A 288,358-nucleotide genomic window follows, 5' to 3' on the forward strand; every position below is an offset into this window, starting at 1 on the left:
TTTCCTTCCTTTTCTTTTCTTTTTCTTCCTTCCTTCCTTCCTTTCTTTTTTCTTTCTTTCTTTCTTCTTTCTTTTTCAGACAGGGTTTCTCTGTGTAGCCCTGGCTGTTCTAGAACTCACTTTATAGATCATGCTGTCCTGGAACTCACAAACATCCACCTGCCTCTGCTTCTTCTCGAGTGCTGAAATTAAAGATGAGTGCCACCACACCTGGCCCTGTGTCCTTATTTCTTGTGACCATTCTGTTCAGAAATAAAACAACCACATTGAACATTTACCTTCGTTTTGGGGTGGAGCGTGGTGGTTCTGTGCATGGCTTGCTTTGGCACCATGAAGTCTGCATGGGTGACACTGTCTCTGTGTCACAGGTAAGAAGGATGAAGGATGCTGGCCTTGGAACTCTTTGGAAGTAAGAGAGGAGCTCAAAATGACAAAGTTAGTAGGTCACTGAACCCCAGTACAGTGAAGTTTCATCAGAAGAACTTCCTGCTCCTCTTCCAGGAAATGGTGGTTCATCTGCTCTGGACCTCACCAACAGCCTTTCTCAGGATCCATGTCTGCACTGTTTTCCTACACAGGGAAGTACTTGACTTTCAGATGGCCTCATGAACGTTTTATAATAAAACAGAACATACACAGAAGTAGAAAGAAATTTTCACCGTTGCCTCCCTCCCTGGGTATTATAAGCCCAGCATACATCAACATATGGCCTCTCTTGTCTGAGCTCCACTGTTCCTTCTTCACATTGGTCTGTGTTAAGGTAAATCCCAGAGATCGCATCAGTTCGGCTGTAAGCACAGTCGTGTGGCATGGCCTGGTCTTCTAAGATCAGAATGGAGCTGAGAGAACCCTGATACCTGGCCACGCTAAAAGTCATAGCGCATCATATCACTTGTGTATTTGTGGTGATGCTGATGTAAATATACCTACTGTGCTGGCAATCAAGTGCAGGAAGATCGGGTCTGTAGCACAGCAGCAGAGCCCTTCCTTAGCCTGTGCAAAGCCTGGGGTTTAGTCACCTGGCACCGGAGGGAGAAATGGAGGAAGGGAGGTGGGCAGTCAGGGAGGGAGGGAGACAGGGAGGGAGGGATAGATAGATACTATCTTGGAGAGACAAGATGATAAAGGGAGATCTTAAGTTCACAACCTGTCTGGGCTTCTTTGAAAATAATGCCTAAAAAAAAAGAGCCAGGTGTGGTGACACGCGCCTTTAATCCCAGTACTCGGGAGGCAGAGGCAGGTGGATCTCTGTATGTTCAAGGCCTGGTCTACAAAGTGAGTCCAGGACACCCAGGGCACTGTTACACAGAGGAGAACTGTCTCAAAACAAAACAAAACAATCAAACAAACAAAATGTGCAACACATACAGTTGTGCACAGGACGTACTTGATTATGGTAATAAACCATTGTGTTAATGGCCTGTGTGCTTTTTGTATCACTTTATGTGTAATCTTTACAGAGGAATGCTTCTGTAAGCAGCACATAAGGAGGGGCCAATAGCAGCCTCCTGTCGTGTTGTTTATGCCTGTTAGTTGCATCAACAGGCTGTGTTGAAGGACAGACCTAGACCTTCTAGGTCAGCATATCTACCAGCTGTGAGGTTCGCCCAATGACAGATTGTGTAAGGATGTGCTTCTCAGGATATCTTGGTGCCTAAGCAACAAATGATTGTATGTCACTGTATGTATAGGACTCAGGGTTCATCACTAGGAAGACTGTCTCCTGTGGTTCTTCATCCAGGGGTGGGGCCGTGTGTCATTCCTTCCATCCACACTGGCATGTCAACTGGTGTTGTCCCTGTTCAAGACTTGCTTAGGCCACCATATTGTTGAGATCGTATATAGAAGACACAATCTTGAAATGGGATGTCCTGGTCTTCTGAATCCTATAATCTTTCCATGTTCTTTGAGCATTACCTGTAGGGTTATGCAGTAGATACATCACCTGCGGCTGGTCATTTCATGATCAGTCATTCTCTGAAGTTTGGCCAGTGTGGCCTACTGTAGTGACCTCCAACTACTCAAAAAAGGTTCTTTGGTGAGACTTGAGAGCTACATTTATCTATTATCCTGTGGTATGAAATAAGTATTTAATAAGCAGTTAGAAATTATGTTGACTTAGGAAAGTGACAGTAGAAACCCTGTATTGAAAAACAAACAAACAAATAACAACAACAACAGTAATAATAATGTAGAGAGAAAGAAAAATAGAGCTAATGAATTAAATTAGAAGGAGAGCTTAGAGGAAGAAGATCACAGTGAAAGGGGGAACAGGTAATAAGGGATTGATGATGATCAAAGTAAATCATATATATATGTATATCAAAGTAAATCATATATGTATGTATATATATATATATATATATATATATATATATGATGTCATAAAAAGGGCTGGAGAGGTGGCTCAGTAGTTAAGAGCACTGACTACTCTTCCAAAGGTCCTGAGTTCAATTCCCAGCAACCATACAGTGGTTCACAACCATCTTTAAAGGAATCTGACACCCTCTTCTGGTGTGTCTGAAGAGAGCGACAGTGTACTTACATAGAGCAAATAAATCTTAAAAAAATAAAGATGTCATAAACCCATTGGCTTGTACAAATAACCAATGCTGAAAGTTAAAACAAACAATAGGACTCAACCTGGACAGTTTAGCTGTTAAAGATGCATTCTTTAGGTGCCTTCTAAAGAATGGATTTGAATCCCAACACTTACAGTGTTAAAACCTGTCTCTCTAGTTTCCCTTTAAAGTTGCTGATGTTAGTAGGCTAGTCTGAATAAATGGAGGCAAGAGGATTACAAGTTCAAGACCAGCCTGGTACATATTGAGTTCCAGGCCTATATGTGAGACCCTGTCTCACCAAAAAAAAAAAAAAAAAAAAAAAAGCCCAGCAGTGGTGACCCATGCCTTAAATCCCAGCACTAGGGAGGCAGAGGCAGGCAGATCTCTGAGTTCGAGACCAACCAGGTCTACAGGGTGAGTTTCAGGACAGCCAGGACTACACAGAGAAACCCTGTCTTGAAAAGCAACTAGTCAACCAATCAATCAAACAAAAACTCATATAAAATTTTTAACCATAAAATCATTAATATGCCTAAGAATTAAACTATATTTTTCATTATAAAATATCCCATGAGGTCAAATTCCTTCAATTGTCTCATGATTCAAAAATGTTCTTGCTGGGCAGGTGGTGGTGGCACACGCCTGTAATCCCAGCACTCTGGAAGGCAGAGGCAGGCAGATTTCTGAGTTCGAGGCCAGCCTGGTCTACAGAGTGAATTCCAGGACATCCAGGGCTACACAGAGAAACCCTGTCTTGAAAAAAACCAAATCCAAAAAACAAACAAACAAACAAAGAACAAAAAAAAGGTTCTTGCTCATTTAATTATGTTACATGTATGTTTGTGTCTGTAGGTGTCTGCTCCTGTGGAGAGATCAGAAGAGAACTTGTAGGGGCAAGCTCACTCCTATCATATGGGTCTGACAGAACTCGGGTCCGCAGGCTTTGCAGCAAATGTCTTTCCCCATTGAGCTATCTTACTGGCTTTTCTTTTTCTTATCTGTCTTCTTCATGTTTGGGCGCAAATAAAATCCATTAATTACAGTTAGGTTAAAGAGGATCTCTATATTCTCTGCCCCTTGCTATCAATTTATTAAGAATAACAGACCCCAAGTGGGAAGGCAGAGGCGGGTAGATCTCTGAGTTCGAGGTCAGAATGGTCTACAAAGCAAGTCCAGGATAGCCAGGAGGACTACATGGAGTAATCCCGTCTTGAGAAACACAAAAACACTACAAAACAAAGCAAAAGATCCTGTTTCCTGTGGAATGGCTCACGCTCTAGCTTCTTTGGACACCACCCTGGCCATCTTATTCAGTATGTTCATGTCCCTCCTCACCCACGGAAGCAAACTCGGGGTGACATCTAAGGTATAGATCTGATTCATGTTTGGCCCTTGGCCAGAGAATTAATAAGCTATTTCGATCACTCCCCAGAGCTGAGGCCCAACTTGAACCTCTTGTTCATGGCTGGCTGCCTTCTGGACTATTTCAGTTAGACACCCAGCTCTCAGCTCCAAGTCAGCTGTGTAAAACTAGGCCAGTGATCATTTCTTTGGCCAAGTGATCCACTTGCCTCAGCCTTTCAGGTAGCTGACTCCAGGGGTGTGACACTATGCGGGCTACGCCAGCTGAAAACCTCCCAGACTCTTGTGTTGATTCTCACATCCACTGCCCCAGTCCAAGCTCTAAGAGCATTACACTAGTGTCCCACTACCCCACTTGCACCCCACAAACTGCTTCTTGGGGAACCACCCTGGCCATCCCATGCATCTTTGATGGTTTTCCTTACTCACCAACCATCGATGGCTCCTATTGTCTTGGAAAACATATGAACTATGAAAATTAAATCAACACCACCTGTGTCTCCACAGGTCCTATTATTATTCACCATTAGGTGGTCTTTCCCATACCTATGGGAATCAACTGATGTGACTGTGTTTAAGCTATAATCATATCTGAAACCCTGTGGTGGTGTTTGGTGCTGGCAATCAAATGAGCACCAACACTCAATTACTAGAATAAGGCTGACACTTTTTTTTGTAAAAAGATCTATTTATTTTGTTTCATGTGAATGAGTGTTTTTTTTCTACCTGTATTATGTGCACCAGGGAGGTCAGAAGAGGATGCCAGACACCCTGGAACTAGGGCTAGGGATGGTGGCAAGCCATCATATGGTTTCCGGGATTCAAACCCTGGTCCTCTGAAAGAATAACAAGTGTTCTTTTTGTTTATTTATTATTTGTGTGTGTGTGTGTCTGTCTGTCTGTCTTTGTATGTGTGTGTGTCTGTTTGTCTGTCTGTCTTTGTATGTGTGTGTGTCTGTCTGTCTTTGTATGTGTGTGTGTCTGTTTGTCTGTCTGTCTTTGTGCATGTGTGTCTGTATCTGTGTGTCTGTGTGTGTGTGTTTGGACATAGTTTCTCTGTGTAGCCATGTCTAGAACTCATTCTGTAGACCACACCGGCCTTGAACTCAGAGATCCACCCACCTCTGCCAACAGAGTGCTGGGATTAAGCATGTAAGCCTGGCTTCAACAACTGGTTTTAACTGCTGAACTATCTCTCCAGGCCTAGCCTAAAATTTCTTGTTGAAAACAATGCTAGATTTATTTCAAGGGACACTAGGGAACACTGAAGTTGTCACTTGGGTACAACACTGGTTACTAGCTTTTTTGGCTTTCATAATAGGATGAGCACACACGTACCTGTTTGTCTGGTTTGTAAGATGTGGCCTGCCCCACACCAGCATTGTGGAATCCTGGCCACCCAGGCTCTGTTCTCATAACACCTGCTCTCAGGTTGTCATTATTAAACCACACATAAACACCCAACAACAGGAAGAGCTGCGAGCTGAGAAAGCAAGTTGGAGAAACTGCTCTGGGAGACAGGATGCTTATTGGCTCTTCTGTGGCTACTGCATCCTACAGGAGCTTCAGGCTCTAGGGAGGCAGAGATGGGGGACCCTGCATCCAGCAAGCTGGGTTACTGATCGTCCACGCCACCCACCCATCCTTTTTATGTGGATGTTGGCAGTCAGAACTTCTTGCACAGTAAGTGGCTTATTCACGCAGCCACCGCCCATTCACACCTTCTGTTTCTATTGTAAACAGCTTAATATTGCTATACTTCTTACAAACTCTTTAGCATTCATTTGGAGATGAGCTGACCAGGACAGAGAAGTGGGAGGGGGTTGATTGGGGAACAGGCAGAGGGAAGAGGGCTTATGGGACTTATGGGGAGGGGGGACCGGGAAAGGGAAAAATCATATGGAATGTAAACAAAGAATATAGAAAAATAAATAAATAATAAAATAAAATACCACCACATTCCCTCCAGGCGAAGACACTCAGTTACCTCAATTTGCAGACTGTCTGCTTATAGTTGACCTTCCCTCCTCTCTGGCCATCTTCCTCTATCCTCAAATTCTGCCCACTCTGTACAGCTCATGTGAAGAAGTTTGCCCATCTTCTATGATCCACCAAGCTACGGTTGTGAGGTTTGCTTAGAAATTTTATATTTTGATGTAGGTCCTGATTCACCTCTCCCTTTCTTCCTCGCATGCCGCTTTGTAGAAAAGGCTGGTCTTAAATGTTTGATTCTCCTGCCTCTACATTCTGAGTGCTGGGGCTATGCAAGTGTGCCCTCATGCCTGTTTCCTAGGGATCAAACCCAGGGTTTGTGCATGCTCCCCAAGCACGCCACCAGCTAGGTTACATACTCAGCTCTGGCAGAATTCCTCTAAAATTTGAAAGTAGTGTGTGGACACAGAAAATGTTTTAAATGAATTTAGGGCTTTATTTTGCTTTTTATTGTTTAAGAATTTCGTGCGTGCTTATGATGTATTTTCATTAAATTCACCTCCCACTCTCACACAGAAAATTTAAGCTGTACACAAAAGACATTCTGGAAAACTCTCAACTATGATCCTTCAACCTAAAGGCAATCAATAGTGTAAACATAAAATTGTACACATAACCTATGCATTCCCAGATTCACACATAAATACATGTGTATACACATAAAGCATACAGAGTGAGTGTGCATGAGTGTGAACCTTTCTTTTCTTCTACAATGAAGAACATATAAGGAAAACTGGGCATGGTGGTGCATGCCTTTAATTTCAGACCTTAGGAGGCAGAGGAAAAGAAATCTCTGAGTTCAAGGCCAGTCTGGTCTACAGTTAGTTCCAGGACAGCCAGGGCTACAGGAGAAACCCTTTCCCAACAAGCAAACAAACAAGAACATGCCATGCATATCCGTGTGCATCTAGATTTTTCCCATATAATAAGTTTTGTAGATCAACTTGTGAGTTTTTCTTTTTTCATACTTCCCCCACACCCCTTTCTCTCTCTGAGACAAGGTCTTTCTATGTGGTCCTAGATAGCCTAGAATTCCCTATATAGACCAGGCTGGCCTTGAACTCACCAAGATCTTCCTGCCAGGGCCTCCTTGAATGCTGGGATTAAACGCATGCAGCACCACACCTGACTTTCTTTTTCTGTCAAATGTTTATCTACATTTACTCAATGTGAGAGACCACGAGTGTGGTCCAGAAGGCATGTGGAAGTGAGAAGACAGCTGTGAGAGTCTACTCCTTACTTCTGCTACTTGCATTCTAGGAGCTAAACTTAAGTTGTGTGGCAAGTGCCTTTACCTTCTGTGTCATCTCCCCAGCCTCTCTTCCTTCTTCTTCCATCCGTCTATACTCAGGGTTGATCCCAGGGCGTCGCCCATGCCAGGCAAGCTGTCCATCACTGAGTCACACCCTCAGCTGCTTTTTATTTTGCCCTGAGATTAGGTCTCACTCACTTGTGCTGCTGGTCCTGTGATCCTGTGATTCTGTTTTTCAGCTTCCCATGTGGCTGGTGTTACAGGCCCAGGCCACCATGCCTAGCTCCCATTCTTTCCAATACCAGTGCAATTTCTGTAATAAATATAAGCCATAATTTATTTGGTTAGTTGCATTGGTCTTTGTCTTTTTGATTACATGTTGTCTTTCTGAGGGAAATGGCAAGAATATGTCTACATTTAGTGTAGTGACCATAAACTTAGTATAGTGTCTTCTGTATAGAAGCATCTCAATAAATAACATATTGTAGAATTTTATCAGCAAATAGCCAGAAGTAAGTGATTCTACTTCATAGTGTTCAGAAATAACTCAAGAAAGTCTTAGAGTATTCTTCAGTCAACAGTTAATATCTTTTCATCATAATAACTCATGTTATTATGTACCATTATTGCTATCTATAGAATATTCTAGAAGCTTTATCTTGAGGTGTTCAAAGTTTATTGTTGTTTTATTTTTCTTGTTATTATTGTATTGTGTTGTTGTTGTTGAGATACAATTTCTCTGCGTAGCCCCAGCTGTCTTTGAACTTGCTCTGTAGACCAGGATGGCCTAAACTCACAGAGATCTTCCTGTCTGCCTCTGCCTCCTGAGTGCTGGGATTAAAGGCTTTTACCACTTGCTCCTCCCAGCTTGAGGTATTCGGAGTTTTAATGTCTCTGGTTGTAAACAACAAGCACCAGGATGACAGACCTGGAGGCTCTCAGAGGAAGCAGGAGTCAAGCTACTGTGCCAGGTTCAATCCTAAGCAAAATGTGAACTGAAATAGACTAAGGAAAGCCGGGCAGTGGTGGCACACACCTTTAATCCCTGCACTTGGGAGGCAGAGGCAGACAGATTTCTGAGTTTGAGGCCAGCTTGGTCTACAGAGTGAGTTCCAGGATAGCCAGGGCTACACAGAGAAACCCTGTCTCAAAAAAAAAAAAAAAAAAAAAAAAAAAAAAAAAAAAAAAAAACCACACCAAAAAAAAAAAAAAAGAAAAGAAAAGAAAGAAACCACAGAAGATCACATACTGGCTGAATCTATTTTCATGAGGTCCCTACAAACATCACATTCATAGAGACTCAAAGGTTGCCGGGGCTGGGAAGAGAAAAAATGGAGAGCTGGAGTATAGAATTTCTTCTTCCTAGGATGATGGAAGATTCTGGAGATGGATAATATTTGCATAAAATAATATTTACATCTCCATGCAAATTCTGTGATTTTTGAGCACAGACCCATCAATATGAGCTTATATATTGATGAATGTGATTAATACCATCAACTTGGAGAGTTAAAAATTGTTGAATGGTATGTGTGTAATATATATGTTCACATATATTATGATAATAACAAAGGCTCAAGTTAAGTTGGACATTGTGGCAGACAGCCAAAATTCCCACTCTTTTTTTTTTAAAGACTCAAAATGTTTTGTTTTGATTTGTTTTGTTTTTGTTTTTTGTATTTTTGGTTTTTTGAGACAGTGTTTCTCTGTATAGTCCTGGCTGTCCTGGAACTCACTCTGTAGACCAGGCTGGCATCAAACTCAGAAATCTGCCTGTCTCTGCTTCCCAGAGTGCTGGGATTACAGGTGTGCGCCACCACCGCCCAGCTTCAATATGTTTTTTAAAGATTTATTTATTATTATATGTAAGTACACTGTAACTGTCTTCAGACACTCCAGAAGAGGGCGACAGAGCTTGTTACGGATGGTTGTGAGCCACCATGCAGCTGCTGGGATTTGAACTCAGGACCTTTGGAAGAGCAGTCGGTGCTCTTAACTGATAGAGGTTTAATAGTTCAAGACCAGCCTGGACTATATCATGAGACTTTGTCTCAAACAAATGGAAAGAAACGGGCAGGAGCGAACACTTGTTTTTCTTGCAGCAGGCCTAGCTTTAGTTCCCAGCATGGAACCACCAAAAAATGAAAAGGAAAAAAAGAATAGTGAGCTAGATAGAAAAAGAAGTAGGAATGAGTTAAGAGCTCAGTGCTGGCTGGGCGGTGGTGGCACACGCCTGTAATCCCAGCACTTTGGAGGTAGAGGCAGGCGGATTTCTGAGCTCGAGGCCAGCCTGGTCTACAGAGTGAGTTCCAGGACAGCCAGGGCTACACAGAGAAACCCTGTCTCGAAAAACAAAAAACAAAAAACAAACAAAAAAAAAAGCTCCACGCTGTTTGTCTCCGCCCTTCCTGATCCCCTACCTGGATGGTCACAGTGTCTGAATCTGTGACTCATCCCTGGAAATATTACATTTTCTTCTCCTGAGAGAGGTAATAAACAAATAGGCTGTCGGTGAGACACGTAGAACGATATTTAATCTACTTTAGACTCAAGTGACATCAGAGTGACCTAAGGGCAGTGGCTTGGGAGGGCCCCCCAAATTGAAGATGTGTCGATGGGTAAGGTCTGGATGGAAGGTGTGTCTCAGCTTGGCTTCAGCCATTGTTTGCGTTTTTGACACCATGAAACTAATCCAGTGAGCTAAGCTTCAAAGCAGCCCTGCACACCCAGAGAAACTCCACAGAGGAGCTTAGAAAATGGTCTAGTGCGATGTCTTGCTAGCTTTCTAAATGAAAAACCCCAGTCTAGCAGCTCAATCATATTATAAACACATTATAAACATATTAAAAAGTAATTACTTTGGAAGAAGTTAACTATGTCAAAATACAAATTAAGATAAAATTAGGAATGTTCCTGCTTCCAGATTCCAGTTCGTGGAATGTGCTTTTGATTTTGGTCCTTGCCTTTTTGTTTCCAGTTACCCTGGCACCCTTGGATGCCACATACACTCTGTGAACATTTGTAATGCCTCCTGTATGCCAGGTGCTGGCATTGACCAACCTCTGGCAAATGCGTGTGGGTGCACATATCTGCCATATTTCAACACGGATCAGGGAGGTTTCTACCAAGAGATGGATTATTCATGGATTGCATAATTCTTCAGTCAGATTTAGGCAGAGTTGCAGCCTACCGCAGACTCCTGTGAAAATTATGGTGTAGTTCACCACACGGAACATCTTTTCCTTAGAGTAGAGGGAAGCTGGGCATGGTGGCGTGTGCCTGTGATCTCAACTTTTAAGTTGTGGCAGCAGGAGCATCAGGGATTCTAGTTGGAGGTGAACCTCAGCTGCGTAGTGAAGTACCGTCTCAAAAAACAAACCACCACCACCCAAACAAACAAACAAACAACAACAATAACAAAACCAAGGCCTGAGAATATAGCTTAGTGACAGAAAAGTGGCCTCCCGTGAAGAAAGCCTTGAATGATGCTTACTTAGCACTAGAAAAAAAATGCAGAGGAAGCATGAATGCATGCAAAGGAATTCAAATTGACAATGGATTAAGAAAGGTGTGTTTGAGTTGGACGTTGGTGGCTTGATTCTGTAACCCCAGCACTTGGAAGGCTGATGTAGTGGGATTGCTACAAGTTCCAGGCAAACCTGAGCTATGTAGAGAGACTCTGTCTCAAGCAAGCAAACAAATGAACAAACAAACAAACAAACAAACAAAAACTGGGGAGATGGCTCAAAGAGTAAAGCATGAATCTGAGAGATTCCCAGCACCCATATAAAAAGCCAGGCATGGAGGCACATGTTGGCCCTCCCACCACCGAGGAGGCAGAGACCAGCACAGAAACCACTGGCCAGACAGTTTTGCCAAATCCTTGAGCTCCAACATCAGTAAGAGACCCTGTCTCAGCAAACAAGATGGAGAGCAAGTGAAGATGACAACAACCCGGAGGGTTGGGGCCCTTGGAGTTAGTATAGAACTCACACCAAGCTCTCAGCACAAAGGGATTTCTTACTCAGGAGGGGCAAGCAATGGGGAGCAGCCTCTGGATCTGACAAAGATGAACAGCAGGTAGCCAGTGCTTTTGTTTTTTTGTTTGTTTGTTTGTTTTTGTTTTTGTTTTGTTTTGTCTTTTTAGGAATGGGATTTTTAGCTGGGTGGCGGTGGCACACACTAATACCAGCACTTGGGAGGAAGAGGCAGGTGGATTTCTGAGTTCGAGGCTAGCCTGGTCTACAGAGTGAGTTCCAGGACAGCCAGGGCTACACAGAGAAACCCTGTCTCGAAAGAAAAAAAAAAAAAAAGAATGGGATTTTTAAGGAGAAAAGGGTGGCCAAGTAATGAATTGATTCTTGTACCTTGGTGTTTAGTTTCTGGAAGGAGTCAGTGGTCAAATAAAGGAATGGACTTTTATATACGGGGGTGGGGGACCTAGCTTTAGGAATGTAATCTAATGGTTTAGCTAAAGAAGAGGGAAGGGTAAAGGGCAAAAGCTGTCTGCGCCATGTTTGCCATGTTCTGGCCTGTGTTTGCCATGCTCGGGGCTGCTAGAGTTCTTCAACCAGACATTGATGTCTCCTTTCTACACATCACACACACATGCCCACATACTCTCCCTCACATGAGCACACACAACACACATGCACACACAGACTCTCATTTTGATTGCGACTTAGTCATACACATTTCTTCTCCCTGCAAAACCCACATCCAATATTCTGCTTCCTCTGGATACTTGAATCAGGAAGAGAGGACTCTAGTATCTAGTGCTGATGGAAGTTACTGGCAAATACCTAAATGTGTGTGTGTGGGGGGGGCGAATCTTGAAGTCTGATAACTGTCGCAAAGTGGCTTTAAATTGTGACCCATCCTTTTTGTAAAGATTTATTTATTTTATTTATGTGAGTACACTGTATGTATCTTCAGACACATCAGAAGAGGGCATTGGATCCCATTGCAGAACCACCATGTGGTTGCTGGGAATTGAACTCAGGACCTCTGTAAGAGCAGCCAGTGCTCTTAACCTCTGAGCCATTTCTGCAGCCCATGACCCAGTCTGGTTTTACAGACCAAAGACCAGCATAGTTTGTCCCAGCACTATCCAAGAGCTTGCAGTAACAACATATGGTCTCCATTCTATGACACTGGACACTATTGGCATTATATCCAGCAAAAAAGCACTGACTTCACCAGGCAGTGGTGGCACACGCCTTTAATCCCAGAATTTGGGAGGCAGAGGTAGAAGTAGGCAGATCTCTGGGTCTGAGACCAGCCTGGTCTAGAGAGTGAGTTCCAGAACAGTCAAGGCTACACATAATTTACGCTCTCTACATAACCAAGAGACCAATGTCTCTTGGCTCCTAGGGTTTTCTTTGGTACTGAGTATGTAGCCAGCAATGTCACAGGGTTCCAGAAGATGGTGATAGCTCTCTTGAGTGAGGCTATATGTGTCTTCTTAGGATCGAACCTCACGTAAGAAAGTTGCATATTTGGGGCTGGAGAGATGGCTCAGCGGTTAAGAGCACTGACTACTCTGCCAGAGGTCCTGAGTTCAAATCCCAGCAACCACATGGTGGCTCACAACCATCTGTAATGAGATCTGATGCCCTCTTCTGGACTGTCTGAAGACAGCTACAGTGTACTTACATATAATAAATAAAGAAAACTTAAAAAAGAAAAAGAAAGTTGCATATTGACTAAGCACCACTACACTACCAAAGAAGTTCCTTTGTCCCAAACTTGAGCACATTCTTCCTGTGTCTTGAAGGTCCATGAATCCGTGGTCTCTGTAGCTGGTCAGCACTGAGTGGCTGGGGATTGCAGGAGCATCCTGGATAACTTTACCTAAAGCTCTGCCACCTTCTTCAAGAACTTTACTGCTTTCCACCTTACTGTCCCTGAGCCTGATTCCACAAACCCCCAAACCTTAAGTCTCCTGCCCTTTCCCTTCTAGCTCCCTCTTTCTTGAAAAGAGTGCTTACCACAGCAGCCCTGGATGAGAAAACAGAAACTTTTCAGAAAACAGAAAATGTTGAAGCTTCCATCTACATTCTTTTAAAAATTGTTTTACTTTATTATGTGTGTGAGGTTTTTTGCCCACACGTTTGCTTGTGTTCCACATGTGTGCCCGGTATGCACACAGGTCAGAAGAGAGCTTTGAATCCTTAGGAACTGGAGTTTCTGCCTGCTGTGAGCCTGTGCCCGGGTCCTGGGAGCAGAGCACAGCACTCTTAGGCACTGAGTCATTTTTCCAGCCTTAAATTCTTTCATAGAGATTAGGTTTGTTTGTTTGTTTGTTTGTTTGTTTGTTTTAGACAGAGTTTTTTGAGACAGGGTTTTTCTGTGTAGTTCTGACTGCCCTGGAACTCACTCTATAGACCAGGCTGGCTTCGAACTCAGAAATCTGCCTGCCTCTGCCTCCCAAGTGCTGGAATTAAAGGCGTGCACCACCATTACCCGGCTTTAGACAGGGTCTTATGTAATTCTGGCTGGTCTCAAACTCCCTGCATAGGGAAAGATGACCTTGAACTATGGATCCTCCTGTCTCTACTTTCCAAGTACCAGGAGGACAGACCTGGTTTCCACTCCTGGCTTGTGAGCTCTCACCTGGCTTGTGAGTTCTTCTTTGTAACCTCCCTACCACTCTCTGCTTCCTGAACTGTCTTTTTGTAAGATGGCAGCGTCTGGACTGTTTGCCCCATCTGAAGCTCCCAGCCGTTTCCCACCCTCTGGGGTCTGCCCTCCACCCTAGTGAGCAAATCCAGCAAAGATTGTCAACCTTCCTCCCTTGGCCTGCGCCTGGGCGTGCTGCTGTCCCTTCTGTCCCGCAGACCCCTCTGTCTTGACTCTGGTTGACCCTTTTGGATGGATGATGGCTGTGCCTTTTCTTCCATTGCTTCTCTCTTACCATGTGTCCCTTTGTTATCTCTGTGTGTCCTTACAGCATTTCTCCCAACTGTCTCCCATGCCTCTTTCTATGCTGCTTCCTGCCACAGTGACTGTACCATGCATGCATCATGCTGTATCATGCACGACATTCCATTTAGCCATGGATCTGCCCACCTGAAGCAAGCAGAGGCCCGACATGTAGCCCTCATTAGGAATTGCCTTCTTGGACGACATCATCCAGAGACAGACACATCATAGAGGTGGCAAAGATGGAGACCCCCCATCGTTTCTAAACACATTCCATCCCCACCCAGCCAACTAGATGAGTTATAATTTCTAAGCCACTACATTCATAGGTAACTGGGCAAAGGTCTTCTCATCTGTCGAAGTTGGTCATACCTGCAGTTCTGGACTCCCACTAAGCAGGTGTGCCCGCTGGAGAGTCCCCCACAGGACTGGCACAAAGCCTCGTGTTCCTTTGCAAACTCTTTGCAATTGCTGTTCTTTATCTCGCCCTTCGTGATGTAAGCAGATACCCAATCACTCAACGTAAAAACCCAAAACAGGAGTTGTTTGTTTGTTTGTTTGAGACAGGGTCTGAAGTAGCCCAGGCTGGCCCTAAACTCATTATGTAGTTAACAATGGCAGAACCCCTGAGTCGCCTGCTCCCATCTCCTGAGTGCTAGGACTACAGGCATGAGTCACAGTACACACAGTTCAGGCGGTGTGAGGCACTGAACCCAGGGTTCCTGTAGGCTGGGAAAGCACTCCGCCAAATGTACCGCACACGCCCAGGCGGCAGTTTTCGTGCTCGTTGCTTCTGTTTCTTTATTTCGTAGCACTGAAGATTGAGCTGTGCGGTCTTCTGCATGCTGGGCAAACATTTGACTACTAAACCACACCCATAGCCATAGCCTCTTGGTTTTTTGAAAGAGGGCCCTGTTATGTAGCCCAGGTTAGTTTTGAACTTACAATGCTCTTGTTTCTGTGCCCTACAGGGTTGTGCCATTACACATTACACTCAACTTAAAGAAAAAAAAAACACCTCCATGTGCTATAAACCCTTTCTGATCTGGCCTACATTTTATTTCCATCTTCACTTCCCTCCCTGTGTGTGCTATGCTCTAACTGAGCCAAATTACTTGCGGTCCTGACACAGGCCATCTGCCTCAGGCATTATCAGCCCGGGCTTTTTTTTTTTTTTTTTTTCCCTGCCTGGTGGGTTCTCCATCCCTTGCCATCTGCAGCGTCCGGCAAGTCTTGGTTTAAATGTCACATCTTCTGTGCTGTCTCTTCTGCCTATCTGGGCAGAAGAAGAGCGAGTCTCTTTTGAGTCATCAGTGGTCCAAATTATACCCCTATTGCATACTTTTTGATTGCCACAATATGCTTAGATGCCCGTCCCACTTCTCCATAGAGTTAGGGAGCCCACCCCTAATCGGGTTTTTTTTTTTTTTTCTGTTTTGTTTTGTACCCAACACAGTGTGTGGCTTTCAGCAAGTGTCTAGTAACTGTTTGGAAATAATGTTCAGTACTTTTCTCATTTAAAGGTTTTGTAAAAGTATCTTAATACTAAGTTAGCACTATGAATTTCCATGTGTTAGGCTAGAGGTGGAAACAATGATATGTTCTGGGTGGGTGGGGGGCTGCTCAATATTGGTCAGGATTAGTACACTGGAGTACTGGAGCTGGGAATTGGGGTGAGAGTCCTTCTAGCTTCTGCCCAAGGTCTTCTGCCTCTCTTCCTCAGTAGTTCACTATCCACATTACAAACATTAACTATGGCTAGGCTGAGCCAGGTTAAAGACATTTGCTTTTATATCATCCCTGTTTCCGGTCCTAAGCGTCCCTTTATACCTTTCTGCCCTGGTTTTGTACTCTTTCTGTTTAAATTTTATTTATCATTAGAGTGTGTGTGTGTGTGTGTGTGTGTGTGTGTGTGTGTGTGTGTGTGAGCATGAGCATGTGTAACTCAGGCGACAACTTTGTGACGTCATTCCTCTCCTTTCCCCGTTAGGTAGGTTTCAGGACTTGAACTCAGGGCATAGGGCTTACAAAGCAAGCACCTTTATCTCCTCAGCCACCTTGCTGCTTGCCTTTCTTGCTGCAAGCAGCTCAGAGACAGACCATAACCTTAAGATGGTTTAAGACCTGTAGTTGGCCGGGCGGTGGTGGCGCACGCCTTTAGTTCCAGCACTTGGGAGGCAGAGGCAGAGGCAGGCGAATTTCCGAGTTCAAGGCTGGAGAGATGGCTCAGAGGTTTAGAGCACTGACTGCTCTTCCAAAGGTCCTGAGCTCAATTCCCAGCAACCACATGGTGGCTCACAACCATCTGTAACGGGGTCTGATGTCCTCTTCTGGAGTGTCTGAAGACAGTGATAGTGTACTCACATAAAATAAATTTTTTTTTAAAAAGTCCTAAACTTAAGATATGAGGATGGTAAAGATCATAACTTTAAGGAGCTCTCTCTTAGCTCTTTCTACTTTAGTTCAGTTTCCTTCTGTATTCTCACCACTTCGGGGAAGCCCATGATAACTGGGGTGCCAATAAAAGGGATAGCCAGTGCTCACAACCTAATGAGGATACAGGGCAAGAATGAGTTATAAGTCAGTCTGTGTATACATTGCATATAATTTAGAATATATATACAATATATATATTATGTATATATATGCATTGATAGTCAAAGGAAGGACAGATAACTCAACTTGGAGTTGGGGTAGAATTTCATAGAACACCAAAAAAAGGTGGCTCCTTCTCAGAAGCCTGGACTCATGAGGCTTGTGGGGAAGGGTGTCATGGAATTGACCCTCCCTGTCCTCACAAGTTCCCGGAACTACCCAAAACACAGTTTAAGGTCTTGTATCCTAAGAAACTTACTGTCCTGTCTTAGGCAGCAGGAGCCACACCTTTATTTTGTTTTATTTTATTTTTCTCTCCAGCGGTGCCAAGGATCCGGCCTAGGCTTTCCTTCTGCAGGCCGCAGGCTGCTGCTCTGCCTTTAGCAACAGCCCTGACCCGAGGCAGCTCTTTCTTAGGCTGCCATACACCATGTGCTCCTTTAGAAAAGGGACCTTACCATACCCTCAAGACTAAGAGAGGGCATGGTGCTGTAAACACTCAGCAAATGTTGTCTGAAAGAACGGCTCACGGGGAACTAAATTTACTATCTGTGAGAGAGTCTCATCCTGGATGTCCACTCCCCCTCCACTCCCCCCCCCCCCCAGCACAGAGAGCCTCCACCTTATCACTTCTGACAGGCGCCAGCGGGGGCTCTTACAGTATTTGGGCTAATGGAGATGGGATGGGAATTTTATCTAATGATTTAAAAACCAACATCCTATCTGCTTACTTAAAAGATACTGTGGGCTTATTGCTAAACATTTTGCACCACATGCTCTTAGGTAAATTAGAAAGCACTGGAAGGGTATGCCACAAATAACAATAATTTGCAGAAAAATAATTGAACCAATTCTTATTTGTGTATGAGCTATGTTAAAAAAAAAAACACAGGAGAACTTACTTAACAAAGAAATAAGTCTTTAGACAGAGGAACCAAAGCCAAACTCACTTTAATAGGCATATTACAGACTGCCACTAACTGCAAAGCAGTATAACTAAGACAGAAAAAGTGAGTATCCAGTGAGAACCTGCAATTTTAGATTACATATGATGCTAACTTTTTTTTTTTTTTCAAGACAGGCTTTCTCTGTGTAGCTCTGGCTATACTGGAACTCACTCTGTAGACCAGGCTGGCCTCAAACTCAGAAATCTGCCTGCCTCTGCCTCCCAAGTGCTGGGACTAAAGGCGTGTGCCAACACTGCCAAACTGATGCTATTTTTTAATGTAAAAGGATGGACTGAGTTCTTGGCTTTTCTTTTGAGTTATTCCATGGGAAAAAAATTACAGGAAAAATATGTTTTTACATGAGGCAGAAAAAGTATTTTTTGGGGGGGGGAAGGTGGGGGGGGCTGGAGAGATGACTCAGTAGTTAAGAGCACTGGTTGCTCTTCCAGATGACTCAGGTTCAATTCCCAGCACCCACATGGCTGGAGTCCCAGGGAATCTGACACCCTCACACAGACATACATGCAAGCAAAACACCAATGCTCATGAAAACAAATAAATCTGAAAAAAAGAAAGAAAACTTTTGGCTTTGGTTTTTGTGTTTTTGTCAGTACACAATATTCTTACATATGTCTCCATTTTTGTATATATTTTCAATGGGAGTACGGCATCATAATTTAACGCAAATGACTTGATTGAAGAGAGGAACACAAATTTGGTAAATATGGGTGTAGAACAATTCTCAACTGGAAGGAGTGTGCTTTATAAAATATTTTAGATTTGAAAATATTTGAGAAGCTGGGTGGTGGTGGTGGCGGGTGGTGGCGGCACACGCCTTTAGTCCCAGCAAGAGGCAGGTGGATTTCTGAGTTTGAGGCCAGCCTGGTCTACAGAGTGAGTTCCATGACAGCCAGGGCTACACAGAGAAATCCTGGAGAGAGAGAGAGAGAGAGAGAGAGAGAGAGAGACACACACACACACACACACACACACAGAGAGAGAGAGAGAGAGAGAGAGAGAGAGAGAGAGAGAGAGGGTTTAAATTTTAGTAGATGTTCTAGAAGTTTGGTTGCTTTTCAGTTATTTTGTTTATGCAAATGACTCTCTGTTCCCAAGTATTGTAGTTCACTAGAGCCCTTTACCCCCAGTACAGTCAAACTGTTGTCTAAGCAGCAGTTCAGCGTAACTGTGGGTGACTTCTTTCCCGCTGAGTTCTTGGAAGTGGCTTTCCCTTTTTCCCTTTGCCACAGGTCAGGTTGTGTTTGTTTTTTTCTAACTGCTATCTCTGGGTTCCCACTCCGTCGGTTAGAGCCCCACCTCCTAGGTCGCTAACACCTTTCTGCTGCCCTCGGGGCAGGAGCAGCTTGGACAAGCAAGCCCTAATTCCTCGAAGCTGTAGCCTTCTCATGGTTCTTTCTGTCAACTGAATCTCAACTACCAATCAACTAGGCGGCAAAGGAAGGGTCCCTGTTAGATTTACCCCAGGCGCCTAGAACCAAGCCTGGAACCTCTTTACACTCCAAAGTGAAAAGAATGTAAAAATCTCCCCATGGGTTAGTTTCAGCTGGGTGCTGGGGAAGAAAAGCAACCCTTAGCAGGAGTTTACATTTGGCTGTGAGTGACCCTTATCTGGCCCTAAGGTATTTGCATACTTAAAGCTAAAGCTTGTGAATTCAAATGATTCTCTTTGGGAAAACTACAAGAAAGAAGCAAACGGAGAGAAAGGTTCCAGGCTGAGGGTAGGGGGAGTGGGGGTGGGGTGGTGAGCTGAGGCTCAGCAAGTCCCAAGCTGCCTGGGTCTGCGCCTGAGGGTCTTTGGTTTTTCAAGGCCCTTAGAGTTCTGCACCAGGAGAACCTCTGAAAGCCTGGACTTCTCACCCGGACTCCCGGGATAACGAGGAGATTAAGTCAGAGAGGGAATATGTGGCTGACTTGTCCCACACTGGCTGTGTTTATCTTTGGCATATATTACAAAAGGAAGTGTCCCAACGTTCTAGTGAAATACACAAGGACACAACAGGGGACCACCACATAGTCACTTGGGGCTATTGATCACACAGCTGAAACGTTATACTTTGATTAAATGTAGAGGTCATATTATTTAGCTTGTAAGTTGTCTTGAAATAGATGCATATCTAATAAGTGAGATTCTCGCCCCCCCCCCAAAGTATCTATGATAGTTTTTCTTTGAGGGATATAAACTTATTCTAAAAGAAGGCTTACTTTAGAACTGTGATTTTTGGTTTATGATACTGGAGCTATAAAAAAAGTAGATTTTATAAGGTTCAGTTTTCAATGTCACAGTTTTTTCACTGTGGTGTTAATATGTTTCTTCTTATTATCTGTAAACTATTTGATGCCTATGTTTTGTTTTTTTTAAATCCAATTTGTGGTGGAAAAGAGCCAGAAGCAATGCACTTAAATAAGCAACAATTGTAAAATATTAAAAAAAAAAAGAGTAAAACTATTGCTATTAGGAGATAAATGTCTAATTGATTAAGTTTCATTATAAGTTTTGGCAAATCATTTGTCCATATGAAACAGGCTCAGTACAGCCATTAGTGGGTGAGATTAGTAAGCTTTGTATTTTCTTTACGATTTTTTGAGTTCAATAGCACTTACAACAGCTGTCATAGCTGGCTGTATAACCTCCTTCCTTCTTTGTGAGTGCAGTCTTTAACCTAATAAAACCATGCTAGAGTTTACAATTGTTGACCGTTTATAAATGATGTTTGCTCCGTATTTTGCACACAAAAGGTGCTTAGTAAATGTTTAAATATCTATTACACAAGAAGGAAATTAATTAAAAAAATGTCTTCAAGGTTAATATTCATCTCCTACCGGAAAGAGAAATGGGTAAGAGGTCGGCTATTCAAAGCTGGGAAGATATTTAGTGCCACATTTGCGAAGGAATGATGAAAACACTCCAGTTCTGACACGTTTAAAATTGGGCATACTTCCTATTTCTTTGTTTCATAACCACTGCGCTATCCCTTCGTTTTTGGCATGCTAACAAATTCAACTAAAATCAATGCCATCTAGTTAAACTTTTTGATTTAGTGGCAGATCTCCGCTGTCCTATCACCGAGGATGTCGTCCAAAGCAAAGTGGTGAGGCAGGAATGGATCTATTTGAAAGGAAAGGCGTCCGTCCTAGGTATTTCGTGTGGGAAAATCATCTCAAGTTGAAGGATAATTAGAGAGGAGACACCCAAACACCCCCAGCCTCCACGGTCCGCAGGGCGCTGGACACCCCTCGCGGTGGCCAGGGGTCACTACGGGCTCCGGGCCTCGGCTTCCTGCCCCAGGGCGGCGCACCGCGGCTCCGGGAAGGTGCTGCGCGGAAACGTGGCACCCTCTGCACCCGCGCGGGAGCGCTTGCAGCAGGCGGCCCGAGAGGCTGCGGCGGCCGCGCACCGGGGACCGACACCCGCCCGCTGCGCCGGCGCCCGGCAGGACGGGAAGGGGCGGCCGCCCGCGCCGCACCGCCCCCTTCTCTCGGCCTCTCCGCGGCCTCCGCCACCCCGGCCGAATTCTTGCATAAATTATGCCAGGCGCGCCTGACGTCAGGTGGCGGCGCGCGGGCGCGGGCGCGCCGCGGAGGGAGCGGGCCGCGGGTGCGCGCGGCCCCGGAGGCTCGTGCGCGCGGCGTGCAGGGCGCGCGCAGGCTCTGGCGTGCTGGGGCCGCGGCGGCGGCGGCGGCGGCGGCGGCAGTGGCGGCGGCGGCGGCGGCGGCGGCGCGGGGGTTGAGCCGTGGTGGTGCGGACGCGCTCGTGCTCGGGAACTATCGGATTAAACTTGAATCGAGTGGAATTACACAAAGGAGCGCCGCGGAGGAGGCGGCCCGGGGACCCGGAGACCCCGCAACTCGCCAGAGCCCTGTCCGCGCGCGGCCAACTCCGCGTTCGTGGATCAGCCCCCGGCCGCGGCCGCCGAGTCAACTCCGGAGCCGCTCTGCGTTTTGTTCCCCACGGCGCGCGGCGGAGGACTAGCCCGAGCGAACGAGCGAGCCGGTGAGCGCAGACTTCCCCGGCGCCCCCGGGAGGGGCGGCGGCAGGAAACCGTGCCGGGCCGCGGCCGCGCGGAGTTGCGAGCGGGGAGTTGGGCGTGTGCGGGGCGCGGGGAGAGGTGCGCGGGGGCCGCGGTCTGCAGAGCGTAGCGCCGCCCGCCTGGTCGTCCGCGTAGCTGCCGGCGGGGCCCGAACCCGCAGCCCGAGCGCCGCCCGGCGCCCCAACTTTTGCCTGCGTCCGCGGGACCGGCGGCGGCGGGGGCGCGCGGGGCGGCCGAGGGTCACTTCCTCGCATGTAAATGGCTTTTTGTTGTGCTGCCGGCGTCGGGGGGGACGGGGACAGGAGGGAGCGTGTCTGCGCGCTGGGGAGCGCGAGCGCGTTTCCTCCCGCCGGCACCGAGCACGAGTTGCCGGCTGCGTTCGAGAGAAAAGGGAAGGAGGAAAAAGTTGGGCTCCAACTCCGGCGCGAGCGGCGGCGGGCGCGCGGGCGCGGGGCGCTGAGCGCGGGGCTCGGGGACGGCGGCGCCCCCCGCCTCGCCCCCGCCCCCCGCTCCGGCCCGACCACGCCGCGCTCGCCGGGAGCGGCGGCCGCACCGGCGCGAACAAAGTGCGTCCCTGCGGGCGCGGCGGCGCCAGCCCGCGCGGGGACGGCCACGGGCGAGGTGGGTCCGGGGCAGGGAAAGTGCGCTGGGCGCCGCGTGGGGCGGGGGCGGGGGCGGGGGTGGCGCGAACACGCGGAGCGGGGGGGCGTCCCGAGCCCAGCCGGTGGCGGCGGCGGCCGCAGAGTTCCGAGCCCGCAGCTAGGGGTTCCTGGGGCTCCCCGGCAGCTCCCAAGTGCGCGAGGACGAGAAGAAAGGGAGCCGGGCCGGGGCGAGCGCGGGCTGGCGACCGGGGGACCCCACCTTGCCGAGCTGGCCGGGCCGCCGGCGGCGGCATAATAGCGACTTTAATCCGCGATCCCAACTCGCGTCCCCGCTCCCCTCCCCCCAGCCTGTCGGGGGGTCCGGGCGGGGGCGGGGGTCGCCAGGTGGCCCCGGAGCAGCGGGGTTACACGGTGCCCCCGCGGAGAGCCGGCTCCGGGCGCGAGCGGCCGAGGTGGCTGGAGGCCGAGCGGTCAGCGGGAGAGGAAGGAGGGTGGCGGGGAACGCGTTGTTTGTTTGCTTCGCACCGGGGACAGGGCTCGCTGGGGGCGCGGGGCGCGGGCGGGGCGCGGCGGGGCGCGGTGCGGGGTGGGCGAGGCGGCGCGGGTTGAGCGGCATGGGGAGGGGGCGGCCGGTTGGCGGGGGACTGGTCAGGAGGCTCCGGGGAAGGAGCCGCTGGCCCCGAGCAGCCATCATTCCCGAGCCGCCTTTCTCCGGATGGCTCTGCCTCGAGGAGCCCTGCGCCGTGGGAGCGCACCCCAAACTCTGGCCCGGCAGCCCGCTTTGTGAGCGCCCCCGTTGAGCGGGCGGCCCGGGGAGAGCTCTGGCCGGGCAGCACGGTTCTCCCTGGAGGTCACTTTTAGAGACTGTTCACGCCTGGGTTTTAAACTAGTTTTTTTTTTTTTTTCTTCTTCTTCTTCCCTCTTCTGAACAGACAATGGACAAAAGAAAAGTAGCAACCCACATGGAGAGTTTCCTTTGAATTGCTAGAATTAGATACACTATCCAGTTTTCCACTTGCTAAGTATACTTTTTAGTTTCCCCTTGTATATTATCTAGCAATCGATTTAAATAACTTACTTAAACTGTGTCTATCCTCTGAGCTGAATCTCTGAATATATTAAATATTTTTAAATAATTTTGTGAGAGCTCTGGTTTTATTTTTTTTTAATTTTAAATTGAAGCTGTCTTTGCAGGGGGTGACACCTTCCTAAGGGGCTCACAGTTACTTTTCCTCAATTCTCTTTCTGTAAGAGGGGGAATACTCATCATACGAGTGATAATCAGTAGGAGAAAAAAATACATCTCTTTATTTCCTCGCAGATCTGTTCTAACCATGACAAAAAAATCTTAGTGGTGATGACCCAGAAGCTCCGTACCTGATTTATTCCGGTTATAATTACGTTTCGATTACAGTAATGTCCGAGAAATAACTTGAGCAGTGGTTTTATGAAGTTGCATCCTCCCCAGCCCCCCAGAGTACATCTGTCGCACAGTGTTTTTGTCTCGCTGTTGCACAACAGAAAGCCCTCCAGTCTTTCCCCTAAAATGGCAGCTTTCATTTGACTGGGGCCCATTCATTGACAACGATAATAAAGAGGCTGAAAGCTAGATGCTTGGGGCACGGAGGACTCGGATTGCCTTTCTAGGTGATAAGTAGGAGACATTTTAAGTCTTCCAGTTTCCTTATGAAAAGTTTATTTTCCCTGAAAAACTGCAAGAAAACAAAAAAACAGTAAAAGTAAAAATTTGAAATGGAAAAGGGCTTGGGCAGCAAATTTAAGGAGCTATTTAAAATGAAAAAAGATTTTTTTTTCTTTTTGTCCACTGGGTGACTATAGCATCTCCCTTCCCTGTTTCTGGTAATCTGCTGGTTAAGGTATATAATGGATTATTGACAGGCTTGTAACAGGTGAATTTCCTCAATATGACATTCCAGATTTGAGGTTGTTTCCTGGGAGTGTGTGTTTTGATTATATATTTTTGGGGTATCTTGCCCCCCACCCCAGCCCCTCAAAAAATCTGGGCAGGTTGGTTGGTAAATGTGAAATTTATGAATTTTTATCGTATGTTTATGCTTTCAAAATTCAAGAGTTTCTAGATGAAAAAAAAGTTAGCTAGTAACTTACATGAATTCTATGCTCTAGTTTATACTGGCTTAGTCAGTGGTATTATTTTAAAACTGATTCCCTTTTCTGTGTCTTTAGCACAGGAGACAGAATGTGAAATAGTAGAGTGGTATGCTAGTTTAATATAGATAGTTAAATCTCAACTTTTTTCTTTCAAGGGGAAAAGTAAACTAGTTACACGCCCCCCCCCCCCCAGTTGAAAGTATAGATGCCATTATTAATTCAGTCGGGAACCTGGTGTTAAAACAACACTTTTGTGGATTCATCTAGGCTTAGTCTAGTTTTTAATCAGTTTGACTTATGGAATATTGCCAATACTTTTTCCATAAGGAGTGTTCTCTGTTAGCCTTGCTTTTACTGGGAGGTTAGAACCATAGTAAGTTCCTTTATGATTTTAAACATCAAGGAAACATTGTAGCCTTTCCTGTACACCGATGCAAAGTCAGGGGCTACGTAAATACTTAGTTTTCCATCAGGGAACAGGGGTATACTTGTCTGTGCTTCTGCTCTGGGGCCCTAGTGTAACGTGGGAGCCAGGTTTGGGACAGTTCTTCCAAACCGGGAATTAAAGTATTATTTGCTGTGTGTGATCAAGTTGGCTTGCCGTTCGGTTAGCTTTCATTTCGTTCCCTTTCTTTTTGTCTCTGCAAACCTTCCTCTGTGGAACTCTGTGTAAGAGACAGGGTCTTTCCTCTGGGAGTTTATTCCTCTAGCAGCAAGGAAACTGCTTTCTGCTTGTCTTGATCCAGGGTGAATCACTGAGGTAGTAGTTCTTTTTCCTTATCTGCTTGGTTTTCATGGCAGACACCCTGGCCATCTTGTAAACAACTCCTATAAATAAGGTATCACAAGAGTGAAAAGGTTGGCTCAGTCAGGGCTGGGTAAAGTAGCTAGAGGGAGTGGATCTTAGGTGTCCTTCTTCAGAAAGTGATTAATCCTAGAATTCGGGTGGTTTCTGCATGAAAGACATGCAGACGCACAGCGTGGGCTGAACACACGTGACAGCATCTTGAGGAGCATTTGAGAGGCGCTGCCGTGACGGAGGGACTTGCTGGTCCTCAGGCTCTGGGCTATCTTAGACGTTGGTGTCGTTGAGAGGACGTACTCTTTTATGCCTTTTAGAAAGTAGAACTTTCGTAGTGTGTTTCTTCACTGGTTTCTAAAGCTGTTAGAATCGTGAAATTGGAAGATAAGATATAGTTCTCTTTCTTGAGAAAACTGTTCTGTCTTCTAAAAATCTTTGACAACCAAAGACAACTGGTGGTGTTTAAAATTCAAAAAAAAAAAAATGGGATCACATTTTTCTTTCTTTTCTACAAACTGCAAAGATGTAACAGCTTCCTTCAGTCTGGGCATTACTTAGGTTACAGTTATGGCTCAGGTTCAGAATGGATTATTGGTGGGAGTCGAGCAGACGTGGTAATTAAAACCCACTGATTGTCTGGGTCTTTTATCAATATATTAAAAAATGTAAGTGAAGTCAGCTGTGTTGTAATAGGAAGCGGGAATCACAGAGATACTGTCGTGTAGGATTTAATTTTATAGTCACGAGCCTTCAGATATTTAGAGTGTGAGAGCCTTAGAGAGCGTGCTGAACTTTCTTGAGTCACAGATTGAAAAATGTAGCGCCAAGAGATGAATTATATGAGCTGCCTCCAGCTGGCTGCCCAGTTCCTGCAGTATTCTCCCCAGGCCCTCCTGTCTGTCTGGTGCCTAGGGTGGTGTGGGAGAGATGTGGGCTCATCTGCTGGATGACCCAGTTAGTGCCAGGTAAGCTGGCCTCTTGTTCATGGAGTGACTTCAGAGTACCTTCTATCCTTAGGTTCTGAAGTGTATGAGTTAGGGCTCCTAGGGGCTCTCTTAAATCAGTGATAGCTTCCTCTACCCTGTTAGAATCCCCCTCCCCCATGATTATCTATTTTGAGAAAAGCAGGGATAATTATTCCAACATCTGATTACTGTTTTCAGTGTAGAATCATGAGTTCCTCACCCCGACTCGATGCTGTACGCATTGACAGGCCATCACCAACAACACAAATGCTCTCTCAGAAATAGTCATTTATTATTTTGGTGGAGGTGCCTGTTTTGTTTTTACTTTGAAATGAAAAGCATCCATTTAAACATTATGCAGGTTTAATGGAGTATGTTTATACTTCTGTGGGTAAAGTTCAATTGGTTGTCAGGTGTGTTGGTGGCTGTTAATGTGGAATTGGGTAGATACCTACATAGTGGCCATTTGGGCCTCTTGCTTCCTGTGTAAGCAACAGGCGTGGCTTTCCTAGCAAGTGCATGTGGACTCTGGTTAGTTTTCCTGTTCTGTGTGTTTTTGATTTAGCTGTTCTAAGGTAGCTACTACCCGAAAGGTGCAGTAGTACAGTCTAGGGACACGGTGGAGACTTGAGACAATTTGGTAGACATTCAGAAGACAGCATGGAACCCTGGGAAGACAGAGGTTTATCACTCAGATTCCACTGTTGTGTGGGCTTCGCCATTGAGAAGTGGCTTTAGCATTGCCATCCATATCTTGGTACAGAGGAAAACGAGAGGAAGCAGAAGGCAAGAGTGACCCCTGACCTGGAGAAGGTTGCATTTGTAGGTCAGCATGGAGCTTCGAGGTGAGACCTTCGCAGCAGGCAAGCAGCTCAAGCAGCATTGGCATGATGCGGGACTGGGGGGATTTGAAGGAAGCGGCAGCACCGAGCATTGATTGTAGAGCATTCTCGGCGCTGGATGGAACGAGTGGGTGGGTAGGCGGAAGAAGAGAAGGATGTGTGCAGTATCTTGTCTGCTTTCGTTGCTTGTGGACTAGCTTGGGGATGGTGAGCAATGGGGAGATGTGACAAACACGGAGGGTTTCAGTCAATCAGACCTGAAGGTAGATGGGCATGTCCTGGAAGGGAGGTCTCTGGGGATGCGGGTTTCCAGCACATTGCCTGCTCGGCTGGCTGGTGAGACTGTTCATGGAGGCAGCAGGCACCTGACAAAGATGGCATGTGAGGAAGAAGTCCATGGGTTCTTCGAGCGTGTGACTAGGCTCACTGACCTGACTGGGTTGGGTCACTGTTGTTGAGGCCTTCTTTCCATTGTCAGTGGTATTCCAGACTTCTCAAGCATAATCTACTACTCACCCTCAGTCCCACTGGGGATTGATTGCTCAGGGTAATGGGACTGTTACAGCTGGCCCAGTGTGTAGCATTTTTCTGTTTCTAGTCTAACCTGTAGCACTGTAGGAGTTTGCTCATCAGAGGCTAAGCACGAACCCTGCAGTAGCCAGACTTGGCCACGTTTGCCCTTCTGTGTCTTCTCTCCTGGAAGCTCTCTCTAGTTGCTTGTTACGTATTCGAGCGAGGTCCTTGGGCTTCCAGGAGATGGCTGGTGGGTGCCGTGCACTTTTAGGCCTGTGCGTCTCACTTGGAGGGAGTTAATTGTGTTGAGACAGTTGCTTCCTACGTGGGTGTTGTAGAAATGAATATATTATTCAAGTAACTGGGGAAAAAAATAACAGCCTTGGCCTGATACTTACCTGGTGTTTAGTAGAGTATGTACAAACCAGTTTAATATGCAAATTATCTTCAAAGATACTTTGTTTCCTTGTAGAAAGTAGATTATATACTGTGGTTGCTGGTAGCAGAGGTGTTGATGGACATACCTAGAAAAGCTTTTGAATAGTGGATTTTAAAAATATATGAGCTAACAAATTATGAAAAGCCTGTGTATTAAGACAAACTTTGTGTTGCTACTTATTTTTGGTTGGATGGCTATATATATATATATATATATATATATATATATATATATATTTATCTGCAGATGTCTTCCCTTGCAGTTATTCTTTTTGAAGGTCTTGTGTAAAATATGACACCTCCGTGCTCTGACCAACATTTCAGATGACCCTTGCCAGATCTTTGATGGGAGTGTTTTTCTGGTACTATTTCTTTAACCTCTTAGTTTCCAGTTTTTTATTCTTTTTAAAATTTGTATTTATATTTTATATGCCTTGATGTTTTACCTGCATGTGTGTCTGTGTGAGGGTGTTGGGTTCTGGAGTTACAGACAATTGCGAGCTGCCAGCTGTGGGCTGGGAATTGAACCCAGGCCCTCTGGAAGAGTAGTCAGTGCTCCTAACCTCTGAGCCATCTCCCCAGACCTCCTACTTACAACCTTTTGAGAATTCCTTTAAGATGCTTCCCTTTGTTTGGTTTGTCAGTGGCGTGTTTCTGAGGTTGGAGAGGTCGTTTCCACAGGAGGTCCCGGGTGATGGAAAGGTGCTTGCAGGCTCCTGCAGTCTGGGCTTTCGTGGGCTTGTGAAGCGACTGTCCTGGGAGCTGCCTCTTCTCTTGGCTTCAGCAGTGACTAAGGAGGCAGCAGAGGTCATATGGTGGGTGTGAATTTTACACCATGCATTTATTTTATCCATACAGGGTCAGGCACAGAACTCTTGCTACTGAGGACTGTAGATGGCGTGTGCTTCCGCCCAGCCTTTGTGAGGGGAACAGCGAGGAGTCAGACCTGTGTAAGCACTGGTGTGCAGCCTCTTCTTGGGAATGTCATCTTAGAACAGACCAGCAGTGGATCTGGGCTGTCGATACCTTGCTAACTGATCCCCCGCCCCCCAGGTCTGCAGCAGATTTGGGGACTACTGTCACCTTTTAAGGAGTGTACAATGTCTCCTGTTCATTTTTCTGAGAGACTGGGGCATGGTAGAAATCTGTTTTGTTGATATTTAAGACAATTATAGGTGGACATACCATTTAAACACCTAAAAAGCATTAAGTGTGTTTAACATGAGCAGGTAAACAGTGAGATGTCTCTTCCGGAATAATAAGCATGCATTTAGCTTACAACTCAGTGCTTGCTAGTGTTCTCTAGGTGAGTAATAGTTTTAGCACAGCTCTACAACAACACTATGCCTCAATATCAGGTGCATTTTATAGTGTGTGGGCCTGGCAGTTCCTTTATGTATGGGTGGGGCTTTGGGCACTGTTAACCATTGATTTTTAGAGAGAACTTAAAAGCCTCCATTGTGGTAGTTTATATATTCTATGTACTTGACCTTGTTTGTGTTTGAACATGTTAGGAAAATCATGCCAGCCCTCTGAAAGTTTCAAAGTCTTGCTTAAATTGTGGGTTGCATTGAAGAAAAGCAAAGAACAAGATATCTTTTTTGTTTGTTTGTTTTTTTGGTTTTTTGGATTTGTTTGTTTTTTTTTTTTCTCAAGACAGGGTTTCTCTGTGTAGCCCTGGCTGTCCTGGAACTCACTCTGTAGACCAGGCTGGCCTCAAACTCAGAAATCTGCCTGCCGCTATGCTGCCCAGAGTGCTGGGATTACAGGCATGCGCCACCACGGCCCAGCTAGAACAAGATATCTTAAAAGATAACAATAATCATAATAACAATTGTGTGTGTACACACATATTTGTGCTACAGCATGTGTGCGTGTTTGTAGATGTCAGAGAACAACCTGTGGGAGTCAGGCATTGAGCCCAGGACTTTACATAGTAGACATAGACTGTACCACTGAGTTACAGCATAGCCTGTACTGAGTGCTTTAATGGGTCTTTTAATTACACATCAAGAACAACTTCAGGTAGAATCACCCCCATCTTGCAGCTGAGGAGACTGAGGCTTAAGGGTTTAAGGTCCCTAAAGCCATCATCCCATTTCAGTCCTTGGTGGAGGAGCTTGAATCCTGATTGGCTAGATTCTAGAAGCTGCTTGCATAGCCTTTTAGCTAATGTGTGAGGCTCAGAGCAGCTTCACTTGTGGGAAATAAGAAAAGGTGCTTTAGGGGCTGGAAAGATGGCTCAGTGGTTAAGAGCACCGACTGCTCTTCCGAAGGTCCAGAGTTCAAATCCCAGCAACCACATGGTGACTCAACCACCTGTAGTGAGATTCTGGTGTGTCTGAAGATGGCTACAGTGTACTTAGATATAGTAATAAATAAATCTTCAGGCTGAAGTGAGCAGGGCCCGAGTGAGCAGGGTTGACTGGAGCAAGCAGAGGCCCTGAATTCAAATACCCAGCAACCACATGATGGCTCGTAACCATCAGTACAGCTACAGTATACTCATATACATAAAATAAATAAAGAAATCTTTAAAAAAAAAGTACAAGTGACACGCTATAACCACATAACATCTTCTTTTGCTGAATCCTGCCAGCCTGCGTTGTCTCTGTCCATACTGCTTATTTGCACTCGACATTCACAGCCTGCCTTTCACCCTCAAGACTTTCTCTCCAGCGGAGATGAAAGTACTTGTGGAGGTCACACATACTTACTCTGTGGTGGCTGGAAACTTGAATTCTTATGCCAGAAAGACCAGGTATGAATCAGATTGGTGGAGATTCTGATACACCCACCCATCCACGATGAGAGAAGCGGACACTCACTCTAGCAGAAGCATGTGATAAGGCGATATGGCCTATTGGGTGAGCTGTTGTTATTTTTATCTGACCTTTAGTTGTTGAACCCATCAAGCCGTGTGTCTTACATTTTTTTTTTTAAAAAAAACATGTTACATTTATTTCTTTTGCACGTGTATGCGTGTGGCACATGCCACAGTGTGCCCGAGGAGCTCCGAGGACAACCTGTTCACACTGGTTCTCTGTTTCCACCATGTGAGTCCTGGGGACTGAAACAGGTCATCAAGTCTGGCAGCTAGTGCCAGTAGTTTCCGAGCAATCGTGCCAGTCTTTGATTTTGTTTTTAATTATAAAGGTTCCCCAGACTATCATCTTAAATGTCGGGCAGACAAGAATGAGTGGCCTGCAGTGGCCATGGCATCCGTAGTTTTCACTTTCCCTCGGACTAGACATTTAAAGTTCATACTTGCTTGCATGCACTTCCTCCAGAACGGCCAGACATCGGTTACCCGATCCTGCTGCTGCTGTTGGTTCCTGCAGCAGTGACTCCAAAGTCTCTGCTTCTCAAAATGACAGTGTCAGGGAGTCCTCCGTCCCCCCGACCCCCAGTGTCATACCTATGCTCACTGCCTTGAGTTACAGATGTCTTTCTAGACAACTATTTCTTCTTTCTCCTGAACCTGCTGTTCACACAGTGGATGACATTACCCTTTATGGTCAGTGGCGTGGACAGGGTCAGTCAGTTCGAAGTGTAAAATGTCTGATGCTGTTAGAGACCCAAGTCCATAGGAACTACAGGTCCTCTAGTCTCAGAACACATGGCTTCTTCATTTCCAGACCTCTGATTGTCGGGTAAGGAGGGGATTAAACATAGAGTGATCTTGTGGCTGGAGTTTGGGATGTGAACGGTGGCTAGGACGTGTGGGTGCTTCAGTTTCAGAAAGGGAAGACCCGGTGAAGCTCCCACAGAATCTCTCAGGCTGGGACCGGAAAGTGAAAGTTCTGAGAAGACTCCTAGTGAGCCAGATAGCCAGCATTTACAGAGCACGGACTTTGAGCTTTAGCATTTTACAAGGCTGTCTACACAAACAGTTCTCATGGGATCCTGAAGTGGGATCAGGGAGAATGCTGAGGTAGGAATAGTAATGTCATTTTATAGGGGCAGGAAATGTAGCTTTAGAGATTGTTGAATATAGTTTTCCAAGTTCATAGTACTTAATGGGTATAGTTGACTGGAGCCAGGACAGGTACACTTGCCAGCCTGTGCCACTATTGTCTGTAGAAGGAGCTTTGGATTCTCCTATAGGAACCACCCAGATCTTAGAAGGATGTGAGGGACAGACAGATCTTGTACACTTGTGCTTTTTTAGAATAGTTCCTGGAGAGAGTCAGAAACTGCAATTTGCCTATTAATGGACTATATAGTCTGTGAAACCCCCTCTCCTCAGATGTCATATCTTATCAGTTGTAGACACGTCAACCTGCAATACACAGGCTCATCACAAAACTCCCTGTGTGCCAGTCCTGTTCTCACTGCTCAGTCCAGGACACAGTCAGCATTCAATTATTTAGCTTATGGCAGAACTGATTTTCTTGACAGAACTTCTCCCCAGTGTTTATCCAAGGTACAGTTTGCTGGGCATCTTTTTCTCACTGCCCAGGGCAGCGCCGACTCGGAAGCTACATGGCTGGCAGTCACAGCACGCCATCATTCTGGTCCCTTGTATGAACATCGGCTTGTGTGAGCATGGAGTGTCTGAAATGCTTGCAGACTGCTTCTGTTAGCACCCAAGACAACGGACCACCTCCACAACCTTACACACAGTCAAAGGCAGGCACTCACCACATGATAACAATCAGTCGGCTTACAAGGATGGCAGAGAGTGGTCCCATAGCATCAGATCACCCAGTGATGTCAGTCATTTTTGTGTAAGTACACCTTAGGCTGTGCACAAAGTGCCATCAGCTAAAGAAGCAGCTCTCCAAATTTATCCCGATATTAAGTGACATCTAGCCCTTGCATAGATGCATACAGAGTGGAGATGTGTCAATCTGTAGCCCCGTATGTCTTGGTGTGTTTTTCCTTGCCAGCATACTTTTAAAGGGAACGATAAAATCTTAAGTGGCGACATTACTTTCCTAAAGGGAAATCATGTATGACAGACAGGGCTGGTGAGATGAGAAAGTCAAGCCACTTGCTGCCCAACCTGATGACCACAGTTCCGTTCCCGAGAGCCACATGGCGGGAAGAGAAAGTAACCTCTAGGAGGTGTCCTCTGATCCCAAGGTGTCCTCTGATCCCCACAGGATGCTGTGGCATCCAAGCAAGAGGTGTAAATCAAAAGCAAAACCTTTCACGATATATTTCTGGCTATTTTACATTTATAGTACTGCCCTCTGCCCTTCAGGATTGAGTAAACTGGCATAATCTTGAATACATTTGTAACCTGTAAAAGTTTAGTCTTGGCCTAGAGAAAGGGTTAAGAGCAACGACTGCTGTTCTAGAGGATCTAGGTTCAATTTCCAGCCAGCTTACAATTGTCAGGGGCCAACACTCTCAGACGTATATGCAGGGTAAAACACCATTGTGTATTAAATAAAAATAAATAATTTATTACAAAAACAATCTTTGCAAAGAGTCGATTTTCAGAATTCTGTTTATCCAAATTATTATTTGTCCTCATTTTAAAAAATTAATGTGTTTTAGGTATGTGAGTGCTTTATCTGCATATACACCTGCATGCCAGAAGAGGGCATCAGATTCCATTACAGATGGTTGTGAGCCACCATGTGGTTGCTGGGAATCGAACTCAGGACCTCTGGAAAAGCAGCCAGTGCTCTTAGGCCTTAACTGCTGAGCCATCTCTCCAACTCCACTTTTCTACTTAATAAAAAACAAACAAAACAGCAACTCCCCCAAATGTAAACAGGGGCTGGAGAACAGGGAATTATGGTGTTCCCAGCAGTAAATATCACTAACTGCTGAGGACCAATGTCAATCTGTAGCACCTGGGGCCCACGGCTGTCCCTTAATTCCATTTCCAAGGGACCCAGTGCCATCTTCTGGCTTATGGGTACCAAACATGCAGGTTGTATACATACATGCAGGGAAACATGCATATACAGACAGTGAAAATAAATCTCTAAGAAATAAAAATAAGGTTTTGAGGATAGACAGGGATGTTAAGATTCATTGTTAGCTGTGAGCATGTGACAGAAAAAAGGAGCGTGTACTGTCAAATGCAGCAAAAAGGACAGAACCGGATGCAACTGATCATTTCTTGACTTCTGAGCATACTGAGGGGCTTAGCTGTAGTTGAGTTCTGGTGATAGTCTGCGCCCTGTTTCCTTCATCTGGGAAGTCTATACCTTAGCTTTTTGGTGACCATGGTCTTTGATGGTGAAGGAGGGATGGCTAGTCTGTGGGGTCATCGTTGGGGTCAGCCTTTCTGGATCACAACATAGTACTTAGACCAGTCATTCCTTTACCGGGCAGACCTGTAGAGTGAGTCTCTACCTGGCCCACTGTTGAATCTGGACTTGGGTTTGACTTGTTTCAAGAGGGGAGGAGGTCCTGAGAACACACTTCAAGGCATTTACAGCAAGAGTTGATATTCTTGTAAAAATTGCCTGCGTATTTCTTGCAGAAAATGCAGACTCTTCATCTGCAAGTCATCTCTATTGAATTAAAATTTCCATGAGTTTTCTAGAGTCCGAATGTTTATTGGGTTGTTTCTGATGTGCTCCTGACTGCTGTCAGCCAGGGTTTTGCTGAGGACCCTGATGACCAGGAGTCCTGCATCTTCCCCCATGCTGCCTCGTTCTCATTTCTTTCTTCCCTGTTCCTTCCTGTGTCCTGGGGTTTGCCCCGGGCCTTTCCTTGGGCTGGTTCAGGTTCATAGTGTTGGCCCTTATTGCCATCTGTAACCCCTAAAGCACGGTTAGAGTCTCATTTGTTTTTTCCACTGAGTATACTGTGGAAACCAAAAAAGGATTCAGAAACTACAACATATAAATTGTTACAATGTATTTGGAATGTTGCGAATGAGGGAACGTTACTTTCTTACATCTGTGTGGATAATTTGTAGCCATTCTTTGGCAAACCAGTTAACAAACAAGGGGAAAGTGAGCCCCAGGGTAAAGACCCATTAAAACAATGGCCCTGCAGGATAAGTAACTGTTACTTATTGATAAGTTTTAACACCCCCCCCCCAACCTAATTAAGAGCTTGTTTCAGGAGAAATTTTGCTATGTATGGAAGGTGTATGCAAAGAGAAATTGATAAGGGGCATCATCTGTTGGGAGCAGTGCATTCAATATAAGCCAGTATGATTTCCAAAGGCATACAACGTGTTTAAAACAAGAGTGTGTTCACAGTAGTCAAGTGAGGGAGGGGGTTAGTGCAGGGCTTCTTAGTGTAGTGCTGGGAGGGCAAATGCCAGTGTTCAATAGCTTTCCTTCCAGTCTTAGGTTTACTGACCCATTTTTTTTTCCTTTTGTTTTTTTTCAAGACAGGGTTTCTCTGTATAGTCCTGGCTATCCTGGAACTCACTCTGTAGACCAGGCTGGCCTCGAACTCAGAAATCCTCCTGCCTTTGCCTCCCAGAGTGCTGGGACTAAAGGTGTGCTCCACCACACCCAGCAACTGACCCATCTGTGACATTTGTTCTGGAGCTTGGGGAGCAGGCTGATGGGGTCCCGAGCCTTCCCTCGCGCAGCCTCTGTTGCCCTTCCTTTTCTTCCTATACTAGGTGTTTGCCATTGGCCCTCTGTTGGTCTGCCTCAGGGTCACAGCTTCAGCTCTTGCTTCCCACATGTGACTCCCCAAACTGTTATTTCCAGCACCAAGGTCAGATTCCATCTTTTGTGTTACAGAGCATCATGACCACTTCTTCCTTCTTGCAGAACTGTAAGAAAAGTTCACTCTTGGCTATTCTGGATCTTGGGTCCGGCACACACCCTGGTTGCCAAGCACAGGCAGCTGCTTAGCTGGGATGTACCAGGTCTTCAGCACTCCCCGTTTTGCGTGTTGGTGTCTTTGTGCCCCTCCCCCACTACGTGCTTTTGAGAGCGTAGTTGCCTATCACTATTCTTTGCCCAGGAAGATGGCCTCTTTGGAGGAACCTCTCTTGCTTCCTGCCTGCTCCTGTGGAGGGTATCTCCCTGACTTACACCTGTGTCCTTGAGACCTTGTTGTCTTGGCCGAGGTGTTTTGGAGACGGGCTCTCTCTGTTTCTGCAACCACAGTGAGTGGGCTGGCTTCAGCTCTATGCCTCCAGGAAAGGCTTATTGAGGGAGACATCTTCCACGGCTGAGGCTCCCAGTGCTGCTGGGCCAGGGAGTTTCATGCAGAGGTTCCTTATCGTAGGGATTGGGCGGTGGCCCATGTGTGGCCCTCTCCCAGCTGGTTTAGAATGTAGGTAGGGACGAAGAGATAAGTTATTGTGGCCCCATTACCACATTCCTGGCAACTGTGTAGAGCATTGCTAACATTTGCTTTTTCTGGGACACCGTGGGTTAATCTAGTGATCCGTGGGTCATCGGTTCCCACACTGTCATATTTTAACATGGCATTAATGGAACAACCTAAAAGCACTCATGGAAGACCCTGGGAGGAGCCAGTTGCTGAAGTTAGCTGATTCTAGGAACTGTGCTGTGTAGGGAGATGCTAGGGCTCCGGTCTCTTAACTAGTGCCCATGGTGAGGAAGGGAACCTGCCTTGTCAGTGGGATTTTAGGAGTGGGCTTCAGAAATCCAGGCCAGTCCAAGTTTGCCCAAGTGTGAATTTCTGCATAGATTAGGTTCATGACCCTGACAGTTTTAAGAAGGATATGATGACTCTAGAGACTGGCCGTTAAAACCAGGAGAGAACACTCATGTTTTCAGATTTACATCTTTGAAGAGCCGCTGATGGTCTCTGTTTGGAGTTCCGGCATCTAGAGGCACGTCTGTGCTTGGTAGAAACTGATTTCATGAGCTTCCAGAGTTACGTGTGGAGTTGGAGGCTGTCCTTGCTGACCTTTTGGTCTGACATTACTGTTGTTGCAGGCATGCCGGTGTAAAATTATGACTGTGCTAATTTTTAGGAGATACTGAAAATGTTTTCCCTTGCTTGGAAGTACAGGTTAATGTGACCATGTGGGTGATGGGGGTACTGTGTGAGAAAGTGCTAGGACAGGCATGCTGTCGAGGTGTGGTCAGCGTGCTATCAGTGAAGTAAAATGAACAGAGTGGGCTGCCATCAGCCAAAGGCCCTGGTAGGAACCCAGTTGCCCACCCAGAACAGCCTGCAGGGGCCAGTGTCCTGGCACCGTCCTATCAGGGTGGCTTTCCTGGAGCCGAGGCCCTTTGGAGAGAGACACAGCCCTGGTCCACACTTCTGCCCACTTCTCTTAGTCTTCAGTCTGGAAGCCTGCCCTGGGAGGCAGGGAGCACTGGCCGGGAGAAGGGCAGCAGGTTGGCGAGGTAGGGAGAGGGTTGGGTTGTGGTGCAATTGGAAGTTCAGCCTGGGTGAGAGCCTCACTGAGGTTACTGGATGGAAATGGAGAGGAAAGGTTAGTTTGGCAGCGTGTGATGGATTGCATTTAAAGAGAGACTAGAGGCAAAAAGTCAGAGGCTGTTGAAATAGCTCAGCCAGGAGGTGGTGGGGCTTCAGTAAGGGCAGGGAAAATAACGTGAGGGATGAAGATAGTCTGTGGTGAGTGTTCGAGGGTAATCTATGACTCTCAGGGACCTGGGGCGGGGCGGGGGATGGTACCAGAGTGTACTCTGAGGGGTCAGCCCCCACCTCAAACAGAAAGGAAACAAAGCCCCCCCCCCCAAATAAACAGGAAGGGAGCAAGGGGAGGGGTAGAAGGGGAGAACTTAATCCATCACTAGGTTACAAAAACTTGCAAACTGTGGAAGTAATTTATGCTAGGGTCCTTGGAACACATCTTTAAGTATAGCACTAGAAGGCTGGCAGGGCCCTGCCGGGGCACAGTTGAGTTAGAGCAAGACCTATTCATTCTCAAAACATAACCCCACCCCCAGGTTACTGAAAATAACCCGTCTCTCACCAAATCGTGAACATTTAAATTATTATTATTTTTTTCCAGAGTGTAGTGAGACCTTATTACCTTGCTACTGCCAGAAGCTTAAAACATACAAACCTTTGGAAAGGCTGTGTGTATCCAGGATGTTTATATGTGGTCACAGCAGTGTGTTAGCCATTGGTTTGGAGAAGTAGTGTGGCGGCCTCCTCAGCCCTTACTCGAGAGCAGCCACACTGGGGATGGGTTAATTTGTGCTGTATTGTGTTAGAATATCATGTAAACAATGCAGATCACTCTTGGGGACAACAGAAGGCCTTCAAAGAGTAGAGCACGAAACAGTATGTTAACTGTGTGGTTAAATCATAGTCATAGGAAAAACTGAAGAAATTTAAAAGATAGTTTTTAAAAAATGGAGAGTTATAAAGACTTAGTTAAAAGCTGTGATGCTGGCATTGACCTGCTCTGGATTGAATCATACTGAGCTGTGTACGAGCTGTGACTTTGGACAAATGACGCTAGTTCTGCTTATCAGGGGCAAGTTGCATAATTTCCTTAGGACTCAGTTTCTTCACCTGCACCTGTCGGTGGTGTCAGTACTTCAGCCAAATGGGGATTAATACAGTAGTGCCTCTGAATTCCCTCCTCTGCTCTTTGTGCTGTTAGCACTTAATAAATTAATTGAATTGCAATAGTTTTTATTTCACTATTTTTTCTTACCTTTTGTATTCATGACGTTATGCATTTGTATTCATGACTGTAAAATCAGAAGCCAAATGACACCCTATATTGCAAGTTTTTCATCACCTTTGTGGTATATACAGGGAATCTTTTGTATTTTAAGAATAAAATTGACTAATTATAGCCCCAGAAAAGAATCCAACTTTGCCTTAAGGTTTTTTTTGTTTGCTTGTTTGTTTTTTGTTTTTTTTTCTTCATCCCTTAGATTTTTGGCAGTATTTGAAGTATTTCCCATACCCAAATAAATTTCCTTGTGTTGCCAGCTGAATTTAAAAGATATTACTCCCTTGTCTTCAAAAAAAAAAAAAAAAAAAAAAAAAAGCAACCATATCTTTCAACGTTTCTGTAGATGAGATCTGAATTGTATTATTAACTGTGTTTAGCTCAGGTTTCTGACCCATTTAGTGCTCGCTCCTGGGTATTTGCCTAACTTTAACATATCATAAATACAAAACCCCGTCTAAGTTTGGTTTTGATACGTGGGAAGTGGAGAAATCTCTAGAGACTGAAGTATGTTTGATTGAAAGGGTCGCTGAGTCCTGGTGAGAGTTCCTTGTAAAATGGGAGTGGAGGATTCTGGCTTTTGGAACTCTTTTACCTGGGATTGAGTCTTCTGCACTGGAGCAAAGTACAGCTCTCAAGTAAAGTCTGGAGATGCTTTTAGGGCAGTGCGCGTGTGCATGCATACACACACATACACACACAAAGACGCACGCACGCTCAGATATAAATGCATGCACGTGTGCGCGCACATGCACCTGCACGGACACGCACATGATTGTACATATGTACGTGTGCACGTGCCTCACATTACGCAGGCACTAGGCATGCACGGAAGCCTTTTTCCTGCTGGAGGGCTACAGATTTTCAATTAAACGTAGCTTCAGAGATTCTGTCCCCCTTACTTCACTCTTTTTGGTCTCTGTTATCTTCTGAGGCCCACAGGAGTGTGAGAAGAGACAAGCAGAGACAAGGTTGATGTTTACCCTGAGTTAATCACCGGTAAGGGGCCAGTGGTTACACAAAGCTCAAGCCACAGAATCCGGACATAAACAGTTGTTTCGTTCCTATTTTTCACTAAATTTAAGACGGTGTCTGCTATCTTAAAATATTAAAAAAAAAAAACTTTAAAAAACGACGTCTTAGTTTGCAATCACATTATTTTACATTTTTTTCACAGAATAAAAGGAAGCATACCTGAATGTATCTGAATCTGAAACTAAAGCCAAAAGATCTGTTGCTTTAATCACACCTGCTATGGCTTCTTGCTGTACAGCCCCATAAGACACAGCACACAACCAGGAGCAGCGTAGATAGATGGTCTTGCTCCTGCACGATTCTGCTTGGCTACTAGATCCAACTCAGGCAGATAGTGATCAGATCTTTATAGTGTGTCACTCTGCCAGATGCTGTCAATACATCCAGTCCCATAAAACAGTATCACCAAGATTGTTTGGCAAGAGGGATGCCAAATTCTATTAAAACTAACACAATAAAGCAAGAAATGCACTGCTAGCCACTGAGAATGAGGTATCTGAGTATAGATGTGTGCTTCAGCCTCAGACAGTACCTGTACTGTACATGAGGTAGGGAGACAGCTCCTGTCTCATGTTAAGATCAGTTACTAAGGAATACAAGGCAAGAAGGGACCCCTGAGCTTTCGCATCTTGGATAATCTGAGAGGACCGCACAGTAGCTGATGGATTAAGAGTGTAGGGTCAAGAGATGGCGGCATGAAGACCTGGGCTTGACTCCTGGGCACCCATGTGCAAAGCCAAGCAGGACTTTCATGCCTGTACCGTGGCTTTGCAAGGCGGGAGAAATGGGTAGCAGCCTAGCAGGCTTCTGATTAGAGACCCCGTGAAAAGCAAGAAAGGAGAGAGAAACAGGAAGACACTATCTTATGGCTTGTGAGTGTGTGCACATGGGCATGTGCACCGGCATGCTGACATACATGAACATGCTTCCTCCACAAGAGTGAAAAAGAGTCCAGGCTAGATCGTTTCCTTCAGACGTGGATGTGCTAGGTATTCTTAGACATTCTTCCTCTGCCAGCCATAGCGAATGAGTTCATGAAAAATGATAGTCATTTCAAGATTTTTAAAATGTCTAATTAGAGGTTGTAGGAGGAAGCGGGGCCTAAGTGCTGGAGCTGAAGGCTGACTAGGCTCCTGGCATGGGGGTCGGTTTCTTTCTGCCCGGGGAATTGGGCCAGTGAGTTTTGGAGATTCACTTTGCTTGCGTATAAACAGGGTAGTGACTGGGGCCTTCCGCTCGTCCGGCATATCCTAAGTGTTCTTTGAGTTGAGCTAGGACCAGTGCTTGGTTGTCAGTGAGCAACGTCTGCTCAGTGGAGCAGAGTGCTGGGCCTCAGTTGTCCTTCGGAAGCCTGGAGCTCGTGGTCAAGATGGCGGTCCTACTTTTCAGGCATTACGATGAGCAGTGCACACGGGGGCAACTGTCAGTGTTCTTGAAGAGAACTGTGAGACCAAGGTCATGCTAACCACCCGCAGGACGCCCTACTGCTTACAGCTCTGTCAGAGTCTTTCATTTCCCCTTTTGCCTGGTGAAATGTGGAATGTGCTCAGCTAACCAGAAATGCGAATGTCAGGTAAGAGAGCCTCTGCTCTGGCTCATTCACAGCTAGCTCTAGAACCACATGCTTCATGCCGCCCAAAAGTACGTGACCACTCAGAGGAACTCAGAATTTTGAAGTAACTTCCAGATTGTACACACTGATACCTTTTGTTGGGGGCTGGGAGGCAGAGTCTCACTGTGTAGCTCTTGCTGGCCGAGAACTCACCATGTGAATCAGGCTGGTCTTAAACTCACAGAGGTCCCCTGCCTCTGCCTCAGGTGGTGGTGACAGAGAAGTGTCAGAGCCGGAGTGTTTGGATTAAAGGTGTGTGGTAAAACACCTGGCCTTACACCATGATATCTTTTTGTTTTTTGTTTTTTGTATTTTTGTTTTTTGAGATAGGGTTTCTCTGTGTAGCCCTGTCCTGGAACTCACTCTGTAGACCAGGCTGACCTAGAACTCAGAAATCCGCCTGCCTCTGCCTCCCAAGTGCTGGGATTAAAGGCGTGCGCCACCACCGCCCAGCTCACACCCCAATATTTTAACCATTGTTTCTGGTTCTGGAGAGCTTGGCCTGTTCTATGGCATTCTTTCCATTTTTGTATTTGTTTGTTTGTTTTGTTGTTGTTATAGTTTTGAGACAGGGTTTCTCTGTGAAATTCTGCCTTTTCTGGGACTTACTCTCTAGACCAAGCTAGATTCAAACTCTGAGATCTCCTGGCTCTGCCTCTGTGATGCTGGGATTAAAGGTGTGTACCACCACCCTGGTGACTCTCATTCCTTTTGCCTGGGATTGACCTCAGATGTAACCAGCCCTGTGTCTCCTTGCTGAGGGATATGTGCTTCTCCTTTTTCCTGGGGCCTCTCTACTGCTGTGTGGGGGAGGGGATGACAGGAAATTCGAGTAAGAAACAAGGCAGAAACCTTAAGGACCTAGCTCATCACCTGTCCCAAGCTCCGGTCATTTTTCTTGAGGTACTCTTTTAGTATGAAATGGGATAGTGAGATGGGCTTATAAAAATCTGATGGTGTGCCCAGGGCTCAGTAGACCCTTAGGGCAGCTTTGGGTCTGCTGGGCTCTGCACCGGTCATTTTCCTGTGCCGGTCATTTTCCTGTGCCACGGTTGTGGTTGCCTGGCTGACATGTATTACCCATCAGGCCTTGGAGTTCAGTGGTGGATGCTTTCTGAGGCAGTACACTGCACGTTCACGTGTTCTGCGTGAGGACCTGGTTCTTAGCATCCTTACCGGGTGACCTTGGGAAAGCTACTTCATCTCTGAAGGGGGCAGTGGTGCCTGTGCATGTATTCTAAAGGAGCAGGCCAGGGTAGGGGTGCTGCTGCGCTGGCCTCTTGTCATTGTCTGGTAGCACAGGACTGCTCAGAGAGGTGGCTGGCCTCACAGATGGACACAGTCTGTCTGAATTGCGTCTTGGTGCTTGATGAGAGTAACTTTTGTGCATACTGTGTTTAGGCCAAAAATATTGTAATGGAAGGTGAACACAATGTATTATTTTCCACCATGAAATTGGGGTAATTCAGACTGTCATCTATAGTAGCAACAATTCAAATAAATCAGCAGACTGCAGGTAAAATGAGGCTGGGGTGAGGGGAATGGGGATGAATGAATATGAATATATGAATGAATGAATATATGAATGAATGAATATATGAATGAGGGAATATAAATGTGAATGAATGAGAATGGGCATGTCTTTATAGGTCACAGCCCTGGGCTACTCACTAGCTGTGAGAACGTGTGTGAAATGCCCGTGGGCCAGTTTGTTAGGGAAGCAGGAAGTGGGGACTTTGTTGGAATAGAGTTTTGACTCTGACTGAGCCCCAGACTTTTGCAGCGGTGGTTCTATGCACCTGTACAAAGTCCTACAGTTTTTGTGTCTTTCATTTTATTTCCCAGTGTAAGCGTTACTGTTAAGTGCATCACCGATAAGTGGATTGTTTTTTTTTTCCCCGTGGCTGTACTTGGAGGTCTTAGTTGAGAAGGAGTTTCCTAGTGATTGTAGTTGTATACTTTCAACCTCTCCACCTGGCTTTAGCACTAATATTTTTCATACTGTGGGCTCAAAAGTAGGACCACACAGAAGTTTAAAAAAAACCCTCCTGTTTCACTTTTCTATTTAGTTCAAGCATCCTTTATAACTTTGACGTAAGTGGGTACAACAACTGAATTCAGGTTGTTTATGTATCCTTCATCCATTTCAACTTCTGAGAAGACTGGACTCCGTTGAACCCCTTGAGCCGAGACCATCTAGCTTGAGTTCTGGGAAGCTAGAGACTGGTTTTGGTTGTACACTAAAAGCCCACAGTTTTAGACAGTCTCTCCCTGCCAGAGCTTCTCAGTAGCTGGGGAATGGGGCACCGAAGTGACAGAGGACTGACTTCTGTTGGAGGAACCTCAGTCCTGCTGAGTTTTGCCAGTTATCTGGTGCTGTGTTACCAACGGGCCTTAAGCCCAGTCATCCAGTTCGCCCGCAGTTCTGTGAGTTGTCAGTCTGGACTGATCTCAGCTGGACTCCACCTACATCTGTAGTCAGCTGGCAGCAGATGACCTCACTAAGTTGGTTAGCTGTGTGTGTGTGTGTGTGTGTGTATGTGTATGTGCACTTTGTGTGACTTGGGGCAGGGCAGTCTCTATGTTTGCACTTGTGGTTGGAGCAAAGCTCATGGACAAGTGGCATAGGAGGGAGGAATCTGGGAGGTTGTGGATGTGCTAGACGACCCTGACCCTGGCACCGTCTTTGACTGTGTGTGGCCCTTTCTTGCTCTCAGTTCTCATGGTGGTAACACACACAGAGTTTACCATCCTAACCGCCTTTCAGTCCTCAGCTCTGGACTGACGCTTCTCTGTCACTACCACCTGTTTCCATCTTTTTGGCCTTATAAAACTGATAATCACTACACAATCATGCCTGCTTCCCCATGTCCACACCTAAAGTGCCTTTGGCCAGAGACGGGGCATAGCATCAAGAAGAATGCCCGGGGAGAATGTGGTGAAGATGGGGAGAATGTGGTGAAGATCGCTGGGTTCTCTTCCTCTCGCGGGTTTAGGGAGGGTTACAGGTAGGAAACAAAAGAGAAAACCAAGGAAAGGAAGCTATTTGGGCTTTCTCTGGTCTTCCTCATTGTGGATTTAGATTTTGGAAATCCTTTCAGTGTACGTTCTTTTTTTTTTTTTTTTTTTTTTTTTTTTGATTTGGTTCTTTTCAGACAGGGTTTCTCTGTGTAGCCCTGGTTGTCCTGGAACTCACTCTTTAGACCAGGCTGGCCTCGAACTCAGAAATCCGCCTGCCTCTGCCTCCCAGAATGCTAGGATTACAGGCGTGCGCCACCACCGCCCGCCTCAGTGTACATTCTTGAAGTCCTATGGCTACAATTCCGTCGGTGCATAATCATCGGCCGCTGCTCCCCTCTAAGGTGAGTGGATAGTGTTTCAGTTGGCCAGACCACTCTTTTCCTTTAGACCCTGCCTGAGAGTAACAGACAGGATTGCTCCAAGCTCCTGGAAGGACTATCCCAGCTGCCTCAGATCCCGTCCTGGACTGTCAGGCCTGGACTATTCTCCGCTAATCTGGGCAGCAGCTCATGACCCCCCCCCCCCCACACCCCCAGCCCTCTGCTGTCTGTATCACCCTGTCACATCCCTGTTCCCTTCAGTGCGGCCGCTCCAGAGCGCCAGCTCCCGTGCTGTCACTGGGGCAGTGGTGCAGGACTTTCTCCGGACCCTCTTGTCCTTGTTGCGGAAGACATTTTCCTCCTTAAACCCATGCATGGAAAATTCTCCTCAGCACTGCTCTGCTTGATCCTGTGTTGTCTTGTGCCAACCTTTCCTAAAGGCAGTGCTGTTTCGTGTTAATTAATGGACCTGAAGATTGCTTATCCTAAGGATAGTCCTAGTATCTCCGGGCTTGGCGCCATTCTGAGTGTTGGGGGTACAGAGATGAGTAAGACAGTACCGGGGGCTCAAAGCGTATGGGCCAAAGAGTAAAACTAGAGCCCAGTGATTGGTTTTTTTTAAGGTTTATTTTTACTTATGGGTATGCATCATGTCTCGCTGTGTGTGTGCGTGGTGTGTGTACGTAAGCCATGGAGGTCTGCAGGGGCCAGTGGACTCCCCCTGGACCTGGAGTTAGAGATGGTTGTGAGCCGTCCAACGTGAGTGCTGGGACTGAACTCAGGTCTGACGGAAGGGCAGTGCTCTGTGACCACTGAGCCATCTCTTTAGCCCCAGATGTTCTTTAAAAACATTTGATTTTTATAGTTATTGTGATAAGTGTGTGTGTGTGTGTGTGTGTGTGTGTGTGTGTGAGAGAGAGAGAGAGAGAGAGAGAGAGAGAGAGAGAGAGAGAGAGCGTGAAGGTCAGAGTGTAACCCATGGGAATCTGAGCTCTCCTTCCGTCAAGCTCAGGCAGTCAGTCAGTTGCCTTTACCCACTGAGCCACCTCACCAGCCCTCTGGTAACTGCTTTTTTGTAAAGCAAAGGGAGCAGCAGGTGGTGACCTGGGTAGTGGAGGCCTCAGATTTGATTGGGACTTGCCGAAGGGCCACCCAGAGGACCACTGGGACCTGGTGCTGAGGCTCCCGACCATGGCTGCTGTTGCTGCACTGGGGCCCTTTTTTCTGAACCCCGAGAATCGCGGGGAGCAGATATTTTGGTTGAACCACGTGCATAGGCTGTAGGTCTGGAGAAGGTAGGTAGTTCCTGAGATGGCTGCCGGTTTAGAGCAGCGGCGGCTCTTACAGGGAGAGGGCCTGCATTTGATTCTCAGCCCCCACATGGTAGCAAACAACCGTCTGTAACTCTTAGTTCCTGGGAGTCTGACACCATCTTCTGGCCTCCACAGACTGAGGAGAGAGTGTGGCTGCCATGCAGTCGGTCATAGGAGGCAGCAGATGACTGGTCCACAGGTTAGTGGGCCTGGGAATTGGCTAGCAGGAATTCGCCTGCTTAGCCACTGAAGAAGCTCAGTTCTCCCTGGATAGGGAAAAGGAACTGATTGAACAGGATACCTTGCCTCTGCCATCAGGGTATCAGGTAATTGGGAACGAAGAGGCATGCCTGTAGAAGTATGCACGCTTGCTAGTGATAGCTGAGAGTTATGTGGTCTAATTTAAAAATTGGACCTGTTGAAAAATTAGACTTACTAATTGAGACTGAGTGTGATATCCAGTTGGTGTTGAACCCGGACCTGTTCATGTTGGGCAAGTGATCAAAGATTCCCAGTCCCGGAAGTATGAATTGCATCTAAAAGATATCTCTCACTGATTCTGTCGTGTTTGAAAATAATAATAAATACATTAAATGTATGTGTGTGTGTGTGTGTGTGTGTGTGTGTGTATCTTATAAAATTATTCCTAACTGCCTTTCGAATGTTACTGATTTTATTTATAATAAAAATTACTAAATTAATCTCAGAGTAATAATGGCGAGAAGTCTGTGTTAAGGTTTCTGGACTTCAGAGAGTTGTATACCACCCACCTTAATGAGATTTGAAATCAAGTGGAAAGATCCTGTGACCCCTGTGGCAGAAGAAGCGGGGAGCTGAGCTGCATGGAGAAGGAACAGCTCCTCACGCCTGTGCGACATCCTACAGTAAACAGAACCACATTTGTACTGGTGTGGTTCTTGCCACATACATCTGCTGCACTGCAGACTGTATGGGGAAGGAAAGGGATAGAAGCCCCAAGGCTGTGTGTGCTGGGAGCCGGTGTGGAGGTGGATTGAGTGTAAGCCTTGTTGCGCCCTTCAGAGTGGGCCCTTGCTGTGCAGCTGTGGTAGCTAGGAGAGTCCAATGAGCCCTGCTCCTCCCTGCCCCGCCCCACCCCTCCCTGCCTCGCCCTGCTCCGCCCTGCCCCGCCCTTATACTGTGTTGATTTTGCTTATTTGACCTGGGAGGTGATACAATAAGTTTTCTGCTTGTTTTTTATTATGCCCATGCAAAATATTTTTTTAAAATGGCTGAAGTTTGCATTTGGGGTGAATAGATTGAACTATGACTGGTTGTTTACATTGGCAACGTTCAGGAAGTAGGAATAATTTGTATGGCACATTTTAATGATATTTAATATTTTTACATATGTAGTTTATTATTCCTGGGAATATTTTTGTACTTGACCAGAATTTTGCATATGGCCAATAAAAATTATTTTGTACGGTTTAAAATTATTTTTGGTTCCACAGGCAGGTGTAGTCACAGTGGGTTTGTAGTGAGGGCGTGGTGGCATATGATTGCCTGAAGCCCCCTGGGGTAGGAGGTGGGAGGCTCTCAGGTAGGGCGTGAGCTGCAGAGTGAAGCCGTATCCAAATCAGAGACAGAAAAGAAAGCACCAGTTGCTGCCAAATCTATCCCTGTCCCCTTCCCTGTTTCCTCTGCCCTCCCCTCCCTCCCCCTTCCTTCTCCCTTCCCCTCTCTTCTCCCATCCCATCTCTTTCTCTTAATTTCTTAATTTTTTTTTTTAAGAAAATAGACACATGAATAGGCTAATTATACAATGAAACATGCCAGGAACCCTGTTAACTGGCACTTTCAGTATCTGTTTGACATAAAAAGAAATGGCTTCTTAATACTCCAGTATCATGACCTGCTATAGTTTACTGTTTGCGTTCATAATTTATTTCATTTTGTGAGTTTCACATATATATGTATATATATATATATGTGTATATATATATGCACACACATACACATATCTCGAAACAAAACATATATAATGTGTTTTGGCCAAGTCCTCCCTCATTTCCATATATGCCCATGAAACTCTTCCCCCTTCATTTTGTTTTTAAACCCATTGAATTCACTTAGTGCCACCAGGACATGCCAGGGTGTGCCAGGGCGTGTCAGGGTGTAGAACCTTCTCTCCATAGAGCTTGGCAGCCGCCGTTGACTGTTGACTGTTCCTCAGCTGGGGCTAGGGCCTCAGGGTCTCCCTGCTTCCTGCCATGCTGTGATTTTGTCTGACCTGATGTTGTACATGGCCGTAACTGGAGTGAGTTAGCGTCATCTGCCCTGGCGGGTCTTGAGAACAGCTCTGTCGTGGCGTCCATCACTTCTGGCTCTTACAGTCTTCCCGTGCCCTGTTCTGTTATGGTTCCTGAGCTTTGGGAGAAGGGAGCATGAGGCACACATCTCATTGTGGCTGGACCCTGTGCTGTCTCTTCCTCTCTGCATGTTGACCAGTGGTGTGCCATCTCACACCACGGTTAATACTCAGCTACTGCAAAAAAGGGACACTTCTCCGATAAATACCAAGACATGCATTAATCTGTGAGTACCAGGATAAATCTGGAGCAGTCAGCTTTTTTTTTCTTTTTCTTTTGTTTTGTTTTTTGTTTTTTGTTTTTTGTTTTTTTTGGATTTGGTTTTTTCGAGACAGGTTTTTTTTTTTCTCTGTATAGCCCTGGCTGTCCTGGAACTCACTTTGTAGACCAGGCTGGCCTTGAACTCAGAAATCCGCCTGCTTCTGCCTCCCAGAGTGCTGGGATTACAGGCGTGCGCCACCTCCGCCCGGCTGAGTCAGCTTAATATTAAATTCAGTTACCACAGTGATTTTCAACCTTCTTAAGGCGGCAACCCCTTAATACAGTTCCTTATGTTGTGGTGACCCCAACCATAAAACTGTTTCTTTTTTCTGACTTCATAACTGAAAATTTGCTAGTGTTATGAATCATAATGTAGATATCTGATTTGCAGATGGTCTTAGGTGACCCCAAAATGGGTTACAGCCCAGAAGTTGAGAATTGCTGGTTTAGCAGAATAACAATTTAGTTCCCTGGGCTTGTTTAGCCCCGATAATGGTGGCAGGCGCGGCTGTCGCCTTGTGGAGCAGGCTTTAAATATAAGCAGAAAGTGGGTGGTTACTCCGATCACATTTGCGCCTCCATTGTACCAGTGTCCAGTGGTTGTGACAACTGCGCAGAGTTGACAGCCGAGACTGATGACGACTTCACCTCCCATCCCCCTCCCCTGAGCACACACAACACCTGCGGCACTAGGAAGTCTATCCAGTAGGGATGAATCCTCCAGGTCAGTGCCAGCTTCATTTCTCCATGGTCTCTGACTGAAGTTTGTGTGTGTGTGTGTGTGTGTGTGTGTGTGTACATATATGTTTCACATATACAAGCGTACGTACATTACTAATTTACAGAACTCTTTAACATACTGATATTAAGATTCCCACCTGAGTTGAATTTGTGATATATGTTTGATAAATATTAATAGGAAGACCTTCTTGTGCTGTCTGTTGTGGCCTTGGATACTTACAGATATTGCAAGTACTGATAAATGTAGATTGGAAAGTACTTGGTAAAACAATAGATCTGTATGCATGTATGTGGGGTTGTACGTGTGAATGCAGGCACCCTAAATGCAGGTGCTCATGAGGACAAGTTTCCTTCAAGACCAGAGGCGTCAGGTCTCCTGGAGTTGGAGTTAGTTGCCCAGTCCACGTGCTGGGAACCGAATTCTGGTCCTTTGCAAGAGAAGCTCTCTCTTAGCTGTAACCTGTCTTTCCAGTCCTAGTGTAACTAGCCAGATGGTTGGTGGAGGTCCAGTTAGATGCTCTGAGCTGGGATGCCCTCTCTTGGCCAGCAGCTCTTCTTGTCCTCGCGTGCAGTTCATGTTCCTGCTAGGTTTGAAGTTCACCACTTACTGTTTCCCTCGCGTTATTCTGAAAAACTTAGTCAGGTCGCCCACCCCCCATGTGTATGTGGGCGCGTGCACGTGCCTTTGTGGAGGCCAGGGGACGGCCTTGGGTGTTATTCCCAGGGCATCATACACTGGTGTGTTTCATTTTGAGGCATGGATTTTCACGGGCCTGGAATTCCCCAAGTAGGCATCACTGGCTGGCCACTGAGCCCCGCATTTCTGTCTGGCTTGGAGATTGCAAGCATGCATCACTATACTGGTCACCCTGGGTTCGAGGAATTGAACTCCGGTCAAGTTCGTAACGAATGTGCTTTGCTGCCTGACATATTCGCTCAGTCCCAACTTACTTACTGTCTCTTACTGTGTCCGACATCTCACTAACTGATTGACAGGCTGGGGTAATGAAGATAGTTCATATGTTGCCTTTCTGTAAGAGCCTTCTTTGAAGGATTTTAATCACAATTACGAAGGATTACTAGAATAGGATGACTATTAATAGATAACCCACTCGACATTTGTTCCAGGTGTGTACAGATTTGAACCACATGTGTGTCTGGCCCGCCAAAGCACTCTGTTGGCCAGTGTTCATGTGTAGCAGTGATCCTGCAGCGATCATTGTGCGTGAGATTAAAGCAGGCATGCTGGACAGAGTGTGTTTTTATATTAAGAAAAGGGAAGAGGTTAGCTGTGTATGGACTGTGTTTTGGAGCTGGGGTCCACACCTGGCTGTCCCTGCAGCCATGCCCCCAGCCATGCAGGGATGCAATGCTCATCCTGGTTCAGACTTCTCTATTGCAACCCTCCATCTGAGGAATATTGGTGAAGTGGGCAAATTTTATCCCTCTGGCCACCCAGCATCAGTGGCTACTGGTTTCTGCTAGGCCATGAAAAGATGAAAAAGTGCTCCAGTTTCTTGTATCTGTCCATCTGTGGCCCATAGTGCATCTCTTCCCACTTCTATGCAGCAGTGTGTGTTTCCCCCTAGAAAACCCGAGTTGTCTGTCTATACCTACTATGATGGTTTGTATGTGCTTGGCCTAAGGAGTGGCACTTGGAGGTTTGGCCCTGTAGAAGTAGGTGTGTCGCTGTGAGCACACACCTTAAGACTCTCGCTCTAGCTGCCTGGAAGCCAGTCTTCCACTAGCAGCCTTCAGATGCAGATGTAGAACTCTTAGCTCCAACTGCACCATGCTTGACTGGATGCTGCCATGCTCCCACCTTGGTGATAACGGACTGAACCTCTGAACCTGTAAGCCAGCCCCAATTAAATGTAGTCCTTTATAAGACTTGCCTTGGTCATGGTGTCTGTTCACAGCAGTAAAACCTTAACTAAGACAGAAGTTGGTACCAGGGACTGGGGGATTGCTGTGATAGGCCTGACCATGCTTTTGTGTGGGAGCGTATAGATTTGGGGACTTTGGGTTTGGAAAGCCGTGGAATGCTTTCAATGGATTCAATAGGCTATCCTAGTAGGAATATGGAAGACTTTGCTGCTGAGAGTGATTTGAATTGTGCGGACCTGGCTTAAGAGGTTTCAGTGGAGAATTTCAATATGTGGCATAGAGACTGTTTTTCTGGTATTTTGGTGAATAATGTGGCTACTTTTTGCCCTTGTCTGAAAAGTCTGCCTGAGGCTAAGGTGAAGAGACTCAGTTTAATTGCATTGACAAAGGAAGTCTCAAAAAAGCCCAGCAGAGACTTTGTTCTCTGGTTAAGTCTTATGAGGAGCATTTTGAACAAGCTTAGCAAGCTTAGAAAGGAAAAATATAAAGTATATGGTTCAAGCCCGGTGGTGGTGGTGCACGCCTGTAATCCCAGCACTCTGGGAGGCAGAGGCAGGCGAATTTCTGAGTTCAAGGCCAGCCTGGTCTACAGAGTGAGTTCCAGGACAGCCAGGGCTATGCAGAGAAACCCTGGGAAAAAACCCAATCCAAAAAACTAAAAAAAGAAAAAAAAAAGTATGGTTCAAAAGAGTGCCTGGAAGTGAAATGGAGCTGAATCCTGTGTTCTAGGAGATAACAGATTAAAGGAGTGGGACTTTGGGGCAAGACCTTACCCAGCTAAGGTTAGATCCAGGCATGGTGGTACACACCTTTAATCTGAGGAGACAGGTATTCAGATCTCTGAGTTCAAGGTCAATCGACAGAGCAAGATCCAGGACAGCCAAGCTTAGGCAGTGAAGGAGTTGGAAAACAGAAAGCCAGTGATAATGCATTAGTACAAAGGGGCCATGTTCCAGCTCCTGCAAGGAGCAGAACTCAGCCATGTCGGCCTTGTGCCTCTGGCTTTAGAGTGAAAAACAGAAGGAACTACGAGGACAATTGATGTTGGTTAGCTGGAGCTAAGAAATTAGTGCTGATTAAGAAGAGAACAGCATCACTGAGATGAAATCTTCTGGGAAATGTTTTCTGAGAGCACAAAGGAAGCTGTGTTCCAGAGATAGCCAAGGTTGTACCTAATGCTGCAGCTGTACTTGGTAACATTTAAGAACCATCCAGGTGGTACTGGTTTTGAAGGCACGAAGGGGTCATGAAGAGCAGCTGAGGCTTGGCCCTGTGAGAGGACATGGAAGGCCATTGGAGAAGGTGCAGCCTCAGTTGCAGTTGATGGCCCAGGACTGAAGGCATCATGCAAAGGAGTTGAGGTTTGGCATCATGAAGAGAGCCTATGAGAGGCTATCAGTGAAGTCTAGTTGCAGTGGAAGACCACAATCTATTGGAGATGCCAGTACCATGGGATGATCATCAAGAGCAGCACCATCAGTGGAGTGGATCGGCGTGAGCTCAGAGTGCTACTGAGGGCAGAGCAGGAGAAGTGACGCCAGCCCTCGGGAGGAGCACAAAAGATCCAGAATCCAAGACTCTGAAACAGGAAGCTGTAACATTGAAATGGCCTTGGAGATCCCAAGATGTTAAAGATGCCAGAGCTGTGGGCTTTCTGCTGAGGAAAGCTGCTAACAGGGAGTGGAACCAGCCCAGGAGAAAGAAGTTTGTGGCAGTCAACAAAGATGAAAAAGAAGTGGAGAAACCCTGTCTCAAAAAAACAAAAGAAAAAAAAAAAAAAAACAAGTAGAACAGGCTCTTCTTGAACTCAGAGATCCACCTGCCTCTGGCTCCCAAGTGCAGAGACTAAAGGTGGGCACTACCTTGCTTCCATGTTTAATTACTTATGTTTTTGTTTAAGTCACAAGCTCATTGAAGGTAGCCTAGTGTAATTTAGGATCATCTTATTAAGGGCTAGGGTCTGGTTGCTGCAATATTTGTATCCTAGTAAGTAGCCAGGATGTTCTGGAGAATTTGTTGATAAACCAGTGGATTGATTGTCTTGAAGGAGGAGGATCCTAAGTGTGTGACTAGAACTCAGCTTAGAGGACAGTGGGGGAAGGCAAAATGACTGTAGAAATGGCCAGCGCTTATTTCTTTTATCTTTATATCACCATAGCAGAAAGCAACACAGGGTTCGGTGTAATGGAAAATAAACTAAAAAGTGTAGCTGAGAGTTAGTGAGCACCAAATTACTGCAGTGCTACATTGTATCACGATTACTTTGTGTTCTGCTTTCTTGAGTAGTTTAGTTTATCAAGACTCTTTGTTGACTCTACCCACAGCACCTAGCCACTGTCTGATACATCCTGTGTGCATTCTAGTCTTTAAATAGAAATTGAAACTGTATTTACTGGTGAAAGGAAACCTTAGTTGTACTAAAAGAAAATATGCACCTTTTGCCTTAGGAAGATGTATATTTGCTTGCATTAACTTTGTTGAAGTTGATAAATCACTGTTCTGACATACAAATAATTTTTGTCACAGGTAAGATCTAAGATGATAGCTGTGTAATTTTCTTGAGCATAGTAATCATTTAACCAGTAACCGTGTTTATCATGACATCATGTTGAATACCTTAAATATATACAATATAAACTTCAATTTTTTGTTATCTGTAATAGCAACGATAATAACAAATGATCTTCCTACCTTAGCCTTCTCAGTAGCAGTTCTGGAGGGGTGGTGCACCGCCATGCTGACTATAAAAACAATAGTTACCAGAACAATTTTACAGTAGGGGTTAATGTGACATACAGCTGTGGCTTGTATGAGTTCACGAGTTTATGCTTTGTTAGTGGGGCTAGGGTAGTTGAGACAGTTGCAAATATGGATTACTGAGGATCTTGCAGCCTTTCTGATTTTCTTAACTCTAATAGTCACTGAGATAGCAGTTCTTAGTGATTGCAGACATTGATTATTTGGGAGAAATGTTTTTCCAGTACAATTTTATCATTATATTATTTTTTAAAAAAATTGTTAGGTTAGTATATAGCAATGGGTTTCATAGAGCTTTTCATACATCATCACACTTTGTTCCCAACCGCTCCTCTCCCTTACTTCCGGTCTGCCTGCCTCCTTCCAACTGATTCCCTTCCTTCCCCCAGATAATCTCTCCTCTTCTGCTCTCTTATGTATATATTAGTCCATTCCCTTAAAAGGTCTTCCTTTCCTCTCGTGATCTGCTTTCTAGCTTCATGACTTAAATGTACACACATAAATAAATGCTATATATATGTATATATGCATATAATTTCAAATCTAGACTCTGCATTTAAGAGAAAAACATACTGTATTGTCTCTGTGTAGCTTATTTTATTTAACATCGTGGTTTGTTTGTTTGTGACAGGGATTCTCTGTGACCAGGCTGGCCTAAAACTCACAGAGATCCACCTGCCTCTGTCTCCTAGTGCTGAGATTAAAGTTATGCAACAATACCTGGCCTCAACATAGTGATTTTTATCTGCAGTGTTGGTTGTGATGGTCCTTGGAATGATTAAAAAAATGGACTGCATTCTTGAAGAAATTATTTTTTTCAGTACCAGTCATCTTTATATCTTCTATTCATAAATAGGGAAGGTTCCCTGAAAGAAATTTTAGATGTCAAAATGCATGTTCTTAATTGATTGTAATTTTCCTGTAGATTTCATCAATTACATGCCCTACCCCCACAATTCCTTTCTTTGCTGATGAGGTTTGTCCCAGCAGCAGCCTTCTCATCGGCTCCAGACAGCATTCATCTGGAAACCACGGTGTACCATAGCTGCTGTGTACTGTTAAGGGAGAGGCACCTTTGGAAGCAGCAGAGAAGACAGGCAAATGGGTTCTGTGTGCAGCTCATAAGGAGGCTCGGGGAAGATGTGCCCTCAGTTCTGTTGCCTTGCCTTAAGAAAGTGAGCATATGCTTATACTAACTTTGCTGGAGTTGTTGAATTGTAAATTACCATTCTGACATACAGATAAATTTTGCCACATTAAAAATGAAGTTCTAGCTATAGTTGAGACCTTCAGTGTCTTTTGAGAACATAGATCCATTTTTACTTGCATTCTAATGTCTCAACTTTTTTTTTTGAAATCATGTAATGAATGCTACACTTGAGTCCTTCATCCTGTATAGTATTTTAAATCTTTGCATCATGAAGGGCAACCTGAAGCCTTGGGCTGAAAGCTGTGAATGTGGAAGTGGGACTCAGTATGTACTGCAGACAGTGGTGCCAGCTGAGGTGTGGATGGCACAGGTGTCCGTCCTGTGGATTCCTCCCTGAAGTACCTGACGTACCCACATGCACACGCACGCATGCACGCACACACGCACGCATGCATGGTCACATCTGCACGAGCTGCATAGGCGGGACGGGAGGCCCAGAGACCGCTGAGGTGCTTGTCTTTGGACAGGGACAAGGGTGGCAGCAGAAGAGGGTAAAGAAACAGCTTTCTAATTGTAGTTTCTTCTGGTAGATCTGTTTCCATGTCACATCAGCAACTGCTTTTTCCTAGTTATCCCATGACCTTGACCAGGTGACGTGTGGTGGCCGTGTCAGTGTGTTCGTTCAGGACTCTCCTGCAGTTCTGTCTGTTTACCAGCCAGTGTCTCGCGGCTGACTTCACGGTGGGCATTAGACTCTCTAGCTTTATACTACGATAGAGTGTAAACCGAATAACAGCTCGGTATTTGAGTGCTTTTCCAAACAAGAAATCTGTCCGGTCATCCAGCTTTAAAGGAAGGGCAAGGAGTAACCCAGGGAAAGAATCCTGAGGCCGACTGAGTCTTCCTCACAGGTAGGGGAGAGGAGAACCAGCCCAGGGAAAGATGGCAACCTCATCAGATACTCCTGGCAGCCTAGCGACTTATAACAAGGGTGGCATGTAATTAGAAATTGTCCCTGTCTTTTCTGAGTACTGATGAAAACCATGGCTCAGAGGTTAATTCAAATAGTAATTAATATGGGTCTCTGTCAGTACGGGGTGGTAATGAAATCTTTCCTTATTTGATGACTTGGGCTTAAATGTTGAGCAGCGAATGGAAATGCGGTTCGTTGCTCCTCATCCTGCTAATTGCGGGGAAGGCTCCAGCGGCTGGGTGTGGAATGCTAAGCACGGGGCTTGGGAGATCCTGCGGTTGCCGTCGATAGAAGCTATAGCATGCCATAGAAACAGTACTGCTTCCAAAAGTGAGAATCACTTAGGGGTAGGACATTAAGGGGGACTGGTAGCTGAGGGATTCTACTGAGCAGACGGAGGGCACTTTCTTCCTTCAGATTTCCTCTGTGTTTTCTGTCATATAGAGCACACGTCACTAAGTGCTCCTGTACTTACCTAAGAACAAAATACCAGCTGCCCCGCGACCAGATCTTTGAATGTTCTTACTACCCCTTACTGGTACAGCATATTTAATGAACAGTTTCCTAGATAGAATTGAGGATCACAAATAATATAAATATACAGTCAGTGTGAGAGGGGCACTGGGAGGCGCCTAAATGACTCTGAACACAGATCCCCAGAATCTTTAGATCCCCGGAATCTTTAGATCCCTTCCAATACCGTGCAGGGTTGTTTAACTAAAAGGATTTTGGTTGGTGTTCAGGCAGGACATTCTAAGAAGTAATTTCAAAAGCTTCACTGAGTGAATTGCTTAAGGTGACCATTTAGTTTTGAATTGTTTGTCGGCCCAGTGACATTGTTGGTGTGATGTTTGCTTTTTTGTTCAGAGCAGCATCCATTCAGAGGAAACAGCCACAGAGAGCAGAAGTGCAGTGTTTGGGGACTCAGGTGTGGCAGACACAAGGAGAGAGAGACACCTTGCCTGGTGAGCTTTGAGGGGAGCCTCCTTACTCTTGGCTTTCCTCCCGCTGTGGTCCACTTTGTTTGGGCCCCTTAGAAGTCCGTCCCAGATAGGCACTTTATCTTAAAACCCTTCAACATATATTCCTAAGAAAAGAGAGCATTACTATTCAAATTAAGCTCTTTTGGGTGCCTGGGTGGACGGAGCTCCCCCCTCCCCCACGGGTGGAGAAGGGCATGTGTTAGAGGGGAGGGGTCTGCACACTGGGGTTCTTAGCTGGGTTGGTGTGGGCGGAAAGCTGCTACGGGACAGTCAGGGACAGTCCGGTTCAGGGCGTTTAATTTGTTTTTGGAGCAATCACAGGATTCTGAACTGAGAATGGCAGGGTCAGACCTTTCTTTATTTATAGCAGCTGCATTATCTTTGAGGTGCTGGTGTCTAGCTCCTGGGAGGCGAGGGGCTTTGGGGAAGCCGACCAGAGCTGTTGGAGGAGCTTGATCCTGCTGCTGGCCTGTGCGTACACCAACAAGCTTCTAGAAGAACTCGGGAAGCACATTGTTCTGTCATCGAAGTATCCTTCCCTCCCTCCACACCAATTCCTGCCACTTTTCTGTGAGCATTGGCTTCCCTGTGGAGTTTCGCATAGGCCGGGAGTTTCAGTATGCCTTCCTGCTGCCACAGAACCAGCTATGACAGAGTCCTGACTTCATCTCAGACAGCTTACTTTGGCTCTTACTGATGTCCCTGGGTGAAACTTGGCAGATCACTACAGTCCAAGGTGGTATCCGTCCAGGGAAGCCCCATAGGATGGGCATAGTGTGGCCCTGAGGTTTGCAGAGTAAAGTCAGCGCTGGGCTTGAGTGGGTGGGGACTGAAGACTGGAGAGAACTTATCAGGAGGGCCCCAGATGTGAATCACAGTGGACTGTGCCCACTGGCTGCATCTCAGGCCCTGTACACTAGGTAGCCCATTACTATCAGTGCCAGGACCTCCTTGTACCAGAGTGACATGGCATTACTCTGTGCCCAACCTTGTCAACTCAGAATTCCCTGAAAGGAAGGCCACTGTGTAACGTGATCAGGTGGGCAGGAAGGTGGTGGTATTGGGGACAGTAAACCTTTGCATTGCCCCACCTTAGGACTCCCAGGAAAGTGTAGAATGGTCAGAGCCATCCAGGCCCACACCCTAGCATCCCTAAGGAGGCCTGAGCAGTTATTTCCGCGCTCTTTCTCCTCTTTGTCTCAGGTGCACTGCCAGCCTGGTCTGCGCCTGGAGTCCCGCCCATCCTCCTCTCCTCCCTGGCTGTCTCCTCTTATCACTTTCCCAGGCCCAAAGCCCTGGTTAGGCTCACAGGCCACTCAGACTCTGTGGGGCGTCAGTTGTCATAGCCCTCGGGGCACTTGTTACCACGTGCTGTTATGCCTGCTTGTGGGGGAGGGGTCAGTAAAGATGGAGATGGAGGCTGGGGCTGTGGCAGGATCTATGCTCAGCTGCTCCATAGAGAGCAGGGGTGTTGGGGGCGATTGAAGGCCTGTGACAGAGCAGAGAGGGCCCTCGGGTGCCTTTCTTCTGGCCACCAGTGAAGACAGGGATTCCGAAGTGTTGATTTCTCAAGTTGGGAGGGCAGCTAGAACACGGTTCCTGATCAGCAGGAGGTGGAACAGGCAGCACCGGCTCTTCACACAGGTCCAGTTAAAACCACCAGCAGCAGTGGTGGCAGGGTTTGCTTGCCAAGAGAGATCAGTGTGTAGCTATCTGTTTGGAGTGCACTTCTGACTGACAGGGATGGCTGAGCCATTACTGTCCTTCCAGATGTACGCATGCACGGAACCAGACGCCAGCTCCGTCAGTGAAGGTTCCAGTACGCAGAGGTCCCTGGGAGGTCTGGCTTCCTCTTTGTCTTAGCTTCTCTGGCTGGGCAGTAGCCCAGTCCAGATTAGGAAGCCTGGTGGCACAAACAAGCCTTTCTGAAGTCCCCGTAGTTTCTCTTTCTGTGCATGGAAACACTGTGCTTTAAAATATAAGCAAAACAGAGCAGCCGGAGATGTAAGGGAAAAACACTCCCTTGACTTTGGAAATCTGGGCTTTTACTCTCATGCACTTGGTATTAGAGACAGAATCCAAAACGTGGTGCGTAGGCAGCAAGCATGCACTACCACCACCTCCGCCCCTCCCCCCTTAGACTCTCGCTTTGCCCCAACACCGAATAGATCCAGTAGACCTGCTGGCTTTCATCCTCCTGCCGTCCCTACGGCCCTCTTTCTTGCTCCTGCACTGGCCTCTGCTTCCCATCTCTTTGCAGCCTAGCAGTCATCTGTGAAAACGAGGCAGAACTGGTCCTTCTGCTGAAACTGTCTCAGACCTGGTCTCCCTCATGTAAGACCTCTTGGTATCATGGAGGTGCCTTATGCCCCGCCTCCCCTCCTGACTTCCCTCAAGATGGGCTCTTAGTCTTAACTGTCCTATAGAGCTTCCTGCCCTTTCTCTGTCCTCTACAACATGGACTTCTTCCGGACATCTCATCCTCACACCCTTCTACACCATACCTCAGTGTATCTTCCCAGACAGGGGCCTCACCAACACCCAGTTTAAGACCAGAGCCCCTGCGTTAAAGCCCCCGTCCACCTGTGACTTCTGTAAACTTGTTTTCTTTTTGCTAGGGTGCAATCCAGTACATAAAGAGGGGTGTGCCTGCAGTGTTTACTGATGGGCGCCCTCCCGGCTCTCCAGCAGTGTGTTAGCTTGGTCAGCCGATCCTTAGTACATAACTTTACCCAGAGGGAAATGCCTTTGGAGCTCTCCCTTTGGGTCTTCCCTTTGTGATGTTTTGCTCATGAAACTTGTGAGTGAGACAGAAACTGCTGCTGTGCTACACAGAATGCAAGGCTGGCTTGACACTTGCTCTTTAGTTTGGTTCTAATGGTCAAATCAGGGATCTCCCTGCCTCCAAATATGTTTAACTTTAGCTTGAGCCTTTCTATGGCTAAGTAATGCAGAACAAGGCTAGGTTCTTCCAAAGTACATAGCCCCAGATGGTGTAATGCACTTCCTCCTGTTTCCCAGGGTGAAGTGGGATGGCTTGGGGGAAGGTGAGTCATTTGGGGGAAAATATATACATAACCGTAGTTCGTCGTCAAGCTAGGATTATGGCGGTGGGTACAGAAGCGTAGTGTGAAGCTCTGGCACGCCATGTACTTACTTGAGTATAATGTACATACTCTCCTTCGTTATTAGACTCGGCAAGACCTTCGTGTTGAACTTTTCTGAGAACCCAGTTATTATTTCAAAGTATTTCCAGCGCTGTGCACTCTGCCCATATAAAGACAGATCTAACTAGTACAGACTTGATACAGAGGTGGCCTTGGCAGTGCCACTGTGTGAACCCCATCTTCTCCACTGCTTTCCACTTAGTCTTAAAGTGTCAGGGTTTGGGGGGAGGGTAGGATGCATTGAGAAGTGTGAAAGTAGGAGCCCTGGAGGCTGATGGAGTTAAGCTGTTCTGAGGACTAGATAGCATACTACAGTTTGGTTCGTGTTAATGCTGATTGCTGTTAACATGTCTCCTTGGGTAGGGAACTCTGGCAGTGACAGGTTTGCTTTTTCGATTGGAACAAGTCAATCATTTCAGATGACCCAGTTGAAAATACTTTTTGATCTTCTAAAGCATGAATGTGGGACATTTGGAAACTTAACCAGCTGTGGAGAAAGTTAGGTAGATGGTCCGGTCTTGTCTTTATTTAGAGTGTCTTTGCAGATTCAGAGATGTTTGCTTTTCTCTCTCTCCCTTCAACTTCTCTTGGAAGTCAAGTACATGTCAGCCTTGAACTGACACATCTTCCTGTTATTAGTATTGATTAACCAAGCTAGGGGTTAGTTTGTCTGGCAATTAATGGAACAGCTGTTAGCCACCACTGTGGAGGACCTTGGCTATAAGGCTGCAGGAAGCTGTGGTTTCTGCTTAGGACCTGCTCATCTCTTAGGCCCCTTCTTATAACATGCATAGGATAGGTGCATGTGGCGCATGGAGGGTCATGGGAAGAGGTAGTAGCCAAGCGCCCATACATCCCCTCACCCTGCGGTGTTCACCTACTGGGAACCAAGGCTCAGCCTGGGCAGGGTTGCCAACCAGCAGAACTTGGATCGAAGCCACATCTGTTTGAAATGAAAAAAAAATGTCATCCATTATTTCTGTGACATCTGGATGATTGTAAATAAGCTTATTCCCAAATGTTCCCAACAGTAAAACATGTCTGAAGTAGGCAGAGGGAACGCCACTCCTGTCAGCTTGGGCACCCACTCTTATTTATATCTGACTGACTTGTCCCACTAGAATCCCCTGTCTGATCTTTTCGTATTGATGCAGACAGCTCCAGTTTTTCTTTGCAGTGGCCAAGCTGCCCCCTGCTCCGTGTGACTTCACTTACCTGTCCATGTCAGTGGTCATTTAAATCAACTCAGTGTTAGCTCTTGAAAGTGCTGCTGTTATCCGGTGGTGTGCCTCTGTTCGTCCTCTGAGCATGCTCTGAGAATGCATTGGCCCTAGAAAAGGGCTCAGAAGCTCAAACTCATGCAAATGGTGTAGGACCTGTCCCGTTTTCTGCACCCGCCAACTCTGAACACTAGCGCTCTTTGCCAGTTCGTTGGGGAAAATCGTTCCAAGCGGTCCTGGCCTCTCCTGCTTCCTTAGACCCACGTTCTCCCTCATACCAGCCAGCTTCTGTGACCACTGTCTGATGTAAGGGTACACATTCCTGCTGGGAAGAGTGGTTTAAGGCCCCGCCTCTGAAAGCAGTCTTGGAGGGGGCGGGGTTATCACTCATGCTCCTATACTTTCGGGTACTCAAGAGTTCTCAGTCTCAGCTGGACAGTGGTGGCGCACGCCTTTAATCCCAGCACCTGGGAGGCAGAGGCGGGGGGATTTCTGAGTTTGAGGCCAGCCAGGTCTCGAAAAACCTGGAAAAAACAAAAACAAAAAACAAAACCGAGTTCTTAGTCTCCACCCCTGTAATGGAGGTGGGTGATGAGGATTAAAGGGACTTGTGCTTTGTCCTAGGCCTCCGCACGTTACCTGCCTGTAGTTACCAAGTGGCACTCACACCCTGAGTTGTTCTCCCATTATGCCTGTGGGTAGCTGCTCTGGATTCCCCTCAGCTCTGGAATTCCCTTGGCAGTTGCTCCTCTGCCATTGTGTGTCCCCGCCTCTGCAGGTGAGGTCTGGACCAGCAGCATCCGCCATGGCAGATGCCTGAGTGTCAATGCCTGTTTAGCATCACACCCTCAATCGTACATCCCTCCCAATTCATACACTACCACTTGTCTTAGCCCCCCACCCCCACCCCAGTGTGCAGACAGGCTCTTAGGGAAGCGCTAACAGTAAAATGTGGACAGGAGTCGGGTCCTGGTCCAGGAGGAGGGCATGGTGTCCTTTAAGATAAGAAAAACAGTTTTCTTCTTTCTCCTGGCTTAGAAGAGGCCACGTGAGCACTCAGTGATATGGCGGCCTCAGGATGAAACTGACCCCCTCCGCACCTTGACCTTAGCCAGCCTGCCTCCGAGAACCTGAGAGGCAGTTTCTGTTCAGTGGCTGTGTTGAGTGCGGAGCTTTGGCACAGATTCATCGGAGACACTACCAGGGCAGATGGGTGCCTGCCGCAGGCGTCCTTGTTTCTAGGCCAGTGGTTCAAGCATCAGACTGCGTCGGCAAACATGGATTTAGGCAGCATGGGTGGGCGTGTGGAGTCACGACTCTTTAACAGTTCCCACTGGTGCTGATGCTGCAGGTGCCACAGGACGCGAGGAAGGGCGACTTGTCGGGTGGTATGTTGAGGTTCAGGCCTCAGAAAACAGGTGGGGGTGTTTTACCACCCAGCTGCAGAAGTGGTTTATATATACTCCAGGAGCCACTGTCTGAGGCAGGGATAATATTTATTCAGTTTATCGCTTAGGATTGTTAAAAGTGGATGCATGGAGAGATCCTTTTGAACCTCCTTTCCTTTTCATGCAAAGTAGCCTGGTGGAGCAGGGAGTGTGCATCCTTCTCCTCCAGAAAGAAAAACATGTGAGGATACTGTGTATTCTAGTGTAAACCACAAGCCAAAAGGGGTCTCCTTCCTTCCGTGAGTTCTTCACGGGGTACCACTCTACAGGCCGCGGGAACTGCCTGCTCTCTCTCTCTCTCTCTCTCTCTCTCTCTCTCTCTCTCTCTTCACACTCAGGACCCCCTGCTTCTCTCTCCCTATACCTCACTCCACCTTCCTTTGACAGTCTGCCTGCTGGCCTGGCCACCTAGATCCCAGCCTGCAGCTCCATATTTGGATCCTTCTCTGTCAGGAGTGTCTCCATGTCTTTGGGACTGTGGGTGGAAGCTAACGAGCCTGTAATACGTCTTCCCAAGCGTGGTCCTGCTTATATGCAGCTGTTTTATTTTGTCACACCTAAAGTGTGTCCTAGTGTACATATATCTGCGTCTGGATGTATACACTCAAGACAAGTAGGGTTTGAGGAATACTGTGTTTCCAGTGATGGGTTCAGTCAGTAATGATTCTGGTCAGTAAGCACCTTTGTCTTCAGTGAGTGTCTCAAGCCCACATTATACTCTTAAAATCCCGCAGAGTTTCTGTGACTCTTACCTATTGATATTCATTATTCCAGACATTAAGCCTTGCAGTTTTGCAGACTACCGAATTAATTTTAAAACATTTAATTCCACTCAATGTTAATTTAAATAACTTACAAGAAGTTATTTTCTAAATTGCATCAATCACTGTAAATTTCCGAAATAAATGCATTTTGTGAAAAATAATTGTTGTCTTCTAAAACAAATGTCGAACAGGAAGACAAACGAGATTGCTGCGTCATGTTCTTGGCTCAGAGAACAGATCTTAGAGACACCTCTGCCTTTGGAATGTTGTGATTTGTTTTTGTTTTTGTTTTTGGTTGAGGAACATGAACCAAATATGGCTTTATAAAGAAAAGACTTTTAAGATTTAAAACTAACTCTCTCTCTCTCTCTCTCTCTCTCTCTCTCTCTCTCTCTCTCTCTGATCTCACTGTCTTGTCCAGGCTGGTCTTGAAGTCCTGGGCTCAAATTATGCACCTGGCTCAGCCATTCATTCCAAGCCCAGTGGAATGGAGTAGCGTGGGCATTATGGATAATTTACTGTTATGCCAAAACTAACAGAAGACAGAAGCCCGTATGAGGGGCAGTTTCTTAAAGGCTTGTGATATGAACATCAAATTTGGTCAGTGTTATTTCTGCGTTTGGGGTCACTGGCCCTGCTGACTCATGCATTTTGAATGTGTCTTAGATTTTTTACATGTATGAGTGTTTTGCCTCACTTACATGTATGTGTGTGTATGTATGTATGTATGTATGTATATATGTGTACCATGTGCATGCCTGTGCTGGTGAAGGCCAGAGGAAGGACTGGGATCCTTTTGAACAAGATTTATAGACAGTTGTAAATGTCAATCCAGTGCTTAGAAGCAAACCTGGGTCCTCTGGAAGAGCGTCAATTACTCTTAACGACTGATCTATTTCTTCAGCTCCTTCAAAGTGTGTGTGTGTGTGTGTGTGTGTGTGTGTGTGTTTAAATCCATCCCGGTTTGTAAAATCATTTATTGCTTGTTTGGAAAATACTAGTTCAGTGAGTTGTACAAACCATCCAAACCCAGGCATTTCATTATGCTGTATTTTAAAAATCAGAAAAGTCTTTAAAAAGCTATTGGAAAACTGTCAGGTTCATGGCAGTAGATGCCAGTTTTCCAGAATTTTGATTTTTGCTTGAATGCTCAAATTTTATCATTGGCAAACAGAGCTGTCAATTGTTTTCCTTGAAGTGACAGATTATTTCGTTCATTTCTGTAACGCCTGCCAAATACTTAAGCCTGCAGACCCATAGTTTGTCAGTCACTTTCCTTCTAGTGACAGTGGTGTTCTTAGAGAGGTTGTCCTCAGTCACGCGGTCTACCTCTCAGTCTGGCTTTGAACCAATAGTTTCTGACAGCCACTAGAAGGTTGCAAGTCTAGAGGAGGGCAGGTGGGGAGAGCCCCTGGGTTACTCAAGGATGTGAGTGCACTGCAGGTTAGAGGGACCTAACTCAACTCTCCAGACTCAACTCTCCAGAAATTATTAGAATGGATGCTACTTCTTGGAACCAGTGAGGTGATGCTGGAGAAGTGGCACTGTGTCCCGTCGCTGCCAGTGGGTGGAAGGTTGTCGGAACGTCCCCTTTTCTGGCAGCTTGCTGCAGAGGGCACCTTCCCATGCACTCCTTTAAGATCGGATGGCCTCAAAATGTCAGCCTTTTTGCAGTTGTGTGCAAATACGCTTGTTTAGTCTGAGAAGCTCTGAGTGTCAAACTGTGCAAAGTGTGGATCTGCGCTTTAGCAGTTCTGGGAGATTACTGCAGTGTGTCCATCCTGTGTGGAGCGAGCTCTGGTCCCTGGGTCAGGACGGGGCTTTCTTTTCCTGTGCTTTTCCTGACGGACGGATGGCCTCGCACATAGCACTTGCCCACTGTTTCTTGGTAAGGTCATGGGTTGAGTTCTTCATCTTTCATGTTCTGTGTTTACAGGTTTGAGAGGTATTGGATCCTCTTCACAAGGGTGGTAGTGGTTCTCTGTGTGGGGAGGGTGCCTCTCCCTACAGCTTCTTGTCCCTTGTGAGTAACCCGGGCTCTGGCATTGCAGGGTGTGATGTTTGTGGGGTTCTCTCTTTCCCCACCTACTTCTCCAGGGAGCGTATCAACAGCCATGTCTGTCCGCCTGCTCCCTCCCTCCCTCCCTCCCTCCCTCCCTCCCTCCCTCCCTCCCTCCTTCTCTCCCTCCTTTTTTTCAAGTGTGGGTACTGGGGATTGAATTCAGGTCCTCATCCTTGTGAGAGAAACACTTGTGGACTGAGCTGTAATGCACCATGAGAGTTGTAAGCATGGCTTAAGATCCTTGCATCCCCTAAGCCATCCGATCCTGTACAGATACCTTGCATGTTTATGGGACTAACCCGGGAGCGAACATTGTCAAACAAGTGGGGTAAGGCTGGTCCAGGGCAGGGGAGAGAGCAGCTAATATTTGCAGACTGCCAGCTGTGTGCAAGCTGTTCTGTTAGTGGCACTGTGACATTGCATGAAGTCACTTCCAAGCAGCCTTTCTGGTCGAGGCCACAGAACGCTGCCTGGGAGGCAGGCAGCTGCAGATTGCTGTGGGCCAGAGCCTTGCAGCATGGCCTCCCCCGGGGTCCTGGGTGCTGCCCTTCTCCCAGCCCCACCAGCTGTGATAAGCTCTGTTTTCACGTCTCTGGATGACTATTTTAAGCTCCTCTGAAGTGTCGAAGAGATGTCACAATTGGACAACATTAATCTTCGAGAGGCAATGATTTCATAAATGAACTTTAACATTTGTAAACTTAACTTTTGGCAACAGTCAGTAAAAAACAAAGATGAGAAAATGCTGGTGTTAAAATTGTGGACCCGTGCTGGAAGGGCCCTCCCCTCTGCCCGGCTGTCGGCTCTGTCAGACGGTGGCAGCCGCATCAGCCTCTGCCTGGGGATGGATTCGGAAACAGAGGGTATGGTGCGCTGCTGTGCTGATCTGGAGCTGAAAGACTCCTCATCTGCCTTTCTGTCTCATGCTAGAAGCTCAAGTTTTGGCTAATTGTTTATTGAAAAGGACTGTTTTGTCTTTTAAACCTGTGTGTGTGTTGTGTGTGCGGTGTACGTGTGTGTGTGTGTGTGTGTGTGTGTGTGTGTGTGTGAGAGAGAGAGAGAGAGAGAGAGAGAGAGAGAGAGAGAGAGAGAGAGAAAATGAGTGTTTTGCCTGCATGTATGTGTTTACACCACACACACATGCCCAGCACCCATATACATCATTACAGGGCATCAGAGTTGTGAGCCACCGTGTGGGTGCTGGGAACTGAATCCTGGTCCTCTGTGAGGGCAGCAGCTTCTGAGTCATGCCCCCTGCACCCTCAACAGGATGGTCACCTACCCCTGCCAGTAAGTGCCAGTAAGTGCAGAGGATAAAAACTGGCAGGGGCCACCCTACAGGGGGTGCTTCCCAGAACTGCTGCTCTTCCCCTCCAGGGAGGGAACTGTGGGCTCCTGTACCCACACCCGAAATGTGACTTCAGAAGCAGGCTCTAGACTCCAGATGTGAGGAGCCGTGGAGATGGGCATGTTAAGAAACCAGTTCGAATCTCCTGTGACCGTAAGGTGTAGCTGGTGATGTTAAGGGTGGCTTAGGGCTGGAATTCCCTGTTTTCTTGCTGGAGCTGTGTCTAACAGCTGCACAGTCAGGGGTTCTGAGAAACAGAGTGCCCTAAGGAAGACCACATAGAAATTTAGTTCTGTTTTATTGTTCTGAGTATTCTTATGGGCAGGTGTCTCCAGGGCTTCCTTGGTGACATTTACCCTCTTTGTTTATTCAAGAAGGAAATCGTGGAGTTCACATGTCAGTAAGGTTATTTTTAGCCAGTTAATGGGAAGTGGGTCAAATGCGTTTAGGATGTGGCTCTTGTTGGAACATTGCAAGGTATGGAGTAGGTGTGTTCTGGTCCGGACCCAGTGACAGCAACTTGTGTTTCTGGTGACTGTGGAAAGGGAGGGCCATGGCAGGGAGCCCACGTGCATTCATTCACTCTGGTCAGATTGCTTCACCACGCTGCCTGCCCCGCCCCCTCACGCTGTCTCCGTGCCCCCCACACAAAGGAGGTTTGCAAAAGCCTCTGCTCACAGGTGTCGGTGGCCATTCCCCCCCTCCTTTCTGTAGGTGCCTGGGGGGCACAGTGTCCCTCAGGTGCCTCATCATGGGGTCCTAAGGAAGTGCATCTGAGAAGTGAGTCTATTTGACCCCAGCAGTTCATAGTATGTCTAGTAGAGTAGGTGCTGAAGCCCTTCTAGGCAGGAAGGACTAGTAGCATTAGAATCACTACTAGTAGTTTAGTGATTTTATCCTACTGAAGCTTCAGGGATGGAGAAGGAGGCTCAGCAGATAAAAAAGAGTGCTTATTACTGCTTTTGCAGGGGAACTAAGCCCACATGGGCTGACACGTTCCAAGGGCTTCAGTACTCTCTTCTGACTGCCATAGCATCCCCCCCCCAACACACACAATGTTTCTAAATGTACATACTTTCTCATACATACACCCTCATACACAACACATCACATTCACATACATACCACATATACACCATACACACAGATCACACATCACACACACACCATACACACACCACATACCACACACATACACCATACATATATACATGCACGTCATATGCATATACACATCATACACATACTATACATATACATTACACACATACATCAACATCATACACACACATATCATATACACACAGTGTACACACATTACACATACCACACATACACATCATACATACATACACACATGCATATAATACATATATCACACACACCATACATATATATTATACATACATATACACCATACATACATACATGCACACATACATACATCACATACATTCACATACATATCATATACACATCATATATATACACACATCATACATGCATACATGTCATATACACACATATACACCCACATGCCATACACACATAGATACACATCCTATACACACATACCGTGCACATCATACACACACATCATATATGTCATACACACATCACATATACCATACACACATATACAATAGCAAAACAACCAAAAAACCAAAACCCCACTGACTGAAGCTTCTTTGAAATGATGCAATATGCATTTGATCTGACTATATAGTCACTTTTTATCAGTTTATCTTTGTTTCTTAAAGTTGTTATTTCTGGAAAAATTATTTAACAGTGTGAATTTTAGAAATTCACACTGTTAAATATCTCATTGCTGTTACAGAGTATTTTCATCACAAATCCATGCAGGCTAGTTGGGCATGGTGGCATTCACCTGTAATCCTAAGGCAGAGGCAGGTGGATCTCTGTATGAGGCCAGTCTGGCCTGCATAACAAGTTCTAGGACAGCCAGGGCTACAGAGTGAGGCCCTGCTTCAAAACAAAACAAGTCCATTAGCATCTCAGAGTGGCACTTTCTCTACCTTCTGCAGGGAGGACACTAAGACCTGGAGCCTGAGAGGCCAGAATAATGGATCAAGGACAGACTGACACATTTTACATGTTTACAATTTTCAGGTTAGGGATTGTTTTAGGGTTTTACTGCTGTGAACAGACACCAGGACCAAGGCACTTCTCAAAAGATCATTTAATAGAGGCTGGCTTACAGGTTCAGAGGTTCAGTCCATTATCATCAAGGTGGGAGCATGGTGGTGGCCAGGCAGGCCTGGTGCAGGAGGAGCTGAGAGTTCTACATCTTTTTTTTTTTTTCCTGAGACAGGGTTTCTGTGTATAGCCCTGGCAGTCCTGGAACTCACAAATCCACCTGCCTCCTCCTCCCAAGTGCTTAAGGCGTGCGCCACCACAAGAGTTCTACATCTTCATCAGAAGTTCCCTAGGAGAAGACTGGCTGCCAGGTGATTAGGAGGAGAGGGTCTCTTTGCCACCCCCACAGTGACACACTTCCTCCAGCAAGGCCACACCTCTAATAGTGCCACCCCCTGGCACTAACCACCAACCACCACAGGGGTGAAGAGGTCAAGCACTGGCTGCAGTTGCAGAGGGGTCCTGGTTTGGTTACCAGCACCTACTGACAACTCCCAAGCATTTGTAATTCCAGTTGAGGGGAGCAGTCGCCACACACAGGTGTGCACACATAGGCGCGTGCGCGCGCGCACGCACACACACACACACACACACACACAGGGAAAACACCCATATACATAAAATAAAAAAACGTTTAAACAAAACAATTTAGATTTTTCAGGTGAAGGGGCAGGAATGCTTGTTCATATGGACTGCTATTATGGGATGGATCCTGTGTAAGTGCGCTTCAGTCTGATTTCTTCCTCAGGACTTAGAGGCAGGCTGTGGTGCTAGCACTTTGCAAAAGGAAGGTGCTGAAGAGCGTGGAACATGCCTTCTGTGTGGCTCACAGGCCTTGTCCCCCCCCTTCCCTCTCTTTTGCCCTCCCCTCCACCTGCTCCTTCAAGACAAAATCTCCCAGCACAAATGGGTATCAAATTCACTTATATAGTCGAAGCTGGTCTTGAACCCAGATCCTCATGCCTGTCTTGAGTGCTGGAACTATAGACGGTGCCACCATGCCTGGTCTGCAGTCTCTTTAAACAGAGCACATGCGTTTCTTTGTGAGCTCGCCAGGCCAGCCTTGTGTACCAGCCTTCTGGCTGGTTTTCTGCCCTGGACCCTCCCTTCCTGTCCTTCCTCTTCAGTGGCTCCTACCTTCTCTCCTTTTGTGTCTGTGCTGGCATGTGTTTGTGTTACCAAACAATGCTTTTAATACCTAGCAAAAGCTTGGCATTGTTGCGTTTGCAAATACTCATGCATCTGGGTCTTCTAATTCTTCTGAAGTAATACTGTTATACTGAGGCCCACGAGGGCAAAGAAACATCCCAGGGTCATAGCTGCCTTTTGAGTAGACAAATACTAGTTTTTGATGAGCCTTCTCTTCCCCTTTGCTGTTAGGAACAATCTCCATTCTTCACCGGAGCCCACGTTACTCTGCCTTCAGGAGAACCTGATGAACTTCCCTTACACCTCCCTTCCTTCCCACGCAAATCCTGCCTTTTCGGTGTGTTCCACTGTTTAGTGAGTGATGCTAACCATTCACTCACCCAGGCCAGGATCCCAGTTGTCATTCTAGGCCCTGCATTGTCTAGAGGCCAGGGTCAGCTAGTGGTCGGCGACTGCCCCCTCTCCTCTTTAAGGGATGGTTTTCTAAGCGTCAAGATGACCTTCCTGGTTCTTGTCTTATACTAAGTCCTACTCTCCCTAACCTGTGCTCCACATTTTAGTACCATGATCCCTTCTGAAGTCCTGTCTACAAGTGTACTCCAGGCCTTGGTAATGGCTTCTTGAAGTAAGGTAGGATTGGAGGGTCCTCCTGCACTGGAACCCCCGAAGCCTTCCTGACGTCTGTTTGGACATCTGCGTGTGCTCTGTTGCCTTCTGACACTGGGCAGAGTGTTAGTCTGGTGGCTTATTCAGCTACCTGCCTTGGTCACCATCCTGCAAGCTCTTTGGGCCTAACTCAAGTGGGCTTCTAAACTGACATTGCCGATACCATTTCTTTTGTTATCCGTTGGTGTTGAACACCAAACCATGAACTTTGCACACTGTGAACACATGCCCTGACCCCCCTCAGCTCTTGTTTGTGAATTTTACACCGTGGCGATAAAGCTCTGTATTTTCTCCACTTAGTTCCTTAGCAGCAACCACATGACCGCTACGCTCTGGATGGAGCCAGTGGGGCAGAAGAGCTTGAGTTTTTAAGTTCCTTTAATGGCGTAGATGTGGCTCAGTTGGAAGGGTACTTGCCTAGCCCTTGTGCTCCCCCCACCCCCTTTGCATGTCTCAGCACTGGGTAGAAGGTTGCTGGTTGGTGGGAGACACCACAGCTATCCTCTCCTCCTCCCTAGAGTTGGGAAGGCTAGAGTAGGTCATTACACAAGCACACATCAGAAAGGTGGTGGAGTGTGCTGTTCTTCTGAATGGCCTGGGATTAGCACAAACGTCGATGTTGTAATGCCCTCTTCAGCTTGTGCCTCTGTGAGGAAAGCCTTCCGAGGTCAGCACAGCATAGGCCTCTTCTGCGCTCTCTTGGGTTGCAAAACAAGGTGCTAGTAATATGCAGAGATGTGATGGTGGCTGATTCCGCAGTCTCTGAGTCAGGCATGGAGACACAGCATGTCCAACCCCTCCACAGTGTGCCCACCTATGGGGGACATTGGCCATATTTAGAGACACAGCAGGGAATATCGAAATAGTTTGCAGTGAAATAAATATCAAAGTATAGCCCCTAGTCATGGTTTAATCTTAAAAGGGTCATTTATTGGAAGAACAGTGGGAAGGGTGGAGAAGATTCTATTATAGTTAAAGGAACAGAAAACTTGCAGTCATTCTGCAAAGACGGCGCGTGATTCTGCTCGGTCACACGATTCTGCTCCGTCACACTGCGGTAATTACTGAGTTTGCATGCACTGAGTACAAGTTATCTGGGTACTGGTGGTCCCGACAATTCCAAAAACAAAGTGGTATTTTACAGATTTTTAGCAGAAGGTTTTTCCTAGCCAGGTTTTAGGAATTCCAGGACAACCTGGACTACACACTTGAAACACTGTTTTAAAACCAAACCAAACCAACCAAACAAACAAACAGAAGAAAATTTGAGATATGTTTGCTATTGCCACTGGTTTTGACTGGCATGACACCAAGTAAATAGTGAGAAATCCTTAAATGTATTCCTTTTTTTTTTTCCCTCTTCATCTGCCTGTCTGAGTCAAGTCTCACTACATAGCCCTGTCTGTTTTGGAACTTGCTACATAGACCGGACTGGTCTCGAACTCACAGACATCTTCTTTCCTCTGCCTTCTAAGTGAGGTTTAAAGGCATATGTCACCATATCCAGCTCAGTTGAACTTTAAAAAAAAAATGATTTATTTATTTACTTACTTATTTTATGTACACTGGTGTTTTGTCTGCATATTTGTCTGTGTGAGGGTCTCAGACCCTTTGGAAGTGGAATTACAGACAGTTGTGAACTGTCATAGGTGCTGGGATTTGAACCTGGGTCCTCTAGAAGGATGTTTTATAAAATTAATTCATCCAGTGCTCTTAACCACTGAGCCATCTCTCCAGCTCCCCAGCTGAACTGGGGATTTGTTTGATAGTAAAGCCTTTAAAAATTGCCTCTGAGAAATGGACATGAGGTGGAGAATTTTCTAGGTTCATAGATTTCCTAGACATTGGGATGGGAACTTGAAACGTGGGTTAAGTGGGTGGAATATGTTATAAATGTGATTACTGAGGGTAATAACTTAGAATTTTAATAGAAGTCATTATTTAGTGTTGATGTATATAGTTAAGTTTGATAAAATCTTAGAAATGGGTGTGCATCTGTCTGAGGCCTTAGTAAAGTCTGTATTTTAAAGTCAAGTAGGTGTCCGGTTCTTCATGTAAAATTTTGATTAAACCAAGTACGCGGCCTTACGTCACTGCAGCCAGTCTCGGGGCTGATAGCAGCTTGTCACACTGCAGGAAACTTTTTTATAGCTAGCTGTGTCTGTGTCTTACTTTCCAACTTAAGATGTACTTAAAAAAATAAAATAGGATCAAAATGGACACACTGTAGACATTTGAGAGGAAGAGTTCTTTTCAAACTGAAATACAAAGTTTTACCTACAAGTTACAAAAGCACCTTAGTTTTAGTAATAGGACAAAGCACAGAGATGGAGGTGGCTTGCTAGGTGATTTTTCAGGGGACTTAAGATGAAGCAGAATCACGCCATTACAGTCAGATTTCAAAATAGCATGTCAATGTAGAAGAACAATAAGAGAGTTTGTTACAAAATGCAGCACAATAAAAAGAAGCGAATTTAGCTTATGAGCACATTTGCCTATGTATTAAAAATGTTGTATGAAATGAATTTTTCTGCAAAGGAAACCTACAAGATTGAACCTTGTTGGCTGTAGCCACTGGAAAATATATACAGTTAAAAATGTGTAACAGAGCCCTGGCTGTCCTGGGTTTGTTTTGTAGACCAGGCTGACCTCAAACTCACAGAGATCCGCTGGCCTGCTGGGACCAAAGGCTTGTGCCACCATGCCCTGGGAAGGAAAGCTTTTCTTAATCCCATGCTAATGTGAGCAAGGCCTTTGATTGGCCTGAAGACACATCAAGTGGGTCGACACTGGCGGTTTTGATTATTCTAGAACATACTTGTATAGAGTAGGAGTAGGTGTTAAGCGGTAGCTATATTACATTTTGAAGTGATACATTTTGAAATAGTGGGCGTGGAACTATTTGCTATCCATTGCGACCATACTTCCCCTCGCTTGTCCACACAACTTGCTCGGAGTAAGAATTGAGCACTTCCCTTACTGAATTTGTAGCTGTGCAGGCCGCCCTTCTTGCTGTGGGATGGAGCCTTCCGAGCTCACCTGCAGTTTTCCAATGCTCTGCACCTCGGATATTCTTCAACCATCCCAACTCCCCTTTACAGTTCAGCCTGTCGCTCTCCCGCTTGCTTCTCTGGGAAGCCGATCTTAAATGATTCCCACGTAGTTCTCTTTTGCATTAATCCGGTGCCCAAGGCAGCAGTCAGTCCTGGAAAGCCGTCCAGCTCGAGGAGGAACCTCTGCCTTTAGCCCCTGGCTCTTGTTTGCCATTGTGCTCAAGGCTGCTCCTGATGGACAAGGCTGCCCTCGATGTATGCATGCTGCTCTAGCAAAGACGACAAATTATTTTCATCTGTAGTGTTGCCTAAAGGTTTGCTCCTCCCCCCTCCCCCACCCCGCTTTTAAACGGAGTAAAGGATGTCGCTGGCTAGTTATGCTGGGTAGATTTATTTCAACTTGACACAAACTGTAGTCATCTGAGAGGAGGAAACCTTGATTGAGAATGCCTCCCTAAGACTGGCCTGTATGCAAGCCAGTGTGCATTTTCTTAGAGGGAAGGCCCAACCCATTGTGGGTGGTGCTGTTCTTGGGCTGGTGGTCTTGTAAGAAAGATGAGCAAGCCATGGGGAGAAGCCATCGAGGAGCAGCCCTTCAGGCCTCTGCTTCAGTTCCTGCCTCCAGGTTTCTGCCATGTGTGACTTCCTGTCTTAGCTTCCTACAGTCCTGGCTATGGAAGTGGAAGACAAATAAACCCTTTCCTCCCCAACTTGCTTTTTGGTCCTGGTGCCTCTTCACAGTGCTTGGATGAACATTGACTCAGAAATTGCCTTTAATGATCCCTCGATGCTGCCTTTTGAACAAGGTAGTATTGAGTACATTTTTAAAACTCGTTTTATGTGTATGGGTGTTTTGCTTGCATGTATTTCTGTCTACCATATGTGTGCCCTGGGGGCCACATGGGGGCCAGAAGAAGGTGTCAGATCTCTTGGAACTGGAATTACAGGTCATTCTGAGGCACTATGTGGGTACTATATGGAAGCCAGGTCCTCTGGGGGTTGGGGGGGGGGACCCAAACCAACAAAACAAATAAACAACCAATCAACCAACCAACAAAATCCACACTGACCAATCTCTCCAGCTCAATTGAACACACATTAAAACTCCCTCTGGAATTAAAAAAAGGGGTGCTTTTCAACTTTTCAGAACCCCTCTTTTAGTGTAAAAGAATATAAGAAATGTCTACTGTAAGTGGCTGGGTCAGCTGTACAAAGTAAGCTATTTTCCACAGCAGCGCCTGGCCTCTGGTGCCAGCCATTAAGACATACGTCCAGGATGCCTGGGTCCCTGGACGAAGGGTGGCCCAGGGTACCTGATCCCTGGTTCTTGGGTTTTATACCCATTTGTTACCTGGCTTAGCACTCAGGTGGGTAGGTAGCTCATAGTTCATTGAAGTCATTAGCTCAAAATATATTAAAAAAAAGGAGTTGAAAAATATTTTCTAATGTCATTTTCATTAGGCCAACAAATGTGGTGTCATTAGCCCCTTTGTTATGATATCCCAGGATATTTTATAACATTAAGTAAGATTAGCAATCAGGAAGTTTTAGAAAATTCATTCATGTTAGTCTTTCTTCAGTCTTTGTCAGGATGGTTGAGTCAAAAATTTTTCTTCAACTTAAATATGTTAATTAAAAAGCATGTGTTTCTGGATCTGCCTCTTAGCTCTTCTATCTTCTGTATTGGAGTTACAATCTAAAGTTAAAGTTATTCAGGATAATGTTAAAAAGCTATGAGATTGAATACACCAGTCCCAGATACATTTTATTAGTGCACAAGGATACCATACAATAGTGTATATAGATGTGTTTCCTCATTTCCCTTGTGCTGCTCAATGTTGTGAGCTGTGGTGCATTAGACTGCGTGACAGTCTTCTGTGGGGCCGTGTGAAGTTGCATGCATCACGACCATGCCGAATTTGTTTCATTAGTGTGGTAGGGGGTGCCAGGCCTCTAGACAAGGCCAGCTCATGGTCTGGCTTCAGGGAGAGGCAGTTAAGGCTGAGCTGCAGAGTGTGAAGGTCTTTCTCCAGAGGTTGTAATTTCTGATTGTGTACCAGAGTGTCACAGCTTGGAGATGCGGCAAGTGTGATCGCTATGATCATTTAGAAAAAAATGCCCGGGGACCCTCAGCATCTTAAGTTGTTAGCTCAGTGCTATTTGATTGTTACCTTTAAAGCAATTACTAGTTCTCAGCTAACAGGGGTTGGGAGATTTTCGTCTGAAAGGCAGTTTAGGATATCCAGCCATCTCAAGGTTATGTAGAAATAACTGAAAGGTTTCTGCAAGAAACCTGTGAAACAGCATATTATGTAACATGGCACCAGACTATTGTTAACTGAATTTTTTTTTGTCTTAACAAAATGATCAGTAAGCAGATGGACATATTGTAACTCACCCTTAGATGTCCACTGTTATAACCTATTAAATATTCAGATCTGCCACTAAGAACTGGTGAAACATTTTTGGATGAAGTCATCGTTGTTGGTCAGTTGCAGATACCAGAACCTTCTTTTCCTTTAAAAGCTTTATCATTGTATTGCGTGCTTGGTTTCCTGGACCGAGTGTCACTTGTCATTGTTTGTTCTCACTTGGAGTGGTCCTCCATCCTGCCATGGAGGAAAAACTCCTAGACTGAGAGCCCAGTGTCCCAACATTCATATGCAGATTACACGTGCAGGGTTGAAGGTGGGGGTGGGGAGTGGGGGATGCTCTGAGACTGTATTTTGCAAAGGCGCCCGAGGTCCAGCGGTCCTGTCCCCAGACCCCAATTTAAAGGGCGAATCTTTAATCTCCAGGAAGAGTCAAGGGAACAGGAAAGTACAGCAAATTGCACGGTGCTCCGTGACCCTTGGCCATACCAGGGAGGGAGGGGGTCGCAGACAGGTGCTAACAAGAACAAGAATCATAGATGGAAAAGAAGCCAGGCCACACAGGGACGGGGACAAGGGGGCAGGAGAACAGGTGGCAGGTGAGGGAGCAGAGGGGTGTTTGTTAATCTTCTAGAGTGTGGCTTACCTCGAAGAGGGAAAGGGTTTGGGGGGAGTTCATAGTGGGGGAGATTCTTGGGTATCTGTTGGCAGCATGCATTCAGCCACACTCAAAGGATTTCGCAAGAAGCAAGAAATGAGTCACTGAGTCAGTAGCCCACAGAGGATGGATTGGCCATTCTCCGGACTTCAGAGAACCAGGCCACCTTCCGACTTTATTTCCGTCAGTGATGGACACGCAAAGGCCTGACCCTGTCCATGTGATGACACACACAGTCCGTCTGAGGGAGACGGAGCAGGAGGCTGAGGAGGTGCTCGTGCAGGAAGAGGAGGTGGAGACTGAGGCTGAGGCTGAGGCTGAGGAGGTGGTCTTGGTCCAGATCTGAGATGGGCACATTGAGCAAATTGAGAATCCTCGAGGGGATTTGCTAGAGCAGACAGCTGCCTAGGGGTGGGGCCACATCTGTCTGGCTTAGTATTATATATGCAGGGTATTGACTATCTTACATCATCAAGATTGCTTATTTTTTGGTGGGAAAAAAATGAACGTCGTCCCTGTGATCTTTGGTAAGGTTTAAAATTCACTTTATGGTTCTGGGGATCAAATCCAAAGTCATATATTTACAAAGCATGCCCTCTATGCTAAGTTGCATAACCAGCCCCTTGTTTTCTACCTCATTCATTCATTCCTTATTTATTTATTTATTTATTTATTTATTTATTCATTCATTCCTTTATTTCTTTGTTGTTTTTAAGACAGGTTCTCAACTCAGTAACACTGGCTTGGTATTGGATAAGTAGACAAGGCTGCCTTTGAACTCACAGTGATCCACCTGCCTCTATCTCCTGAATGCTGTGATTAAAGATGTGAGCCACACCACATCTAGCTCCCGGGTTTATTTTTAATACATTATTTGGACTAATGCAGGCCATCAGAAGGAGCGCCCACAACTCTAACTAATTTTCTGTACAGTTCAGAATTATTCCTATCACAGCTAAAATGATGAAAATGGAAATCTGTGTTAGGGAATAGAGAAAGGAGAGATGTTATAGGTTGAAAGCATAGTTAAAATGAACATAGAGAAAACTGCCACATAGTATAGCACAGGTGATGGGATTGGCCTTCACAACAATACAAACTTTCATGACCAAGATAGTCCCTATTCAAAATGGCCATCCTCCGAATGGGACCTCTGGAAGCAGTGTGCAGAGATTTTTTGTCGGCGGGCTTTCTGCAGTGACATAGGTATTTCGTCTTTGCCCCGTCTGATGAATAGCTCTTGAGCACTTGAATTCATGTATGTTTTAAGAGTTTTAAGAACTGCATCTTAAAGTTTATTTTTAAGAGTAAGAACTGCATTTTAAAATTTATTTAATTTTAATGATTTTAAAAGGCAATGAATGCGTGCTCGTATCGGCTGGCTTAGGCAGCACAATTGTAACATCCCACAGTGCCCAGGGAAATTAATGGGGAAGAAAATGCGGTCTTGGCCAGAGAGTTCCGGAAGGGCTCCTCTTGGTCCAGGAGCTGCCTGGTGATGAACTGATGTTCTGATGTTGTGATTTGGAGGCACTTCCTGATTCCTTTATCTGGATGTTTGTCATCTGGAGAGATGCCTTTCCCAGAGGCAAGCCTTGGCCACCCTGGACATCTCTTTCCATGTTGGCTGTTGGAGGCTGTGCTGCCCGTGGGGCGGGGCTGCCCACGGCTCTGTTTAGGACCTTCCGTTTGAATTCGAGCTCAGCAGCAAACTCTTTAGCTTCCGTGTGTTCACTTATCACCATGCGGATTTCATTCTTCTCAGGATAGTGCTGTCTCCTTGGTGACAGAGTGGCCTCTTTCTGCATTGTGGTGAGGGTAGTGATACACTGTGTCCCAGCTGCAGGGCAAGCCTTGGGACAAGGATGGGTACTTCCCTCCTCACAGAGTCTCCACCAGGACCTTTGGAGGTAAAAGAGAGCCGCCCACAGTGGAGCTAGCAGGAGCCAAGAAATCCCCAGTATCTCACAGGCAAACACCCCACCCTACAGCTTCATACTTGCCAAAGTGTGCTAGACTTACATTCATGGAAGAGTTCTGCTGTCCATGTGGTTGAACTAGAGGAAATATTTGCATCTGAAAGGTGTTTTAAATTCACCCCTTAGGTTTCTGATCTGTGCCTGTGATAAAACATCTGCACCGTGGTACTGCCTTAAAACTCAGGGGCACAGAAGCCATTGTGTTTCCAGAACCGTGGGGCAATTAGGAACTGGTTATGTTTTGTGAGGTCGGAAAGATACTGCATTAAATAGAAAATCAATATGACACTATCTAATAAAAACTAACTTATAATGACGGCATTTACATCTCGAATATTTATAACTCGTCATTGACTTCTTGTGGATTTGATGCTCTTACTACCAATTTTTATTTCTTTAACTTAAAAAAGATTTAGAAATCTTGTGGCCCCTGGGATGGATGGAGCCCAGGGTTTTGTCCGCACCAGGCCTGTGCTCAGAGCTATGTTCTCAGCTCGCTGCCGGTTCTTCCTGTTGTTGACTTGTTTAGATCTGCCTGTGGATTCCCAGGGAAATTACCAGCAGTCCCCACTTGGTCCTCTTACCTGCTTGTTCCTAAACTGATGGAACGTTCCTCTGTTTGGCGAAGAAGCCCTGCTTCACGGCTCGCCTTCGACTATGGTGGCGCTGATGTGAGCCTTAGCCTCTGCTCCCCCCTTCATCCCTTTCCATTCCGGGAACTGTTTGCCATTCAGACTTTAACTCAAGACTCTGAGTCTCATTAACCTATATAGGGGTCCCCCGCCCCCCAACTGTGAAGAGGGGGAGGGGCAGAGCCCAGAGCTGCTTCCAACTGGCATTGAGCTTCTTCCCAGGCTGTGGCAGTCTTGTGCCCACTTCTCACCTTGGCACGAGTGCATCTTGTGAACTCTCCTTGAGTTACACTCCGGTTATTAAAATTCGTTTCTCTCTCTTGAGAGTGTTTTTTTAATGCATAGCTACTAGAATGTGAACCATATTTTTCTGATGGTCACTCTCAGGTGTGGCCCGCTCGACAGTGATATATAGGCGCAGGTAATGTAGACATTCAGTGTAGAGAAGGGTGAAGCCTTCAAAATGGAGTTCTGTTTTAAACATGTTGCTAGACACTGAGAATCGTGTTTACAGCTGCGATTTGGGAAAGTGGTCATTCAGATGGTCTTAATAATAATAATAATAATAATTAAAAAATGACCAAAATCAATTAATTAGGTTAGCTCAGATCGGAAGTATGGATCATGGTTGCCAGATGGATTCCTGGCACAGTTGCCAGTTGGTCCGAGGTGTCAGAAAAGACTCGAGGTGGCCTTGGTGGCCTGAGAGCTAGCAGTCACTGGGGGAAGGCTTCGGAGCCGTGGGTTTTTGACTCCTGCCTGGGGCACACCTGAGCATGGTCACAGCTGCAGTGGGTCACATGCTTACTTGATGCCACATAATGCTGGCGGTTTTTTTTTTTTTCCGTGCCTCTGGGGGTGGATTCTTAATGGGAATGAGTAGGGGGACCGGAAGCAGGGGAACAAAGCCAAGTGTCTGGTATAATTACTCTCAGTGAGTCTGTTTCGTCTTTCCAACTCTCCTCGTGCCTGTACAACTTCTGCTTCCCTTCTGCTGGGTCCTTAGCAGATAAAAAGCAAGTGTGTCAACTCCCCTGCTGCAGCTTCAAGCAGGCTCTGCAGTGCCCCGGGCTCTGTGGTCCTACAGGAAAGGGTACCAGGGCCCTCTGCTCTCTTTACCCCAGGGCAGAGGCAGGCAGGGTCTGCCCAGGCAGTGGCATTCTTGCCCCCTATCCACACACTCTTGGTGTGCCCCAGTAGATGAAGCTGTTGGGATATGCTATGTTGGGATATCTTCCAGAACATATAAGTGTTCTGACCTTCCTTAAGCTGTCGTGGTAAGTGGGCTGCACGGCTGGCTTAAGCCATTACAATTACACTGCAACATTTATTTCCTTGAAAGTTAAGAGTGAACCTTGAGCAAATGAAGACTGATTTTTTAAGCTTTTTAGGTTAGGCACAAATTCAATTTATCAATATTTGTTGCACTTGGCACTGGAGATTTCTACTCCTCACTCTGGACTTTTAGTTCTGCAAAAAAAAAAAGAAAAAAAAGCCGCATATTTTCAGAGAAACGGCTTTCCTGTGTACTTGATTCTCTCCTGTCTGACCTCTGTATTTGGCGAAGGTAGATCAGAAAATATATGGCAGGTAGTGGCAGAGTGAGGAGACCTTTGGCGTTGGCTGACAGCTGTCACCTGGCAGCTACAGACCCTCTCAGGTGTCATGTCTGTACTGCTGACAGTGAGCAGGAATGTTGTTTACATTTCCATAAACAGAGTTTCCTCCGTGTTACGAATGCCTTAGGATGGGGCAGGCGGAAGAGGGGGGTTATCTGTCTCGGAGGTGACTCCTCACAGAGTTGGTTATTTGCATATTCTTGTAGAAATCTGCAGTAGAGTTCATGGCCGAGTCTGTCTAGAGCTTTGCTTTCGCTGGACACTCTCCCTCATGTGTTCCTGTGCCCCATCTGGGTCGGTGTCACCCAGTGCTTAATGATCTTAGGAGAGGAAATCAATGAGTTAAATTCCAAAGATGTCTAAGATTTTAGGCATTTTTTCATATGTGAATTCATTCTTAATTAGGTTGTTGATTCAGTAAGCAGTGAACAAAACCACTTTTCTGTGGTGGTTGTTAAAGCATTCTTCAAATCAAACTGCCTATTTTAATCTGACCCCAGGTCTATCAGAGTTTAACGCTAAGGCAGAAAGCTGGGATGCTAGTCGGTTAGCATGGGAGGTGAAGGGGTGTGCTAGCTAGCCCCACGCCCTCCTGCTGTGTCCCGCTTTGTCCTGTAAGGTTTTTAAAAGGTCTGGTGGATATTTTTAACTTTTTTTTCTGTTAAAGTACCATCCAGTTTTGGCTCGTTTCTGAAGAGGTCTCTGTCTCTACCTCGGGAATAGTCATCTACAGCTAGTTGCAGCCAGTGGCGGGGTAAAATGGAGCCGGCGGCCTCTCAAGCCTGCTACCATCCGCCCCACAGTTCTGGAACGCGATGGGCCCAGAGCCATGAGTGAAATTGGTCCTCGTGGAGAATGAAAGCTTCACTTGTAGTTTCTTTCTGAATCTTGTCTATTCCTGCTATTAAGCATAATGAAATTATGAATTTATTGTGCTGTTCTCAGACTTGCTTTTCAACCGCATTACGGGGCGCTTTCTTGTTAGATGCTTCTGTTGCCGTTACCGAGTTGTATGTGGGCTGTAAATATCTAATTTGTACAAAATGACTGATTTTGGTATTTGTATAATCCTCCAGTCAATTTAACTAAGTTGGGCTTTTCCCAGTCCTCGGTGCCTCGCTCACCGCTCATCTCATCTGATTACCGCTCAGGGGAGTGAGGTTAAGGAGGGCTGTTGGGAAGCAGAGCCTTTCCAGGGCTTTAGCCCAGCAGATGGGCTGCTGGCTATATTCATACATCTGCTTGCCTGCTGTGGCAGCTGCTGCTGCTTCACGTTGTGTCCTTTTGTTCTGTTCCATCCAAGAACGGAATGTGGGGAAGTGTAGTGAATGGATTAATTTAAGGTTAAGGTTAGTGTTTTGCTGCCTTTCCACGTAACCGGTCATAATGCTTCTGGTAGAAGCTAATGAGCTTCCCTTAAAGTGAACTAGATTTGTAAAATACAGCTCAGCAAGGGGCCTGGGTTGGTATTGTTGACGGGAACTAAATTCAAATGTGTAAAACACCGGCGGCTTTTATCATTTGTTCCTAATTCTTTGTTTTCTTTTTTTTTCCTTTCTTCCCACCTCCCACTCCCTTCCAGGACCTATATCCAGACTTCGCCCCACACTGCAGGGTCCAAGAGAATTAAGGAAATCTAGAATGACATGAAGAAGATTAGTTAAGGATTATAGGTTTTGAGGAGAAGCACCCCAGCGAAGTGAAGCACAGACAGGCTCCCAAGCTGTGTTCCGACGAGCCGTGTGTCAGAAGATGGCGGATCCAGGAATGATGAGTCTTTTTGGAGAGGATGGGAATCTATTCAGCGAAGGCCTCGAAGGCCTCGGGGAATGTGGCTACCCTGAAAACCCAGTGAACCCCATGGGTCAACAGATGCCCATAGACCAAGGCTTTCCCCCCTTACAGCCGTCCCTCCATCATCCTTCCCCTAATCAGAATCAAACCAAGTTGACCCATTTCGATCACTATAATCAGTATGAACAAAAGATGCATCTCATGGATCAGCCTAACCGATTGATGGGCAGTGCCCCCGGGAACGGATTGGCGTCTCCGCACTCGCAGTATCACACACCCCCAGTCCCCCAGGTGCCACACGGAGGCAGTGGTGGCGCTCAGATGGGAGTCTATCCCGGCATGCAGAACGAAAGGCACGGGCAATCTTTTGTGGATGGCGGCTCCATGTGGGGCCCGCGGGCCGTTCAGGTACCTGACCAGATCCGAGCACCCTACCAGCAACAGCAGCCACCGCCACCGCCGGCTCCATCGGGGCCGCCGGCGCAGGGCCACGCCCAGCACATGCAGCAGATGGGCAGCTATATGGCACGCGGGGATTTCTCCATGCCGCAGCATGGCCAGCCGCAGCAGAGGATGAGCCAGTTTTCCCAAGGCCAGGAGGGCCTCAGTCAGGGCCCTTTCATCGCCACCTCAGGACCCGGCCACCTGTCGCACTTGCCCCAGCAGAGCCCCAGCATGGCCCCTTCCCTGCGCCACCCAGTGCAGCAGCAGTTCCACCATCACCCCGCTGCTCTCCACGGAGAATCCGTTGCCCACAGTCCCAGATTCTCCCCCAATCCTCCTCAACAAGGGGCTGTCAGGCCACAAACCCTTAACTTTAGTTCTCGGAACCAGACAGTCCCCTCCCCTACTGTAAACAACTCAGGGCAGTATTCTCGATATCCTTACAGTAACCTAAATCAGGGATTAGTTAACAGTACAGGGATGAATCAAAATTTAGGCCTTACAAACAGTACTCCAATGAATCAGTCCGTACCAAGATACCCCAACGCCGTAGGATTCCCGTCAAACAGTGGTCAGGGACTAATGCACCAGCAGCCCATCCACTCCAGTGGCACACTTAACCAAATGAACACACAAACTATGCACCCTTCACAGCCTCAGGGAACTTACGCCTCTCCGCCTCCCATGTCACCCATGAAAGCAATGAGTAACCCAGCAGGCACGCCTCCTCCGCAGGTCAGGCCCGGAAGTGCCGGGATACCGATGGACGTCGGCAGTTATCCAAATATGCCCCACCCTCAGCCATCTCACCAGCCCCCTGGTGCCATGGGAATCGGACAGAGGAATATGGGCCCCAGAAACATGCAGCAGCAGCCCCGTTCGTTCATGGGCATGGCCTCGGCACCCAGGGAGCTCACCGGACACATGAGACCAAATGGCTGCCCCGGTGTTGGCCTTGCGGATCCGCAAGCAATCCCGGAACGACTGATGCCTGGCCAGCAGCACCCCGGTCAGCAGCCATCTTTCCAGCAGTTACCAACCTGCCCTTCACTACAGCCCCACCCAGGCCTGCACCAGTCTTCACCTCCACACCCCCATCACCAGCCTTGGGCACAACTCCACCCGTCACCCCAGAATACCCCGCAGAAAGTGCCTGTGCATCAGGTAAGGGGACGCAGACCGCCTGCCCTGCGGTGTGAGACGCAACACTGTTCACTTGTCTAACAGAATTGTCCTTTGTAGGTTGCCGCAGAGTCACCTCTAAACCCCCTGTACTCACTCACTGGTTCATTCATTCAAGAGTTCTTTAATCACTGTCCTGGGAATTGTGCTAGGTCTAAAGCCATTGCTGCTTAGTAGTAGTTGACTGAAACTAGGTCCACTGGTTAGAAAAAGATTCTTTGTCACACCCCCCCCCACCCCATTCTTCTCTGTTTGAAGAATGCACTATAACTTGGTTTCCAGCAATTGCTTGTACATCAGCATCCCTTCTCTCTCCTTTTGTTTACCTTCTGTGGGAAGCTGTGAAATATGTGTTTCTATAGTACTTAATTGACCGACTGTTGAGAGTGTGAATTTAAGTCGAGAGTTGTAGGAAATGACAGGGAATGGTAATTTATAGGAGTTGGTTTCAGATTTGTGTGCCAGCATGGAAGGATCGCTGGGTTTTATAAGTTAAGATTTTTGTAGCTTTGCCAATTTATATATACAGAGTCACCCCCCCCCACACACACACACCTTTGTGTATTTTGGTTTCCATGGCCTCAAGTTGTGAAGAGCAGCGTGTGTGTGTGTGTGTGTGTGTGTGTGTGTGTGTATGTGTGTGTGTGTGAATAGGTTTTTCTGAATGCATATTCATCCTCCAGACCTGCAAGTCTGGGGGGAGGGCGGGGCACAGTGGGTGATTTCAGAATTATAGGGCACACTGGTTCTTCCTGATGGACTTGATCAATTTTGGAAACCATGACCTGTGTGTGAATGCAGAACAGAGTGCAGAAAGAGTGCTTATGTGACAGATGTCCCGAAAGAGGAAGTACCTGTGAAGGAAGAGTGCTTGAAATTCCAGTAAAACCTTCCTCAGGGAAGCGATCCCTGCAGATACCTCCTGTGCTTGAAGCTGATTTCCCCAAACATGTGTGTGCACCTGGAGTCGAGCCCTCTGCAGGGAGAAGCAGCTCTGAGAGGAAGGGCTCAGGCCAGGGAGAGGGTGCTGGGATCCTGGATCCTGTTTTACGAAATTGGACTTAAATGAGGAGCTACTCCTGGTGGTCAAGTCATTGTTGGAAAGATGGGTGGGCCACAGGAAGTGGGAACTAGCTGTCCAGGCTTGCAGAGACAGTTTAGATTAGGGATCTGGTGGTGGGAGCAGAGAAGGTTGACTCTGGGTGAAGGAAATGGCCACCCTCACGGCGAGGTGAGCACACAGTCAGTGCATGGTGCTGGCCGAGCAAAGGTACAGTTGCTTCAGGGTGGTGCACCCAGTGTCTCAGGAGCACTGCAGGGGTGGTTAGTTCATCATGTCCACCCAGTGCATGTGGACAGAGCAGACTTCCCATGAGACAGAATGGTCCGCCTTCTGCAAAGGGATCCAGGAAACCTCTTCACTCTTTCCTCCAGCATGCCCAGAGGCTGATAGGAAGTGGGAAGACAGCTGCCACCAGAGCTGCAGGTCCTGAGGAGAGCCCGCTTCAGAGCCAGCTCTGAGGGGTTCCTTCCTGTTGACTCAGGGACAGACGCCTGATGGATCTGTCCTAAGGTGGGCTGGCCTCTGTAGCTCCCAGGCAGAGATGAATGTGGCCTAGTTTTGGGAAAGTATTGCGTTAGTAAAGAAGGGCAGAAGAGGTGCTGAGGAGTGATTGGTTGTAAGCACCTTTAATCCCAGGCAGAGGCGAGTGGGTCTCTGAGAGATGGAGGCCAGCCTGGGCTACGCAGAAAACCTTGTCTTGAAATACAAAATAAAGGGGGCGGGGAGAAGTAGAGGGGTCTTTACAAGGCTTCTTTCTGATTTTCATCCCAGCAGTGGGAAGGCTAGTGTGTTGGGGTTCCCTGAGGACATTGTGGTGGCCCCCAGAAGGGCTCTCTTATTGCTGCTTCCTGTTTTCAGAGGACAGTAGCAGCCCTGGCTTCTGAGCCCCACGGGGGCCAGTGTTGTGTGCTATAGGCTGGGAGACCCCAAGGGTACTGCTCTCTAAGTAGGCATCTCAGAAGACAAACTCAGAACTTGTACGAGGTCGCAGGTCCAGACATTTGAACTGGTGTTTCTTCACAGGTTCAGTTCTGTTTGTATTTTTCTTGGCATTTACTTCCCTATTTGTGTTTAACTTGGTAACCTCTTCAGTTTTTGAGGCAATCAGTTGTTTTGAAAAATAAAGTCAGAAGGCTGTTTCAGTCCTTGTGTGTCCCTAAGCAGGTTGGTGATAAGTGATTTAACCTCCCTGAACCTCCTTCTGGAGAGACCAGAATGAAGGCGACCCCAGAGGCTCACGTGGGGGTAATGTGTCTCAGCAAGGCCCTTCCATCTCGAGGATGTAGTTTATGACCTCCTGACCGCCAGGCTTCTAATACTTGTTATTGCATGTGTAGATAATGTAAGCTTAATTTTATTTTAAGGAAACAGGTCGCATATTCTCAAGTTTAACTTAAGACGAAATAGTAAATCTGATTTGTGCTGATAGGTGTTCCCCCCCCCCCCCCGACACTCCCCTCCTCCCAGATGTTGCCAGATGTGAAGAGGTTGGTTGTGGATAATTCAGAATGCTCTCATGTGATCTAGTCTCTCTTTCTGAATGACTCAGCCTGGGCAACTACATCATTCTAATTATGCTTTGCTTTAGAACTACCAAGTCCATACTGAATTTCAGATAAGGTACAGTGGGAGTCCATTAGTTTGAAATATGCGTATGATTTGCCCACTGAATTCCCACAGTCATACCCACTTGTTGACTCTTCTTAAGTTTTTCACCCGTCCCACCCAGCCCTGAGCCCTGGCAGTCCTAGAACTCACTCTGTAGATCAGGCTGACCTTGTAGACCAGGCTGGCTTTGAACTCACAGAGATCTGCCTTCCTCTGCCTCCTGAGTGCTGGGATTAAAGGTGTACACCACCACTGTCCAGCAAGTTTTTACACTTTTAGAAAAACAAGTTGTATTCCTTAAATATTTCACGGAGAGAAAGCGGAAACTCAGCGTCATCTGAGAGCAGCTCTGATATCACAGGCCCCAGCCATAGTATTTAGAAAGCATGTCATGAAGGACGGTCCAGGCTTGGGGTCCGAGCTTTGGTAACAGAGCCACACATTCTTATCCCTTTACCTTGAGCAGAGTCCTTAGCCCCAGGGCCTTCATTTCATTATCTAAAGAAGGGGTTTCTCTGCCTACTGTGTGGAAGTGAGATTAGCCAGGTGGGAACCCCAGAACAAACCACTGTCGCACAAGTGTTCAGAGTTACCCAGTGTCAGACATCGTTACCGTGGTTTGACTTTATTTCCTTGATTTCAGGGAACATTTCTCAAACAATGGAGATACTCACTGTGCTTCTGGTTGAAGGATAGGAAACAGCCCTGCTTTTAGGGAAGGGGAGCCCAATGGGGGAAGCAGCTGTCCTTGTGGAGGTGAGGGAGGGTCAATAGAGGGTGAGACCATCAGCTAAGGCTTAGCAAGCTGTGATACAAGTTGAAAGAATGGCCCAGGCCTCACATATCTCATGACCTGAAACGTGGCTTCGGTCAGACACAGGGCACTTCCTCTGTTCTGTATTCCTGTAGCACTAAGGGAGAGAAGGAGGGTTAGTCCGGGGATGGGCATCTATCCATGCACTCGCTGTGCAGGGCTTGTTCATTTGAAGGGCTTCTCTACGCGCTGTCCCTCAGGTTGTAGCTAAGTCCCTCGTTGCTGAGTGACTTGTGTGCCGAGTCCCATCTTTCCCAGTTCCCGGGTTATTCACTCAGACAGAAAGTTCTGGTGGAGTTTTTAGGATGTGAGACACTGTGTTCTTAGAATGGATGTAATTTGGATGCATTTGTGTTCCATTCCTTAGTTTGGCCCTTAAATACTGACCATGAAGTAGAGCAGACCTTAAGGTCTAGACAATGGGCAATAATGCTCCGTGCATCCCCGCCTCACCCTGAGGTTTCTAGAAATAAATAAAAGATTTAGAAGAATCGGAGGTTGTAGTAGTTGTTATCTTTCTGCGCCATCTTGTGAAAGGTTTAAAAGCCTTCTGGAAAGCCTTTTCTAGAGACCTGATTTAGTTCTTGCCTGACACTCTCTGAATTTACCCAGTATTGTAGAACCACTAGCCACCCTTGTAAATATGTGGGGAAATTTGACCATATATCTCAAGCCACCTGAATGGAAATTGCAATTAGAAAATGCAAAACGCTGGTTTTTTAGTGACAAGAACATGCATCCCCTGTGACTACTACATGTGATGTTTTCCCGTGCCTTTACACCTTTAAACTTGTCTGAGCAAGATGGAAAATAAAAGTCCCTGTAAAGAGATCCAGCTCCTGACATGCATGGCGTTCGAGGACGTTTCGGTGTGTGTGCACACACCTGCAGAGCGTGGGCCTCTGCTATGTCCTTGGAGCAGCTGGGCCTTTGTAGGCAGCCCTGCCTGCCCCGCCCCGCCTGCTGGGGTGTGCCTGCTTCTTCAGGAACCCTTGCTGAAGCCTTTTCCTCCATTTCCTTGTAGCAGCCTTGTGCCTCTCAGGAAGCCTCTCTTCTGACTGAATTTGCATACGCTGAGCGATCTCCTGACACCTTCTCCTCCACTGACATTTCCTCCTCCCCAGAGCTGATTTACCTCAGAGGTCAGGATTTTAGTGAGTTTAAAATAGAAAGTGCCAAGTGTAGAGGAGGTAAAGTCCCACTGAAAACACGGGTGGACGGATGGATGCCTCAGAGAGAGCTGTGGCTCTCAGATCGCTTCTGCTTTGTAAAAAGGGACAATTTTCTATGGCAATCAAATTGGACATAAAAAAGAGTTCAGTTTTTCAGTTATCTGTAAAGTTGGTTATTAGGCCACTATTTTAAATGTCACAAGGAGCTAAGCGACATTGTTAACTGTGTGTGGTTGTTGGAGTTTATGTGCACCACATGCATGCAGAAGCCCGTAGTGGCCAAAAGAGGGCATCAGATCTCTAACTGGGGTTATCGGGGGTTGTGAGTCCCCGTGTGGTTGCTGTGAACCAAACTTGGGTCCTCCTCAAGGTCAGTGAATGGTCTAAACACTGGGTTGTATCTCCAGCCCCTAGTATCCAACTTTAGACTGTTTTCAGACTCACCGTATAACCCACACTAGCACATGATCCTCTGTCTTCTGCCCCCAAGTGTTGATATAGGCTGGAGCCTCATGCATGGCTAAGAATCCATTGTCATTCAGGGACTGACAGTGTTCAGTGGAGGGGAGGCAAAGACTTACACTTAGGTAAGCCTGGGATTTTGTTATTTCAGTTTAACACCCTGTCCAACATTTCTCAAGTATTTATTTTGTTCTATATAAGACACACACACATACACACACACACACACACACACACACTTTATATAGAGGATATATATCAGAAATTGCCCAGTGTGATTATGGCATAAGTTCTCCAAGACAGAGGTTCCCATCCTTTCTAAGGATGGACAAGTATTCACGTAGCTAAGTAGCATCAGTAGATGAAATTGAAAGGCTTGAATGCTTGGGAGTTCTTAGCACCTTTCTTGAGGCAGAGGTCACTGAGAGTTCATTTGTTTGAACCTGTAAGAAACACTAGTGTGTTTCTTTGGAAGGTAGCTTCCAGCCATTTTCAAGGTTTTTAGCTTCAAATGGTGTATGGATACTGTGAGCTGTTAAATTTCTGTGTCAGTCCAGGGCTGTTCTCTGTAACACTGTTGCCTGTAAGGAAAAAGCCTTCCTTTGACCAGAAATCCTCGGCAACCTCCACCCCTCTCTGTCTTTCACCCTCTGCTTGTTTATTCTTTATCGTAGCCACCATGCAGAAGGGGAGACTCTGGTACTGTGGAACATAGTTGGTTGGGGAATAATTAATAAGTAGGCTGAGAGAAAATGAGGGAATAGACATTGGTGAAAGTAACCTGGAGAAGACCTTACGTCTTGACATCCTAACGTCACTCCATGGACTCCCGAGTTGGAATTGTAAATCTGTAGATGGGCTTTAGTTACATGAGAGAGACGGCCTGTGTCTGCCCTTGCTGCAGTGTTTGCCTCCAGCCCTGTGGTTCTGTCAGAGCAGAAGTCAGTATCAAAGGTGGAAGGAAGTAGCTTGGGCTTTGGGCTTTTGTCTGACAGGCAAAAACCGCACTTAGTGCTTGAGTGTCATTACCAGTGGCGTTCTGAGAGTGAGGTCTCAGTTTAGGTTTTTTGTTTGTTTGTCTTTTGTTTTTCGAGACAGGGTTTCTTTGTGTAGCCCTGGCTGTCCTGGAACTCACTCTGTAGACCAGGCTGGCCTCGAACTCAGAAATCCACCTGCCTCTGCCTCCCAAGTGCTGGGATTAAATGCATGCACCACCAATGTCCGGCTTGTTTTGCTTTTGTTTTTAACCTTAGTCCTTAGAATGTTTTCCTTTTTTTTTTTTTTTTTTTTTTTAAACACTTAAAAACAGAAGAAATTAAGAGAACCTGGGAAAGTGCCAAGACACAGATACAATCTTACAGAGCTGACACAGCAGGAGAGGTCACTATTCTTGCTTGTTGGGAGGCCATTTCAAATAAAAAACACACAAGTTGATAGGCAGGCAAGTTCTCCAGTTTTCCTTGCCTCTTGGTTTAATGTTTGACTGAAAGTTGTGACTTAGGCAGTTTTAACTAAACACTTAATGAAGAGCATGCACTTTCTGAGCTACTGTACCTGACTTAACCAATTCTGGATCTCTCTCTCTCTCTCTCTCTCTCTCTCTCTCTCTCTCTCTCTCTCTCTCTCTCTCTCTCTCTCTCTCTCTCTTATTGCAAGTAATTTGGCATCATAGGTTTCAGGAGATCCTTTGTGAGGTTTGTGTAAGTAGAAGTTGGTATTTTAGGGCATGAGTAAGTGTCAATCCCAGTAGGTTTTCTGTTTTGCCTGTCTGTGATGAGGTGCTAGGGCAAGGAGGCATGTTGGGAAAGCTATGAGGGTTTCAGAAGGACACCTATCCAGAGGCACTTTCCAAGTGGGGAGCAGAACTCATGATCTGCCTGTCTCCTGATGGGCTAGCCTACCAGTTTGCATTGGAACACAGGAATCCTGCCCTCACTGGCTGGCTTTGCTGGGCTCCTAGCTGCCTTACTGAGTGGTAGGAGACTCCAGAATGTGTTTCCCTGCTCCTGCTGAGGCAAGAAACTTTAGGTTACCAGATTACTTATCATGAAGGAGAGAACAGATAGACTTAAAATTCTTACCAATAATGAGGATATTTGAATTAAAGTTAATTTTTAGAGTGTATTTCTGGATGGATTTTTACAGCCTGAATATTCTTTTTAACCGAAGAAAACAAAACTAAATTGTGAGATTATTTCATAGCTATAATGTGTTTATTTTCATCTTCAACTTAATTTAACTTAAAAATAGTTTATTTTTATTGAAAGTATGAGTCTTTTGTTGTTGTTTATGTATGTATGTATGTATGTGTGTGTGTGTGTGTGTGTGTGTGTGTGTGTGTATGTATGTATGTACACCATATGTGTGCCTTGTGCCTGCAGAGGTCAGAAGAGGGCATCATATTCCCTGGAACTGGAATTACAGATGACTTGTGAGCTACCAGGTGGGTGCTAGGAACTGAACCTGGGTGCTTTTAACCCCCGAGCAACCTCTCAGCCCTTCATTGGTGGACGTCAGCCTGTGTGAAAAGACACTTTACTGTCCCTTGGGCAGCCCCAGACGTGGGCAGTGGAAAACTGACTGGAGCATTATCTTGTCACCATCCTGTGTAGTTGAGCATTAGCCCTGCGGGCCCTCTGTAAGGAAGCACAGGAGACACAGACTAGGCCACAAATGGGAAGTGACAGCTACTGTGCTTTAAACTGTCCGTTCCTAAGCTGGCTGCATTTCTGGCTGCACGCATGCTATAGAGACAGTCTCATGAAGGAACACTTCCCGGGGCTGTGGAGGTTTTCCCTGAGCAACGGAGGCAAGTCAGACTTCTTCAGGGAGCGTTTGATGGTTTAGTAAGGCGCCATTCCCATCAGCTGTCACTCTCTCCTTCCCTTTTGAACACGTGTTGTCGTGGGGACAGGGGGTCTTGTTAAAGGAACACCGCCCTCTTCACACTGGGGCAAGGTGCTGCAGCACTTCCTGTGTCTGGTGTCTTTCGTGTTTTGACATCTGATTCAGTAGGTTAACCCTCTCTTTGGAAACAACGGTTGAAGACTTAGGAAATATTTTGGAATTCTAAGTTTGGAAAGATCCGTGCTTAGAACTAAGCTCCGAGTTACAGCTTTAGTTTTCACAGGAGAGTTAAAAGTCAAGGTTCACAAAGACATAAAGTCCATCCTCTGGGAATGATCGTTGATAAAAACAAAAACAAGTCCAAAACCAGTTAAGAGACTATTCATAAAATAAATAAAAGCCATCCAGACTCTTGGATTGGTTTCCATCAGCTTTCTCCATGAAGGCTTGTGCAGATCTTTCCTTAAATGTGAGTTCAACTCTAAGAAGGAAAGTGGGAGAGACGCCCGCGTGCCTCTTCTCCCCTGTCACCTGATGCCTGCGAATTGATGTAATGCCACGCCCTGTGCCACTGCCAGGCCTCTCAACCCTGGCAGAGGTTGCTGGTGGGGCAACTCGGCGGGCAGGGGCTTCGAGGCCACCAAGAGCTCCGTTTCCCTGGCTCTCCAGCCTTCTGTTAAGTCAGTGTACTTAGTACACTAAACGCTGGTTTCCTGAGGATAATAAATGTACCAGTTTCACAGGATTATTATGGGAATTAAATGAGATGATGGTGTGCAGTATTCAGCACAGCGTGCGACATATGATAAGCACTCAGTAAGCGTTAAATACCTTTATCATCTCTGTTGCCGCCGACGTGGCCGTGGAAGAGGGCTCTTGGAAGTCTTTCTTGTTTCATTCTCTACCCTTTCACCCTAGCTTATGAATGCTTTATTTTCAAAACTAAGACATTACTAATGCCTTAAGACTCCTCAGATTTTTTTCTATAGGCCAAATGGAAATTCATGATTTTAGGGGGGTATATGGAAATTATCGTGTATTTTCATCTATTTTTCCCTTACTGAATTTGAAGAAACAAGGCATATAACATACCACTTGCCATCTGGAGTTTTCCTGATTTCACCCCTCTTGAGTTTAGAGCCCCACGTGGCAGGCTAAATCGTCATCCTGTTTCCTATGGCCAGGGAGCCTTCCTGCTATCCCCGCATCTCGCAGGCTAACCCACTGAGCCGGATGTGGGTCAGCGCACCACTGCACAGAGCTGGGTAGTACAGAGCCTTCACTGTCATCTCCCATGATGCACTTGAGGCGTCTGTTGTTCCCAGGGTCTTCTGTGTGCAGTGAATGGGTCTCTTTCTAAGCACACGGAAGGGCTAGCTGTGAGCTCAGTGTAAGCCTGATGACTGTGGATCTTGTTCACGTTACTTTAGCCTGAGATTTTTCTTTCCCTTAGAAAGTAACTTCACGTGCTTTGAAACAAGAGACGTGTGAAAACTTCCGCAGCGTAATGGCTAAGTTAACAGCCTCTGTGAAAGCAGCTCCCATTTTCTAAAAGTGAGATGACCTTTTTGGACACAGCCTTTGCACAGCCTGTAAACGCCATCGCCACACACGATGGACTTTAGAATTGGGCCTGGAATCTAGTGTTGTGTTTGTCAGGAAACAATACAGTTACATTGAAGATTATGAGGATATACAGGGGAAAAGCCTTTTCTTTGTCATATTCAAACTTTACATGCTATAGTTTAAATATTACTTAATATATTTTCTTACTGTCTTTATACATTCTAAATTTTTTAAATTGTTTTTTGTTTTTGTCTTTTTTGAAACAAGGTCTCTATATAGCCCTGGCTGTCCTAGAACTCCCTCTGTAGACCAGGCTAGCCTTGAACTTAGCGATTCACCTGCCTCTGCCTCCTGAGTGCTGGGGTATGCATATGCCGCCACTGCCTGGCCATTGTATTATTTTTTAATAAAAATGAGATAAATGTGAACTAGAAATTCTGTTCCCTATCAATTGGAGATGTTTCTAAAAATTTTGTTCATTTGCATATGTTGCTTTATTGAAATGTAGTATTTATATAATCAGTGTATAAAATGCTGTATTCCCTACGTTTATAAAAATGCTATAGAATGATTTCATTCTACGCCGTTACACAGTTTTACTGAATTTGAAGTTTAAGAAAAGGAAAAATTTTAAAGTAATATTGTGAACTGAAGTTTGTCCAGAAGTACCTCATGTTTTCTAGTTGTTTTGACAGGAGCATCCCCTGTCCTTTGATATCAAACTAGTAATGAATTTTTGTAGAATTCCTGTGGCCTAGTCCTCTGTGGGGACTTCATGATCAAACGGTATTTATGTACTCTCCCGAATTTGGTGGTTGCTGCCACACGTGGTACTGCGTTGTGGAAGCTGAACGGGACCTAGGACCTGGTTTAGCTGTTACTGTAAATGATTCCTTCCTTTTTAAGGGCCAGTCAAGTATAACAAAACAACTTTTTATTTTTAATTGCCAGAAAGTAAGATATGGGTCACAGTTAATATTAGGACTTTAAAAAATTAATTGTATGGATAGCTAGTGTAAGTTTTATGTTCCTAGTTTCATTTATTTGTTTTTTGAACACGGTTAGAACTTCCTGCCTCTAATCCCCGGGGATAGTGATAGGCTGTGGTCAGCAACACACTGTAGTGCTAACTCAACTCATTTAGCTACAGTCTGGTAACCAGGTTAATCCTGCTGGCTCCTGTTTAACGCGGAATGTGTTGTTGTTGTTGTTATTATTATCATTAAGTTTGAACAGGTGCGGGTGTTACTCTGGAAGGTTATTAAAGTGTTTATTCATGTGTAATATGAAGCATTTAAAATGAAGGCAGGTACAGGGGCATCACTATTCTGGATTGTTGGTCTTCTGATGTCAGTCAGGAGAAAATCATTTGACAGGTCAGCAGAAAAGACTATCAGTTTCTGTGAGCGTGTTGTGTGCGATCAGGTTGTCATTGAATGCAAAATGCCTGGTTTTTTTTATGTTGTGTGAATCTCAGTTTTTAGAAAGTCAAAAATACTGGTTTGTATCTCATTGCTGGAGAGGAGAGCCCTTTGGAGAGCAGAGAAGGCTGTTATGGAGGCTGGGTTCCTAACCCCTGTTCCCACCTGGATGACCCGCCCCCACCCCCAAGCTTCCGGCCAGCCTCCTTTGTGGAAGAGTGTGTGGGCTCGTCCTGGCTCTGGAGCGGCTCTCTCAGAGCTGTCCAGGATGGCAACCTGCTGCTGCCTGTTCTTCAGAGGCTCTTGGGACATACAGGAATGGTTTAAGGGGTGCACTTTAAAGTCTGCTTGCGGAACAGTTCAAACCATAGTAAGCTCACGTGTGTGGTAACAGCTGTAACTTGTGTCGCCATGGGGTCCAAACCCATAATCAATAGAACAAAAGTCTTCAAACTCTATTATCTGCCAAAAGAATTTTTAAAGTTTTAAAATCTCTGACTTTATTTTTATGTTTGCGTTAATATGTTAAGATATTCATCTGCAAGTCAACCGGAATCCCACTTAAACAGCCTCTGTTGACTGGATGGAGTGAGGTCCAGTTGGATATTTTTTAACTCTAATTCTGCTTGGCTGGGTGAAATAGGGTTCTTATACTTTGGGACCATGAACTGTAGACTGGGGACACAAGAAAGGGCATTGTGGTGAAGAAAAGGATTGTGGGGAGAAAGGGGTGGCATACAGGAACAGAGCCACGTCTCCTGGGTGCTGTCCAGGCTTCTCCAGGTTTAGAAGGGGCGCTGGTGGCGTCTCTAACGAAAAGTACCCAGCTGCTGGTGTGGCCCCTGACCCGTGTTCAAAGCATTTGGCCAGGAAACCTCAGTGTACCACGGCCAGCTGGAGGAGGTCAGAGCAGGTTTTAGGTGGAGAACTTGAGTCTTTCTATGAAGTGGGGTTGCTACCCTAGTGCATTTCAGTGAAGTGAGTTGATAGAAACCAGACCAAAGAAATGGGTTGACTTTGACGGGGGTGTGTCAGCACTGAGTCTCTCTCCGTTTTAAGAGGTTATTAGACACCAGCAGTCCTGTTGGTGCTGGAAGGACTGTGCTTGGACATGGGTGGATTCTGCCCCTTCTATGATGATAAAGAACAGCACGGGGGTGTAAGCAACAACACACATCTCCCCAGTTCTCAGACCATCCCATTCTCAAGACAAATGTCTGAACTGTTCATCCATTCACACATGAGTTTTGTTTAGACCAGCAGGTCTCAGAGACCTGTTTTAGTTACAGAACCCTTATGTTCCGTAGATACTGATGGATCTTAAAGTCTCTGTATTTTTGATCCTTATATCTGTTATTTGCTACACCAGAGATTAGAACTGGGAAAATTGAGAAAAGAATTAATTTACTTAAACCATTACATTATCTCAGGTAACATCTGAAAACAAAACCAACTATTTTTAACAAAAGAACTGAATAGGAGAGGATCTTTGTTTAATACTTTTGCTAATGATTAATGCCCTGTTTTCTAGGAGGCAGCTGGGTCCAGGGTCTGCTGCTTGAGGCTGTTGTTTTGGTTGAGATATGTGAAAGTTATCAGCCCTCACACACATGTAATTATGAGAGGGAGGAGATAATTATAGATATTCCAAAACTCTACAAGTGCTTGACTCACCTGGACTCTTACGTGTCAGTGGGAATGTGGGGGATAATGCCATGCCAATTAAAGATTTATAGACTGTTAATTAGAATGTGTGTGTCTCTACCCACTTCTGAGTGCCTTCATACCCACCCCTGATGCTGTAACATACGTTATTTTGAAAACATTTCATTGGATTATGTTTGTCTTCTGAATTTGGTGTATGTTTTAAAAAGGCATCTCAGTTTATCAGAAGCACTTAAAGCTTGGAAATGTGTCTGAGCACTTAGACTGAAACAGGACAAGCCCAGCTCTAGGACAATAAAGAAGGGCTTTGTAGAGAGAGACCGGGATTTACAATCAGAAACGAAGAATGGGAATCTGTAAAGCCCATGGGTGTTTGCAAAAATCTGATTTTTGCTTAAAAGTTTCTTTTCTTTTTATTTTTCTTTTCTTTTCTTTTCTTTTCTTTTCTTTCTTTTTTTTTTTTTTCAAGCCAGGGTTTTTCTGTGTAGCTCTGGCTGTCCTGGAACTCACTCTGTAGACCCAGCTGGCCTCGAACTCAGAAATCCACCTACCTCTGCCTCCCAAGTGCTGGGATTAAAGGCGTGTGCCACCACTGCCCAGCGCATGGTTTCTCTATAACACACAAGGACATGGCCTGCCTGTGCATGTGCACAGGCACTGACACAATGACACCTATGCCACCGCCCCCACTAGGACAGCAAACTGTACAGGCCGTCACCATCATTCCTATGGTTACAAACCTGTACTCTGGGAAACTGACTTAAGAATGCCCTTGACAACACAGGAAAAACTGATTTTTTTTTTATTACTCATAATGACCTTTGATCACAGAGAATATGAAAGTCCTCATGGAACAAAACAGCTACAGACAGGAGTGGGAGGAGGGCTGCCTCCACAACACACCCTCCAAGCTCGGCTGGAGCTGAAGAGGCCGCCATCTTTATGGAACATTATTTTAATTTGAAAGGATGAAAGACAAGCTGAAGAGATTCACACTCAGGAATTTGCCAGGCATTGTCTTGAAGTAAAGTGAACGTCTTGCTTCAAAGAATGATGAATGATGTGTACTTACAGTACGTAAATACAAACTTTTGCGGGGCAGTGGTGGCACACGCCTTTAATCCCAGCACTTGGGAGGCAGAGGCAGGTGTATTTCTGAGTTCGAGGCCAGCCTAGTCTACAAAGTGAGTTCCAGGACAGCCAGGGCTACACAGAGAAACCCTGTCTCAAAAAATACCAAAAAAAAAAAAAAAAGAAAGAAAGAAAGAAAGAAAGAAAGAAAGAAAGAAAGAAAAGAAAAGAAAAGAAAAGAAAAGAAAAGAAAAGAAAAGAAAAGAAAAGAAAAGAAAAGAAAAGAAAAGAAAAGAAAAGAGAAACCGTGCTTGTTACAGATGTCCTGAAAGATTGTTGGGGATTCCTAAGCATTGACCAAGTATATATTCTACTGACAGTTGAAAGAAAATTCCTAGTACCAAACAGCTTTCCTTACACAACAGAAAATATATTTTTACTTGGAAAGTGGGCAGGTAAATCAGAATGGCGATGTTCACGGTCAGGAAGCGAAGGGGACGGAGAGTTGGCTGCTGGCGCTCAGCTCCTGTTCTTAGGCTGTTTAGCCAGGAACTTGAACCCACAGGATGCTGCCCTCCATATGCACAGTGGGTCTTCCTTCTTTAGTTAAGCCTTTCTGGAGCGAACCTGTAAAAACTGGCCTTGTATTTCTGTGGTACTTCTAGATTCCATCAAGTAAACAATCAGAATTAGTAAGTCCATCCTTTATCAACCTGACAGGGCTTCTCTGTGTGGCCCTGGCTAGCCTAGAACTTGCTCTGTAGACCACCTTGGCCCCGAACTCAACAGAGATCTGCCTGCCTCCGCCACTGAGGACTGGGATTAACGGCGTGTGCCACCGTGCCGGCTTAGACATACTGTTTTTTAAATCATAGCCTGTGGCTCTCAGAAGCTCATGGCAATCTCATAATACAAAATGTACTCATTCTGATTTCAAAATTCTCTATAGTCTTAGCCCTTCCACTATTCAAAGGTCCAAAATCCCAGGGGCCAACGATGCCTCCCTCAATAAAGTGCCTGCCATGCATCTGTGAGGACCTAAGTCTGACTCCCAAAACCTATAGTGACACCAGCTGCCCTGCAGTGTGTCTATAACCCCAGCATGGGGGCGGGAGGGAGGGCAATATGTAAAGGCAGGAGGATCTCTGAGCTTACTGTCGAGCCAGGCTGGCCAGAGATATTCAGTGAATTCAGGGTTTAATGAGTGACCCTGTCTCTGATAAACAGAGAGGCCAGGGAAGACACCCATCACTACTCCATGGTCTCCAACAACATATGTGTACCCAAAGGCATTTGCGCACTCACACGAGTAAGTCCATCATTATACACATTGGAAGTTTCTTCTGAGACTCAAGGCAGTCTTAACTGCGAGCCTATAAGCTAAAAGACTAAGTTGTATTCTTCTAGTAAACAAGTCTCTGTAGTAGGGAGGAGAGGGAAGGTAGCTAGAGAGACTGAACAGAAGCAAGACTGCAATCAATGCAGACAACAAACCCTGCAGCCATAGTTCTAGCATCTGGAGTTAGTGACAGAATCAGCAGGGAGTCAGCAGCCTTTAGAAGCCCTGCTCTCTCAGCTCCACCACCGCCACTGCCACCGCTGCAGCAGCAAATGCGGATGGTCTCGCGGGCTAGTTCCACTTCATGCCTGCAGCCTTCCTTGGTGGGTATGCTACGGCCCTGGCATATCCATACGCTGGAGTCTGCACTACAGTGCAGGTTTCATCTTCCCAGTGTTATGCAGCTGGGGCTGTGCCCTGTCTCCTATTGCGCGAGCAATCTCACCGGCCTCCTGGACTATTGTCTCAGGTCCCCATGTTTTCACGTCTATGCCTGCCAAACGAGCACACAGCCCTCACTGCTCAGTTCTACCACCTCAAGATGTTGCTGGCCTCCCGCGGGTGACAGCTACAGGCCTCTGAGTGCCATCGAAGCTGACCCTGCAGAATGCTTCTGAACCCCTTCAGTGGCATTCCCATTTTCGTGGTCCCAAGCTGGAGCCTTCAGTGTGGGATGCTACCCTCAAGGTTTCTTCCCCACTGTCCGTCCCAAATGCAGAGCTTGAGAATTGTCTTGAGGTAGTAGCTTCTGTACAGTGAGCCTTCTCTGAGGCGGAACGAAGGCAGCCTGTGTCTAGCGACAAGGTGCTGAATGGTTCACTGGATTGTCAGGTGTCTCTGCCGTTAGGGTGAAGACCGCTTCTTAGCAAGGCTAGTTTTACAGGCCAGCCCCTTCCATGGTCTCCCATGCATCCATATTTCTTGTTGCTGTTGAATTATAACAGAATTCTTAGTCTGAGCTGGTCAGTTCACCAGTGTAATCTCAGTATTTATGAGGCAGAAGGTTGTAAATTCACAGCTAATCTGGCCTACGTGGTACGAACCCTGTCTTAACAAAACAGAGAGACAAAAGCAGTAGTGATGCCTGATGTTTGCCAAGACACAGGCTGCCATTAGTTCCTGAAATACAAACATGGATGCAAGTCCCCCTGTAAACTGCCAATTGCTTCTGGTCTTGCAAGAGAACGGGCATGCGATTTGTACTGCCCTGCTAACGATGAATTCTGTCCAGAAGCTCATGGTATAGCAAAGCCAGCTAATTGTCGTTATGACTAATATCACAACCAAGACGTAGGGTCAGTAATAGCACCTGCTGTGTAAGCATAAGGATCCGAGTTTAAATCCATGTAAAGATGTATAACTGCATGTGCCCTGGCATTGCAGCACAGGTCACCACCGGTCATGGGAACTCAGTGGCTTACCCACCTAGCCAAGAGGAGAGAGTGTGGCTTCAAGGCTGTAAGACACACTAGAGGAAGGCCCCAATGCCTCTCTGCCTGTATGCCCATCTGCACATGTGTATAGGTCCCAGACATAAAGACCGTCAGCTTTCAGTCCCTGCTTCCCCCTTGAATGGTTTCAGTCTTTACACCTACAAAGCAACCAGTTCCCAGCTCCCCAGCCCCCACTTTTGTGAGCCAGGGTCTCACCGTCTAGTCCAGGCTGGCCTCAGACATAAGAGTCTTGTGTTTAATCCTCTTGAGTTCCACCAGACCCAACATAAAGTATGCGAAAGTATTTATGAGAGGTTGTTCATTTGACAAGCAAGCAAACAGACTTCTTTACAGAGCACAATAGGAGAAATCCTACAGTCAGGATGAAAAGCCAGATGGTTCTCAGGGACCTCGGGGGTCAGGCCAGTGTGCTTTGTGTGCCCCCACTTTCCTGCTGTGTAATAACGGGAAGAAGAAACTGAGGTGCTTTGGGGCAGATAGGGAAATGGGGAAGCTATGGTGGCACACGATTGGTAACATAGGAATTTCTTTTAAATCTCAGATTTTATCTTTATGATAAAGGCATTTTGCAGTCCACTGGTGTTATGTTTGCTTAGCCTGTCCCTTCCCTAAATCCTGATATAAAAGTTCTACTACTTTAGACCCTATGACCACACCCCACACCACTAGTTGCTAGAGTTATATGTCATGTTTTCTGCATTGCTGTTTCTTGTGCTGTGATCAAATAACTGACGAAAGCAGTTTAAGAGAGGGAAGGTTTATTTCAGCTCAGGGTTGGGGGGAGGTGGAGTGTGTCATGGCAGGGAAGGGGAGGCTTGCCAGGGGATACAAGAGTTGGCCGATTTTTTATATATATATATATATATATATATATATATATATATATATATATATATATATATACACATACACACATATATATACATATACACACATATATATACATATATGTATATATACATACACACACACATATATATATATACATATATGTATATATATAATCGCCACAGTCAGAAGTGGAGTGATGCTGATGCTGATAATCAGGGGACTCTCCCCTTGCCCCTTTTCATTCACTCCCAGTCGGTGCCGCCCACATTCAGGGTGTGTCGTCCCTTCTTACAAATGTGCCCAGAGGTGTGTGTCTCTGAGGTGATTCCAAATCCTGCCAAGGTGACAGTGAAGACCAACACTGCACATCATCTTATGGTTTTCCTAAAATTCAGATGTTTGCATGTGTTAGGTGAGTAGGCAGGATCTCATGAAGCCTCTAGCCTGGGGCTGGCCGGGCTGTTCTGCCTGAAGGTACCTGTCAGAGGCACCAGGGCACCGATGTCCCTTCACACAAAGATGCCAGGGTTAGTTAAGGGCTGGCAGAGACAAGCCACGCCCTGCCCTGCTGGCGCTAGCTCTCTCCATGTCTCCTTGGCCTGGTGAACCAGTTGTTGTTTTTAGAATGTTTCCCCCCCAGAGCCCTCAGTCCAGAGCATGCACCCGTAATTAGAAATCTCTCCCTCTGCAAGGCTGTGCCTGCCTCCCAGTGAATGCAGATCTAGGCTTGTTCCCTGCCTGAGTCAGTCGACACTACCTGGGTAGTGACTACTGTTTGCTGTTTACTAGGCGGGGCAGCATCACATGGGGGCGAAGAACATGGCGGTGGAGCCTGAACTGTCACTTAGTAAGATGTAGTAGAATTAAATGTAGTTTTTCTGGGTCTCAGTTTCTCCCCCCTAAAGTGAGAGTTGTACACCGACCTGTCTAAATGCGCTGCTAGAGGACTCAGGTGATGCTGGGGTCTGCCAAGCCTGGCTCACAGCCGTTGTCCCTAAGTTACCTAAGTTGCGTTAGTGCTATATTGTTGCAGCAGTTCTTGCTATTGTACTATATTTCTGCTAGGATCCTTGCTCTGATCCTGGCCGTTGTATTCTAAGTGAAGTGAGGTCAGGGCTTGTGCTCATTGTCTGTCTGTGCCATCACATTCCCAGGGCACGGCACTAGGACTCTGTCTGAAGTCAGACATAGAGTGTGCTTATTAGCAAGGTGTTTGGGGAGTGGTGTCAGGGACTTCCTACTACAGGAAGGGTCCTTGCTGATCCTCCAAATGGCCGGAATGAACCCAGAGCCAAGACGACGTGGTAGCAGCCCGGAAGAAGACTCTGGAGGGAGGCTGGGAGGTTGGAGGAAAAGATGAGCACTATGAGTGAGGTTAGCACAGAACCTGGGAGTGGTCTTTGGCGGTGCCATGCTGTGCGGACAGGATGTGAAACAATCAATTGTCCAGTCATGTTAAAAGCACGACGTCAAACAGGCAAATTTTTGTATATTTTGTGTGTGTGTGTGTGTGTGTGTGTATTGTAGTTTATCTTTATGTATGGTATATTTTATTTAGTTTATTTAATTATAGTATATAATTATGTAGTTCCAAATATACACAAAATATTTTTAACATGTGGTATTTGGCTATCATTCCAACAAATAACATTTAATATAAAAATGGTGTTTCTTTTGTTTGTTTGTTTGTTTGTTTGTTTGCCCTAAGTCTTTGATATGTGTTGTGATTTTTATGCTTGTGGCACATCTATCGAACTCTGGGCTGGGCTGTTTCAAGAACCCATGTAGCTGATGGCTACTCTGTTGAATGGCCCATTTGGGCCTTGACAAAAAAGACATGACTATAAGGGTGGGGAGGACTTGAGCGATGGCTGGACAGGACAGGACAGGGAGACTGGTGTGCTTTTGTGCATTAAGGAGGCAAGTGGTTATCAGTTTAGGCGATTTAGGAATTTAGGCGAAAAGCCCACGGTTTTATCTCTGCTTCCAGGAAACAAGGGGAGGGGTGAACTGGGGAGCCGCACTGTGCTGAAGGTTTGCTGCAATGGCGGACTTCTGGATGGCGGGCGACCCTCCTGGCGCCCTGTGGGCTTCAGTCCTGGGAAAGGAGCTGATGTGCTTTGAACCCTCTGGGATTGTCCCTCCCAGTCAGTCCTGTTCTGCTCCTGCCCCTGCTCTGCCTAAGCTACTGATGAGCTCCAGGAAATAGTTACCCAGCTCCAGCCAGGGAGGGCCGAGGCCAGAGATGGGAGCTCGTGTGGTCATTCCCACACGCCTTACCCTTTAGCGGAAGGATCAGGGAGATCCTTTACAGGGCCAAGGAGGACAGGAGCAGGAACGGGAGAGGGAGGGGTGCGCACATGCGCTCTGCAGAGGACGCAACCCGGGGACTTAGCCGACAACTGCAGTATCACTGAACTGTGCCCTCTCAGCCCTCTTTCATTTTAATGTCATGAACAATAAAGTCAGTCACAAGCCATTTTTGGTATTAGTAAAAGTATGCTTATTGTAGTTCAGCTATGGTAGGAAAAGGTCTGTACCTTGTTTTGGGGGATGAATTCTGAGGCGGCTTCTGGATCTCTGTTGAGGCGGGGTGCTCCTGTACAGCAGCCCGAGTCTTCAGGAGTGACGGCCCCGTGGTTACTGTAGGGAGTTATCTGTCAAGTGTTTCACGCAGGGAGCTCATCTGTTCCGTTTCTCTCCACCCATTCATTCTCCAGTCGTCACATTGTTCATTTACAATGTGCCAGTCTCTTTACAAGAACCAGAAATAAGGGCCCAGAAATTGGCTTTTTATCCTTTTAAGAAAAATCCGTTATCACTTAGTGGTTGGTCTGCATGACAAAAAAATAAGTGCAGCCGTACGTATGAGGGGCTCCGTTGGTTATTTGTGGGGCTGGGGAGACAGGTGACTCTTGAGGCAGGTGGGAGGGGCTAGGTAGCAACTTATCAGTGCACAGCTGGGTGCTCTCAGACTAGAGCAGATGTTGAGGCCAGGCCTGTCCCCAAAGGCTAAAGCGTGCCTTCATTTACATATCAAGAATCTATTTGCTCAACTAAAGGTTTACTGCCCTGTGCTGGGAACCAGAGGCACAGAGAGCATGTGAGAAGACACTGCTGGACCCAGGAGGGCTAAGACAGGACATCTGTGCTCACATCCAAGGGTGTGGCGAGACTTGATACTCTCCACAGCACTGAGCCTAAGAGTGCATCTGAGTTCCATGCTCCCACCCTTCAGGGAGCAGAGAACCAGATGTCAGTAGTCAGGCGGTATGGTGTGGCAAGTGGTCCTTGACTGCGAGGAGTCAGGGAAGGCCCCGTGAAGAGAGGGTAGCGGGACAGAGTGCTGCAGACCAAGTGTGGATTCACGGAGAGGATTCTGACACTGCTTCCGGCTGTCCGATTTCTAGACTGGCAAAGGGCAAAGTGCCTTGGTGTGGCTGCCGTTGCCAGGCATGGCAGAGCACAGTGAGGGTGGAGAGGCAGGTGACCAGCTGTGAAGGTGGCACAGGCCAGGCCCTGACCCTTGGTGATGGGGGATTCTGACTTCAGTGTAGCTGGCGGACAGCCCTAGGTGGGCTGTGAGGAAGCGTAGTCCACTTACACTGACAGTGGTCATTCGGAAAGGCCCACCCAGCTTCCGAACCACGAGATGAGAGGTAGCTCTGTGCAGGCGGGACTGCAGACACATGGAAGAGACATATTACCCAGAGGACTTGGGGGAGGCAAGGGTTAACTGGTAATGGATGGAGCCAGGTAGAGGGGTGGAGGCAGATTTCTGTCTGGGTCAGGCAACCCAGGTGTGGAAGTCAGCTTAGCTGAGGGAGGCTACTTCAGTGTGCTGATCCTGAGATGTCACCAGGAAGTCTGCAGTCATCTTCCTGGAAGTGAGCACCTGGCTCTGCCCTGTGGTGAATGAACTCACCCGAGTGCTGTTGAAACCTAAGAGGGTAAAGAGACAAATTCAAGACAGCACGGGGGGGGGGGGGGGGGGGGAGAGGGGCGTTTGGGTGAGAGGGTGCAGCTGAAGAAAATGGAGCAGTGCAGTCCCCCACGGGGGCGCGGGGGAGGGGAGGCTTTAAAAATTCCAAATCTATAGAACTGTTGGGAAAATATTACAGTAAGAGCCAGATAACAACTTGAGGTCCTGGGATGGGTAGAGAATCAGGACGTTTCCCCTCCTGTCTCTCCAATGACTGTGGCCATGTCAAAGTGGATATTGGACCAGACCGTTGGAAAGAGAGGCCCACACACAGCTCAGGGTGAGAGGTCGGAGCTGGAGGAAGGACTTTGTGAAGCATCAGGCTAGGGGTAGAGACATGGGTAGAGATGAGCCTTGACGCCTGGAGCACCGCAGAAATGACAGGTGGGGAAGACAAGCCAGGCAGAAAGTGCAAGGAAGGAGGGGAAAGGGCCATCCTGGCCGGCTTCTGAAGAGGCAGCCCGGAGTGAGCAGCTGTGTGGGCTGCTGCGGTCGGTCGGTCAGGTGCGCTGAGGAGCCAGCCGGTGGGGTGGGGTCACCTTGGAGAGAGCAGCGCTGTGGAATATTAATGTGGTTAGGGCAGACTGAAGAGCTCTGGAGGAGAGGAAGTGAAGACGCGAATGTCGTTGCTCTTTCAAGGACTCTTCTCTACAGGGGAAGAGAGAAGCGGGGTGAGGGTGAGAGTGGGAGGAGGATGTGTCAGGCTCAGTAAACACCTGAAATAGTGCGCCGGGAGGACTGGCCGTGCAGGAGGAGCACTAAGAAGGAGGCTGGCGGGTCAGTTTGGAGGAGATAGCTATCTAAACTACTCCCCAAGGCAGACTTCTAAGCCACTAGGTTATAGAGTTGCTGCGAGGGTCCTCTGAAGCAGCCAGGATAGGGATAGCCTCGACTGTGCTTAAGGCTTCCAAGGCTGGGCACCTGCCAGTGCTTATCAGTGCTGCTGTGCCCTGGCCCCTGACTCCTGGTTCTGCTGCATGCCCCTGGCTCTTCCCTGTGTGCTGGGAAGAATCTGGGTGCCTGGAGGCTTCCCGGTCAAGGTGTCCCAAGGCCAGTGTCCAGCCTCCAAGGTCTCACTAGAGCTTTTCCCAGGGAGCCTTCCCCACTTACAGGCTCGAGACCGCATCTGGTTTCTTAGGCAGGGCTTGAGGCTGCGCAGCCTTCTGGGCCTTCTGTTTCTCCTTCTCTTTCTGAGGATTATTCGTCAGGGATGTAGGACTTCTCAGTTCGCAACCTGTATGAATTTTGTCAACCTGAGCCTTATTATTCTGGGCCTAATGGGCACCGTTTTGTACACGTTGTATTGAACTAAGACTTAACCCTGTGGGAGGAATAGAGGGCCGGTGGGCGCCTCTCCGGGTTTTCCTTCTGCACCTTTGAATTCGTCATTGTCCATGGCCCAGTGTTACATGGACTTTTCATATTCGTATACACTGTATATAGAATATATATACTACAGTATATATATTCGTATACACTGTAGATCGGACATCTCTTCCCTCACCCCTTCTCACCAAAGTTTTACTTTTGTAATGAAAAAAAAAAAACATTACTGGAAGGTTTCATTTAGATTTCCAATTCTGTATATCTTAATCCAGTCTTCATAGATCTTCAGATTAATTTTGCTTTTGTTTGTTTGAGAAACTTCACTAATACTTCCTCTGAAGTTATCTTTGCTCCTCACAGCCCATCTTAAAAGTGCTTATTTTAACATCTCTAGCCTGACAATGCCAAACGACCTTGAGAAGATTGTGTAATAATATTGATACATAAATATTGCTTTAAAACCCCTCTTAATGTGAATATCATTCTTCTTTCCCTTTTTTTCTTAAATTTGTATTTTAAATAAGAACACATTAGAACACAGGTGTTGGTATTTTAGGCAAAGTGAAAATATCTTATCAGAAGTCACCTGAAGTATTATATTTTAGATATAGTAGTGAAGGTAGCATAGAAATAGATTACTCAGTGTTGAGTGTTTTCAGATGGACACAGTATCTAAGTGATGCCAAGGGCATTGTGAGTGGATGCTGGTCCTAAGGCCAGGCTGACGTACCCAGCTGTTTAAGCCCCAGCAGTCTGGCTTAAAGGGGGCTGCTGTGTTATAACCGTATTTAAAAATCTGTTCCTCTTTTACTCCCTCAAACTGAGCTCAGAGATATAATGGGACCCATTATAGGTAAAAGGTCTGTGACTCAGCCATCGAGCTACTCAAACTCTGGGCTGTTTTAATTGCCACCATTAAAGCTTTAGTACTTTTATCTCATAAAAATAGATATCATTGATGTAAAATGTGTGCCTGTTGAAGATACATGTGCACCTCTGCCCTCATAGTTAGCTAATCAGCCATTTGAGTTCCAAGTTAGTTGGGTTTTATGCAAATGGGAACATGACATAGATCACAAATTTTGTTCTGAGTTAGTCCTTTAATTAAGAAGACATTCCAGTGGTACTCAGGGCTGAGTCTCACTAGAATCTCTCTCTCTTTCTCTCTCTCTTTCTCTCTCTCTCTCTCTCTCTCTCTCTCTCTCTCTCTCTCTCTGTCTCTGTCTCTCTCACTGAACCTTACCTTTGCTTTGCTTTGATAAAAGCTGTATTTAGTTGATAGAACAGTGGTGGGTCCCTCAGTTCCTAGATCCAAAGAAATTACAGTGCTTCTATTCAAACACTGGATTTCAAGAACTCAGTGGACATACCCAGATTACTCTTCTGTCCCTAGCTGAAACATCAGCTTGAATGTAAATGTGGCAGTCGGAGGTATTTTTCTCTGCTTGTCTGCTGGTGGGTTCTTGTTGCCAAAAATTTAAATTCTATAATAAGGAAATTTCAAAGTGTGATGGAAGCTCCAGTTATTTCATTGTAGCCAGATATTGAAACGTGGATAGCCAGTTTGTTCTGAGCAGTTTTTCCAGTGTGCTAGCACGCTGCCTCGGTCATTACTCAACATTGCTGTGCCCAGAGAAGACACCTCTCTAGATCTGCAACGAGTGCATCTCAGCGAAGTTTAGCTCCCTGCCCATCACACGCACATTTATTCCCCTGTTATGGAAATAGCCACTAAAGAGTGGGGGCATCTCCATAGGCAAGCCTCTCCTGCTCGCTCTCGCAGTGATAGGATAGCCCTCAGATAAGAGAACAGAGTCTTGACTCTAAGGAGGACTCCAATCCAAACAATTCTAAAACACAAACCCACCCACGCAAAACATTTGTGAGCTCCACAGCCGGCCTCTCTCCTTGCCCAGCTGTGTAGATTCAATTATAATAATTTTCTCAGTTGCATAACATTGCCATTTGTTTATTACTGCGTTATTAGTCAGTGAATGAACCTCCCTCTTTTTGACCCCTCAGCAGTGTTTATAAAATACTTAATTGCTTTGGTATCTTCTGTTTTGTGTGTAATTCCAGCTGGAACGGGGCATGGGGAAAGTTCTCTGTAAGTGAGTAGCAGACTGTTCTAATGTGCAGTAAACTTTCTTTAGAAAGGTGTATATATGTGTGTGTGTGTGTGTGTGTGTGTGTGAGAGAGAGAGAGAGAGAGAGAGAGAGAGAGAGAGAGAGAGAGAGAGACACTTGGGATAGTTTTTTGTCCCCTTTGATGTATTACATTTCTCCTTTTGTAAGTCAGAGAATGAATGACTCTGACTCTTATTGACCCCATCAGCATAGCAGCTTTACAAAGACACAGGGAAGCCCTGTTGTCAGGGTGTGAGCTATCTCATGGGGAAGAAGGATACTAGGGGAAAGAAACCAAAAAGAAAAAAGTTCAGATTAGAAATTGCTGTGTGGCATGTTACCACAGACTTCATGGCTTATAGCCATATCCTGTTCCTCCTCGACCTTTTCTTAGGTGGGGGTCTGGGCACGGTTCACCTGAGGCCATGCAGGGCTCTCCAGGACGTAGAGCTTAGGTTGAATTTTTTGCTGGACCGTTGACTGCTAGCTCTGTTCAGGTTGGGCAGAGGTCCTTGTGGGCTCCCCGGAACAGCCAGCATTGCTGGGTGTGTTCCAATGCTACCCTTAGCTCTAAGAGGCTACCTGCAAGTTAGGCCTAAGGGTCGTCCCCCCCCCCCCCCTTCCCTCTTCTTTAAAAGGCCCTCTGATTTAAGTCCGACTTGCCTAGGATAATTGCCCCTTTGAGGTAACCCCAAACCAGTGATTTCTCACCTTGATTAGACCTGTGACATCCTTTTCACCTTTAGCTAGAAGTCAAAGGTCCTGCCACACTCAGAGATAATGGGGCAGCCTTAGAGTTCTGCCTCCCACAACATGCGGATGAGTTTTTATAGACCACAGTAGTCTATCATTAAGCATTTATTGTGAGCTAAATATGCTAGATTCCCAGTCTCAGAAGCGTGGAGAACTTGTCTAGAGTGTATAAATTAACTTTATCACTAAATTCCTTTAATTCCCACCCCCCCTTCAAAGACTCCCAGTTCTGCAAAAGCTTTGTCAGTGTTACTGAGAGATCTGTTGTCATTCTTTGAAGTTTGAGTTTTTAAAGCCATAGGAATAGCAGAAGTAGGTTGCTTTTTAATATTATACTTTTTAAATAGCACACGTAAGCAGCATAAATTGCTTTTTTAGGGCCAGACTCTATCCTGTTCCTTTTTAAAGAGCAGACTTGCCGTTGAGTGTTCCAGTGGCGGCAAAGCCTGCCATCAAGTGTGCACCAGTAGCTTGCTGAGCTGAATTATTAATTTTTTTTAAAGTATGTAAGTTTGACCTTCGTCTTCATTGTCTGTGAATAGAATTCCCCGGTGTGTGTCTGTGCGTGAAATATTTTGACCAACCCGGAGGCTTTGTTGAAGACACATACAAGAGTCTTTCACTGCATCTGGTCACTGGCAGCCAGGGTAGTGTGGGCAGTGCTTGGCCCTGGCTAGTCTCAGTTTCTCCACACAGGTCCAGGAAATGGGGAGAGTCTCAGTGCTGAAGAAGTGAGAAGGTGTAGATTCTCATTCCTGAATGCTACAGGAAGTGGGGGGTAAGGGGAGGCAGAGGGGCAGGCCCCGTGGGGTTAGTCTAGGGCGCTGCTGCTGCTGCTGCTGCTGCTGGCTTTGCCTCTGGAAGGCTGCGCTCACAAGCACAGCACCTGAAGCCTGCTCTCAGCACTCCAGAGATTGAGAATAAGGAGCAGAAAGCTAAGCCCTGGCAGACTTCTCTAGTGAGTTCTTCCTTCTGCTCTCCTCATGAGCAGCCAGGGCGGAGGACCCCACTTTCTCCTAAGATGCCCCTCCTGCAGAACAGTGTGCATGCCTGCTCTTCTGGTCCAGGCATCACAAGAAATTAGTTGCTCTTACTGGCACAGGCCCTTTAAAATTATTATTATTATTATTTATTATTATTATTATTTATTATTATTATTTTCATTAGGATGCAGACTACGAGGCTTGCCTGTAGATCTTTCATTGTGGTGCGCTTGTGTTGTGTTGTGTCTTCCCTGTGACAAAAGGGCAGTTCTGTCACCCCTGTACCCTCTTACCGAAACAGCTTTTCGGGAAGGAGATGGTCAGGCTTGGGAACAGTCTGGTTACCTGCACACTAGTTTTGCACGGGCCATCACGTGGGAGAACGTCACACAGACTTCACATGAACAACTAAGCTAATTTTTCCAAACATTTATGAAGCCATGGAAACACATCAAAACATGTTCATTTTAACATCAGTTTACTTTGTACCCTAGGGCGACGTGTGTGGATGAGCAGGCTGTTTCAACTCTGTGGGCCCTAAATGTAAACCTGTGATTTTTTTTTTTTTAATCTAGTGTTTTTCCTAAGAAATAGCAATTGGCTTACAAGGCAGAGGAAAGGATAGGTTTGGAGTCCTTCCCGAGCAATAGACTACAGTAGATGACTAAAACGCATGTAGGTCCATTCTTTTTAAGATTTGGGGAGAGTTTTCAAGGCAGGGCAAGGAGCTAACTTGCCTTTTCCTGGTCCCTGCAGAATTGAAATGGCCCTTGGTGGGGGGCGGGGAGGTCATGCCCATTGCATGGTACTCCTCTCAGACAGGTAGATCTGAGAGCTATGCTGGAAGAATGGTCACTGCAGCGAGCCGTAGAAACAGCAGCGAGCCGTAGAAACAGCAGCGCTCGCCTCCTGTTCTGCAGTGGGGTGAGAAGCTAGTGACATTCAACCATACTCTAAAGCTTTGGTTCAGAAACAAACTAGAATCCTCCCCTGACCATTTGAAGCAAAAACAATTCAACTTTGTATTAAATTAAGAGCCCCCCACCCCCATCCTGTAGTCCAGGGCTAGGGGTTTAGAGCCATGGTGGCCATAGCAGACCTGGGCTGTACGACCACGCTTCCAGCCAAGGGGCACCATCTTGGCCGTGACTGACATGTTTCAGTGCCGCTAGGGGACAGTGCAAAGCACAGTTGTTCACTGATGTTAAAATTAAAGCCTTGTCCCTTAGCATTTTCCAGCCCCATGGCTTTGGTGAGTTAATTCTAAAGCTTTGGCCCCACCACACACATACGCACAAAGCAGCAGTAACAACATCCTCTTCTCCAGCCTCAGAGGGCTGTTCCAAGGCTGAAGATAGGAGACATGTAAATGACTTAGTAGAGCCCAGAGCATGCGGAAAGAGAAACTTGACTCAGTGCCCTGGGACTGCTTACCCCAACCCCCAGTGCTTGGATGTGTCTGTAATGCCCTCTTTCCAGCACCCCGGGAGTGCTCTCTGGACATGGGACTAGAACACGGGCCTGCGCCTGACTCTCAGGAGCGGGAGCACTCTTGTGCTCCCAAAGCTGCTGGGGAGCACGATACCCAGCCTGGGTCAGGGGTCAGAGAAGAAAGCCAAAGGTGGCGGTGGGTGGTGGGCATGAGCATCAGAAAGCAGGGGACACAGCTCGGCTGTGGCCTTCGCACATAGTGTGGAGAGACCGCACCCTACAGCCCGGCACGCCTGACTCCACTCCACACTCAAGCTCAAGACTGTGCATCCGATTTGAAACTTCTCCAGCATGGCTGGCAGCACAGGCTTCATCTGCTCTTAAGCGTTTGTTTGTATGGTGAATCTGTTCGCGTTTAGATCACAGGTGTAGGAGCGCTTACCTGTAATCCCAGTACCCTTAAGGCTGAGGCAGGAGGATCACAAGTTCAAGGGTAGCCTGGGCAATTTGTAAGACCCACCCCACGAGGGGGAGAGGTGTGTGAGATGGAGATAGACAGAGATAAACATGTGTCTCAGTTTGAGTTCCACGGTCTTTGTTCTCCCACTCCAAAGTCCCAGCGGTTGGATTATTTGCTCAGATATGCGTCGAATGAATAAATTAGGCTCCTGATAACAAGTGTAGCTGCCGCAACAGCAGCTGTTTTAAAAATGAACTTTCATCCTAAAAGTCTCAGTAGCACTTACTGAACCTTTCCTAAGTGCTCTGAATCTTTATATACTGTTTGGCCCAAAGGAAGAACTTCAGATTTGACACCAGGCTTACTTTCTTAAGGGGTGTGGAGGATCTAAGGCCCAGGGATGACTGGGGCGGGGGTGGGAGTGGGAGTGGGAGTGGGAGACAAAAACAAAACTTCAAAAATGTCAGTAATAGGAACGTGTGTCCAAAGTCATTTCAAAAAAGGATCATAAAGTGCATTTCTACCTTATGTGACTAATTACAATTTGTAATTTGTAAGCGGTCTGAATCATAGCTGGCTGTGTTGCCCATGTTTCTTGCTGCCTGTTCCCATTGGTGGGCTGTTTCCTAAGCAGATGTCTGTCTCTGAGGGCTCCTGTGGCTCTTTATACCTCTGCATAGCTAGTTTGCTGGGGTACAAGCTGGCAGAACTGGTATATACCCTGGCCCAGCCAGTACAGTCTCTTCTTTTGTCGAGCCTTACTCGGAATCTGCACTTGTTTGCATATGTGTAAATTCAGATATGTAAATGTATACTTGTTTGCACATAATTCATCCACGGGCGTATTTGAAATACTGCGAGCTTTAGAAATTGTATGTGTTGTATGCTGGTGCTATGACTGTATTGCTTACAGGTTCACTCTCAGGAGTACAATTAAGGCAAAATATGAAAAGAAAATAGCTTTTCTTTTTTTCTCCCCCACCCCCATCCCCACCCCCCAGACAGAGTTTCTCTGTGTAGCCTTGGCTGTCCTGGAACTTACTCTGGTAAACCATGCTGGCCTCAACCTCAAACTCAGAAATCTGCCTGCCTCTGCCTCCGCCTCCCAAGTGCTGGGATTAAAGGCGTGCGCCACCACTGCCTGGCAGAGAATAGCTTTTTTAAGTCCCCCCCCCCAAAAAAAAATCTTAGAAGGAAAGCACGCTTTAAAACAGTCAAGCAATCTCTCCTCGACACTCTTCTGTCCTATCTTTGAGGCTACATAGGTTTGCCTAGACAAGGCAGAGGAACTCGCCCTTGCTTCCCCTTTGGCTGGGCCTTTGATCGCGTGCATCTGACCCTCTGCAGCTCTGGCCAGAGCTTACTTTCTAATTGATAAACTGCCAGCAGAAGAGTTAAGGATAAAAACCAATACAACTGAATTCTTTCTTTATACAAAACATACACCTTGGACCATTTTTACTTATCATTTAAATATCAGTCAGCTGTTTTAAGACCCAAGAGGCCACAACATACTTCTTACAGACACCACGGTACATCAAAAGGAATTTCACGAACGGTGTCATGGAGAACATCCTACAGGGGGTATGTGAAGTCTGTGCTGTATCTAAAATCCCTCACGCTTTAATAAATGAGAGGTTTTAGGAAGGGCCTATATGGTAATATCAGATGTTAATGGCATTGATTACCTGTCAGGCAGTGGGGATTGATGGGAAAATGTCCGCTGTAAAATTAAATAGCATTAGAGAAGACTGTACCAAGCATGTGGCAGGGGTAAGCCCAGGACGCAGGGCCTGGGAGACTGTGTCAGGGTTTTACTGGGAGTTCCAGGTTTGTTTTTTTTCCCTACCCCACATGATTAAGGCAGACCATCTGTTCTTTGTTAAATGTTTACAAAAACAGCTTCACTCTAAAAGATTCAAGGAGAAGTAGGTCTGGTAAACACTCATATCCCCGAGCACCTTTCGGCCCTCCTTCAGATAGTACAAAAACAATTCTGCTGCATATCAAACAAGATTAATATGTTCCCGTGTTCCATCTTCACTTTTCCACTCCTTGTGGGAGATTAAATTTTTTACAGAGTCCCTAATTTATGGCCTCATTTATTTCTAAAAGAAGCATCTAAAGTGATTTGTATGCTAACATGTAGAGATGAATTTTCAGCTTTTTTTGTGTGTGTTTTTCTTTTTAGTGTGTATGTGTGCGCGCGCACGTGCATGCGTGTGTGTGTGTGTGTGTGTGTGTGTGTGTGTATGTGTGTGATGCTCTTTTTAATTCATAAATGTGCGCTAGGAAAGCTCTTGGGGACACTGGTATTCTGTAACCGGAGTGTGTACCACGCTGGTTGAAGATGGGCACTATGTCCCCCATAGTAAAGTACGTTACTGCGCCACACTGGAGACCTCCTTCCACTTTCCCTGCCTTTCAGGGAATAACTTTTCTTCTATTTCTTGAATACTAGATTCCCCCAAAAATGTTTCATTTCTATCCTCCATGCAGAAAAGCTGTATCTTCCTCCTAGTTAGTTACGTTAGGAAATGTAATTAAACTGAACTTGAGCTGTTTGCATGTCGAAAAGTTGAAATCAAATCAGCTAACTCAGCTAGTGGCTGGACTCTTCAGGGTTTGGTCAGTTCAGTGCATCTTTCTAGAAAGAAAGCTTCAGGAGGAGAGGGGTGGCATCAGAGACGTGCTAGGTTTAGGAGACCTAGGTTCACACTTCCCTTTTTTTCCCTTATGTGGATTCTGATAGCCGCATCACCTCCTAGAACTCACTTCCTGTCTGGAAGATGGGGTAGATATAACTACACGTGCTGTCCGTGTGGGAGCCGCGTGCACGTGTGTATTGGCGGGCTCCTCCTCCCACGGCGTGCTCCCCTCTCACTTCTGACATTGCCTCTTTGAATTCATCTCCTCTTTGCTGTGACCAAAAAGGGACAGCATGTATTTTAAGATTGGTCTTGTGCCAGTTTGCTGCTGCTGCTGTTGTTTTTGGAGCGATGGGGGTCAGAACCTGCACTTGTGCCTATTAGACAGGCACCCCAGCGCTAAGCTATATGCCTAGCTCACCCCATACCGGAAAGAAACTTAGCAGGTGAAGAAGCTGAACTCTGCTTCCCCAGAAAGCCACTGGTGTGGGGCCTGGACTAGAATCTTAACATTTCAGGTTGGGGTTCTGGGGTATTTCTTCCCTGTTGGTGTGACTGAAGAGTCAAGTGTAATTGTGGGCAGGGCAGGCTTTGGGAATGGTGAGCTACCTTCCTGAGCTTGTTTTAGTTTGTAATGTTGTTTTGGAGTCGATCATGGCGCCCCCTCTGAGATAGGATGAAACTTGAGGTGTCTCTCTAGAAATACTCCTGTGTGTAAGGTTTTAGGAGGTGGCTGGAGTTTTAAGACATTGGATGAAGGGAAGCTACATTCAGGTGTCACCTCCAGTCCTTGTGTGGCCTTGGGGGGGCCACATTACCTTCTGGAATTTCTCTCTGAAAGACAGAGATAAGTTAGAACACTTCCTTGTAGATTCAGGTAAATGCACATGTAAACTCACTATAAGGCATGAGATATCCTGCATAAATATTATGTTGGGGTATGATTTCCGTTACCTGGACTAAACATGAGTTTCTAACTTTCCTTAGTGTTGAGTCTGTGTGGGATAAGCCTGGGCCCTACACTGCTCTGTTTCTGCGGGGTATAAGCTGCGTCACCCTTGATACTGGTTCCATTGTGATCTTTATTTCCTCAGACAGGTTACTTCATGTTAGTGTGTCATTGTCCTCAACTGTGAAACTGGAAGCTTCCTTATCTTAGTCCAGAGGTCTGGTGTGGGGATATCGTGATGTTAAGGTCACAAAACTTACGCTGGGCATGTTGGGAGATCACTCAGCTCACAGGAATATAGGGAACAGCCGATGACTGAAGCTTGCAGATGGGGTGTTTTCAGGCATTCTCTTGAAATGTGGAGGTTCCTCAGGTGCTGTAGTTTGCCGGATGCCTGCACCTGCACTGTCACTGCCCTGTCTTGGGTCCTGGCCTGTGAGGTCGCTCTGTGCGGGAGTTATTTACTCTGATCTCACCTGACTTCTCAGCATCTCATCTTATTTGTCAGTATTTTCTAATGTGCAACCCCCTAATTAATGTCAGCACTGATTTCATCTACCTATCACCTACCTACCTACCTACCTACCTATCCATCCATCCATCCATCCATCTACCCACACACCCATCCACACACCCACCCACCCACCCACCCACCTGGCTTCAAGAAGTTAGGGAAAAGATTGTCCACATTTCACATTACTTCAAGAAACTTAGCTAATGCAAAATTATTCTTTCGCATGACATTTTAATCTAGACAGCTTAATGTCATTTAATTCAGATATGGCCTGTGTACTCTGTAAAGGTTATGTTGTACTTAGGTCTATCTTTTTAGTACTAGAATTTTTCAGTGTTGGATATGCTTGTTGTTTGTACTGTGTAAGAGTCCCCCCCACCCCCCTCATGCCGGGAGAGGCCTCTGCAGGCTGAGCCTGTGTTTCGCTTCTCAGCCCTGTGTTCTTGCAGTTGAAAAGGTGCAGAATGTCTAGCTCTGTAGCAGTGTTCCCTTGCTGCACTAATGTTTTTCTGTAGTAATAAACTAGTATTTAAAGCATTCCTCTTAAAGAAACACATGTCTCTAGACTGAGAGAAAATGGCAAATCCCGTTACCCTTAGTTTGTAGACGTCTGCTTCCTTGAGTTTAGCATAGGACCATCAGCCGTTGACTCTCAGTTCCTTTCTTCACAGTGAAGGATGAGAGACTAATTCAATCCCATTTGTGTCTCTTAGCATTCTCCATCGGAGCCCTTTCTAGAGAAGCCAGTGCCGGATATGACTCAGGTCAGCGGACAGAACGCCCAGCTCGTGAAGAGTGACGATTACCTGCCGTCGCTAGAGCAGCAGCCACAGCAGAAAAAGAAGAAAAAGAAAAACAACCACATTGCTGCAGGGGATCCCAGTAAAGGTTTTGGTAAAGATGACTTCCCTGGTGGGGTTGATAACCAAGAACTGAGTAGGAACTCACTGGATGCGTCCCAGGAAGAAAAAAAGAAAAAGAAAAGGCCGAAGGTCAAAAAAGATCCGAAGGTATTGAAGGAGCCGAAGGAGAAGAAGGAGCCCAAGACCCCAAAAGCCCCGAAGATCCCCAAAGAGCCAAAGGAAAAGAAAGCAAAAACTGTCACGCCAAAACCCAAATCCAGCAAAAAGTCAAGGTAGGCTGTGGGCGGAGCCAAAGGCCTCGTGGCAGATTGGTGCTGGGTGCCAGGGTGCTTAGAGCATTTGTGAGCATCTTTGACTCATCCAGTGCAAAGCTAAGGTGTTTGTGTTTTCCAGACTTTAGGACTCTACTATTATGAACTGTTGATTTATTCAGAGTTTTGCTAGATTAAAAAAATGTTCTTTAGCAATCGGCTTCTTTTTTTTAAAAAACCACAACTTTACTTGGCTCTCTATGTAACTCATAGGTAGGATTTCTGACGAAAGCAAGGCCACTGAATGGCTCTAAACATTTTACTGCCATCTGCAGAATTTGAAAGAGAGTTGATTGTGTCTGCTTAGCAGGGTAAGTCTTTCACGGCAGGTCGAAGTCCTTGTGGACAGTGTGGGGAAAACTCAGGGGCACTCATCATTAGATGTGGCTTCAAGAGCAAACATTGTGGACTCTGGGTATAGGAAAGAACCTTTCTTGCTCTGTATACCCTACCAACTCTCTGCCCCCCTAGAAGGCATATTTATTCAGTAAGAAAATCCGAGAGAAGACATTGAGGACTAATTTTTTTCATTTGTCCTGAACATTTCCAACAACTGTTCTGAACCAGTTCCAAACATCTGAATCTGTTTTTCAGAATATGGCTCATGTTAGAAAATATAGTTTCCAGATGGAAGTATAGCCAGACTTGGTTAATCTGAGCCTGTTTGCACACTCTGATAGAAAACACACTCCACCCTGTCTCCCACGTGCACATGTAAACATTTCTGTGCACACACACTCAATTGTGCCCTGCACTTTCTGTGATGACTGCCGTAGCCCTTTTGCCGGTGGCCTGCACTGTGTGTTCCATGACAGAGGAGGTCATCAGTGTGCCCGAGAGTGAAGGGGCCGCGTCCCCAGAGTCCTGCTAGCACCTCAATCCATGGTTAGTCTGTGTGTTGCTGCCGTGAGTCTTGGTGTTCACTCAAACTGACGTTGTATTTACAGTCAAGGTTTGATTCTGCAATATCTAGTCTCTTCATTGAAAATATTTTTTCCCCTATGAATATTTTTCTAAGCCCAGAACTCATTACAAAACCTTTGCATTTATTAAAGAGGCATTTTATTAAATGCTTATTTTTAGGTAAGTGTCTGGGACTATAATGATGAGTAAAATGCAACTAAAGATTTTTAGTCTGGCAGTATGCGTGCATTTTTAAAAAGCTGCTGCCTGCATGTAAACATTGGGGTTTGGTATGAGGAAGTACATACTTATATCTCCCAGGGAGAGAAGGCAAATCCTAATCCGAAACAGAAGGTATCCTTTTTTTCTAAAGTGTAGGTACAGTTTTCTAAACTGTACTAAAGAGGCATTCTGGATATTATCACCAACACATTTAGTACTAAGATAATTTCAGTTCAATTTTCATTGTTGTTGTTGTTGTTGTTGTTGTTGTTGTTACTATTATTGTACTTAATGGTAAAAGTGGATAGAATCACTCTGGGATTCTGATGTAAATTTTCAGCCATCTTCTTCCGCCCATGTCTGTTCAGACAGGCCCTGTGTTCCCAGCCTACTTGGGCACATCCTTACCTGCCACGGAGTAGTTTGGACACAGATTCTAACCTTTGTATCTTCCCTGACACGTGTGGGAGTCCAGCCTGGTGAGCCAGCACTGGGTGTGCAACATTTCTGTGATGCAGCTAGAGATCCTGTGTTCACGCAGCAAGAGAGCTGTTGGGACTGACTCCAGGGTAGGCTGGCGCTGTCTCCTGAGAGGGAGGTCTCTGCTGCCTGTTTACCACAGCTTATTGAGTAGGGCCTGCACCTACTTGTTTTGTAGGAACAGGAGGGAATTTTCACTCAAGAAGAAAATACGCTTTCTTCCTCCTCACAGTCGGCACTCACAAGTTGTCTCCCTGTGAGCTATAAGCAAACATCGTTTTTTAGCTTTAATGGTTTGGGAACCTTTGACAGGAACAGGGTGATTTATGTGGAGATGGACAAGTGACAGGAAGCTGGATCACGTATGTGCCAGAGACCTCACAGGCCACGTGTAGGGGAGGTGTTGGGAGGTGGAGTTCGACAAGAGAGTTGGTAGCACCTCTGTTTGCTTGGGTAACCTCACCGTGCATGTGACCACTAGCTGATTTACAATGGAGTGTGGTAAGGACTGTCCCCAGAAGCTTTCCTGGTGATGGTCTTTCAGGATTGGCTGTCCAAACATAGGATAATTGCATTGAAATGTTAAATAAATTAACAAACCAAACCATTATTTTGTCAAAGCACGTTGTTGCTATTGGTCAGATGAATTGAGGATGTCAATTGTGGTTCCCCTCGTTCACTTACATCCACAAGGAAATAGCATCCTTGAATCAAGGATAACGAGAATGCATACAACTACATGTAAATTTTGAACAGCATAGCAGAATAATTATGTAAATTGAATATGCAGTGATGAAGGTAATAGGGGGTTTGGGCCGTGGTAGTGCTGGGGCTGAATTGCCGGAGCAGTTTGCATCTATGCCGCGAAACACAACAGTGGCAATTTTGTTTTGCAAAATGCTATGTGATACCGGTTATTTCCATCCTTGAATAAGTTAACTTGATGAATTTGTTTATACAGAAAATAATTTTCCTACAGGGGGCTGAAACAGAGGAAATGAGCAAGTGAAATGAAGAATTTAGCCTAGTGACTCCTCACTTCTTCCCTGTGAGCTGTGTCTTTGCTGCTGTGCTGACAGTGGATGCGTTGTCCTTTGCATGTGTGACAGGAAGTGCCCTGCTGGTGGTCCGCCTCCCTCTCACATCCTTGGTGATGAGGGATGCACAGACAGGGATGGCAGGTGTGCAGAGCAGGTCCTCTGGTGCCTGACACAGCCTTCTTGACCTCTGGAGCCCACTTGGTTCTGCTCAAAGTCAGATGGCTACATTTGTAGACATCCTCCACCTCAACAACCAAAATACAGTCACACGTGTCTTTGCTGTGCTGGAGAAGCTACAGTAGTCTGCCTAGAAGCAGTTATGTGGAATGGTGGAGAAACAGGAGAAACAATTTTCCAGCATATTAGGATAAAGACACTTTGCACCCTAACAACAGAGTGGGGGGGTGGGGGGATGGGCTAGTTCTGGGCCCCACTCCTCTGACAGAGCTGTCTCCTCCTCCTCCTCCTCCTCCTCCTCCTCCTCCTCCTCCTCCTCCTCCTCCTCCTCCTCCTTCTTCTTCTTCTTTTTCTTACTTGTAATATATTTTTCCTATACCTGTTTTTATTGCTGTCCCGGGTGTCCTTATAGCTTTCAAATATTGTCTGTTATATTGAAAATAAAGCCAGGCCCTCTGCGGCTGGAGAGGTTGCGTTTTGCATGTGCATGGATTCCCGGAGGATTTGCATTTCCCTTTCAGTGTTTTCTGTTGTGTGTGCATGGGCTCTGTGAAGTGAGAGAGAGTTTGGAGGAAGTGCTTCCTTTGAGTGACTCTTGAAGGATTTAGTGGTCCGTTTAGCTACATAAAGATTCTTTGAATGTACAGAAAGAGGGGAACTTGGCCAGAGCTTGTGACTTGACTACTGAAGCCTGAGGAAAACGGAGCAGTGTGACTGCCGCTAATAGAGTTTCTCGGAACATAGGAACACGCTTGGTCCCTTGCTCCGTTCCCCACCCCCGCTGTTAAACTTAGCAGAAATGACAGTGCTATTTTTCAATTGAGTGAAGATAGCATTTTATATTAAACCGGAAAATAAACATAACCACTCTAGTTTTTTAGAACTACGCAAAGCACTAAGAACACGTGACATGCACGTTTTACTAGCTCCTGTAATTAGCATTAATGGTAGTAGTTAATATGTATTTAGCACCTTCCTTCTGACGAACGCATTTTCTCAATTACAGTCTTACAGAGTTAGGGCGTTTTCACCCAAGAAACATTCAGTCAGCAAACCCAGGTCAACTAAAACATATTTGCATTGTGCTATTTATAAAGCTTCTTGATAGGGGTCATAAGTAACAGCAACTCTTTAAGCCAGCCTAAAATAGGGACACACACACACACACACACACACACACACACACGTTCAGGTGTCTTCACAGCGGGCGTGTGATGAGTTAAGTTCCTGGCTTCTTTTCTTTTCTTCTTGTTCCTTCTTTCCCTTTAGAACACTTAAGTGCTGTGCTATGATTTAGTTTGATTGAAACCACTGGAAAATGAGACATTGTTTTGGCTCATGCCTGCCAAAGAGGCTACACACACACACACACACACACACATACACACACACACACACACAAGGTGCATTTCAAGCGTGTAGATCTAAAAAGGAAGCTTTGAACCCCTTTAGTGTTTGAGATGAAGAAGAGGTGCCCAGGCCATCGGTGCTGGCTCCGCCTCCAACCCTGTCTTGCTAAATGTAGATGAACTGCGCAACCCTGCTGTCCCAAAGCTTGCCTTCTCTTCTCAGAGCCATTAACAACGATCCAGATCCCCAGACTTTCCTCCCTTTGTGGTGGCCACCTCGGGGCCTCCACTGCGTGCCTCCCTCTCGAGTTCTAAGTAGGAGAATCAGCTTGGAAAGCAAGTCCTGCCCCATTGTACTGTACGCTAAGTCGCAGGATAGCCCTATGCGGGGACATCTGCCTCCACAGTGAGCATCAGTGGGCTGCAAAGCAGTGACCTGCTACTTGTTTGGTTTCTGCAGGAAAGGAGGGTCCCCCCCCCCAACACCTGCCACCTCTCAGTGTGCCACCAAATAGCAGCAGACGGTGAGGAGGCCATGTGCAGAAGTGGGGAGCAGAGGGAGACTTCTCTAGAGGCTTTTTTTTTTTTTGAGGTCTTTCTTAAGAGTATTACAGAGGAGTATATTTTGTTATGGTAGACTTGGCTTTGATATCATCCCTGGGAAGAAGGGGCAAAAAGGATCACAGGTTGTTGTTGTTGTTGTTGTTGTTAAATGGCCTTATTATGTTGGAGTGCTTTGGAAAAATATGAAAATGGATACAGTGCAGTGTTCGTTTCCTGTTCTGTAGTGATGTTTGGCAGGTCAGCCTGGGCCTAGCCAGAGTGCTCCGGGCATCACTGCATGTCGAAGAGAACCGGGCAGCTTCCCTGCTGGCTGCTTCTCAGCTGTGTGGCCTTAGCCTTGAAATGTTAGGTTAGGAAAGGCTATGAATTACGGAGAGTTAGAATCACAGCACCCTTAAATATTCACTCGGTACAATTTTATTTTATTTTTATTTTTGGTCCTGAATTATAGAGGAGCAGTGTAGTTCACTTGACAGTGGTCTGCCTTCCCTGTTGAGGTAGACGGTGGCAGTTTTCTCCTTTGTGCCCGTACTGTTGGTCTGTCTAACTCTCGTCCTGCTGACTCCACCTGATTGAACTATGGGTTGGTAACATGCCTCTCTGGTGTCAGCCACCCTGGCAGGTCAGAGAGGACAATTGTGAGCCCAGAGAGCGGGATTCTGAGTACCAGGGTGACCCTCTGTGGAGTGCAGCCATAAATAAACATGGCACCTCAGACCATGGCACAGGTATTTGAGTGTGCGTCTAGCAGCTTGGCACTAACATATCCCCCGTAGGGCTTTGGTTTGCATCAGCACCGTGATGGGCTCATCCTTTATGCTGTGCTGCAGGGCCCAGCAGGGCCAGGTGTGTAGCTTCGGCGGCTCACAGCCATGTTGGGCTTCCGTGAAAGGACACCAGCTTAGCTGACTGCACTGCTTTGCCAGGCTGCAAATCTTAACTGAGTCCACAGAACAATGTGTGGATTTCCAGTCTTAATTCTTGACCACATGACAAATATCTTTGCTTTCGAACATATTATTGTTAAAGATTTAGTTCTTTCAGGAAAGTTTTCTGTCGTTTTCCCATATAAATGAATGAATGAATGAATGAATGAATGAATGAGTGACGTCCTTGAGAAAATGACCAACAACACTATAGGAACTCTAAAGACAAGGTCCTGATGTTACTGGCTTCAAATGACCCAGGGACGACACCAACCAGAGAAGATGTTTACAGGGGTGTTTGTTAAGATCTGACAGGTGCTCCCCACCATGTAATAAGGATACATGTTCTACTATGTTCATAGCAGCCCTATTTGTAATTGCCAGATGCTGGAAAGAACCCAGGTATCCCTCAACAGAAGAGTGGATGCAAAAAATGTGGTATATCTACACAATGGAGTACTATTCAGCCATTAGAAACAATGAATTCATGAAATTCTTAGGCAAATGGATGGAGCTAGAGAATATCATACTAAGTGAGGTAACCCAGACTCAAAAGGTGAATCATGGTATGCACTCACTAATAAGTGGATATTAACCTAGAAAACTGGAATACCCAAAACATAATCCACACATCAAATGAGGTACAAGAAGAAAGGAGGAGTGGCCCCTGGTTCTGGAAAGACTCAGTGAAACAGTATTCAGCAAAACCAGAACGGGGAAGTGGGAAGGGGTGGGTGGGAGGACAGGGGAAGAGAAGGGGGCTTGCGGGACTTTCGGGGAGTGGGGGGGCTAGAAGAGGGGAAATCATTTGAAATGTAAATAAATTATATCGAATAATAAAAAAATAAATAAAAAAAAAAAAAAAAAAGATCTGACAGGTGCCATGGGAAGCCCAGCAGTTCTGGGCCCAACACTCCAACCCCCACATGTGGGCTCTCAGGCAAGACACCTGATCCTAGACTCCAGGGCCTGGGAGAGTGCAAAGATGACCTATGGATTCAAAACATGGAATCAAATTAGGCCTTGAAATCTTCTCTGATTTTCTTTGCTATTCCTTTATTTCAAATGTAGTACTTGGGGATGAAGAAATGGCCTTTGCAGTTAAGAGCACTGGCTGCTCTTCCAGCAGACAGGGGTTCAATTTCCAGCCCCTGCATGGTGGCTCACAACCATCTATAATTCAGTATCTGACACCTTAACACAGTCAGGCCAAATACCAATGCACATTAAATAGATAAGTAGGTAGGTTGGTAGGTAGGTAGGTACATACATACATACACACACACACACACATACATATTTTTTAAAATCTAGTACTTACCATATCAAAGAAGAAACTTTTCTATAATACTACACTTTTAAAGGCAAACAACATACAGGGCTGTTTTCTGGGTGTTTTGTTTTGGTTTTGGTTTTTGCTTTTATTTCAAGACAGGGTTTCTCTGTGTAGCCCTGGCTGTCCTGGAGCTCACTCTGTAGACCAGGCTGGCCTCGAACTCAGAAATCCACTTGCCTCTGCCTCCCAAGTGCTGGGATTAAAGGCATGTGCCACCACTGCCCAGCCTGTGTGTTTTATATAATGACTTTTGTAGAACTCAATGCTAGCAATTCTTATTTACATCCTGTGTCTTACTTCTAGTAAACCCAAGTTTTTAGGTCACCTCCATCCATGGGTGACCAGGTCGCCTGGTCCCAGAGCAGGTGTCAGGGCTTGCATTAGAGGAGAGTGTTGGTGTGCTGGTGTGTTACCTGCCACTCAGTGTGTTCCGTCCCTTCTCACGAGTTTATTCTGCTGTCTGCAGTTTAGTATATTACTAGTTATGCTGTTAGGTACATTTTGGCAGTAGGACTTAAAAATATTTTTTAATCTTATTTCGTAGGGCTGTTTTTACTTTCTGATTCACTATATTTTATGCTGGTTGAATTAATCTTTTACATGTTTTGTTTTGTTTTGTTTTGTTTTGTTTTGTTGTGTCGTGTCCCTCCCTCTCCCCTTAAGACAAGGTTTCTCTGTATAGCCCTGGCTGGCCTGGAACTAACTTTGTAAATGAGGCTAGCCTTGAACTTGCAGAGATCTTCCTGCCTCTGCCTCCAGAATGCTGGTAGGAAAGCTGTGTGCTACTGCACCTGGCTTACTTGCACTTTTTAAATTTAATTTTCATGTGGCTTACAAAATGGGTTTCATTATGTGATTTTCACAGATATGCATTATTGTATTTGGCTCCTATCTGCCTCGATTCCTCTTATATCCACTCTTTCTCTCAAACAGTACTTCTCCTGATTTCTCATGTGCAGAGCGTGTGTGTGTGTGTGTGTGTGCTTTTATATGCGCGCAGGTCAGCAGTACATGGATCCAGGTTGCGTGTAGGAGAGAAAACGTGAGGCACTTGCCTGTATGCCTGTAGTTTATTTTGTTTAACATGGTTTATTTAGTTCCATTAATTTTTTTCTGAAAATGGCATAATTTCATCCTTATGGCCAGATACCATTTCATTGTGTGTATGATATATATCATATATATTAAATAGATAGATACACACACACACACACACACACACACACACACACATATACACACATACACACACACACTTGAGAGCCTCTGCGATGGGTTCCATGTCTTGACTGTTACAAATAGTGCTACTATAAATATGGCTGTGCGCTCCTCCCCGGCGTGCTGACTTGGATCTGTTCAGGCGAATATCCAGGAGTGGCAGAGCCGAGTTACACGGAAGTTCTATTTTTAGTCTCCTGAGGAGCCTGTATACTGATTTCCACTTTACATTCCCACTCGGAGCGATTAGGGTTCCCCTCTGCCCACATTCTCTCCAGCATCTGTTAATGTTGCTTTTCAGGATGACAGCCCCCTGAGGAGAGACATGAAATGCCAGTTATGATTCGCATTTCCCTGATGGTGAAGGATGGGGGACCTTCTTCATGTACTTAGTAGTCAGCCATAAGCGGTTCTTCTTTGAGAATTGTTTCTTCCATCCGTTCGCCCGTCTGAGTGGATAGTTGGTTGGAGTTCTAGGTTAAAGAAGTTAACACCCTCTGTCTGACACACAGGTGGCAAGGGTTTTTCTCCCATTCTCTTTCCTGTCTCTTTCTCTCTGCTCATCATTTCTTATGCTGTATAGGAATTTTTAATTGTATCTGTTCTCAATTGTCAGATTTTGAATTGTCTTACACCGTTGGGGACCTTATCTAAGAAAGCGCCCTTGTGTACACCTGCATGTTGTTTTGACTCTGTTTCAGTTTCAGCACAAATAGAACAACAGCTCTTTACCTGTGGGTCTTCACCCCTTCGGGGGAAGTCAGTTGACTTCCCAGAGGCCACCTCTCATATCCTGGATATCAGATATTTGTATTACTATTCATAACTAAGAAAATTAGATATAAAGTAGCAACAAAATGGCCACAGCAACATGAGGAACTGCATTAAAGACTCACAGCAGCGTCAACAAGGTTGAGAACCCCTGCAGTAAGGTGTTTGAATTGGGGCTTCGTAGGGTGGATATCCCATGTTCCCAGCACCACTTGTTGAAGAGGCTGTCTTTTCTCAGAGTATGTCTTTGAGGCTTTTGTCAAACATTAGGTACTGTGGCGGTAAGGGTTCACTTCTGGGTCCTCTGTTCTGTCCCACTGGTCGAGATATATATTTCTGTCTTGCTGCTTTTGTTGTTGCTACGGCTCTGTTACATTTTGGGACTGGGTATTGTGATTTGTACAGCAGTAGTGCTTTTTCTGCTCTGGATTGCTTTGGTGGGAGGGTGTGTTCGAACATGTGAATTTGCATATGATTTTGAGATTACTCTTTCTTTTCTGTGAAGAATGTCATTGGGATTTTATAGGGCTTGCTTTCAGTAATATAGACATTTTCACAAGCCTCAGTTTTAGCAATCTAAGCATGGGAGGTTTATTTCCAATGTCTCGTTCACCATCTTCAGCATCTAAAAATTGTCTTAACTACTTTGGTTGGGTTTATTCCTAGTAACTTTTTTTTTTTTTTTAAATTAAAAAAGTTCTTGCTGGGAGTGCTTGGGAGGCAGAGATAGGCAGATCTCTGAGTTCAAGGCCAGCCTGGTCTACAGAAACTCTGTCCAGAAAAATAAAACAAAACAATTTTTTTTCCTTCTTGTCGAGATATATTATTGAAGCAAAGGAAAAGAAAGTGGAGGGTGTACTCAGAATAACTGGCAATTCGGCCCTTCATATAAGCTCCGATCTTTCTAATGAGAAAAGAAAAACTTGAGAGTTTATATCAGTTGGTACACTTCTTCATTGTTGTTGTTGTTGTTGTTGTTGTTGCAGAGATTCTGTTGGGCCTAGTATTTTATTTTATTTTATTTTATTTTATTTTATTTTATTTTATTTTATTTCAAATGCTTTCCCCTTTCCAGGTCTCCCCTTCGGAAACCCCCTATCTCACTCCCCATTTGCCTTTATGAGTGTGCTCCCCCACCCATTCCTATCTTCCCGCCCTGGCATTCCCCTACACTGGGGCATAGAACCCTCTCAGGCCCAAGGGCCTCTCCTCTCACTGATGTCCAACAAAGCCATCCTCTGCCACATATGCAACTTGAGCCAGTCCCTGTGGAGCTCTGGGGGTCTGGCCTGTTGACACCGTTGCTCCCTCCATGGGGCTGCAAACCCCCTCAGCTCCTTCAGCCCCTTCTCCAACTCTTCCATAAGGGACCTCCCTCCCACTCCCCACACTCAGTCCAATGGTTGGCTGTGAGCATCTGCCTCTGTATTTGACAGGCTCTGGCAGAGCCTCTCAGGAGACAGCCATATCAGGGTCCCATCAGCAAGCACTTCCTGCCATCCACTACATGATTCCTCCACTCCAGTTCCTTCTGGACAAATTTGTTGTCAACACACCAAAAAGCTACTGGTATTGGTATGCTAATTTTGCATCCTGTTACTTTGTTGCAACTGTCAGAGGGAGAGTTTTACAGCTATGTCTTTAGGCTCTTTGAAGACAGGCTCATATCACGATGTGCAAGTAGGGGAAACTTGACTGACTTCTTCTTCCGTTGCCTTTGCCTTTATAACACTGTTTCTTTTACTTTATCCAGCTAAGACTTCAGATACCGTAAACAAACAAACAAATAAACAAACCCATAAGAATGGAAAGAGGTTCCAGATCCAGGCCTGGTTGCACATGCCTTTAATTTTAATTCTAGCACTTAGGAGACAGAGGCAGGCGGTTTACCCCAAGTACCTGGGTAGCCAGAGCTACATAGTGAGATTCCCCCCCCCTTCCCCCACTGCTACCAAATAAAAGAAAGAGACATTTTTGGGTTTCCCCATTTAATAGAGCATTAGCTGTAGATTTTTTCATAAAGCCTTTATTATACCGAGGTAAATTTCTTCTCTTGTTAGTTTCTGTAGTGTTTTTTTTTTTAATCTGTTACTTTTTATTTTCACTATCTAAAAACCAAGTCGTAAGAAAGGGCTTCTGAGTTTTAAAACTAGATGTGCTTTTCACCAGCGTTGAGCCCTGGTGTCCACCAAGTAGACCGTGTTCTGTGACGCCAGCCTGAGTCTTTAGAGTTGTTATACTTCTGACCCACATCCTGTGGGGCAGTTCTTATGGGTTAACTTCAGTTTGTTGAAAAGTCTGTTGTTGCTGTTGTTTTTGTTGTTGTTGATGTTGTTGTGAGATGCGTTACCTCACACCTAATCGAAGCTGTCCAAGAGGTTGAACAGGAAGACTGCTACAAGTTCAAGTCCAGCCTAGGCTACTGAGATTATGCTTGCTAAGCAAGTATAGGGACCTGAATTTGAGTAGCCAGTAGCTGTATTAAAGCTGGGTACGGTGACATGGGCTTACAGTTGTTGCTCTGAGGAGGCAAAAAGTTGTGTCCCTTGAGTTTGCTGTTCAGTCAGCCTGGAGCTCAGCTCAGGTCAGGGAGAGCCTGGACATCCATGGCACTGCATCTCTCTCTCTCTCTCTCTCTCTCTCTCTCTCTCTCTCTCTCTCTCACACACACACACACACACACACACACACACCACACCACACACACACACACACACACCCCTCCAGCACATCAGTTGTAAGAATATGTCTCAATGCCCTTCTTAAAGAAGATGGTGTAATATTTTGGAGAAGCTTGAATCCCTAATAATGTTCCTGATTAATCGTCCTGCCCTAAGTTTCAAGGTTGATTTCTCCCACTGTAACGAGACTCCTCATTAGCTTACTTCATCCTGCGGGCCTGCTAGGTCGCTAGCGCCCGCCCACTGTCAGTCACCTTTATTAATTGACTTACTCCTCTTCACATTTGGTTTCACGATACGGGTCCTTTTTTAAAGTTTCTTCCGAGAACGAAGATCCGTAGGTTGACACTAATGACTATTTAACTGCATTCTGTTTTGTCGTAAATCAGGCTAGCCCAGGCTTTCTAATAAGCTCTGGCTCTTTGGATAAAGCCTTGTTTAGAAAGCCTGCAATTTCTCACACGAGAGTTGTTCAACCAGCCCCATCTTAGGCAAGGGCTCCCACTCTGTGTTTATGGTCTATTGTGTCTTCAGCGAAATAGGAATCCTTCCAGAAGTGGGATCCTGAGAACACACCGGACAGGACGGTGCAGCTCTGAATGTGGAGTTTGTGATTGCGCCTAAGCATTCTCCTCCAGGTGGTGCATGCTTTTGGTGGCATTGGGTGACCGATGAACTGTGGGGACCGTGGCCCCCAGTGCTGCCCAGTGTGAGTCTGCTCCTATAATAAGGTGTGAGACGCGAGGCCTCAGGGGCAACAGTGGCCTTTCAGATTGCCAGGGTGTCACTGGATTTATGTTTGATTTCCAGGACTCACTAGCATGAGTAGAGGCTCTGGATCTAAGTCTGTGGGGTGGGATAGATAGATCAGGATTTGTATTTCAGTTGTATTGCTGATTAAGGAAGATAGGAGGAGAGTGGACTTTTGACCTGGGGATAAAATTTGTAAAAGGTATTTTATTGTATTGCTTTTGGAAACTACCTGTTTCCCTCAAGTTTATTACTATTGTCACCTCATTTCACACTGTCATCCTTTGGATATTTTTTTCTTCCCTCTCCTCGCCCCTCCCGTTCTCCTTTTCTTTTCCCCTCCCTTGGCTACCCTGGGCCTCCTGTGTCTGAGGCAAGCTCTGTCAGCTGCCCCAGTTCTTCACCTCTAGTACACTGAGCTTCATAGACGGTGCATCACGAATGTAGACGCTATTCCAGTTTTTGTTTACCTTTTTAAAATATTTATTGTGTATGTGAGCACACCCCACAGTGTGCATGTTAGGAGTCCTCAGGATCAAACCCAGGGCACCAGGCTTCTGTGGCAAGCGCTTTCCACCCTCTGAGCCGCCTTCCTGGCAGTGTCTCCTGGTTGTGTAGTGTATTTTCGCTTTATAGTGTGTGAGAGGGTTTTGGTTTTTGTTGTTGTTGTTGTTGTTGTTGTTTTTTTGTTTGTTTGTTTTTTTTTGAAAATAGGAAAGTATCAGCACATAGTAAAAGCTTTGTAGCTGGGCAGTGGTGATGCACACCTTTAATCATTCCCAGCACTCAGGAGGCAGAGGTGGGCAGATCTCTTGATTTTTGAGGCCAGCCAGGTCTACAGTCCAGGACACCCAGGACACCCTAGAGAAACCCTGTCTTGGAACTCCCCACCCACCCCCAAAAGAGCTTTGTACTTACTATTAAACTGTTGAATTAAATAGCAAAAGAAACATAAGCAGCCTGTAAGCCGTCTAAGTAGGCAGCAGGAATTCAAAGATAGCTCTTTTTAGTTTGCAAGATAGTTGATGAAAGATTCACAGTGCTTTGATTTTAATATAACTCAGTAATGTTAACATGCACTTCTTTTATGATTTAAGTATCTACATGTTGTATGACACCTAAATAGGAATTTGAAATCATACGCGATCTAGACTACTGTTGCGTTCTGAAAATGTTTCTTGGAACTCATTCCAAGATGTGTCAGCTAAGTCTTGTAGACGAGCAGATAGGTTTCAAGGTACCAGAGGCCGGAGGCGCTCAGCACTCATTGCATTGGCCTGTGGAGCCTGGCTGTGGAGACCATAAAGAAGCCAATGTTGTGACTTGTGTAGGTTGGGGAGGGTGGCACCCTAGGACTGGGATTTGCAGACATTATACGCTGCGGATTTGATTTAAGGGCTTCATCAGATTTCAGTGACCTGAAGAAAGGAGTTTGCAAGTGCTGCTCTGGCTCCGTCAGATCTAGACGCTTCAGGAGGCCGAGCAGAGTGGGAGGAAACAACTAGGGCCTGTGCATGCCTGGCTTTTCTCCTGGTCCTACTTTTAGACCAAGGCACTGAGGAGGCATCATTGCATCTGTTGGACGTACGCCAAAGCCTGTGTAGCCTTCACCATGCAGCCTTCAAGGCCATAATGTCGGCTGAAGGGAGTTCTAACAATAGTCTCATCCCTACAACCAGGCAGATGTCCTGTTTGCATATCCCAGCTTTGAATATAGTTTGGAAGAGGAATGAGTATATGGCCATGTTTGGAGTCTGGCAGTAAAAGGACAGTTTGAACCTTACAGATACAAACGGAATGGTATGTGGACTCTGTTCTTTTCCCACTGGTCTAACACTGGGGACCCTTCCCTTGGGGCGAGAGTGATGTCAGTGACTATTGTCACCGAGGTTGGTGTGACAGGTGCTTGGTTGAAGTAGTGGTAGTGTGACATAGGGGAAACATGTCTTGTGTGCTTTGATCTAGTGACCAATGCTGATCATCGATGTTCCTTCTACGAATGTTGTTTAAGTGATCCTCGAAGCTCGTGGATTTTCTCCGTGTGTTCCCCCGTTGAATTGGCACCGGTGGGTCTGGGTCGCAGAGAGCGCGCACCGTTCAGACATGCTACTTGTCCTCCAGGGTGTGCAGCGAGTGACCTTCTCTGTCAACATTGCCTCTTTCTCATCTCTTCCCATTTAAACCCACAAAAGCGCTAGCGATGCAGATATTACCCTCACAAGACGGATGAGGGGATGGAGGTGCAGGAAAACTAAATGTGACTTATTGGGAGTCACTGTGGGAACCGTGGCAGTTAGAGCTCAGACCAGTTCCTGACGTGGAAACTAGCATTCTGTAGTAGTTCTCCAGGTAGAAGAAAAATAGTGACTTGGATTTTTACGTAGGTCAAAGCAGTTTGAATATTAAACTTCATAGAAATCCAGATTGGCTTATTCCAAAACCATAACGAGGACTTTGCCCTGGTTTATAAAGTGTTTGGGTGGCCACTAAAGATCCCTTAGTCTTTTTCTGACTTCTTAGGGTTCTTGGTTTGTATACTGGTGGGTGGGAGAGCCTACCTGTCCCTCAGCACGAATGCCGTGAGCTCTAATGAGTTTGCCTCTCGCAGTAATCAGAACTCAAGGTGCTTGCCTGGCCTGGGAGGTTTTTGTCTAAGCATTTGGAGAGGTCCTGTCTGACTTTCAGCCATCTTGGAAGTTCCGTACAGCTCATCCTTGGATAGAGCAGATGGAAAGTCATTAGTGTTTCTGTCCCCCAGCAAATAGATGTTTCCTCAAACCTGGCTCTGGGCACCAACCAGACAGTCAGCTTTTGCTCCTGCAGGATGCCGCATGCGAGGCCCAAAAGCCCCCAGACGTGAACTCCACCCGTCACTCGGTTGATTGAGGTCACCGCGGAAAGCACGCCCTGCCAGCTCAGTTTACCTGGCAAGTGCTTCAGCTCTTTGACAGACCTACCTCTGATTTAAACAAATTCGAGAAATATGTAAAGTTTTGGAAGCAGTTTTGCACTGATTTGATAAAAGAAACCACAAAACACTGCAGCGCAGGTGTTGAGAATGTTTGAAAGCTGATTGAGGGAAGCAGATGGCTTTAGTCAGTGGCATCCAGCCAAAAGAGCAGGTGCTGGTCATGTGACCGCTGGTTACCAGGGTAATCTGATTGCTCTTGGCGTGCAGATGAAAGGAGAGGGGCCCAGCGTTCAGCTGTAGTATTGTATAATTTGTGGCAGTTAGAGCGGAAATAAATGCTGGAAATGGAGCCTCATGGTAGGGGAGACTTCTGTCAGTGTGTAGCGTAAACACCAGGACACTCTCCTCAGGAACTGCTGCATGAATTTTTTAATTTAAAAAATATTCTGCTGTCTGTGGATCTCTGACTTAGTCACACACACATACACACACACACACACACACACCCTTTTTTCCGTAAACAAAATTTTTGAAATGTAATTGCTATTTCTGGTCATCTGGAATTTTTTTTCAGTTGTTTCCTGATGTAGCTGTTTGCTATGCTAAAATGCTCATGTATCAAATTAAGGTCCCAGTATGTAAAAACAACAAGTTTAAGATGATCAAAACCATATTAGTGGAGAAGACTGCTATAGGTGTGTGCCGGAAATGCTATTGACACACGTTGGAAGGGTCTGACGTGACACATCTGAACTTAGAATCATTAGCTACTGTAGCCTCCTCCTAACAAAGTCTTTGCCTGTGTTCAGATTGTTTTCTGGGTTGTATATATAACACATGGTCATTGATGTTAGAAAGTCTTGAGTCCAGAGTATAGATTAAAGGGAACACTGAGTGTTTGCTCTAAAAGTATGGTGAGGATGGGTTTTGGGGGTGGGGGATAAGCCAAGAATTTTCTTTTTCTCAGAGTGTGCTCATGTGTTTTGGTTTATCATTCAAATCTACTGGTGTTTCTCAGGAACATGGAAAGGGAGCTTCAGTTATTGGTGAGACACAAGCACACACTTATAATTTCAAAGACTTAGCTTTTGGTAGAAATGCTAATTGTTGGGCTGGTGGGGGAGAGAGAGAGAGAGAGAGAGAGAGAGAGAGAGAGAGAGCACTTGCGCCCACCCCCCTTGTTCAGTTGCTAGCACTGGGGGGAAAATGAAGGCCAAATGCAATTATCCCTCCAAAATGCTTAGTGCCAAAAGAAAACTTACTTGTAAACAGTAACACCGAGTTAAATAAAATTATGTATTTCTAGGAAATGAATTTTTAGTATGCATTTGTAAATGTGATACTAAAAAATCCACTATTACTGGTCACCATAGGACTTAAAAATGACTATGTAAAAGTCTGTGCCACAGAAATAAGGATATAGTCATTAGATGGTATTTTTTCCTTTGGTTAAGGTATTTGTCTCTACCTGACTTTCTAGCAAAGACACACTTAGCTTTTTGTTACAGCTTGGTGCGTCAGCAGGGGCTGGGGGCAGTACTCATGAAGTGCTTAGAGTTCTACATTCAGTTCTGTTTCAATGGGTGAGGAATTTGCTGAAGGCCATCAATTATAAGTTTTGTTGTCAAACCCTAATTAGGAGTACCATCTAATGAAAAGGCCCGACACCATCGACAGGGCCTTTGCCTCCACTCTTTATGAGCAGAAAGAGAAGATTTGGGGTATGTGGGAAACCATTCCGAGAAAGTGTACGCTAAGTGATGATGCACTTTGAATTCTAGTAATAAGAAGCCGGATTCAGAAGCAAGTGCTCTGAAGAAAAAGGTCAACAAAGGAAAAACAGAAGGTTCTGAAAATTCAGACTTGGACAAAACACCCCCACCATCCCCTGCCCCCGAAGAGGATGAAGACCCAGGTGTCCAGGTAACCCCATTATTCCCCTCCAGGCTCCAGCTGGGGAGTGGGGTAACTTTAGCCACATGTAAAGCATACAAGGTCTCCCCCCCCCAACCCCCAGCTGTGTTGTCAGGTGTGCATGCGATGTCCTTATTGTTGTCTGAACATTATATCCATCTTGAAGAAAACCAGGGCCCACAGAAACTCCGCTCACTCTGGGGACCTGCTGAGCTTTGAGATTGCAAAGAGCTGCGTTTATTTCCATGAATGTATGTCTTGATGTTTATGCTGTCTTAAGCATTTTTAGCATTGCTATTATATCACTTCATTTAAAGTGTCATTCTCATTTAAATTTTTTTGTATGTTTGTTTGTTTTTTTGGATTTGTTCCCCACCTCCCCCCGAACCCCCCCCACCCCACCCCCCACCCCGAGACAGGGTTTCTCTGTATAGCCCTGGCTGTCCTGGCTCACTCTGTAGACCAGGCTGGCCTCGAACTCAGAAATCCACCTGCCTCTGCCTCTGCCTCTGCCTCCCAAGTGCTGGGATTACAGGTGTGCGCCACCACCGCCCGGCTTCATTTAAATTTTTTAAATAAATTTGGGTTTTTTTTTGTCAATTTTTATTTGATTTCTCCTTCTCCCTCCTGTGTGTGTGTGTGTGTGTGTGTGTACATGTGTGCACATTCATGTGGAGGCAAGAGGCCACCCTCAGGTGCCATTCTTTAGGAGCCAATGTGTGTTTGAGACAGGATCCCTCACTGTCGTGGATTTGTAGCCTTGGCTGGCCTGTGAGTCCGAGCGTTTGTCTCCACTCCCCTAATGCTGGAATTGTGAGCATGTCTCTCCGCACCATGGCTCTGTTCAAAGGAACGAAGCTGAGGCCTCATGCTTGCAAGGCAAGCGCTTTTCCGACCGAGCTGTCTATCCTGCACCAAAACACACTTTGCAGCTTATCGATATTACATGGTCAGGGGTGTGATATATTCATGGTAGAATTTTGATGAATGAGTCAGTGACTTTGCCAACTGGCTCGGTGTTAGATTCTCCTGAGCTCTCAAAGTAAATAGTACGGATTTGGGTTCTTGTGTGCGAAGCTCACTGCCTTCACTATTTGGACTGACAGAGTACTCAAAAGTACGCATGGCAGTTGTGAATTATTTCCTTGATAGGTTCCCTGGAAGCACGCCAGCCTGGTCCTTTGGGATGGCTGGGAATGTGGCTTGTGCAAGTGACATCCGAATTCTCAGGGAGCACTTACTGCTGAGTCCCATTGGGATAGGCAGCCAGCCCTCAGAGCCCAGTTGGGCCTCCTCTGACCTGTAATGTACTCTCGAGTCTTCCTACCCAAGGCCCAAGGGCCTAAGTCCGGCTTCAGTGCTGCATTCTTCTTGAGTAGAACAGCCTGCGAGAAGGGCCCGAGAGGGTAGAATGGTTGAAGATGGTTGTGCGCTACTGTGTGGGCGCAGGGACTCGAACCTGGGTCCTCCACAGTAGCAACACGTGCCCTCAACCACCACACCATCTCTCCTCTTAAAAGTTGCTTAAGGAGTTTAAGACTAAAAATTTTTAATAAAATCCATTGTATCCTGGAGGTTGTTTTGTCTTAATTTGTGCTTAAAGTAGGGGCTTTGCAACAAGAATATCTGGACAGTATTAAGAATTATTCTCACAGGCCGGATGTGGTGGCGCATGCCTTTAATCCCAGCACTTGCCAGTTTGAGGCCAGTCTGGTCCACATAGCAAGTTCCAGGCCAGCCAAAGCTACCGAAGGAGACCCTGTCTCAAAACAATAGAATTATTTCCCATTAGGTTAATTTCCTCACCACTTTACAAGCACAGCTTCTATTTTTTTTTTTTTTTTTAAATAGAACTGACTGAGGTTCTGTAGGGGGTGGGTATTAGTCCCTCCTTTCCCTTTCTCTCCAGTCTCCTTCCTTCCCATTCACCTCCCCACCTCTCCTTTTTCTCCCTGTATTTCAGGCAGGGAAAAGGGCTCAGCAGTCCAAATCAAGCTCAGAGCTTCTGTCTCCTTGTCTCAGAATAACAGTTCTGTATTCAGCAGCCAGAGTCAGGCACGGCCACAGAGAGCGCCAGAGACAGGAAGTGATGCAGGCTTCCTCCTGGTTACTCTTCTTCCTGTGGTGCATCTGTGAGGGGCTCGGAGTGAAGAGTTTCAAATGCCCTGGTTGGTCATCAAAAGTAAATGACATGTTAATGACTCTGACTCTTCCACAAGGTGTGGCCACAGCAAGGCCACATTTTATTTTTCTCCTCAGGACACACCGATTTTAACCAAAAGCAGGTTAAATCACATGCTCCTCCTGGTGTGATGCGGTGCGGTGCATCGGGCTTGCCCTGACAGATCACACTGTCTGTGCCATACCTTCTTCATATGTCTGATGGACATTTTGCTTCCTTCTATCTTAATGCTGGGCTGTAAAATAGATGAAACTCTTTAAAAAGCAGCAGTTCACAATTCTTAGAAAAATGTTTGTGCCCAAGATTTATTGGTGACATCATCATCCTTTCATTATGAATTTCGATTTTTTGCTCATTATTTTAAAAAAAAGGATTTTTCTTTTAGGACAGAAATTACGATGCTCTGCCCCTCCCCCACTCCTGTCTTTTCATTCAGAACTTTATTCCTAGTAACACTTAGTATTTCTTCAGTTTTTTTTTTTTTTTCCTGTTAGCAGAAGCATGCACAGGTATCTTCTTCTTGAGTATTTCTCAAGAAGTAGAGAAATGAAACGCTGTGCATTATGCTGAAGCCACAGATTCTCTTCATTTCCAGAGGTTTGTTGCCCGTCTACACATCCAGAGACACAGTTTGCATTTGTCTCAAGTAGAATCAGAAGCTACTTTTGCTGTTGCATGATTTGCTTTCATTCCTCGCTTTACCGTGGGCAGATTTCCACATCCATCACATAGCTTCCCAGAAGTAGAGCTGGTGGGCCACAGGCTCCGTCGTCCTGTCCTGGGTTGTGTTTGACCGCAAGCATAACCGCTTGCCAACTGTCATACTGATTACCAATCTTCGACATTTTAAGGCTTCCATCTTAGCCTCTGTGTCCAAACATTAAGCGGCATGGTAAAAATTTGAACTGGAACTGCTGTGGCACACAACTTCAGTCTAAGTGTTTGGGAGACAGAGACAGATCTCTAGGGTGTTGGAGCCTGGCTTGGTTTAGTTGTGATTTTCAGGCCAGCTCTGGCTACATTGTGAGAATCTGTCCCCAGATAAACAAACAAACAAAAATCTCCACCCTACTTATCAAAGCTACTCAGTATGAGTTGCACATCTCAGTTCCCACTCCTTCTGCCTCCTTCTCCAGGACTGGGAATTGAACCCAGGGCTCTGTGCATGCTGTGTAAGTGCTTATCACTGACGTGTACATCCCCAGTCCTTGACTGTTTCTTTTAAGCCCCAAATTAAAGTACATTGGAATACCTTGAGAAATAACAGTATAACAGTATTTGCATTAACCGTCATAGCCTGTAGATTCTTCTCCAATGCACCATTGCTGGTGGACTCTCTACATTAAAACTTTCAGTCATACAAAAACAGAGACGAGTGTGCTAGACTCCCACAGTTCCGCTGTGCACCCCTGGGGTTGCCCCGCCCTCAATGGAGATGGCGGGGTGTGTACACAGGTATGTGCCTGTGTGTTCTTGTCGAAGGGACTGCTGTTCAGAGCAGCAGAGCTACAAGTTCCCGGGACCCCAGATCTCCAGTTAATTACTCTGGTTATCATAACGGTCTTTTCACTCAGGACATTCAGGATGAAAATTGCTGCTTTTTCTTTAAGATTTAGAAATGGAAGGAAGGAAAACAGTCCAGCTACTGTGTATCCTGTGTGTCATAAAGCCCCAAAGCCCACCCTTTAAAACTCACTCTGTTGGCCTTCTGTTGTAGAAGAGGCGGTCCAGCAGGCAGGTGAAGAGGAAGCGATACACTGAAGATTTGGAGTTCAAGATTTCTGATGAGGAGGCAGATGATGCAGACGCTGCTGGAAGAGACTCCCCCTCCAACACCTCGCAGTCAGAGCAGCAGGTCAGCGGCCAGGCTTGTGCCGTTTCCCATGTACTTTCAAGGTGGACTGGAAACCTCATACCTGAAAGCCTAGCAGTTTCTGTGGCAGAGGTGGACTCTGAACAGGGGACGCCCTGCTAGTGCTGCCTGAGGTGTTGTGGGAAATTTGCTGTTTAGTAGTTTCTTAAAAAGCTCTGCTCGCTCAAATGTATTTTTACACAAGGCTATGATATGTAATTTGACACAATTTTGGAGAATTAATGGTCTCCGCCGAGGAAGAGTCTGAGCTGGAATATGAAGCGCTGAAGTTCCCTCTGAGAATTCAGTGCTGTAGCTCCTGGAACTGGAATAAACCGCTCAGGCTCATCTCCGGCTGTTTGGCACCGTCAGAACCCCTTTATGACATTACTGCCCTGGAGTACCCAGCAGGGCACACTTTATTTTCTGTGCAATGTAAATGATGGGTAAAATAGTTTGTATGTAGCGCGGGTAGTAACAGAATTGATTATTGCAAAGATTTTATTTATTTATTTATTTATTTATTTTGCTATTACTGTACTTTAGTTAACAAACGCGTCGCCAGTTGCAAGGCCCTGTTAAATGCAGCTTTGTGCTTAGTCGGCCATTTGTTCTCTGTTAAACTGTTGTACAGTGTTGTGTACAACCTCTGTCAGAGAGAGCTGCCTGCAGACACTGAGCAGAGGGAGTGTTCACTCCACGAATATAGATGTAGAAAAGTTGCTTTTGACCGGCTGTCATGCACAGATTACTTTTTCTTAGCAGCCGGAGTGAGTGTTTTGTGGCTTCAGGGATTGTGCTTGTCTCCATAATTAACCACACAATCAGGAAGTCATAAGCACACCCTTCCTTTGCTTCTCAGTCACATGAGGTTTTTCGTGTTTTTAGTAATTTTTCCCACTGTTAACTTTGGACCCTGTGGTTTAAAGGGCAGGGAGGCGTGGCGGAAGGGAGCGCTTTCCCATTTGCCTTTAAATGTAGCACAGGTCAGTCGGCTTTCCATTTGGATTGGTGGATACCACTTTCTCTTTTTCAGGAATCTGTTGATGCAGAAGGCCCAGTGGTGGAGAAGATTATGAGCAGTCGCCTAGTGAGAAAGCAGGTGAGCGCCGTGCGCGAAGGCGGCATCCATCCGCGTGGGGTGGTCTGTGGCTGCACGCTGCCCTTTTGAGATTCCATTATGGCGTGGGGTATGGGGGTGTGCAGGAAGATCAGGAGTTCGAGGCCAGCCTGCTGAGGCCAGCTTGTTCTACATGTGACCATTTCTCAAAAAAAAAAAAAAAAAAAAGCCAAAAAACAAAATCAACTACAAAACAAACAAAAACTGAAGAAACGGCAAGCCCGCTCTTACCATAAGCTGAAGTGTCTGGTGATCCTTCTGATCCGCTCTGATATGCTAGGCCAGTGCAAGCTGCGGGATGGGTGATTGCTCTGGGATGAAATCAGAACTCCATTAAGCAATGGCATTAAGATGTATCAACCTATGTAACCCTTTTTGGAGAAGGCAAGAAACTCAAAAGAAATGTTTTAGGGTTATAGACGTACAGACTGCCTTTTTAATTAAAAAAAGGATGTTCATAAGAAGCCCTTACTTGGGAGCGCTCAGCAAGTTCTGTCCATTACTGGGGCAAGCAGACATTTTATCAGGCTGCGCACCACTTTTCGCATATATAACTTAATGTGTCGAGTATCTTTATTACCGATACGGTTTATATTGATAAGCAGAAGTGCCAGTGGGCAGTGGGCAAGCTCGCAGCCAAGGGACGTTAGAAAGGAGAACGCCAGGATGTTCTCCGGCCACTGGAAATTCTCTGCTCCGTGTTGGTTGCCTTCTTGCCCACGTCGGGAAATGCTGAGCTTGTGTCTCTAGAACGTGGGAACTGTGGATGTGTGTCAGCCTCAAGCCTGAGTAGCCCTTGCTGTGTTTTGGAATGTAGAGCAGATGTGGTTTCTTTTAGTAAAATGAATACAAGGTATAGTTTCCCAGAGGACAAGAGAATCATGGGACTTAGGTGCTGTCCTAAAGCTTATCAACTATCAGATGAGGGAAAATACAGACAGACAGAGAGAGGGACAGACACTCAGACAGACGGACAGAAGCACCGCTATCAGCAACAAAGTACTGGTGAGCACAGACATTCAACACAATCATTTCTGCTAATGCCTCATCTGCTGGGGCTGAAGAGGTAACCAAGCAATCAGGAAGGAGCGCTTCCTGCTTCCAGAGGACCTGAGTTCAGTTCCCAGCACCCCTTTTTGAATGTCTCAAAACCACCTATAATGTAACTCCAACTCCAAGTGACCGATGCCCTCTCTGACCTACAGTCACATATGTTCACACACTCTGACACATACATAAAAATAAAACTCATATTTTTTAAACTGAGAGCTCATTGAGATACCCTTGCCCCAACAGTAGGCTCGTGTCTGCCTCTCACTGAGGCTTGCTTTCTTCTTATGTACTCAGGATTCGCACACTTATCGGCTTACACACCACATGCTCCTGTAAACACTATCTGGAGCAACAAGTCAAGGTGCTTCAAATCGGGTGTGAAGGTGGGGTGTGTAGGACACCCTGGGTGACTGAGTTTGTAGCTTCATGCCCTGATGGATCAAATGATAAAAACCAAGCCAGGTTTGTCACCTGTTGAAACAGACACGAGCACTTCTTAACTCGTCAGAAAGGTCTCCTTTTTCCTAATGTCTCTAGAACTGTTAATTTGTGAGTACAGATATATGATAAAATTTAAATAGTTGGCATGTTCAAAGAGTGGTCCTTTTCACTGAATTGATGTGACTGGAGTAAAATAGCTTGTTGTTGGGATGGGGTACACTAATTTCTGTGGGACTGATAGTACTTCAGCAGGCATGCTTAGCAGGGTTAGAGTTGAAGTGTTAATTGGCTTTATTATAATACCATAGCTAGTGAGATTATACTTGGTGTGGACACGGCTTCTCTTTCTGTTTTGCCTGCTTCAGAGAACTTAGTTTTTCCCTTCTGCCTGCCTTTACTGGCAGGTGCCCATGGATTAAGAATTGATATCCCCATCGTCTATGAACAGCCCCGTGTGGCTTACTGGAAGGCATTAGATGTCATTGCAGATGTGCATGAGGATGGAGCATTTATTGCAGTGGTTCTTAGCCTTCCTAATGCTGCAACCCTTTAACACAGCTCCTCGTGTTGTGGTGACATCCCCAACCAGAAAATTTTTTCATTGCTACTTTATAACTGTAATCTATGGTTTGTAATGTTAAGTATCTGACAAGCAGGGTGTCTAATACTTGACCCTCAAAGGGGTCATGACCCATGAGTTGAGAACCACTGATTGGTGGACTTGGTGAATCTGGGAATGGAGAAAATTGGTGGAAAAAGTTCTCGGGAAGACAGGAACTGTCTGAAAGTAAGGAGAGCCCACGGCTGCTCCTCTGTTGCTGCTGCCTCTCAGAGGCTCCTAAAAATCCATCAGAAGTACCGAGCATGAACAGGCGCTAACTCTTTAATCTGCTAATGCTCTCAACATCCGCTGCTTTAAGTTATCGATTTTAAAAATTGATAACAGGGGACAATATTGCACATGGAAACAAAAAGAAATTTGAGATTTTCTTCTGGATTCTAGCTATGCTTCCTATTACCATGAATAATTTAAGAATTGTCTGTGAAAAGACAGCTCGTGCGTGCTTTCTCTCTCTTTCTGTCTCATGCACATGCGCACGTGCATTTGTTTCTGTCTGTGTGTCTCTGTGTGGCTGTCTGTCTGTCAGTACCATGGAACCTGTGAGCTCTCAGGCCTGTTCTGAGTGTGCTAACATAGGAGGAGCGCAATGTGTTCCAAAGCCACTCTCCTCCATCCCTGGAGCACCACGAGGCTGGGGATCCATTATGATGGAGTTCTGTAAACTCAGATGGTTACCTGGGAGAACACCTCAGCTTAGCATACAACAAATGGGCGTGTCTTGGCATTTAAATACTGTCCTAAACACAAGTTAATATCCCCAAGACCTAGGGGAGAAGGGGGTCTTGTATGTGAATGTTGAGTTATGTTTGAATATGTGCATGGGTGTTTAGAGTGCATAGGAGTTTTATTTTCCATATTTAGTTACAGCATTTTCTACATGCTATCTATCTATAGAAAATAATCAAAGTCCTTTTTTGGATCATAAGGTCAGAAGTATCTTAGACGCAGATTTTGGATGAACTATATTCTATTCCCTAAAATTTATTTAACATGATATGTTTTCTCCATAAGAAGTTACTTTGAATTATCCAGGATAAGTGAACCAAACAATAAAAAAGTAGAACATTTTATAAAATTAAGGTCTTAACCATATTCCCTAGAATATCTTTATTTTCTCACTAAGTAGACTGTGACTCACAATCTCTGTTGGAGTATAAACTATATTAGACCAGAAGCGGTTTATTATTTTTGTCTGGATTCTTTTTCAATTTTTGTTCATTATTTGTATAGTTTTGAGTAGGGGAGACAATCTAATTTTTAAAAGGCTACTCCTTCTTTGAGGGTGCAAGTTATGTGCTGGGGGCTGTTTCAGCCCACGTTATAGAAGTAGGCTCCTTGCCTGATGTAAAGTTCTTTGTCACATGAACAGAGACAAATATGTTAATACATCCAAACATCAAGCTTCATATAACTTACAAAGATGGTTTTTTTATACTATAAAATGGGAATGAAAGGCATACCCATTTTTCAAATGTCTATTGAACACATGAAAATGCTCAGAGCACTGTCAAGTTGAACAGTAGCTGGCCAAGGAGTAATGTCAGTGTTGTGTGTGTGTGTGAAGTTGTATGTACCCATCATTCAGTGAGTCTGCAGAGTATGGTAGTTTTTGCACACTGGCAGTGGTAGTGCGGGCTGTTGGAGGATGGACAAAGAAGATAGATGTCTTTAGTGAGTTCTTCAAGAGAGCCATGAATCAGCATCCTATCAGGAGAGCTGTACATCCATGTGAGATGTTGCTAGAAACAGCTGTAGTTGAAGCCACAAAGAATGTGGCCTTGTTACATGTATGGCCAGGTACACAGAAGACAGCCTTTTGTTTACTTGGGGACATGTACAAGTCACAGGCCCCGCAGTGGTTCTTCACCAGTTCCAGGAGCTGCTAACCGGAGTCTCACAATCCTTTTGCTTCTCCCAGACAGTTCCAGATCTTGTTGCCGGGAGAGTTTCAGCAGGTTCCTCCTGGAGTAGGTGATCGTGACGAGAAAGTGGGTCTTACTGCATTTGAGACAGATGGCTTTCAGGGAGCAGAACGGAGCTAGAGTACAACCAAGTTCTGCTGCTGAAGGTTCGGGTCTGCGTGTTTTAGTGACAGAATTATGGGACCCTGAGCCCATTAAGACCAAGGCAGAAAGGACAGCATGGAAGGAGAGAGAGGAAATGACGTCGCATATAGATGAGGGCTTGTTTGATCCCACCCGGAAGGTGTGTTGTTTTCAAAAATTTACAGAGATATGGAAGATTGCACTCCAGGTTACTGCAGATCCATTTTGAGTTGACTTTAGGATGTGCCGTAAGACTCCTGCTGGCCGGCTGCTTTCATCTTTAGTTTCCTCCTGGAAACTCAGATTCTGTATAAATGTTATGCATCTTGTACTGAGTAGGATGAAGGACTAGTGGGGCTGGAAATGGGGAGTCAGGTCAGAGCTGGAGCATCACTTGAAGCAAAGAGAGCAGCGAAGTGACCTGGGTTTTTGTGATGCCTCTTGTGTATGTGCTCATTTCCTTTCGTCTTGGATAAATAGAAGCTGAATGTGTTGATTTAAAAAGCTGTGTTATGGGTAGGGCCTTTCATAAGCCCACTAGGGTAGAAGGAGATGTTGGAGGTGTTGGCCACACGCTAGAATATCTAGGCTTCTCATTGGTGAGAATCAGTTTAAAGTGCAGACTTAATTGAAACTGATAAAAGGTTTGAGATTATAGTCTTCAACTGTGGTTTGGGTATTACATATGGAGGCCAGCCCGAGAGCCCTCCCTCCGTCAGCCTCCACACCGCCTCCTGTTTGGCCCCGTCCCTGTTCCCACTCACCTCACTGTCTTCAAAGATCTGTGAGGCCACACGGCTCCTATGCTGGGCGGTCTCCCGGACTCTCACAGAAGCGCAAAAGAACTTCCTGAAACGTGGGTAAAGGACATTTATGATTTACGTCTTTGCTTTATCTGCTCAAACACTTATAAGAAAATGACATCTTACAAATCGTTTCACACCCTAAAAACAAAAGTGAAAAGGAAAAGAGAGATTTCTGAACCATAACCTCATGTTGTCTTCGGTACCTTCTGGAAGCCGTCTGACCGCCTAAAGCTCGTGGCTTGGTGGACGTGCATCGCAATTTTAACCCACCTAAATGTGGGATTGGAAGTGTTAATTTTATTTGGCTGCCGTGTGTGTGAGACATCTTGTCTGAGAGACTTTAATTGTTCCACTGAGTAAAACTCCGAACCATGAGTCGTGATGCCCTTGGTCCCACCTAAGAACAAGGTTTCCTTTTATATGACTTCTTGTTTAGAGTTATTAACTATATGGAGAAATAAATGTCTTTTAAATATTTTAAAACATTACAAAACCCACAATGTAAAGTTGCCATGAGGCAGCCAAAAATAATACATATGGCATTCAGGAGAGCAGTTGCTAATTGGCTGCTGCCTGAGAAAATGGTACACTTGGCGTCTCCTTACCACTGCGGGTTTGGCAGGGTGCCAGGCTCGGGGTCAGGTTGTTGTGAATGAAGCTGCATGTGGTTAGGGAGGAGTTAAAATGATTCATGCCGTACAGTCACAAGCACACTGAGTGGAGCCGCGTGCACGCGCCTCAGGACGGCAGTCCCCACAGCCTGGGCTGCCTACCGAGGCTTCCCGTGCACCCCTCTCTCCAGGCAGGTCACCCCCACCCTGGGCATCAGGGCATCGCGTCCCGAGGTGGGAGGGAGTACGAGGCTGCTCTTGAAATCTTCCGTGCGTGATCTTGAAGCGTGTACCTAAATCTTCTTTCTTTGCAGAAGGAATCTGGCGAGGAGGTAGAAGTTGAAGAATTTTATGTGAAGTACAAAAACTTGTAAGTAAATTGTTCCTCTTTTCAGTGGAGAAGGGTATGCCTGGACTCCAGGACTTTCTAAGAACTGTGAACATGGAGAGTCTGATAAGGTTTCTTTGGTGCCTCAGAAAGGCTGTTTCTTCCTAACTTTGTTATGTGTGGTGCTTTGCAGATGTTTCTGTAGAAAATATTTAATGTGTAAAAGTTGACTAACTTTCTCATATAAGCAAGAAGGTCGTTGTAGACAGAAACATCTGAAGTGATCATAGTGAAATAAAGTAAAAGCTGTCCGCCCCTTAGAGTGGCTCACTCTCATGGCTGTCCCTGTTCCTGCGTCTGTGATGAGAACTTTGTAGCCCCTCCAAAGCCTGGCAGTTCAGGGCAGCCCTCTGGCTTTAATGCAGTAAGCGCCGACTTTATGTGGATTGCTTTCCAATATGTGTTTAGTGGGTTTAGTTTAGTTTTAATCTGAATGGAGAAACACAGCAGCCTTGAGCCTGCCATGGGTCTGTGTGCTCACAGTGGCCAGCCAGCGTGGTGTTCAGGATTGGCCATTACTCGCCTGAAGAAGACCGAGGCTCTTCCTAACCAGACAAACAGCTGAGGGCAGATACCTTCGCTGACCACAGATCTGCTTTTCTCTGCTTTGCTGTTCTGAAGACAGACCCTAAAGTCCGGATGAATCGGTCCTGGGTTTTTAAGGAGGACTTTTAGTTAGGAGTTGCTATGAAAATACCCTAAGAAAGTACATTGCCCTAAGAAACTGTGACCTTTTCTCTGCTTTTGTCCCTTTGGTTCGTATTGTGTAAATACAAGGTCATGCTTCTGAGGAGGTAAGCAAAACATTAGGTAAAATGATGAAGGTGTCTCTCCGTCTTACCGTGAGAGTTAGTGAAACAAAGTCAGCAGTATAAAATAAAATGCATAATAAATGTCGGCTGTCATCAGCACCATGAGTTTATGTCTATGCAAATTGTTCGTATGACGTGATTTCCTGGGGGGGGGGGACTCCTTAAGGAGAGAAACCAAATAGGCGAAGAGGGGGTAAGCTAAATGAGCTAGCTGCAAGGGGGATTCCTTTGGATGTGTTGAGTCAGATGGAGGACTGAGGGTAAGTGTTGATTGACATGCAATTGCACCAATAGATGATAGGCATTGGTAAAGTGTTGATTGACATGTAATTGCACCAATAGATGACAGGCTCCAGAGACAGACTAGCAGTGGGACCTACGGGTTGCCATCCATTCCCCTGTGGGAAGGTGCAAAGACAGCACAGGGCACCTCTACCAAGCCAGGAGAAGAGTTAGCAGACAAGTTTAAGGGAGGGAGGACTAAGCTGGTTTTCTGTGCACTATTGATGCACAGATGAGAGGGAAATTAAGCTTCCCACGAGGTTTTTATTAACTAGTTTTGATGCTAATTCAGATTTGTAGGAAAGTTTCAAAAACAGTAGGATGGATTGTTTTATTGTGATTAATCTGTATCTGAAATACTTGGAGATTGTTAAATATGGTGATATTTACTAAGTCAGCTGATCATCCCTTCCAAGTGGAATTCTGGGGCTTTTAACTTAACGATGGCCTTTATTCTCCACCTGGCTAATTCATAGCCAGGGGGGGGGTCATTTTTTTTTTGAGATTTGGATTCTTCTCTCTGGTAGTAGTATTTATTTTGCTCACGTCACTCTGGATGTAGCTGGTGGGGTCCCTTTAAGCTGGCTCTGTCTTTTCCCTTATCCCTTTCAGAGCATTGACGCCAAAGTGTGTTTCCTGTTTGTCCTGCCTCTGCAAGTTGTAGAATCAGTTTTGGTGTTTTTGTTAGATGGAGGATATAGGAGCCAGCTGTGGGCTGTGAGCTAGGATTGTATACACACCTGCAAACACTAGCAAACATGATCTTCGGGCTCCTGTACCTTTTTTATACAGATGTGCTTACCTCTCCCTATGCACCCATCTGCCTGACAACAACACAGTGCCACCCAATGCTCCCCCAGGGCACCCTCCGCCCTTCCTCCTCTCAAGGGTAGCTATTCTCCTCTTCAACCTAAGAAGCATGGCTCTTACTGTCTGGTTGGTTTTGTTTGTTTGTTGTTGTTGTTTGGTTTGGGGTTTTGTTGGAGGCGTTGCTTTTTTTTTTTTTTTTTTTTTTTTTGGTTTTTTTGTTTTTGTTTTTGGTTTTGTTTTTGGTTTTTTTTGCAACCTTAAAATTAAGAATTCCTGAGCTGGATAGTTGGTCTACAGATTGAGTTCCAGGACAGTTAAGGCTACACAGAGAAACTCTGATTTAAAAAAACAAAACAAAACAAAACAGAGTTACTAGCTGAGTTTGGGGGTTTGTTTGTTTAGAATGTTTTATGCTAGTTTCACAGAGTTAGAGGTTAAATACCTTACTCAACGTTCCCTTTGTTCCAAGGTCTCCATCACTTCATGTTTACTCCATATAACACAGAGTTGACCAGTTTCAGTTTGCGATTTAATTTTATCTTAGAATCTCCTTTGTATTTTTAAGTTGGTGAAAATACATTACCATGAATCAGAAGTCAGAGCTATATACAAAGATAGGTGAGAAGCGCCCCTTCTGCTGTGACCTACCATTACTACCAAGCTTCTTCCTGTACTTCTTTTTTTTTTTTTTTTTCTTCCTGTACTTCTTGACACGAGTATCAGGTGTATAGGTAGGTGTGTGCACGCATAGGTGCACATGCATTTCCCTGTCTTAAAGGTTGTACAGCATTAATATACTTTTTTGCTCTTTTCCCTCTTTTAGTCCTATTCTGAACAACACTACATGAGTCTTTGTAGGAGGTGTGTTGACTTTTTTTTTTTACAGCTGCATAGTATTCCACTACATGACTGTAGTGCAGCTGTTCAATCTCCCATGTCTGTGTCCTTGTAAATAACTTCCTGCATTTTGTAGTGATAGACAGTGCCACAGTGATTTTTCTCATGCGTGCCTATATATATTTTCAGTTTATTGGATATTTACCATCAGGGTAAATTCCTTAACAACAACAACAAAAAAATAGGATTGTTATATGAAGCAAAAAAAATGTGTGTAGTTTTAAAAAAAAATCTTGTAAATTTTCTTTCGTCTATTTGTCTTGTGTGCACACATGTAAGACTACTTGCATGTATGCCTCTGCACATGAGGACCAAATTCAGCTGCCCGGAGTTGGCAGGAAACATTGTATCCCCTGAGCTGTCCTGCTAGTCCCATGCTGGTGTTGAGAGATGTACCAGACTCCTGCATACAGAGGAGTCTATGACCTCAGCCTTCCCAGCATGCTCTGCTGCCTTCTCAATCTCAGTGGCGTTTTGTTAATGTTTTCTCTTGACCGAAAGAATACCGTTTCGTAAGTTTATGACTGTCTTTTGCCACTTCTCTGGGTATGCATTTGCGCACGTTCCTACCCCTTGTGTATTGGTTTGTGAACTCTCCAGACGTGAGGGTTATCAGGCCTCTCTTGGGCCAGAAGCCGCCAGGGACCCCACTTGCTGCGTTGTTGTCTTCTACCTTTTTGTATTTATTGCAGCATAAATTTTAAAGATGAGATGGCTCAGTACTTGTGCGCAAACCTGACAACCTGAGTTTGAGCCCCAGATACCACAAGGTTGACGGGAAAATCAACACCAGAGAGTTGGTTTCTTACCAACAATGCCAACAATGGTGTCTGACCTCCACACGTGCACCAACTGACCCCTCCCATCCCCCTCAATAAATTTAAGAGTTCCATAGTTAGATTTATCAGTCTTTCATTGGCGCTGGCTTTCCAATCATTCTTCCCTATATCGCTGTGAAGGTAGGATTAGTCCACACGTTCCTCTAGTGTACGCATGATTTTTTTTCTGCTTCAAGGCACGATGCATTGTCAACAACAGAGGCCCAGCCTGAGAAATATACAGTCATTTAATTCCCTCATTGTGTGGGTATCACAGCATGTCCTTTATTAGACCTAGACAGTTCAGCTCGGTCAATCAGTATGATGCTTTGATTCAGGCAAAAGGCAGGGTAAAGATGAGCCATCTAATGCTACCGCTGCTGTACCATGGCTTGTGAGTAGTTGTGACTCTAAATAATGGGAAGGATTGCATATTGAATGCATAGCTAGGATCGTGGTTGTTGTCGGCATTATTATTACTGTATTTAACTGTGTGTGCTGCACTTTCATGCAGTTGGTAGCACAGTAAGTGTTTCTCCTTGTTTCCACAAAACACTTGGGTAGCATTACAGTGTTTATATCACCTGACCATGAGAATTTTTTAGGTCCTTTATAGGATTATGGGACCACCGTCTGCCTCACATGTGGTCTGATCACAATGTTAGATGCTACACAGCCATAGTTAAGTCTGTCTTTCCCACAGTTATTTGAGATATACACCTTGTGCAATATATCTATTTGTATCTGTACATCCTCTCTTCCTTTTTCTCTCCTGTGTAGGTGTACATGTGTTTGCATATGGAAGCATTGGGAGTCTTCTTCAATCTTGTTTTACCATATTCATTGAGTCAGATTCTCAGCTGAACCCAGTACTCTCCAATCTGGCTTTCTAGCCATCCTTGTCAGACAAGGCTTTGCCTTGTGAGCTCTGGAATTACATGTAGGCTTCCATGCCCACCTGGCATTTTAAAATGTGTTGTTTTTGTTTGTTGTTTTTTAGAAATCCAAACTCCTGAGACTCACGTCTTTGTTGGTTTAGTTAGTAGCTAAGTTAGGACGTGGGAGAAGTCAGCGCCCACACTGGAGGCAGGGACTGCAGCCGAAGCCAGGGGGGGACCGTTTTCCTGCTTGTTCCTCACGGATTGCTCAACCTGCTTCCTCAGAGAACTGAGCACCGCCATCGCACACTGAGCTGGGCCCTCCCATATCAATCATACATCAAGAAAACCACTACCGACTCTCTTAAAGGCAATCCGATGGAGATGTTTTCTTAAATGAGGTTTCTCGTCCCAGATAACTCTAGCTTCTGTCACGTTGATCCCAGCAACACCCACAAAACAACCCCACAATAGACCCCATTGTTAACTTGGTATACAAACACATCACTTATTAAATGATAACCCTTCTTGTTCATCTCTGAGATACTCCAATATTAAACAGTCCAATGTATAAAGCCCCAGACTTTATAAAAATTCAAACATTTTAAAAGTTTAGTATCTTTAAAATGTCCAGTCTCTTAAAGGTAAAAGCCTCTGTAAATATTGTCTTTAAAATATTCCAAATGTTCTTAATGGTTGACTCTGTAAGATTAAAAACAGTAAGTTATATAGTTATTTTTAAAAAGGAAGAGCCAGGGCACAGTTATAATCAGGTCAAAGCAATATGGAAGTCCAGCAGTGCAGTAAGTTCAGTATCTTACATGTGGGGTTTACTCTAGGCCAGTAGCTTCCTAATGCTGTGACCCCTTAATATAGCTCCTCATTCTGTGGTGACCCCCCCCCACAACCATAAAATTAATTTTGTTGCTACTTCATAACTATAATTTTACTACTAACTTGTAATGTAAATATCTGATATGAAGATGGTCTTAGGCGACCCTTGTGAACAGGTCATTTGACCCCCAATGGGTCATACCCCACAGGTCAAGATCCACTGCTTTGTAATTTCTGGACTCTGTAGGGGCCAAGCAGCCTTCTATCTGACCATGCCATCGACAGTATACCCGCTTGCCCCGCAGACTCAGCCTGGCTCCCCTCCAGACCTGTTACTGTCCTTGGCAGTCAGCCCATGGTACAGGCATCTCCAAAATGCTAAGATCTGTGATATAACTGGGCTACTCTTTTACCAATAGCTTTTCTTAGGCTCTCTTCAGGGACCCTGACCCTGCCACATGGTGCCAAAGCCTCAGGTTTAGCTCCACGACCCCTTCAATTCTACAGCTTCTTCTGCTATTGAGGCTGCACCTCCACTCATGTCCTGTTCTGGCTTCTCACAGCGCTCAGCCATTCTCCATGACCTCTTCATGCTTTCTAAACTAGTATCACATGTGATACTTTTACACACAAAGGTCACATCTAGCCTTGGCCCCCTCTGGACGACACAGCTTCCGTGTGCTGACCTTGAGGAAGTACTTCCTAGAAGACTTCACCTCAATGCTGGGCTCTTCATAGCTAATTCTTCAGCCCCCAACTGACCAGAAACATGGATTCTTAATTCATACCGAATGGTGCAGTAATGTTTAAGGGACTCTCAGACTTCCCTCTGAATCTTCCACCATCTGCATAGCTTTCAACAGTCTTACCTTCCGAGCTCCCATAGAACTGTCCAGTGAACTCTTGAGCACTCTGTGGTTTTGCCATCCCAGAATGCACCTATTACCACATGCCTCCTCTAAACCACATGGCCAGGCCTGTCACAGCATACCCCACAGCCTGGTACCGATATCTGTCTCCGTTAAGGTTTTTGTTGCTATGGTAAAATACCATTACCAAAAAGCAAAACATTGATTACTGAGAGGAGCCAGGGGAGCACTGTGGAGGAGGAGCTGCTGATGCAGAGGCCATGGAGGGTGCTGCTGACTGGCTTGGTCCTCGTGGCTTGCTCAGCCTGCTGTCTTATAGCACCCAGGTCCATCGGACCATAGATGGTCCTGGGTCCAAAGGTCAGTCTTTTGGAAGTATTTTCATAACTGAGATTCCCCCTTCCCAAATGACTCTAGATTGTGTTAAGTTGACAAAAAACAAAAAAACAAAAAACAAAAAACAAACAAACAAACAAACAAAAAAACAGAACAGCTTGTGTGTTTAGTTAACACACTAATCAGAAATGTGTTGAGGGCCTGGAAGACACTCCTGTGGTCAGTTTCTCTCTTCGTGTCTCAGCCTGGATTACTTGGGAGCTGACTAGTGTATTTAGTGTATTTTAATATCTGCTATGTTTCCTAGATGCTCCCTGTTTTTAAAGCTTCTGTGGGTCTTGTTGCATATTTATTTTTATACAAGCAGTCTTGTGTGAACATGTCTAGTTCCACAAGAATGCTTACTTATATTTTTTTCTCTATACTGAATTACACTTACAAATTTATATTTTAAAATATTGCCTTTGTACTGTATAGAAATCCAATAATCCTTTTAGTTGCTTCGATTCTATGTTCCTGTCTAAGAGTGTGTAAACATTTCATTATGCACATTTGTACAGTTTGTGCAGTTTGTGTTCAATTTATGGCTAAATCCTTTGTCTTTGTTGCTGTTATGAAAGAAGTTTTGTACAAGCGTAATGCCCTCTCATTGGCTACTCTTGTGAATGACGTCTGCTTATTAACTTCCATGTGCCAGTTTTATTTTCTTTTACATTACTGAATTGCTTTATTCTTTGAATTCATTTTCTGAATTGTTAGTGGGTGGGGTTTTTTTGGTGTGTGTGTGTCTGCATAATCATTTATTCCGCAAATAGAGATAGTTTATTTAATGGCATTGGCGCCTACATCAGATATGATAGTGCATAATAATGGGTATCTGTGTTTTCCTTACCCCTGATCTTTGTGGAAAAGTCTCTGTTGCATCTCTTGTCTGATGAGATCTGGCTGTATGACTAAAGCCTACATACTTAATTATGTCAATGAAATAGCAATCCATTCCTAGTATCCTATATCTTAAAACAGTTGCTATAAGCGTTGAAGTTTGTTCAAGCAATTTGAGCACCAATAGGAATGATTAATTTTTCCCCTTAGACATATATCAACATTGTATACTTTAAAATAGATATTCTAACACTGAGCCAACTGTATCATTACTGTAGGAAATCTTTCTTAGGTTTTTATTTCTTTTTTTTTCCTTCCTCTCTTCTGCCCATCTGGGGGTGCGGGAGTCTGTCTGTCCGTCTGTCCATCTGTCTGCCTGCCTGTCCGTCCATCCATCAGACGACAGCTTGCAGGAGTTGAGTCTTTTCTTTCAGAGTGTGTGTTCTGGGGCTTGAACTCAGGTCATCGGACTTGGCAGCAAGCGCCTTTTACCACTAAGCCCTCTTGCTGGCTCATCTGCTGTCTTCCTAAAACAGTATGGGACATTTGCTAGCATTTTACTTAGAACCTTTCACTAACATGTAGACATAGATGTAATTAATTTCCCCTTTGTACCATCTTTTTCAACATTACATATACATATTACTTAAGCTATTTCTTTTAGTAAAATGTCTTGAAATGAAGTTTTGTCTTGCAAAGCAAGCACACGCCATGTCTTTTATAAGGCTTCACTGAGGTAATTTAATAGTGTATTCTTCTCATAGTTGGTCCCTCCATGAACATCTGTTCTCAGTGCTGGCTAGTCTGTGAGAAAAGCCTTCTTCTGCTTTGTTGCCTTAATGAACACGAGACAGCAGGCATTCTTGTTCTGTTTCCTTTCCTCCTTCTCTCCGATTAAGTCTCCACGACTTATCAGTGTCCAGAGAGAAAGTGGAGTTTCTGACAGAAAATTTCAGATTGCAGTTGGCAGTGCAGGGCCAGCCTGTGGCAGCCCAAGTGTGTCCAGCCTGTGCCAGCCCAGTGCCTGTGTCCAGCCTGGAGCCTTTCTGGTGGCTTCATATGTCTTTGTCTCCTTCTCAAGACAAAAATGTTAACTGCCTCTGTGGTTTTTCTGTCAGTTACCTAGAAGGCTAGAGTAGATTACTTGGTGTTTTCTGATTATGGCTGTATTGCTTATTGTTTACTAGAGAGTTGTCCAAGTTGAAAGCAGACAATACAGTAGCTGTTACCTTACTACTCATGATAATCATTCACTTGGCGATACATGCACATCCGGTCTGTGTTCCGAGTGTGTGTCGGGAGCTCCGTGAATTCATATCAGTGTAAGGCATTTCTGCTTAAAATACGTTTCTCTTTCACTTAACTCTAGTGTTTAATCAGCCCCACATCTGAAAATACATATTTGGGTGTAAATATCAAAGGAAAAGCGCTTCACACGATTCCGTAATCGCCACCTAGTCTGTGTGCAGCACTGTCTTGATGCTAGAAGAGTCGTAGATCCATGTGTGTCTCTTTCTTCCTACCTCAAGATGGTGGGGCTGGAACCCAGAACCTTGCGCATGCTTGCTCCTTGGTCTGCTACTGAGCTGCAGCCCTGGACCTTAGTTTTCTAGAGATGGTTTTTCCTGTGTCACCTAGGCTGATCGTGAACAGCCTCCACCTTGCCTGCACTTCCCAGGTGCTGTGATTCTAGGCATGGGCCCACGTGCTTGACAAGGTGATGGATGGTACCAGCTCTTAGGGGCGGTGATAGGCAGACAGGATGACCCAATACCAAAATATCAAACAGCACAAAGAAGCCCAGGGTGGAAGGTATCGCAGATCGTCAGTTGTACCTGTTAAGTCTGGTGCAAGCAGAAGGAAACATTCAGAGGGTGTTCAGGTTCAGGTTAAGGAAGGAACAAATCAGCTAAAGAGACATCGTTTGAAGCTTTTAGAAGAACACGAGCTAATAACAGGAATGATGGTTGAGGGTCATGGGCCAAAGCTAGAGCTGAACCTTCGCTCCTGGTGGCTGGTCAGAAGGGCCTGTGCATGGGCCCTCTGCGAGGCAGGAGCCTTCTACTCCCTACCAAAGGCACTGAGGCTTTAAATGTAAATTCTTTTAACTTGATAAAACCCTTTTATTTCTCAAAGTTAAAAGGCTCAAAACATTTCATAATTAAGGCTACCCTGTAGTGCTCATTAACAGATATGTAATCTGTTAATTTAGGAAAACAACTTATTATTGGGCTCTTTTCTGTTTGATTGTTTGATTTTAATCTTTTTAAGGTTTTCCTTTTTTTGGTTTTGGTTTTTTATGGGTGATGGATAAAGCCCAAGGCTAGGTAGATAGCAACTTCTCAGTACTATTGCATTACTGGTTTTCATTTATTTTCAAATGTTAGTAGCTGCATTGGATGTTGCTTGGCATTATCTGTTATCATTAAGTGTGTGTGTGTGTGTGTGTGTGCGCGTGCGTGTGTGTGTGTGTGTGTGTGTGTGTATGTGTGTGTGTGCGTGTGCGTGTGTGTGTGTGTGTGTGTGTGTGTATGTGTGTGTGTATGTGTGTGTGTGTGTGAGAGAGAGAGAGAGAGAGAGAGAGAGCGAGATCTTGATAATATTTTTTTTAGTAAGACATAAATGAGATGATTAACGATTACTTTCTAAGTGTTTTAAGAGTGCTCCTTTCCTGTTCCAGCTCCTATCTTCATTGTCAGTGGGCATCAGTAGAAGATCTGGAAAAAGACAAGAGAATTCAGCAAAAGATAAAACGGTTTAAGTCAAAACAGGGCCAGAGCAAATTCCTTTCAGAGGTATGAAATAACCTGATTAGTTTTTGAATTTTGAAATGTTTTCTTTATCAAAATAGTCCAGAGTTTGAATTTTAGGACCTTAAACTGTTAGCAGAGACTGGTTTGGTACTTACTGTTACTCGCACATTGGTTAACTGGTGTCACTAAATTTTGTAAACAGGAAATTTCTCATTCTTCCTGTTGGCTTCATCTAGAAAATGCTTGTTCCTGTGACATGTGGAAATAGCAGTGATGGTGTGATTACTGTTGTACAGTGAGCATGCAATGAGAGATGGGCAAAGCAAGCGGACAGAAGTCTGCGGGGTGGGGGGACAGGTCAGGGGGTTGACATTGATGGGGATACGTGGCCAGCGTGGTTGCTCAAGTTTGTGCCTCTTACAGATGCTGCACACCATCGCACAGAGGGTAGGTAGTGTCGCCCACCCTTGTTCTCTTTGCCATAGGTTATCAGTTAAAGATAGACAGAGATAGCTAATCCTCTGAGGAGAGGACCAGCTCCTGACGTGGTCAGTTATGTCTCCAAGACACTTTCACAGGCTGCTTAACTGCCTCTCTATACGCGAGGTGCAAATCCAAGACAAGAAGATTTTAAAAAGCAACAGCGCTCTGACTTTGAAAGAGATTACTTGATGGTTTCTTAGTTGTTCTCCTGAAAGCGTTAGCCAGGCTCAGTTGTGTTGCTTGCAAATGTGAGTCTCTGGGTTTGGTCCTTCCACACCGACAGGGGCACAAGGCAAAACATAAATAACTAAAGACTTAACTGGATAGGGTTGTGAAATGCTGGCTGCTGGACAGCCAGTCAGGTTTGCGCTTTTGTGGAGATGAGGATGAGATGGAAAAGCGATAGGATTTTGATGCCATTGGATCCCACAAGAGCGGGTCGAATGTGTGCTTTTCTGGAGCATGTCCTCAGGGTGCTGCTTTTCCTGGGCTCACCGTCCTGCTCTTCTGCTGCCTCAGTAACAAAGAGTGCTTGACACGGGCACGACTAGGTTCTCTCTCTTGCCTAGGAGAATGGTGGGAAGGTTTTTCTTTGAAACAGTGGTCTGGAAAACAAAGCAAAACAAAGCTGTGCACTTCTACTTCTTGTGCCCCCTTTTTATCAAAGTTAAGCTAAAATGTTGAGATTCTGGGTGAACAGCAGGCAGAGAGAGGAGCCTATGTACTGTTGACCTTTTGTGAGGCTCCGCAGGAGGGAAACGGAAGCTCAGTGGGAGCTTTCCCCATCTTTAAATCAAGGTTCTGTTTGTTAAATTCACTTGACGCTGCCTCCTGTAGACTCCTCCTGGAGTTACTCACTCCTTAGGGAACTGTGCCTGGCCCTAATATACAGCCTGTTTCTCTGAACCTGTCCTCCACATGTCACTTGCCCCCAGGACGCAAAGCCTCCTGGTAAAATGGCAACTTCGAAATCTCAGTTCTATCTGGAATGAGAGTTGCCAGAAAAGAATACAGCCCCGCCCAGCCCTTCTGATGCTGTTCCTTTAGGATTTCTGGTACGGCTGCTTTTGCAGTCTCGGCTGAAGCTTATGCCTCCTGACTCTTCTGAGCCTTCAGTCTATTCAGAAGGAGCATTTAGGCCAGGAAGTCCATCATATGCCTGATGCCATAGAGCCCTCCCTCCTTGGACGGGGGTGTAGGAGAGAATAAATTGGATATTGGCTGTGAAAGCTCATGTTGGAAAGGAAGTGGTCTTACAGAGAGCCCTTGCCACCCAGGACTAGTCTGTGGAGTATTTTACTGCTTCTGTTGTGTATAAATAATCTGTGATGTTTGTGCTATTTGCCTAAATCCAGAAGCTTTGGCAAAGCTGAATTCATCAGAACGTTAACACTTTAAATCGAGTGACTGCCGTAGTGTATTCTTTTTTTACTGCTCACCTCTGTGGGAAGGCCAAAGGCAGTAGAGGCACATTTTTGTGTCTGTATTGTTTGGTTCATAGTTCACAATCCAAAGCACCCAGGTTGGACATTTTAACTGGGTACAATAGCCGGACTGACAGAGGATGAGGCATAGCTGACTCTAAGCCGCCCTTTGCATGTGAGCATTACAATCTACAGCACAGGTAACTGTGCGTCTTTGTTTCTGACTCAGATCAGAACCCTCACAGATGCGGGCTTCTTAAAGTATGGCATGGCCTTTAGCTTTCGTGGGAACCACAGTCTGTTCTTGAATAATATTCTGTTCTCATATTCTTTCTAAACAAGCAGTGTTACCTTGCTTTTGTAAACATTGTTAGAATATTAGTTAAATTAGCTAAGTAACTCTGCTTAAGGTTGCTGTGGATTCTTTTACCCAAACACTCAGCATCTAGAATAATTAAGTTATTAGACTGTTTAAGATTAGTGGGACGACTGTTGTTCTAAGTGAGGTAGTGATATCGGTTGGCGAAGATTTCCAAACATCGAGACCATATTCACAATCAACTGTGAGACCTGCTGGTTTCAGGGTTGGTGGCTTATGCTAACATTCAGTACATGGTACTCCACAGCATTCCAAGATGCACTCGCACGTACCTTGTGTGGCTCTGACTCTTCGCTGCAGACCGTACTTTCCAGAATGCTACTTGTATTGCATGCCATAGCCTTTTGGATTGCCCATTAGTGAATTGTAATTTCACACTTCATTTGAAATATTCTTAAACATTCCCTCACAGTAGAAGGGTTCACAGAGTAATTAAAATACTCAGTTAACAAAGTCTGAGAAGTTTGATTTCCTCACAGGGAGTGATTTTGTTAAATTGTAGCATTTCAATTAATATAATAGAGGATGTCATGTCAAATACAAATTTTGTGTTGCTGTGACCCAAAATATTATTGCCTAGTGAAAAGTGAAATACTGGTTCTCTGAGGAAATGAATACGCGTTTAAGTCTTTTTCCCTTCTTTGGAACAGATTGAGGATGATCTTTTTAATCCAGATTATGTGGAAGTTGACCGGATAATGGACTTTGCACGTAGCACAGATGACCGGGGCGAGGTAACAGAGATCATTTTGTGATATCCAGGGTGACTCACATGTTCTGACAGAGGGACAAAATCAAGGCCTGAGCCTGGTCAAAGCCTCCACCACCAGGCTTTTTGTCTACGTTTAACTGAAATTTAATGATTTGTAATTAGTTTTGTGAATTAATAGGGCTACATTGTTTTTATGTTCAATCCAAACAGTTTCACTTTTAATCGGTTTTCAAACCGAACTACATTAAAATGTCGCAATTCTATGCTGATCAGTAAGGACCTCAGCAGATTTTGTATACATGTACCCTGTAGCACAAAGTTTCCCTGTGGAATTGATAACACACCTGTAGTGGAAAACAGTTTAGCATTAGTTGGCACTGGCCATCCTTAGGGAAGCTCGTGACCTTCGCTTAGTAAGGTGTCTTGAGGGTAGTAGAAAGGGCTTTCTTGCACGGCAGTGGTGGCACACGCCTTTAATCCCAGCACTTGGGAGGCAGAGGCAGGCTGATTTCTGAGTTCAAGGCCAGCCTGATCTACAGAGACAGCCAAGAATATACAGAGAAACCCTGTCTTAAAAACCCAAAAAAGAAAGAAAGGGAGGGAGGGAGGGAGGGAGAGAGAGAGAGAAGGAAGGAGGGAGGGAGAGACAGAGGGGGGGCTTCCTTTTGAGATCCCAGACTGGCTTCCTTGTGTTGCCCTGAGCTCTGGTGTCCCCAGCCTCTCTGTGGACCTGAGCTTACTATGTAAGTGCTTAGCTTGGGAGAGTCTCCAATCCCCCTTTACTCTAAACTTCTGTAACAGAACTTACAGTGTTTCAAAGACCGTGTCTGTGACGCCCGCCTCACCTTTGTCTGGGTTAGTTGATCTTAAAAACACTGTCCCATAGCAGAGTTACATTGTCAGCAGATAATCTGGGCGAGTCAGTGTACCTAGATTGTGACCTGAAGGTCAACAGAGAATCAGTCTTCCTTAAAGGAGATGACAAGGACAGTTCCCACTGACTCTGATCACCCAAAATATTTTCCCTTCAGTCTTCTAGAATTCATATTCACCATTTTAATGTGACTGAGTGAGTGCAAACAGTATCATTTTTCCCTTGAAGAAAAAAGTAGATTTGTCTAAATTTGTCTGTTTTTCACTCTCCAAGCAACTATTCAGTTATATAAACAAATGTGCTAAGATGGCTTACTATAATAAATCCAAATCATGTAATTGATGAGTAATTGGATTACATAAAAATTAGCCTTTGATTTGCTTTGGCTTTGGTATTCATTAGCAACTCCTTGATATTTGGTCATGAACCAGTGATTCAGATAAAAAAAATTTTTTTCTGTTAATACCCAATAATCCACTTTCCAGTGGAGACCACTTTTAGTGCTTATAGTTTTAAAATGTGGGCAGTTGAGTCTTGCCGATGCAGGGGGTTGTCTTGATCAGGGAAGCAGAGCTCCTGTCTTTTTCTTGATATATATACTATTTGGTCAATGACTTTAGTTCTGCTTTGTTTGACCCTGGCCCAGCCTGTGATTCACTATCTGGTGAAGTGGTGCTCACTCCCTTACGAAGACAGCACATGGGAGCTGAGGCAAGACATAGATCAAGCAAAGATCGAAGAGTTTGAAAAACTCATGTCCAGAGAGCCAGAGACCGAGCGTGTGGTAAGGCCTGGCTCCGGGGGAAGGGCTTAATTTTGGCACAGTGGTGGAGTCGTTGAGAAGTCACTAACGGATTTACTATATTTGGGACAGGAGCGACCTCCTGCTGATGACTGGAAGAAATCGGAGAGTTCCAGGGCGTATAAAAACAATAACAAACTCAGGGAATACCAGTTGGAGGGAGTAAACTGGCTACTTTTCAATTGGTACAACATGTATGTAAACATGTTTCCTTTTTACTTTCAACAAATGCTGTAGCTCATATCCTGTGTAGTATTAAATATATTAATTTCAATGCTGTAATACATTTTTAAAATTCAAGTGTTGGAATGTACTTAATTTATTCACCCAATGTACTGACAGATCTATGTAGAAATAATATTTGCTTGTTAGGGACTTTTCTTTGAGATATGTTTTGCTGAACTAGGAAAACAGCTAAGGTGGTTTGGGGTCTGCATTTATGGAGGGTATTCTGATAATCACAAAGCTTTCTTGTCTTTTTCTTTCCTAAAGGCGAAACTGCATTTTAGCAGATGAAATGGGTTTGGGAAAAACTATCCAGTCCATTACATTTCTCTATGAGATATATTTGAAAGGAATCCATGGCCCTTTTTTAGTAATTGCCCCATTGTCCACGATCCCCAACTGGGAAAGGGAATTCCGGACCTGGACGGAGTTGAACGTGGTCGTGTACCATGGGAGCCAAGCTAGTCGTCGGACCATTCAGTTGTATGAAATGTACTTCAAAGATCCGCAGGTAAGCCAGTGGGGTGTGAGCTCTGTGCGCGGGTGTATTTGTTTTAAAGGGTTGACGACTCAAATCTCTGTGGCCTGGGGATGGAAGCCTTGATTTCACTTACTTGAGAAACTTGCTTGAGATTTCTTATCCAATGCATGCTTGCACAATTGTCCTACAACTGTGAATACTATTTTTAGCATTTGTCATTCTGATTATTAATTATAAGGAGTAACCTTACTTAACGTTTGGTGACCACAGAACGCTACATTAGTAACTTAGTTTTAGTTTGTATGTCTAAGACCATGCCAAACAAAAAAAGATACGAGGAAACATCTTATTGTACTATGACCAAAAGTGAAAAAATAGTAAGTAAAACTAGTTATAGAAATCCAAGTATGCCAAAGAAGAAGGATTTAGTACTTTGTTCTTATAAGAATTGCTCTAATTTTGTCTTGTAGTTACCTGCTTGTAATTATTGCCTCATATTAGCAATAAAACATTATGCATGCAGGACAGAGGATGGTGTATGCTAAAACATGTATGATCTTTAAGTAGTAGATGCTGACCTATAGTTGGAAATAAGGCAGTTGTATATACACATACCCTTTAAATACGAAGTGTGACCTATAGTTAAAAGAGAAAAGAATATTGAAATCTGTTTTTATCTTTAGATTTGAGAAATTATAAGGCTCATCCTCTTTGCATTCTTTTTTAAATTTCAAATATGTTGGTATTTTACAAGAAATGTTAATAAAACGTGGAAAAAATAAGATAGAGAAACTTAAAAAAAAAAAAGTAAAGTTACCTTAGCACTGAATTTCTTTTTAGGTTCTGTGGGCTGTGACTATACTGGAGGACTTAATGTCACTTTGCTTACATGTGATCTCTAAAGAAATTCAACCCCACATTTTTCTAGCAATTCGCCAGTTTCTTTTAAAAAGGAAGTGCTTCAAAATTCTGTTTTAGCCAAAGTAGCTGTAACCTGAAAATTTGAAAACAGAATGTGCTACCTAAAATGCAGAGGTCTACCAAGGGTTAAATACATATATTTTAGCAGCTTTTTTATGCTCAAATGTAGGGAAGTCCTGTGAAACAACTCTGATGTGATGTGTTCCCCGTAGGGTCGAGTGATAAAGGGGTCCTATAAGTTCCACGCCATCATCACTACGTTCGAGATGATTCTGACGGACTGTCCTGAGCTGCGTAATATTCCCTGGCGCTGTGTGGTCATCGACGAAGCCCACAGGCTGAAGAACAGGAACTGCAAGCTGCTGGAAGGACTGAAGATGATGGACTTGGTGAGTGGCCGTTCATGCTGCCGCCGAGTCCCCGCACTGTTGCTTTGGTCTGTGAATGTGCCGCCTTCCTGACCGCTGTCTGCTGCTATCTCAGCAGAGCATAGTCATGATAATTTGACCAACATCAATTTCAAATATTTGCCATGTCATTAACTGTTGAGCCAAGCATCATCTCAGCGGTGACAGTCCAGCTGCGTTCCCCAGCACGTGAACTTGCTCCAGTGGGGCCAGTTGTATGCACACGCTGTCGGCTAGTTGGCGGGGACATCTGTTCAGTTTCTGCAGATGCTAAGAAGCTTGGGATGTTGAAGGCCTCACGTTTGTTCTGGGGTGTCAAACCACGCTTATATTATTTTTCCAAAGAAATAGCCACGCCTTCCCACTTTGGGGTTGGAGGATTTCTCTTTTCTGTAGGAATAATTACCAGGGATGTGTTGTAAGAATAGCAGGATACGTTGTTTGTTGTTGCCTGCTGACGTGTGTGCGATCCTCTGATAGAAGTTGCTACAAGCTCTGTTGTCCTTGAATTCCTTCTTGCTCCATGGTTTTCGGGATAGCATGGCCAGTTGTTTGCCCCTCCCTCTCCCTCCCTCTCCTGCATCTGTTAGTGTGCTGAGGCTGCACACATATACCATGGTGCGTACTTGTGGAAGTGAGGCGACTACAGTAGCTCTCCCCACTGTGTGAGTTCCTGCAAGTGAGCCCAGGTTTTCAGAGCTTTTACCTGCTGAGCCAGCTCACCAGCCCAGCTACTCATATTTAATGTACATTTGAAAAAGAAAAGTTGTTATCATGGAGAATGTATTGGCAGAGTTAATGAACTTCTGAAGAGTGATAGGATCTCTTGTTACTGAGAGTGGGTGATGGGCGGGAAGGAACCTTCTGCGTGTCCAGGGCTGTCCGTGGTTTACTAAAGACTGGACCTGCTCAAAAGAACCTCAGAGCTCCCCTGCGAGCTTTTACAAGGGGCTGGACTGACCAGCCGTTCTTTTAATTACAAACAAGCGAAGTCTAATTCTGCTTAAAGGAAAGAAGATTGGTTTTTTTTTTTTCCTACTTAGGGTAGTATTTCCCATTTTTCTATCAAATAAACAGTTTATTAACAAGGTCTTAGGTCTTTTGGAAAGCAGTCCACCAAATTTGGTAACGAGTCTGCAAATCAACATGAGCATTTAGAGAACCTTCTATAGAAGGAAGGACTCCTAGCTGGCAATGCTTCCCCAGGTAATACCCCAGCAGTGCAGGGAAGTAATCCTTTCTTTGCAGGTAAACACCAGTGTTCAGGACATCTCTAACTATCTCCAGAGCAGAGGTGTGTCTTCATGGGCACCCACTGAGAGACAGTTGTGTGTCTGCGCTGAAGGCCTACAGTCATGCGGCTGAGCTTGTCTGAAGTTGTGTTCTATTATTAGTTTCCAGGTCTCAAAATAGTAGATTCCCATTGTAAAACACTTCTTTGTTGGCGAGAGAAATATATTTACTTCCCTCAACATCAAAAAATTTACTTGCTTTTGAGATTATAGGAATTACTGTTTTATTAATGGATTATAATCTGGCATCGAAGTAACTTTTCTGTTATATATCACAATATTTATTTACTTTATTATGCGTAATAGCCCATAAGGAAATAATAATGTTTTCTTCACTGAGCTAGACAGGGAGGCCAAGGCTGCCCCTCGCAGTGGGTGACCAGTCATGGGGTTCTGACTGTCATAGCCAGTGTGCCTGTAGCATGTTTTAGATAATGCACTGGAAATCTCCAGTGACCTATCTCAGAAGAGATGTTTTTAAGGTAGAAGATATTATTGTTGTTCAAAGTCAGAATGTCCTTGTATCAATGCAGCTGCGAATAGCTGACGGCTTGGTGTTTAAATCCTTTTTTTTTTTCCTTTGGTTTTTTGGATTTGGTTTTTTCGAGACAGGGTTTCTCTGTATAGCCCTGGCTGTCCTGGAACTCACTCTGTAGACCAGGCTGGCCTCAAACTCAGAAATCCACCTACCTCTGCCTCCCAGAGTGCTGGGACTACAGGCGTGCGCCACCACCGCCTGGCATGGCTTGGTGCTTAAATCCTAACTTCGCCCTCATTTGGGCCTATATTCTTACCAGAGTCACCTCGTGAGGAGCAGTGCTGTCCAGGAGGGGCTGTAAGTCTTAGGGATTAAGGATACTTAGACTAGACTGACAGAGAGGTCAGCATGTGCTTGATGAAGATGATCTCCAAGTCGGAAAAGAGGATTGCTGAGTATCTGCCTCTCCTCTAAAACAAAAGAAATGGAGCTGGGGGTGGGGGGGTGGTTAATCATGGTTGACAGCATCCTTCATAGGCCTTCTGAAAGGCTACCGTGAAGTTGTTATAGGTCTTCATTGATTCCGTTGTCTCCTCGTTCATTGACAGGAGGCTCCACACAAAAATGTGTTGCTAAAATGAAATTAAGTACACATTGTCCATCCACACTAAGAAAGCAATCATATTGTCAGAGCATGCGCATTTCTACCCATCCATTGAACTGGAGGTGATAGTACCCAGTAGCCCAAGACGGGGGTGGAGGGGGGTCGAGGGTGGGGTCCTTTACTCAAATAAGTTTCCTTTAAAATGAGCATACATAAAGTCTTTCAGTTAAGTGCTCAGACCTTAAGCTAGTAAGGAAGGAGATGAGAAGGCTCTGAGACAGTCAGCACAGCATGGTCACCGTTCCTTCACGGCCATTCTTTCCTCGGTCCATGGTGACCCTCTGATAAAGGGTCTAGGATAAAGTCATTCAGGACTTTGGCAAATCAGAGCTCATGGCCTGTGAAACTTGAGTCTAGAAGAGCTTGAACCCATTTGCAGATTGATTGCACAGGCTTTGTGAGCCCAGCGACGGTAATAAGGCACCCATCTTCTTTAATCAGAGAGGGAGAAACCAGAACAAAACCATGAACTGCTTCATCTCATTTCAAAGCACTTCACCGACAGAGAGACCTGGTAGAGATGGCTGTCACTTCACCGGCAGAGAGACCCGGTAGAGATGGCTGTCACTTCACTGACAGAGACCTGGTAGTGATGGCTGTCACTTCACCGACAGAGACCTGGTAGAGATGGCTGTCACTTCACTGACAGAGACCTGGTAGTGTTGGCTGTCACTTCACCGACAGAGACACCTGGTAGAGATGCTATTATTAGATGGTCTCACTAGGGTTCAGCGAGTGTGTGCTCTGTGTGGTCAGCTTTCAAGTTAAACTGCTACCTGGCTGCAGTCACTTCCTGAATTAAACTTGTTGTGTTATACACCGAGTACCCAAACAAAGAAGAAAACAGTAAGGCTCTGACAGTTTATGAGCTCGGGTTTAAGGGCATAGCTCAGTTGCAGAGCCTAACATTGACCAGACAATACGCTTGTTTGACCCAGCCCCCAAAGCACTGCATAAAACCTGGCACAGTGATGTATGCCTTTAATCTCAGCACCTCGAGGGTGAAGGCAAGAGGGTCATAAGTTCAAGTCCATCACGGGACACATCCCTGTCTTAACTTTCTCTTTTTAAGACTTAGAGGAGAGGTGAAAGAGGATATTGCAGTCTGGATGTGTAATATATGAGAGAATGAATGAATGAATGAATGAATAGATGAATAGATGAATAGATGAATAAGTGAATGAATAAATAAGTAAATGAATAAATAATTGAATGAATAGTGAATGAATGACTTACCATTGTTAATTTTGATCAATTTAAAAGGCTTCCTTATGTTGAATGAGAGAAAGATAGATACATAGCTAGGTAGGTATGTAGGTAGATAGGTAAGTAGGTAGGTATGTGTGTAGGTAGGTAGGTAGGTATGTGTGTAGGTAGGTAGGTAGATAGGTAGATATGTAGGTAGGTAGGTGTGTAGGTAGGTAGGTATGTGTGTAGGTAGGTAGGTAGGTATGTGTGTAGGTAGGTAGGTAGATAGGTAGATATGTAGGTAGGTAGGTGTGTAGGTAGGTAGGTATGTGTGTAGGTAGGTAGGTAGGTATGTGTGTAGGTAGGTAGGTAGATAGGTAGATATGTAGGTAGGTAGGTGTGTAGGTAGGTAGTTGGTAGTTAGGTAGGTAGGTAGGTAGGTGTGTAGGTAGGTAGGTGTGTATGTAGGTAGGTAGGTAGGTGTGTAGGTAGGTATATGTGTAGGTAGGTAGGTGTGTATGTATGTAGGTAGGTAGGTGTGTAGGTAGGTAGGTGTGCATGTAGATAGGTAGGTGTGTAGGTAGGTAGGTGTGTATGTAGGTAGGTAGGGAGGTGTGTATGTAGGTAGGTAGGTGTGTAGGTAGGTAGGTAGGTAGGGAGGTGTGTATGTAGGTAGGTAGGTGTGTAGGTAGGTAGGTAGGTGTGTAGGTAGGTAGGTGTGTGTGTAGGTAGGTAGGTGTGTATGTAGGTAGGTAGGTGTGTAGGTAGGTAGGTGTGTATGTAGGTAGGTAGGTAGGTGTGTAGGTAGGTAGGTAGGTGTGTATGTAGGTAGGTAGGTGTGTGTGTAGGTAGGTAGGTGTGTAGGTAGGTAGGTATGTGTGTAGGTAGGTAGGTGTGTAGGTAGGTAGGTATGTGTGTAGGTAGGTAGGTAGGCATCTCTGTTGCTTATGTCAAAATAGAAAGAGAAGGCACGGTTGTATCAACAGCTGGAAGAGGGACACTGGCTTAATGAAGCAATGGCTAATGTGTTTCAAAGACACAAAATTAGAAATAGCATTGGGTTTTTGTTGATGTTGTTGTTGTAGCTGTTGTATATTTTTAATGATTGTGGTATTTAAAACTAAGCCGACCATTTTGCTAGTTGAAAATTTTTGCCGAACGAAATGGTTTTCCATGTGCTGCTGCGTTCAGAAGCACCTCCTTTGTCCCTCCAGTGACATGGAAGGTGAGAGCCCGGCTGATCTAGACAACAGAAAGGAGCTTGTAGCTGAGTCTGGGGACTTTAGGGAAAAACTAACTACAGCAGAGAAAAAAAAATCACTGAGATTGGGAGACTTAGAAAACCATCAGCCTTAAACCCCAACCTTGAAAACTCAGAAGAAAACAGTGGCAGGCACGTGGAGGGGACCCCCCAGAGTTTGCCGCAGTGTTCTCTGTGTCTGCATGCCCTTGCACCAGGAACTGCGTGTGCCCGGATCTTTTTCTTTGTTCTGAGTTCTACACCTTGTGTACAGCCCATGCTGGTCTGCCGCAGTGAGCGGAAATAGGGGACTATAGATACAGAGAGAAAAGTGTTATCGCTGAGAAATTGTTCTGTTCCTGATTGGCAAGCTGTTTTCTTCGTGTTCTTCCAGGAACACAAAGTGCTGCTGACCGGGACCCCGCTGCAGAACACTGTGGAAGAGCTCTTCAGCCTGCTCCATTTCTTGGAGCCAAGTCGCTTCCCTTCAGAAACAACCTTTATGCAAGAATTCGGTGATCTGAAAACGGAAGAGCAGGTACTTAACCCCTCCGTGTTTCCCTGCAGCCATAAAACTGAACATGAACTGGCAAATGGCAAAACTTTGGCCTTTGCAAATTTTAAAAACTAAGGGTCGCCTCGTAATGTTTACCACCCCGGCAAAGAGCACTGTGAATCCTTCTCTAGGACTTGAAGTCATCATTACAAAGTTGGTCTCATTTGTCTCCTTCTGCACCCTACCCCCTGCCGCCAAAACAGCCCATTGAATTTTTAGTAGGGCGGCTACTTTACAAATGCAACTTTTAGAGATCTTTGTGCCATCTGGGTTAGTGCCTCTGCAGAGTGTATGTCACGGGTAGTGTCAGAAGCCCCTAGGGTTTGTAGAAACACTTGTCCACTGGAATTTCGGGTTCTTGGTCTCTTTTCTGAACCATACTGCTTCAAGCCTATTTATTTACATTTCAAAATTGGAGAGTCAACTAGCCCACTGGATTCCTGAAAGAAACCAAAGGACTTGTGTGTGAGAAACACTTGGCAACTGTGGGCACAACTGTGGAGCCTCCTTCCTGTCAGCGAAGCAGCAAAGACCCACACCCCACTTATTTTAAAATAAATGCATTAATAAGCCCAGAGTCTTGGGCTTATTACCCACTCTCCAGTCTCCTGGCTCAGACCTCCTGGCCGAGTGTGGTCTGTTTTGTCTCTCTTCTATCAGATAACAACAGTATAGTGCCAGGCAGCGGGAAAGAGGAGCAGAGAGACTCCTGCTTGGTCTGCGCACTGATAGATACAGAGTAGTATCTTCCAGCTCCCTCCCCCTCCTTGCCTTACCTCTTTCCACAGAGGAAGGGAAGCACGGAGCCCCCTGAGGTTGCTGCTCCTGCCCTCTTCCTGTTCATCCCTGTGGCTAAACCACCAAGGGAAACCGAATAGACCCCCTTCCCCAATGGTGCTTGTACTTCCTCAAGCCCCTCAGGTGGCTCAGGGGTTCTCAATACGGAAAGGTTTCTCTTTGACACGAGCGACAACTCAAAACTTAGCTCCTTCACATTCTTCCTAGGCTGTGAAAACTGAAGGTGGATATTTAAGTAAATAAGACAACCTCCCCTTTTTCCTTCTTTCTTTCTTTTTTTTTTAAATGCCAGGATGTTTTAACACGCAAGCGAATGGAGATACCAGTATTGACTTGAGGTCCTTTTTTAGGTGCAAAAACTACAGGCTATTCTAAAGCCAATGATGTTGAGACGTCTGAAAGAGGATGTAGAAAAGAACTTGGCCCCCAAAGAAGAGACTATTATTGAAGTTGAGCTAACAAACATTCAGAAGAAATATTACCGAGCCATCCTTGAGAAGAATTTTACATTTCTTTCCAAAGGTGGTGGACAAGCTAACGTACCTAACCTTTTAAACACTATGATGGAACTGAGAAAGTGCTGCAATCATCCCTACCTAATCAACGGTAAGCCGGCCCACCCACAGGGCTTCTTGCTCCCCTCTGCCCATGCCCGTGCCGAGGCTCTCCTGGTGTGTGCCCCTCACAGTCCGGACCACTCACAGGCCATGCTCACAGCCGGTACCCCCTTGTGTGGTTGCTGAGGTTGGTGGCCAGTGCTCCCTGGAAGCACTACTCCACACACCCCACACATCGCCTTCATCTCTGAAAGTGGGTATTTCCTCTAGGAATAGATGTCAGCAGGGCCAGGCCAGCTGCTAAAACCCTGCCTGGGAGGTTTTCTTGGAGGGAATGATGTGTTTGATTCCAAAGCGCTTAAGAGCATCTACTTGTGGGTAGCCACTGCCCACGCTTGAGGCACGTGATGGAAAACTGGCCGTAGATCTTACAGTCTGAAGGCCTTCAGCAAGTGTCCCTTGGAAATGGGAAGGGATTTTAAAGTTTTGATCATTGTATTGTACCTGTTTCTGATAGGGACTTCGTGGCCTTGATGCTTTCTCCTCCACTCCCATGGGTTAAATGGCTTACAAACTTCCAGAGACTGTTAAGGAGATGTGTCCCATGCCTGTCTGAGCACTGACAGGCACGGACACATCTCCTTAACAGGAGCTACCTCTGAGACGCAAGTCTAAGAGGAAGATGGTATATGAGTCCAGGATTTAGCCAGGCAGGACTAGAAAAAGAAGGGATGCTGATGTGAAGTCCCAACTCAAGCAGACACAAGAACAGAAGGATCTTACCCAGAGTGCAGCAGTGTGTGTGACAGAGGGATCATGCTCCGTAGACACACTGGACCCTGCTACGAAGCCCTCAGATGGGCTCACATGTTACTTTGGCTCCAGACTGTGGGTGGAGGAAAGCCACAGCCTGTGTGTGAGCTAAGCACCAGTTAGGAATGTGTCTATGTGGCTGAGGGCGTGTCTCCGTTGGTAGAGTGCCCACCTAGGGTGTCCAAAGCTCTGGGTTCCATCCAGAACACAGTAAAGCCAGTCATGGTGGCATATCCCTGTCATCTCAGAACCAGGAAGGTAGAGGGCAGAGGATCTGAATCCGGAGCATTGTCAGTTAGTTATATAGAGAAATCCAAGACTAGCGTTAGGGAGGAACAGGGTGAGGAGGGGCTGTTGTTCACGAGAGCCCCTTATGAGAGCCTGCCTCAAAACTAAAGACTAGAGACTGGTCACAGCATTCCAAAAGGTCGGAATGAAGGCTAGACAGAGACACGAGCAGAGAGCAGTCAGCTGACGGGGCACGGCTGCGATCTAGGCAGTTTGTACTGTGATGGCAGGCTGACTGGAGTGTTGAGGGAAGGAGGGAGACCCTGTGTGCACCTGTCCATCACCCTGGATGTCCTTGTCAGTGTATGAGGAAAAGTAGTATCCACCTGGAAGACAAGCTCAGGACATAGAAATGGAGACCGTTGCTCTGATGTGATGTCTGTGAACTCCCGTTTTAAAGTAGTGTTTCAGTAGTTTTTGTTTTCTAAGAGAGCGCCATGTCTAATAATTGCACGTCCATTGTGCTAGCTAACGACGCAGTGTTCATGAGCCTGTAAGCCACTTGTGTCTTAGATGTGGTGTCATCTAGGCTGTGGGTGAGTTGGGACTCGGGGAAAGAACTCGTGTGTGAGGAAGACACACCTGACTGTGCACACATACTTTTATTTCATACCTTATAGAGAAGAAATAGATAACAACAATCCCCCAGGAGGAAAGAAGAGAAAAGAGATATTCCCTAAAGGACTCAAGGTGCTGGCAAGGTCTGTGTCACAGGAGTTCAGCCCCATGACAAGGTGGACAGCACAAAGCGTCCATGCCTTCCAGAGAGCATTGCTGAGGAGACACACACACACACACACACTCACACTCACACACACACACACACACACACACACACAGCAGGGGGCCTTTTCTGTGGCTGATTTTTCTCTAGGGTCCCCTGTATAGCTCTCCTTTTGAAGCTCCTTGGGACTCCTTGAGGTATTTGTCCTAATTGTCATGCCTTGTCCTAAGAATAAGCCACACACTGTCTGTTAGGCAGGTGTCCTTGTGCCCATGGTTTTTTTTTTTTTTTTTTTTTTTGGAAAGTTTTAAAAAAAAATACAGATACCCTAGGCTCATAGCTCCAGGAAACCATGGGGAGGGGAGACACTGTATCTCACGAACCTCTCACAGGTTGGTCCAGGGCCCAGCAGTGCGTTCTCACCCAGGATGTGGAAGCGAGCTCTCGGAGCTATCGCTGTGTACAAGCAGCACCCATAGGGAAGTTTTAATCATACATATTAAGTTGTTATGAACTAGTCGTACAGAGGAAAGTGCCCCAGTTGGCCTAAACATCTATTCTGCAGAGCATATCTTTCGGAAAGTAGGAGCAAATCTATACAGAGGTGGGAGCGGTCACAGCCGGAGAAACCTCTGGGAGTGTGGGAGCATATGCAATACAGGTATATGTGGTTGACAGAGTGTCTGCATGTGGCAAGCACTCAGGCACTGTTGCCCACAGGCTGATCCCTGGGTATCCAACAGAGTTAGTAGTACCGGACCGGACCAGAGCATTGATTGGTTAGAATTTTATTTCCCGACTTGGGGACAAAGATGACAAAAGCAGTCAGAAGTAGTCATTGTTTGCTACAGTTCTTTGAGGAACAGTGAAGAAAGTAGGGGGCACTGAGTAAAGAAAAATACAGAGTTGCCTGGTGAGATGTGTTTTAGAGAGGAGAAAAACTTACAGTATCTTTTCTTTCTGTTACATCACGATGTAAGTGTTTCCTGTCTGTTAGTGGCTAGTGACGGCCGAGGCCCTGCCGCAGTAGCCGCTCTCACTCTAGTTCTAGTTGCCCTGCTCTGCATGCAATGATGAACGCACTACCAGCTGCACTTTGACAAAGCAGTGGAGCTCACCATAACCCACGTCCACTCGACATTTTCGAATCTAACCCCAAAGGGAATCTTTCATTGCTAATTTTGAAGTTTTGTCTTGTGATATATCATACATCGGGCAGAAACTGCAACCCTCCCCACAACCTCTCTCTCTTTCCCTGTTGCCATAATAAATATGGCTGAAGGAACTGTAAAGGGCGTGTGCTTGTAGAGAATGAAGCGTTATTGGTATAAAATGTTCTGGAAGAACTTGAACTCCTAATGAAATCAGTCTCGAAGAAAGGAACTTAATCCAGAGAGCTAGGTGTGAAGAGATGCTTAGTAGTTAAAAGCACAGCTTACTGTGGTGCAGGGTTTGTCCCCAGCTGAGTTTGTTCCCAGGGCTCACATCACATCCTGTGACTCACAACTGCTTGTAACTCCGTCTTGGGAGGGGTCCGATCCCTCTGGGCTCCGCAGATATGCTCGCTCTCTTGAACACGTGTGTGCACACTTTAAATTCTAAAAGTTAAAAGATAAGAAATGATCTGTGGTGTCAAAGGCAGGAGTGTTGTTTTGCTGCTTTTTAATACATTTAAAATTTTATAATGTGAGTTTAGATTTCTGTATTTGAATTATTTATATTTCAATTTTTTTTCCTTTACTAAAATAATCTCAGCCCGTCTGACATTTGCTTTCTCAAAGTGAAAGTCTCATTTTTGAAAGATGATTCCTTGATCATTAGGTGGTTTTAAACATTTCATTTTGATCATGGGTTGTGTGTGCCTCATGGACAAAGGATGCTCAGACATCGTAAGGGGTAAATATTTATTTCTAGATTGTCAGCATCTTATGATGCATTATACAAAAGGGTAAGCTTTCTGGAAGATCTAATGTGATAATTCACCGTGAGTCTCCGCGCTAGCCCTTGAGAGCTTTCTGAATCTAGTGCTGAGTTTCCGGGCTGCAGGCTGGAGGAACACCATCACCTTTAGTCAGAGACACTTTGGCTTCTGTTCCTAACATGGCGTCTCTTCCTCATCTTTCCTTGGTCTGTTTCCACACTTACAGAACAAATCTGAGTCTTAGCTTTTTGTTCTTGTGGACGGCGAGTAAGGGTCAGGCTCTTCCGAGAGAGTCAGAGTCGGCATTTTCTGCCCGGCTCACTTTGAAAAGGTCAGGCACCGCGAGGAAGGCCAGGCACTCGCTCCAAACATCAAGTGGCTTTAATCTGTCCTTGACAATTCTTAACTAATCCGGTGTTCTCCATATGACCTCATAAGGACAGCCTCAAGCCACCTTAAATGGAAGTGGACTGTCCTTCATTGGTATTGTGTGGCCTGTGGAGGCGCCGTGGCGGTTGCGGTGGCCTGCCTGACCCGACCTGACCTTCAAAAGCCTTTGGGAGATTTCTGTAACCCCATCTGTGTGTCACATGTTTCAAACAGTGGGAGGAAGGGTTAAGTTCCTGGCACAGTATAATGGTAGGAAGTGAGTCCTTTAAGTTAAATTTGGTGTGCTTTCTCAAAAGCATCTGGGATGGGAGAAACCCAGCCCTGTGTACTGGGGAGCCCCAGAGGCCAAGGAGGGGGCCAGGTCATCCCCACTTAACTCCAGCCAAAGAACCAGAGCACCAAGCAAAGCTCACCAGCTGCAGCCTGAACCCACAGTACAGTGGGAAGCTAGACACGGTAGCTGTGAGCCTTCCTCATGGAGACGTGTCCTTCTCCTGAGTCTGCTCTACTGCGTTCAAGATTTTTGCACACTGAAGAAACATCAAGAGAAAGAAAGTTAACCAGGGAGCCATAGCCTCTGGTTTTAGCTTTAGAGGTTTGGGCATTGCTGTCTGTGTTTCCCTCAGCCGACAGCCCTTCCTCTGCAGTTCAGGCTCTAGATTTGCCGTAGGGATCTGGTCCTGGGCTTGTTTCTGCCACTTAGGGCCTAACCGTCTGTTGTTGAATTTGGGTGTGTGTTGTTTTGGTCGGTTTTGGTTTTGTTTTGTTTTGTTTTAATATAGTCAGCAAACATTTGGTGGCTGGAAAATGTGGGTCTCTCCTTAACTGCCTCAATATATGGAACTTAAAACTTTGATCCCTTTGTAGGCCTGGAGATATGTGTGGATCTAACTTTGAGTAAGCAGGTGGCTTCCTGCTCTTACATGTGAATTGGGGTATTCTGATTTTGCCAGTTTGCTGTGGGTTTTGAAAGCAAATCCATTGTTTTTAGTAGTAAAAACCTCTTACAGTATTCACGCCATGCCATCCAATCTCTGCAGGTGCTGAAGAGAAAATTTTGGAAGAGTTTAAAGAAACACACAATGCAGAGTCTCCAGATTTTCAGCTCCAGGCAATGATCCAGGCTGCTGGCAAGCTGGTGCTGATTGACAAGCTGCTGCCAAAGCTGAAGGCTGGCGGCCACAGGGTGCTCATCTTCTCCCAGATGGTGCGCTGCTTGGACATCCTAGAGGACTATCTCATCCAGAGACGGTGAGGCCGCCGCAGCAAAGCCACGGACAGGAAGGACGGGGCTCTGCCTGGGCCACCTAGAAGTGACCTTTACAGGGGAGGGGGTGCAGAGTGGGAACAGTATATCACCTCCCCCTTTAAAGCCACAGTGGTAGCTAAGGGCATCTTACACGACTGACTGCAGGGACTCACTAAGTCAGGGTTTCTCTGGGCAGCCCTGGATGTCCTGGAACTCGCTGTGTAGACCAAACTGGTCTTGAGCTCACAGAGACCCGCTTGTCTCTGCTTCCTTAGTGCTGGGATTAAAGGCGCGTGTCACCACCGCCAGCTATATATGTGTAGGTTTCTTTGTTTGTTTGTTTGATGCTGCAATATTTTTGTGAGCAGCTTTTCTTCATTTTACTCAACTTGGGGAGAAAAGTTCTTACTTAAAATTAAAATGTATTTTATCAGCTATTTCTAGAATTTAGCTATTTCCTTGAGAAAGTATAATGAAACTTAAATCTTGTGTGTCCTGGAAGTTGTAAGGAAATCACCTCTGATCTGAAGTACTTATGCTAAGTCCTTCTGTATGGGGGCATGTCCCATATTGGAATACTTGTGTGAAAACAGAAAGGAGCGAGCGTATGGTAGCTGTTGGTCAGGCCTCCCTGTTGTATTTCCAGGTACCCATACGAAAGGATTGATGGCCGAGTCAGAGGCAACCTCCGCCAGGCAGCTATTGACAGGTTCTCCAAACCTGATTCCGATAGGTTTGTTTTCCTCCTGTGCACACGGGCAGGAGGGCTAGGCATTAATCTCACTGCTGCTGACACCTGCATCATCTTTGATTCAGACTGGAATCCCCAGAACGACCTCCAGGTAAGTGGGGACAGGGTCCCCAGGGCTTCTTACACAGTCACACCAGTGAACTAGTGTGTCATTGCCTCCTGACTCAGAGGAAATCAACTACTGATCACCCAATGCATAATATGAGAGGAAACCCCTTAGTGAGTTGGTATCCTTCTAACCTGTGCTTTCTTTACTTTAACAATGTGGTTTTAGAACCGACCAGAGAGCCAAGGGTCTCTTGAGCAGTTGTGTCAGTCACTTTGGCTGCCGTAACAGAATGCCATGGTTGGCCAGCGTAAACAATACCCAAGCCTTTCTCAGGGTTCTGGAGTCGAAACTGTGAGGTCTGGATGCCAGCAGGACGGGGCTATTGCTTCACAGACAGCTGTCTCCCTCTTCTTACAGGACACTAATCCTGTTCATCAGGGCGCCACCCTCATGACCTAATTACCTCCTGAATCCTCACCTCTAAATCTAACACTGAGATCAGCTTTCCAACACACACATTCAGGGAGGGCACAGTCCTGTCTCCCACCTCAACAGCCATTGGCTTTCTAACCCTTCCAGGCTCAAGCTAGATGCCACAGAATAGGGCAGAGCAAATCCGTGAAGATCTACAGGCTGATTACGAGGAACTCCTATGAAAGGGAGATGTTTGACAAGGCTAGTCTGAAGCTGGGTCTGGATAAAGCCGTGCTGCAGTCTATGAGCGGAAGAGAGAATGCTACCAATGGGGTAAGAGGACACTGCCCAGTCCTGCGTTCAGTCCGCCCTCCTTCCGTCTGTAGCCAGCTGACTCTTAGGAAGTGTTTGGCATCTGCTTTTTGTTGGTTTGTTTTCTTGAGACAAGGCCTCACTATGAGCTCCTGCTAGCCTGGTGGGACTGGCAGACCCGCCTGTGTCTACCTCCTGATTTCCGGGTTTAAAAATGTGTTACCACACTCCACTGGCTGTTTTTTAACCTCAGATTTTTAAGTATATTTTATTGCATTTTCCTTTGTTATCAGTGAACTCTCTTATGACATTTAGTTTGTGTTTTAATTCTAAATTACTCTGAATATTTATAATTTCTCTGAAAAAGGTACAACAGCTTTCCAAGAAGGAAATAGAAGACCTCCTACGAAAGGGGGCTTACGGTGCACTTATGGATGAAGAAGATGAAGGGTCTAAGTTTTGTGAAGAAGATATCGACCAGATTCTCCTTCGACGAACCCATACTATTACCATTGAGTCTGAAGGCAAAGGTTCCACGTTTGCTAAGGTTTGAATCCACCTAGAGAGCTGGGTCTTTGGTGCAGCCTTCTAGAACTCATGATCAGAACTTATGCAGAACATTGGCTTTTTATTGCAAATTACAGTCCAGTTATTAACTCCCTGGCAACTCCCAACACTTGCGGCATTCTCCGTACCCTAGGTTCTCTCGAACCGCTCACTGGGCGGGGCCCTCGTGATCTTGTTCTCGTGTGTTCTTTCCCATGCGTCCCTTACAAGTTTCTCTAATGAATCTCATTCTTCATGATCTCCCAGACCCCAGTTCCCGAAACAACCCGAAAGGATGATCAAGTTACTCTGTGTTTAAGTCTTTTCTTGTTTTCCCCCTTTTGTTTCGGCCCCACAACTCTGCTCACAGCTAAAATGAGCCCGTGGTGTTTATTCCTCCCCGGCTCTTGCCACGGTCTGCCTCCCACAGTTTGCACCGTGCGCTCTTCTCCACACCAACCCGCTACGGACAAGGACGCCCTGAGCCCCGACTGTCGCCTAAAACCCACTTGCCGCTATTCCAGCTGTCCACACCGAGGCTCACTCTGCTTTCTGATTTTGCTAAACTGTGGTTTGCTTACCATAAAGCGTGAAGTTCGACACCTTGACATTTCATTGGCTAGGGCAACCGTTAGCACACTCCGAAGTTTAGAATGTTCCTACTACCTCAGAAAGATCCTTGTGTCCATTAGCAGACAGTCTCTACCCTTCTATGTGGAGTTTATACTGTGTGTGGTTTTTCGAGTATGCTTTCATAAAATTACGTAATGTTTGTCATGCTCATCCTTGTTGCAGTATACATGGATAATTTATTTTTATGGCTTACAATGTTCTACTCTATGGGTATCACGCAATGACCAGGTGATGCTAGACATTCTAGGCACTTAGTCATTGCCAGTTGATGATGAAATTCGGGTTATTTCTACTTTTGGATTTTCAGTGAACATTTTCATAGTAGCTTTTGCTTGGACACGTCTTCTCATTTCTCTCGAGCATTTGACAGAAGCAGAACTAGAGGTGATGTTAGCTCTCTCGGTGCCCTAGTGCGGACTGAACCCAAGGCCTCACCCAAGCATGCCTATCATTTAAGGAACTAACAGACTGGGTTGCTTTGTTTCTGGTTTTCTTTTAAACAAATTGGAAAAAGAGTAAGCATAGAAATGCTGGCTCCACCCTGGCATCTTCTTACACGGGCCACGGTACACTGCATCTTTACCCCACTGCCCTCTCTGCCCTTTGTGCCCCTATGGTGGGCCCTCGGCTCTGCAAAAGTCCCTTCATCTGCCTTCGTACCACGTGAGACCTGTTATTCCCCCTTTTGCTTAAAATCTTTTCCTGTAGTTTTATGATGTAACCTACACACACACACACACACACACACACACACACACACACAGAGCAACATCCAAGTTCACATACGAGACAAACGTAGTGTTTGTATCTCTGAGCCTGCCTTACATTGCTTGTGCAGTGGTTTCCGGCTCCATCCACCTTCTCGCAAGTGCTATGATTGTGTTTTCCTTTACAACTAAATAAGAATCCGCTGTGTATAGCTAGAGCATTTTCTTTATCAGTTCCTCTGTCATTGGACATCTAGGCTGGTTCCATTTCCTGCCTATTGTGAAACATGGTGTGCAAGTGTCTCTGTGGTGTGTTGACTCAGAGACCTGCCTTCAGAAACACAATCCAGTGGCGTAGCTCGGTTATAAGGTAGTGCTATTTTTAGTGGTTTGAGGAGCCTCCGCACTGACTCCATAGTGACTCCATGAATTCGCAGTGAACGCGAATTCCTCTTTCAGAGCATCCTGAACAGCATTCCTTGTTTGTTTGTTGTCTTCTAATTTCTATTTCCCCGGTGGCTAAAACCGGTGAAGCCCAGTTTGTTGTCTGGGTGGGCCACTCCCTCTCGCCTTCCCACACCAGCGTGTTAAGGCTGCTTCTCCTGTGTCTATTCAACCGTTTGTGATATATTTCAGGCCGAGCCGTCTGTGGTGTGAGGAGGGAGTTGAGCTCCCCCATCGCCCCAGCTTGTAGAGGTTCTTCCCTGGCCTCTGTGCCCTCCTCACATCTTCTCAGTCTCTCGCATGATCTTTCCTCAGTCCTCACATGCACTCTCAGTATGTGTAACACACACACACACACACACACACACACACACACACACTCCATCTGAGTAACATGCAGATGTTAGAGCTGGACATGGTAGTTTTCCCTGGCTTCTTCACTTTTGGTGTTCATGTCTGCTGACATCTGCCACGATTAACTTCACCTTTTGAAGAATGTCTTTTTAGGAAGTCTTCTTTTCTTCATTTTTAGTCATTGTTTCTGGTATAAACTGCTGGAGCAGTGTGCTCTAACCTCGCTAGTGGCTCTCGCTATAACTTCTCCCCCAATCAGCTCTAGGCACAGCCATGTCCATGTCAAGTTCACACCTACTTTCCAATAGTTCCTGCTTCCCCTGGGACGGGTCTCGGACTGCTAACACCACACGCGAGGCCCCTCGCTGACCTCCGCCCTCCTCCACCTGCTGGGCCTTGAGCCCCTCCATCCTTGCTGCTCTCCTGGGCCTTGGCACAGCTCAGCCATGAACACTTCTGCCACCTCTCTTCTTTTACAAATGTTCTAAAGTATGGTCCAAGCAATTTCTTCTGGAGAGAATTAATTGTTTTAGATCTGCTCCCAGCAGGATCTTGCTGGAGCAGGTGTGGACCGTGTGCAAGGGATGCTTTTCATCTCTCTCCCATCTACTATACCTATGTCTTACACAAGAGGCTGAACTCGCATATATGGTGACTAGATGAGCAGAGGATACCAGGGGTCGTGACTCTGAGAACCGCATCTCAGAGTAACGCATACGTTTTCCTCCTTTTAGGCCAGTTTTGTTGCATCTGGAAATAGGACAGATATTTCTCTGGATGACCCAAATTTCTGGCAGAAGTGGGCTAAGAAGGCTGAATTGGACATCGACGCCTTAAACGGGAGGGTGAGTGAGAAGTCCCATTCGGAGTGCTGTCGGATTCGACCCGAAGGCTGGCGCGACTCTCACTGCGCATGCTCTTTCCTTAGAATAACCTGGTCATCGACACTCCGAGAGTGAGGAAGCAGACGCGGCTGTACAGCGCCGTGAAGGAAGACGAGCTCATGGAGTTCTCCGACCTGGAAAGCGACTCAGAAGAAAAGCCTTGTGTGAAACCACGGCGCCCCCAGGATAAGTCTCAGGGCTATGCTCGGAGCGAGTGCTTCAGGGTGGAGAAGAATCTGCTGGTTTACGGGTAAGGCTGGTTTGCTACATGGAGTCTTTGTATTTTGCCGTATTTCCATGGATCTGCGTGGCTCCCGTTAGCATGGCCAGACAGATGCCTCCGCACTAACTTTCTGCAGATTGTGGATCATATAGTCAATATCACCCATGTCCTAATCCTCCTGGGTGTGGAGAGAGAAGCCAGTAGAATTTATGAGTGCTAGCTTGCACCATGGGAATTACGGCAGTTCCAATTTACTTGTAGATTATTAAAAACTAAGAATGATGTAAAATTGCAAAATCTATTGGCACTGTACTGTCACATAAACTTTATGACCATAGTTACCATTTAATAGTTTTCTGCTATAAAGACTTAGCAAAGGCAGAGAGGCTTCATTCACGCACCTGTCAGCCAACGTGTCTGAAGCCTGAGAGGCCACTTGAGCTTCAGGAGTCTGTGGGGTTTCAAGGATAGCGCCCGCTTCGGCTCCGTGCCTCATGCAGCGTGGACCCACACAGAACTTTGAATTCCCAGGTCCTCGGTGAACGCCTGAATCAGTAGATAAGAATTTGCTCACAGATCATGGGACTGTAGGCCAATTCCGTTAAAATAGAAACGGCCACTGAAGTGACTTTCACTGATTGTGTGCTGTCCTGTGGCCAGGACATTTCTTCCAATGGATCACTGCTGGTGTAGAGCAGGGGAAGTGTGTGTCTGAGGCCTGCAGGGCTCTGCAGCTGACACTTGTCTGTCCTGTGGAATCTTTCTCATGGGTGAGCCCTGTTTGGGAACCTGGCTTCCACTGGCTCCCCTGTCATCTCTGCCCTTCTGCAGGTGGTTCTGCCGAGGCCCCGCCCACACACGTGACCAGCCTTATGCCCTCCTCCCTTGCCGCCCTCCCTGCTGCTGCCCCTTTGCACTCAGCCCCTTTCCTGATGGAATTCCGTCCAGCATTTCCGAAAGGGCAGGAGCTTGTATCCTCAGTGCATGCGGCATGCCACAGATACACAGTGCTGCATAGATGTTTGTATGCAATGCACAGACTAGTATAGCCAAGGCCTATCCTGTTTCTCAACAACTGTGTTGGCACTGTTCCACACGCTGGGGAGCTCTCCGGGCTCTACACAGGACAGAGCCTCACCTGGCCTCAGCCCTTTGTTCCCTGCACCTCCTTCCTTGTTTCAGCCTGATGATCATGGTTCAGATTTTGTGGGAAACCTTAGGACTGGAACATACGTACAACTCCTAGTTCTAAGAAGGATGCTCAGGGTCAGTCAAGTCCTCTCTTCTTCCCACACCTACTGTTTTGGATCGAACAACCACCATGTGCTGGGCACTGGGCTAGGAGGCTCTCAGACACCAGAACTACCACTGTGAGCAAGGCAGGTGTCGCTTAAGCCAGGCAGGTGAGCAGGCAGAATGTGAGTCTGGTAGGGAGATGAAACGGCAGGCAGTGCTCGGCTAAGGGAACACGGAAAGGAGCTCAGCATGTTCCCTTAAGACGTAATTTAGGGACTGGAAGAGACTCTGTGGCGAAGGAACATCAGAAATGCACAGATGTGAGAAAGGGAGGGGGTGCAAACCCGCGGCCAGGGTCTGAGAGAGGTCAGAAGAGCCAGAAAGAACAGTGGTTTGGCAGAGGCGGCGCGGCATGGCGGAGATCTCTCTGTTCTCTGAGCACGGCTCTCAGCTGTTTCAGAAGGCTGCAGAGAGGCCTAGACTGTGAGGCCCTGAGACCTGGTGCAGCTTCATTCCTGAGATGGAAGCAAGCACTCCCTGTGGGATACGAGCCACAGGGCTTTGAGCTCTTCACTAGTTACGAAGGCACCTGTGGTAGGCTGATGCAATGGGACCCCTCAGCCTGTAGCTTTGATTTCCAATAGTCACACCGACTTAAAGTCATCTTTCATCTCAGAAGGTTGGTCAACATGACAAATTCCAGGATCTCTGGTTACAAGCATCTCCTGTAAATGATAGCCTTAGCCATCACCAGCCCAGGAAAGCTAATTTTTTGTTTGTTTTTGAGACAGGGTTTCTCTTGTGTAGCCCTGGCTGTCCTGGAACTCACTCTGTAGACCAGGCTGGCCTTGAACTCAGAAATCCGCCTGCCTCTGCCTCCCAGAGTGCTGGGATTACAGGTGTGTGCCACCACCGCCCGGCCGGGAAAGCTATTAGCAGAGTGGGTGTCTCGGTGGCTTCATCATCTCCTCTGTACAGAGGTTTTGTACCTGTACTTCTTTCCTATCTCTAGAGGTAACTAATGCCATTGTGAGTCCAGGATTTCCTAGACCCTGGCCGTCAAGGTGATGCCACGTCTATACAGTCAGAGATTCCATCTGCATGCTGTACTTTTGCTTTCCAGCTGGGGCCGCTGGACAGATATCCTGTCCCATGGACGCTACAAACGTCAGCTGACTGAGCAAGATGTGGAAACCATCTGCAGAGCCATCCTGGTGTACTGCCTCAACCACTACAGAGGAGACGAGAACATCAAGAGCTTTATCTGGGACCTGATCACGCCCACGGCGGATGGCCAGACTCGAGCCCTGCTCAATCACTCCGGTAGGTCTGTCTTCTGGGTCACAAAAAGCTACCAGAAACACCACCATTCGGTAAAGGGTGGTGGCTTAGACGCTGACTCTCCCACTGTACCTTCCAGTATCTGCTTCTGACATTGTAATGTGCACCGTAAAGGAAAGGCATCCGTGACTGTGACCCTGATGCTTCTAGGTCTGTCGGCCCCTGTGCCAAGGGGCCGGAAGGGGAAGAAGGTAAAGGCTCAGAGTACGCAGCCGGTAGTGCAGGATGCTGACTGGCTGGCAAGCTGCAACCCCGACGCCCTGTTCCAGGAGGACAGCTACAAGAAGCACCTGAAGCACCACTGCAACAAGTAGGTACCAGGTCCAGGTGGGCAAGCGCACTGAGCACCTGGGGTCAGCAAATGCACGTGCACCACGGGGACCCGTTTGTGAGGGAGCGGGGTGTTACACGAGTAGCGCCCCGTGCTCATCACGGCCGTCTAAGACGGACACTCAGGCATCCCTCCCAGCGGGCTCTCTGTGGTCTGGTGCCCACGGTTCGTCTGTCTGTGGGTAGTGTCAGGATCCTCTTGTCTGACAAATGCTGTTCCGCTCTGAGTGCACCTCGCTTTGTTAACCCTTTCTAATCCACTGGTGGGCATCTGGACTGTTTCAAGGTACATTTACCTTTTATAAGTCTCGCTGTGGGGTTGTAGGTCATTAGGGTGGAGCTGATGTGTGATGTATAGTAGATAGACAATTACGTTTCCTTTTCCGTATGACTCCGCCTTTCGCTGACTGCTTCCATGGTGAGCACTGGGGGGGGGTTACATAGCTTTAGTTATGTCTCCGTTGCTGTGTAGACCCAGCTGGCTCAAAGTCACAGAGCTCCTCCTGCCTCAGCCGCCTGAGCAGCTAAGACAGAAGACACCCATGTTTGTTCTTCACAGCTGTTTTATCTCCCGCTTATCCACAAAGATGGCAGGTCTCAAGCCAGAGTAGCTTACCTAAGGCTTCTCAGTTCAGACCCCATGGGGTTCAGTGACACAATTCCTTTCACCTGTGCAGCCCCTAGGCCACCTGACCACAGAAGTCTGGCTCTTGAGAGGGTCACCGTGATCTTTCAAAGCGTTTGGCGTCTTTGGAACTTGTTGCTGTCCTAGCATGGTGTTTCGTACTAACATTGTAACCTGATCACCATGGCTCTCAGAAAATGTCCCTATCATTGTGGATTGCCTTGTTTGGGGTTAGTTGCCTTCTGGGTTCTAGATTCAAATAGAGCAAGTTAAATTGTTTAACATGAGAACAGTGTTCCTTTTCTCAGATGCCAGTGTCGCTGTGGTAGTTTTTAATTCCTAGTCTCCTGTCAGTAGCAATCTTCCTAGGGAGCCCTCTGCACTTAGTACATGTGGTGAAATTGAGGCTCTTCGTGTATTTCTTTCAGTCTCAGAAAAACACTATTGATACCTTCTAGCCTTTCTCTGGTGTGCAAAGAGGGTCCCATTGTCCTTGGCCCGTAGACTGTACCTTGAGATTCAGTCTTGTCAAACATGAAGAAATGTTGGTGTTAAGGTAGAAAACTGAGACTCAACTGAAGGACATTCTAGAAAAATAACTGACCTCTGTTCCTCACAAACGTGAAGCCTGTGAGACCGGCAGATGAAGACGCCAAGTGGGGATGTTCTCACGGCCGAGGGCAGGCCTGGGCTTCGGGCTGCAGTGGTGATGTTCTCACGGCCCGAGGGCAGGCCTGGGCTTCGGGCTGCAGCCGCTAGCTCGGGGCACTTCTTAGCCTCCTTGCCCCTCCAGCCCAGAGCGGACTCCTTGAGAGTGGGAGCTCTGTCCTGTCCGTCCTTTCTCTTCCTGGCTTTCCCTCTAGAAGAAAAGGAGATGTTCACATCAGTTCATAGAAAGCTCCACACTCCTAAACCTGCCCTGAAATGGAAGTCTGTGTTTTCTACCAAAAGGAAAAGAAACCGTTAGGCTCCCTGCCTTCGAGTCAAGTAAAGAGCCCAGCCACAGGTAGAGGGGTTTCCTTTGGAACTACTGTTTCTGAGCGCCCAGTGCAAGGAAATACTGGCCTGCAGACTCTCTAGCCAGAGACAGCAGTGCTAGCTCTGCTGCTCTCAGTGTTCCTGATTTGGTTCTGTGTGGCAAAGTCAGGATTTGAGCTGACACGTTACCAAGAGAAAGAAAATTGAAAAGTAAAAAGCGATTCCCCCAAACAACTGCATATCTTGGCATACATTTTAATATTTGTAAAGCCCATCTGAAACCCGTGTTGACCGTGAGTAGACAGTCAGGGTAGACATCGCATCTTCTGATGCCTGGACAGGGCCAGTCTGTTTTAGTAAGACTGCCCCTGCTTGTCATTTTGATGTCTTAGAGGCAAGTCACATCTTGGGAGATCTAGATCTGTGTGCTTGTGCTCAAGGTGTCCCTGTGACCTTGGATGTGTAACTCATCCTCTGTTACCAACAGTGTAACATCTGTAGTGTGGAAATGAGAACTTGCCCACGTCTTCACAGGGTTATCATGAAGACCAAGTGAGCCAGTGTATAGAAATGAGAAACACTGGTACAGGGGTGTTATGCAGTTATGTGACAGGCTTATTCAGCTAGGGAAATAACACTCACTAGGTTGGAAGAAACCAGCCTTCACCAAGAGGGCCATCTTCAGGTGTCAGTCACTCCCAAATGCACATGTGGACTGTCTAGTAGAGAGACCAGGTGAGTTTTATTTGCGGGGGTGGGGGAGTCACGTTTTAGCCATTGAGGAAACACACACACGATGGAAAATCTGGTGGCCTGACGACATCACCAATTTTTAATGCTGATTCATTAAAAATGAGTATCAGTGAGTTAGATACATTTTAATCTTATAGTGTTTATTATTTTTAAACCACAACTAAGGTCCCCTGATAATATAAGTAGGGGTAATAGTAATGTTTACTGTTCCCTGCGTAGGGTAGGGACCTCACCCCCTGCCCACTCCTCTCACCACCTTCCTTTCTCGGAAGCAAAGTTGTATAATCTGAAAAACCTGACATTCCATATTGAGGGTTTATTGTAAGGTAGTAAAACCAGATTTTATATCTCGTTTATTCCTACAACTTCTGATGTGCTTCCAAAAATGGTATTAAGGCAGCAGCTGAGGAAATTTTATGAGATAATGAAGCAGAACAGTTACTGAAAGCCATCTGCTCAGTTGTTTACAAACTTGCTTCAATACTTCAGAGGCAGCGGTAGGGTACGTGTCTAAACTTCACAAGCTGCACTAGGTGGGTCTAAGTGAAGTCCGCCTGGGCTGGGCTGAGCCCGCTCCCTCTCTGTGCAGCGTGAGCGGTTGCCAGGCAGGCCTGTTGGAAGCCAGCAGAAAGCACCACACAGAGGTGATTATGTGGCACCATCTGTCACGCTTCAAGCCTACCATACAGCATGGCTAATCAGCCTTGGCAGGATGATGGATGAACAGCAGCAGCTGCCAAAAGCCACTGTTGGCAAACAGCGCTGAAGTTAAGAACTTTCTCCCCCTCTGTCTTCCTCTCCAGGGTCCTGCTGCGTGTCCGCATGCTGTACTACCTACGACAAGAAGTGATAGGAGACCAGGCCGAGAAGATCCTCGAGGGCGCCGACTCAAGGTTGGTGCAAGCTCACGTTGGTTCCGGCCCTCCACAGGCTAGCCCAGGTGGTTGGGAAACTCCACGGCCCCCAGACGATCAGGAGCTCACCTCCTTTCCGTGTCCTTCATGCGAGTGTTTGTCCTCTGGACTTGGGGATGGGGTGGGGTGGGAAGATGGACAAGACCATTTGCATGTTGTGTTTGTTTAGAAGAGGGTGAGAAATAATAGCTTCTGACCTGACCTGGCATACCTAGTGATGAGGCTCATTTCTGGCTACTGACCAATGCCCGGTGTTGCCGATTCCTCTCTACCGTGTAAGATTCTTATTGTGAAAAACAGGATGCATGGGTGTGTGTTTACCACATAGGACTAGGGTTCATTTTAAGTACTCGTGTTTAAAGACTGCTTGAATGCTGTCTTCCAGTGAAGCAGACGTGTGGATCCCTGAGCCGTTCCATGCTGAGGTTCCTGCTGATTGGTGGGACAGGGAAGCAGATAAATCCCTCTTAATTGGAGTGTTTAAACATGGTAAGGGGCGTTTCTGTTTGAACGCATCTTGACTGTGTGGCTTCATCTTTATTTAGAACTCCTTGCATACTCTTTTCCAAAGTCATAATATTAATGAGGACCGTTCCAAAGGACTCTTGGCGCCTACCATTTTTCTGCACTAAAAATCTAATATGAACTGTAAATATCAGATGCTGTTTTTGAATGTTTGTTGAGTGTTTGAGAAGAAAACATTTCTTTCTTGGCTGTAAACAGAAGTCAAACCATATTTGCTTTAGTAATAGCCAAGTTGTACCATAGCATTCCCGAAACTTTTGCTTCTGGAACGGCCGCCCTCACTAACTCTGCCAGCCCGTGTCAGAGTGGACGGTGGGCTTAACCTCTGCTATTAATCTGGACAAGTGCCTCCTGGGCTTTGTTCCAAGCAATATTTCACAAATGTCAGTGCTGAGGACTCACCGCTCCCCTGAGTGGGATACAGCCTTGTTAACTTTGAAAGGCCGGGGAGGCAGAAGTGCCGTGATATATACAGTGAGCGGCTCCTGATTATAATCCCAATTCTCCGGAGGTCGTGGACGTATTCTCAGCAGCCCAGCCTGACTAAAGGGGAGAATGATGGCTTATAAAACCTTTCATGATTACAGTTTGGCTTGCAGCTCTACAGCAGTTAGGAGCGGTGTGTTGTAGTACACATCCTAATTGAATTGTGCTGTTCCCCCTATGTGCTCCAGCCGCATTCTGTGAGCTCGGCCTCAGAACCATTTTCCCGCAGTGCACTGTTGGGATCTGCCATTTCCCATCTAGTCAACTTGGGCAGTCAAAAAGCAAATTGCAATTTGAAAACCATAGAGGGAACAGTGTCATCTTACTGACATGCAGCATCGTAAACCTAATAAGACAGGTTCGCTGGCCTTCCATACGTGGGGATTTTTTCAGCTGGCCCTGTGAGTTCCTGCAGGACCAAACCTACTGGGGGTGGGGGTGGGGGACCTGGAGAACCCCTGCAGAGGTCATAAAGAAACGTTTCAAAGCCTTTTAAATGTCAAGCAAAATTAGATGTTGGGGAAGAATAGGGTCAGAAATCCTCCTGACATCCTGCAGTTATCCTGAGCCCTCTTCTGTATGCATTTGTGGTCATTCAGTGACACCTCTGATGTCTAGGGGGCCCACCAAAGCTGCACCAAAACGAGGCCTGTTTAGTTCGGCACACATGATGTCTGGGAAACAAACTGGCTGTGTTGTGTCAGGGGCTCCGTACGGGTTTTGACAGTGACGGGGGTCTTCCTTTGTTTCTGCGCGTGTGCCCTGTGTGCTGGTGGCTCTGGCCCAGGCTATGAGAAGTACAATTCCATGCGAGCTGACCCTGCACTGTGCTTCCTGGACCGCGTGGGTATGCCCGATGCCAAGGCCATCGCTGCCGAGCAAAGAGGGACAGACATGCTAGCAGATGGTGGCGACGGGTAAGAAGGACATTCTAAAATTTTAATAAACTTTATGTCAGTATCACATCTACTGGCAGGGGTTGGTTCTTAAACTGAACTGGGCACTCTGTTGGGTCTGGTTTGAATTTGTTGCTACCAGGAGTTCCTGTTTGTATAACATAATACTATTTTAAACAAGAGTTCACACACACACACACACACACATACACACACATAAATGAAATTGTCTCCCTTGGTGACTCCCTCACTACCCCTTATAACTGTGCTTTTCTAAATATGGTAGAGTGGATTTTCAATGCAGACCCAGACTTAGTATTGGGGTGATTGTTACTCTTTCTATTTCACTTCCCTACAAATTGATACAATTTAAAACTGTCATTTTTTTAATCTTACACAGTGGAGAATTTGATAGAGAAGATGAAGACCCCGAATACAAGCCAACGAGAGCACCATTCAAAGACGAAATAGATGTAAGGCCTTGAGTGTGTTGGCTTTCACAGTGCCGGTAACATATCGTATGCCCATATAGAACTTGCTAAACTGTGTGGATAATAGCCTTCCTCTAAAAGAGAAAGTAAAATCCAGCCCCAATTGAAAATAGCTCTGTTTCTCACATTGCTTTCAAGGAATTTGCGAATTCTCCCTCAGAGGATAAGGACGACTCCATGGAGGTGCACAGCACAGGTGAGCTCGCAGGGCGGCTGGAGAGCAGGGGAACAGGCTACGGGCCCGAGGTGGGCGCCTGGATCCCATGCCTTGGCCTCATACCTGAAATGTTTCTGTGGACTATTGGCCCTCTACCCCGTATAAAATAATTAGACAATAGCTACATGCTTGTTATGGTCAAGTCTATCACCGTGAGCTCATAAGTCTGTTTGAAGACTGATAAGCCTTCGCCCCTCCCTTGAAGGAGTTAAAAGTAAATAGTTTATACATCCTCTCCGCTGTTACTGCTTGTTTATATTTCCAGATCTGAGCGTGGCTGGGTGGCCTCTCCCACCCTGTCCTCTGAGAGCTAATGAGTCATCTTTTTTTGTTAGAGCGTTGTCTGTGTTGTGAGCGATGTTTCCGACCCTTTTCTCCACTTCCTCAGGCAAGCACGGCGAGAGCAATGCTGAGTTAGGGCAGCTCTACTGGCCGAGCACGTCAACCCTGACGACGCGGCTGCGCCGGCTCATTACCGCCTATCAGCGCAGCTATAAAAGGCAACAAATGAGGCAAGAGGCCCTGATGAAGACGGACCGGCGCAGACGGAGGCCCCGGGAGGAAGTGAGGGCGCTGGAGGCGGAAAGGGAGGCTATTATATCTGAGAAGAGGCAAAAGTGAGTTCTCCATGTTTTTTTGCAGTGTCCCTGCCCCACTCCCATCACCCACGCCTTCTCCCTTCTCTGCTGGGTCTCCAAGAAGTAGTGATCACACCACACAGTGTCAGTAAAGGAAGGCCCGGTGCCTGGAAGGTGTCCATCCCTCGACCCTAAATAAGTCCCAGAGACATGCTGGGGTGGGGTGGGGTGGGGGCAGAGAGAAAAGAGAGAGTGTCCTGTATGCCCTTCTGAGCGTGATGTGAGCCAGATCCCCTCTCCCACAGGTGGACGAGAAGGGAAGAAGCTGACTTTTACCGGGTGGTATCCACCTTTGGGGTTATTTTTGACCCCGTGAAGCAGCAGTTTGATTGGAACCAATTCCGAGCCTTTGCCAGACTAGACAAAAAGTCTGATGAGAGTCTGGAGAAGTATTTCGGCTGCTTTGTGGCCATGTGCAGGCGGGTGTGTCGGATGCCTGCCAAGCCAGAGGACGGTAGGTGCACGAGTGAATGACCAGCCACACCTTGCTGGGAGTCAGGGGCTGTGCATGAGGGTAGGGCGGGTCCCGGGGCCTGCCCAGGTAACCGCCATGCTTCCTGTTATAGAGCCACCCGACCTCGCCTCCCTGATCGAGCCCATCACAGAGGAGCGTGCATCCAGGACATTGTACCGCATTGAACTGCTTCGTAAGATCCGCGAGCAGGTCCTCCATCACCCGCAGCTCAGCGACAGGCTGAAGCTCTGCCAGCCCAGCCTGGACCTGCCCGAGTGGTGGGAGTGTGGGCGGCACGACAGGGACCTGCTGGTGGGCGCTGCCAAGCACGGGGTCAGCCGGACAGACTACCACATCCTCAACGACCCCGAGCTGTCCTTCTTAGATGCACACAAAAGCTTCGCCCAGAACCGTGGGGCCAGTTCCGTGGCTTCCTTGAATACCCTGGCCATGGGCTTGGGCCAGACTCCTCCGACCATCCCTTCTGCTCACGCTCCCGAAGAAAAGGCAACGGAGCAGGCTGAAGGCAAGGCTGAGGAGTGCGAGCACTCACCGGCCAAAGAGAGGTCGGGTGGGAGAGAGGAGGAGGGCGAAGCCGGCGGGGCCAAGGGCGGCGAGCCGGACTGCGAGGCCGAGGCCAGCTCTGTGAAGGGCGGACTCAGAGGGGTGGAGGGTAGTGGAGACCCTGGGTCCAAGTGTGTCTCAGAGAAAGGCTCAGAAGAGGACGAAGAAGAAAAGCTGGAGGACGATGATAAGTCGGAGGAGTCGTCGCAGCCGGAAGGTAATGCCCGGCTCCTGTCGCCGTCCAGATACCACAGCAGTGGAGCATAGCTTTCCGTGACACCATAATTTTTATTTTTATATTTTTACTTGAGAAATCTAGAATCTCACTTCGTAGCTCTGGCTGGCACTACAACTCACAGAGATCCACTGGCTTCTGCTTCCAGAGGGCTGGGGTCAAAGACTTGTACCACCATGCCCAGTGTCTTTGTTTTGTAAAAATCACTGGAGGCTAGGCATGGCGACTGACACACACTTTGAATTCTGGTATAGGCTGGTTGGTCTGTACACTGAGCTCCAGAACGTTGCAGTGAGACCTGCCTTCTTCCCCCGCCCCAAGAGTAATTAATGTCCATTTTCTTCTATGAAGGAGCAGTTTCAATTATGTGTACATGTGTTTGGCCTCCTGCTTTATACCTGCAAGCATATTTCAAGAAGTGTAAACTCAGAGCAGCTGTGAACACATCAGTCACCTCTGGTTTAAGGAAAGATTAACTTCATCGTTAGGTGTGCTAAAAACTCCTTGTCATGTTAAAGTTGAGACATGAATGTGATGGAAGAGAGTCACTCACTGAGCTAATATTATTGCAGAATAAATGATGATTAGTTGGTTGGCTGACTGATTGGTAACATGTTCTCCATGTTACAGATTGCTCTAACCAACACAAAGTAGCAGCCAGGCGCTGTGTTGATCTTGGCTTCTGCAGTGACCCTTCTGTATTAGCTAATATCTTAACCAGAACAGAAGCCCTTGGGTCAGAAACATGGTTAGCCTTCAGCACCAAAAGATTTACTTAGTGTAGTGGCACATTCTCCTCATTTCAGCACCCAGGAGTAGAGAACCCGGAGGGTCACAGGTTCAAGCTCAGCCTCAGCTCTATGGTGAATCTGAGGAAGTCTTGGCTACATATGACTCTGTGTCTATGATCACAAAGAAAAGTTTTCTGTGGCTGCTTCATCAAGATAGAAGAAGCACCAGCTACATTTGTGGGCTGTTTTGTTGTAAGTTTTAGACAAAACACCCCATATCTTTCTAGGTGTAAGGTAGGCACACAGTAACGCAGAGCTGGTGGTAATCCAGTTTTCAGTGTCGTCCTTTCTAGACTTGAGCTTCCGTACATTTTGGCTGTGAGTGCTGCACATACCTCATTTCCCAACAGGAGCTGTCTCTAGAGGGAAGACTTTCGATGAAGAAAGCAATGCTTCCATGAGCACTGCTAGGGATGAAACCCGGGATGGATTCTACATGGAGGATGGAGATCCTTCCGTGGGTCAGCTCCTTCACGAAAGAACGTTTGCCTTCTCCTTTTGGCCCAAGGTTGGCAGCATTTTGTTACTGTGATTGCTTTGTTGATCTGACAAAGAGCAGGAAGAAAATCTTCTAGCCTGATTTTTCAAATAGTAACCTTGTTGGAGCATATGAAGACTGCAGAGTTTTCCTTTATTTTTAAGGGGTGATCTGAAACTGAAGCAAGGAAACATTTAGGATACTTTGGTAGTAAGATAATGTGGTAGAATGAACAGAACCACTGATCCTGCTGGCTCCTTGGGGCTCTTCAGTCTGTCTGTCCTATTGTCTTGTAGACGCTCTCACTGTTTCCATAGATTTGACAGAATGAAAAGTGTGGAATTTTGAAACCGTGTTCTTAAGGCCAGAGAAGGATGGTGGTGGGCCCCTTTGCTTTCCCATTTTCCTGAGGTCATCCCAGATGTAGTTATCTGTAACTCAAGGCAAAGGAAAATTGCTCTTTGGTTAGGAAGCATAACTCTTTAAAATGTTCTCTGTGCCATCAAGGCCTGTGTTTCTCAGGCCGGGAAGCAGTTGTCCTAAGTACCATGGCACAACAGTGCATGTGAGGTGATTCAACCCAGGCCACTCTTAATGGTGTTAATGTGGCTTAAAAAAGAAGGTGACATTTTTGTGTGAATAGCATACTGTCAAGGAGATCTCTCCCCCTCCCCATCCCTGTGTCCTCTTGGTTCCTGGTCACACTAATTTCCCACATTGAGTCTAGAGGGGGAATTTCTCAGTTCAGTCAAAGGTTTATAGTCACAGGCACTATTGATCTATGCAAGCTTGGTCTAAGGAGCTGTAATTAGAACATTTTAGCGTGCATGCTCCAGTGAAATTTGGAGAGATAATGGGTGGGGGGACCCAGACTGACAGTCATTAGGTGTTCCCAGGTTGCTGCCCACTTCATAATGCTGAACTTTATTAATAGTGACGCTAATGATGGCCCCCTTCCTGGGACACACTGCACTTTGGCCTGTGGCTCGGAAGGGCCAGACCACGGAAACGAGGAGTGCAGGGGCTCCATTGAGCCGGCCGAGTTCTTGAAGCCCGAATGAGTTCCTTTTACAACCTGAGGCTGTTTTGAAGGGTGTTTACTTAGTGTGCTCCCTGCTTCCTGTCAGTCATTGAACATAGTTGAAAACAGTACTTCTTCACCAGAGCAGCTAGAACATTCCATCAGAACCAGACCATTCTGATGGCTTTTGTCTACTTACTTCTTGCCAGGCTCCTTTGGACCAAACAATTGACCTTTCAACATTCTGTGCACTTAGGTATCTTGGTGGGCATATTTACCCAGTAATTTAAAATAGGCCTTTGTTACAGATTTCCTGTGACTCTTCCCCCCTCCAGGACAGAGTAATGATAAACCGATTAGACAACATCTGTGAGGCTGTGCTGAAAGGCAAGTGGCCAGTGAATCGGCGCCAGATGTTTGATTTCCAGGGCCTCGTCCCTGGTTACCCACCCTCCACCGTGGACAGTCCCCTGCAGAAGAGGAGCTTTGCCGAGCTCTCCATGGTTAGCCAGGCCAGCATCAGCGCGAGCGAGGACATCACCACATCTCCTCAGTTATCCAAGGTAAGCCGAGGCAGTTTGCTTCAGCGGGTGAAAGATGTCTGTGAACTTTTAACTGATTTGGGAGCTTGTGCTCACTAGTCTGACGTGACTTTCTATGTCTTGTTAGTTGTATTGGCCTCAAACTCCTGGGTTCAAACAACCTTTCTGCCCCCAGCCTGTTCCGTAGCTGGAATCACAGGCACACATTACTATGCCCCCTGGCCAACGAGTCAGACTTTAAAATAAGACGATAGCAATTACCATAGCTGTGGCCACCGCTATAGAACGTTTGGTGGGCTGTTTTTTCCTAAGAGTTGAGGACTTCATTGTAGATAAAGCTCTATCTCATTACAACTCTGTTCTCTTGGGAATTTTCAATAGGATGATGCCCTCAACCTGTCTGTCCCTCGCCAACGGCGGCGGCGGAGGAGGAAAGTTGAAATCGAGGCTGAAAGAGCTGCCAAGAGGCGAAACCTTATGGAGATGGTCGCCCAGCTTCGAGAGTCTCAGGTGGTCTCAGAAAATGGACAAGAAAAAGTTGTGGACTTATCAAAGGCCTCGAGAGAGGCAACAAGCTCTACCTCAAATTTCTCATCTCTTACTTCAAAGTTTGTCTTGCCTAATGTCTCCACACCAGTGTCTGATGCCTTTAAGACTCAAATGGAACTGCTCCAAGCAGGCCTCTCGCGCACACCTACGAGGCATGCGCTCAATGGCTCCCTGGTGGACGGAGAGCCCCCCATGAAGAGGAGGCGAGGCAGGAGGAAAAACGTGGAGGGCCTCGACCTGCTTTTCCTGAGCCACAAACGGACGCCATTAAGTGCAGTAAGTTGGGTGTTCTCCCCCACGGTGTCTACCCCTGTCGACAGCCAGCCCTAGGCTGGTGACCCCGCTTCTCTCAGCATCACACTGAAGCTGGCTTCTTCCACCAGAGAAGCAGAATTACAGTGAACAGAGCCATGGTGCTGAGACTGTGTTGGTCGCTGGTACAGATCACTCAGTCTGAGCCCAGGACAGCACGAGGACCAATTCTTCCCAAGGTTCTGATGTATCGATTGCTCTAGAAGGCACCGTGTAAAGCAGAAACATGTTCTTCTGAGCATCCAACTGCCATCTCTGAATTCCTGAAGAGGGAAAATCTTCTGCTCTTAGAAACGCTGATGTTGGGGGCCAGCGTCAGTTAGCACGCTTAGTGTCAGGCCTCGGGTGCCTAACTAGCCTGGAATGCTCCCACCCTCTGCAAGTGGTTGTTTTAGAAATCTGAGACACATCATTGCTAGTTGGGGAACAAATTGGTGGATTTTTTTTTTTTTTTTTTTTTTTTTTTTTTTTGTATTTTCGAGACAGGGTTTCTCTATGTGGCCCTGGCTGTCCTGGAACTACTTTGTAGTCCTGGCTGGCCTTGAACTCAGAAATCTGCCTGCCTCCACCTCCCAAGTGCTGGGATTAAAGACGTGCGCCACCACCGTCCGGCAAATCAGTGGATTTTTAATTAGAAGGAAATAAAATACAGTATAATAAATTCTCTTTTCCAAACTGACTCAACCTTATCATCCCAAAAGTGGACCCCTGACTCTCTGATGACAAGAATTTTACCCTGAAGAATTCTGTTACTTGTGCTCCGTGAAGAGTTAAGGAATTCATATCCTGAGCTATTGATTGGAAACTCTAATCAATAGAGCCACTTTGGGCTAGGCTACTTTGAGTCTTTCCACAGGACAGGATTTGGGGGCGGGGGCTGTGATTTTCACATGGAGACACTATTGTTTTTCTCTGGCCCATCTTTTCTTCTTCCGTCTCTTATCTGCACCAGCTCTCTCTTTTGTAAGACAGGATCTCATTGTAGACCAGGCTGGCCTCTAGCTTACAGAGACCCCCTGCTTCTGCTGCCCCGAGTACTGCGTTAAAGGCCTATGCCACAACACCCAGCACCAGTTACTTGATCCTAATGAGAGGCTTAAAAATGTAAAAAGAAGAGAAGGCATACTTGGAAAGTAACAAACATCAGTCTTTGAAAATTTTAGCTACAGAGTGGGGTGTGAACAGAAGCACCCATCCTTCATATGGGTTAAGAGTTGACTTTAATGTCAGCACAGATATCTAAGAGAACTCTTTCTTGTTGCTTTGGATTTTTAATTTTTCAAGACAGGGTTTCTCTGTCTGCCCTGACTATCCTGGAACTGCTTTGTAGATCAGGTGGGCCTGGGACTCACAGAGATCCTCCTGACTCTGCCTCCCCAGTTCTGGGATTAAAAGCATTCCATCAGGAACTCCTAGTAGATGTTAGGAAATGTTTGGTTTGGTTTGGTTCGGTTCGGTTCGGTTCGGTTCGGTTCGGTTTGGTTTTTTTTGGATTTTGTTTTTTCGAGACAGGGTTTCTCTATATAGCCCTGGCTGTCCTGGAACTCACTCTGTAGACCATGCTGGCCTCGAACTCAGAAATCCGCCTGCCTCTGCCTCCCAGAGTGCTGGGATTACAGGCGTGCGCCACCACTGCCTGGCTAGGAAATGTATTTTTAAGGACTTTTTTTTTAACTGTGAGACATTGTGAACTGGAGGTCTCCTCAGTTATTGAGCCTGGTTTACATGTGGCTAAAGTCCACGGAGAGTGTCGAGCTGGCATGGCTGCCAGCCAGCAGTGGAGAGTGAGGCCTGCTGATCACAGCTTCTCCACATTTCAACCCACACTGCTGTCACCAAGGAGGAGGGGCCTTCATTGGTGACTGTTCTCTCTGTGCCAGGCATGGGAATTTGAAGAGTAAAATCCTGATTTGACAGGACATGTAGAAAGTCAGTGATGGGGTGGGGTGACCAAAAAGTATACTTTTGAATATTCCTCAATCAAAACAAAGTGTTCCAAATTCTGAAAACTTTTGGGAACCAATAGAATTCAGTAACTAGAAAATCCCACAATTGACATCACATGAAGGGTCACAGTTAAAGCATAGCTGTAGAACAGGCAAAATGACTCAATATGTAAAGGCCCTTACCACGCAAGGCTGGTGACATCATTTAGAAGAGAAGCAACTCCTCAAAGCTACTTAGAAAGTAGCAAAACATCAGTCTTTGAAAATTTTGACCTCCACATACATCATGATAAATACATGTGCACATTTGCGTGCACAGAGAAAGAGAGGGAGGAAGGGAGGGAGGGATCAATCATGCATCCATGAATACAGTCAAAGAAATTTAAAACAGTTACATTAAAATATTACATAATATTTTAATGTAATTGCTTAAGGCTATGTGGTGAAGATGTATATAAATGTAATGAATTCATGTTTAGTCATGAGTCCCAGCCCTAGTATATCTGACAGTGTATGTACAAATACTTGAAAAATACAAAATTGAAAATGAGTCCTGGTTTTAGGTGTTTTGGATAGGGGGACCCAACTTCAGTGATGTATCATAGTTATGCATGCGTGCTGGGATCGAGGCATGCTCACGATGCTCCCAGGAAGGCATGGAGTGGAGAGGAGGTTAATTCCCCTGAAGGCTGTTACCTGTCACTAAATGTTGGAGATCTTGTTGGAGCGGAGGTGCTGGGGCGAGAGAGCACCTCTCGTGTCTGGCTGAGACCTGGGTATTTTTTTGCTGGCAAGTTTGATGAAGTTATGAAGATGTGAACTTGGTGATGAAGTAGGGGTACAGGTTGTGGTAAGCCTTGACGAAGAACATCGGGGTGTCCTGAGGCATCTGGGAACCTAGCTCGGGGAGTGACTTAATAGCAGCTTTTGAGCCGGGTAGAGGTCACTGCATTTTAGAAAGCCCTGAGGATGGAGAAATGGATGTTGGATGTTGAAAGCACAGCATTTAAGGACCAGCGGCAGGGTGAGGGTGGAGGGCTGATCTCTGGTGTTCCCACGCCTGCCTAACATGAAATGGTGCTTTCCCATCAGAGCCGTACTGTGCTCTCACAATGCTGGGTAGCCAGTTAAACTGGTGCTTGTTGGGAACAGTGTTCAGGGATCCCTGAGAAGTCTCCTGTCTCATACCTCTAGCTCAGACCGCCGCACGGCACGGTGGTCTCATCCTAGTGGCTTGCTTGACCCTCTAGGCTTTGAGTTTCCTACAGAAGAATACTGTTCCTACCCTGTGAGGAGCTTAGAAGTGTTGTCTTCTATTCTGAAAGCCATCCTAATATGGGCATTGTTTTTGATAGTGTCTCCTTTTTTTGATGAAAGATCCTTTGGGCTGGGAGGTATCTAACTTGAGTAGAGCATTCTCAGAATCTTATCAGGCAATAATTCAGATCACTGTCCGTTTCCTGCAGGAGGATGCTGAGGTGACCAAAGCTTTTGAAGAAGATATAGAGACCCCACCAATAAGAAACATTCCTTCTCCTGGACAGCTGGACCCCGACACCCGGATCCCTGTGATAAACCTTGAAGATGGGACGAGGCTGGTGGGAGAAGACGCTCCTAAGAACAAGGACTTGGTTGACTGGCTGAAGCTGCACCCCACCTACACTGTCGATATGCCGAGTTATGTACCAGTAAGTACTGCAGAGCCGGCTCGTGCAGCCTCACTGGGGCTGCCTAATTGCCTCTCCTCTGAGCGAATTCTTGACAGCTACCCGCCCCCTCCGCCCGTGGCTTCACATGTGCAGGTTCACATGTGCTCCAGATTTCTGCTGTGACTTCAACATGAAAGAAAGTGGTTGTAGTCTGTCCTACTGAAGGATGACACCCTCACAGTTACTTGAAGATGTCTGCTACTCATTTTCTTACTTCTCTAGCATGCTTCTGTCACAGGATCTAGCTCCCAGGGATCTAGCATGCTTCCATCACAGGGTCTAGCTCCCAGGGGTCTAGGCTTTGAGGGGAAAGTCTCGAGTGCAATTCCTTGGTCTTCAGACAAAGCCTGACCAGCCCAAAGCTAAGAAGCGCTTGTCTCCAGAGGTTTCAAACATTGCATGCTTTTTCACTGAGTTTGGGCCATCCTCTTCTCTTGCTTCCAACAGCTAAACTTTTCAGCCTCCCCACTTATAACACCTCAAAGACAAAAAAATCTCATGTAGTTATTTAGGATATCATCTCTGACTTCATTTATGTCACTGACTAGAAATAAGTGAAGGTACTATATAAAGTTTCTTTTAAAATACTAGGATTTGCATAAATATTTGAAGACATGCCCCCCTTTATTCTTGGCTCCAGGGACTGAACCCCAGGTGCTCACAGATGCCTATAGATGCTCTGCCGCCCAGTCACACATCTAGCCTCTCACAGACACTTATAAATGCGAGTCTCACTTACGTAGATTGTCAGATGACTGGAGAGCTGGCCCATTGCTTAAGAGCACTTGTTGCTCTTGCAGAAGACTTGATTTCAGTTCCCAGCATCCATTTATAACTCAAGTCCTAGGACAGCCAATGCTCTCCTCTGACCTCTGAGGGCACCAAGCACAGACAGGCAGACAGGCAGACAGGCAGGCAGGCCGGCAGGCAGGCAGACAGACAGACAGGCAGGCAGGCAGGCAGGCAGACAGGCAGGCAGACAGACAGACAGGCAGACAGGCAGGCCGGCAGGCAGGCAGACAGACAGACAGGCAGGTAGGCCGGCAGGCAGGCCGGCAGGCAGACAGACAGACAGGCAGGCAGGCAGGCAGGCAGACAGACAGGCAGGCAGACAGGCAGGCAGGCAGGCAGGCAGGCAGGCAAATGATTGTTAAAACTTTGCAGTGCATGAGCCTGTTCTCTTAGGCATGTATAGGAAGGGGCCAGCATTAAATACAGCCTCATTAAATACAGTCCTTTCTTTTGCAGAAGAATGCAGACGTGCTGTTTTCCTCGTTTCAGAAACCGAAACAGAAACGACATAGATGTCGAAATCCTAACAAATTGGATATAAACACTTTGACAGGAGAAGAAAGGGTTCCCGTTGTTAACAAACGAAATGGGAAGAAGGTAAATGCTGGGGAAGGGGCTGGTGAGGATGACAAATGGCACTTCTTCTAGAACCTTCCTATGGACCCGGAAAGAGGGAGATGAAGGGAGGGGCAAGGGAGATCTCTGTGGTGTTCAGATGTTCACCAGATAAATCTCCCCAGATGGGTGGAGCCATGGCCCCTCCAATGAAGGACCTGCCCAGGTGGCTGGAGGAGAACCCGGAGTTTGCAGTCGCTCCAGACTGGACCGATATCGTCAAGCAGTCTGTAAGTACACAGAAGAGAGCCACGTAACGCTGTGTGCCTGGATGCTTAGTGTCCCACTGGCTAGTAATTATTCAGATGTGACTTAATCCCAGCCTAAAAGAACTGTCAGAATGTTTTCTCACATCATCAGTGTGTGGTATTTTCCGCACACATCATTCATTGAGGATGAGCTGATTTGCCAGCTCTAACTTAAAAATACCGCGTGGGCACACCCACTCCCAGCCCTGAAGGTGGCTTCCAGGGGAACCAGTTTCACAGCCCCTTCCAGACAGAGCCTGTGCTGGACCGGAACTTTAGGATTATCATGCTGTACAGTTTTAAAATAGACATAGCAATTCTTCATAAAGTTTTATCAGTATTAGTTTTTATTTTTCAAGACAAATTAGTGGCATGCTTATTGGTTTTGTTTGTTTAAATAATACAATAAAATTGCCTCTAGGCATGTGTTGGGACCCAGTTTTGTGAACTGATCCCTACCTAAGCCCCTCTCTGAGGTTCTTGTACATCTGATGCCAGCTCTGACCGCTGCTGCCTTGTCTCCATTCCTAATGGCTTATCTTTCGAAACTGGATAAAATGGAAGTGGAAACCCCGTAACCCGAGACTGTGGCTCTCGCTGAGTGTTGGCCGCCACCCCGGGTGGAGCCCGTGTCAGGGGTCTGTCCTCCTTGCTGTACAGTGCTCTTCCAGGCACCGCTACCTCGTGCTGCTCCATCACCCATGGAAAGACCGCTGGGGTTTTTCACATTTGTGAAATTATTCGTGGAACTACCATAAGTGTTTAAATGTTTACATGTATTTTGGTGTAGCTTCTCCACCAAACATGGGCGGTTACACATGTGAGTTTAACTGACTCAGTTTTTCTACACTGTTACGATTTTTTTTCTTACTCTTACTTATATTTGAAATATCTACAACGCACAGTGTATAGAATGCCTTATAGTCTTATGTAACTCTTATGATACTATTTTATCATTTTTCTTTGATTCAAAACCTTTTACAATTGGCATATTTATTTGGCCATTAATTGACAAATGAAAGGTTATTTGTACTTGATGCTTATGATGCACAGGTGCACATCACATACTGATTACGCCAGTCAATCAGCCACTGGCTGCTGTGTTGATCCTTAAGTTAATTATGGATGCAGCTACCTTGGCATTTACTTCAGCGGTGGAGTAGCCTTGAACAGCTCTTTCTGCAAGTCAGCACAATTCAGCAAGCGAGCATAATGGTAAAAAAACAGACCCTGTGCTTTCCCAAGTTCTCACATTAAGCGTTTAGGATGGAAGCAATTGCTTGCATATTCAGAATGTTGGTGTGGAGCTCCAAAAGGCCCACATTGGCAGTAAGCGCTCCAACCCGGCCTCTGCAGCTGTTGTCCGCTTTCCCTGTCCTCCAGGGTTTTGTTCCCGAGTCCATGTTTGACCGGCTCCTCACTGGACCTGTGGTGCGGGGAGAAGGAGCCAGCAGGAGAGGACGGAGGCCCAAGAGCGAGATCGCCCGGGCAGCCGCAGCGGCTGCTGCTGTCGCCTCTACTTCGGGGATCAACCCTCTGTTGGTGAACAGCCTGTTTGCTGGGGTGGACCTGACAAGCCTCCAGAACCTCCAGAACCTCCAGTCCCTCCAGCTGGCAGGGCTCATGGGCTTCCCTCCAGGACTGGCCACAGCTGCCACCGCCGGAGGCGACGCCAAGAGCCCCGCCGCAGTGCTGCCCCTGATGCTGCCAGGGATGGCGGGGCTGCCCAACGTGTTCGGCCTGGGCGGGCTGCTGAACACGCCGCTCTCAGCTGCTACTGGAAACGCCACTACTGCTTCGAGTCAAGGAGAGCCAGAGGACGGCGCGGCAAAAGCGGCGGAAGAGAAAGGAAATGACCGTGAAGAGGAGAACCGAGACTCCGAGAAAAGCACAGATGCTGTTTCCGTCTCTGCTGCCGACTCCGCGAACGGATCTGTTGGTGCTGCTACTGCCCCGGCTGCATTGCCCTCCAACCCGCTGGCCTTCAACCCCTTCCTCCTGTCCACCATGGCCCCAGGCCTCTTCTACCCATCCATGTTTCTACCTCCAGGACTGGGGGGATTGACACTGCCTGGCTTCCCAGCACTGGCGGGACTCCAAAACGCCGTGGGGGCCAGCGAAGAAAAGGCTGCTGACAAGGCGCAGGGAGGCCCCTGCAAAGACAGAGAGACCCTGGAAGGCAGCGATGCCGAGGAGAACCTGGACAAGACTGTAGAGTCCTCCATCTTGGAAGACGAGGTTGCACAGGGTGAAGAGCTGGACTCGCTCGAAGGCGGGGACGAGATAGAAAACAACGGGAACGACGAGTAACAACAGCGGTTCCACTGAAAGTGTTGAAAACTGTTGACAGGTGGTAGTCCTACTGTTTACACTCACAGTTAATGTTCATACCTAGTTTTATAAGCTGTTCTGTAACATAGTGTAGCAAAAAAAAAAAAAAAAAGAAGAAGAAGAAGAAAGAAAAGAAAGGAAAAAAAGAAAGAAAGAAGAAAAAGAGAGGAGAAAAGTCCAAGTCATGTTATGCAGGTGTGTCCGAAGGTATCTTGGTCATTAAGTATTGTGCAGTGCATTATTTATTATCCCTAGGAAGGATGAAATTTGAGAGGTGATCATGTCTTTTTAAGGAAACTTACATAATGCTCTGCGTTTTTCTTTGGGTACCACTGGTATTATAATAAAGAGCAATTTGTAACAGAGCGGCACTAGTGGAAGGAAGTGCTGTTCAGAGGAAGTATGAAGTTATATATTTAATTTTTTAATTTTAATTTTTTTTGCTGTGAAGGTCAAGATGAAATTTACCATACATATCATCCCTCGCTCATTCGTCTCCGTTTCTGACTTCACGGGGTTCCGCATTCGCCTACACACATCCATACACTCTGACAATCTCACGTTAGTGTGAAGGCCTCTGTCCCGAGGCACAGCAATAATAAGGCAGCTGTTGAATGTGAAGGGTCCCTTTGGAAAACTAACCTTCTGGGAGGGTTCTTGCCAGACAACTGCAGTTCCATTGGCTTGTGGTCTTGTGATGCACTGGTATAAACAAAATAAATAGAAGAATAAATAGACTGAGAAGTGAGAATCAGGTACCTTTTTTTTTTTTAAATTAAAGGACTTTGTTACTTTAGCCACAAAGCTAAAACAGCATTACCTCAGCTCTAAACTAGCCTTGAAGTTTACAGACAGGACTTTGTAAATGTTTTTCTTTGTTGTGATGTCCTTTTATTTTTTTTCTCTGAAAACTGCTATCATGTAAGATAAAATGTAAATTTCTGCCAACTGTAGTAATGATGCTTTTAATAAAAGTGACCCATGATATGCAGAGACGTAGTTACAGAATGCAGTGTGCAGGGGAACTGGTGTCCACTGTTTCTGGTTTTTGTTTTGGTATCCGATACAGCTGCAAACACAGCATCCTGGTGTTCGTGCTTTGCTAACTGCGTCCTCTCATGCTAGGTTAGCTGTTAGTAACCTACACTAGCTGTCTCTGAGACTGGATGGAGAGGACAACCTTGAATTACAACCTTCCTGTAATTCCACGCCAGATAGCTCAGCAGACACAAATGCACACACCTCTTATTGCTCCCTGAAAGGGCATCTGAGAGTAGGAATCCTGAAAATGTGTGCGGCCTGTGATAATGGGGTACACAGCAGACAGAAGGGCAGAAGAAAAATGAGGCTTTAATAGGCACGCTATCTAGGTCATTTATCCTTGGATAATGGGAGAAAAATACAATGTCTAGTGTCAGCAAGGGACACAAAGGCATTCTGGTGTCCTGCCGACCAGAGCTTGATATCAAGAGCCAGTGTGTGGAAAGACCCACGTGGAACCAAAAAGGACCCACTTTGTGTGTGTGTGTGTGTGTGTGTGTGTGTGTGTGTGTGTGTGTGTGTGCACAAAAGCACATTCACCCAGTTCACCCAGTCTTAAGGGCTACCAGATTATTAAACCCTTTGTTTTTCACAATAAGGTCTAAATTATAAGACCTATTTTCTATGTCATTTGAGCAAACCCTATTTCCCTCTAAGAACTGATAAAGATGGAAGTGTGCATGCCACACCTTCCTACACCCCTTTAACACCGGTGCACACACAGGTTGTCCCCTACATGGGACAGGCCAGCCTATCTAAATTCCTTTTGGACAGTGAGATTCCAGCTGACTTGTGTATCCAAGATGAAAATATGCCCATATGACTGGAAGAGAAGCAACGTGAAGCTACCAGAGTGTCTAAATCCTGAAGTCTAGCCTGCCTGTGCTTGGTAAGCAAGTCCCTTTGACCATGGAAATGAAACTAGAACCACACAGAGCAGAGACCTTAAATGTTTAACTGAAAGACTTCAGTAGGGAGAACTGGTTTAATAAAATGCATTATAAAAGGGTCTATTCCTAAAATTCTTTATTTACTGGAAAGTTCCTTGTCCACTTCTATGAACAGGGTTGAGCACGACTCTGTCCCTGGCGGCACTGAATGAAGAGAGTGGTACTGATCTTCAAAGCAGAGGTGTCTGTTGCTTGGCAGCAGGAAGAACTCTGAACTTGGAAATCAGCACCCGTTTTGTATTACACAAAGTCACTCAGATTTCCACACTGGAAAATACATGTTTTGTTTCTTTCAATGGAAAGAAGTCATGACATCTTGAATCTATCTTAAAAAGTATTTACGACCCAGCCTAATGCTAGCTGGTGTCCCCGTGCTATGGATGAAGCACCAGGACACCAGTTCTGTCGCCATGCTTGATTCAGCGGGGGAAGCTGGGACACGGTAAGTAGCTCACATTGCATTTTGGAGGATGGTCTGAACCGTGGTTCCCTAGGCCCTCCTGAAGGACTACATTGGGTTTCAAAAGAAAAATTATATGAGGTGATCCAAAGTTGTTGGTGTTACTGTGTTTTATATATTCCTCTTCATAATTGCATGGTATAGTTGAGGCCAAAACTTGAGAGAAATGTTTTTTTTTTTTTTAAAGCTTTCTTTTTGAGGCAAGGTCTCTATGCAGCGTAGGCTGGCCTTATGCACACTTACCTGCCTCTGCCTCCAAATGCTGAGATCATAGGTGTTGTGTTAGAAGCATGGTCCCAGACAGACCACCCAGGCCAGACAGTTCCATGTGAAGATTGTAGGAGAAAAGGCAAAGATGGCGGCAAAGGAGAAAGGGAAGAAGAGAGAGAGAGAGAGGTCAGAGAGGTCTTCCTTTTATTTGAATAGTGACATAGTCGTTCTCAGTTCTCAGGTACAGGTGGGAGGTGAGCCAAGTGGATTCTGGGAATATGGTGGCGGTTGCAGGTCGCTGTCACCTAGGTGTGATGTCACTGGGTTCAGAGCTGATCCTAATAGTAGCATATCTCCCTTTTTCTTTTAAAGAGAAAAAAGGGGGAGAGAGGAAAGCTGATGGTGGAAAAGGAAGGGGGGGTACCCCTGATGCCAGCAGCCGGTGTGTGCCATTGTACAGGAAAGGAAGCTTGTGAAACTAGTTCTAGAAACTGGAAATTTCCAGTCCCAGCTCGTGTGTTTAAATTTCAGTTTATGTTGCCCCCCCCCCCAAGTATTTCTCATATATAAAGAAACCAAGTCTTTGAAAAGATTAAGTTGCCCCTGATAGAACCTGGTGTCAGGATGAAGCTTGGCCAGTCCTCTGAGCCCAGGCCCTTAGCCGCTGTGCTAATGAAATCAGGACTCACAAGTAAGCAGTCATTGGTGGAGAAGTTAGAGAAATGGAAACAAACAAGACTGGTCCCCTGCTGTTGTGCTTCTTACCTGGTAGAAGACTGGTGGGCTGACCAAAGAGCGAAGAAGACTTTACTAAATGAGATGATAGATGGGTGGAGACGAAGGTCTCCGGAGGATCCACCCAGACTCACCTGCACTTTGAGAAACAGTAGGCAGGGTCTCCCAAGAGAAAGAAATAACAATGCAAAGACCTTAACCTGGGACTGCTATGGGCTGGGAAGGAATATGGCATGATCATCCAGAAGAGTTGGGCGGTGGGGTTATATCCTCCAGAGTCTGGATGGTTCCAGTGGGAGGTTGGGTTCATCTAAGCACTAAAGAAAGGCATTGGAAGGCTCCAGCCAGGAAGGGGAGAGATTTATGCCTTTAAAGGGTCAATATGACAGGAGCACAAAAATAAGGGCTTGCAAAAGGAATTCCAGCTGGGAGGTAGGTCTAGCAGCCTCAGGTTTCAGCAGTGGGCTTGGGAAATAGTTATCGAGTTAAAACTCAATGAACAATTTCAATTAACTCTTCAGAATCATTACCGCTTGAAGTATACCCAGAGATAAAACCAACAGATAAAGAATATTTTCTGTAATGCCACACAATTAGTGGTTTTTAAAATGAAATTGAAAATTGAAATATATTTTATTTTTTCACAAGACAGTGAAAAGAAAATTATTTTGGAGTTAACCTTAGAACTTATTATTTTTTCATTCTTTATTCACTTGACATCTGATTGAAGGCCCTCCTCTATCCCCAGTCCTCCCTTCACATGCCTCCTTCCTCTCCCTCCTCTTCACCTTTGAGAAGGGAGAGGTCCTCCCTCCCATCAAAGTGAGAACTGCAGCTTCCCAGGGGTGATGTATCTGCAACAAGTGCCTTGAGAGCACAGCGCATTACAATGGGAAGCAGAATGATAGCAGTGTCTTCCAACAAGCACTTGAGAGTTGGGAGAAGTCTCATTCATTCACCGTGTCTTTTGAATAAGCAGGTTTGTGTATTTTCTTAGCTCGGGTAGGATTTACCACAGTTTTCTAGACATACTAAACTAAATTAAAAACTATTTCTGGAATTTAGTCTAACTTAAGACTCCTTCCGTGTGACACATTCATCACTTTTTTAACAGCCGAGTCACCTTACTTGGGAATATTCTGTGATGCCGAAGATGGCCATTGGACTATTAAAATTTGTTGTGTAAATGTAGTATCAACTTTCCTAAAGAATCTGTTGTGAGATCTAGCTTTGGATCTTCCCACATCTAGCTGAATTACACCTTGATCTCCTTAATCATTTTCACTGTGTAGTTTAAACAAAATGGAACGGGGCAGCGGCGACATCGGGTATGCTCATCTCTGACATGGTCTGTTTAGAGTGATGCATGGTTTGTCTGACTCCTAAGCACATTGGGACTTCCATCACGAGAGCAGAGAAGGAGTGTTCGTGTTAGTGTGCTCATGGGTGTGCCGCTGAACTGTAGTAGAGCCACTCTGCAGCCTTGGCCTCCTGTGAGCGGTCTTTTCCCGTGGCCTTCCCAGCCCAGAGAGCAATCAATCATGGCGGCTTTGGCGTTGTAGCGAAGCAACATCTCAGTGCGATTTCTAGTGTGTGAAGCAGAAGTAGCTCTTCAAAGAGCCGTGAGGGCTTCGGTCTAGGGGACCCGTGCCATTGCCCTTTCACCACTTCCACAGTTGGATCTGAAAGCTTAATTTCAAAATTACCCAAGAAACGTGATCCTTCTCACCATATGATGGGAGCTAGGTGATGCTTTGCAACTCAAAACCACCTTGGTTCTGGTGGTGTCTGTTCTCAACTTCCAATTGGATGTGGCCTGGGTGGCTGAAAACGAAGCAGGCTGTGCGTTTAATGGTTTGGGGGAAGGCAAGTGGCGTCTGACAATGGCATGAAGTCCTGTTCAACTTGTCCCACCATGCCTCCCTGGGAGGCAGAAAGCTCTGTTTGATTGATTGATTGATTGATTGATTGATTTCTCTCTCTTTTCCTTCCTTCCTTCCTTTTTTTTTTTTTGTCACTATGTGCTCATGACGTAACCACACCACACCCAGCCAGTTAGGCACATATTGTTAAAATCCCTTTCCAAGAGAAAGAGAGGCATCCCAGCAAGATGGTGTGTCTTCCCGTCTCCCACGTGGCTTTTTCAGGGCTGGTGTAGCCCTCTCTCGCTATGGTTTGCACAGCTATGGTTTCCTCTGCTAGTGTCGGAGCCTCCAAGGCAGCTCCGTGCTGTCTCCCCTCTTACTGTGAGAGTCTGGAGAAGGAGGGCGGCCATTGCCTCTTGCCACAGACTCTGCTCCTTCATCTTCCCGACGGCAGCTGTATCAGCTCAGAGTAACCCGAGACGTTACTCTGTAAAATCATCCGTAAAGTCTTCTGCCCTTTACTCTCCCAAATCTAAAGGTATTCTCTGTCCTTTTCTGTGTAAAGCCAGTATGGTCTGAGCCACCAAACTAGAAAAACACTGTCATGGCAGACCAGCGACAAGGCAGTCGGCCTAGACTCCCTGCCCTTACACCACTTTGAGTAAAGGACACTATATACTGTAGGGATGTGTGGCTAACAGAGGAAGAGTACAATTTAAGCTGAGATCTGTCTTTTATTCCAAAACATTCCAATCAAAGCACTTGCATAGGGGTGTATGGGGTCAGTTTTTCTGTTAAGATCTTGGTAAGGATGGTTCAGTGAGTAGCGAGGCTGCTCAGCCTGTCAGCTGGCGCTCAGTCCCTGGACGGACCGACGGACCAACGGACAGACGGACACAGCTGGTACAAGGGGAGGACCAACTCCTGAAAATTAGCCTCTGGGCTCTGTATATGCCGACATACACACATATGCTACCTAAACCCGGTGTATCTTTATGTATTTTAAAGCTTTGTTGAGGATCATTGTTGGCACTCCTCCTATGCTCTGCCCAGGTAGGCCTGGCTTGCTGTAAAGGGGCTGTTGGGCCCCTCCTGGATCTCTTACTCGCTGACTGATTTCTCCCTCTCTCCCCTTTACCCTTCCTCCCCTTTCTATGTGTTCATGGCTGGCCTCCTCCTTCCCTCCCTCCCTCCCTCCCTCCCTCCCTCCCTCCCTCCCACTTTGTCTTTTTCTCTCTCTTGCTCTCTCACTCTCTCGCTCTCCCTCCCTCCCTCAGTCTGTCTGTCTGTCTTTCTGTCTTCTCAACTCCCCTCCCCACGTTCCTAAATGAACTCTATCCTACACTATACCCCTTCGTGTGGCTGGTACCTCAGAGGAAAGTGATGTCTCAGCATAGGCCCGCCCGCCAAGGCACCCCTCCCCTCCCCCCATCACCATACCTGGCTCTACAAAACATATCCTTGAGAGCGCATGGTGTGGGCCTCGTGTAGAAGAAAGCTGACCTTGCTGACCACTGCAGCTCAGATGCACCTGTGGCCAAAGCCCCCACCCCGTGCCTCTCCTCCACACCCCTGGACATGACCTGGAAGTTTCACAAAGCCATTTACAACTCTGCTGGCTAGTATGGCACACCTAAGTTGTAAAGGGTAAGAAGGTATGGACAATTATAAAGCCACGTGACACTGGACACATCCCTGCGAGTTAGACTGGTCATGAATGTGACACATTTTTCTAGCGATGATGCCATGCCAAATGCCTCTCTCCCTGCGTCACTCCTCAGGGAGTCACTGAAGCCAGGCAGAACGTGAAGGTTAGACTTGAGAGCTGTTACAGACACAAGTGACCCTAACTCCTTGTTTATTAGTCATAACTAAAATGTATTGAATTATTAAGAAGGTCTGAGCCCAGAGATCTGAGGGGAGACCGGTGGCTTCAGGATTTTTGTCTTGGCTTCCTATAATTTGACCTCACTGAGCTTGCTTGAAGACAAGCTCATCTAGGCTCCTAAATTATTGGGATTAAAACAAACCACCACCATTAACGTTAAAAAACAAAAAACCAAAAAGAACAACAACAAAAAAAACCCACTTCCGCTAAGTGACCTACCCACCAAATCACCATGGTTCTGTGCTACTTTAAAGTGTCAGCTCTGGCCAAGAATGACGCCACTGGCCAGTTCTGAAAAACCAGATACCTGCTTGGTGAATGAAATGCATCCTTTTAGATTTCTGGCTTTGCTTTGGGCCTTCATATATTTAAGGCTCTTTAGGAATATAAGTCATGAAGTCTTTTTCTGTACTTAGCAAGAAAACTTTTTTTCAAAAAGTATTCTTAGCTTTTTGGGGTAGTTGATTGCCAAATATTCACCGTGCAGTTAGAGTCGGGGAAATAGGGGTTGAGGGAAAGGAGTGTAGCTCAGTCGCATGTGCCTCAGGCTGTCATTGAGCTAGTTAACTACCCGACCCTTGTCTGCCTGCAGATAGAGGTTTGAGGGTATGTGTACATACCACACACACACACACACACACACACACTGTGTCAACTGATAACTTTCAGCTTTGAAACAGGCAAGATACTCAGTACTTTCAAGACTAAAAAAATTCCAGGGTTCAGTTTTTCTCAAGGTTAGTGGTGGCCCTAAACCTCTAAACCACATCTAGCTACGTCTACCTTAGAACCAGCCAGGGCCTCCTACCTTCCACACACAGCGGGAACAGGAACTTGACTGTCTCAGAGCACTCTCCCGTTTGTTCACCAGGGAGGAACAAGCGAACTGGCTTCTTACACTCCTTGGGATGCAGTACGTGGAGTAGAAACAGGACTCTCAAAGGTTGAACTGGCGCTGACTAAATGCCAACTACAAAGCCACCGTCCTCTGATGAGGAGTTCTAAAGTGGCACAAGAGAAGGTGTGAGGGACACTGGGGAGATTGTGGTGTTCCCAAGGCATAGAGCTGAGACCTGTCCTGGAAGGCAGGCCACCTGCTGGGAGAGGAATCAGCCTTGAACCCAGAGAAAGAACCAAGGTGCACTAAAGGCCTTGTCACATCACAGCAAGGGAAAGGGATAGCTAGCTGGGGCCTCACGCACATTTATAGTTTGATAGAAATGCTTCATAAAACAGGGTGAGAATATAGCTCAGTAGCACACTGTGTGTGCTAGGAGCGCCTGAGCTCCAGGAGTCAATCAGTCCTCAGCACCAAACACAAAAAATGAAAGACGGCTAAAACTTTAAAGACATATGCTTACTCACATTAATATGTTCTTTCCTGTTACCGTCTTGTCTACTTTATTACAAAAAGGAAGTGGGCATCAGATGACTGTACGCTGATGTATGACTAAAATATGATTGGCATCCTGAGCTTTGAAACGTCTCATAGAAAACCAAGCCTTCCACCCTAAATTTAAAGCATGGTTCCAGATTCCCTGACCTTAGAAGCACAATTGTGTGTTTTTATATTTATGGCAAAAGGTTCCTACATTGATCTGGTCTTCAAGGTGCCTGTGACCTCTCTCTGAGAGCAACAATAAGGGTAGAAGATGAGGCGGGTGTGGAGGCCTGTGCTTGTAATCCCAGCACCTAGGAGGCTCAGACAGGAGGGCTGTGAATTCCAGCTAAACCTGTGCTACACAGAGAGATCTGTCTCAAAGCTGTTATTATTATTACATAAATTATAATTTATAAATATGCCTATGTAAATACATTTATATTTACAAATTGTACATTGTGATTCGTAAATTTATAATCATTAAAATTAAGAATGATTATTATTAACAGAGTAAGCTGGCAAAGGGTGGAGATGGTGGAGATTGCTTTCAAGGTCACTGTGCAAATGGAAAATAGGGGCAAGGTCAGTCTCCGTGGAGGTAAAACCATGCCAAACTGTCTTGTGTCCCAAATGCTTGTCCTGTGCAGCGGACGCCATTCTCTATTGTGTCACTGAGCCCTGAGCGCACCCCCTTTCTCCTGCCCAAAGTGGGGGGTAGAGAAGCGCCCTGCGTGGCAGCCTTCTGCAGGCGCTGAATGAGCGAGCTCACGCTTAGATCCACTTGGCACACAGGCACGCAGCATACACAATGTCCGCTATTGTGCCTACTGTCCCTGCGTGGTGACAGTACCGCAGGGAACTCTGTCCCCATTGTGTCTGTCCAGTGCTTTATGAGTGTGTGTTTGTTTAGGACAGAATGAAGGGTTTTTCTCACTCACTGAGACTGGAAGAAAAATCAGGCAATCTAATAAGCCTATCGTCTCTTCCTGCAGCACTCAGATCTGCAAGACACAAACAAGACCTTTCTTCCCCGCCTGGCTTCTGGCAGCTGCCACAGGACCTGCATGGTGGCCCTGCCAAGCTAACACAGGTTTCTAGATGCCCAAGGTGTGCCTGCTCCTGCCAGATGGCAACCAGCACCCACGTCACCGCTCCCTTGGCCCTGGCACGCTCGCTCGGGGCAGAGCTCCTGTTCCCACTCGCCTTTCAGTAGGAAAACCGAACCAAACCAAAACAGGGTAGGCTCCAGGGAGCTGCTCTAGCCTTCCCTGTGCGTGTGTGCGGGAGAGCCGAGGTGAGGAGAGAAAGTCTGTCCCGCACCAAGCGCCTGCCATTTGGTACTGTGAATTTCTGCCTTCTTATTTCAAATCTAACATGCCCTTTTCTACGTGACTGGTTGACCTTGAATGCCAGACCTTTCCCGGTTAGTGCAAAAGCACCTCTAGGTGCTGTGGAGTGGAGGCAGTGTGGTACGTTGGTTATGGACTCCAGGACAGACAATGGATGTAGTGTGTGCTCAGACAGCTGCCACCAGGCACTGACTCGGTTCCCCAAACTCAGTTATTTTATCGATTTGTTATTTTGAGACGGGGTCTCCATACATGTGGACCCCAGCCTGCCCTTCCCCCACCTTACCTGACAAGTGCTAGCATCATAGGAGTATGTCACCATGTCTGACTCCAAAACTTAGTTTAAAACAGTCAGCTGGTCAGGGTGTTTGCTGCCAGTCTTAACCTGAGTTCCCCAGAACCTAAGTTCCTCATGCTAGCTAGTTCCAGAAAACAAGCTCTGGAAGTTACCCTCTGGCCCCCATAGGCTCACAGAGTCATGTGCATCCCCTACCCCACACATACGGAATAAATAAATGTAATAAATAAATAATAAACAAAAAGGCACAATGAGAAAGCCTTTTCTGCCTTCACCAGTTCTCTTCTGATAACGAATGGAGGTCTAGGGACTGGATGTGTGTGCGTGTGTGTGTGTGTGTGTGCGTGCGTGTGTGTGTGTGTGTGTGTGTGTGTCTGTGTGTGTCTGTGTGCATGTGTGTGTACGTGTGTGTATGTGTGTGTCTGTGTGTGTGCGTGTGTGTGTGTGTGCGCGTGTGTGTGTGTCTGTGTGCGTGCGTGTGTGTGTGTGTATGTGTCTGTGTGCATGCGTGTGTGTGTGCGTGTGTGTGTGTGTGTCTGTGTGTGTGTGTGCGTTGTGCATGTGTGTGCGTGTGTGCGTGTGTGCACGTGTGTGCTTGTATACCTGTGTGCGTGTGTGTGTCTGTGTGTGTGTCTGTGTGTGTGCGTGTGTATGTGTGTGTGTGTGCGCGTGTGTGTGTCTGTGTGCGTGCGTGTGTGTGTGTGTGTATGTGTCTCTGTGCATGCGTGTGTGTGTGCGCGCGTGTGTGTGTGTGTGTGTCTGTGTGTGTGCGTGTGTGCATGTGTGTGCGTGTGTGCGCGTGTGTGCGTGTATACCTGTGTGCGTGTGTGTGTGTCTGTGTGTGTGTGTTTGTATGTGTGTGTGTATGTGTGTGTGTGTGTGTGTGTGTGTGTGTGTGTGTGACTACGAGTAGAATGCTTAATCAGAACCCATAGCAACTGGATCTATTTGTTTCTCATCAGACGGTCCCTGCATAGCTTTTCCACCTTTAAAAAAAATGGCGCACTGCCCACTGTGTCCTCTGTCGGAACACTCGGGGGGTCTCTGAGTATCACTGCACTTGAAGATGAGGTTTCTAAAGAGATACTGGATGTAAATGCGGTCAAGTCTAGTCTGTCCGTGCACCCATCCAACCTAAGGCATGATTTAGAAGGAGTGATTAGGACAAAGACTCACAGAGGGAACACGGCATGAGAACACAGAGAAAAGACAAACATCTGTCCACTGGGGAACAGGCCCTCTCAGGAGAGACACTGCTGTCCCTTTGGTCTGGGACTTCCAGCCTCTGGTGTAACAGAGACACAGATGTTTGTTGTTGAAGCCACCCAGTCTAGAGTGCTTTGCTAGGACAGCCCTGGCAGGCCCATAAACTGTGCCTTTTATGAATTCATATTTCTACGGTTTACAAGTCTGGCCAGCCACCTTGGAAAAGGGAAGGAAGGAAGGAAGGAACGACCCATGAAATGAAGAGCAGCGTTGTGCTGTGGTTACGAGGGGTTCTGGCGGCTGACTCCTACGCAGCCAACTGCAGGCTGCGTGCCCTGCGCAAGCTCCCTCCGCTCTCTGCACGGTTACCTTAGCTGGAAGGTGGAATGGTGACGGTGGTGGCGTTCTCATAGATCTTCTCAGGAACTGGCAGTGCTGATTCCACCAGGCCACACGTGCCAGGCATTGCGTAGTGAACCTGCCTGTACTGAGCACAGTCCACGTGGTCACTTGGTTATTATCAGGGACCTGAGACGGAGGTTTAAACCTGGGACGCTGTCCTTTCTGGATGTCTTGAGAAAGCCACCAACTGCACTGCAGGTGACACAACTGTGTGCAGTGATGCTAGTGGCACTTTCTGCTCAAACATCTTTCTCCTTTCCTTTCTCTTTTCTTTTAGGAGAGAGACAGAGAGATAGAGACAGACAGACAGACAGACAGAGAACGTGCTGTGGTCAGAGTAGCCTTTGTTTTCCTTTTTTTGAGATGGGGGTCTTCCATTAGACAGTCGCACACAATTAGGCTAGATAGTCAGTAAGTCCTCAGAGAACCTTCTGTCTCGCCCTCCCCAGCGCTGGGGTTAGACAGGCATGCATCAACCACAAACACTGGTTCTTCATCTGGATTCTGGGAACCAAAGTCAGGTCCCAGGCCTTGTGCAGCAAGAATGTTACCACCTGGGCCGTGTCTTCAGCACACGCATCAGTTGGCTTAAGAATGTTGTTGGTATGAAGAGGCATGACTTGTGGGTGCGATGCGATAACTGGAGAGTTATAAGGAAGGAATGCTTCTTGAGTGTTTCTATGTGGTGTTCGTGTCTGACAAAGCCAAGCACGTAGGGATGACTTCCTAACAGATTTCTTTAAAGCAAAACAAAACTTCACCCCTTGGGCTCTGCAGCTCTTAACTTGAGAAACAAAAAGTGGGCAGGGGAGTCGGCAACTTCTACTTTCAAGCAGCACAAAGTAGGACAGTAAATCTGTTAAGGTCTCATCATGTTTGACTTTAAGAAAATGGCTGAGCTATGGGCAAGGTAATTCGGGAGGATATAAATGGCCGCATTATAATAAGCAGACACCCATTTTAAGCATGATCTATGTTTTTGAGAAAATTCATTACAATAAGTCTTACAATCCCAACCTCTTCAATGAATTTTTCATGTCTGCATACCAAGATATATATAAAACGATCACAATCGTGCACCTTTGGGGCGCTGCTGAGCGCCAGCTGTTTCGAGCATGATTTATAGGTTGCCACGCTCAAGGTTAATAATCAGGAGAAACAGGTTACAGTATGCAATGGATTTGTGTTCAGGTTAGAAGTTCAGTTAGTGGAGATAGCATGTTATAAGAACGCATACACTTTTAATTATTTTCTGCCATTTGTAATAAACTAAAAATAAATGGTGTTTTATATAGGGAAACCTCTCTGCTCCATGTAACTTTGGGTTATTTTTTTGGCTTTATTCAAAGGGAAACACAGCTAGAAATTAATTATTAGCTGTGCATATGAAAACACAGCTTGAAGGTACTTAAACATCTGTGCAATGGGTCTGTGCAGAAGGCTTGATGGAGCGTCGCACACATCATGCTAATTATGCCCTCGCTGAATCAGAGCCCTCCGTGATAGCCAGACGTCTAGAAGGATTATCAGAGACATGCTACATAAGGCACAAGTCAGCCTGCAAGGGTGCTGACCTGTAACTTGTCTCCCTTTATGGGCAGAATTGATGCATTCGTTTTATACAGATTTCTAAATGTCCCCTTTAAATTGAGAGAAAGGATGTATCTGGTGGACATAGTGGAATTTTTTTATATAATAAAGATAATTTTTCAAATGCTTTCTTAACATCGCTCTTATTGTCTGTACAAGTCTCTTGTTTCATTAGTTTATTCTCCTTTTTATCAGATTGAGTACCTCAGCTTTTCTCACTTAGCCCATGATAATAGTTCCTAATGTGCTTGTTACAAACAAACTCACAGGCACACATGTGCACGCACATGTGCATGCATGCACATTTTTAAGAAAGTGTATGTCATTTTCTCTCTCTCTACTTTTTAGTTATGTAAATGGTATTAGAACATACATCATATCTTTAGTCTATCTTATGACTGTGTTTGCGTGTTTGAGGGTCTCATGTAGTATAGGCTGACCTTGAACTACTGGCCTTCAGATCCCCATTTCCCAAGAACTAGCATTTATAATATCACCATAGCCGGCGGTGGTGGTGCACGCCTTTGATCCCAGCACTTGGGAGGCAGAGGCAGGCAGATTTCTGAGCTCGAGGCCAGCCTGGTCTACAGAGTGAGTTCCAGGACAGCCAGGGCTACACAGAGAAACCCTGTCTCAAAAAAACCAAATAAATAAATAAATAAATAAATAAATAAATAAATATCACCATGATTTTGTTTTGATGTTTGCTTTTGAGACAGGCTCACTCTATGTGGGACTGTGAAAGGCAGTCTGTGTTCTGGTTGAGCGAGGCTTAGCCACCCAGTGGATAGTCTACAAGGGACAGACCCGTTGGCCATGTTCCCAGACACTAGGCTTCAGACACAAGGCCCTCAACTCCATAATCCTCTGGCTGTCAGTCACGTAGGGCAACGCCCCAAGCCCCTAGTATTCTGTCTGGACTCCACCCTCATCATCACCTGGCAACAGCAAAGTGTGCTCCTTCCCACATTTACCTGGCAACAGCCAGGCAGGCCAGGCCTATGATAAAAGGGGGTGCTTGCCTCCCTCCTCTTTCTCTTGCTCTCTTCTCTCTCTCTCTCTCTCTCTCTCTCTCTCTCTCTCTCTCTCTCTCTCTCTCTCTCTCTCTCTCTCTCTCCAATAAACTCCCTCGTCTGGACCTGCTGTGCTGGAACAATGGGGCAGATTTCCCTCCAACCAGCCACGCCTAGCCTAACCTCCTGCAGGCAAAGCTCACTGCCAAGGTCACTCACTGAGCTAAGCTGCCAGCAGCCACCAGACCAGACCAAGGACTCTCACCTGCATGGGACCAGCCAGTGCCTCCCCCCCTAACCCCCAACCCCTCCATCCCCCACCCCCACCCCCGCCTTTTTCCTTTGGCCTCCCTACCAGGTTCTCAGCTCTTCTGTGACATCCAGCAGTGTCTGGGGTGTCCAAGACTGAGAACCCCGAGAGTGTGCCTTCCCCACCCCCACAGACTGGGGTCTTGTGGCTTCTCACAGTCAGACTCCCACCCAGGTGCATGGGGGCGTGTGCAGTCCAACTTCACATGTCCACCTGCCCCGTGTCCTGAGCTCTGGCTGGATGCGGGTCACCCCACCCCCCACCCCCACCTTTAACCCATAACTATGCAGTTCCAGCTGGCTTGGAGCTCACTATCTAAACCAGGTTGGCCTCAAACTCATAGTGATCTACCTGCTTCTGCCTCTTGATTGCAGTTACTAAAGGCGTGTGCTACCCTGCCTAGCCAATCCATAACCAGCCTACATCAGCCATCAAGTACTGATTAGGGATGAAGCAAAGAACATCTTCTTTCATCTCTTCTTGGGGACTTGTGTGCAAATTCCTTAGCATTTGTGTCCAGGAATGGATCTGTAAGAACAACATTGATGTGTTCATATAGTTATTATTAGGGGTACAAAACAGTGAGTCCTCCAAAAGGCTTGAGTCTTTCAGACGTGGTTGCAGTCTAAAGTACTAGTGAGGACTGATGGAATCAGAGGCTGAAACCCTGCCTTAGTCTATGGAGGGTTTTATTGAAAAATAGGCTGTCTGGGGATGGAGCCTTGTTGTAGAACATAGTTCCCTGGGCATGTGTTTCTTTTGTTTCTCAGCCCTGCTTCCTGGCTGCCCTGAAAACAGTGGGTTTCCCTCTTGTGAATCCTTGTGACCATGAGACTCTGCCTCACCTTGAGCTATAAGTCACTGTGCAGGTTGACCATGGTCTGAAACCTCAGAAACCATGAGGCCTTCAACTCAACCTTCTCCCCTTGTGATTGCTGATCTTGTGCATTTGTTGTTGAATTGGCTAACATGGTGGCAAGGGGGTGACTGGTTGCTCCTCAGAAGGGCTAAACCAGCCTTACTTCCAGAAGCCAAGGGCAGACACCCTCTCTCCACCTCACGGCCAGCATTTGCCATCGCTTCTCATTTTTCACTATTTCTAAATATAAAGTCAGGGTTTCAGTCTTCTCAGTTCTAATTACAGTGAGTCTGGATCTCTCTCCGTGTCATTAGCCTTTTCATTTTCTGTAAGCTACGCCAGGCTTGCTTGCTTGCTTGCTTGCTTGCTTGTTTGCTTTAGGAAATATTTATCCCCAGACTCCTGTGAAAGTTGTATTACATAATACAGAATCCTTTGTGAGACGTTTATACTTGTCTTAACCTGTGTGCTAGTATACTGCTGTGATGAGACGCCATTACCAAGGCAACTTATAAAAGAACATATTCTGTGGGTGGGATGGGACTCAGCTTCAGAAGGTTAAAGTCCAGGACCTCCCGATCAGAAGGGTGGCAGCAGTTGCCGGTGTGGCACCGGAGCAGTAGCTGAGGGCTTACAACCACTTAGCAGGGAGAGAGACTGGAGACGGTGTGGGCTTCCTAAATCGCAAAGCCTGTCATCCCCAGTGAAACACCGCCTCCAACAAGAACACACCTCCTAGTCCTTGCCAAACAGTTCCACCACCTTTGGACAAAGTGTTTAAATGTATCAGCGCATGGGGGCCATTCTCATTCAAACCAGCACAGTGCAGAGCATCTGTAATGCTTGCTCTCTGTTACATCAGTGCTTCTGTGAGAAGAATGGCCGAAGAATTGAGGGTTGTCAGTTAAAATACCTAAAACTGAGTGATCAAATCTCTCCTTGCTGGGTCTTTTTCTTCCAAGTTCTTTTTAAATACCATGTATTAAAGTTTAGTTTGAGGAGTGACGTTCAGAGGGGCTTCCTTGGAGTTAATGTAAGATGTCTCACCGTGACATCTTGCCTTAAATAACTACCCACCTCTCAGCAAGCTGTCAGTTTCATGTATCAGAGGTACCAGCACTCACATCCTGCCTTTGCCAGGCAGGATGGCATGGGTTTTCTATGTCTGTTTCAAAGTCTGCCTTTTTTAAAATTAAATTTATTTATTTATTTATGCCTTTTGACATCACCTGTGGATGTCAAACCCTCAAAATCCTGATTTTTTTTTAAATATTAAGTTTATGTATTCACTTTAAAACCCAATATCAGCCCTTCCTTTCTTCCCAGTATCCCCTCACAGGTGTCCCCCCCCCATTTCCCTTTCCCCATCTTTTTTGAGACTCCCTGAGTCTTAATCCCACACACACATCCCACTTCTTCCCTGCAGCCTCCCATCCCCCACTCCACTTCCACATCCTCTCCCAATGAGGCCAGATAAGGCTGTCCATTTACAGGTACAGGATTTGCAGGCAGGCAGACAGCAGGCTCAGGGACAGCCCGTGCTCCAGTTGTTGGAGGACCCACACGAAGACCAAGCTACTCATCTGGGACATACATGCAGAGTGCCTGGGTCCAGCCAGAGCTCACCCTTTGATTGGTGACTCAGTCTCTGGGAGTCCCCAGGGTTCCAAGCTAGTTGACTCTGTTGGTCTTCCCGTGGTGTTCTCTTTGGGCCCCTCAATTTTTGTCCCAACTCTTCCCTAAGACTCCATCCACTGTTTGGGTGTGAGTCTCTGCATCTCTTTCCATTTGGCTGCTGGGTGGAGCCTCCCAGATGCTTTTTAAAGAGAACAAATAGGGGGAGAGTTCTCTGAGCTGCACCTATTTAGGAAGTAGGCGCCCCCATAGCTTAACTCACCTGTCTCCTCAAAGTAGATGCACGTTCTTACCATCTTCTAACTCATTTGGAAGGATCTATCCTTAGAGTCAACCTTTTCAAAATGTTTCAGGACTGGAGAGACGGTTCAGTAACAAGAGCATGCACTGCCTTTGCAGAGAACCTGGATTAGACTCCAAATACCCACATAGAGCTTAAGTCCAGCTCCAGGGGATCCAGATCCCTCTTCTGGCCTCTGCTGACACATGCGTGCACGTGTGCCATATACACACACACAAATAAAAAATAAATGTGTGTGAGTTTGCAAATATGGATCCGAGTTGCACATGCCTATGTAGAAGTCAGAGGAGAGACTCAGACCCCAATCCTTACCTCCTGCTCTATATGAAGCGGTATCTTCATTGTTTTCTTCTGTGTATGTCGGGCTAGCTGGCCTGTAAGCTTTTGGGAATTCTCCTTTATCTGTCGCCCATGTCCCCATAGGAGGACTAGATTGTCGACACTCACACTACATGTCTGGCTTTTATGTATGTTTTGAGGATTTGAATTCAGGTCTTCTTGCTTACGCTGCAAGTGCTTTTACCTACTGAGCAGTTCCAACCCTGGGGAAAAGCAACAACACACACCCACAACAAGAACCACACCCACAACAACAACCACAGAAGGAAACGTGTCCAGCTCTTCTCATTACAGTTAGAATGTTCCCCTCTCCAATGCACAGCTCACTGAAGGTAGTGTTAAATAACTCTCACGCAGTCCCACTTCCGGCAGCAAACAAAGCACACTTCCTCTCACTGTTGTACAGGTAAGAGCTAGCTAAAGCAACTCTCCAGGAAACAGATGAGCTGGGAAGGAAAAGACAGAAGCTGACATACTACAAATGATAACTAACTTTGGGTGTTCTCCTGCAAGACTCACATTGGTGTGGAACCAGCTCAGATACTGTCGTTGAGCCTTCCTGTGAGCACTGCAGACAGATTATCTTGCTTATTCCCGCCCAAACCCTCTGATGCGGATGCTGTTATCATGCTTAGTTTATAGGTGAGAGAATGGGGTCGGGACTGTCAGCTAACTTTGGAGAAATGCTAGACCAGAAAGTGTCAGAGAAAGGACTCAGACTAGAACCCTGTGGAGGAGGCTGGTGCGGTTTAGTGCCAGAGTGCTTGCCTAGCATGCCCCGGCCCCGAGTTCAATTCTCAGCATCGTAAGGGAGAGGAATGGGCAGCTTTCTTACTTCCATCTTATTGAGATACACCTTGGATGCAGCCCAGTGTGTCGGAGTTCTGGATCACAAATTGAGGTGACATTTTAATCGTGAAGAGGAGCCTTAGGCAGAATCACCAAGTCCATGTTTAAAGGACATTGCAATTGTAGGAGGCACTCAGGGAGTTCTCCCAGGCACCCCAAGCTCTTTTCTGTCCTATTACTGAACAGCGAATCCATTTCTCCCTCACAAAAATAAATAAATAAATAAATAAAAAATCAGTGATTTCACTGAAAATCCATACCCCCCACACACACTAACTTCCAGCCATATACCCATTTTATTTATTTATTTATTTATTTATTCATTCATTCATTCATTCATTTGCCTCTTCTCCCAAGGGCAAGAAGATCATGAACTGCGCAGGTGCAATGGAAGAGTTTCTGCCTGCCAAGTAGAAGCTTTCTTCCTCATTTATTGTGATCTCCAAACAAAACCCAGACTTTCAGGGTCACAAAATAATAAATAAATAAATAAATAAATAAATAAATGGCTGCCAGTTGTCTCCAAGTCATACCCTGCCCCTGGGCATCACTCTCCACGGGAGACTCCAACACAGTCTGATTGCCAGTTAGCACATTATGTATACATCAGATCATTGGGTTGAATCCCACAACTGTACCTTTTTTAAAAAGGGAAAAATGGTCTTGGCGACACCATTTGATTTAATTTAAAATTAAGGTTATTATTATTATTATTATTTTGCCAGGCATTATGGTCACATCTTTAATCCTAGCACTTGGGAGGCAGAGGCAGGCAGCTTCTCTGTGAGTTCAAAGCCAGCCTGGTCTACAAAGAGCGTTCCAGGACAGCTAGTTCTACACAGAGAAACCCTGTCTTGAAAAACCAAATGATAAAATAAGTTGGTTTTTGTTTTTGTGTTGTTTTATTTTTCTTTTATTTGCACTGTTGTGAGATGTGGGTCTTCATTCATCTCTTCTGCTGTTCTTACAGGAAGCTGAGTCAGCTACACCTTAGGTATCTCTATCATTGCTCTGTGAAATACATACCTGACTAAAGTCATGAAGGGCAAGGAAGGGTATTTGTTTTGTTTACAGCTCAAGTGGCTGAAGGCTATCATGTCAGGGAAGGCCGGTGGAGTGACGTCAAGATCACATTGCTTCTGTAGTCAGGAAGCAGACAGATGGAAGCTGGCGGTCAGATAGCTCTCTCCTTTCTGTCTAGTCTAGAACCAAGTCGTGATGCCAGTGCCCAAGTTAGGGTTTGGCTTCCCACTTCAGTTGGCCCCACTCTAGAACATCTTTCACAGATGAGCCCAGGGGCCTGTCTCCCAGGTGATCCTAGATCCTGCCAAGCTGACAATCACATTAGCCATGGCAGGCTATGGATAAGATTGGTGACTCTCACAGCCCATTTTCTGACCTCTTTCACTCAATGGTAGAAGCTATTTTGTGTGAGTGGCACCATCCTGATAAATAATACACCCATGCGGATCAAACAGGCCAGAAAGAAGCTTGGCAAGAAGGAAAGCTGTTGCAGTCTAGGTCCACAGTGAGTGCTTCAAGGAAAACAGGTTCCCATTTCTGTGATTATGAGGAGTCTGATGGAATCAGCCAGCTACCACAAGATGACGGCTCTCGCTGGGCATGCCGCCATGTTGACTTCAGGCTTGGTCACTACAGTGAGGAAGTTGGAGACTCAGGCAGGTGAGGATGTGTTCATGTTTCTTAGCTGTGTGTGGCCTTTCTGTCCCTCTCCATGCCCCTTTATGAGCACATTGAACACGTCCTGGGCTGCTGGGGACAGTGGCTCAGTGATCAAGAATAGTAGACCTTCATGTCCACCTTATTGAGAAGAGCCTTTCCACCATCAGAGACTTTGGGTGATCATTAACACTACTCCCAGGGACCAATTCAGTCTTCAACAAATATTGTCACCAAATATTAACTCATATTCTTAGTAATTCCTTACCACATGGCCAAGCAATTACCCATTGTCTGTATAACTTAGTCACAGTTTCTATGTTTTGCTATAGTGTAATGTGAAAACTGGTAAGCCATGTCTGTCTCTTACAAAGATATTATGGCACCAATATTTCTTGCTCACTGGGTTCCATCTCAGTGATATTATTAATGTAATAATCCAGTTATTCATGTATCAATCCTATGTGATATCTTTTGTAAAGTGACTTAATCAGTGAGGAAGAGTGACTGGTGCCCAGCCAGACAGAACAAACTTCTTTCAGTGATTTCTATGAACACGGAGAAGGAAAGTTTTTGAGCTAAGTGCCTTTACAGGAGCGCCTTAGCCAAACTGGTTTATTTCAGTGGCGAGAACCCACTTCCAGTTCAGGAACGGCAGTTCAATCAGCCGTGTTATTAATCACATAATAATCCTCTAGCACTCGAACTTGCAGAGCATTCTGGGGCCTGACCCTACTTATAGAGCTAATTACAGGTCTGAAAGGGCTACAGGTTTGAAGCATGATACCCAGTTTTGCTTAAACAAAGAATCCGCAATAGCCTGCCAGGGAAGCGTAGGCGGGCTTCCTTGATGTGCAAGGAAGATTTGGGGAGCTAGGAGATCCTGGCCCTCTGAAGAATCCACTGGATCCTCCAAATTGCCAGTTGAATTTGTAGGTTTTGACTCCTGATCAATATGCTGCATGTTGTATATTAGATCTAGGAAAACCAAATTCATTGTCATGCAGGATCCAATTCTGAGTCTGCCTTTGCCCACGTGGGGCCTATGGCTGTAAGAAATAAAACATTTAACTGCCTCAAATTTAATAACTATGTTTTGAGCTCAATAATGGACGTATTTTTAACTTTCTTTAAGTAGTTTACCACTTAAGAGACATTAACCCCATGCTTAAATGCTCATCCCTGGAGTCCACCACTGTGTGTGCAAACCACAAGACCCATCAGATCCATGGCCTCTTTATTTTCTCAAATCAACTCCAAGTGGGCCTGATAACCAAGCCCATATTTCTTCATTGTGTGAGACCTGTTTCTTATAACTACCGCTGGCTCCAGTTTCCCCATCTGTGAATATTCTTAGTTGCAAGAAGTAGAGATTTACTGTAGTTGATCTTGGGAAAATTAAAAACTCATTCAAAAAGATACCATGTGAGCCAATGAAATGGTTCAGTAGCTAAAGACACTTGCTGCTAAACCTTATGACCTGAGTTCAATTCCCAGAACCCATATGGTGGAAGGAAAAAAAAAATTGATTCCTGTGAGCTCTCCTCTGACCAGCACACACATGCAATGGCATGTGCACAGAAACATACACACATGCACACATATACACATATACACACAAATTGCAATAAATACTATGAAGACCTTTAAAAAGATACCGTGAACCTTAGACAGTTTCTACAAGGGTAAGAAAACAAGAAAAAATACATCCCCAGATTACACTATAGAGTCACCCCTACACAGGGCAAAGCTGAGCCCTGCCTTGCTCCAGTCATCTTGGAGACAAGAACAGTGAACTGGCATTTCTAGCTCTTATCATTTGTTTTCAGTTCTGCTTCTCTGTTACCGTCCCAGTGCTAGATCAAAGCTCCCGGAACTGGGCCACTTTTAAAGAAAAGAAGTTGATTTAGTTCACTGAGAGGATGGAAATATACGTAGCTTGGAGCTGGCTATCTCATAGACACCTTGGCAACCCCACAGCATGGCAGATGGCATCCTAACAGCTATTCATGCAAGAGGAAGTGATCACACAAGGAGAAAAGGAGCCAAAATTTGGCGAGTTTTCATGCTCATCCATTAACATATCTCTCTCAAGAAGGGTCCAGGGGTCCATGAGAGCACCACCAATTCCTTTTAAGAGCTGGGCCTTTATTGACCTAATTACTTCCGAATGGGCCCCTCCTTTATGGTTCCCACCATTTGCTAATAGCGCCACCCTGGGCACTGTAACAATCGGGATAGCCCGAATGTTCTGTACGTACCAGCTACAGAAAGATCATACTGTTCATCAACAGTTGAAGCATTTCTGCTGAGGCTGGAGAGACGGTGGCTCTGCAGCTGAGAGTGTTGGGTATTCATGCCCACTCGAGCAACAGGGAAAGGCTCCCCTGCTGTGAGCTCCCTTTGTCAACCCAGCATACTTTATATACATTTTAAACCCTCCAGGCAAAAAAAAAGTGGCCAGGCCCAGCCTGAGAAGCTCCAGCAGTCAGGCCCCCTTCCCCAGACCTCCCCCCAGAGGGTTATAATAGTCTTTCCAGCCCTCAGTAGGACCCTCCCAGATTATGCCAATCTTAGTTGAAGAGTCTGAATGAGATCCCGCCAATCCCTTAACAGGAAAACCCACGAAGCCCTGAGCTTTCCACAGAGACCCACGAATCCCTGAGCTACTGAAGCTCAAGACTTAAAATCTCACCAATCCTTACCTGGAAAGTCCCTAAGCCCCTAAAGAAACACTATAGAAAGGTTGTGTTTGTTTAATTACCTGCTGGCGGCAACCTGGAGCAGAGGCAGCTGCCATTGGATTTGTCCCTCCACACCCTGACTCTCCCAATAAACCTCTTTTATGAGATTCGCTGCAGGTGTGACTCTTCAGAAGAAGCCAAAAAGCAGTCAAGAAGCAGAAGTGGAGGCAACCGGCTAAGGCTCCTGAGCGAGCGCGCCTCAGCTCAGCTGGAGATATCCTCCTGGGAGCTGCCTCAGCCCTGCTAAGGAGGCTTCCTCTCAGAGCTGGCTCCCAGACCTCAGGATACCCTTCCATCGGGATACCTTCTCCCCTCAGCCATGGTCCTAGGCTCCTGAGTCCTGGGACACCTTCACATCTGAGCAGGAGGGCCAATGAAGAGCACTGGCTTCTCTTCCAGAGGACCTGCGTTCAGTTCCCAGCACCCAAAGGGCAGCTTGAAACTGTCTGTCACTCCTGTTCCAGCGGATCTGGCACTCACACGGACGTAAATGCAGGCAAAAGGCCAGTGTACATAAACTCAAAATAAATAAATCTTTAAAAAAAATCTTGTTGCATAACCACATACCTTAAGGATGAGTAAGTGAATAGGTAAACTCTGTAAAACCATGGCGATTAGACTCCTGTGTGCGAACCATATTATATAATATATGTAAGTAGCAATATTTATAAAGGCTATGATAACAGAATGGAAATATTAATCCTGACAGGGATAATTGTGACTTTTAGAAGGAGTGATATTTGGGTTTTTGTTTGTTTGTTTTGTTTTTTTTGGATTTTTGGGTTTTTTGAGACAGGGTTTCTCTGTGTAGCCCTGGCTGTCCTGGAACTCACTCTGTAGACCAGGCTGGCCTTGAACTCAGAAATCCGCCTGCCTCTGCCTCCCAGGTGCTGGGATTACAGGCGTGCGCCACCACCGCCGGCGATATTTGTATTGCATCTTTCTTTCTGTGTGCATTTGTTTTGAGACAAGCTCTCTTTACGAGCCAGGCCACATGTGAACGCAGAGATGTGACTGCCTCTGCCTCGTGAGTGCTGAGATCAAAAGAGTGTACCACCCAGACCAGCTTGCAGCACATCAGAGAAGCTCAGTACGACTTGTTAAGGAAGCGTAACAGGCGAGAACAGTGTGTGCGGCGAGACTGTAGGGTAGAAGGTTGCATGGGTTAAAGTTCATGGCACATTCAGAAGACTGTGGGGGTCCAGCGTTAGCAGGACAGGTCAAAGAGCGAATGGGTTTCAAGGTCTTCAAAGCTCGAGTAGACACCTATCTCCTAAGAGAGGCAGTAAAGATGTTTAAGCAAGAAAGAGAGGCGGGATTCCTGTTTCCAAATGAGCCCCTTGGAAAAGTGGTTCTAAGTGTGAGTCCAAGAGCAGCGCCTTAGGTTCCTACTGCTGCAATAAACACCACAATCAAAAGCAACCTGAGGAAGAAAGCTTACTTTGCTTACACTTCCATGTGACAGCGCATATTTGAAGCCGGGCAGGACCTGAAGCAGAGGCCGTGGGGGAGAGCTGCTTACTGGCGTGTTTGTTGTGGCTTACTTAGCCTGCTTTCTTATATACCTCAGGTCTACCTGTCCAGGGAAGGCATCACCTACAGTGGGTGGGCCCATCCTCATCAAACATCAATCAAGACGATTCCCTACGACTTGCCCACAGGCCAATCATACAGAGGCACGATTCTTAATTAAGATTTCCCTTTCCCAGATACGACTAGGTTTATGTCAAGTTGAGCAAATCCAAACCATTAAAACCAGTTATTGTCAACAGGGGTCAGATGTAAGGCCCGGCTGTCATACAGATGGGCCTGGCCTGATTACATGGGTGGTGACTCAGATATGAGAAGGGAAAGAACAAGAAAGCTAAGGTAATACTGATGACTCTCATGGAGTGTCTTTGCTTGAGTGCTTTTGGCAGGTAGAAAGGGGGAGGAGCAGGTGGGCGAGAGGGCAGCATTTGATTGGGGATTTTATCAGTTTAAGACATTCATTCAGAAGGCTGGGCCAGATGCCAGAGAGAGTCTTGGAGGTTTGGGAAGGGTTTAATGGCTCAAGAGCTACAGTGGTCAGCAGGGAAGACGGCAGACCCGTGGGAACAGAACCTGAAGTCATGCAATGCTTAGTTTGGTAAGGCAGGAAAACAAGAGGATGGCCAAGGGGGGGGGGAGGAGGGAGAGGAAGAGGAGGAGGGAAGAGGAGAAAGAAGGGAAGAAGTAAGAAGAGAAGAGGAAGAAGAGGAGGAAGAGGAGAGGAGGAAGAGGAGGAAGAAGAGGAGGAAGAGAAGGAGGAAGAGGAGGAGGAAGAGGAGGAAGAAGAAGAAGGAGGAAGAGGAGGAGGAAGAAGAAGGAGGAAGAAGAAGGAGGAAGAGGAGGAGGAAGAAGAACAGGAGGAGAAGGAAGAGAAGGAGACGTCGAGGAGGAGGAGGAAGAAGAGGAACTGGAGGAAAAGGAGGAAGAGGGAGAGGAAGAGGAGGAAAAACAGGAGAAGGAAGAGGAGAAGCTGAGGAGGAAGAGGAGGAGGAAGAGGAGCGAAGTCCTTTCAGAAAGAAAGGAGCGCCAGGAGGGAGGAGGCATCGAGGAGGCGCCCTACACAAAGAGGTCAGCAAGGTGAGGGCCGGGCTCACCTACTGCCTTCAACACTCAGGAAACTAATGGCAGAAATCTGACTTCGGTGAGCCTGACGGACAGGGAAGGAGGGGAGAGGAAGGCAGGCTACTGTGAGTCATCGCTGAGCAGAGCTGACTCACATGTACACTTCCATAGCTGTGAGACCCCCGCCTGTGCCTGGAGCCGCGGATGGCACCAAGCCCTGTAATTTAATGTCCTTTTCGTTTCTTTCTTCGTTCAGTGTGCATGCGCGTGTGAAGAGGCCAGAGGTCACCGTCAGCTGTCATTCTCCAGCGGCTATGCACATTATTATAAGGAAGGTCTTTTTCTCTAGGACCCGGGGGCTTGATTAGGATAGGTTAGCTGGCTAGCAAGCTACCTGTCTCTTCCCTCCCAGAACTTCAATTACAGGTACTCACCATTATGCCTGTTTTAGGGATCAACTCAGGTAAGCTCACGGCAAGCACTTTCCTATCTGAGCCATGCTCCCAGCCCAGTCTTTTCCATCTTAACTAAGGACTTACTGCATAGTGGGGCCTTAGTGTTTGCGGTCTGGGGTGAAACAATAAAGCGACGTGGATTCTCTTTCGCTCACGATAGCATTTATCCACGATAGTACAGAAGGTTCATTCTTCCGTGGAGCCTAGCAGCCTCTGCTTGTTTGCTTTCCTTGCTTAGTAAGGTGAGAAAAACCGCTGACCTAAAGACCTCATTGGCTTCCTTCCTTATAACCTCCACTACCTTCCAGTAGTACCATCTTGGGAACCACGCCCTCGAACAATATGGGTCCTGGAAGGCAGTGAAGCTCTGAACTATAGCACAGCCATCGTAGCAAAGAGGGGTGAATTTTAAATCGAGTAAGATGAGATTGGGCACACTTAGGGTGATATGGCCATAGAAAACCGGGGGACACGGGCAATATCTAATTTTTGAGGTTGAAAGGCAGGATAGGGGTAGAAATGGAAATGGAGGCAGGTTTCCCTGGCTCTACTCCGGGCTGTGGGGCTGTAAGCAGCCTCATGGACCCGGACGCAGGTGACGACGGCCCTGAGTAGAAGGAGCTAGTGACCGATGCACCCCGCCCTGTTCAGGCGTATCCTCGTTCATCATGGATCCTCACCAAAGCGTGTTAAAAGAAAAATCCTTTATTTGGATACTAGAGGCTGAACTCAGGGCTTCATTCGTGTTAAGCACTGGCTCAACTTTTAAAAAAAAAAAAAAGGAAGAAGAGAAAAGAAAGTTGCACGGGGGTGGGGGGGTGGGGGGGTGGGGGGGTTGTAGCTAAAGAGCGCTCAGCAGCTAAGAGCACTGGCCGCTGTTCCGGAGGATCAGGGTTCAATTCCCAGAACCTACACAGTAGCTCACAATCATCTCTGACTCCAACGCTAGGAGCTACATACAAGCAAAACAACCCATCCATATAAAATAAAGTTCAAAATGTTTTAAATTAAAGAAGTAAAGATTGGTAAAGCTGTTATTTTGGAGCCATGTGATCTGTCTTCTTGTCCCAGGCGAGGAACACAACTGAAATAATAAATCCTCTGGAGGCTCCAGAACCAAGGACACCGGAGAGCTTTCTCATAAATTGCCTCTCCATTACCCTTCGAGTGTATTCACAGTGGAGAACTCTAAATAAGATGAAGGTGAGGCTAATTCACTTTATAAACATCACTTTAAATCTCTGTACCTCAGCCACAAAATTAATTATGACTGATAAAATGGTGTGTGTGTGTGTGTGTATGTGTGTGTGTGTGTGTGTGTCGGGAGGGGGGGTGCTGCTTGAGTGGGTCCTGAGCACTGGCAGAGGCTATGGCCACACTAACACAAACGTGCCTGAGCGTGTCTGAGTTCTACCAGAGCCGATTTTTCTGAGCCGGTTTCCTTTCTGAAAGATGAGTGGATGATTTCATGACTCTCTGGAGCTGCCTGATGGCAAATCACAGTGACTGAGCTCTCAGCAGAAAATACATGTAATATTCTTATCACCAAAGGATACTGCTCTCTTATTCTTCTGGAGCAAGAATAAGTCCCCAGTCCTGGGCGGGGAAGCCCACCCGTCCTTTAAGAGGTGTATAACTCTTCAGACAAGTGGGCGCTCCTCAGTGCGTGCGTGCGTGTGTGTGTGTGTGTGTGTGTGTGTGTGTGTGAGAGAGAGAGAGAGAGAGAGAGAGAGAGAGAGAGAGAGAGAGAGAGAGAAAGATGCAGTTTGTTGTAGAGATACCCCACATGCTCTTTTTCTGGTGTGGATTTCTGGTCCCTGAAAATTCCATTCTCACAACTTCTTCTCTGGAAGGTAAACTGTCAAGCAAGCCTCTGCCTGGTTACGGAGGCAGGCTTTCCACGGCTTTCCACGGCTTTCCACAGAGTTGCTTAGCCTGGACGGCTGCATTTGAATCCGAGCCCACTTTGGCAAGCATTAAGATTCACTTACTGACATCGAGCGTGTCTTTTTTCTTTTGCTCAAGGTCTTTGCTAAGTGAGACCCTGGAAGCCCGTGGGAACCAACAAACCTAGTAGCAAATTAATTTCTGCTGACTACCAACATGTACAGGATCAAAGTGATACCCCAAGCATCCCATACAGCCTTGGGGTGCCCAGAGGAGAGCGGTGCTTTTCAATAATCTGAGCCCCCAGCTATCACAGGCACTGCATGAATGATGAAGGGTGAGCAGGCACGGCACAGCAGCCGCTGGTATTGACTACACACCTGTTCAATGCCCGTCTGCCTCTTGACACCGCTAACTCTCATGACAGTTTCCCCAAGTGCTGTCTTGTCACTGTCATCGCAAAGTTGGGGAAACTGACACAGGAGAGTGGAACAGTGTATCCCTGAAGTATAAGACTATCCACTGAGAGAACTGGGGTCTGAATCAGATCACGATGACTCACACTTACAACTTTGGAGGCCGAGGCAGGAAATTTGCTGTGTGTGCAGTGTGGGCTATATAGCAAGACACACACGCCCCTGGCCCCCTTCTCAAAAAGTGAAAATCAGACAAGCAAAAATCTAGATATGTATGAGTCAGATCCAGAAATGTTGTGATAGTCTGCTTTGGGGAGATGGGGAAAGGGCAATTCTGGACAAATAGCTAACAGAACCCGAGGTAAACTATTTCTGATATATCAAGATCATGTCTTGGATGTAGTCACTGCTTCTGCTTCTTCTCAATTTTACAGACTGGCAGACGTGGCTCCTGTTGATGGAATTTTGCTTTCAAGGGCTTTCTCTCCTGGTCCACGTGTCTCCTGTTTAGCCGCACACCACCTCCTGCCATGACTTCTGTATTTCTGGCTTCTTTCTCCCCCTGTCAATCATATCAGATCTTTATCACATCTGGAGTCAGCATGCTCAGAGGGTGCCAACTGAATCCAGTTCTCTGCCTCAGTCTGACTCATCAGTTCCCCAGGGACACTTTCCTTCCTGTGTCGTGAGAGTGGAAGTCATAATTGTGTTCTTTCCCCTTGGGCAAGGTTATGCAAAATGCTCATTTTATGAGGTTTTCTATGGTCATGTGGAATGGCACACGTGCTAGTTTTATCATTGACTTTCACCGTGTTCGTGGACCACCAAACCTTTGCATTGCTAAGCAATTACACTTTTAAGTATCTGTTTCAGAATTGCCACAGATTTGATTTCCACAAAGTCTTTTTATAACTTCCCTATCATGCCAAAAGAAAGACAATTAGATGAATATTACTTCCAGGTGGCTTTACTTGGCGATTGATATTTGAATGCTACGCCATGAACACCTCTGGAATTCTCTGGAGCGGTCTCAGCCCCCATGTACCTTCTTGAATGCCTCTTGCATTTAAAGACTTGCTTCTCCACAAGTCCCTACTTAGAAGCAAAGCACTCTGGCTGGTTCTGGGCTGAAGCAGCAGCAGTTTGCCCAGCTCTGAAGGGGAAGTAGATGTGTTAGACTTTGGATTCCAGGTGGCTTCTTTCTAACGAATTTTTAGGGTGATTCTGAAATCACCTTGTGACTTTGCATTGAGTGTCTGATCTGTGATGATCATGGTGGTGTTTGTGATGATTTATCACCTGGCATTTTCTTCTTTTTGTTTTTAGTTGGAAAAAAAAAACCCTTTTATACAATATTCTTTGATCATGATTCCCATTCGGGGACTTCTCCCAGATCCTCCTCACCTTCCCAACCCCATGCTCTCCTTTTAAAAGACAAACAAAACTAAAAACAATAATAACAAAAAACACCCCCACACAGAAAGCAAAAACATACAAGCAGAAGATAAATATGAGCCTCCTCTCCAAAATGACAAAGCAAAATGAGACCGAAAGTTTACAAAAGTGCCATTGGATTAGTTTTGGGTTGGCCATCTAGTGTGGTTTATATACCCAATGAGACTCCATTGAAGAAAACTACTTTTTCCTTTGCCAGCAGCTATCAATTGCAGAATGCTTCTTGGTTAGGAGTGGGAGTGGAGGTCTACTCTCCACCTCTGATTCCTGGGACCCGGTCTGGCTGGAACCTGTGCAGGCCCCGTGCGTGTTACCACAGTCTCTGTGAGATCCTGTGTGTGTTAGCCCTGTTGTGTCCAGAAGTTTCCTCCTAGAATCTTTCTGCTTCCTCCTCACCTAGATCCACGAGACCTTAAGGGATGGATTTGATGAAGACTTCCCATTTAAGACTGAACATTTCAAAGTGTCACTCTCTGCACACTGTCCAGTGATGGGTCTCTGTCTATGTTCTCATCTACTGCAAGACGAAGATTCTCTTGGTGACTGAGACAGTGATCTATGGGTATAGCAGAATGCCATAGGAGTGTTTTTATTGCTATGTTCCTTTTGCACAACATTCCCTGGTCTGTCCAGCTGCATGATCTCTGTCACCCTACCAGTTTTAGGCAAGGTTGTTGGTTACTCCCACAACTTTTGGGCCACTGTTGCACCAGCCTATCATGTAGGTAGCCACAATGTAGCTGGATCAATGCTTACCTTCCTCCTTTGGTAGCATTCAGAGTACCTTCCAGTACCACAGACACTAGTCAGGATGGGTGAAGCCTCTAGACAGGCACCAGCTCGATTTCTACACATTTGATGAGACACAAATGTTGTCTTCATCAATGAAGACTTACCATCCATCCATGGATTGCATCCAATCGCCTTTACAATAACCCATCCTATTTGGGGGTTTCCATGGGGTCCTTTTGGCTAGGAGTCATTAAAATTTAACCCATTCCCAGCACTGGAGGTTTTTCTTGGTGTTGACTCAATTTAAATGTCTTTCATATATGTCTGTCTATCTATCTATCTATCTATCTATCTATCTATCTATCTGGAAGTTTCTGCAATAGGAGGTATCCACACCCTCAGATTGTCCTTAGTGTCGGTTGTTCCTTCCCATATTCCCTCTCTTACCTTTCTTTCATCCTCCTCTCCATTTAATCTTCCCACTCCAGTCCCCTCCCTGTCTTGCCCTAACAATATGTTCTATTTCTCCTTCCCCTTCTTTGCAACATCCAATGAGGTTTTTTTTTTTTTTTCTGGGTGGAGGGGGCTGTGATACAGAGACAGGGTTTCTCTGTGTAGCCCTGACTGTTCTGGAGCATACTCATAGACCAGGCTGGCTTTGAACTCAGAAATCTGCCTGCCTTTGCCTCTCTAGTGCTAGAATTAAAGTACATTACCAACATTTAGCTGAGGCATTTTTTTTTAATTTACTAATTGATGCTGGAGAGCCCAGTCCACCTTGGGAAGCGCTATTCCTCGACAAGTGGACCTGGGCTGTGTAGAAGGAGGCTGAGGAAGCCGAGGAAAGGGAGCCAGTCAGCAGTTTTTCTCCAGGATGCCTGCCCTGACTTCCTTCAGGGGGTGAACTGTGTAAGCTAAACAAACCCTTTTCTCCCCAAGTTCGAGTTGGTCTGTTTTTTATCAGCCCCCCCAAAAGCCAAACTGGGGTGGAGGGCAATAAGGTTTATCACATGCTCAATCTCCCTAATAGGCACACTTGTTTCTTTCATCGTGCATTGTCATAGCATGTAGCATATGCTGGAAGTAATGATGGCTGCCTGCTCTGATCTAAGCTGGGTCCAGCCACGTGAGGTCCTCCAAAGCAGAAGCCTGAAGATGCTCTCCCACTGCCCTGTTCCAACACCTCCTGTTGCCGAGGGCTCTAAAAGCTGACCTCACTTTGGTAGCCTATGCTCTCTTCTCTGCTTCTCAGCCTTGATTTTTCTCTGGTTGACTTTAGCACCGACTTTCTTTACCTGTAGCTTCCTCAGTGACTACTTCTTAATTGCAGCAAGGAGAATTCCTCTTTGTAAGCGTTCTAGAAGCTTCTCCTCTGGCTCCTGCTGACACAGATTGCATCACACACTCACCTGTGAACTTGCTATTAAGGGCCAGGGCACATATGATGCTGGCTAGTTGGCCCTGGAGCTGATGGACAGCTGAGTTGTGCCCATGTTTTGTATAAGCAAGGCGGGCATTAGGGAAGGGAGGAAAACCAGGAGCAGCTGGCAGCTGCTGCTTGACGAACAGAGACTAGACGCACATAAGCAAACGCAGCCTGTATCAGCTTCTCAGACCATTGCAGGTCCTCCTGTTGTGACTGACTATAGCCGGCTCCTTTATCCATGTTTCATATTACCAAAATCTCAGTTTACCCAGTATCAAACCAATGATAAGGTTATCCTATTTTCTTTTTACTTATGGTTGTTGGTTTCTTACTGTGTCAATTTTATATGTTAAACATTTTTCTGTGTCTTTATAAAGGAAAAAAAAAAGCACTTCCTTAGGATTCAATACTATCTTAGGTTTTGGACATCTGCACAATGTCTTGAAACATCACAGATAAAGGGAGCCTATCTATCTATCTCCTTCCCTCCCTCCCTCCCTCCCTCCTTCTCTCCTTCCCTTTCTCTCCCCACCCCCTGTCTATCTGTCTCTGTCTCTCTTTCTCCCCCTTCTCCATCAACTCTTGGCCTTTTCTGCTTCCTGAAAGAAACAAGCATTTATTTCTTTAGGAGTGCGGTGTACTTTTGTCTCAGTCTTGACCCATCTCTCCTTACCCCATCACTGGTCTTCCTTCGACTCCCATGCTCCCTTAGACTGTGTCTTACCGACTCTCACGCTGTGTCTTATTGGGTCTATGGGTTATTTTTGATTGTGAACTTGACACAAAGTAGACTAACCTAGGAACTTTAGTTGAGGAATTGACTCCATTAAACTGGCCTACGGCCTGTCTGTTGGCATTTTTCTTGATTACTAATTGACGAAGGAGGGCCCAGACCTCTATGGTCAATGCTGCTCCTAGGCACGTGGTCCTGGGATGCGTAAGAAAGTCAGCTGAGCAGGACCCAGGAAGCAGGGCTCCTCCATGGTCCCTGCTTCAGTTCTTACCTTCGGGTGCCTCCTTGAGTTCCTGCCTTGGCATCTCTCAGTGATGCACAGTTACCCGGAAGTGTTAAGATGAAATAGGCTCCTTCCTCACCTCAGGTTCTCTCTGGCCCCTGTGTCTGTGGCAGTTTGGATGAGAAGCATCCCCATCATACGGGATATTTGAAAATTTGGTTCCCAGTTGGTGATGTGCTATTGGGGGAAGTTTAAGGGGTGCAGCTTTGATGGAGGAAGTATGGCGTCGAGAGATTACAGTCTCACACCCCAATTGGCTCTCCGCTCGATGCCTATGTTTGAAGATGTGCACTCTCAGTCTCCGACTCCCACTGCTTCCTCTTGCTGTCAGGTCTCCCTGCCATGATGTGTTTCTATCCCTCTGGGACTATGTGCCAAAATCAGCTCCTTATTCTTCAAATTGTCTTGTTTTATTAGAGAAAAAAAAAAGACAACACGGTGTCTCTTGGAACAACAGAAAACAAGCCAGAACACGGGTTTTATTGGTGTTCTTTATAAAGTGTCTCCATTAAGCAGGATAGTCGTGGACACCCCCATAGCCACTAGCCGTCCTACAGACTGCTTCTTCTGATCAGCCTCTTTTGTCTAGTTAGTCAAGCAGGACTACTGTAGCATTAGAAATGAGGGGGTCTATGTAAAAGGGACAGGCTTCTGCAGCTCTGCTGTAACAACAAAAGAATCAAGAATTCATAGACAAAACCAAAAAACAAGCACACACACAAAATAAACCCGAGTTTTGTCTTTTTTCTGAAGTGTCTCATATTTTTCCTGAAATGCCACAGAACCCAAAGCCATGCTTACTGAAAGAAGGGTCTGTGTAGAGAATGGACTGTTTCTGTAAACTCTAGGGTGGATGACTGCATGGAAAGTCTAGAAACTGATCATCTTAGTGACTAAAGGGAAATTAGTTTGATAAGAAAAGAAGAAAGGGGTTCAGGAGGACTGAGGGGAACCACAGATACTCACAGGAAAGCAAAGGTTAAAAAGACACTGCTCAGGCTGTGGCTGTGGCTCAGAAGCTAAGTACTTGTCTAGCATGTACAAAGCACTGGGTTAGATCCTCAGCACTGCAACAAGCATACACACACACACATGCACATACACACATGCACACACACATGCACACACATGCACACATGCATACACACACATACACATGCACATACACACATGCACATACACACATGCACACACATGCACATACACACATGCACACACATGCACACACACATACACACACACACACATGCATACACACACACACAGTGTAAAGACATCGCTTGGTTGTTCCACACTTACAAGAAGTACAGATCAAGAAGTGCTTTTCAATAGTAACAAGAAGTGCCTTTCTTAACCACAGATGGAAACAAGGAGAGAAGTGCCCACAGGCTCTGAGAGCCTGCCCTTAAGAGAGGGCGTGGAGTCAATGTCTGGTGGCTTTGTTGTAGCCGGGGCTGGTATTTAGAAGACTTGTAGTGTGGGTTCTCAAATATAACAAGAATGGGAAGCCCAACACATCTTCAATTAATTGTGATTGATGAAGAAGCTTTATTTTTATCTACCTCTCTGTCTCTCTCCTTCTCCCTCTCTCTTTCTGTCCTCCCTCCTCCCTCTCCCACCTTAGCTAGAATGCTGGGCTAGGGTGAGGTCAGCATCTGTAAGGAGTGCCAACACTGTTCTAGCAGGAGCCCGAGCTTGAGGACCTCCTTGCCTGCTGCAGACTGGATCCCTGGACCCCTGTCCCCCTGTCAGCCTCTGGAGGGCTCTGTTGACAGATGTGTACCACCAAACCCAGAAGTCCTTGCCCTTTTCAATAGGATACTCGGCTTTGATTTTCCTAAAAGCAAAGCTTTTTTTTTGGTGGCTTAGACGAGACACTCCATCCTCTGACCTGGATTGCTGGATTCAAGTTTAAAGAATTTAATTTGAGAGATTTATAAATTTCATTGAGAAAGAGAAAATGTTACTTCAATTTGGGGGGCGGGTGGGCTTTTTTGTTTTTGTTTTTGTTTTGTTTTGTTTGTCTCTACAGTCTATCAAACATTTGCCATGGCTAGAATTGTCCCCAAGGCTGGTAGGTAGCCACCTCTGATCTTTACACAGGCGAAGTCTCCAGTATCATCCAAGCACTTCCTAGACATGTCATGTTCTTGTGACTTATTAATAATTGGCTGCAACCTTTCCAATTTTCCCCTCTAATAGGCTCGCAGTGTTTGTTACTTATCTCGTTATGAGCCCGGCTCTCCCAGGTTTTACATTACTCGTCTGAGGCCCTCAGGTAAATTGGAGGATCACCCGCGTGACGAGATACTGATGAGGGAAGTTTTGAGGCAAATACCAGCTCTGACAGGACCAGAATGTAGTCACATATCCTGGAGACGTGGGATAACTGTCACTAGCCACCGAATGTGACTACACCATGCCTAATTTTCCCTCCAGCATTGAGGAGAATATCCCATGAACAGCGAACAAATGTCCCCATGAAGGAATCAAGTGGGGCTGACTCTTACTGATCTTCTCACTGAGTGGAGCCACATTCGAACAAACATCTCTTCAGACTTCAACTTCCTCAGAGGCCGCACTCCCCCAGAGCATCTCTCCTAGTCACAAGCATGGTGCAAATTTTAATTCTGCCAGCAAATAGTCCAGGCTTCTTGTCTTACTGGAACTGGTTACCTATACATATACATCATTTCTCTTTAGGTACTTATTCTTGGAGGAAAACTCCATAGAAACTTTGATTTAAGTTGTCTATTTTCAGGTTATATTGAAAAAAAAAAAAGATGTCAGACTTGTGGCAGATGTCTCTAGCTCCAGCACTCAGGAGGCAGAGGCAGGAGGGTCTCTATGAGTTCAAAGCCAGCCTGGTCTACAAAGGGAGTTCTAGGACACCCAGGACTAAGTAGAGAAACCTTGTCTTGAAAGAAAAAAAAAAGAAACAAAATCCCCACTTTTAAAATTCAATTATATAACAAATATGAGTTCTTTGTGTTGTGAACTTAATAAAGTTAATCAAACCTAAATATCAGTTGTGCGTTACAGCCCAGGTGTGGGGTGTGGTGGAAAACGAGCACATTCCCTCTGGGCTTCCTCTCAGGTGTTTGGTTCTCTGGCTTCAGCTGGGAGAGGCTTTAGATGTACTCTGTGGGCTGCTTGGCCAGTTCATCCAGTCTCTCAGGGGAAGTGAGTCTAAAGCCAGATTCTGTGCAAGAAATGATTTGTTGGGATGCCTGAAGGTATTTGGCTTAAGACTCTCTCTTGCTTAACCCAAATCACAAGATGTTGACATGGGAACTAGGAGTCTAATTCAGTCATTCTTAGTGCAGGATAGACCAGGGCATGGCAACGTGTGCGCGTAAATAACGCAGATGCTGCTGGTGTCTGTGCTCAGGAATCACCTGAATCCATCCCTCCTGTAAGGAGGCAAATCCCAAAACACAGGGTAATCCTGCCAAGGCAGGTCTGCCCTCATTTCCCTCACCCAGCAATAGTAGAGAGAATATGACAGTTTTAGGACCAAACTTTCTTTCCCAGAGTCCCCATGCTGACAACCTTAGTCCTGGAAGAGTCTTGAGAGTTCCTCCCAATTTTTACCCACCTACCATGTCAGCCGGAGCCCACTTGGTGACAGGTTATCTCCTTCGTGAGAACGTTTGCTCATCGTCTTTAAAACTCAGGCCCTCAACTTCTGTAACCCATTCACTTGTTGACAATTCCTAAGACACCACCATTTCTGCCCATAGATGGTTATAGCTAACGTACTAGGGGTTCCCAGGGTGCAAGACCTTGTTTTTTAGGGTCTCAGTGGCTTCTGCTAATGGCAGTGCCTCCAAGAATGGACAATTAAACATTTTTACACTTACTTACTTGTGTGTGTGTGTGTTTTGCTTGCATGCACATACATAGATGTACTGCATTTGTGCTTGGTGCCTAAGGCAGTCAGAAGAGGGTGTTGGATCCCCTGAAACTGGAAATGGATGGTTGTGAGCCACCATATGGGTGTTGGATATGGAACATTGGTTTTCTGCCAGAGCAACAAGCGCTCTTAACAGCCAACCCTCCAGCCCCAGGAATGGACAATATTATAATCAGATAAAGGAAAATAATCGACGTATCTTAGACAGTGAAGCAAGCTGAAAGTCTGCTCTTCCTACCTCTGCTGGCCTCTAGGCCTCCATGAGAAGCAATGATATGTTGGGGGAGTCTCAAGACCAGAAACTCCCCTAGCACAGATGTGTGCCCACGGGTGCATAAAAAAGTATATGGGTATGTAAGGAAAAGAGATTTGGGAACTATAAGGAACATACAGTCTCTACCCAGTGCTGTCCCCATCAGGAGTGTCTATCACCAACTCCTTAGGACATTGAGTACATGTCAGAATTCATGTCCCTTATACCTAGCAATGCACCCAGAATGCTCCTCCAGACTGGCTGGGTGGGGAGTCTTTGCAACTGAAAGTCTCACAACAGGCAGAGATGAGTGATTACAAGACTGACTGGAAGTAGCTCTCCACAGCCACCTCTCCACCCCCACCAGCAAAGCAAAGCAGAAGTCAGCTTTGTGTCTGTGTGCAGCCGGGAGACTCAGAGGGGGGAAAGCAACACTGATTAGTCAGAATGCAGTCCTCACTGGAAAACCACCTTTGGAGGGCCAGGAAATGATCATGTTTAGCCTCCTGTGGTTTGTGAAGGATAAACCATCCGTAGCGTCATGTGAAACCAGAGACACTCATGTGTTTCAGGAAAGCCCCTCCCTCCCGGGCTTGGTGGGTTGTCTTCTGCATGAATCAATTCCTGTATTTTCCTCTGGTTCCTGCCGGAAGGAGATGAGAAGTTTTAGTTCACTGCAGGGAAAGCTACTTCTGCTGCCTCCTGGCCCTTACTGGAAAGCCTCCTGGTGTTTCCCCTATAAGGACCTACAGGTTTAGCTGAGGAGTGAAAGCTACACCAAGATAAGGCCCAGTGACATGTTTCTTGCTACACAAAGCCATCTGCTTAGCATCTGGGCATCAGCACTCCCAGGGCTTTGAAGGTATCAGGGTGATTACAGGAGGCTTCTTTGTGTCAGTTTCCCCTTCTCTGGGGTGATGCTCACAAGGGATGCAGAGATTTAGAAGGCAGCAAGCAGCTTCTCGCATCTGCGCCTGAGTACGGCCCCTGGTCTGCTATGGGAAGGCATTTAACAGCAGAAAGGATCGAATGCATGCTTTCTGTCTGCACTGTTTGAAAAGAACCGATATTTGTTTTGTTTTGTTTAGTGAACCCTTGGTCTTGCATTTGACGAGTCAATGTTCCACCACTGAGCTATGTTCCCAGAAGAAAAGTATAACAGTTTGAATAATCAGATGCTCAGAAACACTTTCAAAGAAAACAAATACACACACAAACACTGAAACTGTTAGGAAACACAGCATCTGTAGACACAAGAGCATGCCCACTGGTACCAGTGTGACTGGAGTGGATGGTATGAGCTGCTCTGTCAGTCTGATGGACCTGGAGACACTGCCTTGATGTAAAGTTAAATCCTTCACAGGATGTGTTCATTCTCTAACAAATACATCATCATTGTCATCATCTTCTTCATCATCATTATCATCGAGATCTTTTTCTTCCTCCTCCTCTTCCTCCTCTTCATTAAATGCTATGGATAGAACCAGGTCCTTGTTCTTGATAGGCAAGTGCTTTACCTCTGAGCCACATCCCCTCCCTTTGCAGAGTCCAGATTTGAGTATTTCTTTAGGATCATGTGTTTATCATATGGTTTTTGGTTTCAACCAATGGCAACAATTTAAGATGGGTTTGACCTCATTCTAGGTCCTCTTGCATAACTCGAGACTCAGTCTTCTCTGTTACTAAGTGAGGGGACTAGCAGTATCAATCTCTGAGAGCATCTATGTATTAATCTAAAAACCACTGCATGTCCTCAGAACATCAGGTACCAAGGACACAGAGGGAGTAACACTGGAGATATCCCCAGACTGCCCTGCTACTGTGGTACAGAAGGCAGAGTGAACAAGTGTGCAAGCAAAGACACAGTGAGTTTACAGAGTGTGCCGTGCCTTGAAAGAAGAGAACAGGGTTTGAAGGAAATAGAGACATTTAAACTAAAGGATGGGAAACTGGTATTATAGGTGAAGGAAGGAAAATGTGCCACAACCCTCAGGTTGACTGTCTTTGAAGGATGAGCAGGACTGTGTGGATAACACACCCTTGGAAAGAAGACCCGTGGACTGATGGTACAGGTACATCACATACGGGCTTAGGCACTGCTAGGTTATACATCAGGGAGGCAGCAGAAGTCTTCCAAGGATGCTGAGAAGCCACCAGAAGACTTTCATCACAGGCAAGATGTCACCTCACAGATTTTGGACAAGTCCCTGGCTTCCCTGCAAGGAGAAGGGGTGGGAGCCAGGGCTTGCATCGGAATGACTGAATCAGCAATGAACGCCTACCTAACATTTCCTAAAACATTCGATGCACATACTTACCCAGTCGTGTCAGTAATTTTTGTTAATGATAATTAACAATAACACATTATAGCGGAAACTAGGTTAAATAAATCCAGCCTGTACACCAGGAATTAAAATGTCATCTCTGATTTCAGTCACTACGATGTCAGAAGGAAGAGGGTAGTTGAGTGTACTGACTTAGGTAGTGCTCAAATCTAAAGCTAATTTGAATTTCTTACTTTTAAAGCATATTGTTGTCTTTATACAAAGTTTTAACAGATCAAAGTTGTGATTTTTTTTTTACCATTAAATTAGTAAACTAATTTTAAAGAAAGCACCTTTTGAAGAAATACCTTGCAGAGACCACCGTTCTTGCTTTTTGAAATTTACTTTTTGAAGGTAAATTGCTAAAAGCGTCAGATGGACTGAACAGCTTTAGACAGGAAAGTTGACTTCCCTCATGTCAGGGATCCAGGAGGCTGTCTCTGTTGGTATCTACCACTCTGGTCTGCAAATGAACCTTTCATTCTCTTCCTTTGCTGCCCTGTAAGCCCCTGATCCCCTTGGTCCTCCAGGGAGCCGGCAAGCAGGCTCTACTCCAGTAGAGACTGAGTGAGGTCCTTCAGTTGTCCTGATAAAAGGAGCGATTCTGGACTCTGGAGTTATCTATCTCTTTCTTTCCATGTTGCTCCCATCAATCTTGATCTAACCCTTCTGACTGAAATGAACACGTATGTAGAGAGAATGTGTTCCTGGAAAGGCAGCAGACACAGAATTCTCAGGCTACAGAAAACCGAGACACCACCACTCAGTTTCCCTTACAGTTCTGTTAGAAGTAAGTGCTTGGTGACATTTTCTTAACCTCCAGGCACCAGGAAGAGGATGCCAAGTTACCAAAGAAATAGAGAGCTCTTGGCAGGGCTGGGGATGTGGCTAAGGGGTAGAACTCCAGCCCCCACCCTGGGTTCACCTCTGGGGCTGAAAAAACAAACAAACAAACACCAAACAGTCATGGAAGCAAATGCCAAGAAAGGCACTAGTGCACTTTCTCAGACCTCTGGAGCCAGGGCTCTTATCCATCACATGACCTGGCAAGGCTGTTTGTTGTAAAAGGACTGAGCTGAGGATTCTACTCTATAGTCCGATGGGTACTACCTTAACAACTGTTGTCTGTACAGGCGACTATCAGATACCAACTACAATTAAAAAAAAGAAATTCTCGTGTTAAGAGGTAGAATGAGTTTGGATATTAGAAAATAGTGCAAGGACTTTTGACCTATTATCTGTGACCTTAATTTGTCGTTTGAGCCACGTTGAGGCCTGGACAGGAGCCCCGTCCCAGCACTGGCCACAGTTACAGTCTCCTTGGAGTCCTCTTCAAGTCAAGGGCTGGCTGCGCTGTGCAAGGTGGCCCTGTAAATCCTTGAAATGACACTTGTAACCTGGGCGTCTGAGAAGCCAAAGGGGCTGCGGTTTCAATTCCCTCTGTCCTCTGCTTCTCTAATTATCTTTGTAATGCTCTAATGCTAAGTAATGATGCCGCTAATGCACGCTGCATTTCGCACACAGGTGCCAGCTGTTACCTCGCTGGGCAGCTGACCCCACAGTGCAGACTAGGCGGATTCATGGCCCAGCCCTGCCCACACAAACAAAACAAAGAAAGCCCAGCCTTCCACCCATCTACCCGCCCGCCCTCCCTCCTCTCCTGCAGGAGGCCCTGCGCGGAGTCCCTGGCGTCGTCGCTCTCCTCTTTCTCAGCCTCCTTCCCCTATCTGCCCTCCCTCTCATCCGTGGTTTCTTCCTGCACTAGAAATCCAGGAAGCCGCCCCCCACCCCTCACCCTGCGTTTCCTCTACCCACATTTTCTCCGGGGCCCTGAGTCACACACAGTCCGGCTTGATCCGGAGTTCTCCTTTCTTTGCCTCATGAGAAAACCCAACTCTTCCATTTCTTCCGTTCCTTTCTGCAACTAGAGCTTGTCAAAGAGGCTGCTTGGGTTTGAGTGTGATAACTTTCATCATTAATTTTTTTTCTAAAAAAAAAAAATATTAAGGGCTAATGACCAGAGAACAAACGTGAGGCTGTTGGCTTTGCAGACAACACACTCACACATACACACAAAGACCTTTCACACTCCTCAGTGGAACAGCCTTCAGCAGACATCTGCAGGATGAGTTTTTTTTTTTTTTTTAAACTTTAATCTCACAATTCATTGTGTCTGTGGTGATGGTTCCGCCGCTAAAAGGGTCTAACAGCAGCCAACTTGGCACACAATTTAAATGTGAACCGGGGGCTTTGTGCACCTTTATGATGACTGCTTTTGACTTATTGCCAAAACTCAAAAAAACAAAAACAAACAAACAACCACTGTCCCCCACCCCCACCCCAAGGGGTGGGTTGGCGAGGGGCGAGGGGCGGGGGCGGGAACGAGAGTTGCAGTTGCTAAACGGGGTGGAGGCTTCTTTAATCCTGACAGCACGGATGCTAGCAGGGGTCACCGCACATCTGCTCTAGCAGAGACAAAGGGCAAGGTGGGGCGGCGAGGCCGGCGCGGGGCTCCTGCAGGGAGTCGGGCCGGGCGAAGGGGGCCGCAGCCCCGCCGCAGCGTTTAACCTTGACTTCTGCCTCTTGGCTTCTGGCACCGGAGCAAAGCCCGGCCAGATGGGCGTCCTGATTGTAACGACCCCCCGCCCCCACGGCGTTCTCTCCCACCCTCCTCGCACAGATGTCACAGGCTGCACCCCGGGCCCCCGCCACGCCGCCCAAGAAGGCGGCCAAGGCAGCGCAGCCTCCTTCACCCTCCCTGCCCGCCCGATCTAGGCGCCCTCGCCTCCTCCACTCGGCCTGGCCCCGCTGGGACCTGAGCGCCCAGGCCAGCTCCGGGTGTCCCCGCGGGAGTCCCCGGGAACAAAGGCGAGCCTGTGTTCGGCCGGCTGCGGGGCGTCGTCCCTGCAGCTGGTGCGTCCCTCGGGGCTGAGCACCGCTCTGTCCCCGCGGCCCCAGGCCCGGCTGCCCCGCGGGGCGCCAGGGAAAGGCCGGAGGAGAGGGTGGGGGTGGGGAGAGATCTGAGGTTCAGAGACCAGTGCTCCAGGACAACAGTGTCGCCCGCGCCTGGCACGTCCATGGAGACAAACCAAGCAGTGACAGGCCGGAGGCGGCTCGAGGGATCCATAATTTATGATGTCGTTCTACCAACAGGGTTTGGGATTTCACAGGCTTTGTGTGTTTCCTTCCCATTTGTTGCTCTCTGAGTCCTTTTGGAGAAGACTCTTCCCCCCTCCAAGACAGAGAGAGCAGTTACTATGTTGAATTAATCCTATAAGAAGAAAGTGGGGTATTAATGGAGGCGTGAGGGAGTAGGGTAAGAGGGCAGGTGGCTCAGGCCGTTGTATAGTGGACTGTCCCTAGATTATTCAGAACGAAACAAACCCTAAACATCCTTTAGACCCTCCCACCAGTATGGCCAGCCATCTTGATGTTTCTTTTTAATAAATAAGGCGTTTGGTCCTCATTTTTTTCCTTTAGCAGGCCTGAAGTGAACATTCTTCCCAACAAATAAACACTCCCCCCCACCCTTGGTTGCCGGAAGGGGAGAATTAGCGCTTCTTACAATGTTCTCTGTTCCCCGAGAGGGCTCTTGCTTTGCTGACCCTAGGTGCTTCCAGTTTAGAATTCTTCCTGGACCCTTAGGCAAAGGTCCTGAAAAATTCCTTGAATTGTTTTAGTGACCGGGAAAGCTTTAAAGGATTTTCACCAATTTTGGAGCAATAAATGAGTTTTGTGGGCAGCAAAGGATCCGAACCTAGGGAACTTTTCTTTCTTGTTACCTTTCCCTCCTCTCTCTTTTTCCTTTGAAAACTGTATTCAGGGCTTGTTCTTTCTTTTTTTTTCATCCAAGGTGGCTGAATGAAACCAGCTAGCTAGCTCGGGTTGTGGTGTTCTGCTGAAGAGACTGAGGAAGATGTGGATACCAAGAGGTTTTAGAGGACAGGCTCCATCTTGGTTGCCGCAGGAACAGGGAAGCCCTCCCCTGGGAAAGAATTGACAGGACTGGGGAGAGCTGTCTGCCCCTCAAGCCAACACTCCTACAGATGGCTGGGTCACTGTGTGGCTTCCAAGTCTCTGTGGTGCTAGGTAACTGCGCTCAGTCACACAGTTAGTGACCCAGTTGTGACACACCCTTATTTCCCCTTTCTCTTTTGCAGCACACCCTCTGTTAGAAGAGCATTATTTCACATCTTGCCAGCTTGATTTTAGAAACTGCCCATATATACATGGAAAAGCAAAATTGCAAGGGTCAGGAAACTGAAGTCAGCCTGTAGATTCATCTAGGCCAGGAGTTGGTTTTCTGGAAGAGAATAAAATATATCTGGGTGTGGAAAGTGGGATCTCTCTAAAGGCTGAGGAGAAATGCCTTCCAAGTTCAAGGATAGCTCTTTTTTTAAAGGGAGCCTGAAAGAGAGTCTGTGAGAAAAAGAAAGGGGCTTCCTGGTCGCTTTGACTTGGCCATTTGTAAAACGAAAGTGGGGCTGAGGGAGACAGGAAAGGGAAGAAGAACCCTCAGTTTGGAGGTTTGTGTGGGTTTTTTAACTTCTTAAAAATAGCATTTCTTTTACCACAGGGGCACAGGAACTTGTAAATAAGAACTGCCAGCAATAGTAAACAAATCAGTCTGGGCCTTTCTATCTGAAAAAGTTTCTCTCTCTCTCTCTCTCTCTCTCTCTCTCTCTCTCTCTCTCTCTCTCTCTCTCTCTCTCTCGTGCAAAACAAAAAGTCCCCCTCCCCCTCAAGTCTTCTTTGCTGGTGTCTGTCCAGGAACAAACAGCCTTCTATAGAAATGGTCTCCAAAAGTTCAGGAACAAAAAAAAAAAAAGTCTCCACTGTCTGAGTACCCATAAAAACGACCTCTGCTGCATACTGGAGCTTTTCTGTCCTGAATTTGTGGTCTGCTATCAGAGTCCTTTAATTTCTCTGAACAGAGGGCTCTTTGGGAGAAGAAAGGCTGGGGGTGGGGCAGCCGCACCGGAATCGTCTTTTTTTCCCCCTTCCTTTGCTGTTTTCTTCCAGTCAGCAAGGAGTGCATGACTGGCTCTGATCTGCCCCAGCGTCTTGCTGAGGTGGGAGCCTTGAAGGGTTAAGGGAGGCCACCACCAGTTTCCCTGCTGAGTGGGCCAGCTAGACAGGCCCCACCTCAGAGCTGTTCATAGAAAAGAGACACCCCACTCCTGACACCCTTTATCTCCTTTGGAGATTTTCCTTTTACTGTGTGTTTAAAATGCTTTTCAGTGATGACTGTCTTTTTTAAGCCAGAGGTTTCCTTTAACCACTGGGAATCACTTTCAACCTGGTCAAAGGAAAGGAATGTTAGGGATGGGTGTGTGTGTGTGTGTGTGTGCACAGGACACAGACACTATGACTACTGTTTGAGAGCTTGGATTAAAAAAAAAAATCGTAGTTAACTTTTAACAGTCAGTCTCTTAGTTTCCGATATTTGGCTACTTGTTTGTGGGTCGAAACTTTAATTTCATTGAATTCAGCCTGACACACTTTGAGCAGTCTCAACAAAAGCCACATGCTTTCTCTAGTGCCCAGATTTGGGGTGGGAACAAGATGCATCACAATCCTGCTCTCTGGGCAACATATTCAACCTAAGCAGAGCGAAGAAAGAATACTTAAAGTTCACTCTTTTGGTATTGGAGATCCAACTTACAACATTATCCATGCAAAGCAAGTCTTCTATCTTTGAACTAAATGCCCACATCGAGATACCCTGTTTAAGACAACTTTTGAATAAACATATGTGTTTTTCAGCTAAAACTGTAGATAGAAAGCCTTCCTCTCACCGAGGGGCTGATATCTGCACTGAGACTAAATAACAAAGGTATCCTATGGGAAAGAGATGGTCACCGTGGAGAGTCAGCATGAACCTGAGCCACAGAGGAAGAAGGACTATGTTGTAGGGTCAGGGAGAAACACTAGAAGATGGCGCTTCACTTAGCATGTTCTAGTTCTGTGCTTGCTGTAGCTATCAGGGGGTCACCTTCAGGGACTCTGCCATTACTGCACCTCGCCTTGGCTCTCTCCATCTCAAGGCAGCAGAACCCTGAAGGTCCCACAGCAGAGGATCTTTCCTTGTCTGTTCTTTAAGTCCCTATTTGCCATTCACCGGAAGCGGGGAACTGAGTAGAGCCGAACGACAGTTCCAGTTTGGGAGGGAAGACATGGGCGTGCATATCTTATGGAGCTAAGGATCATGGGAAGAAATGTGGGTAAGTGAAGTGTGAAGAGAGCCATCCACAATACTGGTCTCACTACTATTACGTCTGCCTGTCAGACATATTCTCTTCAGTCCAGGAATGTGTTTTCCCTATCTCAAGGTTCTTCTAGTCTTCTTGTACCACAAGACTTGGCATTTTTTTTCTACTCCCAGAACTGTCCCATCTTTACTCCAGGGGTCCTGGGGTATCTTGCCATCACGATCCCTGGTCTTCTTATCTGTCCGGCATCCAGGGAGCTGTGTATGTGGTTATTTCCTATGAAGCACCAAACCACTTACATTCCTGGGGAAGATCTTACCTCCCTTCTCCCTTTCCTGACCTTTCTTTTTCTAAACCGGGTTCTTCATGGTCAGGGTATTCTTGTTGTTGATTAGAATATGGGCAAGAGAAAAAGTAAAAGAATGTTACATGGGACCGTGGAGAGAAAAGGAACCAGGCCTGTGACTTGCCTTTTTTAATGGGGTGTAGCAGCCCTGGCCTGTGTTGGGCTTAGGAAAGTACCCTAGGGTTAACTCTACATTGACTGTGCCACCCACATCCTATTTACTTCAGGGCCTCTGGCTTCTTGCTGGGTGGCAGGGATTTCCTTCACAGGGCCCTCGGAAGTTGGTTATGAGCTGTCTCCACTGCAGTACTTCCAGCGCTTATCGACTGTTGAAAAGCACCCCCAGGGATGGTAAGATGGCGCAGCAGGTATGGGCGCTTGTCGCCAAGCCTGACAATCTCACCCCATATCTGTAAGGACATAAGCAGCAATCAAGTTGTTAGAGGAGCTGATTTCTTACAATGTCTCTATAGTCCTGAGTATGAGGTCCACGAGCCATGATACAAGGTTTATTCCTTTCTTCAGAACTTCTTAAGCAGGCGACACACTTCAGCATTGGGGTATCACCGAACGATGTATGCCCGCTGGCAGTTTTCCCCCAAGAAGGATCAATAGTGAATATACTTAATTATAGTGAAAGTCTGCCGGTGGCCTTGGGCGGTCATACACAGAAGGTCACAGGCGTGTATATTTGGGCCACTTAAGCTTCATGGGGGACAGAATCTAAGCCGTGGCATGGAAAAAGAGGAAGGATTCATCAGAAGAGAGGGGGCACAAAGCACACACAACTCCGCTGGGCGTAGAAGCATGACAGTTTTAAGGAACTGAAAGAGGTCCAGCTCCGGCAGATTGTAGGCAGGATGCTGAGAGACAGGATTAGAGAGGCTACAATGAGCAGGGCCCTGTAAGCCATGCAACCATGAACATGTGAGTTTTGATTTTACCTTAAAAGGCAAAGGGAAGCCACCGTAGGGTTGTAAATGCTGTGTGTGTGTGTGTGTGTGTGTGTGTGTGTGTGTGTGCACCAACAAGACTGGAGTGTTAGAGGCTTCATCTGATTGTTAGAGAAGAATAAGACAGGGTCGAGGGCGCCAGAGAGAGGTACTGTGAGGGAGACTAAACCTGTGAAGCCCAGACTACAGCAGAGTAGAGGTGGGCAAAGGGGTGAGCTGTCGGGATCTGAGAGAGCTTGCGGTGGTTGAATAAGAAGTCGTAGAAGAGTCAAGGATAGTCCTAGGCTTTAAGCAACGAGAGGAACTATGGCATTCAATGAGGCTGGAAACAAGGGGACAGGGGGCATGCTGTGTGTGTGTGTGTGTGTCTTTGTCTTCTGCATGTTGAAACTGAAGTTCCTGAGGGGACAGCCAGGTGGGAATACGTTTGGGAACACTGCTCATCAATGGCAAAGCCGACAGCACAGGCTTGAGAAAGAAAACGCTTCTCTTATCTGTGTTTATTTATGCTGAAGTCTCAGATCTTTGGTTGTAAGGAAAGACATTTACTCAAGCTAGCTCAGTTTAAAAAAAAAAAGGTATTGCTCCAGCACAGCAGGCTTCAAAGAGCTCTGCTCATGGGGAAGGCCTGAGCAGGGGGCAGCTCTTCTGAACTTTGCAGAGCAAAGTGGACCCTCCTTCATTTCGACTCCCCTCCCCCTGCATTGGAGCATACCAGGGCGGGTCCATGGAGCTCCTCCCTCCACGGAATCCTGTTCTATCCCCTGCCTGACCCAAGGAACGTCTGGGCTGAAAAGATGACCTTAGGCTTTGCCACGGCGTGTTCTTCTCTTTATTCAAAGTCTTGAAAAGAGAAGATCTAGTTGGCCAGTGAGTAGGGCATTAGCAGTGTGGTGGCTCCAAGGATTCATTTTTGGTCCAAGCAGTGATCTCTCTCTCTCTCTCTCTCTCTCTCTGTCTTTTGAGTCTATATAAAGGGTGTAGTTTAGCTGGCTACTCTGTGTGTGTGTGTGTGTATGAGTGTGTATGTGTGTATATGTGTGTGTGTTGATGCTGTGTAAGGGGTGTGGTTTAGCAGGTTTTAATACATAGAATTTTTAGTGCGAATGTATACAGAATGCTGATATTTGCTTCATTAAGTAGCTTATACCGAGTGCCAGTCCCACTGGTGCTGAAAGCAGGAGAAAGCCCCTCCCCATCAGTAACTTCTTGGCTGTCTTACCTGTATTGTTCTTTGGGGGCTTCAGTTTCTTGGCTGTAAAATCAGTGATGTAGTCTCATTGGCTGGGAGAGAGTTAAAGGAGCTGCCCCCAAGGCGAGGAGAGGGAAGCACAGAATGACTGCTCCTTTTTTCGGGTCACTTCCCCTCCCAGTTTGTCAGGGTCACTGCTTATCAGCATGCAGGGGACATACTTGTTAAGTCACTGTTTGGGGTGGTGAGTCCAGAGCTGGAGCACAAACAAGTGTGTGTGGCTGAACTGATCCTTTATTCCGTTCTGAAGAAGTCGTAGCCACCTGGTAACAGTTCAGAGAAATGAGCTGAAGAAACGGTACTGAGGCCAGCTGTGGGGATGCGCGTCTTTAATCCTAGCACCCAGAAAGCAGATGCAGGCAGATCTCTGTGGGTCCAGCCAGAGGTATGTAGTGAGAGAGAAAGGAAGGAAGGAAGGAAGGAAGGAAGGAAGGAAGGAAGGAAGGAAGGAAGGAAGGAAGGAAGGAAGGAGAAAAGAAAGAAAGAAAGAAAAACCAAACAAAAGTCATTGAGCAGTACTGTCCTGTTATCTATAAAGAACACATACATTTTTTATTTATATTATTTATTTAACTTTTTGTAGGTTTTTTACACAATAGAATAATGAACATACAATAAAAAATGAACCAAAGCTATATACTTTAAAAACATATTATTTTCATAGTCTAGACTAGTAATTTACACTATACTCTAGTTTCTTTCTTTGGGTCTAGAACATTTTTTGTGACAGAATAGTATCTATTCAATGAGGACCTTATTGACCAAATTTGTTCCAGGTCAGAGCTCTAACATTTTGATGTATTATATTTAATGCAGGGCTGATGAAGCCAAACCTAAGACGTCAATCTCCTTAAAGACCATCATCTAGCCTTATGAAATACGGTGGCCATCAATTTTACCCTCGTTTTGCTTTCTACCTTGCAAGTGAGTGTCAGGGATTCCAAGGAAGAATGACCACAGAGAATTTGCTCTATACAAATACGTGACTATTATTAGGGCAAGAACCGCCTCATCTTTGCAGCGCTGAGTGAGGTGGAAATGGTGAGGTGTTAGGAGCAAAGTGGCACATTTATGTAAGTATTCCATTTGTGATGGTTCGTGTATGATTGGCCCAGGGAGTGACCCTATTAGGAGGTGTGGCCTTGTTGGAGTAGGTGTGTCACTATGGGTGTGGGCTTAAGACCCTCACCCTAGTTGCCTGGAAATCAGTCTTCTACTAGCAGCCTTCGGATGAAGATGTAGAACTCTCAGCTCCTCCTGTACCATATCTGCCTGGATGCTGCCATGTTGACAATGCTGCCATGTTTCTGCCTTGTTGACAATGGACTGAACCTCTGAGCCTGTAAGCCAGCCCCAATTAAATGTTGTCTTTTAGAAATCTTGCATTGGTCATGGTGTCTGTTCACAGCAGTAAAACCCTAACTAAGACACCATTCTAGAACGAATGTTCTACATGGAGGTAGACCAGAAGTAGTTCAGAGTTAGCTCCTTTCAAAGGACGGGATAAGTAAAAATGTCTCTGGTGTCAAATGAAAGTCACTCTGCTCTGAGCATCAAGGGAGCTGGAGACTCCCTTCAGCAGGGATCTCATTCTTCCCTGAAAGGTAACTTAGCTAGCTGAGTTAACCATCCTGAGAGAAGCACGGTGCAGCTACTGAGTGTGTCTTGATGTTGCTGAATCCCAGAGAACGTATGGGGAAGAGCTCCAGAGAGGTAGGAGCTGTTTTCAAATACCCTTGCTGTCCAGTCTTCACGCTGCTAGGACAGAAGGCCAGTATCTGGAGGCTATGAAGTCTAAGATTAAGAAAGGCAGTGCTAGGGTCACAGATGGAGACTTCCAGCCTCATGCCTGTGTGGAGGAGAGGTTGAGTGATTTCTTTTGGGCTTCTTTACACTGATTTGAATGCCATTTGTAAATGCTCTGACCTCATGACACAGTCACCTCCCAAAGGCCCCGCCTGCTAATGTCATTACTTTGGGGGTGACCACTCCACACATGAATTGGGTGTGTACACTTCATTCTGCATTAACCATTTCTGTATTTACCTTGGATTATCTTAAATTATTAACAAAAATTAATAAAAAACCAATTAAATAAAAATGCATAGAAGCGCTGGGGGGAATTCCTGCAGTGATAGCAAGTATTTGTGACCAGACATGTATACAGCGCCTAGCCAGCATCAGACATACCCTGGTGTGCTTTCTTTTCGGGGAACCTCATCTACATATCTAATACTCCCTGTAACTATGGAGGAAAGACATAGAGGCTGTGGAAAAATATTGGTTGCCGGTCTCTTGAGCTCTTCTGTTAAAGGAGAAGTGTTGAAGTCATTCAGATACTAATCTTTGCCCTCAGTGCTAAGTGAGGATGTTGGCTCCTCTGTGATGGCTTTTCATCTGTATCCAGTAAGGTTTTTTTCAGTTGTACACCATAGGACAACAAGCAGTGGCGAGCAGAAGCCTCTCGGTTCCTCACCCCCTCCTTCATCTTCTCTGTTTTGGAGATCACGTAATAGAGACAGAGAGCACATTATTGGAGATCCAGCCAGGCGAGGGGCTATTTGATATGGTTCTAGCTTCTTACCACATGGGTGGTGTCATATGTCCTTATTGATTTATACCTGATTGGTCCAACCCGGATCAGGATCAGCCTGATACAGCTCATCGTTTCTGACCATTATGCTTAGAAACGATGAGATTTGTTTCAGCGAATTACTCTTAATCATCAACTCCTTAAGGAAAGACAAATGTTGGATTTTCCTCCTCTTTTCTTTCCCATGTACCTCCTCTACCTCCTCTATTCTCTTGCTATTGACTTGCAATACTTACTCCCTACCTCCTTCCCAAAATACTCACTGAAATCCCAAATCATTCCTGGGGGGCTCCGAATCAGCCAGTAATTGAGTTACTCTGACTCCAGACCAATGGAGGGTATTGGAAGAAAAGTGCCTTACCTAGGTTAAGAGGAGGGTCAGAGACCTGAGGCTGGGCAGCTGTATTACAGGGCTCCGATGTGGGGAGTGTCCCTTTAAACTATCCAAAGGCCAGCGTTCAGAATTGTAGCCTTGGAGTTAGGACAAAGGAATAGAATTCTAGGTTTGATTTGTGCTTGTGCGTGTAGTACCTGTGTGCTTGTGCGTGTGTGCGTGGGTGTGCGCGTGCGCGCGCGTGCGTGTGTGTGTGTGTGAGGTTGTGGGGGTGTGTGGGGGTGTAGTTCCCACGCGAAGCCTTTTCCTTGTTTTTCACATCAGGTCCTTGCTTGCTACCTTTGTTCCCCAGCGCTTGCCTTCCTCGCCCTAACAGCTGGACACATCACCATCCCATTTTTCTATTGGTTGTGACTGAAGTAGCTTGGGGTCAATTATTTCCCCAGCAATTGACAAAGAATCTTGACGAAGAGGAAAGTGACATTGTCCCTTAAACAGCCTCGCCCCCCCCCCCCCGCCCCCACCTCTACCCTCCTCCCTCTCTTTCTGCAAGGAGCCCAGCAGGGCAGTGGCCACTTGGTCTGCGGAAGTGAGTGGATAACAGATGGGCAGTGCAGAAAAGATTTTTATTCACGGGGAAAGGCAGAAGATCCAGAGGCCGCCATTCCACAGAGACTGCATGCAGGCGACACAAGCTCAGTTTGTCTTTGCCTAGATTCAACAGAAAATGCAAACAGAGTCTGGGTTTGGAGCTCTCCCGCACCCCTGCACTTCTGTTGAAGATTTGAATCCTTGGCAGTCGCAAAGCGGCTATGGGTCCCCTAAGATTAGTAAAAATATGACCCTGGACCGCCCCAGAACCTTTCCCCTCCCCCAGCTCCTGCGCTCAAGAGACTAGAACTCTAAGCCCTCTGCCTGGTCCATGCGCCTTAAGCCTGTTGGTGGATTTTATTTGGGCTGGACCGCTAGGTAAGCCAAACTAGCGTACTGGTTGAATGGACATTTGGGTCGGCTGGTACTTGGGGAAGACACAAATGATTGATGGTTGTTAGGTGCGGGGGCCCTAGCTTCCCAGCGGGCTTTTTGCAACACAGCTTCCTAGCAAAGGTAAAACAAAACAAAACAAACACCTCCTTTTGGTGCTCCCACTCCCATGACTAGAGGCTGCTCCAAAGTTTTACCAGCAGAAGGTCCGTCTGCGGGGAGAGCCAGTCCAGATACTGCAAAACATATTCCCGCGTGGCCTCCATCTACCCGCCATGCCGAGGACAGGCACCCGCGCCCAAAGTCTGGTCTGGATCAGGCTCAGTTGCACCCCTAGCTTTGGGGGTGTGGCATGCAGAGCTCACAGATTGCAGTGGGAGCAGAACAAACCGAAGGGAAAAGCATTTTTTTCTTGTCTCTTTAGAAAGTTGCCCTTCCTGGGTGGTAGGATACTGGGAGACCTTGGGGGACACCCCGGTGGTGGATGGACTCCATGTCCAACTATGTTAACTCTTTGGGGAGGGCGCTTGTACTCTGGTTCCCGCCCTGCTCCTCCTCCCACTCCCCAGAAGGTTCTAGTTGCTCAGGGGCTGGGATACAAGTGGCTAAGAGTGGTCGCTAGGGAGGGGTCCCCCATAGGACCTCCTTGAGATGCTGCCAGGGCAGAGCGCCCTGCTGCACAAAGGCCACGCTTAATGGATTCTTGCAGATAAAAAGAGCCCGCTACCTTTCTTTCCTATAATGGCCCCTGAGGCTAATGTCTTAAAGAGGAAACAAAAGGATTGTTTTACAGTACACAAGTGAGGCAGGCGCGCTGGAGCTTGGGAGTCAGAGTACTAAATACTGGGAGGCATGGCCCCATCTTGTTAACCCTTCCCCTCCCGCAGCCTCGAGGTCTCCCTAGGCCTTTCATTCCTACCCACCTCCTGAGGTCATGCCTGGAAGGGACCGTGAGAAGACCTCTAACCAGCCTCCTTCCTTTCTCTGTTTTCCAGCAGAGTAACAGAGGGCAAAGATCAGGGGGCCTCTTTTGCTTTGCTACGAGTTCGGAAGGCAATCAGAGTAAAGAGGGACATTTCTTGCAGGGGCCCGGGGTGACTATGCAGAGCCACCTGGATTTTCAGGCTGTCGGAGACAGGCGCGCCTGGGCCCCAAGTAGCGTGCTCTGTGAGCGCCTAATTGAGGTTTCAGAGAAGGCAGCGCTATTCTAAGGTCCCAGGCAGCGTGGAGACGCAGCTTGCCCCGGCCCTGGGGAGAGCTCTAGGGTCATCAGGTGTGGGCAGACTTTAGGTGTGAGTGCTGTGTGCACGTGAGTATGTGCGCCTGCTTACCCCAGTGAGTCTGACAGGAAGTTCATATTTGTAAACTCCGATGCGGGTGGGGCGGGGGGGGGGGGCAGAAAGAGAGACACAGAGACACACACACAGAGACAGAGACAGAGAGACTGAGTGGGTGGTGTAGTTTCTTCTGCTTCCTGGCTTTTTGTTCTGGCTCCAGGAGAAGATTTGAAAAAAAAAATAGTTAAATAGCAGTTGGAGACAAATGATCTAAGGAAAAAAAAAAAAACTCAACAACAAAAATGCCCACAGGGATGGTTTTTAAAACCCTTTATTATGGAAATCCATTGCTTACACAAAAAGGGAGAGAATGATATTTATTCAGTGGGTCTTCAATTTGAGGGTGTATCAGAGTAGCTAAGCAGAATCCTCTGGGGGGCTTGTTAAAACACAGATTGCTGGGTCCTAGCCCCAGAGGTTATTTTATTTGGGAGACCTGGGGTTGGCCCCAGCTTGAGACTTTGCAACTTGTTAGAATTCCCAGGTGCTGCTTCTGGCCACAGAGATCCTTATGTAACCCTCTCCTGGCTTCGGTGTGTGGCACAAGTTCTCCTTTACGGTGCCTCTGTCCCCTCCCCCAACTTGCTTGGTTTGCTAGAGGGTTTTAAAGCAAATCGCAGTTATTCTGTTGTTTCACCCATGTGGGGTGAGTTTTAATTCCGTGGTTAAATAGGGAGGATTGTGAACTATGGGAAGTCGTAGAAAAGCTTTTCATAAGCTTTCAGGAAGTCCCAGGGCCCTTCTGGTTATTTCACTGGGGAGGAGTCTAGCACCTCTCTATTAAAAGCCATGCCTGTCAGCATAGGTGGGAGACCCTGGGTTCCACCCCTTCACCCCTCCCACCCTCAATCACCCCCCATCCCCCATCCCCCATCCCCCATCCCCCCCCCCCCCCCCCCGCAAAGAAATAAAAGCAGCAATGCTCTCTCGTTGGTGCTGTGGTCCCAGCTCCCCCTCACCTCCATTCTCAGCGTGCGTGCGTGCGTGCCCTCATGTACTGCTATGGTTTTCCGTTCTCCAAAGTGTTTTTCTAACAAGATACCTCAAAGGATGTGATTTTGAGCTATTTTGAATGCTCAAACTCTTCATAGGGATGCTGGGCTCAGACTCTGGAGAGTACTTCTGGCCTACTTCTCTGTCACTTTTTAAAGTCCTTATTGGAAAAGGTGATTTCAATCGCAGCTCCTGGGCACAGACGTCACTGAAGCCCAGAGTGGCCTTGTATCATGAGAAGGTCCGGCACTGTCTGTCTGGCTCTGTGTCTTTCTTTTGCTCCCCAAAGCCACCAAGGAGCACCTTACATTCCTCTTGATTTGGCTCCAATGTGAGGCCTCTGCTCAGACTCCTTGACTTTCCACTGGGTCACTTGTAAAAAGATTCTTTGCTCTCACCCTTCCAGGGCTTACTTAGGACTCCTTCGTCCTCACTGGAACGCCCCCACCCATCTCAGATGCCCCACCCATCTCAGACACCCCACCCATCTCAGACGCCCCACTTATCTCACACGCTCCACTTATCTCAGATGCCCCACCCATCTCAGACGCTCCACCCCCATCACAGGCTTACTCTCAGACAAGCCTCTGTAAACTCCCTAGATGGTTAGTTACTCTTTTGTATGATGGTGATCGTCTCTCCTTTCCAGATTCTCCAGGAAGTCATACAAATGCTTTCTTTCTCCATCTGCTGCTGAAGCTCTGGGAATGGCGCTCACTCCAGGGGCCCCGGAGTTTTGTTCATATTTGCGGGCCGCCTCTTGTTTGTATGTTTTCCTTCCTGCACCAGCCTGGGATCAGCTGTCACTTTCTGTTTTCTCCTGGGTCCCTCCGCTTGCTTTTGCTTTCCTAGCCTTTCTCAAAGAAGCTGCAAGCAGCACATGTTTGCTCCCCTTTGGGTCCTCGTGCACCTTGGTGGCCTGTCTGTGACGCTGGCGGATGGAGCCGCGTGGTGTTTCCCTTGTGGTCAGGGAAGGATGGAGACCACATGGCGCTGGGATCTGGGCTGCTTTGTTCATTCGACCAACCTGTGTGAACCTCTGCTGTATGCCAGGCACTGTTTGAAGGCTTGTAGCATTGAGCAAGTCAGACATGGTCCCGCAGTTGACCGGCCGTCCTTCTTGCCAGTTCCATGCCTGTGGATTCAGCCGCTAATGGATCAGAAATATGTGAAAAAAATTGCATCTGTCTTAAACATATACAGACTTTCTGATCGTTATTGTTCTCTATACATTATAACTAATTTGTTTTATATTATAACTGATTTACATTATACTAGGTCTTATTGGTAATTTAGAGATGATTTGAATGAAACAAGTCTTCTTAAACTGTTTCTAACCAGGACCTCTTTTGTTCAGTAAATTTTTATGTGGCCCAAGTATATAGGTATATAAAACAGACATACATTTCAAACCATTCTTTGGGATACATTTAACTTTATTATAGTTATTAAATGTGAAAGCAACTGGGTGGTGGTGACACCTGCCTTTAATCCCAGCACTAGGGAGGCAGAGAGAGGAAGATGTCTGAGTTCAAGGCCAGCCTGGTTCTCAAAGTGAGTCTCAGGATAGCAGGACTACGCGGGGAAACCTTGTTTCAATGGCGGTAGGGGTAAATGAAAGTAAATTTACATACTGATGAAATGGTGGGGTTATTTATTACCACATGCAGCATGTAATATTAGCTGAATATTTCATAATGCAGGGCTTAGAGCATCCTCAATGCTTTTCTAAGTTGATTGATGTTTTGATTTTATAATCATTAGCGCTAAGAATGCTGTTTTACGTAAATATGGGTGCAATGTACAAAATGAAAGAAATATATTTAGGACCATTTCAGAAATTTTTGGATAATGTCTTCTAATCCTAAGACAAAATCCATTGAGCTATATTTCATGATATTCAAATTAGAAATTCAAAGCAGCAAATTGTTGTTGTTTCTGTTGTTGTTTTGAGACAGGGTGTCTCCGTTATGTGGCTCTGGCTGTTCTGGAACTTGCTATGTAGACCACGCTGGCCTTGAACTCACAGATATCTGCCTGCCTCTGAGACTACTGAGATCAAATAAAGATGTGTACATCATGCTCAACACATGCCAAGGTGTGTTGATTTTTACATTTTTACATACTAATCTGTTTTTTACACACTGAGGAATGGTAGTAGGAAAATATTCAAAAACTTTGGTAATTAAATAATTGTATTTGTTTGCTAAATACATTTTTAAAAATCAAATAATATTTGATAAATAATCAAATAATGTCAGAAAACTTTTTATGTATAATACATATATTTATATGTATACACAGTAGGGTCAAATCTGAGCCAAGGTATGCCAGGCAACGTTTGTCGTTGGGCACAGACATGTGCTGCACATATATTGTAATACATCTTCAGAGTCAGGTCTACAGTGAGATGTGACATCAGAGGGCACTGTCAGAAATGCCTCAGATTCCAAGCATGTTTGTTTTGAATTGATTTTAATTTACCATGTGCCCAGATGTCTTCTACTTTTGCCTAAGTGTCTACAACTCCACATTCAGTTTATGCAAATGTACTTGCTGGTTTTGTGTCAACTTGACACAAGCTGGAGTTATCACAGAGAAAGGAGCCTCAGTTGAGGACATGCCTCTGTGAGATCCAGTTGTAAGGCATTTTCTTAATTAGTGATCAAGGGGGAGAGCCCAGCCCATTGTGAGTGGTATCATCCCTAGGCTGGGGGTCCTGGGTTCTATGAGAAAACAGGCTGAGCAAGCCAGGAGAAGTTAGCCAGTAAGCAACACCCCTCCACTGCCTCTGCATCACTTCCTGCCTCCAGGATCCTGCCCTGTGTGAGTTCCAGTCCTGACTTCCTTTGGTGATGAACAGCAATGTGGAAGTGTAAGCTGAATAAACCCTTTCCTTCTGAACTTGCTTTTTGGTCATGGTGTTTTGTTGCAGCAAAAGAAAACCTAACTCAGACAGTGACACTGTAAAGACCCACTGCTCACAGTTTAAGACGCTCTGGTTTAAAACATAGGAGAGGATTTGTCATATGCAGGCTATGTGCAAATGCTGCATCAGTTTATACAATGGGCTTGGACATCACAGGATGTCGAGGTCCTCAGGAGTTCCCGAAGTAGCTGTGAGGATTATACAGTCACTCTAGTAAGCGACCTGTTGGAAAGTTTAATGTGCCCAAGTGAAAACCAAAACAACGCAGGATTTGCGCTGCTATTTTTAGACTCTGTGGACAAGAAAGGCTTCTTAACTAGTTATACTGAGGAAAGTCTAGAAGCCAGGGAGGACATCTTTTGGGTGAAGGCATCAATGATAGAACCAAGTGAGAAGCTATATGGAAAGGTGTACCCAAAGATAGATGGTTGCCTTCTAAAACAGCCATTGTTACAATCTCTGGATTAGTTGTAACGCTCCAGTGTCTCAGATGGCTTTGATGTTTGATTTTCCCGCTACCCACTTCCTTTCCACAGCTCTAGTGTGGAGGTAAGGCGGGAGGGAAGCTTAGCTTCTTATTCTCTGGGGAAGGCTGGTGAAGCACAGTGGGCAGGGCGAGGTGGCTGTTCCCAGGTCTGGGTTCTTGTGACCTCAGTCATAGTGCACAGGAAGTGCTAATTCTCAGGCTGATCTTCTAATGAAAGGAGGTGACAGTGGTCATGAGAGTTCCCAGGAGAAAGGGGACAAACCGAGGCCAAAGCTGAAACTGGGTTGTAACCACAGCAAAGTGTGCTGATATTCATTAAAGCTGCTGCCTTTTATGACTGGCCAGTCCTTAGCAAGGCGCCATGCTCCTGTGTAAGCCAGAATCCGATGCCCTCAACAGGCAGTTGGCGATGTTGAGTTGAGCCTGCCCTGGGTCTTACTGATTATTGTTACTTCCAGCCCTCCAGGCCATCCTAGGTACTGACTGCAGCTGGCAGAGACTCCTTCTTCCAGTTTTGTCTGCAAGTGGCCATGTTCTTTGAGTTTCTACTTCCTTTTGAGTGCTGAGGAGAATAAGGAAAAAATTGATTTTTTTTAAAACTTTCTCTTCTCTTGGTGAGGGGCCTTGTGAACCTTTCCCCTAATGCCCAATTGCTTGGCTCTCTTGAGTTCTTTTTGTTGTTGTTTAAGACTGGCTCCACTGACGTATAAGAACACCTGCCGCTCCCCCCAGGCCTGACAGGGGAAGCTGTTGTTCTAAATCCAAAGCAAACAGTAGTGCCACTGGGCAGCTGGCCTGCCCAGGAGCACAGGTGAATGGTTGGGGAACAGTGGCTTACTTGTCCTGGAAAGGGGCCATTAGAGGCCTGATCCCCAGGGACTGGCTTCCTCTTACAGCTTCCCTGGAGCAGCTGTGCTGAGGAGGAAGGGGTGCTTCTTGACTCCGTTTGGGGAGAGTGGGGAGGCTGTCATCGAGTCTTCTCTTTTCAGGAAGATCTCCAGAGGTGGGGTGAGTAGGATGTAGCAATTCCACTCATCCATGTGCGTGCGTGTCCCCAGCACGCTCACAAAGCATCTTAAGCGACTGGCTGACAGGAAGGGAGACTGTGCTGAGGGAAAGGATGTGGTTACTCTTCAGAACCTTAGATCTGCGAAAGAACTTTAAAAAGATGGTTGCAAAGCGCATTCACATTACAGTTTAATAGATTTATACCCATTAAAACACGGTGTTCATGAACCTAATCGTGTGTGTATGTGTGTGTGTTTCTGGGTTTTACTTGATGCAAGAGGTGGAGTTCCACACTACATTTACATGGTCAATGGTTGTTTAATGAGGTTTACCAAGAAAACAACCCTATGTCCTTGCCTGACTTTCTAGGGCTGCTATAACCAAGTACCACATTCAAGTTTATATCACACAGTTCTGAAAGGCCGAGAATCCAAGGTCAGAGTGTCCTTGGTTTGTAGTTGTCCTCCTTCTTGTATCTTTCCATGACTTTTCCTTCTGTGTCTGTCCCATACCCCTTTATAAATTAGGCAGAGACACTAGATTATGGCCCACCCAAAATGACTCAATTAACATCACCTCTTTGAAAGGCCTTGTCTCCAAATACAACCTCACTTTTGAAGAATTAAGGTTAAGGCTTTTCCATAGAAAGGTGTAAGCGGAAGGCAGCAGACCTCTGACTTGAGACCCTTATGCCTTAACCATCCATCAACAACACGGCAGGCGTGCCGTGTGCCTGGCTACTTGATTGCTTTTCAGAATTAGTCCCACCCTGGTTTCTTCTCCAAGAGGAAGAACAGCCAACTATAAAACTAAAGCATGCTGCGTTTGTGGAGTTGAGGTAACTACATTTGTTTCTAGGCACCGAGGGTGTAGCATAGTGGTAGAGTAATTTCCTGACATAAAAGGACTAAAGGAGAAACACTTTCTGTTTCATGGGTTTTATTGTTGCGTGTTCCATCACCCTTATCATTAAAAATTACGGGCACAGATGTTACCCTCAGTATAGACTCGTCGTAGTCTCCTCATGTTGGAGTAAAAAGCCCGGATCCAGGGCAGGGGACAGAAAGCTGCCAAGGCCTGCCCAGCCCCAGCCAGGAACTCACTGCTCCACTGGGCAGGTGAAAGCCCCTGGGGTTTGGGGGTTGGCCTGCTTCTTGGATTTAAACAGGCAGTGGAAAGAGACTGGAGTTATTAAATGAGATGGCCTCTGATCACGAGTTGGGACTTTTCTACTTTTCTCAGAGATTACTTGCCTTTGTTTGTTTTTCTGATCAATCTTGAAACCAGTAGTGCAGACTCCTCCGCAGCCTCCGCCCACTGGCTTCCTTCACAACTCCACCCACAACACCCCTGCAAACCAGAATGGAGAAGGCTCGGGGATTCTTCCTGATTCTAGCGAATGTGCTTTATCCCCTTCTTTATAGAAAATAGTATAAACGGCCCACTACAGCGCGGCTGGCTTCAACAGGAGGTGTGGGTGGGCTGGCTTTTCCTGGCTTGCCACTGAATCACCTCCACCCAGCTGCTCCGGAAAGCTTCCGACAAGGCCCACCTGGGATGTGCTGCCCAGTGGGCAGGAACTGACCCGTCACCATGCATTTGCAGCAAACAGCACTCTGAATTTCGAGTCTGATGTGAACAGACGTCGTAAGTTGCACCAATGTCACCCGAAGGCCGACTAGTGACTTCATTAGTCAACTGTTTCCTTATTGCAATTAAAATGAGGATGGCCAGATGTTTATTTAAGTTTGAGGAAGGATGCAGTATTGTTTGATACGTGAGAGAGTTACTGAATGTGTATGTTAAAGCAATTCCCCAGAGTTCCGAGATAGATGGTGTATTTCTCAATGACACAGACTCCCTTGGCCATTCCTTACTGTCAAGATCCAACTTGCCATCTGCTCTGAGATGCCCTGGGTCTCTGCCCGGGATTGTCTAGCAGAACGCACATTCTCAGCTTCGCCATCCCTTCCCATTTCCCAGCACACAACACTACCTGCTGTTGCCTCCCATGGCTTCTTCAGAACACACCGCACTCGTGAGACATGATTTCTCGTCTAGCTTAGCAACAGTCTGGAATGGTTTTTCTTTTCTTTTCTTTTTTTTTCTCCTTTTGGAGTAGCACCATTAATCTCAAATCCTTTTCTTTGGTGATTTTTTTTTTAATTGTACTAAAATACATACCACATAAAGGTTTATCATTTTCACCGCTGTTAAGGGTATACAGTTCAGTGGCGAATTGTGTGTGGCATTTACAGTGTGCTACAACTATCGCCACTCAGGGACTTTTTCAAAAACTCAAATACAAACACATTAAGCATGAACTGTCTGTCCATCCTTCTTTGCCTAGCTCCTAATTGCTTCTTTGTGAATAAGCCTAGTATAGGCACCTCATCCTAGTGGAATCACTCATAGCTGTGCTTTTGTGACTGGCTTATTTCATTTAGCTTAAGGTCTTCAAGACTTCCCCACATTGTGCCATGTTTGAGAACTCAATTCCTTATCGGGGAACAATCACATGCAGTGTATATGCCGTATTTTTGCTTATCTATTGCTGGATCTCTGTATTGTTGCCATCTGCCAAATGTCGGGTAACATGCTAAGAAAAACAACTTGCAAGGATCTTTTTGAATTCCTGCATTTTGTTAATGGTTTGGGGTATATTCTTAGTAGTGGGAACGTTGGATTGTGCATCATTCTATATTTAACCCTGAGGTTTTTCCCAAACCAAACCATTTTTAAACACCTCCTCACAGGTCAATATCTCCATGAGTGGCGTGACCATATATTTCTCGGGGAAAGGAGAGACACTTCTCTGAAAGGAGGGACCATCAGAAGTCTTGTGGAACCACTCCCTTCCTTGATGAATAAGCTAGATGGGAAAGGATTGGCAGATACCCCTAGCCAGACAGGAAGGACACAAGCCTGTCCCCAAACTTAGTACATTTGTCCCCTTGAATGGCTTTACCTGAACACTCTAAGCAGCAGTTTCTAATGAGAAAGGTGTTTACTGAGTAAGTAGATAAACAAAATGTGCCATGTACACACAATATGACTCGGTTTCTAACGACAAGTTCTTTAGCTATTGAGACGACGAAATACGACAATGTTGCAAAATCCTTGGCATAATTCCTGATATGGGCAAGCTTTCAATCAGCATTAGCTGCTGTTATTGTTACCATATTTACAGATGAAGGGGCCCAGACCCCTGGACACTAACAGTTACACAGCTGTCTCACAGCACTCATTTAATTGGGTTCGAAATCTCTCTGTATATGGCTGGCTTTCTATTTCAAGCTGGGATGATTGGTATATTTCGCTTGTGACTTCTCTTTTTTCTCCATCTCCCTTGGTCTGTGTTCTGTGGGCATAACTAAATAGTACAGACTGGGTAATGTACAAAGAATAGAATTTTATGATCATAGGCTGACCATGTAGGAGCGTGAAGAACTTCTGTTCTATCAACAAATGAGTTTTTTTTTTTTAAATATACTTTCTAACCAGAGCAGCACTGCTTATGAATGTAGTTTACTGGTAATTCTTTGATGCAGCTATAATCTTTGAGTGGGAGAGTGACTTAGCATCCTCCAACTTTACTGCTTATTAACCGTACAGCCTTCAGCAAGCCAGCACACTGGTCCACACTATGGTCAAAGCTATGGAAAACATGTACGTGAATACTTAAGCCAGAGTTCTCAGTGAAGGACAATTTCAATAGCCATCAATGCAAAGACACAGAACCTAAGATGGGCCAACAGCATCAGCACACAAAGCCGGGGTGCTGCAGTCTCTCAATGCATCCCCATTTCTTAGATGCTGTATGCAGGAAAAAAATGCAAGGCTTTGAACTAATGAAATAGAGTCCCTGCCTTTCTATGCGTGCCTAGGAAAATGGTCGTAAAGGAAGAGGTGGAGTCTGGGTTCTTCCTCTCCTCTTTGAAAGGAATAAAGGATCTGGAGTTGTCCTGTTCTCCCTGTGAGAAAATGGTGCAGAAGCTCACTTACCTAGTCAAATAGTCCCAGGATGAGATGGTTTCTTTGGAAATGCAAACTCATCCCTGGCAAAACAAAACAGAAGTTGAACTGCTTTTCAAAGACACCCCCCCCACCCCCAGCTTTGGAAGGGAAGCAGCATCCTTAACCCTTGGGATTTGAGCTGGTGGTATCTGGGGTGTCAGTTTGTCTTCCTAGGTAAACTAGTTACTCTATCCAGGGCACCCCACACAACTTATCCGTTTGCAGGTGCCAACTCCAGGAGTCTGCAACACACCTACTTGTTGTATCTTGATATAACTTTGAAGACAGACTTGCTAATGTTCAGAATCACACAATGACTGGTGGCTCATGGTTGGTGGAATCGTGAACCCTTCTTTAGGCCAAACAGCCTCTCCCACAATTTACCAAGTTTACTGTACTTTTAGGGTTTGAAGAAAATTGTTGGTGACATCGTCCAGATTGATTGGACTTGTGTCCAGGTGGACTGTCAAAGGTTTGATTTCTGTGACTGAAATCTTAATGGTTGGGAGTTATTGACAATTGGTTCTATGTGAGGGACTCTTTACGCCAGCCTTTTTTTTTGGGGGGGGGGGGGACTCTTGCATTCTTCTCTTGTGCCATTTAAATATCAGCACTTGCACTTCAGAACTCGGCCTCCCACCAGTCAGGAGAGGTGCATCTATCTTGGTTCCGGACTCCGGGGAATGGACAGACTGAGGTACACAAACATAATCCGAGGCCAACACCGCGGTGGCTTGAGCCCGACGGGCGTTGGCCTGCACCCAGGCCCTGGGCGGGTCGGGGGGCCATCGGGGTGCCAACCCAGCCAGGAAGTTTTTTGCCCAGGCCTGCGAGCGCGCCGCCGCCATTTTGTCTGCAGGACGACAGAGAGCTCAGGCGGGCAGACCTGTAACAGGCATAGCCTAAGGCTAACAAAGCGGGGGTCCAGGCCCCAAAAGGCACAGGACTGACCCCAAGAACTGGGCGGCTTGGTGGGCCATCTGTGAGTCAACCCGCCCAGGTGATTGTTAGCAAAGCAGACTCTCCCGGCGCTTTCAGGGAGCTCGGGCGCGCACGCCTGCCCGCCATCCTAGTCACCTGGCAGACCCAATTAACAGTCATAGCCCTAGGGGAACTTTGCTCGGACCTTGGCCTCCCAGGCTTTTGCCTGGACTCAGGGACTGGGCGGCCAGGCTAACCTTGTGTGCGACAGCCCGGTTGGCGGATCGGCTGCCCAGCGGAGTGAGCGGAACACAGGGGAGGTCACAGTAGCATACACAGTCGGCACTCCCTGGGGGTGCACACAGGCTCCATCTGGTCCACAGACACAATCTGGGGCAAGGCCTCAGGCAGAAGCCCTTAGCTCTACTCTCTCCGCTTCCGGATCCAGATCAGTCTGGGCGGCAGCATTACATCTCCAAGTCCTGCAAGTGGCGAGCTGGGCTTCCGGGCGGCCAGCTGGGAGAAGTCAGTGTGCTCCAGTGAATCCAGTGGGCCCCAGCGGGAGCCTTCGGGTGCCTGCTTTGGGATCGGAACAGCCTGGGCAGCAGCACACTGTCTACAAGCAGTGCAGGAGGTAAGCTGTGCACCAGAGGCCAACTGGGAAGGGGCAGCTTGCACTGGTGAGTCCAGCACTGACAAGATAAACTAACACCAGTGAGAACTAGATGGCAAAAGGCAAACGCAGGAACGTCACTAACAGAAATCAAGGCAATATGGCAACATCTGAACCCAATTCTCCTCTACCAACATGTCCTGGATACCCCATCACACCAGTAAAACAAGATTTGGATTTAAAATCACTGGTCATGATGCTGGTACAGGAACACATGAAGGACATACATAAAGAAATTCAGGAGAAAATGGATCAAAAGTTAGAAGCCCTTGCAAGGGAAACACAAAAATCATTGAAAGAAATCCAGGAGAATACAAAAACCAACAAGGAGGAAATGCAAAAAACACTTAAAGAAATACAGGAGAACTTTGGTCAACAGACTGAGGTCATGAAAGACGAAATACAAAAATCTCTTAAAGAAATACAGGAGAACTTTGGTCAACAGGCTGAGGTCATGAAAGACGAAACACAAAAATCTCTTAAAGAATTACAGGAAAACACAAACATGCAAGTGAAGGAGCTAAGCAAAACCATCCAGGATCTAAAATCAGAAGTAGAAACAACTAAGAAAACTCAAAGGGAGACAACTTTGGAGATAGAAAGCCTTGGGAAGAAATCAGGGGACAGAGATGCAAATATCAACAACAGAATACAAGAGATAGAAGAAAGAATCTCAGATGCTGAAGATTCCATAGAAACCATGGACTCAACAGTTAAAGAAAATGCAAAATGCAAAAAGCTTGTAACCCAAAATATCCAGGAAATCCAGGACACGATGAGAAGACCAAACCTAAGGATTATAGGCATAGATGAGAGTGAAGATTTACAACTTAAAGGGCCAGCAAACATCTTCAATAAAATTATGGAAGAAAACTTCCCTAACCTAAAGAGAGAGATGTCCATGAATATACAAGAAGCCTACAGAACTCCAAACAGACTGGACCAGAACAGAAATACTTCCCGTCACATAATAATCAAAACACCAAATGTTCTAAACAAAGAAAGAATACTAAAGGCAGTAAGAGAAAAAGGCCAAGTAACATATAAAGGAAGACCTATCAGAATCACAGCAGACTTTTCACCTGAGACTATGAAGGCTAGAAGGTCCTGGGCAGATCTCATGCAGACTCTAAGAGAACACAAATGCCAACCAAAACTACTATATCCAGCAAAACTCTCAATCACCATAGATGGAGAAACTAAGATATTTCATGACAAAACCAAGTTTACCCAATATCTATCCACAAACCCGGCCCTAAAAAGGATAATAGGAGGACAACACCAATACAAGGAGGGAAACTTCACCCTGGAAAAAGCAAGATAGTAACCTTTCATCAAACCCAAAAGAAGGTAAGCATTGAAATTTAAAAAATAACGTCAAAAATGATAGGAAGTAACAATCACTATTCCTTAATATCTTTTAACATCAATGGACTTAATGCCCCAATAAAAAGACACAGACTAACTGAATGGATACGTAAACAGGACCCTACATTTTGCTGCTTACAGGAAACACACCTCAGGGTCAAAGACAAACACTACCTTAGAGTAAAAGGCTGGAAGACAATTTTACAAGCAAATGGTCTCAGGAAACAAGCTGGAGTAGCCATTTTAATATCATATAAAATTGACTTTCAACCCAAAGTCATCAAAAGAGACCCTGAGGGACACTTCTTGCTGGTCAAAGGAAAAATACAAAAAGAAGAACTGTCAATCCTGAACATCTATGCCCCAAATGCAAGGGCACACTCTTTCGTAAAAGAAACTTTATTAAAACTAAAAGCACACATTGCACCTAACACAATAATTGTGGGTGACTTCAACACTGCACTTTCCTCAATGGACCGATCAGGAAAACAGAAACTAAACAGGGACACAATGAAACTAATTGAAGCTTTGGACCAATTAGATTTAACAGATATATATAGAACATTCTATCCTAAAACAAAAGAATATACCTTTTTCTCAGCACCTCATGGTACCTTCTCCAAAATCGACCATATAATTGGTCACAAGACAGACCTCAACAAATATAAGAAGATCGAACTAATCCCATGCCTCCTATCTGATCACTATGGAGTAAAAGTGGTCTTCAATAGCAACAGAAACAACAGAAAGCCCACATACACGTGGAAACTGAACAATACTCTATTCAATGATACCTTGGTCAAGGAAGAAATAAAGAAAGAAATTAAAGACTTTTTAGAACACAATGAAAATGAAAACACAACATACCCAAATCTATGGGACACAATGAAAGCAGTGCTAAGAGGAAAACTCATAGCCCTGAGTGCCTCCAAAAAGAAAGTGGAGAGAGCATACATTACCAGCTTAATGACACACCTGAAAGCCCTAAAACAAAAAGAAGCTATTTCACCCAGGAGGAGTAGAAGGCAGGAAATCATCAAACTCAGGGCCGAAATCAATCAAGTAGAAACAAAGAGAACCATACAAAAAATCAACAATACCAGGAGCTGGTTCTTTGAGAAAATCAACAAGATAGATAAACCCTTAGCCAGACTGACCAAAGGGCACAGAGAAAGTATCCAAATTAACAAACTTAGAAATGAAAAGGGAGATATAACAACGGAAACTGAGGAAATCCAAAAAATCATCAGATCCTACTACAAGAGCCTATACTCAACACAACTGGAGAATCTGGAGGAAATGGACAATTTCCTTGACAGATACCAAATACCAAAATTAACTCAGGACCAACTAGACCATCTAAACAGTCCCATAATGCCTAAAGAAATAGAAGGAGTCATAGAAAGTCTTCCAACCAAAAAAAGCACAGGACCAGATGGCTTCAGTGCAGAATTCTACCAGACCTTCAAAGAAGAGTTAACACCAATACTCTTCAAACTATTCCACAAAATAGAAATAGAAGGAACACTACCCAATTCCTTCTACGAAGCCACAATTACGCTGATACCAAAGCCACACAAAGATCCAACAAAGAAAGAGAACTTCAGACCAATTTCCCTTATGAACATCGATGCAAAAATACTCAATAAAATTCTTGCCAACCGAATCCAAGAACACATCAAAACGATCATCCACCATGATCAAATAGGCTTTATCCCGGGAATGCAGGGTTGGTTCAATATACGGAAATCCATCAATACAATCCACTACATAAACAGACTCAAAGAACAAAACCACATGGTCATTTCATTGGATGCTGAAAAAGCATTTGACAAAATTCAGCATCCCTTCATGCTTAAAGTCTTGGAGAGAACAGGAATTCAAGGCCCATACCTAAACATAGTAAAAGCAATATACAGCAAACCGGTAGCCAGCATCAAACTAAATGGAGAGAAACTTGAAGCAATCCCACTGAAATCAGGGACCAGACAAGGCTGCCCCCTTTCTCCTTATCTTTTCAATATTGTACTTGAGGTACTAGCTCGGGCAATTTGACAGCATAAGGAGGTCAAAGGGATACAAATTGGAAAGGAAGAAGTCAAACTATCATTATTTGCAGACGACATGATCGTCTACCTAAGTGACCCAAAGAACTCCACTAGAGAGCTCCTACAGCTGATAAACAACTTCAGCAAAGTGGCAGGTTATAAAATCAACTCAAGCAAATCAGTGGCCTTCCTATACTCAAAGGATAAGCAGGCTGAGAAAGAAATTAGGGAAATGACCCCCTTCACAATAGCCACAAACAGTATAAAGTATCTTGGGGTGACTCTTACCAAACATGTGAAAGATCTGTATGACAAGAACTTCAAGACTCTGAAGAAGGAAATGGAAGAAGACCTCAAAAAATGGGAAAACCTCCCATGCTCATGGATCGGTAGAATCAATATAGTTAAAATGGCCATTTTGCCTAAAGCACTATACAGATTCAATGCAATACCCATCAAAATCCCAACTCAATTCTTCACAGAGTTAGAAAGAGCAATTATCAAATTCATCTGGAACAACAAAAAACCCAGGATAGCTAAAACTATTCTCAGCAACAAATGGAAATCTGGGGGAATCAGTATCCCTGACCTCAAGCAATACTACAGAGCAATAGTGTTAAAAACTGCATGGTATTGGTACAGTGACAGGCAGGAGGATCAATGGAACAGTATTGAAGATCCAGAAATGAACCCACACACCTATGGCCACTTGATCCTCGACAAAGAGGCTGAAAACATCCAATGGAAAAAAGCCTTTTCAACAAATGGTGCTGGTTCGTTCAACTGGAGGTCAGCATGCAGAAGAATGCGAATTGATCCATCCTTGTCTCCTTGTACTAAGCTCAAATCCAAATGGATCAAGGACCTCCACATAAAGCCAGACACTCTGAAGCTAATAGAAAAGAAACTGGGGAAGACCCTTGAGGACATCGGCACAGGGAGAACGTTTCTGAACAGAACACCAATAGTGTATGCTCTAAGAGCAAGAATTGACAAATGGGACCTCATAAAATTACAAAGTTTCTGTAAGGCAAAGGACACCATCAAGAGGACAAATCGGCAACCAACAAATTGGGAAAAGATCTTCACCAATCCTACATCAGATAGAGGGCTAATATCCAATATATATAAAGAACTCAAGAAGTTAGACTCCAGAAAACCAAACAACCCTATTAAAAAATGGGGTACAGAGTTAAACAAAGAATTCTCGCCTGAAGAACTTCGGATGGCGGAGAAGCATCTTAAAAAATGCTCAACTTCATTAGTCATTAGGGAAATGCAAATCAAAACAACCCTAAGATTTCATCTTACACCAGTCAGAATGGCTAAGATTAAAAATTCAGGAGACAGCAGGTGTTGGAGAGGGTGTGGAGAAAGAGGAACACTCCTCCACTGCTGGTGGGGTTGCAAATTGGTACAACCACTCTGGAAATCAGTCTGGCGGTTCCTCCGAAAACTGGGCACCTTACTTCCAGAAGATCCTGCTATACCGCTCCTGGGCATATACCCAGAAGACTCCACACCATGTAATAAGGATACATGTTCTACTATGTTCATAGCAGCCCTATTTGTAATTGCCAGATGCTGGAAAGAACCCAGGTATCCCTCAACAGAAGAGTGGATGCAAAAAATGTGGTATATCTACACAATGGAATACTATTCAGCCATTAGAAACAATGAATTCATGAAATTCTTAGGCAAATGGATGGAGCTAGAGAATATCATACTAAGTGAGGTAACTCAGACTCAAAAGGTGAATCATGGTATGCACTCACTAATAAGTGGATATTAACCTAGAAAACTGGAATACCCAAAACATAATCCACACATCAAATGAGGTACAAGAAGAAAGGAGGAGTGGCCCCTGGTTCTGGAAAGACTCAGTGAAACAGTATTCAGCAAAACCAGAACCGGGAAGTGGGAAGGGGTGGGTGGGAGGACAGGGGAAGAGAAGGGGGTTTGCGGGACTTTCGGGGAGTAGGGGGGCTAGAAAAGGGGAAATCATTTGAAATGTAAATAAATTATATTGAATAAAAAATGTTTAAAAATAAAAAAAAAGAACCCCTTTTTAAAAATCAAAAAAAAAAAAAAAAATATCAGCACTTATTGTGCTCCTGACACTAAGCTCTTAGAGGATTCTAAGCTCTTTTGTGTTTTGAGAAGGCTCATATCAGTATTCCTCCTATATAGGCATTGATGGAATACAGAAGAAACTCACTCATTGGTCTGTAATAGTTCCAGAGTTGACTTTGTAACCAAGTACCTCAACAGCATCTGGATCACCTATCACACAAACACAGAAGCCATGATGGGAAACATGCCTCATTTCTACCCACTTGATCTTCTAGCCATCTTCGTAGCCATCTATCTGTCCTTGTCCTAGCGATGGAGTTGATAATTCCACCTGGAATCAATGTCCCTCCTTGCCAGCATTCTCCAGGGTCTTGATCTGTGACTCTGCTCTTTCTCATGTGATCTACCCACTCCTATACTCGGGTGTCTCCCCAACTCTGGAACAATTACAGACCAATGAGTGAGTTTCTTCTGTACTCCATCAATGCCTATATAGGAGGAATACTGATATAAGCCTTCTCAAAATACAAAAGAGCTTAGAATCCTGTCGGGAGCACAATAAGGGCTGATATTTAAATGGTACAAGAGAAGACTGTAAGAGTCAAAAAAAAAAAAAAAAACTGGAATAAAGAGTACCTCACATAGAACTGTCAATGACTCCCAACCATTAAGGTTTCAGTCAGTCACGGGAATCAAACCTTTGACAGTCCACCTGAACACAAGTCTAATCAATCTGGATGATGTCACCAACAATTCAAGTTCCTACTCCAGCCTTGAGTCGTCTTTAAAGAAGAAGATAGAACTTATCTTCTATCTTATATGATGACTTTTTTTTTTTGTGGTTTGACTCCATCACTGGTATCTATGAACTATGGTCTTTCCAAGGCCACAAGGCCCTCCAAGTTGCTCAGTCCAGTGGATACTTTCTGTCTTCTATCTTCTGCTGCAACCTGCAAAGCTTAGGGATTGACACAGAAGAGTGACAACAATACATAGGGAAAAGTGTCATAGCTGTGAAGAGACACCATGGCCAAGACAACTCTTACAAGGACAATGTTTAATTGGAGTTGGCTTACAGGTTCAGGGGTTCAGTCCATTTTCACCATGATGGGAAGCATGGTATATGGGTAGGCTTAGTGCTGGAGAAGGAGCTGAGAGTTCTACATCCTCAGGCAGCAGGAAGAGAATGCCACACTGGGTGGGGCTTGAGCATCTGAGACCTTATAACCTACTTCCATTAGCATACTTCCTCCAACAAGGCCACACCTCCTAATAATGCCACTCCCTACTGGCCAAGCATTCAAACACATGAGTCCATGGGGGTCAGCATTCCCCATTCACCACCACAGCAGGGATCAGATGGGCAGTGGGTTCTAATGAAGACACGCCAGCAGCTTGGAAACTCATCACCTCTGTTGGCAATGCTCATGTCAATAATACACTCACTTAGGACTTCATCTACACCCCACAATCTTCCATATGGGAGTTTGTCAGTGCTCCCCACTCTCTTCGAGTAGGCTCAATTCTTAAGGCGTTTCCACAGTCCATGTAGTTCTGGGATGCTGTGGTGATTGGTTTTATGTGTCAACTGGATTGGGCAAATGTCGTGCTCAGATGTACAATTAAACACTAAGGTATTTCTGGATAGTGTAAGAAGGTGATCGGTAGACTGAATCAAGCAGGTGTGTGGTCCTCATTCAATCCATTTATGACCTTAACAGAATGAAGGACTAAGGAAAGGGACATTCATTTTCTTTGTGGGTGGCATGGCTGGGACATCGGTCTCCTCTGGACCTGAAGTAGGACTTACACTGTCAGTTCTGAATCTCAGAGCTTTGGCCTCAGTATGAATTTACACGGTTGATTCTTCTGAATCTTCGTCCAGCTTTTTGATTGAGTTGGCTTGGACTGCTCAGACTCAATGATCGCTGGTTCTCACAGTAACTCTCAGTCTCTGTTTCTCCGCTCTCTGGGTCCCCTAAAAAGAATCTCTCTCTCTGTCTCTCTGTCTCTGTCTCTCTCTCTCTCTCTCTCCTTTTGAAAATGTCATTTACTTCCTAAGATTTTCCATGAAAAATGGTCTCTCAACTTCCCACTACTTGCCTGGTTTTAGCCCAAATATGTGCGTGAAGAGGAATGCTCGCCCTTTGCTCCTTATGCCCATATGTGGCAGGCATTCTCAGAGCATGGAAAGTGTGGCCATCTCTTGGGGAAGTGCTGAGAGGTGCATATGCTCTGGTCTCACCTGGCTCTCTTAATCTGCTCTGCCTTGGGCTCACTAGTGGAGTCCAGCACACTTGTCAAGCATGTTCAGTACTCTTCTCATTCATGTGTCAAAAAACACCACAGCATCTACTTCAAAGAAAGAGGATTTAATATTGATGTAAGATTTCCGAGAGATTCCAGTTCTTCGTGCTGGGAAAGGTGGTAGTGCAACTATTGAAACTTACCCCCAATTAGCTTACAAATAAATGAGACTCAGACTGTGGTAGTTTTACTTGGATTTGACAATTACTGGAGCGGCACCCCAATCTACCTTTCTAACTGCTAACCTGGCTCACTTCTTAGCGGTGTACCCCAGATACCTGCTGTTTCTCCTCCCATGGTGGCTTCCTCCCTTTCCTCCTGGTCTTTCCTTTCTTCTTCTGCTTCTCAACCCCTAACCACATAACTCAAAACCACCTATCTATCTCTAATCCCTCTAGTAACTGGCTCTAGCCAATTTTATTTAACCAAGAGTTTTAAATTAAGGAACAAGATTTGCACAACAAAAGTTGGTAACTGTGAGAATTGACTCGTAGGACTGGACCTTCTGGTACAGAATTTAGCACCATTATATATAGCAAAAGATCAAACCCCAACAAAAGATAGCACCATGCATAGTTAGAATGTAGAGCTCTTCACAACACAGAAGGTATGAAGCAGGTAGACATAGCCTAGAGTCCTACTTCTAGGGAACTGCTTCCTCTAGCCACACCTCCACCTACTGAAGGAAGGCTCCCCCCTTCCCCACAGCCCCCCCCCCCTGCTAAATCAATGGCTCTAGCTGGAGGCCAAGCATTCAAACATATGAGTTTGTAGAGGGACATTTCAGATCAAACCACAGCCCCAAGGAAAGCTCAGATACAATGAAGCTTGACAACTGCTGTGTTCTCGTAGCGGGGCCCATTTGTTTTGGGTTAGGTTTATTAAAGTTTAATTTATAGGAATAAACTATTCTTAGGTACACAGTCATATGAACTTTGACAACTGCACAGCCATGTAATCACTACCATTCCCATGACACTAAGTGGTTCTGTCACGGAGAAAGATTCTTTCATCCCTCTTTGTGTTTAGTCTCTCCTTCCATTTCTAATCCTGGCGCCCACTGACCTGAATTTTGTCTTGCTATCTTCGTCATTTTAGGCCAGCTTCTCTGACTTAACAACACACAATCATTTTCTGTCTTATCTATGCTGTTTAATCATTAGAGATATCCCAGTGTGTGTGTGTTTGGGTTTGCTTTCTATTGCTGCGATAAACACCAGACCAAACGCAATGTAGGGAGGAAAGGGTTTCATTTGTCTTACACCGTCCATCAGTGAGGGAAGTCGAGGCAGCAGATGGAGACAGAAACTCATGAAGAATTCGTGGAGGAATGCTGCGTACTGGCTTGCTCTTCATGGTTCTCTCAGCTTGCTTTTTAAAATTCAACTCAGGACCACATGCCTAGGGGATAGCACTGCCCACAGTGGGCTGGCCCACATCAGTAGTCAATCAAGAAAATACAGACTTTGCCTACAGGCCATGATGGAAGCATTTTCCCTTTTGAGGTTCTCTCTTCCCAGATGACTCTAGCGTGTGACAAGTTGACAGAAATCGAACCTCACAGTATGGATGCTAACCTTTATTTAATCATTTTCCATTTGCATGCTTCCCAATCCGGGTCAGCTGTTCATGAAACTTCTAGAAACAAGCTTGTGTGTTCATAAGTTTTCTTTCTTTCTTTTATTTTTTTCCCCTTGAGTAAACTTAGAAGAAGCAGGTTTTTCTGAGTCACGTGGTAAACCGTGGTTAATTTCCTAGCAGTCTTCCAACATGACTGTTCTGAGGCACTCTCATGAGTGATGGATGAGACTTCCACTCACTGCATGTCCTCATCGTCAGTACCTGCTTGACTGGTTTTTAAATCTTTAGACATCCCGATAGTATGTGTCTAGGAGGGGTGGGAAGTGGGCAGAGAGGGGAATCAGTGGTAGCTAGTCCCATTGGTAATTTCTGTGTCTCAGTTCCTTTCTGTTCTGTCAGAGAGAATGTACGTTATGATGACATGCTATAATATGAAGCCCTGGGGTTAGCTCAGCTGGATAGACTGTTCCTGGGTTTTTCTCCAATTGTGACAGCTGCCAGTTGTCCAGATACAATATTATTATTATTAAAAATAAGTACAATATTAGAAGTTTGTCTGTCTCTTTGTTTGTCAAACACCTGAGCCATGCCTTTACTTGTATTCTTATGTCTTCTTTTCCCTTTTAAAGTTTGACATGTGGACAGTGTCTCTTTCCTCAGCTCATCTCTCAGTTGATCCTGAGGTAGAGTAAGTAGTTGTCTTAGTCTATGCAGGCTGCCATAACAGAATACCACAGTCCAAATGGCTTGTAAACATCACAACTCTATCTCTCACAACTCTGGAGACTAGAAAGTCTAGGAGATGCAGAGTTTGGTGCAACAACGTTTGCACCCTGTACATGTAAGGAAACCAAGAGAGCTCTCCTGGGTTCTGTATAGAAGAGCACTAATACCAACCTCCAGGGCCCTGCCCTCATGGCTTGCGCTGGTTAGTTGTCAACTCAACACAAACCTAGATGTATCTGGAAAGAAGAAATCTTAATCCAGGAATTGCCTCCATCAAATTAGCTTTTAGACATGTCATCAAGGCTATTTTCTTGATTTCTAATTGATATAGAAGGGACCAGCTCCTGTGGGCAGTGCTGTTCCTGGGTAGTATAAGAAAGCAAGCTGAGAAAACCAGTAAGGTGCTCTTCTATAGTCTCTGCCTCAGTTTCCATTTCCAGGTTCCTTCTGAGTTCCTTCATTGTTTTCCTTCAATGTAATGATGGAGTGTTATCAGGATGCATAAGCCAAACAAGTTGTTCTTGCCGTGGTCTTTGCCATAGAGACAGAAAGCAAACTCCTATTGCCATCACACTAGAAGTTAGGATTCTAACATGGGTTCTAGGAAGACTAGCACTTCTGGAAGTACACTTTAGACTGGGTAAGGAGCAGGCAAGTCTCTACTCTGAAGACAACCCTATAACCACTCAGATCCGTAGTTGCTTTCACCTCAGTAGATCTTGTCTGAGAATAAGGATAATTTGATGAAGTCTGAGCTCAGAGATGAGGTCGGGAGGTAGAGGCAATAGGGTGAGATGTTCAAGGTCATCCTTGATTATGTAGTGAGTTGGAGACTAGCCTGGAATACATGAGAATTTGTCTTGAAATGGATGAATGGATGAATGGATGAATGAATGAATGAGAAAAATACTTCCGTCACTAGGTATTGTTCCCTGTAGAAACACGTGTTAACTCACTCCATCTAGGTATACATTCAACTTAGCATTCCTTAGTACGGATGAATGACTGATGATCAAAGAAAGTAAGTGGCCAGCTCATGATCACGGTGAGTGAACTGAAGATTTCACCAGGCTGAGGGATTTGAGCACCCACGGCATCCTTCCTTCTTTCCTCTTCCCATCTCTTTCTTAGAACCCTCTGGGATTACTTCCGTTTCTGTCTTGAGCCTTTTTCCATCACTGCATCTGGCCACTGACCATATATGTGCTAACAGCCAAATATGTTATCTCTGGCCTGCATTCTGTCTTGAGGCTCAGGTTCAAGCATTCATGTCCACATTTGGAACCTCTAGTTAGATTCCATACTGTTTTTCTTTTGCTTCATAATACAATTATTATATTTTCCTTATATTTTCCTATATTTTCCAACAGCTAGTTCTCATCTTACCAGTTCATAGGTCTGGATAGGGCTGCATAAGACCTTAGTTGGGAGTTGGGTTATGTCTTCCTCTGGTAGTTGATTTGGGTGGGCCTGCACTTTCTAATGACTTCCTTATGACTAAGGGACTTCAGAAAACTCCAAGTGTTTACTGAATGCCTATAGAAGTCAATGTAAGGTTCCAGGAGCTGAACCCTTACCAGGTCCCCAAGGTTATCTCTAGCCCAGCTAGGTAAGAGAGAGCCTGGATATCATGATGCAATTATAGGAGGGACATACTGTCACCCTTGCCATATTCTATTAGCTGGAAGCAATAGCCACAAGGTCTGCCAGCTCTCCATGGCAGAGGTTTATTCCAGGATGTGAGCACCAAGAGGCAGGGAAATCAAGGACCAGCCTGGTAATCCAGATGTCAACAAGCTTCTTTGTCATGCCCATAGTGGGATTCATTACCATCTAACCGCTGTGCCTGTCTTCCACAGATCCCTGCCAGAGGAGGTGGTATTCAAAGCAAAGGCAAGAGCCAGTCTGGACTCCCTCCTCTGGTCAAATTCATGCATCAGCAACCATCGAGGCCTGCTACTTTGTCTCTTGAATACCTCTTGATCCCTTTCTTCTCTTCACTGTGAGGCTGCAGCTGCCACCTGCATGGCTACACTGTAGCTGATTACAAGGTATCTTTAGATTGCACTGGAAGTTCGTGTCTCACAGGCTGGAGGAGCCATCAGACCCCTCGCTCCTCAACCTTTCTATTCTTTGCACTGTTTTCTGGAGGGCATCCTTTGTCTCCCTTTGTTTATTAGTCCTGATGATTAGGACAAAGCTCGGCTCTTACTGTCTTCGTTCTGGAGAACCCACTCTCTCAGTTGCCTAGGTTAGCTCCCTGGTTTCTGCTCACGGCTCTCTGGCCTTCATGTCAATAACACTCATGCACACAATTGTCCTTTCCCGATTGCATGCTCGTATTCTCTTCTGAGCTAGAAGCCCTGTGAGACGGGAGCGGGCGTTTTCGTGGCTAGCATGTGTTTTTCAACACTGGGAGCTCTCAAGTAATTGGCGAGTGAAGAAAATGATAGATGAAGCCTTGGCTCGCAGTCCACTCTTAAAAATATCCCCAGCCGCCCCTCACAGCAACACACAGCGCTTGCTCCTGCTGGGCTCTGTTCCAGTTGGCAGACCTTCGTAAATTGAAAGGAATAAGATAATAGAGGCACCTTTGTTTAGGGTAATATTTCTTTCCTATTATGGCCTGTCCAGTCCCAAGACATTTCCTGATGTACTCAAGTGACATCAGTGCCAGGACGTCACCTATTTCCCCTTATGCCATGCTTGTCCTTTTGCTGTGTCATTAGAGTTCTGTCAAAATAGCTGACCAACAGCAGTACATATAGTTCCTTGTGCTGCCTGGGAACAGTCCTCTGTCCACCCGATGGGGAGGACCGCAGCTGCTCCCGGACATTCCAAGGGATGCATGCTCTCATCTTCTGGGAACAGAAGGGGCATTTGTTCCCTGAGCCCACTCTGGAGGGACAGCTGAGTCCCTGTCCAGCCAGGTCATCCTGTCCCTGAGCGTCAGGGTCTAGTTTCACACAACAAGTGATTGAGCTTAATTGACAGGTGTGAAGTATGTTCTTTCTAACCCTGCTGGATTCACTTCTGCCTGTAGGGGTGAGACAAACTCACTTGGGAGCCCAATTAGCATATTGTGTGCGTGAGTGTGTGTGTGTGTGTGTGTGTGTGTGTGTGCATGTGTGTAGAAGGACAGATGTGTTTCTGGGAGAAAGTGGTTGGAAAGAGTCTCAGATACAGAGAGTCAGAGATGGAAACAGAATCTCAAAGGGGAGGGGAGAGGCAGAGAAATAGACAGAAGGCAGCAGAGGAGAAGAGACGCAGAAAGCTATGGCCAGAGAGATAGTCAGATAAGAGAGCTGGGAGTGTATGCACATGGGCACTGCTGGTGGCCTTTTAGGTGGGTTAAGTGCACACAAATGGAAAATGGGGTAGGGTAGAATGTCAGTCCCATCTGGAGGACCATGTGTGAGGTACGGACAGAATGAGCATCTGTATATTTGTTAATGTATTCCCAGGGGCTGGCAGGGGCTGGAGGATTCTGGAAGGGAGAAGGACTGAGTCAGATGAGACGGGAAGGTTTGCGTTTCTGTGCAGGAGGCATCTGCCTCAGCCCCAGTCGAAGAAGCCTAATCATGATGCCGGGGCTGGGATGCCCCAGATAGGAGAACTAACTCCACACAGAGGAAAAAATTCTCCAGGATGTTTTGCAGGGACTCTAGCATAGAGGGAACCAGGAAACCCAGGCAACACTAAAGTAAAGTCTTTTGGGACTGTCTGCTGGCTTCTGAACACACTGAGGGGGGACAGGTATCACATCTGCCCATCCCTTGTGCTTCATGGATTACCTCATTGGATGGAAACAGTACCACCTCCATCTTGGGGCTGGAGATACGATGCACAGAGAAGTTAAACAACTTCCAGAATACCGTGCCATTGTTAAAAGGCAGAAGTGGGCTTTGAGCCCAGAAGGGTCCAGACTCAGTGCTGATATGCAATGTGTGCTCTTGTAAGCCACAAATGAGCTCTCAAAGCAGCCTCAGGTCTATTTTATTTGTTTTTTTAATTCTTCTTGAGACAGTGTCTTACTATGTAGTCCTGGCTGTCCTATAACTCCATCAATAGACCAGGCTCATCTGTAGCCCAGCAATCCTCCTGCCTCTGATTCTCGAATGCTGGCATCATTCAGTTCTTCGATAAAGTTCTTCCCAAGGAGAATAGAGGAGGCTGTGGGAGAGAACAGAAGAGCTAACTTCCGGTTCTGGCTCCGCCATTTCTAGCGCCAAGATTGTGAAGTAGGCTGTCTGTGCTTTAGTCAGGAGCACTGACCAAGTGTATGAACCCTGGCACCACACTCTCTGCTCCTCCACGACACTGGGTCACTACCAGCTGAGTGCCCCTGTCCTCTGCTTAGATGGGGTCAGTCGTACATTCTTCCTGGTAGGAGCACAAAGCAGGGCTTTCTCCATGAGACCGTGAGGGTGACGTGGGCTATGTCTTTATCATTCCTGTCATGGAGTAAGCTGCCAGTGCATGTCACAGTAGTTTTCATCTGTGAGATGACACCATTCTTAATTTACACAATGACCTCGTTGCATGTGCACAGGGGATGTGCTAGAAGCCCTCCCCCCAACCCCCACATGATGCCCAAATCCTCTTACCTAAAAAGGGCAGCACATTTGCATATAACCTGCACTCCTCTGCTTAACACATGTAGATCATTTATAATAGTGAATACAATTTAAGTCTATGTAAATGTTTTTTTTGGTCTTTTTTGTGTTTTTTTTTTTTTTTTTTTTTTTACATAATATATTATCTAAGGGATATGACAAGAACAAAAATCCTGTACATATTCAGTTTGGATGCATTTTTTTCCTATTTTCTTTCTTTTTTTTTTAATTGGAAATTTTCTTTATTTACATTTCAAATGTTTTCCCCTTTCCAGGTCTCCCCTTCGGAAACTCCTTATCCCATCCCCCCTCCCCCTGCCTCTATGAGGGTGCTCCCCACCCACCCACTCCTGTCATCCCATCCTGGCATTTCCCTACACTGGGGCACTGAACACCCTCGGGCCCAAGGGCCTCCCACTGATGTCCAACAAGGCCATCCTTTGCCACTTATTTGGCCAGTCCCTCCATGTGTACTCTAGTTGGGGGTCCAGTCCCTGAGAGCTGTGGGGCGGTCTGGTCAGTTGACACTGTTGCTCCTCCCATGGGGCTGCAAACCCCCTCAGCTCCTTCAGTGCCTTCTCCAACTCTTCCAGCAGAGACTTCTGTGCTCAGTCCAGTGGTTGGCTGTGAGCATCCGCCTCTGTCTTTGTCAGGCTCTGTCAGAACCCCTTATCAGGCTTCCAGCAGCAAGCTCTTCCTGGTGTCCACAACAGGTCCTGATTTGGTGGCTGTAGATGGGATGGATCCCCAGGTGGGCAGTCTCTGGATGGCCTTTCCTTCAGTCTCTGCCCACCACTTTGTCTCCATATTTCCTTCCCTTCTAAGAAACACTGAAACATCTACATTTTGGTCTTCCTTCTTCTTAGGCTTCATATAGTCTGTGAATTAAATCTTGGGTATTCAACTTTTGGACTGATATCCACTTATCAGTGAGTACATACCGTGTGAGTGAGTGAGTTACCTCATTCAAGATGATATTTTCAAGTTACATCCATTTGCCTGCGAATTTCATAAAGTCATTGTTTTTAATAGTTGAATAGTATTCCATTGTGTAAATGTACCACATTTTCTGTATCCATTCCTCTGTTGAGGGATATCTGGGTTGTTTCCAGCTTCTGGCTATTATAAATATGGCTGCTATGAACATAGTGGAGCATGTGTCCTTATTACATGTTGGAGCATTTTCTGGGTATATGCCCAGGAGTGGTATAGCTGGGTCCTCAGGTAGTACTATGTGCAATTTTCTGAGGAACCACCAGATTGATTTCCAGAGTGTTTGTACCAGCTTGCAATCCTACCAGCAATGGAGGAGTGCTCCTCTTTCTCCATATCCTTGCCAGTACCTGCTGTCCTTTGAGTTTTTGATCTTAGCCATTCTGAGGAAACACAAACTAATCAGAGACACAGTGAAATTAAAGAAGTTATGGACCAAAGGGATTTAACAGATATCTATAGAACATTTCATCCTAAATCAAAAGAATATACCTTCTTCTCAGCACCTCATGGTACCTTTTCCAAAATTGACCATATAATCGGTCACAAAACAGACCTCAACAGATATAAGAAGATTGAAATAATCCCATGCATCCTATCAGATCACTATAGATTAAGACTGGTCTTCAATAACAACAAAAACAATAGAAAGCCCATATACACATGGAAGCTGAACAGTGCTCTACTCAATGATAACACGGTCAAGGAAGAAATAAAGAAAGAAATTAAAGACATTTTAGAATTTAATGAAAATGAAGGTACAACATATCCAAACCTATGAGACACAATGAAAGCAGTGCTAAAAGGAAAACTCAACTCTGAGTGCCCCCAAAAAGAAATTGGAGAGATCATACACTAGCAGCTTGATAGCACATCTGAAAGCTTTAGAACAAAAAGAAGCAGATATACCCAAGAGGAGTAGAAGGCAGGAAATCATCAAACTCAGGGCAGAAATCTACCAAGTAGAAACAAAAAGAACTATACAAAGAATCAACAAAACCAGGAGTTGGTTCTTCGGGAAAATCAACAAGATAGATAAACCCTTAGCCAGACTAACCAGAAGGCACAGAGACAGTACCCAAATTAACAAAGTCAGAAATGAAAAGGGGAATATGACATCAGATACTGAGGAAATTCAAAAAATCATCAGATCCTATTATGAAAGCCTATACTCAACAAAACTGGAAAATCTGGATGAAATGTAGGGATGCAACTTTAAAAAGTGTTTTTCACCCATCTGTTTTTTTTTCCCCCTGAGATGACACCTTGCTGTATAACTTGGGTTGGCTGTGAGCACAGCCTCCAACTCCTCAGCGCCACCCCACTGGCCTTACTGTGGAGCTCACATCTGACTGCACTTGGTGTAGGAGCGGCATGGGGACCGACTATAAGGCTGTCTGGCTAACTCTGCGGCACTGTCAGGTATTAGAGATTACTGTTGTCATTAAGCACAGTGTTGGGTTCCTGTAAGGACGGTCTTAGTAGACAGTTGGCAAATGCTGGAGTGGGAAGGCAGGGTGATGCAGACTGGAATATTTGTTTGAACATGGAGAGCCCGCAAAAGAATTCCAAGGCTGTGGTCCAGAGAAGAACAGAGGGAGGTCAAGACGGCTTAGGAAACACTAGTGTTTGAAAAGTATGTGAAACCGTACTCGGCAAGCATGTGTTACATCTCATTACGCCAGTTCGTTTGCTCAGTACTGGAATATAGTCACAAATAAGATGTTGGCGTGGTACCCAGGAGATGTTTTAGAGACGAGACTTCTACTGTAGTAAGGGAATTTATAAGGGTATTTCAAGAGGGCAGAATGGGAAGAGAAGCTTTAGAAAGCCTTTAGGGATCCACTATGGCCGATGTGAATGTAGCCTGCAGAATAAGGGGAAGTGATGGCAGAAGAGGTGTCTTGGGCAGTCTTGAGCAACAATGCCGTTCTGAAAGACAATGATGCACCATGAAGGGCTAATCATAAGCTTGCAGGCACATCATGGACACTCAGGGCTGTGAATTCGTAAGTGTTGTAATTACTAATATGGAGATCTAGTCTTTCAATATGTTTTTTAAATGACTTGTTTAGTTTTATTTCACGTGCTTTGGTGATTTGCCTGAATGTATGTCTGAGAGAAGGTGTCGGATCCCCTGGAGCTGGAGTTATAGACAGGGGTGGGCTGCCATGTTGGTGCTGGGATTCAACCTGGGTTCTCTGGAAGAACAGCCAGTGTTCTTAACCACTGAGCCAAAAGACCACATCTTAAATATAGATCATAATCTAGGCTGGAAAAGAGCCTCTTAAAACTTTTTCAAGGCCTTCCACAGGAGGCTGACATGCCTCTGCGTGTATCACCACCATGTATGTCTCCAGGGATCCCTGAGAAGTTCCAGCACATTTTGAGAGTTCTCAACACCTGCAGAAAACAGCCTTTGCCATCACTGCCGTAAAAGGTGTGAGGGGCGGAGATCTGCTCGTGTGGTGTTGAGGAACGCAGACATTGACCTCACCAAGAGAGCTGGAGAAGTCATGGATGAAGAAGTGGAACACATGACCATCATGATGCAAAATCACGACAGTACAAGATCCCAGACTGGTTCTTGGACAGGCAAAAGGGTGTGAAGTGTGGAATAGTACAACCAGGTTCTGGCCAGTGGTCTAGACCACAGGCTATGCGAGGGCCTGGAGCGGCCAAAGAAGATGAGAACTCACAGGTGCTGCACCACTTTTGGGATTTTTGTGACCAAGGTCAGTACAACAAGGCCGCTGGCCACTGGGCCTGTACTGTGGGTGTATCCAAGAAGAAATGAGTCTCTGGGCCTTTGCTGTTAATAGTTTGTATACCTATGTGGGTGGACTTTTTCATGACAAGAAAATATACCCTCATTTTTAGACTAATAGTAATCAATTGCATGAAGTGGGAAACGAACTTTTCACAGACTCAGCGTATAAAGGAGCACACAGGGCAGTAGATTGTATGTTAAAGTCAGTTCTATATTTGAGGTATTTATATATGTCATTATCTTTCAGTATCAAAATCTAATGTGTCACTATATAAACTATTCTAGAATAAATGTATATGGCAAGGTAATTGTTCAGGAGTGAGAAAGTGTGCCAACAGAACTCTTGCAAGCTTCATCTCATGACATTTGGAGCTCTTGTTTTTGCAATGTTTCACTGTGGTAAAAGAGGTAGATTAAAATCATCGCAAATCAAAGCGAATCTTTTTTCAGCCTATGAAACGAATGCCAGCTTGCCTTTTCTTCGTTTCCCACACATTTGCATAGATCTGTCAACTGAACTGAGCAACCTTCTAAGAGTACTGCTGGATTCCGAGCTGTGAACACCCAGGTCCCACCAAATTGCTTTGCCCTGGCTTTTTCAGTTCACATCTCCATGCCCTCCCCTTCACCCTCTCAGGAGCACACGCCTCCCTGAAGGTTTAGAGGGAGTTTAAGAAGACGGAGAACCTTCAACACAAAGCAACACTGACAAAAGGAGTCATACTTCTGAGCAGGCACTGGTGGCATTCAGCTCCTTTCTTTGCCCTGTGAATCTGAGGTTAAAAGCTATTTGGCCAATCCTCAGAGAAGTGTGTTTTCCCAAGGATCTGAGTATCTCTTGAATGGGCCCAAGTATTTAACTATGCATTCTGCTGGGGTAAAGTATTCTTTTGCCTTTGGTGGGGTTAAAAAGCAAGATCTAAGTGGTGCGGTGGTGGTCAGTGGCTTTAATCCCAGCTATCAGGAGGCAGAGGCAGGCGAATCTCTGAGTTTGAGCCCACCCTGGTCTACAGAGTGAGTTTCAGGACAGTTAAGGCCACACAGAGAAACCCGAGTCTCGGAAAAACAGACAGACAAACAAACAAATAAACAAACAACAATGAAAGGCAGGGACTCGAGAGTGCGTAGCTGAGGGGAGGATGATGCCTTATTGGCTGACACTGCTTATCTATTATTGCAACTGTCATTTAGAGATATTCACACCGATGTGCAGCGGTTCATGCACATCTGATTGGCTGCCAGCTCTGTCCTAAGCGATCGCCAGACAAACGCAGGTTTGTTTGCAAGGCACATCAGCTCTGCCTGCATTTGGGCTGTTAACCACAACTGTCAAAGTCTACAAAAAGAAACAAAACCTTCAGGCAAGCCGAGCCTCGGTTCAGTGCACGTTTTGTTTGCTGCTGTGTTTATTTCAAATTAATATCACAGATCAGGCCCACAGCTAAATAGCACATCTGCCTGAGGTTTGCACAGCAACTCACAATATGTTTTTATTCCTTTAATTACGGCTTAGGATCCTTTTGACACTCTCTCAAGTAACAGGTGGTTTTCTGACCATGATAAATGCTAAATGCTGTGGAGGGCGAGGCAGTTAGGCACTGTTTTCTTAGCTGTGGTTACACCTAGGCCCCCGGGCAGCTTCTGCTTTAGCAGCTTGCAATAGATTGGAATTCCTGGGGGACTTCACTTAACCCTTAGTTCCCTAAAACCTGTTTTCAATGCACCATCGGTGGGGCGTCTCATTATACCCAGCTGCTTGGCAGATGTACTCTCTGTATCCTGGGAGGTAGAAGTGGGGTGAGGGTAGGTCAGAAAGTGAATATGTCAGCGCTCTGAAGGGTGATGGGAGGAGAGACTTGGTGATATTAAAGGTGATTTGAATTTAGATTTTTTTTGAAGAATAAAAGCATTCTTTTATATATCTGCAATAGATGACAACAATTAAATAAGTCACACATGAATCACTGGAATTGGAATGAGGGCAAAGACCTATTAGATCATACAGCCAGTTCCCCAGAGAACGCAGACTTATTCTCTACAGTGTGCTCAGGGTGCTTTGTACAGTCTTTGAAAGACTTGAGCAGTGGGGGCCTTCGATTATTTCCCAAGGGAAAGGCTTTCCTTTATAACGGTCCTCAGTGTTTTCCTCCTTCATCTGAGGTTTCCACTTTAAAAAAAAATTATTTACATGGCGCACGCAAAATCATTTGCAATGGT

General features: G+C 46.0%; 1 protein-coding gene, 1 long non-coding RNA gene and 1 pseudogene across 5 annotated transcripts; 2 read left to right on the forward strand and 1 right to left on the reverse strand.

Moving 5' to 3' along the window:
- The first annotated feature begins 21,343 nt into the window (after nucleotides 1-21,343).
- Chd7 (chromodomain helicase DNA binding protein 7) lies at nucleotides 21,344-204,036 on the forward strand. 4 transcript variants are annotated; one of them, XM_052176045.1, is made up of 38 exons: nucleotides 21,344-21,648; nucleotides 82,813-84,632; nucleotides 117,850-118,271; nucleotides 135,420-135,561; nucleotides 139,452-139,589; nucleotides 140,623-140,688; nucleotides 146,599-146,654; nucleotides 156,771-156,885; nucleotides 159,780-159,863; nucleotides 161,362-161,499; nucleotides 161,590-161,711; nucleotides 162,010-162,253; nucleotides 163,357-163,533; nucleotides 168,808-168,951; nucleotides 170,118-170,373; nucleotides 175,501-175,711; nucleotides 176,356-176,551; nucleotides 177,089-177,256; nucleotides 177,603-177,782; nucleotides 180,654-180,764; nucleotides 180,848-181,053; nucleotides 183,386-183,585; nucleotides 183,754-183,913; nucleotides 187,093-187,182; nucleotides 187,589-187,692; nucleotides 189,002-189,131; nucleotides 189,511-189,583; nucleotides 189,740-189,797; nucleotides 190,207-190,435; nucleotides 190,702-190,910; nucleotides 191,023-191,691; nucleotides 192,851-193,008; nucleotides 194,335-194,562; nucleotides 194,923-195,366; nucleotides 198,815-199,036; nucleotides 200,306-200,446; nucleotides 200,590-200,694; nucleotides 202,096-204,036. In XM_052176045.1, the coding sequence occupies exons 2-38, from the start codon at nucleotides 82,983-82,985 to the stop codon at nucleotides 203,020-203,022; spliced, it is 8,973 nt and encodes a 2,990-aa protein (XP_052032005.1). In that variant the 5' UTR covers nucleotides 21,344-21,648; nucleotides 82,813-82,982; the 3' UTR covers nucleotides 203,023-204,036. The 4 variants fall into 4 exon arrangements, with proteins under 4 accessions (XP_052032005.1, XP_052032007.1, XP_052032006.1 ...); XM_052176047.1 differs by having other exon boundaries at nucleotides 200,339-200,446; XM_052176046.1 differs by lacking the exon at nucleotides 21,344-21,648 and adding an exon at nucleotides 22,009-22,306.
- Nucleotides 204,037-249,292: 45,256 nt separating this feature from the next.
- On the reverse strand, nucleotides 249,293-251,771 carry LOC127680534 (uncharacterized). Its single transcript, XR_007976966.1, has 2 exons — nucleotides 251,354-251,771; nucleotides 249,293-249,588 (listed from the first exon to the last, which is right to left on the reverse strand). It is a non-coding gene; the product is annotated as an uncharacterized LOC127680534 (long non-coding RNA).
- Nucleotides 251,772-285,721: 33,950 nt separating this feature from the next.
- On the forward strand, nucleotides 285,722-286,168 carry LOC127679814 (40S ribosomal protein S18-like; annotated as a pseudogene).
- Nucleotides 286,169-288,358: the final 2,190 nt, after the last annotated feature.

This window comes from Apodemus sylvaticus, chromosome 3 (assembly GCF_947179515.1).
Source record: "Apodemus sylvaticus chromosome 3, mApoSyl1.1, whole genome shotgun sequence".
NCBI classification, from domain to species: domain Eukaryota; kingdom Metazoa; phylum Chordata; class Mammalia; order Rodentia; family Muridae; genus Apodemus; species Apodemus sylvaticus.

Bases quoted from the DNA above. Each gene is read 5' to 3' on its own strand.
- Chd7 (XM_052176045.1), top strand. From the start codon at position 82,983: ATGGCGGATCCAGGAATGATGAGTCTTTTTGGAGAGGATGGGAATCTA. The intron at 190,911-191,022 runs GTAGGTGCACGA...TTCCTGTTATAG, and splicing joins GCCTGCCAAGCCAGAGGACG to AGCCACCCGACCTCGCCTCC. The intron at 200,447-200,589 runs GTAAATGCTGGG...AAATCTCCCCAG, and splicing joins ACAAACGAAATGGGAAGAAG to ATGGGTGGAGCCATGGCCCC.